The sequence below is a fragment of the Dama dama genome, chromosome 13 (genome assembly GCF_033118175.1).
Source record: "Dama dama isolate Ldn47 chromosome 13, ASM3311817v1, whole genome shotgun sequence".
Taxonomy (NCBI): Eukaryota; Metazoa; Chordata; class Mammalia; order Artiodactyla; family Cervidae; genus Dama; species Dama dama.
Genome location: NC_083693.1, coordinates 73,380,692 through 73,666,086, shown reverse-complemented (window position 1 = coordinate 73,666,086; position 285,395 = coordinate 73,380,692). Strand labels below are relative to the sequence as shown.

Here is a 285,395-nt window from a genome sequence, read left to right as displayed (position 1 = left end):
TCTTCCCAACCTTGGGGTTTCCCAGGTGGCGCTAGCGGTAGAGAACCCGCCTGCCCATGCAGGAGATGCAAGAGACATGGTTCAATCCCTGGGTTGAGAAGATCCCCAAGAGGAGGGCATGGCATCCCACTCCAGTATTCTTGCCTGGAAAATCCCATGGACAGAGGAGCCTGGCTGGCTACAGTCCATGGGGTCATGAAGAGTCAGACACGACTGAAGCATTTGGCATGCAGGGATAGAACCCGAGTCTCCGGCATTGCAGGCAGATTGTTTACCTTCAGAGCCACCAGGGAAGCCCTGTTGCTGACCTACCATCAAATGTTTTCTTTATTATTTCACCTTCTTTCTGCTTTTTTTGTTTTCTGTCTGGGAATGTCCTGATTCTCATAATCTTCCTTGTCTCTACTGCTTTAAGGTTCATTATCTGTTTTTCTCGGCTGTCATAATTCTTCTCTTTATCTTCATGACTTTGACCATAAGTTTTAGTGTTGTGGTAAAATGATACCTCTTAATGTTCCAAACTTTCTGTACCTGAAGAAAGGTATTTCACGTCCTCTAGGTTATCTCCTTACCATATCTGAATTTTGACGTGATCAACAATTCAGAAAGAATCTATAAAATTAATCTGAAATGAAGTCATACAAATGACAACTCAAACGTGTTTCAGCTGCTGTGATGTGTTGCATCCCATTATTATAATCAAATTGTTTGTATACTTCATACATTGGTGTATACTTCCATACTCATTGATGGAAATGTGTGGGAGCCTTATCTCAGGAACACTTGTTTCTGTGGCTATTTTGCTGCCTCAGGGATGGTTTTGCCAACCGGACTTCATCAGGATAAGGTGCATCAGATATGCAAATTTGCATTCCAACAGACTGGGATGTGGGCTTCCCAGGTGGTGCTAGTGGTAAAGAGTCCATCTGCCAATGCAGGAGACATAAGAGATGCAGGTTCGATTCCTGGTTTGGGAAGATCCCCTGGAGAAGGAAATGGCAACCCACTCCAGTATTCTTACCTGGAGAATCCCATGGACAGAGGAGCCTGGCGGGCTACAGTCCCTGGGGTCACAAAGAGTCAGACAGGACAGGAGCAGCTTAGCAGGGCAGGGCACACTGGGATGCAGAGAACACACAGCGTTACCAGTCCACACGGGTGGACTTGGCTATTTGTCATATTGCTGCCGGTACTTGGAGAAGACACAGGAATTCTGATCAAGTCTCTTTCATGTTTTTCTTATCAAAACGGAAAAAAAAAAATGTGTGATGTGTTTGTAATTGTTTTCACTGCATGCCAGAGTGTATACCTACCAGAGGAGACCTCTGCTCTGACCAAGTATTGGTGAGAACTGAATCCTCCTTTGACATGTCACACCTCTGGTAACTGGAAGAATTTTCACCAGCAAACTCCTGGCTTCGTGTATTTCCGACGTTGTTTCTCCCCACGTCACACGCGCTTCCGTTGCCAGGCACCGTAGGACTCATGGGAACTGCTCGTCCTGAACCCTTGACTCACAGGGCGAGCTAGTGACCCCTGACTTCTCAGAGAAGTGACCCAACCGCATCCACACCACCCAGGAACCCAAACCAAGGGTAGCGCTCAGACACGGGGCGGAGGGCGACTGTGGAAATGGAGCAGAAAGGAGTCAGAACCATTTGTGGTGATGTGGTTTAAATGTGCAAAACCTACCAAAATGTGAGCGCATCGCTAGGCCCATCCAAGGGGGGCCCTTGCAAGCGAGGGACCTTCATGGTGGGCCCACCTCTGCTCAACTTCTGCCCCGTGAATGGCAGCTGTTCTTGAAAATGTGCCAGACCCTATCAACTCCCCATCAGGAACCCACTCCCACGTCTAGACCAGGAGATTCCTCTTCCTATAGCCTCCCTTCTCTGCACTCTGCTCCTCCTTCTCTCCCACAGGCGCCGCTTCCCCAGGACGGAGCCTCTGTGTCGCCCTGACTGGGCCTCCCGGATCCGAACCAGCCCTGCAGCAGCGGCAAACGCTCTGAACATTTGCCTCATTAATTCCATTGTTTTGAGTCAAATGTTGCTTCTCTGTAACTTCGACTCATTCGTCCTCCTGGTTCAGATGAGAGCCCTTCAAATAGTTCCCACCTGTCTCATCCCTCAGTCTGGGTTCGTCAGCCGGTGGTTACACAGGTGCTGGTCAAGGTGCCGGTCTACGAGAAGAGTTTGCAAACCATCTTCACTCCTGCACGCTCGGTTGAGTTCAGCTGACTTTCTTTTGTAGCAAGCTCTATCAAGGGGCTTCCCTGGGGGTTCAGACGGTAAAGAATCCGCCTGCACTGCAGGAGACTGGGGTTCAGTCCCTGGATCAGGAAGATCCCCTGGAGAAGGGACAGCTAGCCACTCCAGTATTCTTGCCTGGAGAATCCCATGGACAGAGGAGCCTGGTGGGCTACGGTTCATGGTGTTGAAAAGAGTTGGACATGACTGAGTGACTAGTACTTACCAAGGAAGCAGGGTGTTGAGTCTGTCCTGTGGCAAGCAGTCAGGTAAGAGTGTGTGAACGGGCAGCCGGTCCACAGATCATACTTTGAGCAGCACCATCTTTGAGGGGATGATTTACAGTCTCAGGAGGTTTGGAAATAACCTCTTGCTTCCCTGCCTGAGTTCAGAATTACTTGAGAGACACAGGACTTGGATGGGTGGAGATTAAGCTGTTAGCTTTATTACTGAAAAGCTGATTAGAAAGATGGGTTATACATCTGTGGCCCAAGGCACTTCACTGTAAGTTCAAATTCCCTTTGAACTCATTTCACCCACCATGTCCCAGTCTGGTGGGACCACAACTGACCGCTCCCCAGGGCAGAGAGCCAATCAGGAGGCATGCAGCCTGCAGGTAGGTGATCAGAACAGGACTGGCTCAAAGGTGTTCAGTTCTCCTCCCAAACATCACCCATCATTTCCTCTGAGAGCGGAGGAAAAGGTACAAGGTGGGGTGGGATGAGAGGGCCTAAACCTGCATCCATGGCTTCTGAGTGTCTGTGAAGTCCCTGAAATTGAGCTGTCTGTGTGATATTTTTCCAGATAGTCTATAGTTGGTATTGTGGGCACCTTGACCAGATCCCTTTAGCCCCAGGGCTGTGATGAGTGTCGTCTGTTAATCACAGCTGCCCCCTTCTCTGTGATAACAGCCAACGCTCACCGCAGCCCTGGGGCTAAAGGGATCACAGCTGCCCCCCTTCTCTGGGCTTCCCAGGTGGCGCTAGTGGTAAAGAACCCACCTGCCAATGCAGGTAGATGTAAGTAGACACAGGTTCAATCCCTGAGTCAGGAAGATCCCCTGGAGGAGGAAATGGCAACCCACTCCAGTATTCTTGCCTGGAGAATCACATGGACAGAGGAGCCTGGTGGGCTATAGTCCATAGGGTTGCAAAGAGTCAGCCACAGCTGAAGTGACTTAGCAGGCATGCAGGCCCCATTCTCTGGTTAAGTTTCTTTGGCCATAAGGGAGCCCCAAGCCACAGAGGCTATACTTGCCCCCAGGAGGGGAAACAGACTGCATCAAAGGCTGCCCCCTGGCCTCAAGGTGGGAACAACCATGTAGTGCAGCTCCTGACCCAGGGCCTCTCCTGAGGTCAGGCTGAGCTTACCTGCCGCTGAGAACACCATCCAGCTTAGTCCTCCTCCCCGGCCTGTGCCTGCTCCCCTCAGTCTCTTGCTCCTTGGAGCCCTCCCTCCAAAAGTCACTCGTACAAGAACCCCTGTCTCAGGCTCTGCTTCCAAGAGCTTGACCCAATTCAAGGCTCATTTGCTCTCATCAGATTCTGAAAGTGGTTTAAGATCCCGTAGCGGGTTGTTTATGTACGTGCATGCGTGCTAAGTCATTTCAGTCGTGTCCGACTCTTTGCGACCCCATGGACCGTAGCCCGCCAGGCTCCTCTGTCCATGGGATTCTCCGGGCAAGAATACTGGAGTGGGTTGCCATTTCCTCCTCTGGGGGATCTTCCCGACCCAGGGATGGAACACAAGTCTCTTACATCTCCTGCATTGGCAGGCACGTTCTTTACCACTAGTGCCACGTGGGAAGCCCAGTGGGTTGTGCCCCCTAAAGATATATATCCATGCCTGAACCCTGAAACCTATGAATGTCACCTCCTTTGGAAAAAAGGTCTCTAGACAAGTTAAGGATTTTAAGATGAGATCATCCTGGATTATCCTAAATCCAATGATGAGTATCCTTAAAGAGACATACAGAGGAGAAGCCACGTGAAGATGGAGAGACTGGAGCAATGTGGCCTCGGGTCAAGAACACCCGGAGCCATCAGAGGGAGGGCGAGGCAGGCGGAGGGAGTGAGGTCCTGCCCACACCTCGAGGTCAGACTCCTGGCCTCCGGAAACTTCTGATTTATGCCCCCGGTCATGATAATTTGTTACAGCAGCCACACATACCCCCCAAAGGTTAAGAACTGCGTACAGTTATTGAAGCTGAAGTCCTTCCCCATGAAGCTATGAGAGTGCTGTGATCGACCATTCCCCACCAGCAGCGCTGGAGTTTCCAGAGTCCCCATTCCCAGGCTTTTGAGTGTTCTTTGTTCGTTTTGTCTTTCGACTACTGTACAGCATGCAGGATCTTAGTTCTCCAACCAGGGATTGAACCCATGCCCCCTGCATAGGGAGCATGGAGTCTTAACCATTGGACTGCCAGCCGATTTCGTCAGGGGAAATGGCCTATACTTTGACGAAATAACTGCATAGGACAGAAGCTTTTCTGTCCCTGGAGGTCAGCATCTCCGCCTTCTCTCAGCATCACTCCACTTGGAACTGTCCCCTCATCATCCCTCCTTTGTTCTTCTTGCTCTAAGAATAACTTTGACGACCTTTTTGTCTTCCTCAGGGTTTCTGGCAAGCCACAGCACTTCCCGACGGTGTTTTTCAGGGATGGTGTCATTTCCCAGGATCCATCTCTGTATTTCCTTCATCTGTGTTTTGTCCATCTTCTCATATCAGGCAGCTTGGACTGGCAGGCTGATCTCTACTACGGCTTCCCTCTTCTCATCTTCATCATGATTATTCATGATTGCATAATCAGGATGGCTTTTTCAAGAAGCTCCCTACTTGCTATTAGCTGACAGAATTAAAGGTTCTCCATTAAAGGGTGGCTCCTTTATGCTCCCTGAAAGGCAAAAGCTAATGAAATACTTTGGCCAAAATGAAAACAGCAGAAAACGTCCAGGAGCAGTTGAGCGGCTGTTTGGGTGGATGCTTTCAGAGATCAGGAATAATTGATCCGAGGACTGTAATGGAGTGAGTAAGGGGGAAGGCAGACTCGGCTCGCACCTGGGCACATGGATGTGATGTGAACACCTGGCCTGCCAGGCGCCGAGTTCAGGAGACTCTCGCTTCTCTGCCTGGGTCCTGGGAACAGCTTCCTGGTTGTCTCCGGGCATCTAACCAGTGCAGGGATTATGCCCGCCCTTGTGTGTATACAGCTGGGCACCAACATCTGTACCCTCACCTGATTCCAATGAGTAAAGTTCCTTGTTTTCCGTACAGCTTGACCCCTAAGTCACATTAACCACCCCATCCAGTGCTTAAAGAAGAATCAGCACTAGTTCCAGGGTGGAGCAAAACCCATAGCACACGTCTACAAACAGACACCCTCCCCGGGGGGCGTTTCAAGAGGGATTGCCCCCCAGGTCACCAACCGTGTGGCCCAACCAACCTTCAGACGCTCCAGTTCGGCTCACCTGCACCGTCCACAGTGCTGCTCAGGGCCTGGGAAAAGAAGCCCCAGGCTCCAGTTTTCCTTCGGGCCCTCTAGCCCAGCCCACGACCACCAGTCGACAGGCCGCCTTCCTGGCAAATGGGAGTTGGGGATGAGTTGACCATCTTTGAGGTCACCCAGCTCCCTGTCCTCTGACTCTGTCCACCTTTCAGACCCCTACAGTGGCTCTCCAAGCAGGACGAGAACACGCCACGTGTTTTAATCCCTTGGACAGTGGCAGGGCTTCTAAGGAAGCCCAGCATCTCCTACCTGGCAGGTCCAAGTTCATCCTGTGCCCCCCACAGGTCCTGGCAGGTAGCAGGTGCTTGGCACGTGTGTTCGATGTGTTTCTACCTCATTCAGGGGGTTCCCTCCCACGAAGCCTCTCTCACCTGCTGCTTTCTCCCGCCAGCCCATGTCTGGGTGACTTGCCGGCTGCTCCCCTGGTCAGCTTCCAGGTGTTCATGTTGCTGCCGCCGCCGTTGTTTGGGCTCAGACACCTTCCCTCCTGACACCTGGAGAAGCCCTGGCTCCGATCTCCCCTGGGCTCTGCCTTTGCCGAGAGCTGACTGTGCAGGTTTGGCCCGGAAGTCAGGAAGATGGTGTTTGTGTCATCAGCTCGGGTGCTCGGTCATTCGAACCCAGGAAAGGTCCAGGGACTTGCCTGTTGGTCCAGTGGCTAAGACTCCACACTCCCAATGCAAGGGGCCCGGGTTCAACCCCTGGTCGGGGAACTAGATCTCACATGTGGCAACCGAGACGGGTCTAACCAAATATTAAGAAAAAAAAGGCCTGAGTGTCCCCGGGCGTGAGGCATGTATGTCTGGGTCCACCACTCTGTCTGTCTCTGGGAATAGCCCCCTGCCCAGGTCACTGGGCTCCCTCGGGAGAGACCCCCTCGCAATGAGGCGGCCACCACTTGTACTGTACATGGTTAAGGGTGAGGGGACTAAGGTTTACAATTCCTATCCCAAGCATTTCTAGTCAGCTCCCCAGCCCTCCACGCCACACTCCATGAGAGGCGAGTGTCCCAGAATGCAAACCTGTTTTTCCCTGTCTGCCCATTCTTCCTTCACTGCACCAGCATCTCCTTGGGGCCCACTAGGGCCCAAGCAGTGCCCAAGAGGTGCCAGGTGCCTGCCTGAGTGCAACTGGCAATCGATCACAGTACGGGGCTAGAGAAGAGTGCTGGGGGCGAAGGGGAAAGGCATGCGACCCCTGGGCTCTAGGGAAAGCGCAGGGGTGGCTGATGGGGGTGGGAGGGGGGGGGGGGGGTTGGAGTGACCGGATCTTGGGAGGAGAGTGGTGCTGGTAGGAGGTAAGTGGGGGAGGAAGGCAGGGCCTGATAGATGTGCTGAGGAATTTGGACTTGATCCCAAGGTCAACATGAGCCCTGGAGCAGGGATTCAAATCCACGACCAGTAAAGACGTGAAAAGATACGACTACTGGGACTTCCCTGGTGGTCCAGTGGTTAAGACTCCAAGCTTCCAATGCAGGGGGCACAGGTTTGATCCCTGGTTGGGGAACTAAGATCCTACAATGCCATGCGGTGTGGCCAACAAATTAAAAGGATATGGTTACTAAACTAGGAGATGCAAATTAAGATCACAATGAGAAACCACCACACACCCACTAGACTGGAAAAATGTTTTACTATGTCACAGCAAGAGTTACTGACTATTAATACAGAGGAACCGGGACTCTGCTGGGAGTGTCGACTGATAACATCATTGTGAAAACAATCTGGCTGTGTCAGCTAAAACTGAAGAGTTCAGTACCCAATGAAACGTGGAAAAATGATTGGAATACCCACAGCAGGACTGCGGTAGAATATTACACAACTGGAAAAGGGAATAAACTAGTTATTCAAGTCAATGTGAATAAATTTCACCATGTTGAGCAAAAAAAAAAAGAAGTCAGACTACATATGATAACCCTTTATTTACATTCAAACACATCCATCATTTAAGGACACACATACATATACGGTAAAACAGAACACTTCAGCCTGATTGGTGGGGAATTCTCTGGTGGTTCAGTGGTTAGGACTCAGCCAAGGGTGCACGTTCAATCCCCGGTCAGGGAACTAAGATCCCACAAGCTGTGTGGCTCAGCCTAAATAAACAAGTTTATTAATAAGTTAAATTTTATTATAAAATTAATTTATTGATAAGTTAATGGATTTGTTACAAAATTCAATAGTAAATCAATTTGTCATTAACAAATTAATAAATATATTAATACCAAATATATTGACAATAAATAATTAAAGCTTCTTTTTCAAAAGACCATAAATTGATGGTGTTGAATAACATTCAGCAGGGTGGCCCTGCATGACTCTCTTTCTCTGTTGAGAGTCTCACCATCACTCTCTCCAGCTGCTAAGTATACAGGATAGGTCAGCATCCTGAGAGTTCGCTGGGTCTAATGCCCCTCACCACTGCCACCCTCCCTAAAACAGGAAATATGCTCGGAGGCTTGCCAGCCCTTCTGTTTTAAAGGGGAGGGGGAGGTGGGTTTAATAATGATTTCCTTTATAGATTTTTTTTTAAAGAGACAGAGTTAATGACAGGAACACCTAGGCCTCTGAGAACGGGGGCAGGCTACTAATCCGTGGCAGGGTGCTGGGCACAGCGGTGATCGTGACCGCCTGGCCTCCTGGCCCTATGAACAGCTCGGGGTCTCTAGAACAGGTCCTTCTTCACCAGGCCCTTCGTACATTTGTCAGGTTTAATTCCCTAGTTGTTTTATTTTGGATGAGATTGGACACTGACTGAAATGTAGTGCTGGGTAGATTTACTTATCTAGTAGTTTTAAATGAAATGCCAAGTTGTTGGAAGGGCTTCGAATTTACAGGGCAGTGTGTTGTTGGTGTGTTGCTCAGAACACTGCATTGGGAAGTAGCTTAGAAATCAGAAGCTTCTGGGGCTTCCCTGGCGGTCCAGTGTTAGGATGCCTCGTTTCCACTGCGGGGGCCACGGTTCAACCCCTGGTGAGGGAAGTAAGATCCAACATGCTATGTGGCTCGCCCCTCAAAAAAAAGGAAAAAGAAAAGATTCTTATTATACATCCCTTTGAGGCTTTCCTGGTGGCCCAGATGGTAAAGAATCTGCTTGCAATTCAGGAAACCCGGGTTCAATCCTTGGGTTGGGAAGATCCTGTGGAGAAGGGAATGGCTACCCACTCCAGTATTCTTGCCTGGAGAATTCCATGGAATATTCCTGGTAGGCTTTGGTCCATGGGGTCACAAAGAGTCGGACACCACTGAGCAACTAATGCACTTTCATACATCCATTAGCAACTTGAACTGCAAACTCAGTTTTATGATCTGTCACAACATATTCATTGGGACATGACTGTTAATTAACACACTTACATACACTTGTCTACCCTAACTTCGGATAAAGTAGAGGGTGTTTGCAAAGTGCAGAAGTTTCCAGTAGCTCACTCACTCCTTGATTCTGGGCAATAACACACATGTGCCCCAGCTGATCTGTCCTTGAGTGAAAGAATTTAGAACGACATAAAGACAGATCGGGGCGGGGTGGGGGGGGCTTCCCAGGTGGCGCTAGTGGTAAAGATCCCGCCTGTCAATGCAGGAAATGTTAAGAGACTCAGGTTCCATCCCCGGGTCAGGAAGATCCCCTGGAGGAGGACATGGCAACCCACTCCAGTATTCTTGTCTGGAGAATCCCATGGACAGAGGAGCCTGGTGGACAGCTCATAGGGTTGCAAAGAGTTGGACAAGACTGAAGCGACTTAGCACCCACGCACACACGCAGGAAGACAGAAGGAACCTGTTCCAATTGTCCAGTCCCTGCCCCCGTTTTCAGGTAAGGAAACTGAAGCTTCAAGAGATTTGCCCCAAAGTCAGCAGAGGAGGCACAAAAGAGGGACAAAGCAGCAGACATCACCTCTCACTGGGCAGGGAAGGGGTTGATCTGGCTCTTGAAGGAGTGGGCGTTTTCCAGGCAGGATGAGAAGAGAAGGCAGGACAGAGGTGTGAACAGGCAGGAGGCTGGGGTGGGGAGGTGGAGCCCCTTATTGCAGGGTGTTGAGTGGAGTGGGGAGTGGGGGGTGGGGAAGCAACAGGACTGTGGCCTTCCGGAGGGCCTGGTCGGGACCCCTTTATGGGTAGTCAGTGCCAAAAATGATGACCCTATTCACAGCAAGCTGGCCAGACCTAGGTGCCCTCCCCCTGGGCCACCTGGGCAGAGTCCTGACAGCCTGCTGACCCCTGGCTCCGTGAAGATGCAAAGGAACTGTCACCTCCCAGGCCCGCCAGGAACATCACACCTGCTTGTCCCCCTCCCGGTTTCAGCTTCTGACCCACTTCACCTCACCTCGGGGCGTCTGAAGATCAACAGCAGCTGGCCTGTTCTTCCACTGGCTGAACACGAGGCTGCCCTTGGGTGAGTCCCAGCCTAAAGGCCTCTGCCCTCGTGTTGGCCCAGACAGAGAATCGAGCAGGGAGGGCAGAGCTGCCCCCACCCCGCCCCCACCCCCCCAGCTTTAGGGCCACGACCCTGGGATTCCAGGAGGTGCCAGGGAGGCCGAGCGGCCCGGGGAGGGCTGGACGCACAGCTGACTCCATCCTAAGGCTCAGATGGTTTGAGGTTGGCATCTTTTAACCCTTCGGTCTGTCTTTATGCATATGGGGTTTTAATGGAGAAATACAGACACACACACACACACACACACACACACGCTGTTGTTGTTTAGTCTCCAAGTCGTGCCCGAATCTTTGCAACCCCACGGACTGCAACATACCAGGCCTCCCGGTCCCTCACCATCTCCCAGAGTGTGCCCAAGTTCATGGCCATTAAATCGGTGATGCCATCCCACACACATATATACAAATTACATATAATTTAACACATATGTATATATATAATTTTCTTAATTTATAAAAGTTGCCTCCAGTTCTCTCACAGTTTCATTCCAACTCAGTGAGAGGTTGACAGCTTTGTCACCAGCTCTGAAGAGTGAGACCTTTATGGTAGTGATCGAGGGATTTCCCTGGTCGTCCAGTGGTTAGGACTCTGAGCTTTCACTGCTAGGGCCCAGGTTCAATTCCTAGTCTGGGAAGAATCTGCAATCCCATTTTTTTGGCTGTGCAAAAAATAAAAAGTGCGTCTCACATAATTCTCTTTTATCTTTCCTAACTCTCCAGTTGGTGAGAATAAAGAAAAATCAAATTCCTAAACTTCAAGGCCACTTCCAGTTGGAGGCCCCAACCACAACCAATCACCTATCTGGCCCTTAGATGGAGCCAAAGGTTCATCTGCCTTCGACGGGGAGGGGTCCTACCGGCCCCTTCCAACACTCAGTTACTCTCTGTGTGTGGAGATGTAGACAGCCACCTGCCCAGGCCTGCTCTTGAGCTGGGTTTGAGGGATAAAGAGACAAGAAAGACGAAACCTAGTTTCAATTCCTCCCTGTGGATTTAGAGCGTGGAGGAGGCACCCAGAGAACACTGGCAGGAGGAGGTGATTTCTGAGCTGAGCTGAACTCCACACAAGTGTCACCTGGAGAAGAGGGTGTCCAGGAGGATGAGCTGACCCGAGTTTCCATTGGGATCCCCTGCCCTGGGGTCACTCCTGCTGTATCTTCCCCCTCAACCCCCAGGGGTGGCTCTGGGAGGGGCTGGAGAATGGAGGTGTGAGGCTGGAACAAAACCAGAAACCACCACCACACTTTCCGTCTGTCCTTCCTCCCTCTGGACCTGTTTCTCTTGCCATTTTCTTCTTACAGATCACCTGGTGAGGGTTGGTGTGGTAGTGCCCCAGCCTCCGACAATCAGCAGGCCTGTGGGCTGTGCAGGTGGGTCTGCAGCCAGCCTGCTGGGTCTGAGAGCATCAAGGTCAGGGGTGGGGACGGGGGAGGGGGTGGGCTGAGGTCAGAGCGAGTGGTCTAAGAGGAGTGAAGGGCCAGCGGCATGAGCAGCGCCTGGAGTGTGAACACCTAGACAGGGCTGCTGGCTCGGGGTCCTGCGAGCCCCGGGACTTTTCTGCACGGGGAGGTGGGCAGGTGAAGACAGGAATGCAGAGCAGATGAATCCAGGGAGAGCCAGGTGACCATGGCGTAGAGCCTGAGGGCCGGATCCAAGTGGGACTCTGAGCTTGGAGAGTGAGGATGTCCTAGAGCTACGCTTCTGCGGACTTAGCAGCTTCAGAACGTGGGGCCTGAAGGGTGAGTCAAAGGTGACTTGGAAGGCCTGAAGGTGAGTTCAAGGGAAGATGGCAGAGCTTCCAGAAGATGTCTGCATTCCTGTCCAGGACCGCCGATTCCTATAGGAGTCAAGAATGGGCCTGAACTCGCACCGTTCCTCCCCCACGAAAGTTCTGAAGGTCAGGCCTGGGAGTGCCCCGGGCACAGCGCACACTTGTCGTCTGCCTGACTTGGGTGCAGCACAGACACCAGGGAGGGCTGGGTGGGGGACAAGGAATCTTCCAGGAGGGTGTGCCTCCCGGCCACATCCCACACTGGGCCCGCCTCCCCCAGCAGCTGACCCCAGGCCCTCTGCCTCCCGGCCCCAAAGCTGCACCAAGGCTGCGGTCCTGCTGCCCCGGGGTGACGGCAGCACCCCCCACACACACACACACAGGACCCTTTACGTCACCCGACTGTCACTCTCTCCGGGTCTTGCCCTCGCCTGCCCCTTCTCCACCCACCAGCTCTGCAGGTGAAGCCCTCCTCGGTCTCACTGGTCCCCACTTTCATCCACCCTGGCCACAGTCGACGTGGGTCTGAGTGGGCCCCCGGGATGGCCCCCAATACCTCCCATGGTCCTTGGGCCACATTTCGGGTCAGCTGGCCCAGCGCACTCACCCCTGCCTCACGCTGCTGTCCCCCAAACCCCATGACTCTGAAGGCTCTTCCTGCCTCCACTTCCTTTCCCGCCCTGCCCTCCCCTTCTTCCCCACTGACTCCTTTTAGATTTCGCTTTGGCTAACCCTGTTTCTTCTCCTTCTCCTGGGTGCCTCTCCTCCCAGCCCAGCAGCTAACACCCCCACCCCCCCAACTCTCAGAGCAGCCTCCAGCGTGCCCACACCCTGCCATCTTAGGAATCCACGGGTCGGCCTGGCACTGGCTCCAGACCTGCCCGCACCGTGAGGGCAGTGACCCAATCTCCCGCCCAGCGCGTCCCAGGCCTGCACACGGGCTCAGTAAACGGGCTTTACGTGAACGATGCTCCTTAAACAAGACACCCTTTCGTCTAGCAAGACGGTGCTCACAGCAGGAATACAGCGGGGGGAGAGAGCGCATCACGAGCTGATGAGGAAGTGGCCAACCCCTCCCAGACCCCCAGGAGTGGCTGCCCGACGTGAGCCTCGAAGGGTGAGTTAAGATTTGCCAGAAGAACAAATGTGGTACCGAAGTATCCCCAATCTTGCAGTCAAATGGAAAACTGGTTTGCTCTGTGGAAATGTACCATACAGCAGACTCACCCACCCACACGGCCAGAAACAGAGGGCGGCCCCGTTCCCTGGCCCGCAGCCTTCGGCCCCACCTCAGGGGTTTGATTGTCTCGACTCAGAGCTCAAACCGTGCAGGACAGATTCCTGCTGTGCTGTGAATGCCAGCGAGGCCACCCTGTCCCCCTGCTCGTCAAGGAACAACAGGGCGCCATCCACGGCGCACCCACTGCGGGCCAGGGGCTAAGGCTTCCCGGGGGTCAGCTCAGCGGATCCTTCCATGTCCTTGCTGTAGGTGAGACAAGAACGAAGCAGAGAGAGGTTGTGTAGTCTGCTCAGAGTCAACACAGTCAACAATAGACTGTGGCACAACAGACAACCGGCTCCACGTCAACCGTACCAATCTCCAAAGCGTGGATTTTCCAACGTAGTTATAACCTGAATGTGAACGTTTCTCCAAGGTCATCGCTACACATCAGTTTTTTAAAAAAGCTTTATGGTGTAAATCTATGGCTGATTCATATCAATGTATGACAAAACCCACTGAAATGTTGTGAAGTAATTAGCCTCCAACTAATAAAAAAAATAAAATAAAATAAAAATTCTGAGAAAAAAAATAAATAAAAAAGCTTTATGAGATACACCTGATATGGAATAAAATGCGTGTGTCAGGTACAATTTGATACCTTTCGACATTGGCATGCACCTGTGAAATCACTCCTACCACGGAGATGAGACAGTGAACAGACTCATCACCTTAAGTTTCCTCCTTCCTACTCCTGTCGGCCCCACCCCCAGGCCACCACAAATCCTGAGGAGTTCCAGCTCGCATTTCCTAAAATTTTATATAAATGACTGGCATATAAAAAAAAAATGACTGGCATAATTATTTTACATATAAACCATTTACCAAGATAGGCCACAACCTGGGCCGTAAAACAATAAATCTGAAAGAATTCAAATCATGCCACGTACCTTCTGTGACCATCGTGGGATGAAATATTAGATGTCAATAATAAATATATGGAAAACCTCCAAACATTTAGAAACTAACACATTTATAAATCACCCATGGGTCAAAGAAGAAATCAAAAGGGGAATTAGAAAGTTACCGATTTACATGAATAAACATGGGTACTGCAGTTACTGTGTGCCAAGCGCTGCCTTGGGCCATTTCCCAAAACAAGGAGCTAATGTCATGCCTTACAAGAGCTCTGTGAGGAAGACACATACCCATTCTGCAGACACTGAACCCTGAGGCCCAGAGGGAGTAACGAGTTGCCCCAGTGCCCAGGGAGGCAGTGGCAGAGCTGGGATTTGAATCCAGGACACCTGCCCCCAGGGTCCTGGCCTGGTGTCTCAGCTTACTAATGGAGGGACACGGAAAGGTTTCAAATGGGGGAGAAAAATGGTCAGACTGCTCTGACAGCCAAGATCACTTTGGGATGAGTTCAACAAATACTCAGCAGCTAAGTCTGCAGGACTCGAAGATATATTACACATAGCATGGTGGATGAGGCGGGAGAAAGCTGGGAGTTAAAGGAAGAAGTGAGTGGAGACCACGGGGGTAGGGCTCCGTGGGGCTCAGGCCAGGAGGGAAGGTGCCCACACGCTGAGAACCCATCTCTATCAGGGGACAGGCTGGGCCTGGCAGGAACGCACGGGCAGGAAGGGTCCCCTAAGGAAATGCCTGTGCTGAAGTTCCCCTAGAACACTGATTAGGAAAGACACCGGTGTTTCAAGTGGAGGGGAGACTGTGTTCCAGCCCCGCGCGGGCGGGCAACTCGCGGAACGAGGGAGGGTTAGAGAAGAACGTGGCAGGGTGCGCAGTGGGAACCGAGGACCGGGCGGGTCAGCGGCAGCGGCGCCCTGTAGGCCTGGTCTGTCTCCCAGGAGGGATGGGGTGTCCCACAGGGTCTGGGGCGTGTTTGCGGGAGCGGGTGAGGGGGCCAGATCTGGTTCTCACAGCTCGCCCCAGCTACGGGGTGGAGGACACACACCGGACACGCCCGAGCAGAAAGAGGCGCGAGGCAGCCACGCGGCTCTGGAGGTCTCACGGGTGAGCGGCGGCCGGCTGGGGACGGGGACGCAGGGACGTGGACGGACTCGAGGTGCCCGAGGGGGAGCAGGCGGGGGGCGTGAGCGCGATACCCAGGCCTGGAGGCTGGAAGGATCCTGGTGCCCGAGAGGGGACGGGGCAGGAGCGGCAGGGGAGAGGGGACCACGGCCGGCCCGGGCCGTCGGTTTGGAGCCGGCGCCAGGAGCCGGGAGGGACGGGCCCGAACCGTCCTGTCCTCGGCGACCGCGGCCGGCAGGCGGGCGGCAGGAGTTTGGAAGAAGGGGGTTAAGGCTGGAGCTTGCGGGGAACGCCGGGTCCACAAGTGACCGCTGGAGGAGAGGAGACGAGGGCCCGGACACCGGGGATCTCACCGCCGGGGCTCTGAACGGCTCGTCTACGCCAACTCTTAAACTTCCCGGGCCACGGCAGAAACCGGGCAGAAAGAAGGAAGTGGGCCGGGCCGCCGGAGGGGCGCCCGCCGACGGTGGCGACCGGGAAACTTCGGCGCCACCGCCCCGGCCGCTCCGCTTGTCCTCCCCCTCCTCCCCGCCCCGCCCCCAGCCCAGGCCGCCGGGAAAACCCGGGCCGCCTGCCGGGAGCTGCCACCCCTTCTGGGTTCAGAAACACGTTTTACTCTCTCCCTCTGCGGACGCTAACCACCCCCACTCACCCTCACCACGTGGCTGGTGGTTTCCGGCCTGTTCTCCCCGTTTTAAGGGGGCTCAGGACGCCCCGCGGCTGATGTCACAGCCTCCCAAAGTGGGGCTCAAGCCCCAGTGTGAGAACCCTGTTCCTGGAAGAGCTGGGTTTCTCTGGAGACTAGGAAGTGGAGGGAGTCGTCAGTCAAGTTTGTTTACATCGTAAGCAGCTTCCAGATTGTTCCCAAGAGCGGGGGTGGGGGGGTGGGGGGTGCAGTGGTACGAGGCAATGGAGACAAAGGAGACCAGAGGAAGGGGATGGCGAACCCGGAGAGGCCTGGGAGGGGCAGGGGTGCATTGCCCTGGAAGCCTCGCTTCCTGAACCGCGAACGCCCCCCACCCCACCCCACCCCCGTCATTGACCAGGCTGAAGACCCAAGATCCTACCCCACCCCCGGCCCCCCACCCCCCGCAACCGCCAAGATTCCTACAATGGTGATCTGACACTATTCTAAACACTTTTGGAATTCCCATTTAGAAATTCTCTTTTAAAGCAAGTTAATTACCCATACCATGAATTATATACTTTATGTGTGCCAGATATGTACGCAGTCGCTCAGTCGTGTTCGACTCTGCAACCTCTTGGGCTGTGTAGCCCGCCAGGTTCCTCTGTCCGTGGGATTCTCCAGGCAAGAACACTGGAGTGGGTTGCCATGCCCTCCTCCAGGGGATCGTCCCGACACAGGGATGGAACCCAGGTCTCCTGCACTGCAGGCAGATTCTTTACCGCAGAGCTGTCCATCATACGGATATCTCAAATTACATGGAAGAATAAGAGATGGGCCTTTTAACAAAATCATGATGCGTGCGTGGGCTGGGTCAGCATGCATGGTCACCAAGTCACAGAATTCCAGACTAGGGCCTGCAGTGCATTGAAAGATGCGGTTTTAAAACAAACCCAAAGTAGGTAACAGGGAAGCCACCGGCTCAGACACGGTAAAGAATCCTCTTGCAATGCAGGAGGCCTGGGTTCTATTCCTGGGGTCAGGAAGACGCCCTGGAGGAGGGCATGGCAACCTACTCCAGTATTCTTCCCCGGAGAATCCCCATGGACAGAGGAGCCTGGCCGGCTACAGTCACAGAGCCGGGCACGACTGAGCGACTAAGCACAGCACAAAGTAGGTACAAATGCCCAAAGAACTAAACAAATGCTGGGAGAATTCGGGACTGTGTCCCTTTCAACTCTTCCCCCCACCTCGGGCACAATCGAGCCTAAGGACAGGACGAGTCCCCATGTTGGAGTAGCGGCCTGCATTGGGGCGGGGGAATGGCGCTTTGTTCCAGGGCCCACCTCTGGCTCAGAACCAGCCAAACGGACCCACGAGGCTCTGGAGCTCCCCTCTGCTCCCCCTGCACATACGCTGGTCACCCCTCGCTCATAGACCGCTGCACCCCACAGTCAGGCTGGGGCTCCGAGCCTCCGACAGGCACTTGTTGCCCGAATTCCTTGTTCCCTGAACCCGTGACCGCTGCCCCTGGCAAAGACATGCGCCCTGGACCCCATAATCACCGCCGGGACCCCCAAACCCCTAACCATAGACCTGAGCCTGCGATCAGTGTCCCGAGCATATACATGGGACACGGAACCGGGCCCCTCACCCAGGCTCTGATCCCCTAAACGCGGCCTCAAGGCTCAAAACCTGGCCCCAGGCCCGCAGTCGGGGGGGGGGGGGGTCCTGATGCTTGGGGGATCTGGAGCGCACACTATCTGGGGACACGCGTTAACCACCGAGAGTTTACTTTTCTGGACTTCCCAGAGCCGCAGGCATGGGCGATCAGCCCCCGGGGCCTTGACAGAGGTTGGGGTGGGGGGAGCGTTAGGCCAACGCGCGCCGAGCGAGGGTGGCGGGCCCAGGGCGGGAGGCCGGCGGGGCGCAGAACGCCGCGCGCGCGGGCACGTAGCGCCGGGAACAGTAGCCCCGGAAGACGCCAGGCCCGCCCGAAAGCTCCGGGCCGCGCAGGCGCACTGCGGCGGGCGTGGGCGCGCTTGGCACGCAGGCGCCGTGAGGGGTAGGAGCGCGCGGCGCGGCCCCGAGGAGGGGGCGTGCGGCCTCCAGTGCGCAGGCGCAGGCGCGCGGCCGCGCCGGCGGTTGGGGAGGGTTCTTCCGGAAGGTTCGGGAGGCTTCTGGAAAAGGCGCCGCGCGCTGGGCGGGCCCGCCTCTATATAAGGGCGGCGCGGGGGCGGCGCGCCAGTTGCCTCTGCGTCCCTGTGCTGCGTCGTTGCGGAGCCCGTGCTAGTCCTTCAGCCAAGGTGAGGGGAAGCGCTTGTTGGGGGGACGCGGGGGTCCGGGGACGGGTGGGCGGCGGCGAGGGCAGCCCCACTGGCCCCTGAGGTCGGCAGGCCCGGGGCGGCCGTGGTTAACCCGGCAGGCCTTGGGCCTGCGGCGGCCTCCTGTCCCCTCCCCCCGCCCTTGCCATCGGGAGCCAGTAGGCCCGGGGGCTGCGGGGGTCGTGCTGGACGGCGAGGGCCGGGGTCTGCGGCCCGGGAGGCGGGTACCCGGGTCTCGGGCGGGGGCGCCCGGGCGGAGCGGCGGCCTTGCGGCCGGCGTGGGCTGCGGCGGCGCCCGGCCCCCGGAATGAGGTCATCCTTTGTCAGCCGGCGCCTCCCGCGCGCCCCGGGCTCGGGAGCGGGAGCGAGACGCGGCGGGGAGGGGGTCCGGCCGGCGGCCTCACGGGCTCCGCGTTCCCCCGCAGATGCCCGAGGAGACCCAGGCTCAGGATCAGCCGATGGAGGAGGAGGAAGTGGAGACATTCGCCTTCCAGGCGGAAATTGCCCAGTTGATGTCACTGATCATCAACACTTTTTACTCGAATAAGGAGATTTTCCTGAGGGAGCTGATTTCAAACTCGTCCGACGTAAGTCTCAGTGCGGAGTGGGGTGTTTGTGTCAAAGGGCACGGTTTTACGGGGAATGTTGTGCGTCATCACGTGTCTTTTTCAAAATAGGCTCTGGACAAGATCAGGTATGAGAGTTTGACCGATCCCAGTAAGTTAGATTCTGGGAAAGAGCTGCACATTAATCTCATACCGAACAAGCAAGATCGAACCCTCACCATCGTGGACACCGGCATTGGGATGACCAAGGCCGATTTGATTAATAACCTGGGCACCATCGCCAAGTCCGGGACCAAAGCGTTCATGGAGGCTTTGCAGGCTGGCGCTGATATCTCCATGATAGGCCAGTTTGGTGTCGGGTTTTATTCAGCCTATTTGGTGGCTGAGAAAGTGACCGTTATCACCAAACATAACGATGACGAGCAGTACGCTTGGGAGTCTTCTGCAGGAGGATCCTTCACAGTGAGGACTGATACAGGTAGGCACCTGAGAATAGTCTGGGTACTGTAGGCACTGGAACCCCAAAGAGGCTGTGAAGTTTGTATTTTTTTTTTTAAAACCTGTTTCACTGGAGGGTGATAGTATGCACTTGGTGGTGGTTTATCTTGGGCAAGGCCGTTAACTGCCCTTGTGCTCTTACCAGTTGTAGTAACCGTTGCAAGTTTCTGCTTCGTAGACTTTTCAAATAACTGCCCGGAGAGCGACATATAGTATTCTTCTTGACTTGATCACGCCATTGAGATTGAAATTGGTCTCAATCTCTGGACTTTTTTCAGGAGAACCTATGGGGCGTGGAACAAAGGTTATTCTGCATCTGAAAGAAGACCAGACTGAGTACCTGGAGGAACGGAGAATAAAGGAGATTGTGAAGAAGCATTCTCAGTTCATTGGCTATCCCATCACTCTTTTTGTGAGTTTCCATATATCTTAACGTATACAGGTTACTAAAGTGACTGAACTGAAATCCTGTTAGTCCTTAGAGCTTTTCAAAAGAGATCCAAACTTGAACTAGTTTCCTGGGCTGGTAGGTAGAGCTCTGTCGACTCTTGCCAAGGTTCCCAGGGCTGTTCAGATCCTTCAGAAATGGAGTAGTTTCCTGGCTACTACGGTTTCTCAGGTGGCGTTGGTGTAAGTGCTGCAATCTCCTTTAGCTTTTTTTTTTTAAGTTTTGTGATGGAGAGGTGACATGATTTGTTCTCCAAAGGTGGAGAAGGAACGTGATAAAGAAGTTAGTGATGATGAGGCAGAAGAGAAGGAAGACAAAGAGGAAGAGAAGGAGAAAGAAGAAAAGGAGTCTGATGACAAGCCTGAGATAGAAGACGTTGGCTCAGATGAGGAGGAGGAAGAGAAGAAGGACGGGGACAAGAAGAAGAAGAAGAAGATCAAGGAGAAGTACATCGATCAAGAAGAGCTGAACAAGACAAAGCCTATCTGGACCAGAAACCCTGATGACATCACTAACGAGGAGTACGGAGAGTTCTACAAGAGCCTGACCAACGATTGGGAGGATCACTTGGCGGTCAAGGTGAGTGACTGCTAAGTGCTTCAAAACTAGTATCCTTGTAGATGTTTGGGGCAGCATTCTGTTCCCTGATGCCCCATGCTTTGTCCAGAGTCATTGTTCGGTAACCCTAAGTGTTACATGTGGTGTTTTTTGTTGGTGCAAGTTGTTCTTGTGTTAATCTTTATTGTTTTATTGTAGCATTTTTCAGTTGAAGGACAGTTGGAATTCAGAGCCCTTCTTTTTGTCCCAAGACGAGCTCCTTTTGATCTGTTTGAAAACAGAAAGAAGAAGAACAACATTAAGTTGTATGTTCGCAGAGTTTTCATCATGGATAACTGTGAGGAGCTAATCCCTGAATACCTGAGTAAGTATGGTCGGATATGAAGAACATCACTCTTACTGGTCAGATTCATCCTGTCAGCTCCTGGTTTTTAAACTAAACATTGGGGGAAATTGGTTTTTTGGCTTCACAAATTTGTCAGTTTTTGTCTTCAGAGTGACTGCATTTGGTCTGTTTTTCAGATTTCATTAGAGGTGTGGTGGACTCTGAGGATCTTCCTCTGAACATTTCCCGTGAGATGTTGCAACAAAGCAAAATTTTGAAAGTTATCAGGAAGAACTTGGTCAAAAAGTGCTTGGAACTCTTCACTGAACTGGCAGAAGATAAAGAGAACTACAAGAAGTTTTATGAGCAGTTCTCTAAAAATATTAAGGTTGGTTAGAAACACATTTGACCATTAGTATTAATCAGACGTTTTTCATTTGAAATAGTTGAACACAAAGTCTGCTAAAGCTAACAATGTCTTTCAGCTTGGAATACATGAAGATTCTCAAAATCGGAAGAAGCTTTCAGAGCTGTTGAGATACTATACTTCTGCTTCTGGTGATGAGATGGTTTCTCTCAAGGACTATTGCACAAGAATGAAGGAAAACCAGAAACACATCTATTACATCACAGGTAATTTAAAGGCAATAAATGTGATAGTTGATTCTTGTTTTTGTGATCCCCTAGGAACAGTTGCATGTGTTTTCTACCCACATGGTGTTACACATAAAACTTTTCGTTCCTTAGGTGAGACAAAGGACCAGGTAGCCAACTCGGCCTTTGTGGAGCGTCTCCGGAAGCACGGCTTGGAAGTGATCTACATGATCGAGCCTATTGATGAGTACTGTGTGCAGCAGCTGAAGGAGTTTGAGGGGAAGACCTTAGTGTCAGTCACCAAAGAGGGCCTGGAACTTCCAGAAGATGAGGAAGAGAAAAAGAAACAAGAAGAGAAAAAGACAAAATTTGAAAACCTTTGCAAAATAATGAAGGACATTTTGGAGAAGAAGGTTGAAAAGGTGTGTGAATATAGTCTTTATTTTCTGGTTACTGACCCTTCTTAGGGGTGTTAGGTGTCTTTTTGACCAAGTCACGTATACACAGTCCTTAAGATCTTGAAAGACACGAGAATGTAAAGGAGCTTTTAAAGCTTCGGATATCTAAATTTGCAAGTAGTAGTTGATTAATACTCAAGTTGTTTATTCAAATAAACTTGGTAACAAGTACTGAGAATGGAAACTATGCCCAGTTATCACTAATTTTTTTTTCTTTATGAAAGGTGGTTGTGTCTAACCGGTTGGTGACATCCCCATGCTGCATTGTGACAAGTACATACGGCTGGACAGCAAACATGGAACGGATCATGAAGGCTCAAGCCCTGAGAGACAACTCAACGATGGGTTACATGGCAGCCAAGAAGCACCTGGAGATCAACCCTGACCATTCCATTATCGAGACCTTGAGGCAAAAGGCAGAGGCTGACAAGAATGACAAGTCTGTGAAGGATCTGGTCATCCTGCTCTACGAAACCGCTCTCCTGTCTTCCGGCTTCAGTCTGGAGGACCCCCAGACGCACGCCAACAGGATCTACAGGATGATCAAACTCGGTCTCGGTAAGCCTTGTGCAAGTACTGTGAGTACCGAGTACCTTTGGAGAGAAAACCCTAAACGCATGGCTGTTGGAAAGGGTGAACTTTGAGCAATTTTAACAAGTTGGGCGCGCTGTTTCCATTTGGGTAACACTTAAGTCACATGAGTTACAGGAGAGTAAATAAGCCTTCTGGTTGTAAGGGATGAAAAATGAAACAGCTTCATGTACCGTGTAATTCACTCAGCCCTGCCAGTGGGTATGAACCTGCAGTGTTGGACCAATTACGTGGCTTTAAGAAACCTAATTGATGTTTTCTATTTCTTTAAAGGTATTGATGAGGATGATCCCACTGCTGACGACAGCAGTGCTGCGGTCACTGAGGAAATGCCTCCCCTGGAAGGAGACGACGACACGTCCCGCATGGAAGAAGTAGACTAAGCGCTGCCTGGGGATCGCTTGGCTGTGTGTTCAGCACTGTCTCCATTCTCTCTAATATGTTTTCAAGTATTTCTTTATTTTTGTTAACGTTTAAAAATCGTATGGCATGGTAACTATGTAAGGGGAGGATAAGATTTCTTTATACTAAGTGTGATACTGTGATACTTTTAGCACTAAAGCAGAGCTAGTTTTTTCCTAGTTTCATGTTGGCTTATTTTAACAGATGGAAGTAGTTAACGTTTGTTGTAAGGTGTGTATGTAACCTGTGTTAACTTTGTGGTCTGAAGTGTTTAGCTATCAAGCGGATTCTTTAGTAGACCAAAATTTTCTGTCACTGACGTGTTCTGAAGTATATACCGTGATGTTTAAAAGAAACACTTGTTAAAGCAAGTTTTCATTTTCTGGGATATACTTTTTAAAACTTCCATCCCCTGTAGTTATGACTGCATGTGCCAGGCCTCTAGAAGTTAGTGTGTTAAGCTGAACCAACTTGATTGGATTCGCAGTCCATACATAGGGCTTGTTTTCCAAAGAAAAATATTGTTTAGAGTAGCAAACTTATAAGCCTGCTCAGGCATGTTGTAAAGCCGCTGGAAAAGTAACTTGGAGCAAGTTTTGTGAATGGAAATGTAGTGCTCAAGTCACATTCTGCTTTAAAAAGTTGTAACAAATACAGATGAATTAAAAAAATTGTGTGTAATGTCTTACTTGTGGGGGTGGTCCCAGAATGTAAAACGTCACCTCTTGCCTAGGAGAGTCAAGGAATCGGGTGGCTGGGGTGGAATCCCTAGAGCCTTACTGCTGTGACCTTAGGGTGCTCAGGCCACATGTGTGCGGTGAGCCTCTATCCTTGAAAGACAGGAGAATAGTCTCCCCTTTGATGGTATTGGTGAAACGGGATGTGCAATATAAATATAGCCCTTTTTACTGCCTTGCCCTTATGAACCACACCTGTTGAACACCTTCCCACATGAAACCACCTCTGCTGCTTGTTCTCTGGTTCTTTATTGAGCCTCAGTGTGTCTGGGAGGCTACTGAAAGCCATAAGCACACAGCAGTTGGAGCGGGCAGGCGTGAGCATTGGAGTAGTTGGTGGGAGGTGTACCCAGGATTTGGACCTAAAGCATGACAGGCGCCTGGAGATTCCATAGACTGTGGAAGATCTGTCATGAATAGTAAGCACTGCTGGGTAGTAAGTGCCTGGTAAGCAATAATCTTAAACTCCTGTTAGTCTAAGGAGGACTTCCCTGATATTAGAGCATCTGCTTGCAATGCAGGAGACCCTGGTTCGATTCCTGGGTTGGGAAGATCTGGAGAAGAAATGGGCTACCCACTTGCATTCTTGGGCTTCCCTTGTGGCTCAGCTGGTCTGGTGCCAGTGGCCCTGCTGTTGAGGAATTAGTAATTGAAGGGCAAAAAGGTTTTTCTTATTCCCCCCCTCTAGTAAGGAGACTAAGAATTCCATTCAAATTAAAAGTATTAGATCCTCTATAGATGGTCTCCAGTGGGGGGGGAAAAAATGCCCACAGAGCATTTCCCCCGTGAGTTATGGAACGTGTTTATGGCAGGTGTGTAATTTGAACTGCCCCCTAGCAAGCCTTGTGCCAGAGATAGACCACAGAGACCACAGGTGCCCACCCCTGGGGGTGAGAAGATGAGGTAAGGACACCAGGCTGGGGGTGACCTCCAATTGTCAGAGGGTCCCCAGCCTACTACTGCCAAATCCAGTTCTTCACACTTCGCAACTAGTCCCACCCTGATGAGTGTAGAGAGTGCTGGAAAGCAGAGATTGATTGGTATGTGCTCAGACGCTAACTCGTGACCCAACTGCCACCCCCAGTGGACTGTAGCCCTCCAGGCTCCTCTGTCCATGGGCAAGAGGACTGGAGCAGGGTGCTATTTCCTTCTCCAGGGGATCTTTTCTAAGCAGGCGTTGAACCTGCTTCTCCTGCACTGACAGGCAGATAGTTTACCACTAAGGCACCAGAGTGTAAAAGACTTCTCTTACTCAGGGATTATGTGGTGGTGAGAAATCTACAAAACCGGCACAAGGATTCATCAACAGAACAAAGTCCCAAGATGGGAGATCAATATATGAAATACAATTTAAATTTTGTTAGCAGGAAAAAAAGTCGTCAGTGTTATAAAATGTCTACCAGCATTTTAAAATCAGGAATAGAAAACAAAAACAACAAATTGTAATAGCATACTAAATAGGAATAAATTTTACAAGAAGTTATGCAAGACCCTGCATCTGAGAGCTGGAAAGCAGAAATTAGAGACCAAGGTAAACAGAAAAGTGAAAGAAGCCAGACAGAAAAAACCCTACCTCCTGTGTGATATTTCATAGAATTTTAGAAAAGGTACAACTATGCTGATGGAAAGCAGGAGCCCTGGTGGGGACTTGACTGCAGGGGGTCCAGGAGGGAACTTGTGCCCCAAAACTCGGGACAGCTGCACAGCTGTGTGTGTTCATTAAAATTCCAGCTTAAAATACACAAAATGGGTGACTTTTAACCGTGTTTTGTACATAAACAGCAAATGAAAAAAAAGCAAAGCTATAGAAAGCAGTCTGTAGGGATTCAGAAGTGAGTTTGAGCAAGTCCTGCACCTCATTTCTTCACTTGTAAATCAGCTAATATAAATACTCAGGAGCCTGTTCTGGTGTTTTCCAGGGAGCAGGTGCCTCTAACTGGGGCTCACTACTCAGGCGGTCACCTTGCTCAGGCTCAGGTTCCCCCCATACTTTCTGCAGTGTAACCTGCTGCAAGCCCCAACCCAGGCCTCGCCCTTCTAGAATTTTCCCTAGACTGCCGTGGCCTTGGTGTCTTTCAGTCCTCTGAACTCACTAGTTGCTATCAGGCATAGATTCCTCATGGTTTCATTGAACACCAGCGAAGGACCAGCCCAACACACAGATGAAAGATGCATCACCAGGGGGTTTCCCTGGTGATCCAGTAGTAAAGAATCCCCCTGCCAGTGCAGGGGACACGGGTTCGAACCCTGATCTGGGAAGATGCCTCGAAGCAGCTAAGCCCGTGTGCCATGACTATTGAAGAGCCTGTGCCCTAGAGGCCCTGCTCTGCAACAAGAGACGCCACTGCAATGAGAAGGCCCACGCACTGCAATGAAGAGTAGCCCCAGGTCACTGCAACTAGAGAGAAGCCTGCACAGCAGTGAAGACCCAGCACAGCCAAAAATAAGTAATTTTAAAGAATAAGAACTATAAAGAAACATGCATCATTGGGGAAGGCAGCCATGGCAAAGGCCATGGAGCCCCAATTGTGGTTGGAAGCACAGAGCGAGGAGGGGCTCAGCTGGCGGGGCAGGGTGGGCAGGGGCGTGGGACGGCTCCAAGGGAGTGCTGTGTGCGGGAAGGGTGCTCCAGGAAGAGGGTGACTGCTGATACAAAGAAGTGGGGGGCGCTTTCCAGTGTAACCAAGTCTTGAGAGCCTGAATGTGTTAGGTCTTGAGAAGAGACCCCTGAGCGTCTGAGTGATGAGAGAAAGCTAGAAGGTGAGACCTACTGAGTGCACCTTGAACAATCAGCCTTGGGCCTGGATTGGAGACTGTCCAGCCACTTGGGTGATGGGAAGAGGGTCGATGTGGTCTGCCATGGGGCTGCTTTTTCAGAATAGGGAAACGTCCTCAATACCAGGAATACGAGTGGATTTGGCGTGATGAGTCAGCACCACCATCTCCGTGAAGTTGTCTCACCTTCGTGCCAGGTGCACCCTCGTTTCAGCTTACCCTACACGTGGGAAAAACAGTCCTGAGAAACCCAGGGCCTGGCCACTGGCCATCCCACACTTCGGTCTGACGATCCTATCTTCAGTGATGGGGCTTAGGAAAAGCCAATAGGACCAGTCCTGACTCCCAAACATAGACGTGTTTGTTTGGTTAAGTATCTGTATCCAAAATACTTCATGTTTGCCACATGGTAGGCACTCAGATATCTGTTTACAAATGAGTCTCAGACTTTCACAGTTTACAAACACTTTAACTTATAGTTTCTAGTTTCTTTGTCAACTTTTCTTTTGTAGATTTTTTTTTTTTACCACTAAAAAAATTTTATTGGGGTATAGTTGATTTACAATGTTAGTTTCAGATATACAGTAAACTGAATCAGTTATACATACAAACACATTGGAATCCTCTTCTCTTATAGGCTATTACAGAGGACTGAATTTCCTGTGCTATACAGGTCTTTATTAGTTATCTTTTTTTTTTTTTTTTTTTCAGTTCTACCAGTTTACTGCTACCGACCCATCTCACACATGCTCAGTCATGTAACCCCATGGACTGCAGCCCGCCAGGCTCCTCTGTCCATGGACTTTTCCAGGCAAGAACACTGGAGTGAGTTGCCATTTCCTTCTCCAACTTTTGTAGATTTCTAAAGTGCATGCAGAAGTGGAGAGAGACAGTAAGTATTGACAAGGACACACAGTGTCCCTCACACACTGATGATGGGAATGTAAAGTCGTGCCATTTTGGAAAACAGTCTGGTAGTTTCTGGAAAAGTTAAACATAGAATTACCATGTGATCCAGCAATTCCACTCCTAGGTATGTACCTAGGAGAAATGAAAACATATGTCCACAAAAACACATACAGTCCTCCCAGGCTGTCTGTCCCTCAGCGGCTTTGTTCCAGAACCCCCGAGGACACCAAAATCTGAGGATGCTCAAGTCTCTTGTATGAAAAGAAGGGTGAAGTCAGCCCTCTGTGTCCTCAGGATATGTGTGCACACATTTTCGTAGCAGTATTATAGATCCTAAAGGAAATCAACCATGAATATTCATTGGAAGGACTGCTGCTGAAGCTGAAGCTCCAGTACTTTGGCCACTTGATGCAAAGAGTGGACTCATGGGAAAAGGCCTTGATGCTAGGAAAGACTGAAGGCAAAAGGAGAAGGGGGCAGCAGAGGATGAGATGGTTAGACAGCATCACCAACTCAATGGACATGAATCTGGGCAAACTGCAGGAGATAGTGAAAGACAGGATAGCCTGCAGTCTACAGAGTCACAAAGAGTCGGACACAACTTAGAGACTGAACAACAATTATTCATAAAAGCCAAAGGGTGGAGACAAACCAAATGTCCATCAACTGATGAATGGAAAATAAATATTCCATTGCAATGGAATATTATTGCCATAGAAAGGAATGAAGTACTGATTCACACTATAATATGAATGTACCTTGAAAACTATGCCAAGTGAAGAAATCAGTCACAAAGGGCCACATTATTCCATGATCTCACTCATAGGAAATGTCCAGAATAGGCAAATCCACAGAGACAGAACGTAGCTGCATGGTTGGCCAGCGACCTTGGGGAAGAGACATGGAGAGTGAAAATACTAAAAGTCAGTGAACTAAAATAAATAAATAAATAAAAGTCAGTGAACTGTACACGTTCGAAAATTTTTGGCTGTGCAGGCTTTTCGTTGTATGATTCCATTTATTTGTTAAAATTAAAAAAAAAAATTTTTTTTTGCCTGTGTTGCACAGTTTGCAGATCTTAGTTTCCCAACCAGGAATTGAACCCCAGGCCACAACAGCAAAAGAGCTGAGCCGTAATCACTGGACTAGCAGGGAATTGCCATGTATGATTCCACTTGATATGAGGTATCAAGAGGAGTCAAATTCATAGACACACAGTACAAGGGTGATTGCCAGGGGCTGGGGGAGGGGGAGTTGGTATTTAATGTGGACAGAGTTTCAGCTGGGGATGATAAAAAAGTTCTAGAGATGGATGGTAGTGCTTGGGGGCACAATGATGTAATTGTACTTGATTCCATGACCTGTACACTTAAAATTTTTATTGTTCAGTTGCTGAGTCATGTTCGACTCTTTGTGACCCCATGGACTGCAGCACACCAGGCCTCTTTGTCCTTCACCATCTCTTGGAGCTTGCTCAAACTCATGTCTATTGAGTCAGTGATACCCTCCAACCATCTCATCCTCTGTCGTCCCCTTCCCCTCCCGCCTTCAATCTTTCCCAGCATCAGGGTCTTTTCTAATGAGTCAGCTCTTTGCATCAAAGTACTGGACTTTCAGCTTCAGCATCAGTCCTTCCAATGAATATTTAGGACTGATCTTCATTAGGATGGACTGGTTGGATTTCCTTGCAGCCCAAGGGACTCTCAAGAGTCTTCTGCAACACCACAGTTCAAAAGCCTCAATTCTTCAGCACTCAACCTTCTTCATGGTCCAACTCTCACGTCCATTTAAAAATGGTTAAAATGGTGACGTTTATGTCACATCTATTTTCACACACGAAGCGGAGGGAACTTTTGTGAGCCGCTACATTCCCGTCAGCCAGTGTCAACAATTATCGTTACGGATCTCACTTGAGTTTGGAATCTTCTTTTTTATCTATAATTTTATTTACTTGTGACTGCTCTGGGCCTTCATTAGGCTTTTCTCTAGTTGTGGTGAGCCGGGGCTCCTGTTCAGTTGCGTGGCATTGGCTCCTCAGTGCAGTGGCTTCTTGTTTCAGAACACGGCTCTAGGGCACACGGGCTTCAGTAATTGTGGTGCATGGGTTTCGTTGCTCCTCAGCACGTGGGATCCTCCCATATCAGGGATCAGACCCGTGCCTCCTGCACTGGCAGGCAGATTCTTTACCACTGAACCACCAGGGAAGCCCTGTAATCTTCTAAGGATCATTATTCATCCCTTTGACAGATGAGGCCACTGCAGCTCCGAGTGGTCCTGGGTAAGAGGGGGGCGCCGTGAATGGACCGTGTCTGCCACTACTCACTGCTTAGTGGGTTGTCCACAGACCCATGATTTTTTTCCCACACCAGCTTTCCATTCAATGATCCCATTCAAAGTGTGTGATTGATGGCACCTGATCCTCTCCCCGTCTGGCCTCAGTTTACCCTGCACCCTCCCCCTTTCTTTGACGCATTTCTCACCACTGTCCTCCAATGACTAGTCTGCAGTCCATCTTCCTGCCTCTCCAGTGCCTGTTGGCCGTGAAGGTTAAGTGTGTATCCAGTTTGTCCACTGTCAGCCCAGTGCCCCTGATACATATTTGTGGACTGAATAATTGGTGCACGCAACTGGTACTTCCCCCTTTCCAGTGGGGATGGCAAATTGTTTAAACAATTGTATAATTTGGGAAGATGTTCATCCCTTTTCTAAGCCTTCAAGATCTTCTCGAACCTTTGAAAGTGTGATAGCAGATTACTTTTCTATAGGAAGGAACATTCCAGGAAGCAGGGCTCTTTGTGAGTCATGGTGTATTAATAGCACCATCAAAGTCTGAACAAAGATCCTGTGACGCTGTTTCGGCTCCAAGGAGCTGAGCATATTTTCTGCCAAGTGTATATGTCTGCTTAGAACATAATCACCTCCTTATGAAAGTACTTTAAAGCCTCGACACTTGATCAGTGAAAGTTCTAGAACTTTAAACATGGCCCAAAATGCACTGTTTTTTTTTAATTCCAAGGTAAAAAATAAAAAGAACAAATCAGAGTGAAAAAATTGATGTCAGCTCTCCACCTTTTAAAAAGTTGAATGGATAGGGAATTCCCTGGCCGTCCAGTGGTTAGGACGCTGTTCTCACACAGCTGAGGGCTCGGGTTCAATCCCTGTTTGGAGAGCTAAAAGATCCCACATCCCACAAGCAGCGAGGTGCAGCCAAAAAAAGGCTGGATGGATGAAGCCAATCAAACACTTCACATCTGAACTCCATTCACTGTGCATGGAACCCCATGCACCCATCATTGTTCCCATCAGCCAAGTGGTCGATGCCAGTCCTGCCCACACTCCGTACAACCCGCTTCTGTCCCCCACCCAGGCTTTCTGAAGCAGTTTCTGAATTTCATTGAATCATTTCATCTGTAAGTATTTCATCTTTTCCTTAACATTTCTTTGTAATTCAAACAGACTCAAGGTGCTTGGCATTACAATTTAAAATGCAAAATTAAAAACTAGACAGGATGGGACGTCCCTGGTGTTGCAGTGGGTAAGAATCCACCTGCTAATGCGGGGGGGTATGGGTTTGATCCCTGGTCGGGGGAGACTCCACATGCCATGGAGCAACTAAGCGCCGTGTGCCGTAACTACTGAGCCTGGGCCCCAGAGCCCGGGCCCGCGGAAGACACCACGCAGGGAGAGCCGGCGCCCACCGCCGCTAGAAAAAAGCCTGCGCCGCAAGGAGGACCCAGCGCAGCCAGAAATGAAATAAATAATAAACACAGATTCAAAATATAGGGCAGGATGTTCATTTTTACCACCTGAATCTAACACCATCCTGGAGGTTTCAGCTAGGAAAGGTAGTCAAGATAAAAAGCACCCTGACTGGACAGAGAGTAAAAGTGATCTCTGTTGATGACATGATCGTCTACATGGAAACCTGTAAGGAACACACACACACACTCACACTCACTCATACACACACTCACACTCACACACACAGAGTGGACTATTACTCGGCCATAAAGAAAGAGTGAAATACTGCCATTTGTGGTAATGTGGAATATTGTGCTTAATGAAATAGGTCAGAAAAACAGAGACAAATATCATGTGTATGTGAAATCTAAAAAAATACTACTAATGAATGTATATACAAAACAGAAACAGATTCACAGGCATAGAAACCAAATTAGTAGTTACCAAAGGGCAGAGGGAAGGGGGAAGGATGAATTAGCAGTATGGGATTAACAAACTACTATGTATAAAATAGATAAGCAAGAAGGATTTACTGTATAGCATGGGTAACTAAACCCATTTTCTTGTAAATAACCTACAATGGAATATAATCTGTAAAAATACTGAATCACTGTCACTGGAAATTAAATACAACATTGTAAATCAACTATATTTCAATTAAAAAAATTAGTGACTGTGCAGCTAATATTTATGGCATATTAATTTGGTAATTCCTTTCGTCATTCACTGAAGAAAAAAACACTTTTGAGCAGTTGCTGTGCTGTGCATATAACCACTATCCCCAATAAAAAGAAATTCAAGAAGGCAAAGTGGTCGTCTGAGGAGGCTTTACACATAGCTGAGGAAAGAAGAGAAGTGAAAGGCAAGTGAGAAATTAAAAGTAAACCCAACTGAATGCAGAGTTCCAGAGAATAGCAAGTAGAGATGAGAAAGCTTTCTTAAATGAACAATGCAAAGAAATAGAGGAAAACAAAAGAATGGAGAAGACCAGAGATCTCTTCAAGAAAATTAGAGATTTCAAGGGAACATTTCATGCAAGGATGGACACTATAAAGGACAGAAATGGTAAGAACTTAACAGAAGCAGAAGAGATTAAGAGGTGGCAATTATACACAGAATTATACTAAAAAGAAAATTAAAATCTTAATGATTCAGATAACCATGATGATGTAGTCACTCACCTAGAGCTAGACATCCTGGAGTGTGAAGTCAAGTGGGCCTAAGAAGCATCTCTATGAACAAAGCTAGGGGAGGTGATGGAATTCCAGCTGAGCTATTTCAACTCCTAAAAGATGATGCTGTTAAAGTGCTGCACTCAATATGTCAGTAACTCAGCAGTGGCCACAGGACTGGAAAAGGTCAGTTTTCACTTCAATCCCAAAGAAGGGCAATCCCAAAGAATGTTCAGACTACCGCACAGTTGCACTCATTTCACACGCTAGCAAGATAATGCTCAAAATCCTTCAAGTCAGGTTTCAGCAGTACATGAACTGAGAACTTCCAGATGTACAACGTGGATTTAGAAAAGGCAGAGGAACCAGAGATCAAACTGCCAACATCTGTTGGATCATCGAAAAAGCAAAGGAATTCTAGAGAAAATCTGGAACACCAGACAACCTTACCGGTCTCCTGAGAAACCTGTATGTTGCTCAAAAAGCAATAGTTAGAACCGGACATGGAACAACGGACTGGTTCCAAACTGGGAAAGGAGTACGTCAAGGCTGTATATTGTTACCCTGCTTACTTAACTTATATGCAGAGTACATCATGTGAAATGCCAGGCTGGATGAATCACAAGCTGGAATCAAAATTTCCAGGAGAAATATCAGCAACTTCAGATGTGCAGATGATACCACTTAATGGCAGATAGTGAAGAACAGGGAAACCTGGCATGTGCTGCACTCCAAGTGGTCTGAAGAGGATGGGACTTAGCGACTGAACAGCGAGTACATGGCGGAGCTTAGGACTGAAAGTTCCTTGGCTCACAGGGTGACAGACAGTCTAGCGAACCAGGTAGAAATCAATAGGCAGCTTGATTATACCATACAGGCTGGTCTGGCCCGCTGTGGGTGGGAGTGCAGAGAAATGGCTCCTACCCAAGACTTTCAGGTCAAGGAAGGCTTCCTGGAGGAGGTGCCAAACTAAGAGGAAGAGGATAAAAAGTCAGGGGTGGGGGCAAGGAGATGGAAGCCTTTCCAGCGGAAGTCGGAGCCCGGGGTGGTTGGGAGGGAGGGGTCTCGGTAACCTCCGGCATCTGGAAGGAGAGGTGGGGGCAGGCGCGGTCTTAAGGTCTGGATGCCGCCGGCAGGGAACGTGGGGTTACGGTTTGAGGGTCTTCCCCGGGCACGGGGGAGTCACTCAAGGTTTTGCGGCAAAATTGTGTCCGCGAGTGGAGCCGGGACGGGGGCGCCTAGTGCAGCGGGGTCACAGGAGCTTCGCGAAGGGGCCGCGGGGTCGAACCGCCGGAGCGCGGGGGCCGCGGGCGGGTGGCGAGCCGCGGGATGCGTTGTCATGGAGATGCCTGTGACGTCACACCGGTGGGGCCGCGAGACCCTCCTTCTCGACCCAGTGGATGGTCACACTGGGAACGAAATGGACTTGCCATTCAGAAGGTAGGCCCGCAGTGACAGGCCTGCGCCCTGCGACCCCAGCTGCTCTGAATAAACAGCACCCCGGTGCCCACCTCGCCTGAGCGACCTCACCCCAGCCCTCACTTGAGTAAACAGTCCGCCCCCTCGGAGTCACCCTCGGGGGCCAGGTCCTCGCTGCGCCTGGAGCCGCACGGGGCGCTGCGGGTCTCGGGCAGGTGGGCCCAGGCGTGCAGCCACGGGCGCCGCCAGGTGCTCCCGCCCCGCACCGGGCGCCTTTCCCGCGCGCAGGGGGGCCATTAAAGCCGCGCGGGCCGCCTTAGGTCGCGGGGGGCCTCAAGAGGCCCCAGCGGCCAGGAGGGGCCCGAAGCGGCAGAGCCCGGACCCTGCGTGGGCTCCCTGCCCCGTGGGGGGAGGACCGCCAGCCCCAGGGAGGGGGTGGGCCCTGCCGTGTGGGAGTGAAGAGAGCCTTCCCCCGTGGTGGGGCCCCTGACTCATGACTGAAGAAGCCCGGCCAGCACTCTGGGGCATCTCTGGTATGAGGAGGTGAGGATGGTTCCTCCTCCCTGGGACCGGGGTCCCTGCCTCAGAGAGAGCCCCCTTTCTTTCACCCTTAAGGAGAAATATCTGTTGAAGCTAAGCGAAGTGAAAGTCACTCAGTGTCCCACTCTGCGACCCCACGGACTATACCATCCACGGAATTCTCCAGGCCAGGATACTGGAGTGGGTGGCCTTTCCCCTCTCCAGGGAATCTTCCCAACCCAGGGATAGAACCCAGGTCTCCTGCATTGCGGGTGGATTCTTTACCAGCTGAGCCACAAGGGAAGCCCAAGAATACTGGAGTGGGTAGCCTATCCATCCCTTCTCTAGGGGATCTTCCCGACCCAGGAATCGAACCACGGTCTCCTGCCTTGCAGGCGAATCCTTTTCCAACTGAGCTATGCTGTCCTCCCCCTACTCCCCTGCCTGGGCCGGTGAGGGCTGAGGTACGGCCATCCTCAGGCGTGGAGTGAGGGCTTGAGAAGGGGTGCAGCTCCCCGCCAAGGTGGGGTGGCCTGACCAGGTGAGAGTGGGAGTCCTGACCAGGTGAGAGTGGGAGGGTGACCCTGCTACCTCCTGGGACCTCTAGCAGCCTGGCAATTCCCCTGCCCCAAACCCCCAGGAGAATTCTGAGACACCTAGGAATTTACTTGAAGCAGGAGACCTGGGTTCCATCCCGGGGTTGGGAAGGTCTGATGGAGGAGGCAATGGCAACCCACTCCAGTCTTCTTGCCTGGGAAGTCCCATGAATAGAGGAGCCTGGCGGGCTACAATCCATGGGGTCGTAAAGACTGACTATACAACAACATGACTTAGTGACTGAACAACAATAAAATTAATGTCTGTGTGGCAAGTTGCCCAGTATTTTTTCAAAATAAAATATTATTCTAACCTGTAGTTCCCCCTACACAAACCAATTTAAAATAAGAAAACCTCAGATGGTCTCTGGCTTTTATGTGGGTTCTTTCAGCCTGAACGGGATTTCTTCTGTTTTGGGTGCAGAACTGGGTGACCTTGATGGATCCTGAGAGGAGCCTGGGAGCTCTGGAGAGGCCGACCTACACACACAAGGTACCATGAGATGTGGCTGCCTCTGAAACTGCCTCTCCCTTTAAAGCTTGGTCAGCACTGTCTTGAAGTGGAGTTGTAAGTTTTGATCTGTTGTTCAGACAGGAGATTGCAAAATGAAAAAAAGAAAAAATCCACTGTCATTTTAAAAAACTTTATCTCAGAATAATGGTACCCAAAAGTATCTGATCAAAATAATACCAAGTATGGTATGAAGGGGTTCATCTGAAAAGTTAATGCTGGAGGGCTTCCCTGGTGGCCCAGTGGTGAAGAACCCACCTGTCAATGCAGGAGACACAGGTTCAGTCCCTGCTCTGGGAAGATTCCACGTGCTGCTCAACAGCCGAGCCCCTGAGCCACAATTCCTGAGCCTTTGCTCTAGGGTCCGGAAGCTGCGACTACCGAAGCCCGAATACCCTAGAACCTGCACTTCACAAGAGAAGCCAGCTCAATGAGAAGCCCGTGTACTGCAGCTAGAGAGTAGCCTATGCTCTGCTCGCTGCAACTAGAGAAAAGCCTGAGTAGCAAAGAAGACCCAGCACACCCATAAATAAATAAATAAATAAAAACAGTTAACACTAGAGAAAAAAAACAGAAGAAACTTTCCCTGTAGTTTGTGCATGAAAATACAGATTTTATTGTCCCCTGCCTCTCCCAAGAACCTGACCGAATATACTAGGCAGAACGTAATTCTTTGGGGTGTGCATTCTTCCTTTCTTTATTTTAAGCCAGGGATCAAACCCAGGCCTCCTGTAGTGGAAGCAAGGAGTCTTAACCACTGGACTGCCAGGGAAGTTCCGGAGGGTTCCAGGAGGTGCAGCGGGTAATGTTCAGCCTTCTGGCCTCCCGTTAGCTTATTACACTTGAACAGTATTTCCTGAGCACCTGCTGTGGTGCAGGGGGTGGAAGTTGAGCTTGTGAAGGTGTCCTTGGAAGATGTACACACCCAGGATTGTTTCTGGTCAGAGTGTGTGTGTGTGTGTGCAGGAGTTTATCTTTAGAAATTTGACCTTCAAAGACTTCTTGCTCTCTCGGGTTCCCAGTCCAGGAAAGGTGCTCAGATATTCGAAACTTGACCCAGATCTTGGTTTCACGTGGGCAGAGACATAAAGACCCAGCATACTGTGAAACGACAGACCATTTCCATGCTGCCTTAGAAACCACTTTTGGGGGAAGAGGAGCTTGGGAAATCTTTCAGGGCAAATTTTATTGCAAGGAAAAGACGCCTGTTGTGAACTGCTGGTTAGTTTTTGAATATTGTTAAGGGAGAGCTTTTTGAGTGTGTTTTTCTTTTAAAGCGGAAATGCAAAAGTGAGTAAAGCACGGAGGCCAACTTAGAGATGCCCCGTTCTGCACCCCAGACCGCTTGGTCCCCAGCGTGCCTCGTCCGTGGGGCCCTGTGGAGGCTGGGGGCGATGCGGTTCACGATGTTTTCTCTCCTTCTTGGCGGATTTTGAGAGCAGACTGGCTGAGCCCCTCGTTGGCCAAAGACCGCTTTGCCTCTCTGTTCTCTTCTTCAGACCAGCGTTGCTTCCTCCCAACTCTGCTCGCAGAAGCCAGCCGTCTGGACTTCGCCTCCACCTTCTGTCTGCAGCCTCTGCTCCCGGACTCCTGTCTGCAGGCTGCTCCCGGACTCCAGGTAGGAACCTTCACAGGGGGCTCCAGTTCGGAGGCTGGCCTGTTCCTCTGGGCGCTCCTAAGAGTAGGGGCCGGGGTGGGTCCAGGAAGGGAGGAGGAGGGAGCCGACTAACCTGGGCTGCAGAGAGAAGGCCACCCCAGGCTCTGGGGCTTTGGACTGTTTGGGGAAGGCCCCTATCTTTTCCCTCTTTCTGCCTAGTGAACAGGCGTTTAAAAAATCATGTCTGTGCTGGGGCTTCGTTGCTGCGCATGGGTTTTCTCTTGTTTCGATGAGCAGGGGCTACTCTTGAGCCGTGGCTCGTGGGCACTCACTGCAGTGGGTGTCTCACTGTGGAGCACCAGCCCTGGCGCATGGGCTGTAGTCGTTACGGCATGATTACTTAGTTGTTCCGAGGCATGTGGGATCTTATGTCCTACGTGTGCCCCGCATTGGCATTCAGATTCTTAACCACTGGACCACAAGGGACACATCAGCAGGCATTTTCTTTCTTTTTTTTTTTTTTTCATTTATTTTTATTAGTTGGAGGCTAATTACAATATTGTAGTGGGTTTTGTCATACATTGACATGAATCAGCCATGGATTTACATGTATTCCCCATCCCGATCCCCCCTCCCACCTCCCTCTCTACCCGATTCCTCTGGGTCTTCCCAGTGCACCAGGCCTGAGCACTTGTCTCATGAATCCAACCTGGGCTGGTGATCTGTTTCACCATAGATAATATACATGTTTCGATGCTGTTCTCTCGAAACATCTCACCCTCGCCTTCTCCCACAGAGTCCAAAAGTCTGTTCTGTACATCTGTGTCTCTTTTTCTGTTTTGCATACAGGGTTATCATTACACATCTTTCTAAATTCCATATATATGCGTTAGCATACTGTATTGGTGTTTTTCTTTCTGGCTTACTTCACTCTGTATAATGGGCTCCAGTTTCATCCATCTCATTAGAACTGATTCAAATGAATACTTTTTAATGGCTGAGTAATATTCCATGGTGTATATGTACCACAGCTTCCTTATCCATTCGTCTGCTGATGGGCATCTAGGTTGCTTCCATGTCCTGGCATTTTCTTTAAAACCCAAGTATAGTTGATTTATGGGCTTCGCAGGTGGTGCTATGTGGTAAAGAACCCCCCTGCCAATGCAGGAGACATAAGAAACCTGGGTTCGATCCCTGGGTTGGGAAGAGCCCCTGGAGGAGGGCATGGCAACCCATGTATTCTTGCCTGGAGTATCCCCATGGACAGAGGAGTCTGGCGGGCTACAGTCCCTGAGGTCGCAAAGAGTCAGACACGACTGAAGTGACTTAGCATGCATGCATATCTTATATTTCTTGGGGGTTCTCAGTCCCTTTGCTGGATCTCCAGGTTGGGAAACCTGTTGTCGGCCCTAGAACTTTTGCAAAAGTGCGAGAACTTCTTTGCTATAATTATGCTCCAGTTTGTGGGTCGTCTGCTCGGCGGCTCTACAGCGGGGCTAATGGCAACCTCCTTCCAAGAGGACTCATGCCACAAGCCATGCGTTCCAGGGCTGCCGCAGCCAGAGCCCCTGTCCCTGCCGCAGGCCACTGCCGACCTGTGCCTCCACAGGAGACCCCCAGACACTCAAAGGCAGGTCTGCCTCAGTCTCTTGTAGGGGTCACTGCTCCTTTCTCTGGGTCCTGGTGCACACAAGGGTTTTGCTTACGGCCTCTAAGCATCTCTGGTGGGTATGAAGTTTGATTCTAAACACGATTTTGCCCTTCCTACCATCTTGAAAAACATCTATTTCTGCTTCATTGACTATGTCAAAACCTTTGACTGTGTGGATCACAGCAGACTGGAAAATTCTTCAAGAGATGGGAATACCAGACTGCCTTACCTGCCTCCTGAGAAATCTGTATGCAGGTCAAGAAGCAACAGTTAGAACTAGACATGGACCGACAGACTGGTTCCAAATTGGGAAAGGAGTACGTCAAGGCTGTATGTTGTCACACTGCTCATTTAACTTATATGCAGAGTACATCATGAGAAACGCTGGGCTGGAAGAAGCACAAGCTGGAATCAAGATTGCTGGGAGAAGTATCAGTAACCTCAGATATGGAGATGACACCACCCTTATGGCAGAAAGAGAAGAGGAACTAAAGAGCCTCTTGATGAAGATGAGAGGAGAGTGAAAAAGCTGGCTTAAAACTCAACATTGAAAAAATGAAGATCATGGCATCCAGTCCCATCACTTCATGGCAAATAGATGGGGACACAATGGAAACAGTGAGAGACTATTTTGGGGGGCTCTAAAATCACTGCAGATGGGGATTGCAGCCATGAAATTAAAAGATGCTCCTTGGAAGAAAAGCTATGACCAACATAGACAGCATATTAAGAAGCAGAGAGTTGTTATTTTGCCAACAAAGGTCCGTCTAGTCAAAGCTGTGGTTTTTCCAGCAGTCATGTATAGATGTGAGAATTGGACCATAAAGCTGAGTGCCAAAGAATTGATGCTTTCAAACTGTGGTGCTGGAAAAAACTCTTGAGAGACTCTTGGACTGCAAGGAGATCAAACCAGTCAATCCTAAAGGAAATCAGTTGTGAATATTCATTGGAAGAACTGATGCTGAAGCTGAAGCTCCAATACTTTGGCCACCTGATGTGAAGAACTGACTCATTGGAAAAGACCCTGATACTGGGAAAGATTGAGGGCAGGAGGAGAAGGGGACAACAGAGGATGAGATGGTTGGGTGGCATCACTGACTCAATGAACATGAGTTTGAGCAAGCTCTGGGAGATGGTGAAGGACAGGGAAGGCCTGGCGTGCTGCAGTCTATGGGGTCGCAAAGAGTTGGACTTGACTGAGTGACAGAACAACATCTGTTACATTCAAAGCTCCTCATTTATCCCTCCCTCTTCCCCTTTGGTAACCGTAGGGGTTACCTGTTTTCTGGGTCTTCTGAGTCTGTGGGTCTGTTTCCGTTTTGTATATGAGTCGGGAGAAGCCACATTATTTTTTTATCGGCCTGCTGCGTGGCCTGTGCGATCTTGGTTCCCCAACCAAGGATCGAACCTGGAACCCAGCAGTGCTGGTGCCCAGTCCTAACCACTGGACTGCCAGGGATTCCAAGGAGCAGCTCCTTTAGACGTCTGAAGTCCTGCAGCCAGGTTGGTAGCAGACTGGGTTTTGGGCCCAGGAAGCATGGTCCCAGGCCCAGCAGCTCTTCAGCTTCCAGGAGAATCTTTTTGGTTTCTTGCTTAGGGGTCCGGGAGGATGGTGGAGCCCCTTTAGGTTCAGTGGAGTGATGTGTGTGGTTTACCCCGGGAACACTCACAGAGCACTGGCCATTGCTCTGCTCCGGGCCAGACCTGGGGGACACAGCTGTGGACATAGCAGTGAAAAGCCCAGGCGAGCGTGAGTTGGTTGAAGGGACAGACAAGGAGGATACAGAGAATGTTAGAGATGAGGACCAGGGAGACAAGTGTAGCCTGCGTGTGAGCGAGAGGATTGGCAGTGAAGGTGGGGAAGATGAACTTGCAGGAGATAAGGCGTCTCTATCAAGAACTGGTGCCTTCGAACTGTGGTGCTGGAGAAGACTCTCGAGAGTCCTTTGGAAGCAAGGAGATCCAACCAGTCCATCAACTCTAACTATTCACTAGAAGGACTGATGTTGAAGCTGACGCTCCAGTACTTTGGCCACCTGATGAGAAGAGCTGACTCACCAGAAAAAAACCTTGATGCTGGGAAAGATTGAGGGCAGAAAGAGAAGGGGGCCACCAGATAAGATGGTTAGATAGCATCACCAACTCAATGGACATGAGTTTGAGCAAAGTCTGGGGAATGGTGGAAGACAGAGGAGCCTGGTGTGCTGCCATCCAATGGGTCGGACAGGACTTAGCGCCTGAATAACACGGGGGATGGTGAAGGACAGGGAAGCCTGGTGGACTGCAGTCTTTGGGGTTGCAGAGTCCGACGTGACTGAGTGACTGAACTACAAAAGACAGGATGGAAGGGAGGGGCCGGTCAGATGCAGGTCGAGGGGGGCTGAGCCCTGGGGGTGGGAGGGCGCTGCAGGAGGGCTGGGTACAGGGGCAGGACTTGGGCTTTCTCTGTAGCAGGGCATCGCTCTGGGCTGAGGACGGGGCAGGGCTAGGCGAGTGTGGGGGTGCGGATGGTGGTGAGGGGGTTGGAGGGGCTTGGGGGTGGGTAGGCCAGTAAGGAGACACAGAGAGTGGCTGGGTCAGGGGAGTGGGGGCAGTGGCCGAATTCTGGGCTCACGGGAAGCACATTCCGTGTGGTTGCTCACTGAATGTGGGGCTTGGGAGAAAGGAGTCGTCATATGATGGGAAGGTTGTTGTAGCTTCCCCAAGCTGGGAGGACCCCAGTGGGGCCATTCTGGGGAAAGATCAGCCATTTGATCTTGGCCGAGTCAATTTGGAAGAACCTATTAGAGACCCTAGAGCAGGCTGGGCGTTAGGGCCCGGAGGAGTGTTGCTGGCGATGGACGTTGCGGGGAGTGGCCTGTGGGTGCGGTCTGTGTGTGTGGGCACAGGTGTGTGTGCATATATGCGTGTGCAGACGCAGGTGTGTGCAGCGGGCAGATGCCGGGTGGGCAGGGACACTCAGGGTGAGAGCTTCCTGGACAGGACTTGCAGGTGGTGATTGTGTGGCTGGCGCTCAGACAGAAGGTCACTTCTAACTCTTCCTCAGGAAGTGTCTGGAGAGAAAGCCCGCGAACATCTCCCGGAGGGGGGCCCCCCTGAGTTGTCAGCTGGGTTAGGTTGTAGTCTCTCAGCAGAGGCGGGAAGAGGGAGGGTGGCTGCAGAGAGGCCCCAGGAGCGGAGGTGCTGCTCGGCGGCTGCGATGGGTCTGGGATCCTGGGGCAGAACCCCCTCCCGGATGGAGCGGGGAGGGCGAGAGGGGATTGGGGCTGGGGCCTGCCCAAGGCCCACTTTGACCTTGACTCGGAAGAAGGGTCCAGGAGTGGCCAGGAAGGACTGCAGTGTGTATGTAACCGGGTGGCTTCAATAATAATAGGTTTGGTTTCAAAGAATTCTCCAGTAGATCTGCATGATAAGGGCTTTTTAATGTAACCTGTGAGGGCGTACGGGGAGGGGGAGGGTGGAAGGGAGAGTCCTGGGGTGTTAGGAATTTCTGTCTTTGCTCTGCTGGAGAAGCTGCTGGGCCAGGGAGTAGGGGGCCGGCCCTGAGACCTTTGGGGCCCAGGACATCCCCCTGGTGACATATAGTGTGTGTGTCTGTGTGTGTGTGTGTGTGTGTGTGTGTGTGTGTAGGGAAAGAGCCCAGCCACTAGGACCGGCTGCTATCCAAGGCTAATGAGTGGGAAGATTATTTCAACCATTCTGGGGAAGGGGCAGAGATTTCCAGGAACTGGGCCACCACCCACTTTTTGGTCTTTGACGGTTGGAACGGTCCTGGCATCTCTGGGTGTGTCATCTAGCTTGAGCACGCACAGAGGATCAAGGTCTAGTGGAAGTTGAATTGATTCTATTTGATTCTAATCAGTTTCTGTTATACCCTCAGGCAATGTCATTCTTTCAAAGGTTGTGTTCTGCCCCCTCCCTCCTGTTTCACCTTGGCCTAGAGAGGGTGTCCGACTCTTTCTGACCCCATGGACTGTAGTCCGCCAGGCTCCTCTGTCCATGAGACTCTCCAGACAAGAATACTGGAATGGGTTACCATGTCCTCCTCCAGGGGATGTTCCCGACCCGGGGATCAAACTCACATCTCTTATGTCTCCTTCATTGGCAGGTGGGTTCTTTACCCCTAGTGCCACCTGGGAAGCCCATAGAGAGTCCTAAGTAACTCACAGGGTGTATTCTTTTGGAAATCAAAATTAATTTGGGTTGGTCCTATTAGAGGAGCCAGCTGAAGTTCCAGCCAAAGTCAAAACAAAATAAATGATGTAGTCTTTATTACAACCCAAGTATAGATGCTGGGAAGGATTGAAGGCGGGAGGAGAAGGGGATAACAGAGGATGAGATGGTTGAATGGCATCACTGACTCGATGGACATGAGTTTGAGCAAATTCCGGGCATTGGTGATGGACAGGGAAGCCTGGCATGCTGCAGTCCATGGGGCCACAAAGAGTCGGACACGACTGAACTGACTGAAGTACAGAAGAGTCTCAATACTCTTGAGAGTTCCTGGGAAGCTTGGAGGTGAAACCACTTAATCCTGAAGGAAATCAACCCTGAATATTCACTGGAAGGACTGATGCTGAAGCTGAGGCTCCAATACTTTGGCCACCTGATGCAAATAGCTGACTGATTGAAAAAGACCCTGATGCTGGGAAAGATTGAAGGCAGGTGGAGAAGGAGGCAACAGGTGAGCTGGTTGGATGGCATCACCGACTTAACGGACATGAGCTTGAGCAAACTCTGGGAGACGGTGAAGGATGGAGAAGCTGGGCCTGATGCAGTCCATGGGGTCTCAAAGAGCTGGATGCAGCTGAACGACAACAAATGTAGAATGAAATGAGTCCGTGCTGATATGAATCAATGATTGAACAAATCAATCGTTGTTCAATTGCTCAAGTTGTGTCCGCCTCTTTGCGACCACATGGACGGCAGCACGCAGAACTTCCCTGTCCTTCACCATCTCCTGCAGTTGGTTCAGACTCCTGTCCATTGAGTGGGTGATGCCAAACAATGAACAAATCAACAGGTGGGAGAGAAACCACCCCAGCCAAGAAATTTAGGCAGCTGCTTCCCTCGAAGGGTGCTGGCCTAACCCTCCGCAAGTGAGTGGGTGCTGCATAGAGGGATGTCTTTCCAAAGAGGGCAGGATGGAGGGGGAGGTGAGACCAGGTCCCTGTCCGGTAGGGAAGCCTGCGGGGCATGGCCTCAGCAGGATGGGACACGCCAGGGTGACGGCTGCTCCCGTGACGCCCTCGACAGGAGAAGGTGCCTCACTTCCGGTGGTCCTGTTGCAGGAAGGGGGACCCCTTCCAGGGCCCGAAACTGGGCTCTTGTCTAACACTCAAATATGAATTGTCCGAGGAGACACGTGCTGACCAAGCAAGAGATTTTATTGGGAAAGGGCACCCGGGCAGAGAGCAGGAGGGTAAGGGAACCCAGGAGAACTGCTCTGCCGCGTGGCTCGAAGTCTTGAGTTTTATGGTGATGGGATTGGTTTCCGGGTGGTCTTTGGCCAATCATTCTAATTCAGAGTCTTTCCTGGTGGCACACGCATCGCTCAGCCAAGATGGATGCTAGCGAGAGGGATTCTGGGAAGTGGACGGACAGGCAGTGTCTCCTCTCGACCTTTCCCGAACTCTTCCGGCTGGTGGTGGCTTATTAGTTCCGTATTCCTTATCAGGACCTCCTGTCATAAAACAACTCATGCAAATGGTTACTATGGTGCCTGGCCAGGGTGGGCGGTTTCAATCAGTGTGCTTCCCCTAACAGTCCTCCACTCCCGGGGCCCCGCGTGTGCACGGGAGAGCAGGGGCAGATCCCCCTGAGGGACAGCCCACCAGGACGGTCAGGGTCATCAACGGCAGGGGCGTCCGAGACACTCACGGCCAAGGGGAGCCTCGGGAGACATGAACTAAATGTGATAGGGTCTTTGACGGTGGGTCAAAGGATCCCTGGGTGGGATCCTGGGACAGAAAAACGACTTTGGGGGAAATTAATGATATCCGAATTTATGGACTTAATACAAAAAAGAAAAAAAAGATTTTTGGATCTTACCAGGAGCTTTTCTAGCCTTTAAAATGCGAATAGAGGGACTTCTCTGGTAGCGTAGCACAGAGGTTAGGAATCTGCCCGCCAGGGCAGGGGACACAGGTTCCATCCCTGGTCTGGGAGGATTCCATGTGCCAAGGGGCAGCTGAGCCCATGTGTTGCAACCACTGGAGTCTGTGCGCCCTAGAGCCCGAGCTCCCCGAGAAGCCACCGCAATGAGAAGCCGGGGCGTGACAAGAAGGAGTAGCCCCTGCTTGTCGCAACTAGAGAAAACCCTCGTGTAGCAACGAAGAAGACCAAGCACAGCCTTTTTAAAAAGAAAGAAAGTAATTTAAAAATAAAAAGAATGAGGGGGCTTCCCTGTCTGTACTTCTGTTGCAGGGGGGTCCAGTTTGATCCCTGGTTGGGGAACCAAGATCCCGCAAGCCATGTGGCATGGGCAAAAAATAAACCAATAAAAATAAGTAAGCATCTTTAAAAAAATAAAACGCTAACGCGTATGGTGCTTTAGGGTCTGATTTGTAGCTTTTGCTGTTTCTGCCTCAGAACTGGTGTTCCAGGGAGTCCAGTGTGGGGGACCCCTGAGTGGGCCACGCGTGGCGCCCTGGGTGGTGGGGCGCCCTGGGTGGTGGGTGGTGTGTGTCTGTAACGGACGTGTTTCCTGCAGGGTCTAGGGCGCTGGCCCCCGGGATTCTGGAGGGAAGCGAGTGACATGAAACAGCACGGAGGTGTGTGGTCTCTCCTCTCAGTAAGTCGCGCTGTGATCTGTCTTTTGTTTTCAGTGGACGTTTTCTCTGCTCTTCTTGGGCTGCATGGTTTTTAAAAAAATTGTCAAATGCTTTTGACGACCTAGTGCCTCTTGGGGAGGGGGCGGAGGGAGTGCTCTCTGGGCTTGTCACCTTGGGCGAGTCTGTCCACAGTATCTGGGCTTATTTTTCTCATCTGTTAAACCAAAGCGGGGAGGACACGGGAGCTGGATGCGTGAGCCCCGTCCCTGCTCCAGCCTAGAACTTTCAGTGTCAAGGACGTGTGACTTCACCCGTGACTTCTACACGACCGGGTGTCCGGGTGCGAAGGGGCTTTCCCCGAACCAAGGCGCTGCTTGTGCGCGGCCCTCCCAGGCCACCAGCTGCCTGTGGCTTTCCTTTTAGTTAAAAAACTTTTTGAAAACTCCCTAGGTTTGTTTTGCTGAGCTATCACTCACAGTCACAGTCACCCCTTTGGGCACAGAGTCCTGACTTGTGACAACTGCATTAGCCCAGTGGAGACCAACAGCTCCGGGGCTCCAGAAAGTTCCCTACACTCCACGCCCCTGTGGTCAGCCCGCCCCCACCCCTCCAACCACTGACCTGTGCCTTGTCCCCGATGCTCTGCAGTTAAGTGAAAGGTCCACCCCCCGGCCCCCGAGCCATGGCTGGCCTGCGGAACGGCCATCGCAGCTGCATCCGGGCTGCGTTCACAGCCAGCACCAGGGCCGGCTTCCAGAAGAGGCAGAGAAACAGGCTCCATCGCCTCAAGGTACCCCTCCCCTCTTGGTGGGGCAGGGACACGTGGTGGGGAGGGTGGAGGGGGCTGGAGGCCAGGGCAGACCCGGATCCCCAGAGAGAGCAGGAGCCCTTGCCAGGACCCCACCCCCTTCTCGGAATTAGTCTTCTGCGCGGTTCCTGGTGTCAGCTTCTCAGGTCTTCTCTCTCTCCCCCACAACTAGCGATGTTCAAATTCCTGTCCTTTGAGAGTCTGTCTTTTGATGAAGAACAAGAGTTGCTTTTACCGGTAGCCTGGTGTTAGAGGGGAAGGTTCTGGAATATGGGATACCAGCCTTGGGTTCTTCCCAGGGATCCTGAACAAGGCCTGGCCCCTGTGTGGGCCTCGGCTTCTGTGTCTACAAAGGGAGGGTTTGGGGTGGATGACCTAGAACCTTCTACCGTCTTCTGGCTTTGGGTCCAGCACACGTGCCGGGTGCTCTGTAGACTCGGGGGTCCTTCCCGGTGTGATGGTGGGCGATTGAACCTGGCTGTCTCCCGGTCGCATTCCTGGTTCTGCTTTTCCCTCTTGAGCGGCCCAGGTTTGCATCTTAAGTCCTACAAACACACTCTTGAAGGGGTCCCTGCCTGTGCTCAGCTTCCTGGGAGTGGGCTCTCCTCGTCAGCACCCACCGTGGGCCACCGTCCACGAGTGTGGGCAGGGCAGGACCGCTGGCTGGGGCAGTGAGCCCCTGGATCCTTGCCCCTGAACTTGAATCTGCTGTCTGCCCTCCTTCATAGAGAGGATGACCCAAACCCTTTGCTTTTCCAGGCCAGTCACAGGAAGAATCATCTGGACTTTGTTGAAGGCATCTGGAGAGAGGTACGTCCCCGAACAAGGCAGCCAGCAGCCGCTCCCATCTCTGGGGATGGTTGGGGGCCCCCTCAAGTCCAAGTTCCCAGAGGCCAGGCCGAGGGCAGCCTTGCAGGCAGACCTTCCTCAAGAGGGCAGTCGCAGGCCTGCTCCGAGAACTCTGCCCAGCCCAGTGGTGTGGCTACATTTTAGAAAAAGCTTCACTGTGACATTTACATTGGTTGTTCATTCCTTTTCCCAATTTTTTAAAGAACAAAAGGCTTCAGGTAGTTTACCTGGAAGATAGATTGACGAGACCATGGGTTTGCAATTAGTCAATCTCAAAATGAATCTCAGTCAAATTAAATTCACTCTCACGGATCACACAGGTGTAGTAGGTAACCGTGGCCTCCTGGTGGTTTAAGACGCCAGGTGCCCCTGGAGAACAGGGCAGGCGTGCTGCTAAGTCCTTCTACCCCGAACCAGTGACTGGAGGGCCTGGCCGGGCGTTTCTTGGTTTGCCAGGAAAGATTCTGTGGGCTTATGAGGCCCACATGAGGCCCTCATCAGCACCCCCGACCCCACACCCAGGGGGGCTCTGGGCTGGGGCCTCTCGGGGACACTCACTGCTCTGCTGGGGGTGGGGTCACAAGAGCGAGTGTCTGCTTTGTGAATTCCAGCAATTCTGGCCAGTTTCTGGATCTGCAATGGTTACGGCTGCTGGTAGATTACGGTATTTACGTTCATTTTCTCCTTCTGGAATAAATGAACGTCAGCTGTCCAAAGAGCAAGTGAGCTTTCTCGGGAGTTGTCACCACCCAAGGGAAAGGGCCCCAGGGGGGTCCCCTGCTGAGTCGGGCCTGGGGTCCCTCTGTGCGTGTGACCGAGGCCGCGGGTCAGCGGGGAGGAGGTGCTCACAGGGCGAGTCGTGCGGATCAGCCTGCTGGTTTGTGGGTGGAGCCCGTCTGGAAAGGTCTCCGTGCAGCAGGGGGTGGTCCCTGGTCGTGGGCACCTGGGCTTTCCGTAGAGACCGTTCCAGCCAGAGCCCCGGGGCAGGAGTGAACGAGTAAGGAACAGGACCTTTCGGTCCCAGGTGGTGTGAGGAGGGCCCAGAAAGCTCTGCAGCCCCCGTTGGCAGCGGTAGAGGTGGGGGTGGGGCGTTTGGCTGCCCTGGGGTGTCGCCTGCCCCTGAGGGGCCCATGGCCGGCCTTCGAGAACCACCCCAGGCACCTTGGAAACAGTGAATGTTTTAGAGACTCATTTCCACTTCCTCCGGCGCCTTGGGTGGCCCCGTGTGTCGGGGGTGGGCGCTGAGGCTCCACAGCCTGCCCAGGTCAGGGGCCCGGGGCGGCCCGAGCGAGGCCCTCACCGGGGTCAGAGCAGGAAAATGAGCTCAGACTGAGGTGGTGGACAGGGGCTGCCAGAGCTGGAAGGAAGGCTTTAAACGATGGGGCTCAGGCTGGGACACCCCCACAGTGGGGCACCCTCGGGCTTTTAGGAGGCTTATTTATCAAATGTGTTAACAAGTATTTATTTATGTGGCTGCCCTGGGTCTTAGTTGCGGCATGCGGGATCTTTCGTGGTAACATGTGAACGCTTATGTGGCTCACGGGATCTAGTTTCCCAACCAGGGATTGAACCTGAGCCCCCTGCATTGGGAGCATGGAGTCTTGGCTACTGGACCACCTGGGAAGTCCTTATCAAACGCATTTAAAAAATAATTTAAAACATGTTTTTGCCTGTGCTGGGTCTTCATTGCCGCACGCATGCTCTCTCCGGGTGTGGGGAGCAGGGGCGACTCTGGTTGCGGTTCGTGGGCGTCTCACTGCAGTAGTTTCTCCTCTTGTGGAGCCTGGGCCTCAGGGCCCAGGGTCTTCTGCCCTAGTTTTGCTGCTGCTCGACATGTGAATCTTCCCGGACCAGGGATCAAACCCACGTCTCTTGCCTTGGCAATTGGCTTCTTGACCAACTGAGCCCCCAGGGAAGCCCTTATCAAAGGCATTTTTGAAGATTTATTTGCAGGGCAGATTGTGCAAACTTTGCCAAGGTCCATGACGGAAGAAACTGTTTGTGTGTGTAAGGCGTGTATTCTCCGTGATTCACCCGCTCGCCGGCTCAGAAACCCTTTTGTCGTCAGCTTTTAGATCCTTATGACGCTGACTGGGAAGAGGCCCGTGGTCACGCCTCCTGTCATTTCAACGGCTGCTCCCTGGGTGCCGTGAACTGTGACGGGCCTCTGCACACGCTCAAGTCCAGGGGTCCAGGGGACGTGAGCTTAGAAGACCCCCTCTCGGCGAACCTTCCACTCCTGGTCCTGACGGCCACCGGCTGGGCCCCAGCAGCCCCGGAGGGCAGCGATGTGGACATGCAACCCGCGGAGGCCGGTGGCCTGGAGGCGCGGGGGCAGATGGCCCGGCTGCCTGGACCCCCGGAGGACACGGGGATGATGGAGGAGGACCGGGGGTCCCCTGAGGCTGGCAGACCCCAGGGCAGGGCCAGAGGGTCACGGCCGCCCCCCAGACTCGGGACTGAGAGGGACAGGGGGCCCAAGCTCATCCTCTCCAAGAGGAAACTGGAACTTTTACTCGCAGAGCCGGAGAAGAGTAAGCGAAAGAAGCAGTATGTGGCCTAGATCAGGTGAGCGGGGTGATCGGTGACAATGGGCCAGGGCCTCGGAGGTGAGGACGACGTTGATGAGCATAAAAAAAGAGCTTCCATGAAACACGTGGCTCCTTTTGTGTCTTCTTGTAAGGTTCGAACAACAGAAATGTATCATCGAGTTTCGGGGAACTGATGGTCTGCGATGATGCGGGTGTGTTAGTCATTTATGTTATAAATATGCAGGTGTTAGTCATTTATGTTGTAAATAACGCCTCTGGGCCCCTCCACTGAGAGGGTTTCCAGCTCAGGAAAAGGGCCCACCTGTCTGTCAGAGAATTCCCTTACTTTTAGCAAATACGCCTGTATTTTTAAACCTTGACTCGGAGGCTGGGGCCTGTGGTCCTCTAGCCCACCTCCGTCCGTCCTGGCTGTGACTGTTTACCCCAGAGCTCCTCACGCGCGGCTGCCTCCGCAGGGCTCGGCTCCTGGGGTCGCTGAGAACAGCTGCAACACGGGGTGGGGCGTTCAGTGGGGGTGGAGGCAAGGCCGCAGGAGGGATTCTCCCAGCAGCCCCAGGGTCGTCCCATCCGCTTCTCCGGTTGTGTCTCCCCTGGGGACGGGGTCCTCTGAGCGTGGGGTCCTGCGATTGTGGCCCCAGTGGGGTGATACCTGGGTGTGGAGGTGCTTTTTCTCATGCAGCCTTTTAGGACCTTCCTGGCAGGGAGGATTGGCACCCCCCTTGCTGTGTTCGCTGCCCAGGAGCACACGGTTCCCATAAAGGGGTGTCCACTGAGGTGAGGCGTGTGGTCTTGTCCCTCCTGGCCCGCTCCAAAGGCAGGTGAGGAGTGATCTAAATGGGGTCCAAGGGGGACTGAGCTCACGTCAGGGTGAGGCTGGGAGGCAGCAAATAGAGGCCCCAGGCACTCCTGGTGGGGTCCACGTGGACCCCCGACGGGGAGCTCGGTCCTGGGCCTGCAGTGCCCTAAACCCACCCCCAGGACACTTGGGCACCAGGGTCTGGCGGCTGCAGCGGCTTCTCCTGCCCCTGGCAGCTGCCCCTCCTCCCCAGCCAGGCCTTCGGGCCATCGAGGACGGTGGTCCTCCTGCACCTGGAATCCCTGCCTGGCACCAGCGGGCCCGTGTCGGGACCTGCACCGTATACGGGGTGGGCATGGGAGCATCAGGTGGAGCCCGGCACCCGCAGCGGGCTTTCCAGGGGCTCTCCTCGGTGGTACCAGCTTCTGGGTGAGAGACTGGGGCGCTGCTCAACACTCTGGGTGATGGAAGAGAAGCTAAAAATTAAAAAAGCCCTATTTGTTGGCTCAGAGGAAAGCATTCAAAATGGGCCCCCACTTTCAGTCGAACACAGCTCTGGATGGCGCTCGGCCCCCCGAGGGACCCCAGAGCACGCGTCGTGGAGCCAGGTGGGCGGCTCTGGCTCTGCAGCCCCAGGACGTCTGGGGTGGGGGCCGGGCTAGAAAGGCAATGCCGTGGGGCCTCAGGCTGTTCCTCAAGAGCCCAGCTTGTTTCCTGCCGGCAGGACGAGCAGGTCTTTATCGCAGGGCTGGTGCCAGCACCCGGCCGGTCACCCAGCCAGCCGGGAGCTCCTGGGGCTCCGAACGCGCTGGGAACCCCTTCCACAGGAGGCTGCACCCGGCACCCCAGGACCGTGGGGACAGAGGCCCCGGAGGCCGCAGGCTCCCAGCTGTCCCCAGGAGCCAGAGACGAGACGAGAGGCCGGAGCCGCGTCATGCTTAGTGTTTTATTTCATAAAACAAGCCCTGCCTCGGCCCTCAGAACCGTGGCCCTGTGTCCCTCCCAACCGTCCGGCTTCTTTCCGCTTCCTGCAGCTTCCAGCCTCGCACCGACGTTCCCTTGACAAGTCCGTATGCTTTTAACAATGAACCTTCAGTACGTTTTAATAATGAATAAACATTAAATATTAATTTTACTGCTACACAAAGGGGACTAGAAAAGGCAGTCTCACTCGGTGCAGAGGACGGCCACGCCGCGCTCGTAGAAGCTGCGTGGGTCCTCCTTGGTGGCAATTTCGAAGTCGACCGTGAAGATGAGGTCGGCGCGGGTGAAGTTCAGGTAGACGGGCAGGGTCACCTGCGAGGAAGGCGGGGGTGCTGGGTGTGCGAGGGGAGGGGCTCCACCCGAGAAGGAAGTGATGCTGAGTCCCCCTGGGGAGGGGGGGGCACGGCGGGGACACAGCCCTAGGGCACAGTGGGCATGCCCAGAGGAGGGAAGAGGGCACTCACCACGTTAGCCTTCTTCTCTGCGTTTGTCTGCTTGACCCAGCGCAGCTGCGTCAGGGGCAGGACGGTGGAGATGGCGTTGGAGAGCGACAGCTTGTTGTTGCCGCACGTGGCCCCTTGGAGCTTCAGGCCTATGGGGGTGGGGAGGGGCGGTCAGGACCCCGGGGGCCCCCGCTGTGCGGGCACGGCCTGGGGGCATCTCTAGCAGGCAGCCCGTGAGGGGCGGTGGCTGAGCCGCAGGTTGGGGACAGGGCGCCCCCGCTCACCGGTGACCCCGAAGCTGCAGGCGTCCAGCGTGGCGCTCTGGGAGGTGGTGACGTTCACCTCCAGGCAGAGCTCCTCCAGGGACCAGCTGTTGGCCTGGGCCACGTACTGCCGGGTGGCGGTGATGTAGGCCTCGGGCACGAACAGGCCACCCAGGCACACGTGGATGTTCTGTGGGGAGAGCGGGGTGTGAAGGCCAACCCCCCACCCGAGGGCCCCCGCCCAGGCCCGCCTCGGCCTTGGGGAGCCGCCCTCACCTTCAGCTCCTTGGCGCCCCCAGAGGCGGCCGCCTGTGAGATGTTCTGCAGCTGCTTGACCCGCTCGCTGAAGTCGGAGACCCACTGGATGACGGTCATGCCGGCGGGCACCGTGTAGTGCGACCAGCTCCGAGGCAGGATCCCTGCAGGGAGGGCCCGGCCGGCATCAGCGCCCACAGTCCCCCCCGCCGAGCGCGGCGGGGGGGGGGGGGGCCCCGGTGCATGTGACCCCCGAGGGAGTGAGTGTGGGAGCACGACCGCCCCGAGGAACCGCAGCTGCAGACACCCCCTCACCGGCGGTGCGGCCAGGCCAGGCTCCCGAGCCGATAGAGATGCCTGAGGTCCTGCCCGGCCCGCCCTCGCTCCTAGAACTCGGGACTGCGAGGCGAGGCCTTGGCAGAGACTCAGTGAGGCAGCAGGGCCAGGTCCTCGAGTGTGGGCCCGGGGGAGGGGAGGTCTGGGGCGAGCTCCCGGGCGCCCCCCGCGGCCCACCTTTCACCAGCTCGTTGATGAGTGTGCGGAGGTAGTTGGTCTGCTTCTTCCTGCCTTCGCACACCTGCACGACGTCGGCAAGGTCCTGGCGCACGTCCTGCAGCAACTTGGCGCCCATCTTCACTTCTCTCTCAAAGAATCGGAACAGAGGATCCTATGGTCGTTGGAAGAGAACAGAAGGCTGGAGTTGAGCGGGGAGGGGGGTCAGGGAAGAGGAAGAAAACCGGAAGTAACTCGGCCTTGGGGAGCCCAGGTTCACAGCATCGCCGGAACTTGACCTTGAACCAGACCTGGCGTGAAGCTGTGGGCACCTGACCACAGCAGCTCCAGACCACCCCGTGAAGAGGGGGAAGCACCCCTGCGTCCCGGAGGGTCACTGACCACCTCCACTCTCGGGCGTTCCAAGCCGAGCCCTCCAGCCAGGCCCAGGCGCATAGCCGCCCCGAGACAGCGCTGACCTCAACCGGCCCGGCCCCCCGCGAGGACTGCCCCGAGCCCCGACACGAGGCGGGGCGCGGCACCTTGATGTTCTCCACGGTGCGCTTCAGGTGGCTGAGCGTCTGCGGGATGAGCTGCAGCCAGTTGGAGGCGGTGGTGTGCAGCGTCCGCATCCAGGCGGGGCGCCCGTCGGACGAGGAGTCGGGCCGCGCCTTCTTCTCTGTCTCCGCGTAGGCCAGGTCGTCCTCGTCCTCCAGCATCTGCATCTTCAGCATCTTGCTGATCATGTCCACACCTGGGCAGGGGCGGGGGCACAGAGGACAGGCTGAGCCCGGAGGCCTCCCTGCGTCTACGGGGGGACACTGCGCCTGTGAGGTGTCCCGCGGGCCCCTGTTCCTACGGCACCAAGGATGGGCGGGTGGGGAGAAGGCCCAGCACCACAGGTGGGGTCACGACTGCCAGGGCCGCAGCGGAGGCTGCGCGCAGACACCAGAGGCGGCTCCAAGACCCAGGTGTCCACTGTCATCGGGGAGCAGGCAGCCTCCTGAGCGCCCCGGGCTCGGCCGGCGCCCAGGGTCCCGGCCCCAGAGAGCGCGCCCTCTGAGCCCAGCGCTGAGCTGTCCCCTGGGGCTCAAACCTCACGGCCTCCAGGTGGGACACACGACCTTGGGCACTGTTAGCCCGGGGCCTCCTGCACAGGCCTGGGGGTGAGCGTCTCTGCAGACCCCCGGCTTGCCTGGGCTCAGACACCCTCACTGTGGTGCCGAGGGGACCCCGCGGCTGCTCCCGGCAGGCAGCGCTGCAGTCAGCACCCTGCGTGCTCTCAGCACACACTTCCGTACTGAGGGCGCCCACCCAGCCCCCGTCTCAGAGCCTCCCCTGCGTCCCGACTAAACCACGACTCAACTGCAGACAACCCCACCTCCCTCGTGGTCACCGTGGGGCCCACCACCTCGACCCCACAGCGAGAGGCTCGCGTCAAGGTGGTCTTCAGGCCGGAGGTGGGCCCCACAGTGATGGGTCCTCGTTACAGAGCTGAATCGAGCTGCTACCCAGCTGCGTGGCTTTGGGCATGTCGGTCTTCGCCCACAAAGAGAAGCCTGGGTCAGAGCGGTTCTCACACCCGAGTGTCCCAGCACCCACAGTTCTGATGCCGGGGTGGGGGGCCCGAGGACCTGCGTCTCTAAAGCTGCAGTCAGTCTGAGGCTGTTGGTCCAGGGACCACACTTATAAGAACCACTGCGTTAGATGATCTCTTGACTAGTCTTGAAGTTCTAATAAAAGTACATTCCAGAAACAGACTAATAGTTCTAAGATGTCACTTAATGCTAAGAACTTAAAAAAAAAAAAAATTTGAACAGGAGGAAAGATGACATCACTTCTGAGGCCAAGACAGAAACCTAAATACAATCTCCAGACCCTACATACTCGCTACCGAGCCTGTGTCCCAGAACGGAGGCTGCAGAACAGGCATGGCCTGGGCCGAGGGTTTCCCTGCCTCCCCGGGGGTGGTTGGAGGAGGAGTGCCCGGCCGGCCAGCGGGCCGGGGTACCCACCCTGTGTGGTGAGGAGAACCTTCTCGGCGTTGTTGGGCAGGCCCAGCCAGGAGGGCGTCTGCGTGTCAGGGAGCAGCTCCACCCACTGCACGAACTCCTCTCGCCTAGAAGAGCAGCACGTCGGCTAACACGTTCCTGTGGGGGAAGTGCCTGGTGTCCCGGCCCCCGCCCCGTGTGGTGGGGCGGATGCGCACCTGATGCCGTCCGGCATCTGGATGTCTTTGTGCCCGTCCACCTTGCAGGCCAGCTTGAACTCGCTGTCGAAACTCCGGGTGGTGAATAGGCGCTCCAGGAAGGTGTTGAGCAGACGCTGGTCGAACTCATTGTCCACCCGGCCGCCATAGATGGACTGGGCCATCAGGGTCTTGAGCGCGGACCAGGGAATCTTGTCTGGCGAGATGTTCTGTCTCCCCTGCAGGAGGAGAGGCAGGTCACGGCTGGGGTGGAGGCTCCCTCCTCACGGGTCCCCCTCCCACGGCACGGCTGGCGCTTGCCTTGGCTGTGTCGTCCAGCCACGTGTCCACTGTGTCGCAGGCCGACCGCAGGTCAGACTCCCCAAACTCGTACTTCTTCGACCAGCCCAGGGGCGCGTATCGCAAGCGCTCCTGGATGATGGCGTGGAACCAGGCCAGCAGGAAGTACAGCCGGGCGCGCTCGTTGGGAGACTAGGCGGGAAGTTAGCAAGCACAGGGTCACTGGGACGCAGGCCTGCTCTAACTAAGACGACAGTCCAGGGCTTGCTACAATCAAGGTCTCAAAAAGCGCTCTGCACGTACTCGTGCTGGGACCACTCTGACCTCAGTCATTAATGCGAATGGTGTTGCTAAGAGAACACCCCTCAGTTTTCTATTAATAAAGACGTGCTCCTGATTACACTGCTAAAACTAAGTTATACAGCCAACAGAGTACATAGAAGACAAGTTTCTAAAAATGGCAGAAAGGGTGGATTATGGCCCAAAATAGCACTTAAGAAACAGAATTGATATAAACTTGTTTTTAAGGCCACGTTGTGCGGCATGTGGGATTTTAGCTCTCTGACCAGGGACTAGGCCCAGGTCCCCTGCAGAAGAAGTGCAGACTCTTGGCCACTGGGCCTCCAGGGAAGTCCTGTGATGCAAAATTCCTGCCACGACCCCCTCCTCCCACCCACAAGCCCTGGCCTCTGCTTGGCGCCCAGACATCCGTGCAGCCCTGCACCCCAGCCCGACAGCAGGCTCCGCAGCGCTCACCTTGCATATCCGAGACACGGGGATGCTGCTGAAGGTCCTCAGCATGTTGGCCTTGACGCCCGGGGGCGGCTCGAACACGAAGATGCGGCCCGCTCGGAGCAGGTTCACGGGCACCTGCGGAGGACACGGGGCCCGCCCACCGTGAGTGCTCGGCTCTGCCGCGCCCCGCTCACCCCCTGGGGCCAGGCCGGCGCCCTCGAACCCCGCACCTTGGGGTTGATCTCCATGGTGAGGAAGAGCCGGAAGCAGGCGTGCGGCTGCAGCGAGTGCAGCTTCTTCTCCAGCTGCATCAGCCAGCCCGGGGCCAGGTGGACGTTCTTCAGCATCACCCACCTGCGGGCAGGGAGAAGGCCGCGGCCTCACCTCACATCTCCGGCCGGAATCCTCAGGGACTCGGGTCTCAAAGCAAAACCAAACCAGCCTACCTGCCCGACTTCACAGCTGTGTTTATCGCCTTGTCCGCCTGGTTAAACCCTTCTGCGGAGCCTGGGAACAAACAGCTGAAGGGTCAGCGGGCGGACTTGGACTCTAGGGCCCCCCACCGTGAAGTCCTGGGGAGGGAGGGGGGAGAGGGGAGGGGACGGACCGACCGCCCTTACCGATGGCGATGGACGTGATCTGCGTGTTCTGCTCGGCGGCAAGATCCTCCACGTGCCCGCTGGCGTCATACCCGGGCACAGAACACATGAGGACGGGCGTGTTCGGCTTGACCTGCAGGCCGGGAAGTTGGGCTTCAGTGAGGGGGAGGCCCACCAACAGCGCACCTGTGGGGGCTTCTGCAGATGGGCAGCTCAGAGCCCACGGGGCCGGCGCACACCTCCGTGTCCACGATGTGGGTCAGGTCGAGCGGCTGCTCCATGATAGACATGAAGGACTCCCCGAGGTTGGTGGACACGAACATGTGTGCCATGGCCAGCAGGCGGTCGGGGCGGAAGGCCTGGATCAGGAGCAGGCGGTGGATGGCCTGCCCGATGGGAGCTGGAACGGGGCCAGGAGGAGGGTTGGCGACAGCACAGGCCTGAGATGCCCCCTGGCTGTCCCCGCCACGGGCCCCTGCCCCACAGACACCACCCCAGAGATCAGGACGCCCCCCTCGTCCTCTCTGCCTGAGAATCGCCAGCACCCACCTCACCACGGCACCCTCTGGGCACAGCTGTGACAAGACCTCCGCCCAGGGCCTTCCATGGGTAACGGGCGGCTACTGACTCTGAATGACCACACAGTGCCCGTTCGGGAAGGACCCTGAAGAGCCCCAGAGACCTGGCAGCCACCGGCAACCTGTATCCAGGCGGCCCCTGCTACCCCCTCCTGGGGCCCGGCCAGCCCGGAGCCGCACACTCAGAAACAGCCCCCCTCTCCTAACGCCTAAGCCCGGGCAGAGACCTTCCGGCTAGTCCTCTCTTGGTCTTTCAGCAGGAGCTGCAATAGGAACAGGGAATTTTTTGCTTTCCCATGTCCACGCTGCCCCTGCAGGTTTTAGCACTGAGATGCGAATCTCAGGCATCAGTGACTTTCTGTCCCTGCGTTCAGCCAGCAAAGCGCATTCCACGCCCAGGTTCAGAGCAGCCACAACGGGGCAGGCCCCGAGGGCTTACTTGCGGGGTTCTCCTCACTCCAGAGGTACGGCACGGTCTGCTCGGGGGAACTGCTGTCCAGCCAGATGCCAAATTGCTGTGGGGACAACAGAGGACGCGTTGCCATGGGCTCTGCCCACCTCTGGGCAAAACGGTTAGACTGACGGGTCAGACGTCTGACGGGAGAGAATGCAATGCAACGTCCCGGGCTTTACAGGGCAGGCGACTCCCTGGTGGAGGCCGGCTCCCCGCCGGGCACGCTCACAAGATCCTCACCTCGTCTGCCTGGACCTTGGCGATCAGATCCTTGAAGGCGGGCAGGCAGCTCAGCCTCACCACGGCCTCGGCCTGCTCCCCGGTCAGGCCCTGGATCTTGGGTGTCGAGCCTGCGCTCAGCACGATCTCCTTCCCCCTCAGGAAGTGCTGGAATTCGGCGTCGTAGGTGGGCTCCCTGGAGGGGGGGCAGCCGTCAGTCGGGGCCTCTCGGCGGGAGTCCCGTCTGCTGTCACTGAGACAACAGCGTCCTCTGGGGGGACGCGCTGGGGCGGCCAACTCACCCGACGGTGCCCTTGAGCTTGATCCTGGCCAGCAGCATGGCAAAGGTGATGTGGTCCTGGTGCAGCATGCCTCGGGCCACGCGGTTGAACGCCACCTGGAGACAAGGCGCGTAGCGTGCCATTAGAACGCTGCTGTCCCTGGAGAGCGCACCCCCGCCCCCCATCCCAGGCGCACCCCCACGCCGGGGCAGCCGGCCCGTGCTGTACCTGGAAGAGGTCCTTGGTGATGATGGACAGGCGCTGCGTGTGGTCGGTGACGCCCTTCAGGTTGGGGTTCTCGTACAGGACGTTGTGGTAGATGTCCAGGAAGAACTGCAGCGAGTACTGGTACAGGAAGTGGATCTGCAGGGGGCGGAGGGGGGCTGTGAGGGGCCGTGAGCGCCTGAGCGCGGGGGGGCGGGGAGCCCCCGGCCCGGCGCGGCCCGCCCACCTGCTTGAGGGACTCCATGGTGAAGTAGATGCTGCTACAGGCAGTGGACAGCGGCAGGTACTGCTGGGACACGGTCTCCACCTCCTGCATCACGATGTCCGTCTCCTCCACCTTCCTTGTCACTTCAGCGGCCTCCCTCTTAAGGTTCTCCAGCGTCGTGATGATCGTGTCGTCATCCAGGATGCGCCCCTTGACCTCGTTCAGAGCTTGCAGCAGAGACTTCTCCAGCTGACGCAGGCGCAGCTGAAACTCCCCTTAAAGGACCAGAAGGCGCAGAGTTCACCCTGGTGCCGCCGTGATGCTGTGACGCAGGCCCGGGGCACCTCGTCCTCGGGAAGCTCAGCCCCGACCCGCACGGAGAGCCAGGGACCCGGAACCATACCTTGGAGTTTCAGAAGGTCGGACCGTTTCTCATCTACATCGGGTCTTTCTGCTTTGAGGACTTCGTTGAGACACTGGCTCTGCAGACTGCTACGGGTGACGGTGAAGTTGACGAAGGTCACCCGGGAGCAGAGATCAGGGGGGAACTCGACCTGCCAAGAGGGGCGACAGGCCGGTCAGCGTCGTCACATCCCCGGCCCTACCCATCACTGCCCCGTCTCCGTGGAGGTGGGCCCTGGGCCTTACGGTGGGGTCGCGAGTGGACAGGAAGATCACAAAGGACGGTGACAAGTCTATGTCCTGGTCGCCGAGGGTGATCAGCACTCTGCCGCCTGTTCGCCGGACTTCGCGGTTCAGAACTGGGTTTAGAACTGGGTCGTAGCTCTCCACGTCCTACGTGTGTATACGCGAGGTGTCGTCAACAGTGAGTTTTACAGAGTGTGTTACCACCCACGTTTACCTGACTTCCTACTCCAGATAAATACATCTCTCCAGCAGCCACCCAGCCGTTCAGACCCGCACTGCCTGACACGTGGCCACTAGGCGCCCACGGCCACTTCAGCAGATGAAGGGCTCTGCGCCTTGCTCTCAGCACAGGTTTCAGAGCCCCAGGGGATGGGGCCGTCCGGACTAAGTGGAGTTAGAGAGCAAACACTGCTTCTGCTGCGTTTTTATAGAGCTGTCTTACAGCTTTATCGCTGCTTTTTCTTTTCTTTTTGGGCTGTGCTGCGCGGCCTGTGGGATCTTAGGTCCTCGACCAGGGACTGAACCCACCAGCCCAGCAGTGAAAGCGCCGAGTCCTGAGCACTGGACTGCCAGGGAACTCCTTTCTCACAAAGTTCAGAAGGTAGCACTGTACCTCACGGCTCACATCAACTGCGTTTGCAGATAACTAACACAGCCCGAAGGCCTTCCCTCTGGCGGCGGAGAGGCACACACACCTGGACCAGGAGGGGGTTGCCGAACCTCAGCGCACTCTCCAGGTTCTTCCTGAAGGCATCGTCCAGGAAGCTGGTCCGCGTGATCTTCCGGTCCTTGTACTCGTTCATGATGAACTCCGTGGCCTGCCCCGAGGGGTCGATGATCAGCGGGTACCTGAGGATGGACAGAGGACGGGTCAGATGCCAGGGGAGCTCGAGGGCGTGACGGGCAGAGCCCGGCAGGGCAGTGGGGAGGTGTCCCGGGCTCAGATGCGGGCTCTAGGTTTACGGGTGAGAGCACGTGACTGAAGGCTTGGTGCTAAAATCCTCCTTCTGAGGACCTCCTGTGGGGGGCAGTGACTCAAGCAGACTGCTCAGAACGGCTACCACCAAAGCGCTGTCTCTCTGCGGCAAGGACGCTGCTCTGTGAAGGCCAAGCATAGGCGCTTGGCTGGCTGGAAGGATTCGCTGGCCCGCAGGGCAGACTCCTGAGAGCAGGAACTGGCACCCCGACCCTCAGGCCCACGAGCTGCAGAAGTGCAGGCCCTCCCACTCACTGCTCACGGGGACCCTGTAGACAGGTGTGATCGCCACACCCGTCTTACTTATGGAGGAGACGAGCCACAGAGGGGCGAATGTCCTCTGTCCAGGGTCACACAGCCAGTTCGGGTGTTTTAAAATACTGTAACACGTGTGTGCGATTGCCCAGAACTCAGAGGCTAGCACAGGGCGCGTGGTGAGAACCCGCCGCCTCCGGCTTCTGCTGTATGTGCACCCAGCCGGCCCTGCCATCCGCTGCAGCCACCCTCGTGTGGGGCTCTGGATGAAGGGCTCCCAGCTTCCTGCCAGGGCCGGGGGGAGACACACAGTGACCTGGTCACTGGCCTGAATGAGGGGTGTCTGAGGCATTTCCGGGCCTTTGCTAAGACACACTCTGTCCTCATGAACACTCACGCGTGCAGGCTTTGTGGGACGGGCACTGAAGTCTGCACTCTCGCGCAGGTGACCCACCAGGACACACACCGTGGACATGCCCGCCAGCGCCCCCAGCGAGACCCTCTGAGACCTGAGGGTTGGTTCCTCTGGACCCCGGGGCAGCGGCACACAGCAAGAGGTACAGATAATGTGAGACAGGAAGCTGGGGCTTAGTTTTGAAAACAGAAAGAAACCCCAGGGTGCCTGGGATTGGGAGCTGCCACAGAGGAGGGTCAGCTAGGGGATCTCTGTGTAGGCTCGGTCCTGGGGGCGCCTGTGGATGGCACCGTTAGCCCCCTCCACGGCAGGCCTGTTCCTCCTCTGACTCCAGCCTCCTTAAGCCAAAACCAGGTAGCAGTTTCCCTTAACTCCGGCTAGACGTTTTCAGCTCTTACAATATTTTAAGAGAGGGTCTGTTTTAATGTTCGCCCATCACAGAGCCACGCCCATCAACTTCACAAGGTTACGGGGGCCCCTCGGGCAGGGTCAGTGAGGATAGTCGCAACACAGGAACGAACGGAGCCGTGCACAGTCCGCCGTCAGAGGTAAGCGTGCTGGCCCACTGCCGACCTTCTGTTCACCTCTTCCCAAGGACGTGGGAGCCCAGCCCACAGACCTCTCCCCGTCCCCCGCCGCACACGCGCACGTTACCTGTTGAACCTCTTCAGCATGATGGCGTTTTCCGTGCACAGGTCGTCTGCGGGGAGGGAGCTGGCCTGCCAGCGGAGACGCTCGTCGGCGTTGGAGAGGTACTCGGTCCTCGCGATGTCTGTGCGGAACTGAGTGGGGAGTGGATGGCGTGGCTTCCAGTGAGGCCGCGGAGAGCCCACCAACCCTCACGCCGGCCCCGCCTTTCTGAGCATCTCTACAGACAGTTACCTGGATGTTGGCTTGCTGGAGGTGGTGGGACCAGGTGGTAAACAAGTTCTGGCGCATCTGCTGGTCGAAGTAACCTGCGTAAGCGATAAAGGCGGCTGACAGGAGACAGTCCCCGGCGATGGTGGACATCTGGTTCTTGAAAGTTTCACTTGTCTTCTCCCACCGTTCCCGTTCAGCAGACAAGCTCTTCAGAAGAGCTGTGCTCCGGTTCACCTAAAAGGAAAATCAAACAGGCTAGTTAGTTAGTGGAGTGAAAGTTGCTCAGTCGTGTCTGACTGTTTGCGACCCCATAAACTATAGGGTCCATGAAATCCTCCAGGCCAGAAAACTGGAGTGGGTAGCCTTTCCCTTCTCCAGGGGATCTTCCCAACCCAGGGATCGAACCCAGGTCTCCTGCACTGCAGGCGGGCTCTTTACCAGCTGAGCCACAGGGGAAGCCCAAATCAAACAGGACTTGTGCTGAAAAGTGCAAATTGGTTCCTGTCCCCTGCAGACAGGGTTCAGGCGGGCTGCAGAGAGAAGCAAGCTCAGTGTTCAGACCCCAAGGGGGTGGGACCCAGATCACATGCGACTGGGGAGGAACACAGTCCTAGAGTCTGAGGGCCTAAGATGAATGGAGAGAAGGAAGGGCCAGCCCTGGGATGTGTGTGTGAGCAGACGTGAGGGCAGGAGCCTCTGGGGGAGGGCTGAGCTGGAGGGGCGAGATGCCCATGGCAGACCGAGGAGCCGATTCTGGGGACCTGGGGGGAGTGTGGGTGTGAGTGATGGGGGCTGCAGAGGAGGGGACAAGGGGAGGGACGGAGGCCCTGACAGGGAGGCCTTGGTGACACGGTGGACAGAGCCCGAGGCGTGAGGACAGGGAGGCCTCGGTGACACGGCGGACAGAGCCCGAGGCGTGAGGACAGGGAGGCCTTGGTGACACGGTGGACAGAGCCCGAGGCGTGAGAACAAAAGGGTCTGGAGCTGGCCATGGTGGGGGGGTGGGGGAGTTCCCCGGCTTTAGACGGCTGGCAGCTATCTACCTAACACCAGTCAGTCAATGCGCAGGAAGGTGTCCCCAGGGCCCTACAGGACGTTAAAGAGCTCGCCCTTGAGAAGACCACGGCACGGGCAGCACTCAAGGACGCATCCCTTTCCTGCCAGGCGAGCCCCGCGCACAGCAACGCTTCGGGGGCGGCGGGAAGCCGCGCTCCTGAGCACAACCCGACCTTGGCTTCCACGGCCGCCAGGTCCGCCTTGATGGCCTGGGCCTCGGAGATGAGCACGGCGTACTCCTCCTTGTAGCGGGCGATGCTGGCCTCCAGGTCGCGGATCATCTGCTCCACCTCGTTGGCCTTCTGCTGGTTGTCCTTGGCGTCATCCTCCAGCTTCTGCAGCTCGTTGCGCAGCGGCTCCACGCGCTTCAACATGTCGGCGTAGTTAAGCTGCCCAGGCGGACGGGTGGTTTTTAGACGTGACCGGGTGAGGGGGCCCGCCCCTGGGGGCTCCTGGCCGGGCTGCTCACCTGGGCGATGGCCCACTTCACCATAGGCCCGCAGGCCAGGGAGGCCCGGTTGACGATTTCGTAGTTGTAGCTGGGGTTGGACATGTAGTTCTTTTTCATCTTCTCCCTTATGGCGTCACTGCAAAAGAGGCGCTGTTTCTAAGCACGTGGAGGGCAAAAGTGAAGGGGAGCTTTTCAGAAATCAACAGCCAGTTCCCCTCTGCCACCTGGCTGACCACGGAGGACACTCCAGGCCACGGCGCTCACCTCCCACCCCTTCCCTGGTTCCTGGGGCCAGTTCTGCACCCCCAGCCACTTGTGGGGATCGCAGGGGTCAAGGGATCAGAGAGCTGCCGTCAGGAGCGGGGAGAGGGAATCTGGCTGTCTGGGGTGGAAATGGCCTGGAGAGGCGTCTGTGTGATCTGTGAGCCGACACTGCCTTCTGCAGAGGCCGCGTCCGAGAAGCCCAGGCCCCCGCCCGCCCGCCCGCCCGCCCACCTGCCCGCCCACCTGATCTCCTCGGCGGAGAAGTTGACGATGGTGGGGATGAAGTTCTCCCTCATGATGATGGAGCGGATCTGCTTCCAGTCCGTGGTGCTCTCGCCCAGCAGCAGGCAGATGGACTCGAGCGCCAGCTTCACGGCGGCCGGCGGGTTGGCCATGGACCGCACCTCCACCAGATGCTGCTTCTTGATGGACTTCACGGCTGGAGCACAGGGAGGGGCCACGGTGAGGGGCCAGACCGCGCGGCGCCCGACTCCCACCAGGAGGGGGCGCCTGTGCGGGAGACCTGCGCCAACGTGGGGGTCCTGTCTAAAAACCCCCTGGAATAGCTGCAGCGGCCAAAACAGCTACCAAGACCTTATGGTACTGAGCCCAGATCGCAACATTCTGGAAAACGGACAGTTATCTGTAAAAATGTCTCAAAAATCCTGACTCCTTTACCTCTATAAAGATGTAAATACTTTTTTAAAGAATGAAATTGCTCATTTATGTTATACCCATTAAACGAAGACATTTTCAGTCCATACTTCAGAAGTTGTCTTTACTGGCTGGCTGAAGATGTGGAATTAACAGCTCAAAAAAAAATGGCCAACACATTCTACAAGCAGAAATATGCATTTTTTTCCAGCTTGAACTTTCATGAAAACACTTCTAAAAGTAATCATCTGGCAGGTGAGACCTAAATTAAATTCTAATTCAAATCCAACTCTGAATGAAAAGCCATGGTTTGGAAGGTCACTTCCACTCCTCTGTGGTGTAATATGACGACTACAACCGTCAGGTGACCTGAAACAAGTCTGAGGCTAGTGGGCGGGAGGGCAAGGGTGGAGGCCGCTCCCGGTGCGGGGCAGACGAGGCCAGGGGCCCGGGTCGTGATCTCCTCCTGAGCATGTCTCAGCACATGGGGTGCAAGAGGGAGGTGGGGGAGGCTGCCAGTAATTAGACTCATCACTGCCGGCCACGACCAGGACACTAACAGTTACGGCAAAACTGCACACTTCATGACACTCCTAGACGAAATTCAAGCCAAGGATTTGTAAACAGTGTACTTAGGAAATCATTACCAGGTTAAGAAAATGTATTGATGAAAAACTTATCTTGTTAACTTTGTCTCATAAAAAAGACCCAGGTGGTGCTAGTGGTAAAGAATCCACCTGCTGCAATGCAGGAGATGTAAGAGATGTGGGTTCGATCCCTGGGTCAGGAAGATCCCCTGGAGGAGGGCACGGCAACCCACCCCAGTGTTCTTGCCTGGAGAATCCCATGGACAGAGGAGCCTGGCAGGCTACAGTTCACGGGATCGCAAAGAGTCGGACACAACTGAAGCACCTGGGCATGCAGGCACGGGGAAAGTGGACTAGCTCCACGGGGACTTCGCTGTCGAGATGAGGACAGTCTGAAGTAGCTGGAGGAGGTTTCTGAGACCTCTCCCTGACGCTCTCGCCCCGCGGCGGCACGCACCGTTCTGGGCCTCGATGACGGCCGGCTCCACCTTGTCCAGGTCCTCCTTCACGCTCATCTGCTTGTCCGCGATGACCTCCTGCTGCTTGTGCAGCTGCTCCTGGATGTCCTGGCTCATGACCTAGAGACAGAGGACGGCTCAGCCCTGGGGTGCGCGCTGCTCACTGGCTGAAACCCAGCCAGCACTGCTCACGCCGCCTGCTCACGCCGCCTGCGCACCCACACCACACACACACGTGCATGCACACACGCACACACAAACCCACGAGACGGAGGCGTGCGGCCCACACAGGCCACAGTTCCCGGGACAAGAAACAGCACCTTTTTCTTCTCGGCCTCCTGCTGGTCCTTCACCATCTTCTTCAGCTTGTCGTTGGCCGCTGCGTTCTTCACCTCCAGCTCCTGGCTCTTTATCCTGAGGTCCCGACGCAGCTCTTCCACCTGAGGAGCAAAAGCCATGTCAGGGCAACAGAAACATGCAGGGCCTGCCTACACACGCGGCCGCCCCTCCCAGCGAGGGCCGCGCTGCTGCACCTGGTCAACCGTCTCCTTGATCTTCCTGAGCCCCACGTTCAGGTGCATCTGCTGCTCCTCCAGCTCACTGCGCTTCTCGTGGAACAGGTTGGCGTAGTGGTTGATGAAGTCCAGGTAGTGGCGGGGCGTGATAGCCATGGTGCGGCCACCTCGCTTGGCGAGCCGGGCGTTGGCCTTTTGGAAAATGAAGACCCTGTTATTTCTGCGTGGTTTAGCCTCAACACACTGTGACCGAACCTCAGAACCTGACTCTTTTGCTGGTGTGACGTGGTGGCATGGCCCCAGACCTCAGCAGTCCCAGCACTCAAGACCGGCTCCAGCTGCCTCCCGTGAGACGCCGAGAAGCCCTCCCACCTCTGAGCTTTCTCCTCCTGCTTCTCTGAGAGGAGGAGGGTGCTGCTGGCGGCCGCAGGGGTGCACTTCCCAGGAAAAGACCACCCCCGACGCTGGTCGTCTCTCCGTGGGTGTCAGCATACCTCCTCTACCTTCTGCTGATTTTCAGCAGAACCAAAATAAGAAACGGCATCGAGAGGGGTGAGGCAGATCAGCTGCCCCGGTCCCCGCCGGCGGAGGGAGGCGTGGAGAGGGCAGGGGGCAGTGGTGGTGGCCTGCGGGAGCGGGAGCGGGAGCGGGAGGGCAGGGCCCACAGGACGCCCGCAGGTCAGAGTGCTCTTCACAGAGCCCTCCAATGGGGGCAGGCTGGACTCCTTGATACAGAGTGCCCACTGAGGGACAGCTGGCCGCGGACAAGAGGTCACGCCCCGTGGGGCGGCCTCCGCACGTGGGGCTCCCGCTCGCTCACAGCCACGAGGCTCTCGCGCCACAGCCGCAGAGCAGGGGGGACGAGCAGGGACCCCGAGGGAACCACCACCCAGCTGGCCCTTCACAGAGAGAGCATGGCCCCTGCCCCAGGGGAGGACATGGGCCTGGAGAGAGGGGCAGCAAGACAGGGCAGATGGAGTCAACGTGGGGAGGGGACCAGACAGCCCCGAACGTGCATCTGGGCCCCGAGCAGGTGGGACGTTGCTGACAGAGGGAGGAAACAGGCGAGAACGAGGCTCGTCTTTCCTGGGTGACGGTAGTGTCAAACCCAGAGTGCCTCGGGGGCTGCTTCCACATCAGCTCAGTGCCACGTCAGCACGGTGGTCAGTTTCGCGTCTCCCGTGACCTCAAGACAGAACCCACCTGGTGCAGAGTTTGATGAACAAACACACAGCTGTTCACAATGGCCTCACGGTGCGAGGGCGGCTGTGGCAGCTTGTCGTAGACGACCGGCATGTAATCGGGCACGACGTAGTTGGGCTTCTCCAGGTCCATCTTACTTGTGAACTCTTTGCCAACCTGGTAGAGAGCTTCTGTGGACCAGTCCCCAAACCAGTTCAGCACACACCTGCAAAGACGCCCAGGTCTCGGAGCAGCTCCCGAGGGGGGCCTGCCCCTGGAAAGGAGCCGGGCGTGGGGGCGTACCTGTTGAAAAGCGCGGGGGAGGTGGCCGCGCGGTCCTTGAGGCCCTCGGAGGACGGGTTCATGGTGAAGACGACGTGCAGGTTGCGGATGACCTGGCTGGTGAACCACTTGTAGAGCTCCTCGTGCGAGTCCAGCATCAGGCCCTCCTTCTGGGCCCCCTCCTTGCACTGGGTCATCAGGGTCGCGTACTCGTCCCCCTCGAAGAGGCCGGGCACCTGGGAAACACAGTGGTACCACGGCGGGCGGGGCCTCGGAGCCCAGCACCACGAAACGTGACCCGCCGCGGCGCGTCAGGGAGTGATTACCTCGCCGTTGGCCAGCAGGGTGTTCATCCGCTCCAGGAACCCGGAGTCCAGCACGTTGGACTCGTCCATGATGAACGCGATCTTCTCGTTTTTACAGCCGGAACGCCGCAGCACCGTGCGGAGGTCTTCGTCGAAGTCCTCACCCGTGTACTTCCTGTGGACCTGCGGGAGCGGGGCAGGTCAGCTCCGTTCTCACTCAAGGAGCTGTGGGCATGGGCAGGGAGCCACCGTAGGGATCAAGGGGCTCCGGCCAGACCCACCTTAATCTGGTACACGCTCAGCCCGTTCATCCAGGCCACGAAGCGCGACAGGGTGGTTTTGCCTGCTCCACTGACACCAATCAGAAGCAAGTGGCCCTGAGGCTGACGGAATATTCTGGAACATCATCAGAAGGGATGCAGGTTGAGGCTTTTATGCTCCACTCCCCCTTGGACACTCAAATGCTAACCTTTTTCAGGATCCAGTCTACAATATCTGGAATGCATTTCAACTTGTATTTGTACATTAAACATCTGTGGAGCAACTGTTATTTGCCAGTGAGGCAGCAAAGGTCAAAAAAGACATGGCCCTGTCCCCAGACACTCTGGTAACTCGAGCAGGAGGGTGAGCGGCCGTAACCAAGGCAGGCAGGAGGCTCCTGGAGAGGCAGAATGAGGCTCTGCTTAGTGGGGATGTTGGGGACAGTAGAGCTGGACTCAGAGGAGAAGTAGGAATCATTGGCGGAGGCGCGGGGGCCTGTCAGAAAGCCAGCATGAGGCCTGGCATGAGCCCTCCCCCCACCATTAAGAGCAGCGTGGGTGAGTAGTGAGGCTGCAAAAATCAAAAGCCCACCGGTCAATCCTGAGCACGTGGTCCAAGACCTCGTTGAACAGGACCAGAGGCACGTCTAGCTCTTCCTCGTAGAAGACTTTCAGCCGGGCTTTGACATAATCTCTTAACTCCTCTTGGTCTACTGGGATGTAGTCCTGTAGCAAGGAAGGGAAGATTCACTTAACTAGGAAGAAATCACCTTAGTTCTTACAGCAAAGTGGATCACACCTCTATATACTGAGAAACTGTCATAAGGAGACAAAAGCAGGTATTTACAACACGGCAACAAAAATGGAAGTAAACTGGGATGAGATCTAAAGATTACATGGAAAATCTTTGTAGAGAAAATGGAACTTCACTGAAAGACATCACAGAACGTGTCAGTAAATGAAGAGACACACCACGGTCACGGAGAGAGAAACACAGGACTGCAACCATGCCAGTCCCCCAAGCGGCATGCGGATTCAGTGTGATCCCCGTCAGACTCGGTGGTGGAAGTCGCACTGGCGCGGCCTGACAAGCCAGCTCCAGATTTCATTTGGAAAAGGAAAGGCGCAGAATGGAAGGACCCCCGCCAAGAGAAGAACCATGTGTGAGACACTGTGATCCTAGCAGGCAGACTCACAGCCATGATCACGACCATGTGGCTTTAGCCCAGACAGCAACGAACGAACCAGCCAACAGGACAGAGCTCTGTAAAAGGCCCCTGCAAAAACCCAAGTGACAGAGCAATCCTGCAGAGCCCCAGCGCCAGGCCCTGGACACGCACTCGGGGAACCCCATATGCTAACTCAATTCAGATTGACTGAGGATTTAAATGACAGTGCGTTAAGAATGTGCATTCTTCCAACGACTCTACAAACAAAGTGAAAAGACAAGCCACTGGTAGAAGCTGTTGCCTGTCAGTGAAACAGGATTAGTATCTAGAGCCTAGGAACAAATAGGAAATTCCAGCAACACTGCACAAACCTCCCCTGTTCTTCCTGCTTCTGTGCCCCTGCTTCCTGCAGCCCCTCGGTCTGCCACGCCCTTCCCGACACCCAGATGAAGGCCTGTGAACACTCACCTGAGCCCCCACGCCGGGGTCAGACCTCCCAAGATGGAGCTGCTTTCACCCTGTGAGTCTGAGCTCCTAAAGGAAGACTGTTCTCAGGCCCAAGTCAGCACTGCCCACTGAAGAAATGCATGCCAAGGCTACAACCTTCTGAGACACCCTGCTCCCTGAGAAAAGGACAACCCCCGGCTATTCTCAACACGTCAACTCTGCCTCGGATATCAGTACACGGAACACTTTCACACAATTTACCCACAATGCCTTGTTTTTGCTGTCAGGAAAGTAAAAGCAGGTGAGGCAAAGACTCCCTTCAATGCAAACACGCTGAACCACACCTTCTGGTGGTCAGCATCTGCTGCTCTCAGAGCAGCCTGCTCCTGGGATTGTCTGCCCTAAATTATCCACTGCTATAATTCTGCAGCCCATCACACCTCCGTCATGTGAGAGTTGGACCATAAAAAAGGTTGAGCACCAAAGAATTTATGCTTTTGAACTGGGGTGTTGGAGGAGACTCTTAAGAATCCCTTGGACTGCAAGGAGAGCAAACCAGTCATTTATAAGGGAAATCAACCCTGAATATTAATTGGAAGAACTGATGCTGAAGCTCCAATACTTTGGCCACCTGATGCAAAGACCTGACTCATTGGAAAAGACCCTGATGCTGGGGAAGATTGAGGGCAGAAGGGGTTGACAGAGGACGAGATGCTTGGATGGCATCACCAACTCAATGGACATGAGTTTGAGCAAGCTCCGGGAGATGGTGCAGGACAGGGAAGCCTGGTGTGCTATAGTCCACGGGGTCGCAAAGAGTCAGACACAACTGACCAACTAAACATCGCACCTGTAACCATACCTTCCTTTAAGGTAAGTGCACGTCAAAGATGCTTCTGATAGGATGACGATCCTAACTAAAAGGGCAGGGGAAAAGGAGGCCTGCAGATGCGTCACCTTGGACAGCCAGTTGCTGTATAGGATGGGCCGGCTCATGGCCTTCTCCTTGTCGATGTTGGGAAAGTGCTTCAGAGCAACCATGTCAATGTTCTCATCGGTCCAGCGCCTCTCCTCGTCCTCCACGAGTCTGCAGAGGAAAAGACAGGCCGTGGTGAGAAAACACCAGGTTTTGAGGGTGCTGTGGGCTACCCTAAGGCCTGGTCTTAAGTCTTCTACTAGAAGCCTTCACTTTCTGCAAACGGAAGAACCAAAGAATCTGAACTCAAGAGGGCTTAAGTGATCCAGAATGTAGATATTACTGTGCAGTGCTCAAACACATGAAATTAAAAATAAAAGAAAAATAAAGGAAAACTAAGAATCTGTCATAAAACAAAGGTTGTACAGAGCTATAAACAAAGAGTGTAAGAAAAAAGTTCTTGATATAAGTGGTTAACAGGTAAAAGAGAAAAACCAAAGCCCCAGAGACACATCTGCAAATCCTCTTTTGAGAGTAAAGACTAAGAACGAGGGAGGGCTCATGGCTACAGGACGGCACCCCAGGCCGTAGTGAGAAGGCGCTGAAATCACCTGTGACCTCTGCACTCTGACCTTGCATGGGGCCCACCCAACAGGGAAAGAGGTGAATTAAAACGCCTTGCCCAAGGTCCAGAGGTAACCAGCAGGGCAGTCACAGTGCCAACATCCCAGACAGGGAGTGGCCGTGATCGATTCCCAGACGCGAGGCTCCCCTCCACCACGGGGGCAGGCCAGCCTCGTGTGGACCCTAGCTCGGGCGGTCAACATAGCGGAGCATGGAGCTACCCAGACCCTCGGCTTCACCTGTCCTGGAAGAGCCGGAGCGCCTCATGTGCCCAGATGCGGATGAGGCCTTCCACAGGCAGCGTCTCCAGGGGCCGCAGGGCCTCGAAGATCCCACGCACCCAGCGGGTCATCTCCCGGGGTGAGTAGATGTAGTGCGGCTGTGTGTCCTGCGTGAACCGCTCCTGCAGGGAGACCAAGCCCCGCGTCAAGGCCCAGTGAGAAAAGCGGCAACGGCAAACGCTGCGCAACACGCTTACTTTAAACTGAAGAATCCAGACCCCATGATATTTAAGAAGAAAATGACAAATAACACTGGGGCTATGATTTAGTACAGTTAGATCCAAGGTGCTCACTTTATGTTGAAATTAATTATGTCTTAAAACTCACATTAAGAAAGCTAAAAGTAAATAAAACTACAGAAAAATTCTTATAGAAATGCTTTAAAAAATGGACTTCCTAAGCTGAAGGAAAGCTTTTCTAAGCATTAACTCAAAAAGAGAAACAAAGAAAAAAGTTTATGCTTCATGACATTTAAAACACGTAGTTTTACCTACAATCATACAAAGTCATACAAAGGCTACAATCATACAAAGTCTAAAGCATTTGCAATAACATGACAAGGGAGTCCTCACACAGGACTCCAAGCTAAACCATGTCTCAGTGCAATATCGGCAGCTCTCCTGCAGGAGCCCTTGTTAGAAACTAACAGAGGAATGCCAATCAAAACCATGAGAATGGAGAAGGAAATTGCAACCCACTCCAGTATTCTTGCCTGGAGAATCCCATGGACAGAGGAGCCTGGCAGGCTACAGTCCATGGGGTCGCAAGAGTCAGACATGACTTAGCGACTAAACCACCGGAGGAAGACTACCCTCAATTTGGCAACAAGTGATAACTGTCCTTAAGATTTTTTTGTTTTTCCCCTGATAGAAAAAGAAAACACTAGGAAAATGAAAATGATAAATTTTCTATTCAAATGTAAACAAACAAACAAAACCACGAGAAGCACCTCTGCTCATCCAATGAGCAAAGACGGTTTGCATCAGCCTTTTTCCAAGGCTGACTGGACGAGGCACCATGCTGGGAGTGTAACTGGTCCAGCCTGAGTGTGGTGGCCACACCTGGTCACCACAAACACCACGGAAGAGAGTGCAGACCCACGTGCCCGGGCTGGGTCTGCTGAGACAGAAGTGTGCACAATTGCTTAGAAAGCGCACCGTCCAGTCTCAGCTTCACCAGGGAATGAAGACGCGCATACAGGCCAGACCAGGACAGCATAACAAAGGAGAAGAAGCGCCTGGTTGCGGTACCGGCTGAAGGAGTGACCTGATGAGGGCTCCACAGGAAGCCTCCAAGCTGAGTAGGCGCGCCAGACGGAGCTCAGACTCGAACAGAGCCCTCGGCCCCGGGAGGGGGCAGAGAGGCCGCGCACCTGGGACATGGTGTAGAACTCCACCATCGCCGCGGTGAGCGGCTCCGCGTATGTGCGCAGCGATGGGATGAGCCGCAGCATGGCCCGGTTGAAGGTGCCGTAGATCTGCGTCAGCGAGGCGGGGCCCGGGTAATCCACGTAGACCACGGGCACGTGGCGCAGGAACCTGCGGGAAGAACCCGGCTCAGCGCGGGAGCAGCTTGCCCGCGCCGGAGGTCTGCCTCCCTGCCCGGCCCCGTCCCGTCCCGTCGGGGGCTCCCTGCCCCGCCCCCACGCTCCACGTCCCAGCTCAGCGCGGAAGCAGCTTGCCCGCGCCGGAGATCCGCCTCCCTGCCCCGCCCCGGCCCGTCCCGTCCCGTCCCGTCCCGTCCCGTCGGGGGGCTCCCCGCCCCGCCCCCTGGGCGGTCTCACACCGCCAGCAGCTGCAGAAACCCGAGTATGAAGCCAGCGTAGGTGGGAAAACGACTCGGGCTTATTTCAACCTCACCCGGGCCCTGCAGGCAGGTCTAGGCAGCTCTCTACTGCTTTCATCCTGAGTGTGTTTCCGAGGTTTCCAGCACAATGGAGGGAAACCCAGAGGAACCCCACTGACGTGCAGTATTCTGTTACCTTTTTTAATCATCAAAACCGTGTTTCTGTTATGCTATGTTTAAAGCAATCCTGGAATTGGAGTGTGTGAACCCAGGGAAGTCTACCAGCGGTGTTACCTGTGAGAGAGGGGCTTTCTCCCAGGGTCGGTGGGCGGGTTACAAGCCCCCACAAACTGGATCCTCTCCAGCTTCACCCAGGTTTGATCGGAGGTTCGGTAAAAGCCTCCGTGCTCCACCATCTGAGGAAAAGGGGGTGACGCGTCAGGAGCAGAGGTGAGCAGCGGCGTGGGTGGGGAGTCGGGGCCTCACGGACGGGAGCAGACCTGTCTGATGAAGGATATGACCCTCTGCGTCCCGTATTTATCCATGTCTGGCAGGTTGATCTCGTCACAGAACAGCACCAGCCACTTCCCGAGCTGCACGGGGGCCAGGACGACCCCGTTCGGGGTGCGTCTGTACTCGCAGTAGTGGTCGAAGGTCTTCAGCAGGAGCTCCGGGGTGGTCGCGCTCGAGAAGTTAAGACCCACGACCTGCAGGAGGACAGAGGCCAGGGGAGCGGTGGAAGGCCGATCCCGTCCCTGCCCCCGAGGTCGGCCGCCCGTCCCTGCCCCTTTACCTCCATGTCGGGCAGGGCCCGCAGGGCGCTGAAGAGCGTCATGGTCTTGCCGGACCCGGGGGGCCCGCACAGGACCAGCGGCTTGTGCTCAGCCAGCCAGGTGTAGAGGAGGGCCTCGTGGCGGACGGTGTCCAGAGTGGGCACCACCACGTCCGGGGCGGCCACCTTGTGCGTCTCCACTTCAATCTGCGGCACCTTGGCCTGCCACGGCGACCACTCCCCACTGATGGACACCTGCACACGGGCGGGCGAGGGTCAGCCGGGGTCCCTGAGCCTGCCCGCCTGCAGGACCCGCTCCCTTTCACCCAAGTCAGGACCTCCAAGTTAACCCGCCTTCCCTGTACCACGGAAGACTAAAGGGACAAGATCACTCTATGACAGGAAAGGCTGATAAGGGCAGGCAAGACTGCTGCGGGGTGAGAACCGGGGAGGACGCCGCCCTTCGGCACGTGCCTCATAGTCGATGATGGGGATGTTGGGCGCGGTGGGCAGCGGCACCGTGGTGATCCTCCTGATATACTCGCCCAGCTCTGCCCTCATCTTCAGCCTGCTGTCTCCAGACAAGGACCAGAGGATGGCGTAGACCAGGTACCGCTGCGGGGGGAGGAGGCAGATCCCGATTTGAGTGGAGTTTCAACATTCAAGGAGAGACAGGTACAGCGACGTCAGCCCTGAAGCCGCGGTGCCCGGAGCACCCCCCACCGCCCCAGACCTGGATGTAGCGCTCCAGCTGCTCGATCTGCATGGGGAAGTCGGGGTGGTTGGCGTTGTACTGCGCCACGTTGCGGCAGGCCTGGTGCAGCATGGAGAAGAGGGCGCCCAGGCAGCGCAGGCGCGTCAGGTCCATGATGTGCTCCAGCTTGAAGGCGTGCTCCAGCGCCTTGGTCACCAGCCCGTTGGACGTGAAGTACGGCTGCATGATCGTCGCCGCGTCCCTCTGGATCTGCGAGGGCGGGTCAACGGTGCTTAGCAGCCAGCTAGCAAGGCTGGGGACTTTCACCTGCTCTAACCCCGGCCCAGGAGAGGGCCCTGTCATGATGAAAACAGTTTTATGGGTTGAATAATGAGGAGTCGAGGCTTCAGTGACCAATCCCACTCCTTCATCCTGGCAGTTCTCAAAAATCACGTTTCCTGGGAACACTGGTTTTTACCATTGAAACTGAAAATAGGCCATTTTTCATTTGCAGAAAAATCTGAAAGAACTCTTTAAATTTACCATGCTCGTCTATGCTTTTGCAACTGTGACCACTGGCTTCCTCAGAAGCCGGTGTGAGACAACGCTGATTATGCTACCCTCCCATGAGTGCCAGGCTGCAGCGGGGGCAGCGCTGCTGTGGTGTGCCCGGATTCGTGAGGGTGGGGGACCCCTTGGGCGCGCACTCCCAGCCCCGCCCGCACCTGCAGCATTGGGGAGGCGGCCTCCTCGCCCTCGTCTTCCTTGCCCTTGCGCCGGCGCTGGGCCTCGTCCTCCCCCTCGTCCAGCGGGATGCTGCGTAGCCTGGCCAGGAAGTTGTTGAAGATCATGTCCGTGCTCAGCACGTCCTCGCTGAACCAGACCATGCCGCAGCGCGACACGGTGGCCAGCGTGGCGTACTTCAAGTCCTGCACCTCAAACATGATCCGCACCTGGAGGGAGATCGGTAAGCAGATTTTTTTAGGTAGAGATCAGGAAGTTAAAGTTGGTTTACCTACCTACCTACTGAAAAAGCAATTTAACTCTAATCTCTCCACACTCCATTCAGAAGTAAAAATATCTTAGTCTGCATCATTGCAACACCCACCAACCTCTCTCCCTAAGAACCTGGGCAGGAAAAAAAACCTGCGTGGCTGGGAGAACTGGGAGCTCCAATGGGACAGAACCATCGCTCCCTGGACAGCGGGGCCCACAGTGAGGGGCTGTGGCCAGGCCCTTGCACTTGACCCTGCCAGGCCGGCCAGCAGGGCTTCCATTTGCACAGAGGGTTGGCAGCCTCGCCGGGTCCACTGCTAGTAGCCAGTGGGGCTGAGAGGCAAAACCAGAGAGTCTGATTCCTGAGCCCTCACCTCAGGGCTACCATGCCTCACCAGGAGCACCCCTCCCCAAAACAGTCAGAGTCTACCGGGTGACGCGCTGAGGACAGAACCCAACAGATTACATCAAGACACTCGTCTGCTGAGCGCGTATTCCTAGACCTGCATCTTAGTTTCTCAAGTAACATAACCGCTAATGGTGACCCTCTGTCGTGACAAGAGTGCCCACTCGCCCACTCAGAGGCCCTGCTGGAGCCTCCGTTCCCTCAACCCACCAGCAGATCCCATCAGCACATGCTTTAACTCACACCCACAACTCGGTCACTTCTCAGTATCCCCACGGCCTCCCAGCTTACCCTGGCAGGCAAGCTCCAGTCCTTGGTGACCCCAGGCCTGTTTCCCCTCGGGTCCTGGCCCTACGTCCCTCTGTGCTAGCCAACCGCCCCCTCCTCCCGGCATGTGTGGGCACGCCCAGGGGCTCCTCCCCCCACCAGGCCTCCATCCGAATGCCCGCGAGCCCCATGAGCCGCTCCCTCTGAATGCTGAAGCCGCCAGTGTCCCCATGAAGCCCTGATGGAGCGACCTCCTGCCTCAGCCACACTACTCCAGCCTGCTCTCGCTGCGGCCCCGTGCCCACTGCTCCCGTCTGTCTGTGGCCACCTCTGTGAGCCCCGGCAGAGCAGGGGTTCTGTCTGTGCTGGTTACGGCTGTGTTTGCAGGATGTAGAAGGGGCCCAGCGCACAGTGGCACTCCATAAACATGGGGCCAAAGCACGAACACACGTCCACGTCAGGCCTGCGCACGGCTCCCCACCTATCAGGTGTTGTAATCAGAAGGACCCGTACCAGACGCTCATTTCAGAGGGACGACTGTGAGGTCCACGTCTAAATCCCTCACTGCGCCACTTCCCAGAAATCCCCACAACCCTACCCACCAGGGCTGCAGGAAAGGCTGACTGACGATTACAGAGCGTGCCTAACAATCAGTGAGCAGCAGCAGGTTACGAATGAACCCTCTGGAACATCTCTCACTGGCCCTGTGAATGGAAGAGCCCTAGCCTAGCAGAGAGGCGCCAACTGTGAAGCTACTGACACCCGGGCCACCCCAGGGCAGTGGGAGCCGCCCTCCCGGCAGAGCACGCTGGGCGCGGAGCGCACGCAGGCCGTACGTTGGGCGGGAGGCTGAGGCGCTCCCCGTTGGGCAGCGTCAGCAGCTTGTTGTCGTCCAGCACTGAGTTCAAGTTCTCCACCCACTCGGGGTCCACGTCGCCGTCAAAGACGATCCACTGGCGCTTCTGCAGCTCACCTCTCACGTTGTCTATGATCCTGGAGTGGAAGGGGTTAGGAGAGCGGTGACTCAGACTAAGACGCTCAGCTTGCACCCGTTTCTGAAGCGTTCCCAGGCTGTGTGAGAACAACGCACTGTTCCGCAGGGACAGGGCGCCAGGCCCTGGTTCTCTGGAGGCCCCGACCCAGCCCACATGCACTCACTTTCTCAGAACATGTGTGAAGAGCCCGTCTGTCCACTCCCGGGTGTTGGGGTCCAGGGTTCCGTACAGGTGGTCTTTGCTGATGGCTTTGGGGTCGATGATGTGGGCCACGCCCTCCACACCCTCGAGCCTCTCCAGAGCCTTCAGAAGGACGCGCCAGGCCATGCTCTTCCCACTGCCCGAGGGCCCGACCATCATCAGGCCGTGGTTGATCTGGGTGATCTGATAAAGCTGGAGAACCTGGGGGCAAACCCAGCGGCGCCGTCAGCACTCGAGAGAAGGCACGCAAAGGCTCCTCCCTGCTTCTCACTGCGCCCATCAAGAGACACGTGCTGGGAGCCCTCCAGGAAATGCCTGCGATTTCTAACCCGAGCCCTCCAGCCGGCCACAACCACAGCGGGTAGAGAAGGGTTTAACTGCACTGAGGAGCTGTCTGAGGAGTCAGGGAGGCCGCAGCCAGTGGAACGGGAGCTGCTCAGCAAGCTGCCTCAGGAGAGACCCCTGCCAGTAAGGAGAGCAGCTGGAGGAGCCCCCCGTCTAACCCAGAAGCGAGGCTCAGGCTCACAGGCACAGCCTGTGCACACGACACTCTTCTTCCTGAGTGACTCACAGCGGAGACGGAGGGAAGGAGCCAGTGCAGAAGAGAGTGTGAACTCTGTATCGAGGGGCACGTTGACGTTGTTAATTGTGATGCTGGACAGACCTACTATCACAGACGCTTTTTTCCAGTGTCTGTCATTCCCCTTTAGCCAGCAAACTATAGCACGTAAGTGAACATTTCAGGTAGTTTTACTATCACTGCAGTTAAGAAAAAATCCTATGGGGGACTTGGAGACAAACGTTCACAAACCAGATGACACACCTGGGGGACAGAGCCCCATCAGACGTAGCTCCTCCTGGGTGGGCAGGGCCGTCGGACGGCTCTTGGCCCCTGGGGGGCTCTGTGAGGCTCCAGCCCCACCGCCCCCAGGGGTCTGTGAGGCTCCAGCCCCGCCACCCCTGGGGGGCCCTATGAGGCTCCAGCCCCACCGCCCCGGAGGTCTGTGAGGCTCCAGCCCTACTACCCCTGCGGGGGTCTGTGAGGCTCCAGCTCTGCCGCCCCTGGGGGTCTGTGAGGCTCCAGCCACAAGGCCCCACTCACCTTCTCCACCCACATCCCGCCGACCTCCTCTCCGTCCCCGTAAGTCAGGTACATCTCCTGACACACTTTCTTGAGCTCCTCCCGCAGCGCTGTCATTTCGCCTCGGTGGTACTGGACGCCGGGGAACACGTCCGACAGGAGGCTGAAGAGCAGCGGGATATCTTCGGCCACCAGCTTCGGCACCATCGTCTCACAGACGCTCTGGATCAGGATCTGTGGGGGAGACGGGCTGAGCTCCAGGGGCGGCGGCTCCGCGTTCCTGGCTCTGTCCCCGCAGCGACCCAGGGCCGCGGGCCCTGAGAACAAGCTCGGAGACCCAGCACCCTGCCCCACCCACCCCTGCCCGTTTGGCACGCATCTCCTCTGTCCGTCCTGGGACATGGGAGCCACGACTCGGGTGTGGGGGAGGCGAGCCGGCCCGGCTGAGCAGGAAGACGCCCGCTCACCTCCTGCTCAGGCAGGTTTTCCGCGATCTCTCCTTCATCAACTGCCTCCCCGCGCTCTTCCTTCTCCCTCTTGATCTTCTGGATCCGCTCCCGTTTCACGTTCCCTGCGCTCACCAGCACACTCTTCAAGGCTCGCAGACCAAAGTCGTAGTGGCTTTGGGAAGAGAGCTGCTCGTCACACAGTCTGAAAGAGAAAGAGTTTCCTTAAGAACAGTATCCGCTGAGCACCAAGCAGCGTCAAACGTCAAGAAATGAGAGCGGACGTGTGGAAGGAAATGTAATTACACAGGCCAAGTTTAAATGGTGCAGTTAACACGTGCCAGAAGCACGATTAGGAATGATGCGAAGCGACTCACTTGAAAAAAGGGACGATCTTGTTGGCGAGGACCTCGGCGGTGCGGAAGCCCTGAGAGTACAGCATGACCTGGGCGATGAGCTGACGGTCGGGCTTGGTCATGGCCAAGCTCCGGAACAGCTTCTTCAAGTTGTCTGGGAGGTTCGACCGGCCCGCGTAGCCGGGGTTCATGGTGATGAAGATGGCCATGTCTGGGCTCACCTTCACTTGTTTGTTCAGCAGCTCACAGGTAATGGGGGCAGAGGCTGAAATTCAGGTGATGGCATTAAGGCTTGCGATGGTCAAAAAACCACCATAAAACCTGAAACCTCAAACCCAGCGCCCTGCTGGCCCGGGACTCCATGGGAGCCGCGGCCTGGCCTTTCTGCGGGCTCTCAGCAGCACGACACCCTCTGCCCGGGGAGACCCGTTTCCAGCCTCCCCGCCCACGCAAGAGCCACCCAGATGTGGCGTGGATCAAGTCACCGGAGCGGGAAGCCCACTACCCTATCTGCACATCATCGCTGGGTGTCACACGTCAGTGAAGAACAGAAACACAGCCTGACAGTAGCTATAGCAACAAAAATGGGTCCAGCTGTGATAAAGCCGACTGGCTTAGACCATGGGCATGGCCCTCGCCTAGAGCCATTAAAAACAACCCACACACAAACCAAACCCCCACAGCTCTGCACCCTCAGGGGCCAGGCTTCCTCCATAAGTGAGCACGCAGCTCAGAGGCACTCATTTCTCTGACACTTGTTTTATTCGGGTCTGGTAAGACGAGATACTATTTCTAGGGAATAAAAGGGAAAATAACGGGTAAACTACCCATCATGGATGTATTTAACTCCTCCAGCTCATGCGCCTAGGCTCTGTGTGGAACTAGCTCCCAGGGACCCCCAAACACATGACCAGGGTCTGGTCCCAACACTCTGGCCAGGAGGCCTGGCTCTGCGGGGACACGGGGGGAGCCTGGGGCCTCTGTCTGCAGAGGAAGGACCAGCCACCCGCTAGCTGCCATGGGGCGAGGGGGGCAGTGCCATCCTGGGCCCCGCCCACATCTTCCATCAGGTCGCACCGCCCCGCCTGCAACCGTGGGTCTGGGAGCTACACTAAAGCCTCACTCATCTCTAACCCACAGCAGCGTAACTGGAGCAAGAAGACGGGCCTCACTCTTATCCAAGTTGGGGTTGGAGTGCTCGCGCAGCGCCTCCTGGATGCACTGCACCTGCTGCGACACGGCCGACAGCATCCGCTCCTCCAGGCGGTTGAACTCGTCAAAGCAGCCCCAGGCCCCCACCTGGCAGAGCCCCACAAAGATGCGCCCCATCGCCTGAAACGAGAAGAAGAAAGGAGCTAAGAGACGGCCTCGGTGCTGGCCATGTGGGGCTCCGATCCTGGCTTGGGTGATGGGTCTGACCCCGGGCAAATCACATCCTGAAACCTGCCTGCTTCTCTTTGAAACGGGAATAATACCACCTTCCTCCCGGAGGAGTGCAGGGGGGTGGGACAGACTGTGAAGGTGGAACCAGCTTCACCGGTGAGGCAAGGAGCCCAGCCCTAAATGTAGCAAGTACTCCATACACAGCTGTACAGATATAATGTATTATTTTCCCTCGTCTCCCAAAAAAATTCCAGTGACAAAGCTGACACTTTTCGTTGTTTAAAACAACCTTCCCTATTTGTTTTTCCTAAACACAGACACCAGAAAAATACATTACACCAAAGAGTTAACCTGGCGACGTGAAGCTCAAGTCGGTGTCATGCACCAGCTGGCCCCTCAAACAGCTCCAGTCACCCTATTCCCAAAGGAGAGTGCTGTGTGCACGGCTCACGGCCCCCAGAGGCGCAGGCCTGCGTCCCCACCCGGCCCTCAGCTCTAGGCAGTTCCCTCGGAGCTTCTCACCTGGAAATCAAAGGTCTCGTCACAGTTGAAAACTAAAACAAAGCGCCCCAGCTGATGGCCGAGAGCTTTGACAGACTCGGTCTTCCCGGTCCCCGCAGGCCCTGTCATGTGAAGAAAGGGAATTGAGAATGCAAGTGAGAACACGTCTTTAGCTTTAAGAACTGCAAAAAGCAATTCTTTTCCAAAAAATCAAAGTACAGTTCGCCCTCTGTCTCTACGCAAATCCCACTGGGTCCCACTGTTGGCCCTCCATATCCACAGGTTCCACATCCACGGATTCAACCAACCTCAGAAGGAAGCTGCAATTCACGGCTGGTTCAGTCTGAGGGTGTGAATCCTGTGAACACGGAAGGCTGACTGCACATCTATTAAAAAATCTGCGTCCAAGTGGACCCTCACAGTTCAAACCAGTGCTGTTCAAAGGTCAACTACAAATGTAGTAACTGATGTAAAGATTTAAAGTTTAAGAATGTACCAGCCACGTAGTTAAGAAATACATTTAGATTATTTGCTTCATCTCTGAAAAGTAGGTTTACCGTTTGACTTCACCTGACCAGGTGCGTGGAGGGACTCACCGAACGGGGACCCCCCGAGCCTGGCCTCCAAGGCCTGCGTCATCGTCAAATAGCAGCGGTCGGTGAGGGGGGTCTGGACCAGCTTGTCCTGAACACCCAGGTACTCGAAGCCATAGTTAAACTTGGCATTTGCCATCTGAATCGACAGCTGCTGCAACACGTCGGTCTGCTTCGGGTCAAAGTAGAACCGCATCTGGCTGAGCCACTCGAAAGACTTGGCGTTGTCGACCTTGCTCTTGATCAGGGACCTGGTGACATCTCTCTGGTGAACCAGCTCTGTGATCTGAAGAGAGACTCACTTTAGGAGTTTATTGTAACGGACACTCCTTGCAGTACAGAAGTGCCTCCTCTGGGACTGCGCATTACTGAGGAGACTTTGAAATTGAGGTCCTAGGTCCAGTTACGATGTAAATAAATATTCCGAAACATAAATTTACTTTTAAAAACAACAGAACTGGTGTTCACACGATGAAATTACATAGAATAAAGAACTACAACAAAAACAAAGAAACAACAGAAACACCTTATTCTAAGTAAAAACTCTGCAACTCGCATAAAACGTGATGGGAGAAGAGCTGTCTCTGACCTAACTGTCTGTCTGCTGCACAGGATGGTGCCAGCCCAGTGGTAAAGTGACGAGGCTCACAGGCACGCCTCCCGAGGGCGCTCTGGGAAGGCAGGCGTGAGAGCGTGAAAACCCCGAGGGCGGAGCGTCCCTCTGTGTACCGGGGGTCACCTCTGTACCAGGAAGTCGTGCATTTGGCTCCTGTTCCCCAAGCTTGCCTTTCAATAGGAAGAGAGCGCCAAGGACCACCCAGCACTTGTCAACAGGCCATCGACTTGCTTTTCTCCCAGATGCCAATGAGGATATTTCTCGGGCTTGAGTTCTTTTAGCAGCTTGAGGGGAGGGCAGGGGAGCCTGGTCGGGAGGAGGAGGACTCACCAAGTGCTCCAGCTTGCGCCTGCGGAGTGGGGGCTGCTCCATGAGGACCGAGTCGGCCAGCACGTTGAGGGTGACCTCCACGTTGCTCAGCACGGAGTGCAGGGGGGCCGCGTCGCCGCTCCCGCCCATGCTGCTCAGCGCCGTCTCCACGTTCTCAGACCAGGCAATCTGGGCTGACAGGACCACCAGCTGGGCCTGGGAGACGTGGCACACAGGAGACCCAAAAGAGTGGTTTTAAAGATCAGCCGGTGTCCTGACCTCCAGACCATCCCCCTTCTGCTGGACAGTACCTGGTATTTGTCAATCCAGGTGATGTAGGTATTTGGGTCAATTGATGTTGCTTTACCAAAGATCTCGACTTCAGTAACGGACTCAGCAAGGAGTTTGGCTAGCGTGACCCGCATCTCCTTCTCCACCAGTGTGAGCCACTCGTTGATTTTGGGATGTTCGGTGATTGACACGGGGGTTTTAAACATAACCTGAAATAAAGAAAACCTAAGAATTAAGGTGTGCGAAGACAGGAGCGAGGTTTTCTGAGTTACGATCATAAACGTTAACTACCTCCTCTCCTTCACGGGACGAGATGCCCAGGACAACAGAGTTGTCTTCATTGAGGATGATGCTCGAAACGCCAGCAAACATTTTCTTGAAGTGTTTCTGTAACTTAGCTACATTCTTACTGTTTCCAATGATTTCAAGCAAATCTTCATCACCCACAAAATAGAATCTAAAATCGAAACAGCATAAGTTGCTAAAACATGACACGTACAGAAGTAAGGTGAATCAAATAGTAAGAAAGGAAAGTGGACATGAATGGTGTGGACCATCTCCAGCCTGAATGCAGATCACATCCAGGTTTTCTCTAGCCCTCAGTAAAAGAGACACACTCACCTAACAAGACGCTGAAAAGAAATACTGCATTTCATATAATTCACTTCACGTCACCAATTTTTAAAAAACCTGCTCTATTTATAGTAAGTAAACTATTCAGAGGGCTTCCCTGGGCTCAGACCATGAAGAATCTGCCTGCAGTGCAGGAGACCTGGGTTCGATCCCTGGGTTGGGAAGATCCCCTGGAGGAGAGCATTGGCAACCCACTCCAGTATTCTTGCCTGGAAAATCCCTGTGGACAGAGGAGCCTGGCAGGCTACAGTCCATGGGGTTGCAAAGAGTTGGACACAACTAAGTGACTTTCACTCACTCAAACTATTCAGAAAGGAAAAAAAAAAAGCCACTTAGAAAATAAAATCATCAGAGTGAGTTTTTTAAGAGAGGCAAGCTGCCTGGGAGAGGGAATAATAGTTTAAATGGAACTTAGTATAAAAACCCACGGTAGAAAATAAAGAGGACTCACTCGATGAAAGGGAAACAGTATTCATTAAATGGGTTACTGGTAAGAAAACTCTTGATGTCAGAGTTAGCAACACATAGGCCAGGAGGGAGGAAACTGCAGAGCTGGACTTCCCTTCAGTCCACACCGGAGACTCCCCCTCACCTGGGGAAAGACGAGCGCTCTCTTTCCAGGTACTCTCCCAGGGCTTTCTGGATCTTTCCCAGCAGGTCTGCCAATCTCTCCAGAGACCTCTGCACCCCCTGGATGTTCAGAACATCCATCACCAGGGGAGACTTGGATACTTTCTTCATCAGAGCCAAGAACTCCGTGCTGATGCTACAGGTCAATTAGAAGCGAGGTTACTGTCAGCCTTCACGCAGAGTGTCCCCAGCCAAGCCCACCCTTCTGCCCCCACCCCAGGAGGCCGAACCTCTGGAACCGCTGGGTCTCCACCGGCAGCAGGTGCTTGATGTCTGCACTGCCCGTGAAGATGCCCTCCAGGTAGACCCAGCGCCTCTGCACGTCGATCCACACGTCGAACAGGGCCATGATGCGGTTCAGTTTGTCTTCCCAGCTCAGGGCATCCTCCTCAAACACCTACCAGGCAAAAGAAGGCAGAGGTCAACTGCTACCCCTCTCCCCTCTCAGATACGCCAGAACTTACCCCAAGATGCAGACAAACATCCAATCAAGTTATGTGACTCACTTTTTCTAAAAACAGGTCCCTGGTAACTGAGCCTGACCATTTTTATTTTTAAAATATATATTATTTAGGCCGTGTAGCACTTGGGGTCTTAGTTCCCTGACCAAGGATCGAACCTGTGCTCCCTGCAGTGGAAGCCTGGAGTCTTAACTGCTGGACTGCCTGGGGCGTCCCCATGAGGCTGCGGGCATTACGGCAGATGTGCGGGAGGGAAGCCACCATAGTAGTACCTTGTAATACGGAGAAAGTTTCATGGCGGACACGCTGTTGATGTGCTCTTTGACCTTGTTGAAGAGGTCGTCCCAGCCGCGGATCAGGCGACACTTGTTCTGATAGTTAACCAAGTCCAATTCGTACGTGTTCCACACTTCACGTATCTGAATTAAAACCCAAAGAGGTAGGTCATCAATGTATGGGCATTGGCCAGCCACATAAGTGGCCAGGTGAGTCAACAATATGAGGACAGGAGGGACCGCAGGCGAGATTCCGTCTCATAGCCCAGGTGGCGTCACAGCCCGACCCGCACCTGCTTCAGGAACTCCTCCAGAGCCATCTCCCCCTGGGCCACGAGCAGCACGTCCTTGACCACAGCTTCATTTTTCTGCAGGTCCACGTCCCAGATTTGGCCGAGGGTCAGCTCAGAAACAACCCAGTTCACGTGAAGCCGCTTCATCAGCTGTTTCCAGTGGCGGTCCTTAAGCGCTTCGGACTTGAGCTCGATCACCAGCATGTTTATCTGTGGGGAGAGGGAGCCGAGTCACCCGCGCGGCGTGTTTCCGGCTGACCTCCCGGCCCGCAGCTCTGGGTCACCCACCTTCAGGTAACCTTTCAGAAGCCTCTGCACAAACTCGTAGGACGCGTACTGCCGCAATCGGGCGGGGAAGTTTTTCAGCTGGTTCAGGAGGCCGTCTAAATTCTGTCGAAGCTGTCAAGAGAAACCCAAAGTGGTATTCAGTTTGCCGACGTTCCTTTAAAGGGTGAAACATTTAAAAACAAGCCTTAAAAGAAATTTCAGACAAACGACTGGAAGGGACTTCTTGTGAGCTCGCGGTACAACTCCCTGCTTGCCAAGTTCCTATGTAAAGTCTCCAACTTCCACCATGTGAAGGGCAGCTCGGTATCTGTGTTACTGACACGTACCTTTCGAGGCTGCACTGAAACCCACGGCTGCTCCTTCATCTGGTCAATCTGCTCCCAGACCTTAGAGAGCTCTGACCAAACGCCTTTGAGGTCCTGTAACTCTTCTAAGGCCACCTGCGATCAAGGACAGCAGAGCAGTTACACTTCGGGGAGGAGCCACCTCCGACTCTGCCAGGGCCTGTGCAGCCGGGCTGGGGGCGAGGTCAGCAGGAGGTGCCCGCGCCCACAGGCCCGCGGGAGCGGCCCGCACCTGGACGCGCTCCTCGCTGCCGCTGAGAAGCCCCGTGTCGGTCAGCTCCAGGGCCTCCTTGGCCTTCGCACACTTCTCGCGGTCGTCCTTCAGTCTGCCGAACTTCCCTTCGTAGATGGTGAGCGCCTGCAGCGCCTCCTCTGGACGCAGGTTGCCCTGAAGCGGTCAAGACCAGCGAGTCAGAGCCAGGCTTCAGAGAGAGGGCCTGGCTCCAAGGCGCTGGAGGGGTCGCTGCGCTTCCTTGAGTGTGTCTGCATGTAAACGTTCAGAAGTGCGTGCTGGCGATGCGTGCCCGTTACTTCCAGGTCTGACCCGGGCAAGGGGAGCACCCGTCAACTCAGGCGTCCCCTTGCGGAGTGCCGGGGAGACACTGACCTGGGTCCGGAGTGGGCCACCCCCGCCAGGCACGCCCTCCCCGGGGGCACAGCCCTGGCATCAGGGACGAGGGAAGGAGGAGAGCAGCGTTCTCACCAGAGGCTCGGCTTCTGCACTAACACGATTCACAGATCTCTTTCCACTTTAATAACCTTTGAGAATGACTATATCAAGTATCAATTCAGGTTCTTTATCTCTTTTTTGCCACACTGTGTGACTTGTGGGACCTCAGCTCCCTGATCGGGGGTGAAGCCAGGCCCTCAGGAGTGAGAGCGCTGAGTCCTAACCACTGGACCCCCAGGGCACTCCCTCAGTGAGAGTTCTAACTGACACATCGCCAGTGGGGTGAGGCACCGACGTCCACGCTGAGGTGCTGCATTCTTGCCTGCTGATCAGCCCTCACTCCCCCGCACGACCGGGCAGTCCCGGCGTCAGCGAAGCACAGCCTGCTTCACCCCGGGGCCCCTCGGACCAACCAGACACCAAGTGGGAGTTCAGGCCAGCAGCACAGATGGGCTGAGGGCAGGACAGAGGCCGACCCAGCAGATGTGCGTGTGTGCTGGGGGTGGCGGGGAGCCCGATCGGTCCCCAGGCCTCATGTGGAGAATCACAGCCCTGACCACAAAACCCGACCAGCACCTAGGACGTATTCACATCCTTTTCCTGCAGTGTTTACACGTGTGCCTCCATGTGAATTCCACCCAGCGAACCAGGCAGGCTGTTTCCTCCCCGCCTGCACCCCATCCCGGCTGTCTGCACGCCCCTCTACTATCTAGGATGCATGCACATCCTTCTCCTGCGGTGTTTACACATGTGCGCCTGTGAATTCCACCCAGTGGAATAAAGCGGGCCGTGACCTCCAAGCCTGCGCCCTGTCTGCCTGTTTGCATGCCCCTCGGCCGTTGGCACACCTGCCTGCCCCCACTGGTCCCCACACGCCAGACTCCCCGCCGAGCAGTGAGGCACCAACACAATGCCCCCAGGACGCATCTCCGTCTGACTTAAAATGCGTGTCCTTCCTGTTCCCTTCTCCCCCTCCGGCTCCTGCGGGAGCGTGTCCCCCTGGGGCCAGGCTCTTCTCTGGTCACGGCTGTGTTCCTGCTCCCCAGAACACAGTTGGTGCTCAATACAAACTTGAACGAATGTGGAGGCCTGGCTGCGGCAGTGTCTGGGCACAGAGAGGCTTAACCTCTGCGACGACAGCGGCACAGCCCAGGACGGCCCCAGAGCACAGGCCAAGCAGTGGCGCCGGGGGACGCCTGGCCTGAGTCCACAAGAGGGACAAGTCCAACTTCTGAGTACAACTAAGAGGGTAACTTATGAGTAGAGAAATGTTAGGCTTTAGAAGCATTCCCTGACTTAAATGACTGTCGTGAGGAGTCTGGGTAAAAAGAGGCCTATCTAAGCTGGTTTTCAGTTTCACATCCACTCTCTGCAAGGACAGCTCCCTTAATTGCAGGAAGGAAGCGCCCTCACCCTCGAGAGCTCAGCGGCGGAGGCGCCTCGGTCTGCCGGCAGGGACGGCCGGCGCTGCGGGCCGGGGCGCGGGCCGCGCGGGGCTCACCGTGACGGGCTTGGTTTTCTCCCAGTCGGTCAGCAGGTCGGTGGTGCGGCTCTCCACGGCCCGGTCCTCCTGCACGATCTTCATCTGCAGGTTGGCCACCTGCTGCTGGATGGCGGAGTCCTTCCGCCTCATGATGTCGTTGAAGGCCCCCCACTCCCCCTCGATGTTGTCGATGTAGAGCCAGGACGGCGGGAACTGGAACCTCTGCTTCTCCAGCAGCCGCTGGCCATTGCGGTAGAGCTGGAGAGGGAACAAACGCACGGGGCTTTTTCCTCTAGAAGGGCAACAGGAACTACGGTCAGACTGCACCAAGAAGACACCCGTGGGTACAGAACACGCCTGCTTTCCGCCGGGAACCTCCCCGGCTGGCTGGGCCAGCGCCGGGACTGCCCCGGCTGCACCGAGGCAGCCCCGAGCAGGGCCTGAGCGCCCCGGAACTGGGCTTCACACCCTAGGTCCAAACTATGAGAAGGAAATTGAAGTTTGAGGACTTGAAGATCAACAACTAAAATAAAAAGATTTCAAAAGACAAGAACCTGTGGTTCTCAAAGCCCGAAGTACCTGAGGATCACCTGCAAAGCTTTGTAAAATGCTGCCGCCTAGGACGCCGGCGTCCACCTTTACAGGATGGCAGGGGGTACGACAGAGACGCCCTGGGGACCCCCAAGGCACAGCGAAGGACAGAGCTCACCTCGACTTGCTTCTCAAACTGCTTGATCTTCCGTTTCAGAGACTGCACGTAGGTGATGAAGGTCACCGCGTCGGAGGTGCTGGCCGTGTCCACGGAGTGCTGCTCCAGCTCCTGGCGGGACTGTGGGGGGACAGCATGGTGTCGGTCGGGGCACCCAGGGGCCGGCGGGCGGGCCGGCGGGCCTGCCGCCCCGCGGGCTCCCGTCTCCTCACCTTGGAGATCTGCGAGTGGAACTCGGTCATGTTGGAGCCGAGCATCTGCCCAAACTTGCTGAGCACCTCCTTGTGCCACGAGTCGTACTTCAGGTTCACCTTTGACTGGACCTGCGGGGGAAGCAGTGTTCACACCGCAGCTTCCCTGCGGTCACACGCTGCGTCACGGCCACCGTGCAGGAAGCCGGTGGGGCTCACCTTGCCGTAATCTATCACCACCGGTCCAAACTCTTTCTTGGTCTCTGCATTGTCGAAGGTTCCTCGGGCCTTCCTTATCTGGACCAAGAGAGCTTGCCACTTGTTGAGATCTTCCCCGAGCCGGTTATAGATGTTCTCGGCTTGCATGTCCCACAAGCACTGATACTGAAGCCAGACCTGCAAATGAAGAATGCAGTTTCGCACTACAGCTTGACTTCTCATTTTATGAAACATTAATACATATGGTCGTAATCTGTTAAAAAGGTTTGTGTTCTTTCATCACTGTTAGGAATAAACTCTCATTTCAAATGCTCAGTTTCCCAACCAAAAGAGAATAAAGTTTTCTGCTTTCCAAAATGATTAATACCCCAAAAGGTTCATTCTATTGTTCACTCCTTGCTTGAAAGTAGCAAACATTACCTCATAAATCACATTACGTTTAGTCAAGACTTCTTAGCTGCACATTCATTCAGGCTCACACTGCGTCTAAGATGGATCACGCGCACCGGAGGGAGAGGAGCGCCTCACCTTGACGTACTGCTCGACTTCGGTGACGATGCCCATGACTGCAGAGTAGGACTCCTCCAGGGCCACGGGGCCATCTGGCATCCGCGTCAGCGCGTTCCGGTAGAACTTCTCTTCTTCCGTCAGTTCGTAGTGGACGCCCACCTAATGGAACAAAGCCGGAAATGAACACAGGGAGTGCATACAGAAATGTGAACCTCAGCTACCTTTCACTGAAGTCAACTGAAAGAAATGCTATTTAAGGGATAACGTTCATTCATCCCAGTCACAAGTGACCCAAGTATATTTAACTCATCAAACCAAGAAAAGGAACATCAACCACAAGCTGGAAGGTGTGGCATCCCTGTTTGAGCAGGCGTGCCTCAGGAGCAGGGAGCAGGGTGTCCAGAGTGGGCCCCACGAGACCTGAGCCTCTCATCCCAGAGGGCAGGACCGAGGGTGTCGCCTCGGGGAGCGAGGGACCACCACCGAGTGTGAACACCAGTGTGCACACAGTCACTCGTCAGCGTCAACAACCTGCGGGCCAGTCACAGGCCAGGCACTGCTGCAGGCGTTATGAACAGACAAAGACATCTGCTGGCACAGACTTAGGTTCTGCGGGAGAGGAGAGACAACCAAGGGAAAAGCAAAATACACAGGATGTCAGATGGCGAGCAGGGCTGGGGAGAAACGGGGGTGGGAAGGAATGCAGGGCGGGGAGGATGTATTTCACATGGTGGGGGCACGGGAGGCCTCACTGAGGAGGTGACCCTGGGCAGAGACTGGGTGAGGAGGGGCACCGTGGGGACAGGGGATGAGCAAGGGCAGAGGCCTGGGGCCAGCGTCTGCCTGGCCTGTGTGAGGACGAGCGGGCCCCGCGCGCTGCAGCAGACCTGGGGGCGGAGAGGCAGGAGGCAGAGTGCCACGTGTCGGGGGCCCGCAGGCCCCCATGGTGGACGAGACGGGAAGCTGTTACCAGCCTCCCAAAACAGCAGCGTCGGGGTCCACACACACCTAAGAGGTACTCTGGGCTGCTGTGCTGACCGCAGCTTTTAGAGGGACGAGAGCAGAGACCAGTGAGGAGGGGGCTTAACTAGGCCTGCGGGTGAGATGCACCCTGCACGTCTGCAGCACTGGACGCCACAAGAAACAGACCAGAGTAAGTCCTGAAGAGGGAGACGGTGGGCGTCCAGGGTGACGTCAAGATCTGCGGCCTGAGCAGGTTAGAGGGCGGGGAAGAGAAGACTGGGGGAGACGCAGGTCTGAGGGAGGGGACTGAGAGACGACACGTCTGCAGGTGGCCACGTGGAGCCGCGAGGAGGCAGCAGGACCGGCCCGTGGAGTTAGGGTAAGGACCAGAGGAGACAGGAGCACGCAGGGCCAGCGCACGGCTGGTATTCATGACCAGCAGTCCGGATGGGATGTGGATGGCGAGGTGGGGCGGGCATGGAACATACAGGAACCAGTGACGTGGACGTGCCGGCAAGGTGCAGGGAGAGCTGGGGGAGCCGGGAGTGAAGACCGGGCCCCAGAGGAGGGAGGAGAGAACGGAGCCACACGCACAGCTAAGAAAGGAGATACACTTGGGACTGTGTGGGGCAGTAGCCACGGGGAAAGTGTCAGATCACACTGCGCCTTGTCCAGCTTTCCGCCAGAGCGCTGAGCTGACAGAGCGCTGAGCTGAGGTCCGGGGCTTCCTCACGAGAGCAAGGGGGCTCACCTGGTACCTCTGGCTCTGGATCCGGGGAAGAGACAGCACCACCATCTTCCAGGCGAACATCTCCTGGTACAACTTGTACCTGCACTCCTCGATGGGCGGGTTCAAATAGATGACCTGGTTGGTGATCCTCAGCTCGTGAACGACGTTCTGGAAAAGCAGAGGTGTCGTTTTGACTCAGCAGTCTATTTCAGTACAAGGGCTTTGATATATACCATTTTCTCTCTCTGAATCCTTACACTAGTTTCGTGTGAACCACAAACTCTGTTAAGTTACTAATAGATCCGGCCTTCTGTGAGTTCATGTTTGGCCTGCAGCCCTCCCCGAGAGCCTGGAGGAGGTCAGAGGGCAGCTCTGCGTGGGCTCCTCCCGGGCACCCAGCACCTGGGTGTCGGACACACAATAGGCGCTCAGTGAAGCGCCTGATCCGATGTGTGTGACAATGTCTGGACGTGGAGGACCTTGCAACCTGAGAAAGCAGTGACCCAAGGCCGGCTTCACTGATGGGTTTACAGGCTGGGATCAGTCTGTGCCACCCACCAGTGCTTTGAGGCAATTTAAGAATTCCAGCTCAGTCTCCGCTACATATCCGATCAACTCAGACACCCTCATTTGCTTTTCTGCACCTCAGTAATTTTTTTAAAAAAGTATGCCCTGGGGATGAATATCTGTAATATTCAAAAGTGAAAACATTTTAGGTATTAAAAGAAAACATGAAGTCTGGGTAGAAAAAAAAAAAAGGCAATTGTTTCTCTCAGATCAAAGTTTCTATTTGCCCAGTTCTATCAGGCTTCCGATTTGGAGACTTTCACTGGTAAATAGAACACAAATATTGAAAACTACACAGAACTAATGTATGGCTTAATGGATCAGTGTAAGGTGGACACGTTTATAACCACCACCTGTGTTACATGCAGAGTTTAAACAGAACTTTCTGGGAAGCTTGCAGGCCCCAGTAGGCCCCCCCTCCACACAATGGGAAACAGCTGCGTGGAGACAAGGGCTGCTGTCCAGCGTGCTGATGCATCCCTCCATGAGAATTCTACTCAGATTTTCATTAAAACTGACACTTTAGGGTCACTGTCTGAACTTCTGCTTGCAGCAGACGATTGTATTCAGTTCTTCAAATTGCTTCCTATGTACATCCTAGGAGAAGAGAAATTTTCCCCCAGTGTAGGTTCTAAGTTTTATTCTCCATTGAGGAAAATAACCTGGGACTTCGCTGGTGGTCCAGGGGTTAGGAATCTACCTTCTAAGGCAGGGGACGTGGGTTCGCGCCCTGGTGGGGGAACTAAGGCCCCATGTTAATAATGAAGCCGTGAGCACAGCTACCGAGCCCGCACTGGTAGGGAGACCCCCGCACCGTGGCTAAGACGCGACACAGCCATCAGACAAAACGAGTAAAGCCCATTTATTCCTGAAAGCTGAGGCAGAGCAGAGCTCTAACGCAGGCGTGAAGAGGACAGGTATACGCCCTCTCCAGCCTCCTCTCAAGTGGTGTGATCACCAAGGCAAAGACACGAGCACCAGTCCGTCGTCCAGTTGCTCAGTCGCGGGGGCTCTGTGACCCCGGGGATGGCGGCCTCGACAGACTCAGCTTAAGGACGGGCTCCAGTCAGACTCGCCGGGTCTCCCGGGACACTTCCGCTGGCGGTCACTGCTCCTCAGCCCCTTCCGTGACACTCTCCACTTTTCCTGCCTCTCACGCCCTGGCACTTGGGGCGCCCTCTGTAGAGCAGCCCTCCTGCTGGGTCTCCGCTGTCCTCACGGACGGTGGGGGGAGAGCCCTTCTCCTCACCTCACGTCACCCCGGGACGCTGACCAGGCTCAGGTCTGCCCACTGCAGTGGCCTTTTCACTGGCGCTTCCACTGGTGCTTTACCTCCTATGGGACCGGCTGCCCTGGGAGATACTCACCTTGATCTTTGGCTCTCCTCCAGGCTTGTGACTAACTTGAGGGGCATCTGTATCCATGTCAACCTCTGCTTTATCCTCCGCTTGTCCAAGGAGCACCTGGGTCCAAGCTCTCAGGCCAGCTTGCAGTCGGACGCCCAGTATCCTTTCAATCTACAGAGAAAACATGTCTAAGAACAGTGTTTCTCTCAAAGTTAGCTCGCAGAGCGTACTGACAGAAAACTGACGGTCCAGGTCCAGGACAGATTGTTCCCGACCACAAGCCTTCACCCCCAGTTCCTCAACCTCGTCTTCACCCTCCAGCCTCGGGTCACTGACCACCAGGCTGACTGTGCTCTCCACCTGCGGACTCCTGCTGACAAGTGACAAGACCAACACAAACGCGCAGGTGTGGCGAAGGTCTTGATACATGTTCAACATGACAGAAAACCAGCCTCACATATAAAACTAGAGAATATAATTTGGAGATGAAACCATTTTCTTTTTTAAATCGAGGCACAACTGATTTCGTTATTGTTGCTGCTCAGTTGCTAAGTCACGTCTGACTCTCTGCGACCCACGGACTGCAGCACACCAGGCTTCCGTCCTTCACCATCTCCTGGAGTTTCTCAAACTCATGTCCACTGAGTCAGTGATGCTACCTAACCATCTCATCCTCTGCCGCCCCTTCTCCTGCCTTCAGTAACTGACTGTAACATTAGTTTTGGATGTACAGCATAAAGATTCAATATGTATATCTATTTGTAAAATGATAACCACAGTAAATCTAGTCAACATCAGTCACCAAACAGTGACCATTTTCTTTCAACAAGTGAAGAAGGAAGTCGGAGATCTCTGATCTGTGAGGAGATTTCCAAGGACTAGGGCATCCGCACAGCTTGCTTAGAGCTCCCTCATTGTGAGCCACTCAACCATCCTGGGAACGCTGCGGGGGCGGCCTGAGAAAACCTGGGACTCGCACTCGATTCAGAAGACTGGGGCTTCTGAAAGCTCACTCTGTTCAGGGCCCACTGGAGGAATCGCTGCATTTTACTAATCCACTTTAGAGGAGAAAACCTGTGACCCACACACAACTTCAGAACTGACCAGCGACCACCTGTCCACTGAGTGATCTCTGCCACAAAACACCCTCCCTCCCTCCAGAGACTTCACAGACGCTCTGACATCCGCTGATGAGAAAGCCACACGGGGTGCTAAGTATGCTTCCAACACCCACCCCACAAGAGTGAGCCAAGATCCTCTAAACCAGGAACAAAAGGTACGTGGCTGCTGGCGGGCTGGTGGAGAAAGACAGGGTGGCCAGAGAAGGCGGCCCAGAGAGGAGGGCCAGGGAGAACCACCTCAGTCATCAGCAGAGCTGACGTAGGAGGCTGTCAAACACCCAGAAGACGAGAGCACTCCTCTCCTCCCCCGGAGCGCCCTGCTTCCGGTGCAGGAGGAGGGTGACTGCAGCCAGCACCGCAGTTCAGCTCTACTGTCAGCTACAGGGGATTTCTGGAAAGAACCGGATGGTCACGGTCACTGATAACTTCCACAGAAAGAGCTTTCCAGTGATGAACCGACAGACTTGTGGACCGGGGCCACCCCCATGCAGACGGCAGACGGTGCGACGTGTGGCCGGCGCCACCCACCTCCATGTCCAGCTTGTTGACCCAGATGGGCAGGTTGGAGTAGGAGTGCAGGTTTAGGTCGTCCACGGCCTTCTGCACTCTGTTCAGGATCTCGGAGAAAGTCTTATGATCGTACATGCATGTCTCCAGGGAGCGGACTTCCAGGTCTATCTTCTCCTCGATGATCAGTAGGTCGTCCACCTAAAGGAAGGTACAAAGGAGCCAACCCTACGTGCTGGCCTGACACCACACCCCCGTCTCCGAGGAGGGAAGGGAAAGGTATGGACATCGGCAGCCTCTCCCCTTCCCACTCCCGCTTCCGGGAAGGCGTCCTCCGACTGCCCCTGCGGGAGCAGGACATCAATGCATGCTGCTCAGCACCTTCCCTCCCTGGGAGCCAGCTGCTCACCAGACCAGTGGACTCTGTCCTGCCTGCAGAGGCAGGAGCAGGGCCAGGAGGTGAGTGCAGCACAGCCGGGCGGGGATCTGGGGAGGAGGGCCAGGTCTGGGGCGGGCCGCGAGCCGCCAACCCGCGGTCCACACAGCTTTATCAGTAACGGAGCTCTCGGGCCCTTCACCTCTGCCCTGGCCCCCTACCTGAACGGGGACTGTCACTGAACGGCCTCCCTAAAGAACCCAAACCATCCAACAGCCTGGTGAGGGGAGAGCCTCCTTCCCCTGCTTGGCGGACGTGGCCCTGAGCTGTCGGGACCGTGGGCGACCTCTGTGGAGAGCTAAGTGCTAACCGACTGGCCCCCTCCGCGACGGGGAGGCCGGAAGCGGCACGCACCTTCTCCTGGAAGCTGAAGACCGTCTCCGCCAAGCGCTGCACGTACGGGTCGAGCTTGTAGGACTCCCACACCAGGGCGATGCCCTCGGCGATCAGCGCCTGCACCTCCTTCTTCAGGCCCGCCACCAGCAGGGAGATGGTGTTCCGCTCCTCCACCTTCTCGCACGTGCGCTCGTAGGTCCGCACGCTCTCGATCAGCGAGATGGCAAACGGGTAGAGCTGGTTCGCTTGGTGAGCCTTGTTCACGATCGCCAGCGGGACGCGGAAGCCCAGCCACTTGAGGTTTCGCACTTCTTTGGAGAGGGTGATGATCTCGGGGAGGAAGTTGACCTTCAGCTTGAGGACGTTGCCGGCGCGGCCCCGGACCCGCGTGCTCTCGATGGTGAAGATGCGGCCCGACACGCCCAGGTTGCGCTGCTGCACCTTGCGGGCCCAGTCGTCGAAGATCTCCTGCGTATTGAGCTTCATGCGGAAGCTGTCCCCGTCCTGCTTCAGCTTCTGGCCCTCCACGTGGTTCTCCCAGCCCTTGCCCAGCACGTCCTCCACGCGCTTCATGTAGGCCGTCAGTTGCCGGTCGATCTGCTTGGCCCAGATGATGGATCCGGACACGGGTGGCAGGTCGCGCACGTGGCTCATCTTACACGCCTGGCTCTGCGGGTACTGGACCTTGAACTTGTCGTGAAGAGACTCGATGTCGTCCTTCACACGCTGGATCAGCTGCGTCTGGTACTCGCGGATGGCCCCGCGAATGTGAGGCCGGACGAACAGCGCGTTGAACCTGGAGAAGATCCGGAACATCTCGTTGGCGTTCTTGGCCGTGCCGAGCTGGTCTCGCAGGCGGGCGGTGATCCGGGTCTCCACCCTGTCGATCCTCTCGTCGTATCTCTTCATCGCGGCCTCCCAGGCCTCCGTGCCCTCCTTGGAGACGTCCAGCCCGTCCACTTCCTTGACGTTCTCGTAAGCCAGGTTGACCTCCTCTATGGCATTCGCGTCGGCAGCGTCGAAGAGCACCTCGGCCACTTTCATGTCCTGGGGTTCAGGCACCTCCCCTTGGTTTTGCTGCGCAACTGCTGTGACCTGCAAGGACAGGGTTTGGAAGAAAACAGGTCTGCCAAAGGAAGACTTTTACCTCGTTGAGTAGCACACACCACACAAGGTGACCAGTCCGCCACTTAAGCCTAACGTTTACTCAGACTTTTTACAGCCACAACTCAAGGCCGTGTAAGACACCATACTGAACGTTTTAACTCTGCTGTAAAGACCTTCAGACAACGTAGTTTTGTGGCCAAAGCTAAAAAAAAAAACGTGTTGAGATCTGGGTTTCGGGTTCTTCCCTCAAACTGCACTGGGAAGCTCAGCACTTCACAGGAGTGCTACATACAAAGTTGGTATCCAATATACTTCTCATTTTTATTTCTATAACTTCAGATTACAGCCCAGGGTCCACACTGCAGCAGACGGACAGGTCGAGCATGACAGTAAGTGAGAGGGTCCTGCTCAGCCCCCCACGCGCTCCTGGACAGATGGCAGAGCACACAGGCCCCGCGCCTCGGGACGCGGCGGACCGCCAGGCACAGCTCACGCCACTTGCGCGGAATTCCACCGCGGGGCGGGGGCTTGATCTGGGGTCCACAGACGCCGCACATGAAGCTCAGACAGTCTGTGTATTTGGGGAAAATCACTTTCAGTAAGCCTAATTAAATCTAGCATTTTCTTCAATCATGAATGTAGGCAACCGTTATAGCTGTCCCCAGTGTCCTTCTACATCACACGGCAGCGGCTGTAATCCTGACAGCTCGTTTATGCTCACTACTTCAAACTCAGGCTCTCAGGCCTGGCACTAGGTCTTGCTCTTTTACATGTTCATGGAGAAGCACACAGATTACTGTCCACAGATCACAACTTCAAAACTGTGGACAACTGTTTCTTTGTAAACCTGTGCATTTTATTTTATATATTTAAAAACATTCTGAGAACTCCTGGCAATGACACTAGAGGAGCAAAAACTGCATAAAATGATTAAACAGCCATTTCAGGACAACGGACAACCGCCAGAGACAGCCAACACCTTGAGGTGTGCTGACAGCAGGTGAGAGCAGTCAGCCGACGGCCGTCCGCCTGGAGGCGCGCCCGCCCTGGCTCAGGCAGGAAGACTCGCAGCTTTGCAGGTGGGCGCAGAAGAGCAGCTTACAGCAGGGGGTTCTGGGGACGTCCCTGGCGCCTGAGGGGATTAGAATCTGCCTGCACTGGTCCAGGAAGATCCCCCATGCTGTGGAGCCACTACGCCCGTGCACCACAACTATAGAGCCAGCGCTCTAGATCCCGGGAGCGGCTACTGCTGAAGCCCAGGCACCCCAGAACCTGTGCTCCCCAACAAGGGGAGCCACCGCGACGAGAAGACCATACGTGGCAACAGAGAGTCGCCCCCACTCGCCGCAACTAGACAAAAGCCCATGCAGCAAGCAAGACCAAGCACATAAAATTTAGAAAACAAATAAAGGGGGGATTCTGGAAAAGACAGTCAGACAAGGGCCAGTGGAGTAAATTACATATACACACAGGAGACCCTGGGGAGCCCTGCAAGAATGAAAAGTCTGGACAGATTTACAACTTGCTGGCAACCAGAAGTTCTATAACCAGTGAAACGATCCTTCAAATGTGAGAGTGTTGCCAGCAAACCTATGGGACAAGAAATGGCAAAGCATTTCTTCAGGCTACAGAGAGAAGACGGCAGAGGTAACTTAGGTCGCAGAAAGAAATGAAGAGAACTGGAAAACATAAATTGGGGACAAATGTAGAAGGTGATGTCATTATTTTTCTTTTCACCTGCTGATTTTTTCTAAGATATATGTGACTGCTTAACTTGTAACACTGTAGTGCTGGGTTTATAACATATGTAATAGTAATACCACATAATATACATGATATATATGCATTGTAAGAAAAGCATTATTTCTCTTGTAAACATGACAAGCAGGAGGAAAGAGATCTATATTGATTACGAGGTTCAGTCAGTATTGAGTATATCACGATAAATTAGAGACCGATAGAAATCCCTAGAGGAAATACTAAAAAAGAAAATTCAAAGAAATATAGCTGTTAAGTCTCTAGCAAACAGCAGCTCTGAATCCAAACTTATCAATGACTACGTTAAACGTGAACAGGCTAGTCCTCCAATAAGACCATCCTGAGAATGCACGCCTGCACACGAGTTTATTACACACTTTACAAACAAAAAGGCAGTAATACACGTGGTTTACAAACGGAAAGTAGACAGTGATGTTTTAAAACAGGGCTATCTGAGAAGGACATGGCACGAAGGGCTGAGACACCCTAAGCTAGGACAAATCAGTCCCCGTCTCAAGTCTCTCACAGACACGGTAAAGGGTTAACACATAAAACCAACCCACGCACACGTGCAGACATGGATCAGGACTGCACTAGGTCAGGAGACACCGAGCACTATTACCAACCTGCTCCACCCTGGGTGGCCAGCACTCCTCATTGGAGAATGAACCCAAATGGCAGGGTTTCTAGACCGGATTGCCCACCCCAACTAACACTACAGAATTCTCAGACTACAGGAAGGCTGAAAGAATCCTGAACACACACACAAAAGACCCCACCGAGAGCCTATGATTAACACCAACCAATTAACATTGGCTATACATTGGCTTTATCACACATCTATCTGTTTACCCATTTGTCTACCTATACATGTATCAATCCACCTGCTCTTTCTGGACTGGATTGTTTAAAGGGAGAAAAGCAGTGCTCAAGAAAAGTGGTGAATTGAGAAGAGAAAAAAAAAAAGCATGAAGAAAGAAAAGGAGTCATTTAATTGTTTCAATAAACCTAAGCCAAACGCAATTATTATCCACATTTTACAGATAAGGTAGTCTGAGGAAAAGAGGAAAACAATGGGCCCAGTCACATGGCTAGGTCAACAGCTGAATTAGGATGTAAACCCATGAGGTTTGGCCGTAGGGTCCATGCAGTTTGGGGATGGGAATGAATGGATGGAGAATGTTAAAGCTTGGAACGCAAACGCTATGATTCAGAACCAGTAGATCTTTAAGCTGACTGACAGATGAAAATGGAGCTAGAGAAGTACTTCAGTGTAAAAGAGAAACAAGTAGGTGACTGTAAAAAAAAAAAAAAAAAAAAAGAGAGAGTGAGTTCACTCAAGCAATGCAGGCATTAAGTTTTAGACCGTGAGCCACACCTGCGGCCGCAGGACCCTGACGATGACGGCTCTCAGCTGCTCGTGCTGACGCCTGAACTTCCGCATCTGGTCCAGGCGGGCCTGCAGCTTCCTGTGAGCGGGGTTGATGCGCCACACCATCTTCAGGTTTTCTTCCCTCTTCCTTTTGACAATGTCTCTCAGTAACACCTGGAGCTTCTCGTATTCATCATCCCAAGTCTGAAAAACTTCAAAGCACGCGACCATAACCTGGGATATGATTTAAGAGGGGAAGCTTATTATTAAAGCACACTTTCATCGAAATGCCCTAAAGTTGGCTTCCTGATACATTACAACTTACTTTTTCAAATTCTTCGTAGGCAACATGCATCAGTTTCCTAGTGCCTAACACTTTGAGTAACTGAGAACTCAAGTCTCTCGAAATTGCCTCCACCAAGCGCAGCGCCCTCTGAATGGGATATTTCGTGTTTCGGATCTTTCTCAAATGGGTGAAAATCGCAACAAGTGCCTGCCTTATTTTGTCCAGTTCAGTGGCAGACAGCAAGTCATTCAGAGGAAAATCTTTCATCAGAGGATTGTAGTCGTTCACAGTTTCCAAAGCCTGTTTCAGACCTAGATTAATAGAGACACAGTTACACAGTTTTCACATGAAGTTTCAGCAGTTTCATAGCTTTCACATGAAGCCAGACAACTACAGGATACAATGTTATGTGTCAGTTACACCTCAGTTTTTTTTTAAAAAAGTAAAAGAGTATTCCTTCTAGGTTTTTGGGTTGGCCAAAAAGCTTGTTCCGTAACATCTTACGGAAAAACCCAAATGAACTTTTTGGTGAACCCAATACGAGTTAGGTAAACTAGAATACATCCTCACAATGGAACATTTTGATGCTGCAAAATATTTAGTAAACACAGAAACTGTGCTGTTTGAAAAAACAATGCTATTAACAGGTGATCCCAGTGTGGTCTCAATTTTGCTTTTAAAGCATGTCAGTTCATGCATACTCAAAGGCTGTGAGTGGTAGTCCCAGAGATGTCATCTTTGTTTGCTGTCTACACTATCTAAGCAGTCTAGTAATACCACATTGGTTTTGTAAAGCTTGAATTTTATCAGCATTAAGAACACTGAAATTTAAATTTTATACACATGGCTCAAGTTAGGGGGAGTGTATTGTAGACATGGATCACAGGAAAACCTGGGTCCTGGTCTTTTTTTTTTTTAAACTTCCTTTGGCATAAGATTTTTAAAAAAGAAATATATTAGGAAAGATATAAAGGTTTTAGAGGCATTAAAAAAAATTCAAAGTATACATTTCAGTACTAGTGAATGTCCATATCTTAATGAGCATATATGAAATGTGGTCAAAGGAACTGAAAAGGTTTCCTCTAACATTTAAAATGTGGGCACCACAACCTTTTCGGAGGGGAAGGAAAAGAACATGACGACTGCTGTCCCGATGACTGGTTCTAACGTGTCTCTGGTGAAGAGCGAGGTCTGGCCACGTCCGGCACTTCACATCTGAGCGCCCGGTACACGCTCATTCAACGCCACCCTCCCTGCTGCCCATTCAGAAACTACCTTTATCCTGACAACTGTTCGGAACAGGGAAGAGGGCAGAGAATGGGAGGAGGGGCAGGTGAAGAGCAGAAGAGAAAGTACTGACCAGCTCTCCTTCCCTTTTGCAGCCCTGTGGGCAAAGAACTTCTGCTTAACGTAAACCCTGTTCCTGCCTGGACTGTCAAAAGCATGCGTAACTTTACACTGAAAGAAGTGCAGCCTGTTCAGGGCACCAAGTAACTGGGACACCGAGGGGAGCCCCCGGGGCTGCCTACACTCCAGCCTAGACTGGCTCACCTTCTCAAAAGCCCTAAAGGGAAAGGGAGGTAGGTGGGAAGATCATTTCCATCGCCTAGAGCTGGGGAAAGATGAGATAAGATGCAAAGGAGTAAGCAGTCAGGAGAGACAGTGCATCTGTTACTTTTCACCACAAAACCCGGGTTGAGAGCTCACTGCATCAGCCTCTTAGCGCCAAGCTCGAGTCTTTACCTGTGTCAGTGTCAAAGCTGACGGTGGCATGGAATCTCTTGCCGTGTTTCAAGATGTCCAGAGTCAGGAGAACTTCCGGGCTCTCTCGTTTCTCCTGGATGCGGTATAGCGCACGTTCCAAGTTCAGCCAAAAACTGATCTCCTGTAAGGCAGTTCCTGAGGCTGGATCTCGATCAAGTTTGGTCACCTTAAATACAAAATAACATTCAAGAGTACTCAGCATTTAAACAAAGGTAGAAAAAGGGTCATTGATTAAATATGTGCATTAAAATGTAGGGTCAATACTTCAAGTAGATTTCCGTCCTTGTATAATAGGTGGTTTAATTTGGAATCAAAGGACTGAGACCGCTGAGATTAAGGCTGTCTCAGGGATGGTATTTAACCATGTCACATGGTACCCCGACCGCTCCATGCGGTCGACATTAGTCCTCCACCAAGCACTCCCAGGACCAATGGGAGGGAGAACCAACAGGATCACAGAATTCACCTCCTTGACAAGAATGCGTACCGGTTTTCTCACAGATATTAAAGAGGAAAGCATTTTACATGACACATCCAATACGGTGCACTTACCTTTTGGATTTCTCGGATCCAGCGGTTAACTCCAGACTGTAACTGATTGAGGAAGGTCGGGTCTTCAACCTTATCTCCAAAGTCTGTAACTTTCGGCTTCTCTCCACGCTCGTAACACTGCTTGGCAACGTTTGTGATGATCGGGTGAATGGGCAGGCTGATCTCTGGAATTTCAATGTTCTGCTGCAGGTGCAGGAGCCCCATCTCAAGCTCTGCAATCTTCTTCTCCACTGAAGGAGCCATTTTATCACCGTCCCTGAAAAGACAGAAAACATCTCACATTTTGGTGCGCTAAAGAGATTCTATTATTTCAGGTCTGTCAAATATCAATGCCGCACATTAATGCAACCGATTCATATCCTCTGAGTTTACTAGCTTTATCCTCCCAATTTCTGAATACTGCATCATTCTCTTCATGGTGTGTTATAAACATTAAGTAAAATACGACATTCAAACTAACGAAGGAAAACTGGTTTTTACCTGTCTGCCTTGCCAGACTCTCTGATATAGGACTTGAAAAAAGGAGCCACTGCATTGCTGATGAAAGAGTGCAAGGTTTCATATGGCGAGTCTTCACTGAGCGTGAGGACTCGGAGCTGGGAAGACACTGGCTTGTCTGCATCAATCACTGGAGTTCGTTTAATGAACGCCAAGCTGAAAGAAAGGAAAAGAAAACATTAGAACAAATAGTCTCATTCCTCATCAGTCTCAATGACTACAGACTTCTTTGTGGTGCACGCAAATTAAAAATTCATTTGAATGTTTTAATTTCAAAATCATATTAAGAATAAATTGTTGCTTTTCTAATAGTGAAATACACTGCTTCTCTTTCTTTATTCACTTATGTGAGAACTATGGAATCAAGGTTAAGGTTATAACACGTGATCATGAAACCAGGCCAAGTTAATTTGTCTTATATGGAGGTTGAATTCATAATCTTGCCCTCATGAAAACAAACCTCCCTAACAACTGCAAGTTACAAGCTCTGAAGAACTTAAATCTGATCTCATTATAATCTGTCCCACTCATTTATGACATTAAATCACATGTCAGCTTGACCACAACAAAAGTCACCTGCAGGTTAAAGTGATGAGGGAACATTCCAGGCCCTTACACCTGGCCTAAACCAACTCTTCTAGTTTCATCTCCTGCTAGGCACCCCGTACCCAACTTGAGCATCCTTTAAACTACATGACCCATTCTCTACACAGCATGTGTTTTCCTGTAGTTGCTTAAGAAGCCTATATTCAACTGCTGAAATTCCAAGTTAACCTTCAAAACCCAACTCCAGAATCACTTCTTCTGTGGGACCCTCCCTAAACAGAAGCGGTCTCCTTGGTCTTCTGGTTCCACGGTATTCTGCACCTCTAAGATTCTGCCAAGTCATACAGCTAGTGGTCTATCTGCCACTCTTCCTCCCCAAAGACTGTGACCTTCTGGGGAACAGGAGTTAGGTTTTACTCCTTTGCACACCCACTGCTGTTACCTTGCACATAACACAGGTGCTCAAAGGTGGCTGAACCAACAGCTTCAAGGGAAGCAATATCTGAATTTTCCAGTTCTCATATTATGTATATGGACTCTAGACACAATGCTTCCTGTTATTCTAAAAAGTCCATGAAGCTCCTGCTGCGACACGCTGAGAAGGAACACAGTCACAACAGTATTCCTGCCGGAAATGTACAACTTGAATGTGAGCATGGAGAAGCAACAGACAGATCCAGGGCAAGGGCGCTCCATCAAACTACTGTCTGCGCTCAGCAAAGACACCAGTGTCATCAAAGACACGGAACTGGATTCTGGATCATGGGAGAAATACTGCAAGGGGAAGTACTGAGAAAATGTGAATATGCACTGTATCTAGAGTAAACTGTTCTAAAATTTCGGCAATTTGAAAATTGTACTGAGGCAGTGGGCAATGATGTGGCTGTTCTTAGGAAGCGGCTGCAGAATGTTTAGGGACAGAGGGGCAGCCTGTGGATAACTCACTCAGGTGGCTCAGGGGAAGAATGATAATGCAGGCGTGGGAAAGGTTAACTGATGTCTGGGAGGTGCCATACGCTGTCCAGGCAACTCTGGTAAGCTTGAAATTATTCAAACTAAAAAGTTTTAAAAAGCCAGTGCGAAATAAACATTTATGTATTTGAATTTCAGTAAGTCTACTAGCATAAAAATTGGCACAATCTTTTTAAAGTGGGAAATCGGGCAAAGTGTGTTAAAGACTCTAATGCTGTATCTGAACCAGCAGTGCTGTCTTCAGGGATTTATCCCAACAAGAATCAGACCTGTATCTATGAATGTGTGCTACTTACTTATAATAATGAAAACTCAGATATAATCTCAGAGCATTATTAAACATGTTAAGTATTAATACACTGTGGCTCAAGGGCTAATGCCCTGACATGGCAATTAAAATACTTTAACTTTATACTGACTTGGAAATCCTCTTAATTTGAGTAGATAAAATCAAAGACAAGAAACTGAATTAAAGAGTAGAAATCTTGAGAGTGTTTTCTTGGTAACTCTGACTTGATTAGGATTTACATTTAATTCTCACAAGTTTTATAGTCCAAAATAATGGTATATTCATACTACTCACCTATTGGACTTAACTCCGTAGTGAATGTCTATGTTGATGTTATAGGAAATAAATTCTTTTTCTTCTTCTCCTTCATCACCGACATCCTCTGCAAATCATCAAAGACATTATATCAAATTCAAGTCAATATTTCAATTTTTAATTGAATTTATAAACTCCTCAGAGCCTGATGAGCCTCACCCCATCCCCAACCTGGCACTTACACCCCGTGTGACGTGGCTTGACCTAATTTTCCCTTCCACCCGTTTTTTTCTGACTGCCGACAGATCCAGGCGCTTATTTGCTGTGTGATCCCAGGCAAGGTTCTTAACTTCCCGGCCTCTCTGCTTCCCTGTTGTAAATAGGGGCTCGCTGGCATGCCTGGGCAGTTGAAGGACTGCCTGCGCGGATGCCGGGAGCGGGCCTGGCCTCAGGCGGTGCCGGCCGTGTCCATGCACCAAGGCCAGGTTCCCCCCACCCCATCCCAGCGGTCCCATCCCGGTGCTCCTGACATGCAGGCCACCCCCGACCCCTACCCCATCCCAGTGGTCCCATCCCAGTGCTTCTGACATGCAGACCACCCCCCACCCCGGGTATTCTGCTCAGCTCTCTACTCAGCACCCTCTATGTGACAGGCATTACGTCAACTGTATCATACATTTAACCCTCACAACCTTGCGGGGGTGGCATGACTACTGTTATCCTTATTTTCCAAGCAAAGTATGTAAGTAAACTGCCTACAGACACGTGACTAGAAAGGGACAAAGGGACAATGCAGAAGTCTGATTCCAAGCCTGGGGTCCTCACGGGTCGACAGCTTGCCCTCCCCTCTCCGTCAAGAAAACTGCTACCAAGAAACGCCCCCAGGGCCACAAGGGGGCGTTCACCTGGCCTTCCCCTCTGCTCTTAGAGCACTTTCAGAGCCTGCTCTGCGGTCAACCTATGAATGCAGCAGGAATTTTAAAAAGCTTACTGGAATGTAAAACTATGACAACTCAAGATCAATGCGAATAAAATTTCTGGAGAGTTAAAACTCAAAGTTGAAAAAAAATATAAAAAATTATAAAAAGGGGAAGTAATCCAAACCTCTAGACGTAGCACTAATCAACCAGATGCATACACCCGCTAGTTGAATTATCTCTGCAACAACATACTACATGCAATAACTACATTAGGAAAAATAAATACGGAAGAATTAATCTAACTTGGTACATGTGATCTGCCTTTACTTCTAAGTCATGGTGTGATAGCAAAGGCAGCAGACTTAACTAAATGATCTCGGGAAAGCCATTTTTCTTCCCCTCAGCTTCAAATCTGTAAAATGTAAAAGCAGCATCAGAAAGGGGCTGGGTACTAAACTAGGTGATCTGTAAGGTTTCTATAAATGCTAAAAACTATGAGCAAAAGCAGCTTGCTTCTTTAGCTTTAAGATGACACAAATACAAAACTCACACTGAAAGCACAGAAAATATTGGTATATTAATCAAGAAGACAATACTCTTCCAAAAGGTTGTTTTTGGTATATCTCCAGGAAGGAGAAGTGAGCGGCAGAACACTCTAGTGTGCCAGGGACTTCCTAGCTGTTTTTTAAACATTACCAACTACCTCAAAAAAAAAAAAAAACCCCAAACCAACCGAGTTTTCTAACTACTGAAATGTGGACATACCAACAGATAAGATAAATCATACTGCCTGAAACCAACCAAATATGTGACTTCAGTCTGTAAAACACGAGCACAAAGAATATAAGGAAACACTCCCAAACTAAAGCAGCTGTCAGGGTGGTGGGATTATGAAATAATTTTTCCCTCAATTTTTGGAACTTTCAGTAATGTTCTTCTATGGGTTACATAAAATACATATTAAAATAACACTCCAACAATAAACAGAAAATAATTACCAAAGGAAATTACTGACATAATTAGAAAATACAGTAATAACTTTGAATAATTTCTTCCTCCCGGACAAAGCATCATCCTCTATATAAATGAAATCAAACATGCCGACTGGGAACAGCATCTAACCACGCTGCCTGCACGTCCTAATGCAAACGGGGTTAAAGGAGGCGGGCAGGAGGCCAGGCGATGAGTCACGGCCGGCTCCGACTCTGTCTCCTTCTCAGGACGGCTGTGCAGGGCCCGCCCAGCCCACCCTGGACTCACACTGCATTGCAGCAGGAGGCACGCCCCATGACATCACCCTCAGACAAGGGTGTGCAAGTAGGTGCCCTCCACGGCTCCGTAAAACTGCTTCTGATGACAGTGACTGCTGGAAGTCGTCATTAATCAGCTGAAGACCACATTTTGAATTAGGCTTTTTAATCCTGTTCCCCATAAACACAAGGACCACACAAAGCCTGAGTGGGTCTGAGTCCCATTACGGAGAACTCAGGACCTTGTTTTGTAAATGGCCAAACAATTTAAACTTTCCTGCCTCTTCATAAATTATTACATATTCCAAAGAACAGTAATTTTACTTCTGCAGAAACATTAAAAAAAAAATTGTTTGGAGGAGAGAAAGACACTTATTAGTTGATTCCTAACAGAGACTATCAATCCTGCAGTATTAAAGACATACACAAACACAGTCTGCATGTTTTATCAGGTAATATACCACTTTCCATGAAGTCTGAACCAGTTTCCTAATGCTGCTACAGTTCCTGGTGAATACACAACAGACTGATACTGTGCTGCCTGTTAATACACGCACGGAACCAAAGTCCCAGCCCAGTGCTGTGGCCGCCTCTCGGATTCCTCTGCGGCCAACCACCCTGATACACATTACAGCGGCCTGTGGACATCTCTCTGGTTAACTTCTGAGAGTCTATCGGAACTTCTAGAGATGTTCGAAATGTCTTTAAGCACTACTCTGCGCATACTTCTATTGAAAGATGACTGTATCTCAAACCGCAAATGATTTATATCATTACACTGTGAATTAGGTGAGCAATAGCCTCGCTGAATGAAATACAAACAGATACACGTTCACTTCCTCTAGGACTCATACCACCTCTCCCAGGTGGAGCGGGTGCGTGTCTGCAGTCTGGCGAAGAGGCCAGGCGAGGCTGGCCAGCCTGTGGTCACTCCCGCGTCCACCGTCCCCTCCCAACTTTCTCCAGCCACAGGGCGAGCCTCTTCGCAACCAAGCAAACGAGGCCACTCATTTTCTTTGGCCAAATTACTTGTTACGTGTGTCTGGTTCTCTTTACTTTTCCTCTTCTTTTCCTTTTAAAATCCCAACATACTGCTAATAGCACATTATTTTGGTCAATGGCGACCACACACACCCTCCAATTTTTCTCCAGTGGTCACTCCAGCTCTTCTCTTTCACGTCCCTGGGACTTTCTCCAGTCATCCCCACGTCCATCCTCTGCCCTCCTTCACAGGCTGTGACACTCTCGGGGAGAGTCCTGAGCCTCTTCACTCATAACACCACTAGGAATATGAAAGAAGGGTTAAACTCCATGTTCCCCTTGTACATTAGCTAAGTCTGGGGCTCATTTTGACACTTCCAGAAAAACGAATAAGTCAGTGATGCCTAAGGGACTGAATGCTTTTGAAGGCTCATACTAAGTCAAAAGAACCGCTATGAAGTAAATAAAGATGAACAGCCCTTTTTAACGGATACCAAGGAACTGAACAGATAAATTAGTTTTTAGGTTTCAGAACCCTCCTTAAAAGCATCCTTTTCCTAACTGGGTCCTAAAAGCCTGCGGTTTCGGTTTCCTCACTCATGATGGAGTGGGCTGGGCTACCTCTCTCCCGCTGCTTCCAGCCAGATACTTTGCAATGCCAAGCGACGAAATTTCCACTTGTTTTTAGCTCTCAAAAAGTAGTGACGACTGTTTTTCCTTTCCTGTCCACGAATTCCACTCGCTATGAAGCACTGCACGTCTAAACTCACCCGCTGCAGACCACTGTGACCTCCTGAGGGTGGGGGGCCGCCTACAGCACAGGACAGTAAGGTCCAGGTTGAGGGACTCCCGGCCAGCATGCCAAGACAGTGCGGAGTCACAGGAAACGGTTCCTGTTAATTTCTTAATCATCTTATTAACCATTCTAGGGTCTAAGCAAAGGCCAGAAAGGAATACATTTTACTCATCAATCTATTTCTTCATCTTTTAGGGAAATTAAGTCTTCAGAAAAATAATGTTTCAAACTCCACAAAAATATTCCCCATACATCTTTCTACACCACTACATCTCTAGGAGGGCTAGTCCTGTAAAAACCACGAGCTTTCTTTCATACTCCGGTTGCTGGCCAGCTCTGCACTAGCGAAGTGGAGGTAAAACCCCCTCAACCACGTCTGTCAGAAAAAACTAAAATTCCAAGTTTAGGCTGAGTATGGACTAAAGGCAGCCACTATTTTCAGTCTCATCCAAGGATAAGACACCTGAGTGGAACACAATAAAACTAGAACCCCACAGCACCTGCACCCCAGATCCTCCTCACCTTCCCCCCGCTTCACCACCCAACCTCTCCTGGGGATGAACTCAAACAAAAATGCACGTCAGGTAAAAAACGCTACGGAAATGTCACTGCCATCGTAAAATGCCCATCACGTAATGGTCACCTACCTGGTCATACTTTCAAAAGTACACTATGAGGAAAACACTTTTCTACAGGCCAGGAATTACAGGAGGGAGATTTCTCTTTTTACATCAAGGAGCCACAATTTAACCTTCCCTTGCCTACCAACTCTCCGCTATCAAAATAAAATTGTTAGGAACTTCCCTGGTGGTCCAGTGGTTAGGACTCAGCGCCCCAACTGCAGGGGGCATGGGCTCAATCCTGATTGGGGAACTAAGATCCTGCAAGCTGCACAGGGCAGCCCCCCAAATAAACTGCTAAATTCACAACCTTTATTCTACACTGCAAGGAGTGCTGTACTTTACCAAAAAAGTTTAAAGCTAGAGGCAGCAGTTAAAAAAAAAAAAGAAAAACAGAAATACGCCGATTTTCAATATAAAAAATGCTTCCATATTCAATTATGTGTTTGGAAAATTCTTTCCACAAAAAAAGGGAGGTAAGTGAGGGGAAGATAAAGTAGAAGTAAATAAATTCATTGAATAAATGATATGACTTCATTGTTGGTGGTGGTCTTTATTTGGTTTAAACCACTCAGATTTGTTCTCAATATTATAATGGAAGCCTACTTTTTCACTGTAAATAACTACTGGATGTTCATATTTGTTTAAAGGAGCAAACGGCGACACTAACTCAAAAAAACCACCTGGAAGACAGATAGTTCTCGTACTAAGTGACCTGGGCCTACGCTTGTGTCTAAATTATGCTAGCGCAGCCAGGGTGCTAATTAGACTTATGGGACCACATAAGTTTTCCTCAGATTTATATAAGTGAAAAATAAGTTACAGATCAATTGAATTACTAGAGATACTTATGGGACTTTTATAAATACATGAATGAGGTAGGATTTCAATTTTAGACAGTCTCATTCCTTAGTCAATGTTCAAAAGTGCAAGTCATTATGGAGCCAAGATTCGAATGCCTGGATCCTGAAAGCAGAAAATGGACCACCAAGAAAACAGAAGCGATTTGTACCAGAAAGCATTCAACAGAAATAGGGTTACCCTCCAATAATTTTAGCAAAAGTTCGATCCTAAGATGTTGAGTCAAATGAACCACTAAAGAGAACCCTAGAAGCAAAGAACAAAACTTACAGTTTATTGTCCGTAAAAAGAAAGTGAGACCTAACGTAGAAATCACTGATTTCAAAACACACACAGTGCAATGAAAATATGATCAAGAATTAGCCAAAAAAAAAAAAAAAAGAATTAGCCAAGGTCAAGCCACTCAAAATACAGTAACAATGCAGATTAAAATGTATTTTAATAAAACAATGTATGTTCACTGAAAAACCACCACAAAGACAGACACCAAAAGGCTGACTGTGGTCATAGAGAGGTCGAAGGATTCCAGGTGATTTTAATTATCTGTTTACTTTAATTTTCTACTGTGACCATATACTTTAAAGAAAAAAAAAAGGAAATGAGTTCAAAAAAAGTTTTTCAAACACTGGTGGTTTCCAAGTGGGAAGACAATCCCAAACATAAAAGAAAAACCTAAACAACATTAATATTCATATAACATAAAATATGCCTGGATGGTTTACTAGCTTTGAACATTCTCTGTGGATCTAAGAAAAATTCTCCTTCCCCCTGGCTGACCCTCCTGCAGAGACCGACCAATGCTACAATGAAGCATCTACTGAGTAAGAAAAGTCTTTGAAAGAAACAAATTATCTGAAACAAATATAAGTCTGGGGGGAGGGGGCAGGGAACAGGACCAGGAAGCAGACAGCACAGCTTTTTGAGATTACAAGAAGCTTGCCCCCCAGCACTTACAGACAATGCCCCATCCTCGGTCCTAAGCTAGAATTTACCTGGTCCTCATCCTCTTGGTTCCTGGATGCACCCGGCCACACCCATACTGAACTGTCAAGACACTCGGGCCACTGGCTACAAATGGTGTCAAAGCATCCAGGGGAAATCCTAGTCGAAGGCTAGCTCCCCTCTCAAGAGGAGTCCAGCCCTGCTTTAGGGAGGTCACTACTGGAGGAGACCGCTGGAATATGCAAACCTTTGGCCCCCTCCCTCCACTGGGTGCCTAACCTGTTTCAGTATACCTGCTGCCAAAGCAAGCACGGTGCCTAACCCGAATCCCTCTGCTTTGAAGATGGTAAAACGTGCCCAACATCCATAAGATGTTAGGGGGAAAACCCGAAGGAACTTTCTGACCAACCCAATAGATTCAAAGACCGCTGGGTCACCGTTAGGATCATCTTAAAACAAAGTGAAGTCGCTCAGTCGTATCCGACTCTTTGTGACCCTATGGGCTGTAACCTGCCAGATTCCTCTGTCCATGGGTTTTCCCAGGCAAGAATACTGGAATGGGTTGCCATTCCCTTCTCCAGGGGATCGTCCCCACCCAGGGATCGAACCCAGGTCTCCCGCATTGCGGGCAGACGCTTTACCATCTGAGCCACCAGGGAGTATTCCATAAATACAAGGTATGTCTGAATGAAAACAAGCAGACTGGAAACTGAGATGCTGGGTCCAGTCTCGGGAGGATTAGCTGGTGTGACCTTGGACCAGTCGTTTCAGCTGGGCCTCAAGTTTCTCGAGTATGAAGCGGGGGTGGGGAGGGGTGGGGTGGGGTGATGTACCCCGCCTCGGCAGGGGACAGCGTGAGGTCCAAAAGGCCGAGCTGCGTGCGCTGTCCAACCCAGCACAGGGGAAGCCCCGCGGGGCAGAGCTGCCGTGGTCCCTGCCCTGGCCTCGGTACGGGGCGGGAGGTGGGCCGCCGGGCCCTCCCCCTACATCCGGGCGACCGAAGCGGCCACAATCCAGGCCGTCCGTCCGGGATCCCTCCCGAGGCCGGCGCGGCCTGGACACAAACCGAAACCGAAGAGCTCATGTGACAGCGGAGGCCGGGATGCAGCCTCCGCCCGCGCTCAGCCCGGGAGACGCCGGTCTCCACCCAACTCGGCCATCTTGAGAGGCCGAGCAGACAAAGCGAGCCCATTGTCCCCGCGGGTCTCCGTCCCCGGGGGGGCGCCCCCGGCGGCTGCGGGCTTGGCGGGGCGCCCCCTCCGCAGCCCCGGGCCCCGCACCTTTGAGCGTGGAGCGCTCCACCAGGACCGTGTGCACCTGCGGGTCCGAGAGGAACTTGCGCATCTGCTCCAGGGCGCTCTTCTCCTCCAGCGCCGCCTCGAGCGCGGCCGGGGCCTCGCCGCCGTCCTCCAGCAGCAGCGGCACCAGCTTGCGCAGGTGCTTCTGCAGCACCGACACGTCGGCCACGTTCTGCACCGCCGACACCTCCAGGCCGGCCGAGCCGTCCTCGCCGCCGCCCCCGGACTCCGACATGGCGCCGCGCTCGGGACCCGCGCGCAGCGCTGAGGAGGCGGCCGCGACTCGGCGAGAGAGCAAGCGAGCGAGCCGGCGCGCGAGAGAAACGGGCGACGCGGGCCGATCGTCCGCTACCCGCGGCCGACTGAGGGAGAGCGGGAGCCGGCTCCGCCCTAAAGGCCGCCGCCCGCCGTCCCCGCCCCGCCCGCCGCGGCCACGCCTCACGCACCGCCTACGTCACGACGTCGCGCGCCCTCCCGGCGCGGCCACTGGCGCCTCGCGCGGAGCCTACGTCATGGCGTCGCGCATGCGCACAGGCGACCCCGGAAGCCCCCCCCCCACCGCGACGCCTTCTGGGACTCGTAGTTCCAGCGCTGGGCGGAGCCCCCGCCGTTCCGTCACCTCGAGCCGTGAAGGTGGGAACTTGGCTGGGCGCCGGGCAGGGTGGTCAGGGACTCCGTTCTGTCCTGTTCACTGCTGCGGCCTCAGGGAGCAGCACAGAGCCTGAGACACTACAACAATGTTGAATGGATGAATGAATGAGTGCATAAATGAATGGTGTTAACCAGTTAACGCGTTTAGAGCGCTTATCTCTTGCTTGATGTTGTTCTAAGCCCTTAACCTGTGCTCTTTCTTTGAACGAATGAATGACTACGATGTATCGAGCTAAAACATAGCTCTCTGTGTTTTAGAACACATAGGGAGAGTGGGGATCTTTTTCAGAGGGGGAGGAGAAGAGGGGAATGTCACATTGCTAGCCCGGAAGGAGGGAGAGTGGGAGGGGACATTCCCAGCTCAGGTACCAGCTTCTGCAAAGACAGAGGCCTGACTGCAGGAGAGATCTACGGGAAAGCCACAGGAGGTGACACTTGAACCGTGGGGTGAAGCCAAGCTGTTGTGGGTCCCGGTTGTTAATGGCGAAATGATTACCCCCAGGAGGCCCCGAGGACCAAGAGAGAGACCTATATGAGAGCATCCGCATAGAACGGTGATGCTCCCCTAGCATCCCAAGCTGGCACTGTTTCCGAGGGTCTCAGCCTTGGGGGCCACACAAAGTCGGGGCTGCGGTGCCTGCTCAGTAGGTCTGCCCCCGGCTCCCGTCTACCTGGACCTCCTCTGGTACCCCGAGATGACTTAAGGGCCAGAATCCATGCTGCTCAGTTTTTGGTTTAGAAGTGACAGTTATTATAAAGAGTGATAATTGGCTTTTGAAAGTTCAAACTCATAACTCTACTTTTTAAGTTGGGTGGAGGAAGGGAAGTCAAAGGCCCTATTTTTGTATCAAAATGCACAGTCAGAGAGCTAAGTCCTGATTGGTGGAATGACGATGGGCTGATTCGATTTCCCCAAATCATCTCTGGAAAACTGCAAAACATACAGTATGCCTATTCTTGCTCAATGACCGGGTGCCAAGTCCCAGGAGCTGCTGGAACGTGAAGACTAATCAGACGAGTCTTTAAGCAGCTCATGGAAGAGGGGACAGGTTAAGACATCCTCTTCCTGACCTCCATCAGTCCATTCTTTTGTGTGTGTGGAATTTTTTTAATTGAAGTATAGTTGATTTACAATGTTGGGTTATTAATAGCTTCATGTGTATAGCAAAGTATATATACACACATATGTATGTGTGTGTGTGTATATATATATATATGTATGTATACGTATATATTTTTTGTTTCTGATTCTTCTCCATTATAGGTTATTACAAGATATTGAGTGTAGTTCCTTGTGCTATACAATAGGTCCTTGTTGTTTGCCTGATTTATACATAGTAATGTGTATATGTCAGTTCCAAACTCCTAATTTGTCTCCCCTAGCCCACCCCACTGGGGCTTCCCTGGTGGCTCAGATGGTAGAGGTAGGAGACCCGGGTTCAGTCCCTGGATTGGAAGATGCCCTGGGGAAGGGGATGGCTACCCACTGCAGTATTCTTGCCTGGAAAATTCCATGGACTGAGGAGTCTGGTGGGCTACAGTCCATGGGGTCACAAAAAGTCAGACATAACTGAATGACTTAACATTTTCACCCCACCCTGCTATTCCCTTTGGTAACCGTAAGTTTGTTTTCTATGTCTGTGAGTCTATTTCCGCTTTGTAAATAAGTTCATTTGTATAATTTGTTTTAGATTCCACAGAAGTACTATCATATGATATTGGTCCTCTGTCTGTCTTATTTCATACCAGTCCGCTCTTGTATCATATGCCTGAACAGACCTCACTAATGTTCCTGGGAAAAGACAAAGCACCTTTAGTGAGTTTGTGCTGTGATCATAATGGTAACGAAAAACAGTAATGCCACCAACAACCAGCTCTGATGGTGCGTCATTACCAGGCACTCTGCCGGGCGTTGCTCCCTGCCTCGTGTCCTTTGGGGTAGGGGTGGGATGGAAAAAGATCTATTAGGTGCAGGTTAGTGACCCCTGAACTGACTACACACCGTCTGAGCCCCAGAAACCCAGCAGTGACCTGGCAGATGGAGAGAGGCTGCTTGCAGCCTGCACGGTGACTCAGCACCACCCAGGAGACACACTTGGGCCTCCATGGGACTCAGATGTCTGCAGCCTGGCTCCGAGCCAGGGCAACAGAGTATCAGGCTCCAGAGGTGCAGCCCTATATGTCTGATGGCTTCAAAATTAAGTGTTATTTCTAAAAGGATGGAAATCAGAGGAACCTGAGTAATCAGGATCCGAACACTGATCAAATGTGCTTGCATTTCTGTTTTCCAAGGATGTTTTCCTGATAGCTCAGTTGGTAAAGAATCCGCCTGCAATGCGGGAGACTTGGGTTCAATCTGGGTTGGGAAGATCCCCTGGAGAAGGGGAAGGCTACTCACTCCAGTATTCTGGCCTGGAGAAGTCCATGGACTGACTGTATAGTCCACGGGGTCGCAAAGAGTCGGACGCGACTTCCACTTTTTTTGCTGTTTAGTAAATACATAGTAAGAAGAATTGTCAGCGTTGATTGAGTGCCAGGCATTGTAAATTCCTTGTTCTGCGGGCTAGCTAGACTGCCCCAGGCTGACAGGGGAGGGGGTGTTTTTGTGAGATGCCGCCTTGGCCTCCTGGGGCAGGACTTCCTGGGAAGCTGACTCTTCGTGGAGGTGCAGGCCATCCATCCAGAAGTGGCCTCTCCCCTTCTCCCCTGCATACTTGGTTTGCCATCTCCACTTTCCCTTGTCCATAGTAGAATCTGCTTTCTGTTGGCAGTGGGCAGTGCGTGCTGGCGAGAGAATCCTTTCTAAGGTGATGGGGGATGGGAGTGGCTGCTGGGCCACTTGTATTTTATCTGAAATTGGTGATGAACCATTCCAGTGTCCATTCCCTGCCTTCTTGTACTGCCCCGGATGGCTCTTCAGATCTAAGTAGGGGACTCGCTCTTAGCCCCACCCTCCTTTCCCCTTCTCCCGACCCTGGACCACACTGAGCTCTCAGCCCAAGCCCCGCTGGCCCAGCACTTTCAGGTTCTGCGCCTGGGGTCCCTCTCTACCCCGGGGAAATTCCACACTGGGCTCGCCCGTTCATTCATTTCATGGGCCGGTTCCCAGCACCAGCAGGGCCTGGACCCACATGGGCGCGTGGTTGGTTGATGGCTGTGAAACGAAGGCCTCACGCCCGGGGAACGGGGCCGGGTGGCAGCGGCGGCTGGTCCACAGGGCGCACGTTAGGTGTGGAACCTCCCCAGCTGCTTGAGACCGGGCGGCGGCATCCCGGCGCCGGCGCGGGACTCCACCAACCGATCAGCTCCCCCGGGCTGCAGGACACTCTCTGATGACGCTCGTCCCAGCCTCCACCCCCTTTCCTGTCTCGGTGCCTGGTCTATCTCGCGAGCCTCGGGGCGAGGCTGGAAGCGCCCCGGGCTCCTGGCGAGGTTGGGGCGCCGAGGGGGAGTGCCCCAAAGGAGCAGGGCGGTGTCGTGGCGCCCTTTAGTGGTGCCGCGGAGGACCCGCACTCCGGGGCCGTCTCCCGCCCGAGACCTCCTCCCAGCCTGCTGGCCGGGTCCATCCCAGGGATGGATGCCTCCAGGCTCACCTTCCCAAGGTCACCCGGGTGACCGATCCAGAGGCGCCAAGCGAGCAAGGGCACTGACGGTGAGGGTGGGGGGGATGCCCGCCCGTGGTCCCGCCTGCATCCCGCCACCCATTGGTAAAGTTGGGGAAATTTGCCTCTAAAGGAGGCACTTCAGTCTCTCTCCTGAGCCCCAGGCCCTTTGAGACACCTCCCGCTACCCTGACCACTCCTCTCTGGAGGGACCCAGCCCCTTCTCTTACCTGAGAAGGGTCAGTGTTCCCAGCCAAGGCCACTGCTCCCTGGGGGCGCTGGAGCCCACCCCCTCTCAGGGACATCGCCTCTGAAATTCTCCCCGCCCTCTCAAACATTCCCTCTCTCCCTCCTGGACTCTCATCAGCCGTGTCCAGCCTTCCCCAACACACCCTTTCTTTGAAAAGAAAGAAGAGAAACCCCTGCCACACCTCCTGCCAGCACGGCTTATGCTTTTCAGCAAAACTCCTTGAAAATGAGTGTAGCTGGGGGCTGCCTCTCAGCCGCCCCCCGCCCCCACCTGCAAGTGCTGTGGTGAAGGTCACCAGATGGCCTCCACGTGGGCAAATCCACTGACCCCTTCTGGGTCCTCCTCTTTCTTGATCCTTGGGTGCTGTGGACACAGCGGGTCTTGTGTGTCCTGCCAACACCCTTGAGCCCTGTCAGTACAAATGTGCACGGTGACCCCCAACCTTGGGAGGTACTGTGACACTCAGAACAAATGTGCACAGTGACTCCCCACACCTTAGGAGTCACATCCGCTGTCGTCACATGGAGTGTTCCAGAAGATGCCTATTCAGCCAGCTTGGCTGAAGTGTCAAGACTTTATACCTGTGCTGCTCGTTCTATTGAGAGATATATTGAACTTTCGGCGTGTAACTGTGCAATTGTGTCTTTCCACACAGCTCAATCTGTTTTTGATTCCTGTATGTTGCAGCTCTGTTATTAGACACATAAACATTTCACGTGGTTGTGACCTTTTCATCAATTGATTCCTTGAACATTATGAAATGCCTCTCCTAGTCCTAGTGGCATTATTTGCTCTGAAATGTACTTTATCTGATGTCAGCACATTCTCTCGTCTTTCTCTGGATCAGTGTTAGTCTGATGTCTTTTCCATCCTTTCAGTTCGGTTCAGTTCAGTCGCTCAGTTGTGTCCGACTCTTTGCGACCCCATGAACCGCAGCACGCCAGGCTTCCCTGTCCATCACCAACTCCCAGAGTCCACCCAAATCCATGTCCATTGAGTCGGTGATGCCATCCAACCATCTCATCCTCTGTTGTCCCCTTCTCCTCCTGCCTTCAATCTTTCCCAGCATCAGAGTCTTTTCCAATGAATGAGTTCTTCCCATCAGGTGGCCAAAATTTTGGAGTTTTAGGTTCAGCATCAGTCCTTCCAGTGAATATTCAGGACTGATTTCCTTTGTTTTTCCATTCTTTACTTTTACCCTGCCTGCACCCTTACACACACGCACACACACACACACACACACTCTTAAAATATTTATCTGGTTGTGTTGGGTTGTAGTCATGGCTCGTGGGATCTTCCATGTATCAGGTGGGATCTTGCTCACATACTCAGTAGTTGCAGCATATGGGCTTAGCTGTCCTGTGGCACTTGGGATTTAGTTCCCCTACCAGGGACTGAGCCTGCGTCCCCTGCATTGCAAGGCAGATTCTTAACCACTGGTCCATGGGGAAGTCCCTGCGCCTTTATATTTAAAGTGGGTTTCTTATTGGCTAATAGTCAGCTCTTGCTTTTTAAAAATCTGACAATCTGTACCCTTTATTTGGAGGGGGGCAGTTAGAGACATGGGGCTCCCAGGTGGTGCTTGTGGTAAAGAACTCGCCTGCCAGTGCAGGAGATGTAAGAGATTCGGGTTCAATTCCTGGGTCGGGAAGATCCCCTGGAGGAGTGCATGGCACCCCACTCCAGTATTCTTGCCTGGAGAATCCCATGGACAGAGGAGGCTGGTGGGTTACAGTCCATGGGGACACAAAAAGTCAGACACGACTGAAGTGACGAAGCATGAATGCATGCGTGATTGGAGATGTGGCTGGGTGAAGTCACCATCTTGATATTGGTTTTGTGTCTGTCCCACCTGATCTTTGTCCAGAATTGAGCTCCCGATTCCCCTCAATACCCCCTCCCAGAACTCCCCATCTCAGAGAATACTGCCTCCCCACCCCACCCCCACCCATGCTGGGGGGGGGTCCCTCGGTGCCTCTCAAACAACTCCAGGCCCCTCCCACCTCCATCTGGTCCAGCAGCAAATCCTGCCCCTCTCCCCAGATGGCTCCCAAATCCAACCCTTTTCTCCAGCTCTGCTGCCCTGGCTCAAACCCTCGGGCCCTCACCCAGGCATCTCCAGGCACAAGAGAAACCATCTTTGTAAACACAGACCGGAACGGTCAGCTTACCGCCTTGCGCACCTGTGGCTTGTCCATTTAGGCCCTTGGCTCTGTGCCCACACTCACTTCCCATCTCGGCCTGCCTCAGCCCTGCTGAGCTCCTGTTGTCCTCAAGGCCAGCAGGCTGGCCCCAGCTTGAGAGTCTTCTCCTCTTTCTAAAATGCTCATCCTAACAGAAAGACTCAGACACAGAAAACAAACTTATAGTGACCAAATGGGAGGGGTGGGAGAGGAGTACACTAGGAGCTGGGATTAACAGACTCATGCTACTATAAATAAGATAGACAACAGAGATTCTCTTCATTGGGGTTGAGACCCGGGCACCTCCAAGATGCCGGTTTACCACTCTTCCCTCATGGACCCTGACACCAAACTCATTGGAAACATGGCACTATTGCCTATCAGAAGTCAGTTCAAAGGACCTGCCCCTAGAGAGACAAAAGATACAGATATAGTGGATGAAGCTATCTCTTACTTTAAGGCCAATGTCTTCTTCAAAAACTATGAAATTAAGAATGAAGCTGATAGGACCTTGATATATATAACTCATTTCTGAGTGTCTAAAGAAACTCCAAAAGTGCAATTCTAAAAGCCAAGGTGAGAAAGAAATGTACACACTGGGAATCACTGATTTTCCCATTCCTGGAGAGCCTGGTTTTCCACTCAATGCCATTTACGCCAAACCTGCAAACAGGAAGATGAAGTGATGAGGGCCTACTTACAACAGTTGAGGCAAGAGACTGGACTGAGACTTTGTGAGAAAGTTTTTGACCCTCAAAATGATAAACCCAGCAAGTGGTGGGCTTGCTTTGTGAAGAGACAGTTCATGAACAAGAGTCTTTCAGGGCCTGGACAATAAAGCCAGCCTCGGGCGGACCCCGGCTCCACAGCCGTGGGCAGCATTCACGGCAAGATGTACACAGTTCTTTGCCTTTATTTCATAAGGTTTTATACAGAGGAGAGAAGAGCGTGTGTCTTTACTTGAAGAGCTCTTTATCAAGAATTTAGGGTGGGATGGGTGGGGAAGAATGAATTGTTGCCTGGTGATTTGAAATGTCTGCAGTATTAAGCTGGTGCTTAATAAATAATAATAAAGAAATTTCTAACATTTCAAAAAAAAAGATAAGATAACCAACAAGGACCTCCTGTATAACACAGGGAACTATATTTAATATCTTGTAATAATCAATAATGGAAGAGAATCTGAAAAAGAATATACATATATATATGATGTTGCTGTTCAGTCGCTAAGTCATGTCCCACTCTTTGCGACCCCATGGACTGCAGCACGCCAGGCTTCCCTGTCCATCACCATCTCCCGGAGTTTGCTCAAACTCATGTCCATTGAGTCAGTGGTGTTATCCAACCATCTCATCCTCTGTTGTCCCCTACTCCTCCTACCCTCAATCTTTCCCAGCATCAGTCTTTTCCAATGAGTCAGTCCTTCACATCAGGTGGCCAAATTATTGAAGCTTCAGCTTCAGCATCAGCCCTTCCCATGGATATTCAGGATTGATTTCCTGTAGGGTTGACTGCTTTGATCCCCTTATAACTGAATCACTTTGCTGTATACCTGAAACGACAGCAGTGTAAATCAACTACATTTCAATTAAACTTTTTAAAAAAATAAAAACATATTCCTTCAGAATCCTAAAGGGTTCGCTCCTTCTCTTCACCAGACCTCCACTAAAGCAGGACCCTTTAGAGGAGCCTTCAAAATAACTGCTTGCCCCTGCTCCCCACTGCTCCCCACTGCTTGCCCCTTTATTAATTGCTCCATTAGGAGCATGTTTCTCTGTATGAGATATACTTGAGATTCTTGCTCAGGGTCTGTGCCCCTAGCTAGAATGTGATTCCACGCAGTGCAGGGGTTGCTCTGGTTAACGCTGAAACGCAGGGCAGGCCAGCGCCTGGAACTGCATTTTGCTCACCGTGAGTGAGGAGGGAGCCTCTGAGGCCTGAGGAAATAGAGTAGTTCTGTTCCTTCCCAGTGAATTACAAGGTGATTCTGAAAAACAGAAGATTTTTAAGGTATGACTCAGCAGCTGTTACTGAGAGGGTAACAGGCAGGAAGCCCAGGGATCTCTAGAGGAAATAGGCTGCCGCTGTCTCTTAAAATTCTGTGTTGCTGTGACGACACCTGGTTCCACCTGAACTTAACTTTTCTCAAACCTTGAGCTGAGAAAAACCAATGTGTTTTTCTTATGGAAATGTTTTTCTTAAGCTATGTTAATGAAACTATGTATTTGCTTTGGAATTTGCCTTTCTTCAAAATGCTTCCACCTAAGACTAACTTTTTTCTTTTCTCAAACCATGGGCTAATAATAGCTCCACAAACCAGTATTCACATCAATTGTTTAATGGCTGGGGGATGACACACCTCATGCCATCCTATCTCAAAAATGCATTTTTTGGAGAGGCGCCTGGTGAAACTCCTTCAGCCTTGAGGTGTCTCTCTTATCTGAGTAATAGCTTTCTAGCAGACATACAACAGCTAAAACTAGCAAGAGGGGGCACTCCCCGTCCCCCTTCTGATGTCTGTGTCATAAGCTTTCTCTGTCTGTTTTTCACTTTAATAAAACTCTGCTACACAAAAGCTCTTGAGTGATCAAGCCTGGTCCCTGGTCCCAAAGCTAAATCTTCTTCTTCGGAGATCACAAATCCCACACCGTTCACTGTAAGCTATCATCACCTGCAGATACATCGAAGCCGACTTGTAAAGAAATGGTCAAGACATTTCCACGATGCTACGCACTAAGCACCCCTCCTGTCACACACACACTGTGATCTTCACTCTATGTCATTCCAGGCCTTTGGAGCTTAGCTCCATCCATGGTTGAAATGGTACCCATGATGCATTTCTTAAAAAAAAAAATTTTTTTTTTTTTTTAATTTATTTGGCTGTGCTGGGTCTTAGTTGCAGCATGTGGGATCTAGTTCCCTGACCAAGGCTCAAACCTGGGCCGCCTGCATTGGAAGTGTGGAGTCTTAACCACTGGACTGCCAGGGAAGTCCCCCACAACACATTCCTTCATTTCCTCAAGACTTTGGGAAGGGGCAACACAAATACAAATTTCTAGATGTATCTTTATCAAGAGTCACTTGGTGGGCCATCTGGGGATTTGAGAGGCCACGTGTTGTGGGCTGAACTATGTCCCCCGAAAGATATGTTGACGTTCTGACCCCTGGAACCTCATGTGACCATATTTGGATATAGGGTCTTTGCAGATGTGATCAAGTTGAGATGAGGTCATGCTGAATTAGCGTGGGCCCTAAATCCAGTGCCTGGTGTTCTTATGAGAAGAGGGAAATTTGGACCCAGACATATAGACACAGGATGAATGCCATGTGACCGTGGAGGCAGAGACTGGGACGATGTGTCCATAAGCCAAGGATTGCCGGCCACCACCAGGAGCCAGGAGGAGCCTGGAGCAGATGCTCCTGAGTCTCCCGAGGGAACCAACCTGCCCACACCTGGATTTTGGATGCCCAGGCTTCAGAACTGGGTAAGAGCACATTTCTCTTGTTGTAACCACCCAGTGTGTGGTGATTTGCTACAGCAGTCCTAGGGAAAAGAGTGCACCGCTATTCCAGAGACAGCTTCTTCATCTGACCAGAACACTGAATCCTGCATTGTGGAAGCTTTGAGACTGTGGGGTGGAAGGAAGCTAGGCATCCATCTGCAGAAAATGAAGCTGTCTGAGACCTCCTGTGGCCGTGGGATAGATCACCCCACTGCAAGTCTGTCACCGTGTCCTCTGCAAAGTAGAATGAGCCAAAGACCTGTGTGTCTAATGTGTCACCGACCTGCCTGCCTGCCTGCTCAGTCGTGTCCGACTCTTTGTGACCCCATGGACTGTAGCCCACCATGTTCCTCTGTCCATGGGGTTCTCCAGAATACTGGAGTGGGTAGCCATTTCCTTCTCCAGGGGATCTTCCTGACCCAGGGACTGAACCCCTATCTCCTGCATCGCAGGCGGATTCTTTACCGCGGAGTCACCTGGGAAGCCCAGTGTGGCAGAGACGTGATCTTTTGGCAGCTCCCTTAGGAGCGTCGTTGCAACACGCTGCTGTCAGCATCTTTGTGCTGCAGTAGGTGATTCACTTGGATCCTGACACAGAGACAGTCTTGTCACTAAGTGGGAGGGACCTGCAGAGGGAGCTTGGTCTTCCGGGCCTCTGATGCCTGCAGCAGACATTGCAGGTGCAGATGTTGTGAGTCCACGTTCCGACCCTCGTGAAGAGTTTACTGGACCATGAGGTGAGGGATGCCCGGCAGCAGGCTAGGTCTCTTGTCGGTTTCCTGGGATTTCCTTCCTGAAAGGTGATTCATGCTTCCTCAGACAAGCTCCTGCTCCAGGCCCTCTTTCTGTTCTATCCGTTTGTGTCAGCCATAAATACTAGGACCAGGTAGCAATTTGGGGGGTTTGGTTTTTTTTTAATTTTTCATTTTATGTTGGAGTTAGCTGATTTATAGTGTTGTGGTAGTTTCAGGTGTATGGCAAAAGGATTCAGTTATATCTATTCTTACTCAGATTTTTCCCCATGTAGTCACTACAGAGGATTGCGTGGCGCTCCTGTGCTAGACAGTAAGTTTTTTTTTAATTAAACTTTTTATTTTGTATTGGAGTATAGCCTGTTAACGAGTAGATCCTTGCTGATTATTTTATATCTAGTACCGTGTGTATGTTAATCCCCAATTCCTAATTTATCCCTCCCCACTCCTTTCCACTTTGGTAACCACCCTAAGTTTGTTTTCTATGCTTGTGAACCTGTGTCTATCTTGTAAATAAGTTCATTTGTACAAATGTTTAAAAATAATTTTATTTATTTATTTTTGAATTTCCCTGCTGCACACAGGCTTTCTCTAGCTGTGGCTGGGCGGGTTGGGGCGGGGGGGCTACTCTCTCGTTCTGGTGCCCAGGCTTCACGTTGTGATGGCTTCTCTTTTTGCAGAGCATGGGTTCTAGGACTCCCGCGCTTCAGTAGGTGTGGTTCCTGGGCTCTAGGGCACAGGCTCAGTAGTTATGGCACATGGGCTTAGTTGTTCCGAGGCATGTAGGATCTTCCAGGATCAGGGATCGAACCCAGATCTCCTGCATTGACAGGCAGATTTTTTACCACTGAGCCACCAGGGGAGTTCCTACCAATTTTTAAATTCTGCACATAAGTGATATCATTTGATATTTGTCTTTCTCTGTCTGACTTACTTCACTTCGTATAATCATTTATATGTCCACCCATACTGCCAATGGCATTATTTCATTCTCTCTCTTTTTTTAATGCCTGAGTGCTATTCCATTGTATATGTGTGCACATCCTCTCTATTTCTCTGTCATGGACATTGAGGTTGGTTCCATGTCTGGACTGTTGTAAGTAGACCTGCAGTGAACACTGGGGCATGTGTGTCTTTTTGAAGTATTGTTTTCTCCAGATACAAGCCCAGGAGTGGGATTGCTGGATCATTTGGTAGCTGTATTTTTAGTTTTTTATTGAACCCAGGGGGAGGCTTTTGAAATGATCTCCACACCATAGTCACAGAATGCAGTGGAGCAGACTGCACCGCCCAAGCCCGGGGAGAGGATGGGTCCCCGTTCCGATCACAGGAGGCTGGGCTGGGATGCAGTGACAGAGGACACACACATCTCAGCGGCTCGAACAGTAGAGGCTCATTTCCTGCCCCAGATACGTGTCCACTGGGGGTTGGCTGTAACCTTGCCCCGTGTGATCTTCTGAGATCCAGGCTGAAGGAACAGCGTCTATCTGGAGCACTGTCTGTGGTGTGGCCAGTTCTGGCCGCTGTAACAGAATACATCGACTGGGGGCTTAACCAACAAATGTTTATTGTTCACAGTTCTGGAGGCTGGGAGCCTGGGTTCGGGGGTGCAGCATGCTTGGGTTCTGGCAAGGGCTGTCTTCCTGGTTTACGGATGGCTGCCTTCTTGCTGGGTCCTTACATAGCAAAGAGAGAAATCATCTCTGTAGTGTTTCTTTTTTTTTGGCCACATGGCTTATGGGGTCTTAGTTCCCCAACCAGGGACGGAACCTGGGTCACGGCAGTGAAAGCACTGAGCCCTAACCACTAGATCACCAAGGAGTTCACTCTAGTGTGTTTTCTTTCTTTCTTTCTTTTTAATAAGGGCACTAATTTCATTCATGAGGAATTCACTCTCATGAACTAATTCCCTCCCAAAGGCCTCATCTCCAAATATCATCAGCTTGGGGGCTGGGGCTTCAGCATGTCCCCTGGGGCAGGGGCACAAACAATCAGGATAGGGGATACAAACAGTCAGACCAGAGCACCTGTTTTATGGCAGAAGGAATGAACTATGGAGAGAACCACATGCTGGCTCTTAGGTTTCTGCTCAAAAAAACGACACGGGTCACTTCCTCTCATATTTCATTGGTCGAAGCAAGTCACATGGCCAAGTGTGACATCACCGGACACGGATATGTAAACTCACAGAGAAGGGAAATGAAATGCTGCAGTAAGCAGTGAGATGTGAAGGCAAAAGGAGTTCTGTTTCTAAGAAAATGAAGTTGAATTTTTTGGGAAGACCAGATAAAGGCAAGTCCCTAAAAATACTGTTGAATTACATTCAAGTCAGATAAGTGAAGACACTGGGGAAATCATAAACATCTAGGATTCTGTGTATCAGCTGCTAACACAGTGCCTTTCAGCTCTCACACTGAAGAAACCAAGAAATTATACACAGTCTATCATAGGTGTGGACTGTGCATGGAAGATGAGGAGGCATTTGAATGGGCATCTTCCTCAAACTAAAGGCTCCACAAACTTAAAAGCCACTGTGAACTCGTTTAGTGTTCAAGCCAGGAAACAACTCACTCCAGGTATTTTAAGTAGAAAGGGATTTCATAGAGGGAGTTGAGTGCTTACAAAAAGGCACAGACATCAGGGGCTGATCCAGACCTGTGCTTTATGGCCCTGCCACGACAGCTGTCACCCAGAAGTCAGAGCTTGTTCCTGCCTGATCACCCACACCATGAAGCAGGTGACCAGGCAGTGGGGCTTAGGTCCAGCTACTGCCAATGTACATGCCTGCCAGAGTCTGCTTGACCCCCATTGCCCTAATCTCCTTGGAAAGATTATACCCAAGGCTTGCATGGATATGTTCAGTTGGTAAAACCTTATGTCCAACAGAATCCTAGCTGCAAGAGAGTCTGGGAAATGTAGGGTCTTTATTTTAGTGTTCCTACCTCAGCAAATAGATAGAGAGTTAAATGAGGGTTGAAAGAAACTATGTATCCAGTAAAATTGGCAAATACATGAATATACTTTTATATGTAAATGTATTTTTCTTTTATAGAGTTTAAAATAAGTTGTTAAGGGTGCAGACACTCCAATGATAAAATGTTATGATTCCTGGCTTTCACCAGTTTCTTCTTCTTGAAGAACAAGACCCCAGTGCATCAGGTAATGAGGCATTAACATAATTCAAAATATACAAAAAGCTTGCTGGGTAATGGGGTGCCCTCAGGAGGAGTGCTGGGAAGGGAGAGCTGGTTGACTATAGAGAGAGTGGATTTGACTCGGGGAACTATGGTGATAGTCAGAAACCTTGAACTACTACTTAATGATAAAGATAATCAAAGCAGGTAGCTATATATCTCTTCCTAATTGTAAAGGAGCTTTTCTCTTTCTTTTTTTTTTTTTAAAGGGCAGATGCCAACAACTCTCTTCCAGAGGCAGTGCTGTCTCATCAGTTTGGAGAGACAAAGAAAGTGTCCCCTGGGCACACCTTGCTCAGAGTAGGTGCCCCACCACGTGCCCTGGAAGCCCAAGGTTTTGTATCTCCAGCTCCTGGAACAAAGTTCAGCACAGAGCTGGGACTCTTTGAATATTTACTGAGTGAACAAACGCGCGATTATCCCTAATTGATAGCTGAGGAAACCAAGTCTCGGAGAGATTGCATACCTCACTGAAAATGACAAGGCTGGATGGTCATGCAGGCAGGCTACAGGAATGACATACTGGGCTGATTTCTCCGTGAGAGGGTAATATTTTGAAGTACAAGGAGTCTGATTTGCAAAGTAGCGTGGGACTCTAAAAATGACTGCCCCAAGTTGAAAACATGCAAAACCACCTTAGTCAGTGCGTGGGGGAGGTTTGCAGGATATCATTAACATACTAAAAGCCACTGAAGTGTACACTTTAAAAATGGTTAAGGTGGTGAATTGTATGTTATGTGAACTTTGTCCCAATAGAAATTGTTTAATGAACAAGTGATAGAAAAAAAAAAAATCAGTGGGGAAAGTGTGATTGTTCTATGACCTTCAAAACATTAACAATTTTCTTCTTGGTTATAATTACATAGGGAAATAAAAAATAGTACAACTAACATTTATCTAGTACATTCTAACTTAAAACACTAGAAGCACTGAGAATTAAAGTGCTCTGTTTCTTTGTACAAAGGTCACACAGATGCTAAAACTGGAAAGATCCAGAGAAGGCGAGCACAGTTTTGCCCAAGGGTGACACAAATTCACGAAGTGGTCTGACTTTTTACAACAGTGTGAGTGGACTTAATGCCACGAACTGTATACTTGGAGGTGGATTTTATAGTATGTGTGTTTAACCACAATTTTAAGAAAAAGTTATCAGGAGTAGTTTGAACAGTGCTTGCCCCCTTCTGACTGTATAACTGACGATAGGGAACAAACCTCTTTTCTCTGCCACGGTGAACTGTTAATGTCCTTTCTAGATCTGGACCAGCCTCTGACGTGGCCTTTGCACATTCAATGATTTGAAACATCTCTGAGTTCCTTTACCATGAAGGTTTTTATTGGCATCACTTCCTCAGAGTCTTCCTCCTTCTCATCACTCACCAGGTTCCTCAGCCGCACACTTCTGGCCCTGGAGCAGCAGTGGAATCCACACCTCCCACCAGTTCTTCCTTCTAGAATTGTCACATGCATACTAAGTCACTTCCTCCTCGACCCAGGGATTGAACCCACATCTCTTATGTCTCCTGCATTGGCAGGCAGGTTCCTTACCACTAGCGCCACCTGGGAAGCCCGGTTCCCTCCAATTTCACTTTCAGCATTATTAGCAGCTTTGGTACCTGTCCTGCACTTCCACCTTTTGGCAAACTCCCTGTGTCAGTGATACATTTTAAAAAATTTATTTATTTTAATTTATATATTTTTAGGTCAGGTCTTAGTTGCTGCACGGGGGATCTCTGATCTTCACTGCAGCATGTGAGGCCTTTAGGGCAGGTGGCGCTTAGTTGTGAGATCTAGCTCCCCACCCAGGGATTAAATCCAGGCCCCTTTGCATTGCGGAGCACAGTCTTAGCCACTGAACCACCGGGGAGGTTCCTCAATTGATAGATTTCTGTAACATGTTAAGTGGGTTTGTCACAGAAGCCAACACAGCTACGCAGTTGCGGGCGGTGGGAACCGAGGGGCAGGTGCGCCGTGGGCGAGACTGTGAAAGCAGCACCGTGATGGGTTGGTGCAGGCTGAATAGCCCGAAGCGCAGTTTGCGCTTGAGGCAGTTACTCACGGTCACACACTGATATCCGAGCCACCCTGGGGGCTGCTGTTATTTAACTGGCCCACAGGAACTAAGATCTGTGCCTGTCGGAGCTGTGTAAGCAGGGGCCGCCTACCTTGTCACTTTCCTTCCCTCTTCCTGCTCCTTCGTCCCTTGCAAGCAGGAGCCAGCCTGGGCCCCTTGCCCCAGGACTGAAAGCGGAAGGTGCCTGTGGGTATTTCAGACTTTGGTTTTTCCCCTAAGTCCCAGACAACAAGGATGTAAGGAAGAGGAAGGAAGAACTGGCGTCTCCCTTGTGGGCAAAGTGTCCTGGAGAAGTGGTGGGTGATGAGGTATCCTGGGCTGCGGGGAGAGGTAGGTGAGGGGGTCCCAGGCCTGCTGCCCACGGGCCCCCAGAGAGCAATGGAAGGGGTGCGCTCAGGTGCAGGACCCCCGACAGGCTCACCAAAGCAGCCCTCGAGGCTGGGAGCAGCACTGTGGCATCGGATCCAGGGGCTGCAGTGACTGGTGTGGATGGGTGAGGAGTGGCCAGCAGATCCCATCACCCCCAGCCCAGACCCTGTTCCTGCGGGAGTCCTGACTCAGGAGCACGCAGAACTCTGGAACAGACCCCGTGGAATCGTGGGATGGGAACTGGGGTCAGAAATTAGGCTGTTACAGAAAATGGAGCCAGTGGAATGGCCCGCACACATGTTTGTGGCTGGACAGTCATGCCTGTGACAGGCACGGCTGTGCATCATCATGAGCTAGCCTGATCTGATGGCTTTATCTGACGTCCACAACGTTGGTGAGAGAGATTATTATCACCACAGTTTGAACACAGGGTGATACAGTCGAAGGCAGAAGTAACCTGCTTAAGATCTCATAGGTAGCAAGACCATACGAAGAGATCAAACTCAGGTGATACTGCGCATGCCTAGAGCCCTTTAACCATCAAGACAGCGTGGGCTATCTCTCCCCCCTACACCGTCTCTAATGTAGCACCAAGCACAGAGGGGCTGCCATTGCTCCCTCTCTTGCCCAAACATCCCCCAGCAGCCGCTCTCTGAGCCTCCACTTTCCATCTGTAAAATGGATCACTGGCCTAGGGTGGCAGCGTGGTCATCCAAATATCTGCTTGGAGGGTTAAGCATCCAATTGTTCACTTTGACAAAAACAGTTTCCTCCTTTACTTCAAGGGATGGACACATTTTACAGCCTTCCCCCGCCCCCGACCCAAATCCCCAGTGGGACTCCCTATCCGGTGAGGTGCAGAGCACAGGGCATGGTGTCCTGCTAGCTGGGACTTTGTCGAACCTCAGTGCAACGGTCCCTTTTCAGCATGAAGGCGGAGTGGACATGTCCACAATTTTATTGACAAGATAAAACCCCAATTTGGCCCTGAAAGTGACAGGACGTAGTGTTTCATCAGCAAACACATACTATTTCCTTGACCCCAATAGATGCTGGAATCCCCTGTTCACTGCTAGTCGGCCTTCTTTAAGTCTGACAATTGCTGTTTCTCTATCCTAAGCAATTTTGTATTTATTTTCTAAATTGAGCAAGAAGGGGCCGTGGTTAAGCCACTTAAGCTCTATGTCTGTTCCTTGCCCGTGAAGAAATGAGATGCTGTGTTTAGAAGCACATTGCCCAGTATTGCCTGGAGAAACTGTGCCCTGTAACCTGGAGGGTGGGGGCTGGTTGTACGTTGAAAATGGGCCTCTGGGATCAAGTGAGGTTGGGAATCCCTATGCTAAACAAAGCTTAAGGACAGGACTTTTCCGCGGCATGTGAAATCTATGCGAAAGCCACGTGATTCTCTAGGGGGCAGGGAGGTGCAGTGTTCCCCAAATTACTTGGCTACGGAATGTTTTGGTGGAACTTGAAATCAAGCCAGTGTGGGGCTAGAGACCTCCAGGTGATGCATGGAGCACCCCGGCCCAGAGCAGACCCAGGTGCTCAGTAAACCAGGGCGGCGTTTGACACAGCAGGCGACCAGCGGCTCCCGCTGACAGTTCCACCGGATGAAGGGCTCCGCAGACACCCACCAGCCTCGCTCGCAGGCTTGTTGAAGGATACCTTTCTTCCGCTACCAAGCTGCCTTTGGAGGGGTTTGGAATGTGAGGCTGGCATGGCAGGGGGTGGTGAGGAAGTTTTGGTTCTGCTGGGATCCTGGTGCTGCCACTACCAGCGGCGTGACCTTGGGTGAGTCCCCTAACTTCTCTGTGCCATCTTCCTCGTCTTTAAATGAAGCTAATGAACGTAACTGCTCCTGCAGCTCTGTGAGGAACCCGTGAGATAAGGCGGTAGAGCTGCCAGAACAGTGAGAGATCACTCACAGCAGCTCTTGTTAATGCTGTTACTAGTATTAGTGATGGCAGTGCTGGAGCCCGGTCTGCACTGAGCCCTGATCCCAGGTCTGGGAGGAATGTAGGGCCTTCTGGGCACAGTTCTGTTTAGTTCTGTTTAGCATATACATACAGGTTTCCTTTATTGAAAAGCTAAGACCAGATATCTTTTTTAAATTGCACATTTATTTCTTCAGCTTGAAAAAAAAAGTGTGGTAAAATATACACAAAACTGGGGCTTCCCAGGTGGCGCTAGTGGTAAGGAATCCACCTGCCCATGCAGGTAGACATAAGAGACAGAAGTTTGATCCCTGGGTTGGGAGGATTCCCCTGAAGGAGGGCATAGCAACCCACTCCAGTATTCTCCCCTGGAGGATCACATGGTCAGAGGAGCCTGGCCGGCTGCAGTTGACAGGGTCGCACAGAGTTGGACACGACTGAAGTGACTTAGCATGCACGCACTCATACATAAAACGGAAGCATTCTAAGTGTACAATCGGTGGCAGCCATCACCACTGTCCGTGTCCAAACAGAAAATTTCTACTCTAAACAGAAACTCCCCAGCCGGATGCGCTGCTCTGGAAGGAACTCCTCCTCGGAGCCTGCCTTTCCCCGCAACCCAGGGCCCCCTCGGCTGCCACTTGTCACACACAACACAGAACGCAGCCCCCAGAGCAGCTTCCGCCCCAGCATCCACTCAGACTTGAAGCCAAGGAGAAAGGAGTTCAGCAAGTCTGTGCTTCTTTAACCTCATCTCTCAATACTGCACCTTCACAATAAAAAAATGAGGCGGACAATCACACGTGATGCAGTATTCTGGACGGGATCCTGACACAGCAGAAACATACTGGGGAAAAAACCAAGAAACTCTGAACAAGCTGTGGACTCCAGTTAACAATTACGTGTCTATACCGTTTAATCAACTGTAGCAAACGCACCACCCATGTAAGATGTCAATAACAAAGGAAATACCAATGTAAGATGTCAATAACAAAGGAAATTATGCTGTGTGTGGTGGTGGCATGGGGTGTAACACAGGTACCCCTTTACTCATTGCAGCAAACCGAACACTTTTTAAGCCTCTTAACAAAGAAAGTGAGAAGCAGGGGCTGTTGTGATGACAGCATGGGTCACAGAGCCCCTCCTCTTGAGGGGGATCAGACCTCCTAAAGAGGCAGTGGGTGGCTCTGGTTCTCTGGGGAAAGGGTCCCGGGGTGGCCATGCCGCGTCGGCTCAGGGCCCGCTCCTCCCTTTACGGTGAAACTCGCAGCTCCCGCCCGCCCTTCCAGCATCCTGAGTATGCTCCCAGAAGACCAGGGGCCTGGTCTTCCAGACACCAGGGCCGACGATGGAGATCAAAGGGGCACGACGGCCAGGCGGTTCTCACCGACGAGAGCCGAGTCCCTTCTGGAGGAGCTGCATGGGTTCCTCCGGGTGCAGGAGCCACCTAGTGGAAGGCCTGCGGGCTGAGCAGGCGGACACCTGGGTCCAACCCTGGCTCCTTCGCGTCCAGGCTGTGTAGCCTCAGCACTGACCCCCTCTACGACGCCGACCCCCACACCGCTGCTGTTAAGACCTAGTAAGACAACACAGGGCGAGCAAGCGGTTCGCACCGCCACACACCCACTCTGGACGGCTGGCCCCGGAAGTCAGACAAGGACAGCGGGCTCTGCTCAGCGCGTAAACCGCGGTCAGCTTCCCGGGCTGGTGGAACCGGGCACCCGCTTCCCGGGGCTGCCGAGTCCCGCCTGGCCTTCGCGCCGCTTCCTAGCCGGCGGCGCGTTCCACGCACCCCGCCTCCCCTGGCCTGGGGGCAGCCCTGGGCCCGTCTCACAGGTGAGGGCACTGAAGGCCGGACCAAGTTTCCGGCGGGCTCCTTATTCAGTCAGGGTTGAGACTTGCCCACGGCGGCGGCGTGCGGACGCCGGAACCCGCCGGCAGCCCGCGAGCTTCGCCGGCCGAAAGCTCGTCTTGATTCCACATCTCTCTAAGCCCTTTACCCCGGGCGCGGCCGCTGAGGTCACGTGCCCCGGCGTCGGCGCGGTCACGTGCCCCGCGGCCCTGTGGACCGGACGCCCTGGGATTGGCCCATCCCTGCCAGGGGGCGGGAATCTCTCTCCGAGATCTCCGTCCTCTGCGTGAATCTCGCTCGCTCGCGAGACTGCTGTCTGATTGGTGACTTTAAGCCCCAGAATGCATCGGGAGGGGAGGACGTGCGTCTTCGCGCGCAGCTCGCGTCATCTTTCCGAGCCCGCCTGCAGTTTGCAGTCTTTCTCACCCGAAACCTATACTCGGCTCCCTTGTTTCTGGCGAATGGGACGAGTTTCTCAAAATGGGCCTAAGGGCCTCCCGTGGCCGTCCCTGCCCTGGCCCTAAAGGCCTGGTTCACGCGACCTCCTCCGAAGCCTTGGGTTCCGCCCCCGGTTTTGTCTTGACTTGGCTCGCGCTCCAAGCCCTGATTTGAGATTCCTCGTTCCATCTAGACTAGGGATACTTAAGCCGGATACTTTGACTGGACTTTCTGGGATCCCCTTCAGATTATACTTAGGATAGGCCGTGTGGGAAATGGCAGTCCACTCCAGTATTCCTGCCTGGAGAATCTCATGGACAGAGGAGGCTGGTGGGCTACAGTCCATGGGGTCACCAAGAGTCGGACACGACTGAGCGACTAACACACAGGCCGTGTAGGAGCCCCTGTGGGTTGGTGGTGGTCGGGCCTTAATCAGGTTTATATGCTAAGAACTCTGGCAGGACTAAGGGGGCCCCACTTAGTCCATCCTTTGGCTTTTTTTTTCCTCAGCATAGAATCTGTCACAGATGTTCAGAGGTGCTTATTAGAGGGAAGAGACTATCCTAACGTTATTTCTCCAAGTTACCCCGTGCACACGCCTCAGTCTGCTCCAAAGGAACACTTCTACACACTTGGTATTACCTGTAGACAACTTTTGATTGCACAACTGCCTGGTGGAGTCAGCCTCTTCTTTCCGGCGAATGGTTCAACCATTCATTCTTTCATCCGGCTTTGACTGAGCTTAACCAGCCAGTGGAGGGTGAAGCACAGCGCCAGACCCTGGAGGCACAGTGATGAACAAGACGGGCGCAGGCTCTGTACCCATTGAGCTCACGGTCTACGGGAGATACAGTGAGGTTAGAGCTGAGGGACAGGTCGTGAGTGCCTCTGGATGGGTCACCAGGGATGTCTAAGACTGAAGGATAAATAGCTAATAGCCGAGTCAGGGTGGAGGGGGTAGCAGCATGGCTAAGATGCCAGCTATCACAGGAGGAGAGGAGAGAAGGTGGCAGGGCCAGCGTTTTGACCCTTGGAGGGTTGCTGGGAGCGTGCGGACCGATGAGAGGAAGGTGAACTAGGGGTGCTCTGGCAGGAAGAGCTGGCTGGCTGTTTATGTGAGCAGTTCAAGGGCAGGAGGCAGTTGGGCAGACTGAGGTGGTAAAGGGAACAGCTGAACAAAGGCTGGTTGTGGAAATCTGAACATTTGCAGGAGCCTCTCTGGGCCTCAGTTTGCCCATCTGTAAAGTGTGGGGGCTGGACCCATCATTAAGGTCCTCCTACCTGTGATTCAAATTGAGCAACACTTGAGTTAGGTGAGGATTTAGAAGTGATTACAGCGTGGAAGGAGAAGGAAGGCAGGAGAGAGTGACAGACACAAAGGGGACACTGGGCAGAGCGGGACTCAGGGCCCTGCCCGGTCAGAGAGCCGGCCCTAGGGTCAGACCCTCGGTCATCCAGCTGGGGGACCTTGGGCAGTTCACTGCAAATCCCAAGGGCTCGAGTTTTGTCTTTATAATTTGGGAATAGTAGTAATAAAAATTCTGGGTGACACTGCTTTTGGGTTTTGGGGGAGACCATAGCCATAGCCGTAGGCAACTCTGAATAAAACAGCATTGATTGTATTACAAACATTAAAGATAATCTCTGGAAAAACAAGCAAGTTTGCCTCTGGGGAGTGGAACTGGGTGAGTGGATAGTTTCAGGCAGGGAGGGCGCAGAGGGTTGGAAGGAGAGGGTTTTTTGCCCTTTTTTTTTTTTTTTTTTACTGCTTTTCATTTTGAATTTTGAACAACATGGCAAGTCAGAAAGTGATGCCAGGCCTTGGTATTTCTGCACTGGTCCCAGCTGGGCACACACCAGACTTGAAGGCAGAGGGAGCATTAGCAAGAACACATTCTGGATACCTGGACACCTGAGTTCTGATTGCGGGTCTCCCACCAATATACCTTGGATTTATTTTCTTAAGCCTGGCGTGCTGCAGTCCCTGGGGTCTCAGAGTCGGACACGACTGAGCAATTGAACAACAACAAATTCATAAATTTGGAGACAAGTGAGGGCTTTATAGAGGGTAAACAAAATCTTAGGACCCTGCAGGCCTGCGTTTGGATTCACAGTCTATTAGTGACTAGCTGGTGTGCTTGGGTCAATCAATCCCTCGGAATCTCAGTGTTCCCATCTGAAAAGTGGGGATTAAGAACACTAACCTAATTGTTGTGAAAATTCGATAAGATGCTGTGTGCAGAGGGAAAGTCCAGCATGTTGTAGGTGCTCAGTAAGAATTACTTCTGGGTGGGGGAGGGACGGACTGGGAGCTTGGGGTTAGCGGATGCAAACTGTTACATATAGAATAAATGAACAACAGAGTCCCACTGTATAGCACAGGGAATTATACCCAACATCCTGTGATAAACCATAGTGGAAGAGAATATAAAAAAGAATATATATGTATAACAATCACAGTATAGCAGAAATTAACACAAGATTGTAAATCAGCTTTACTTCAATTAAAAAAAAAATTCCGTTCTCCCCTTCCAGCTTAGAAGAGCCCACCATGATTTGGACTAGGCTGGAGAAACATAACCGAGTTAATGTTTTTTTCATCTCACAAGAGCTTAATTTCACTTAAAGGGTATGATGCTGGGAGAATGCATCAAGAAGCACTGCGTGTTCAGTTTACAGCACAATCTGACCAGCAATTATGTAGAAACAGTTAAACATGAGGAGGCTCAGGCATCCCATATGCCAGAGGGTGGGGAAATCTCTGTGGGTGCTTCTGGCGCTCTCTGGTGGTGAAGAGGGAGACTGCAGATCAGCGTAATGGCCTGAGAGGCAGCGGTCCGGCTGACTCCAAATGTTGCATTGATAGGTGATGCACGATTTTTAAAAAACCAGGAACGTACATGTGTAAGATCAGTGCACATATTCCAGAAATACATAAGCTCTTGGAATATTTATTTTTTGCAATACTGACATTATATATAGCGTATGGTATAATACATATTGCTGAGTTGTGTCCTATTCTTTGGGACTCCATGGACTGCAGCACAGCAGGCTTCCCTGTCTTTCACTATCTCTAGGAGCTTGCTCAAACTCATGTCCATTGAGTCGGTGATGTTATCTAACCATCTCATCCCCCTTCTCCTCTTGCCCTCAATCTTTCCCAGTATCGGGGTCTTTTCCAATGAGTTTGCATCAGGTTTCCAAAGACATATATGTATATCTTTATTATATATAACATATATTCATAATACATATGAATTTGAGCAAACTCTGGGAGACAGTGGAGGACACAGGAGCCTGGCTTGCTGCAGTCCATGAAGTCGCAAAGAATCAGATACGATTTAGTGACTGGACAACAGTAATATATGTATATATATGTTATATTTTGGGATGCTATATATGTGTATGCATATAATGTCATTCTATTATGCAAACTGTTTTGGACCTTGCTTGTTTCATCTAAACATATGTTTTGAATAACTTTCCATGTGAGAACATACAGTTTTAACACGTTGTCCATTTTTAAAAACTGTCATGGAACTGTTGAAAACATAAAATATGTTCACCTTAGGCCTGCGGCTCGATATATCTTTCTGTGTGCACACTCCTAATGCATTCCTTTTTCCAACAGATGAAAAATGATAATAATCATAATAATCCCCTGAATGTGTTCCAGGCACTACTGTAAGTGCTTGGAGAACTTTCATTAAACTTTACACACTGTTCCATGCTACGGGTGGTCAAGGGTAAACACAGCTGACATCGGCTAAAACGGTGAAAACAGGTATCATTCAGTCACTACAGACTGCAGGGGGAAAGCTGAGTTCTGCTCTGACTTATGCAGAGGTTACAGGTGTTTTAAAGAGAGGATGAGTGAGTCAGAAGGGGCGTGTGGAGGGTGGGGGTTCAAGTGCAAAATCACCAAGGGTGGGTGAGTGCAGATCAGACTGGGCGGCTGGGTCAAACTTCTACCTCCATGGGAGCTGTATCCTTCCTTCTGAGTCCATTTCAAGGGAATGACTTTCAGGTCCTTGAGAAAGACACTCCTGGGCTGTGGGAGGTACCTGTTCGCCTCAAAGGGGCAGAGGAAGGTTCACAACTGCAAGCCCTTCTTAGTAAACACTCTAGAAGGGAAGTCAGGGCCTGTGGTCAGGGGTCGGCTGGAACAAATGGAAAATTCTCCTGGGGCTGTCTGCTGGCTTTCTCAGGCAGGTGTTTTAATGGGGAGGGGGGTCCTGGGGTCCTCCTAGGGACATTGCCTCATGCCACAGGACCCGTGCTGGAGTTTCGTCATCTCTTCGTGCTGGGGTTTGGATGGGGCTGTTGTGTGCCAGGAGCTCTAAGTTCTCAGGATGCACCTTTATTTATGAATAAATTCTCTGTGGCTTCCACCACTTTTCACTGTAGAGAACAAGGCTCCTGTGACCATCTCAGGCTGACAGCCATCATTCTCTTCTGTGAGTGTTACTGGTGGCTAAGTGCCCGGAAGCCGACTTGCAGTGTGAAAGGCATGACATTTAGAAGATTTTTTTACAGATTTTTTGGGGATGTGAATCGCTTTTAAAGTCTTTCTTGCATTTGTTACAATATTGCTTCTGTTTTATGTTTTTTTTTTTTTTTTTGCTAGGAGACATGTGAGCTCTTACCTGTCCTGACCAGGTGAAGGGACCCCCTGCATTGGAAGGTAAAGTCATTTTTTAAAAATTTACTTATTTAGTTAGTTGGCTGCGCTGGGTCTTCGTTGCTGCATGAAGGCTTTCTCTAGTTGCAGCGAGTGGGGGCTGCTCTCTAGTTGTGATGCTCGGGCTTCTCCGTGTGGTAACTTCTCTTGTTTGCGGAGCACGGGCTCTAGGGACTGTGGGCTTCAGTCGCTGTGGCGCTTGGGTTTCATTGTCCCATTGCTTGTGGGATCTTCTCGGACCAGGGATCAAACCCACCTCTCCTGCATTGGAAGGTGGATTCTAAACCACTGGGCCACGAGGGAAGTTCTCAAAATATTTTTAATATTTAATATTTTAAACATTACCCAACTGCCCTTCTAAAGAGTTATGCAGGTTGCATATCCATCAACAATAAACGAAAATGCTCTTTCCCCCTGCCCGCCCCCCCCCCCCACTGCAATGTGAATTTCTTTCTCAGCTCCGTGGTGACAAGCGTATCCCACCAGGGTGGCTGACTTTCCATGGATGAGCCCCCTTCCCTCTCAGAGCCCTTGTTTTCTCGCTGTGAAACGGGGTGAGGATACATCACAATTACAGCAGGTGCCATCTGCTGGGCTTCCTCTGCCTGCTTTAAATGATCATCTCTTGAATCCTCCCAAACACCTCCAAGGACTGAACCATTATCTTCGTTTCACAGATGGGAGCCTGGAGGGCGAGGGAACTGGAATTGCAGCCCAAGCTACAGGCTGCAGGACACTTTCTTCCCTAGAGCCCAGCCTCGGAGGGCCAGCTGGAAAGTGGCCATGAGTGGATGGGTCCTCTGGCATCATCGGGACTGGGGAGCATTACGGTAATCGCCTGCTTGACGTCTCCTCAGAGCTTAGAGGGACGCACCCCAGGGTGGACCCATCAGAGGAAACTGATTCTTTTTCTTCCTTTATAGTGAGAGAAGGGCCAGCTTCCTCTTGTGAATTCTGGGTCATCACCTGTAGTGCCCTTGAAAGAGTAGGTTTCATGGAGAATTAATTCTATTGTTGTTGTTCAGTCACTTAGTCATGTCCGACTCTTTGCAACCTCATGGACTGCAGTACACCAGACTTCCCTGTCCTTCACTGTCTCCCGTAGTTTGCTCAAACTCATGTCCATTGAGTTGGTGATGCCATCCAACCATCTCGTCCTTTGTCGTCCCCTTCTCCTGCCTTCAGTCTTTCCCAGCATCAGGTCCAACTCGCACATCCGTTCACGATTACTGGAAAAACTGTAGCTTTGACTATATGGACCTTTGTTGGCAAAGTGATGTCTCTGCTTTTTAGTACACTGTCTAGGTTTGTCATAGCTTTTTTCCCAAGGAGAAAGGGTCTTTTAATTTCATGGTTGCAGTCCCCACCCGCAGTGATTTGAAGCCCAAGAAACTAAATCACAAAACCTCACTCCTGGAGGAGGGGGCAAGCAGGTGGTGGGAGGTGGGGCCTCCCCCCCCCACCTCGCCCCGTGCGGCCAGAAAGAATCACAGCACTGGCCTCACTTTCAGTATAGCCTCATTGCACACTCAGGATTCACAGAAAATCCAGGGGATCAGAGAGCTCCTCCTTCCTCTACTTGCCCCAAACCTGTGCCTCTACGTGGATTCCTCCTCCCTTCCTTCTCTTAGCGCTGCATCTCCTCGCGAGCATGCATATGTGCTCAGTCACTCCAGTCGTGTTCCCATGGACTGTAGCCCACAGGCTCCCCTGTCCATGGGATGCTCCAGGCAAGAACACTGGAGTGGGTTTCCATGCCCTCCTCCAGGGGATCTTGGTGACCCTGGGCTTGAACCCGTGTCTCTTACGTCTCCCACATTGGTAGGTGGGTTCTCTACCACCAGCGACACCTGGAAGCCCCCTGATCCCCTTGCTGCCCCTCTTTCTGGCAGGCCTGCCAGGTCTGGTCAAGGGCCTGGGTGGGCAGGGGCGGGTGACAGATGAGAGTAGTGTTTGGATTCCCGTCGCCTGGATGAGGTACCAGCTCTGCTCTGCTCAGGACGGGGCAGGCCACGTGCCCTCCGAGTCTCTGTCCCCGGGCTGCCTCCTGGGTCCACGCACAGCCCGAGAGAGACCAAGTGGACATTCCCCGTGGGTGGCAAGCCAGCCATTCTCTGTGCAACGGGGTCCTGCAAGCCTTCTCCGGGCACCACCCTTCCTCCCTCTGCCATCCAGCCTGACTCGCTGGCATGGCAGGGTCTCCTCCGCCGGGTACCCCGAGTCCCAGCAGCAGCAGAGACTTGGCACCCTCAGGCGGCTCCAGCTCCTCCCAGCCGGTCCTCACTCTTTTGCGCAGGAGCCCCCGCTGGCCTTAGCTCTCGTCAACTTGCAGGGTTTACATGTCACCTGCCTGTTCTAATCTTGTCACCCACTGTGGGTAGAATCCTTTTCGGTTGCCCACCGCCCATGGGCTCAAGTCCGCATTCCGCTGGCCCTTGCACACATCTACAGCCTCATTTCATGACCACTGTCCCTGGGCCGTCTGGTGACAGCGTAGCCCCAGCAGAACTTCAGGCCTCTCCCACCTCTGGGTCTTTGAGCGCATCCCTTTGCCTGAAATATTCTCCGCCCTCAGTGGGCGCAGCCCAGTGGGGTGCCCCTGCAGCACCCCACCCTCTCCCTGCCCGGGTGCTGAGGTCTGTGCTGCTCATCCCCACCATCGCTGCCTGGCGCATCCCATAAACACCGATGGGATGAGGGCCAAAGGGTCCTCTTCCCCACGGCCGCCTCCTCCGGGAGCACAGCCCCTCTCGGGCGGGCGTCCAGCCCTTTGTACCTTCATTCGCTTAACCGAGTGAGCAGAGTATCCCAGGGACAGAGCTGGGCGCAGGTGACATACAATGAAAAACAGGTGAGGTCCCTGTCTGGGGGTGGGGGCTCTTAACTGAGAAACAAAATTGCAAATTGTATCAGGGCTCTGAAGGAAAGGGGGTGGACTGAGAGTAAGGGGGATATCCAATTCGATAGGGTGGTCAGAGAAGGCGTCTTTGAGGAAAAGACATGGCCATTTAGACCTGGGGGATAAAAAGAAGTCAGCCAGGCCACTTTGGGGATGGCATGGGCACGACAGCCTGTGCAAAGGCCCTGAGGCAGGGAAGAGGTAAGACTCAGACCAGTGATGGAACAGGTTGGCAGGAGTCAGATCAGGGGCTCTTGTTTCCATAGCAAGGAGTTCAGGCTTTAAATGTCTGGTGAAGCCGCTCAAGGGTTTTAAGCAAGAGGGTGAGGTGATCACCGTTTAAGATGCTCTGGAGAGAAGGCTGTCACACTGTCCAGGGGACGATGGAAGCCGGGGATGGAGGCCCAAGAGCGAAGTTTGGGTAAGGCAGGTGGACAGGTGCACCTGGGAGGTGTGGCCTCCAGGATTTAAGACTCCAAGTGCAGGGAGAATGCAGGCTGGCTTCCAGATTTGACCAGCGGTGGTGGCGGCGCCGGTCCCTGGGATGAGGGTAGCAGGGTCGCGGCTGGGAGGCGGCAGGCAGGTGTGGCCCGTCCTGCAGCGCCGGCCCCTGTGTGTGGGGTCGAGACTGTCCCAGGCACCCTGAGGCCCCAGCACCCACACATGCACAGACATCTGTTGTTCAGAATTCTTTCCACTATCTTCACTCAGGTCACATCTTCACTCTTAGCAGCCTGGGTTTGATTTTTTTTTTTTTTATACTCAAATTTTGCAAGGTCAACAAGTGAAAAATATGGTACTTTTTTAAAAATAGAAAATGTGTGGTTATAAATGACTGAGCACTTCTGGTACATCCTGGATAATGGGCTGAAGATAATTCAAAATGCTTTTCCCAAATGTTCTGAGAAACTTGGATTTTAATATTTTGGGCTTCTCTGTGGCTCAGCTGGCAAAGAATCCGCCTGCAATGCGGGAGACCTGGGTTTGATCCCTGGGTTGGGAAGGTCCCTGGGAGAAGGGGACAGCTACCCACTCCAGTGTTCTGGCCTGGAGAATTCCATGGACTGTATAGTCCGTGGGGTCGCAAAGAGTCGGACACGACTGAGCAACTTTCACTTTAATGTGGGCCTTATTTATTTATACGTGCTGTGCGGCTTGGGGGATCTTAGTTCCCCCACCAGGGATGGAACCTGGGCCCTGGCAGGGAAAGCCCAATGCTAACCACTGGGCCACCAGGGAATTCCATGAGGATTTTTTTTTTCACTCTGAAAATATTTAAATTTTCACTTGTTAAAAAACATTTCTATATGAAGCTCATTGCCTATCCTAAGTATTTCATTTTCCTAGAGAGATATTTAAAAAATTCACAACCTAGAAAGAATACAAGTGGCAGGCAACATAGAGGATGACCCACAAACACACAACTCTGAGGCGTCATTAGACGCGTGCGACGGGCTGGGTACCAGCATCCTCTAGTTTCATCCGGGCTTTCCCGTCTCTGGGTCTGCTTCATTCTCTGTAAAACAAGGGTTTTGAACTAGACCAGGGTTCCTAGAATTCCAGATTCCGCAGGTCTGGAGGCAGATCGACATTGCTGCCGTATGACTAGTTTTTCCAGGGGGTGAGGGTCGCACACAGTAGTGCCAATTGTTGTCAAGTGGGGAATTACTAGGCAACTACTATTAATGTTCGTGCTTCATGAAGGCTTAAGTGTGGAGGAGAAGCCACAGTGTGGAGGAGAAGCATGTCGGGTGAAGGACAGCTTCCTGACCCAGGTGGCACAGTGGTAAAGAGCCTGCCTGTTGATGCAGGAGATGAAAGAGATGGGGTCTGATGCCTGGGTTGGAAGATCCCCTGGAGGAGGAAATGGCAACCCACTCCGGTATTCTTGCCTGGAGAATCCCATGGACAGAGGAGTCTGGAGGGCTACAGTCCTTGGGGTCACAGAGAGTCAGACACGACTGAGTGGGCATAAAGGGAGGCTCAGTGCCCTGGAGGACAGAGGAGCCCTCCGTCATGCCCAGCACTGTGTGAGCAGACAGGTGCAGACAGGCGGTGGGGAGCCGGGCATGGCCATCAGGGATCCGACACGGTTCCTGTGTCACCGTAGATGGGGTAGATTTGGGGTCTCAGATCATGTCGACAAGAGCAAGGGGCTGGGAATTGGGAGATGTGGCTTTTCTGCTCACCGGGCATCTGTGGCCCTGGGTCTCCTCACCCATGAAGCACCTTTGCTTTGAGAGGAAGTCATGCCCGTCTCCGGGCTGGAGAAGAAAGATCTCGAGGGAGCGATCTTAGAGTTACTGGACTTCGTCTTGGTTTGGGCAGTGGTAACTTAGAGTTACTGGACTGCGTCTTGGTTTGGGTAGTGGGCCTGCGGTGTTCATCGTGTTATGAATGAATGAGTGAAGTCAGGAAGCCTCTTTTGCCAGAGATCCCCACCCTGGAGACTCCTGGGCCCCTGCCTGGCTGGGCGGGTAACCAAGACGACTGGTTACCTAGACACCTCCCCTCCCCCCACTCCTTCGTTACCAGGATGCCCTCGCCTACCAGCCTATTCTAGAAGCCCAGGGAGCAGGGAACACGTTTCCCCCACGTTCAGACTCTGAGTTGAAGGGGAAAATGTAAAGCGAGGCGTGTTTTCAGGTTTATTTGATGTTATTGAATACCAGTCGCCTCTGGGCCACTCCCGGGTGTGGAGCTGCGTCCTCCCGGGGCGATGGAGCCTCCTCTTCCATCTCTGTCCCTCTGCCGGGCAGCTCATGAGTCTCCTCTCTGGAAGCTTCCACTTCCTCAAGCGGCTCCGTCGGAAAGCAGGTCTCACAGTTCAGCCGGCAGCCCCTCCTCTTCCTGTCTCCACGTGCCTGTGTGGTGGAAGCAGTCAAAGGCCCCGCACACAGGTGCCACCGGGCCGCCTGCTCTGCCCCGTGCTGGCCGTGGCCGGGACGGTTAACCAACCTCTCTGTGCCTCCCGCTCATCTGTGAGGCGGCTGGGTCCCCAAGGGCTCCCCTTGCCCCGACACAGGTCTGCCCTTTGCTCCCGGCAGGTCACCTCTCAGCCCTGGGAACGTCCTGCCTGATAGGCGTGTCGGTGTTCTGTCTGGGGGCCTTGGGCCTCCCTGGAGAGTCTGTGCTAACGGTGGGATTAGGGTGGGGGCCGCACAGAATCAGCTCCATCTTTGGGGGGACTGGACGACCCTTGTCAGTTATGTCAGTGTGACTGACCCCCCGATGAAACCGGACACCAAGGCTGGGACCACGATGGCCAGGAGGAGCCGGGGGGGCGGGTGGGGGGGGGTGGGGAGGAGCTGGGTGGTGGAGCGGGGTGGGGAGCTCCCAGCCGGTCCCAGACCACTCCACTGGCTCACGAATCACTCCCTGCGCTGACTTCATCTGGATCCATCTGGATCCTTCTGCCCATGAACCGTGAGGACAGCAGCTCCGCTCACTTCCGCGTGCCCTTCCGGGGAGTCGGGGAGCCTGAGGTGCTGATGTTGGGATGCTGAAACTGGCAACAGCCCCCCCCACCCAGGGCCACTGAGTGTCAGGCTGCCCTTGGGCTCCAGGAGGCCTGTTTTCTCCTCTGCCCGTCATACGAGAGGCCCCCACCTGCCCTGGGGTTGGGTTTGGCTCAGTTTACCCTCCACAGCAGGCTCTTTACTCCAGTCTTTTTGAAACTCACAGAGAAACAATCCTGGAAGAAGCAACCTCTAGGTTTCCTAGCGGAAGCGTTTACCACGGAATCATCTGGACTCTGACCAAAAGAGAGGAAGCTTTAAGTCAATCCGCTCGACAGTGACACTTCCTGTGGACACGACCTGCTGTGCGCTCACCTGGGGAAGTTCTGAGGCGCCTGCCTTCAGCGAGGTCCGAACACCCTGTGTCCCCTGGGGCTCTCTCCCCTGCTTGGCCGGAGTGGAAGCTTCCACTCACAGCCCTCCCTCGTGGGCCCTGGGGCTGCAGGAGGCCGTCACAGTTGCCCTTAAATTGACCGGGAATTTGAGAGATTTCTAGCAAGTGCACTCGGAGAGGGCAGTGAAGACTCGCACAGGGCTCCTGCCCGGGAGAGTGCAGCCTCAGGCCGACTCCTCCAGGCTACCTTTGGTGCCGGGCGCCCTGTCCTGCCCCTTGATCAGTGCCAACCCCCTGGCGCATATTCTGACTCTGCGTGTGCTGCTGGTGTGAGCACGTCGGGGGGTGTGTGTGTGGGGTGGGGAGAGGGGGTCGGGCACGGGACGGCCCCGTCTGAGGACAGCCGCTCCAGCAGCTGCACCAGCGCTGAAGGGCCGTCACACGTCACACCGGTACCCTCCGCGGTGGGGCGCGGCCTGGGTGCGTCTCCAGAACGCCCGTCACCAGACAGGCGGGGACGTCCCCAGGGTGGTCGCCGAGCCCCCGCTCCAGGAGCGACTCCGGCACTGTTGTCGGTGGGGGTGGGGTGGGGTGGAGAGGAGTCACAGGGACGTTTGACTGACAAGGAAACAGAGGGGCCTGGGTCACAGCTCACCCGCGAGGGGCCTGAGGAGGGCGAAGCTGTCCCCATGACTCCAGGCAGCGGCTGATCCTGGGCGACTTTTCTGTAACTGCACCTGTGAGGACAGGGAGCCCCCCGGGAAGATGAGGGGGGATCAGCTGGGACCCCAACTCCTCCTCAGCCATCCTCCTCTGCACTCAAGGCTTTAACGGCCCTTCAAGAATCTTTTTAAACGTCATGGTTAGGGCTCAGATAATTCCATTCCATTTCTATACACTGTTCTGACTCACATTTGGCTACTCGCTAAACGAGTGGTGGTCATTAAAAAAGTCATCTCTACTTTTTTTCCATTAGAGAAGCAAAAAAAAAAAAAAAAGAGCTTATGGAAGGCTCGGGGAAGACAGGGCTGTGGTGGACGGCAGGGCGGCCACCCAACCTGTGTTGAGCGAGGGCCTTCCAGCCCGCCCCTCATCGTCACCCGACAGCAATCGGCACCGGCTTGCCCAACACCATGGCTGAATTTAGCGTCATGATGAGCAGTAAAAGTCACAGGTTCTTTATTTAGTCCATATAATACACCATTTTTTAGAGTTTTTCTTCTTTGAAAATTAGATAAAAGAGCATATTAAATGGCAAGTGTATGAAGTTTCTCCTCATAAACAATGTCAAAACGAAAAGTTCTGAATTACAAAATGTTAAAAAATATGTAGGTACTTAACATTTCACTAAAGCATAAAGTTACAGATATTCTCTAAAGAAAAATAATTGTGCCACTTACCTATTTTTGCTGTTTCTATGAACTTTTTTTTATTCTGTACATAGGACATTTTGTACAAAATATGAAGTCTACATTTTTATTACTCATTACCGTAAAACAAAGATACAATGTATGTACAATATTAAAAGGAAGCCATACTAAAGCCGCACTAAAAAGACACTCGGAATAGTGACATTTCTGATGTACAGATACGTTTTGGAAAGAGTGAAGATGCCAAACGCAGTACTTTATGAAGAAAAACAGTCACCAGTTTATTTTCAATGCAGTACTTTTGAAATCAATTTGGTACAGAATAAACAGTGTATCTATGTAATAATATGTAAGCTGAACAATTACACAGGGAATCCGAGTTCTAACTAGGAAAACTTTAAGAGGCCAAAATATTAAATAATACTCTCATCAAAGAAAATCATTTTCTCTCAAAACCTTTTTTTTTTTTCTTTCCCTTTTTGGTGAATGTTTGTCTTCAATAAAGAGCAGAAGGAAAACCTAGACAAAAAGATGTTCCTAAATGCTGAGCTTTCCACGTCACCCAGACACCGAGGTTTTGGTTTTTTCCCTCGGGCAAGAGAGGCTTCCCAGAGACCTCTCCGGGACACGCCGAGAACATCCGAGTTGTGGGCATCTGAGCTCCGTCAGCTGAAGACGGAAGTTCAAACAATGGTTTATCGAGATACACAAGACGCTGCTTTATACAGTGAAAAGCACCCTTTTTCCCTCAAAAGGAGAAGGCATCTGAACTTTTTTTAAAATGATAAATTTCATAATGGCAAAGTGGAGGCAAAGTGTCAAGTTTCTCAGGAAGGTTTCTCCTCCCGCTTTCAGCTGGGGTGGCCTCCCAATTGACTACCTGCTCCGAACACAGGGGTCCGCTCCCTCCAAGTGACAGGACCCAGGGAGATACACGCCGTCGGGGGTGGGGGGCGGGCGGTTTAAGTGAGACCCACGGGCAGGAGGCTCTGAGCTGCACAGGGAACCATGTCTGCTCCGCTCCTCACAGGGTCTGAGTGGGTCCCCCCAGACCTTGAGAGAGAGAGAGATCCTGACGGAAGCCTTTGAAGCATCAAGACATTTAACATCAAGTTATAGCATCTTACGCCAGAGACACAGGAAACTAGAATCACTGGTTGAGGGCAGCGGTATGCATCTCAAATAGCTTTCGAGCAGGATAAGTCAGTCAAAATACTGGCCACCAGGAGAGACATCAAGAACAGAGCCTTAAGTGTAAAGATTTTTCTCCGCGTGCTGTTCCATTGAAAACAAAGAGCTTAATACATGCAAGGAAGTCTGAAATATTTAGCAGCATTGAAGACCACTGAAGACTCAGACGCTGTATTTTCCTTATGAGGCATCGACTAAGGTGTCCTCTTTGCAACAGAGACTCCTTGGAGGCCGTCGCTGCTCTGCCGCTGCTGCCTCCGTGAAGCCCTGGGGACTGCACCATGGGAAGCAGGCAGGGGGTGCTTGCCCACGGTGCTGATTCTGTGACTTCTGCCCAAAGACGGCTGTGGCCTGCCTCAGGCCGAGAGCTGGCCTCACTCAAGATGATTCCCTTCTGACTTTCTACAAAGTGTGGAATTCTCAGAGAATTTTATCAATTGAAGAGCCTCATTCAAGGGTAACAAACGTGTTAAGTAGAGAAAAATCATCTGCAAAGTAAGACATTGAACGCACCACTTTAAAGTTCCAATTCCAGGCAAGAAAAAGCTATTTTTTTTTTAAAACAAATTTCTCCTATGAGCTCACTCCCGGGACCCTGGTGCTGGACCACAGACCTGGAAATATGGCTTTTGTGACACGCAGAAGCAGCAGGGCGTGGTGCGCACGGCACTGGTCAGAGTAAAGTGATACCTCGGGAAGACACAGCGGCGAGGATGGTCACGTCATTTTCCCAGCGAGCTGTGTTAAGATCAACAGCATAGAACCACCTCGAGGGGATTAAAAACAAAAACAGACCAAAAAAAAAAAAAAAACAAAAATCCACCCAGAAAGAAAAGAAACTGCTGGCATAACAATCTGAAGGGCTGTACAGTCTTAAAAAATAGGTGAAGCTCTTTTACAGTGTTCCTTTGATTTGAAAACCATTGGTATTCTCATAGGACCCACCTATCCTAAATGATCGCAAATCCCATTTGGGGAGAACGTGAAGGTGACGACTGGGGTGCTTTCCTTAGCTCTGATTTTGGGGAACTGTCTTACATGGGACCGTGCGGGGACCCCGGGGGTGGGGGAGTGGTGCGCACGGCCCTGGGCGGCCACCATTGTTTGAACTCCTAGTCTCGAGCGGAGGCAGAAGGACGTGATTGCCTACAGACGGGGTTGGAGAAAGCTTGGATTGAGTGTGACTGACTGGTATGGCACACGGAGTGTGTCTTCGCTCCGGGCGGGCGCGGGGGCTAGCGCCCGTCCTGGGGCGCCGGCTCCTCGGTGCGGCCGTGGGCCTCCAGGGCGCTCTTGGCGTGCAGGTCCTGGGGAAGCTCGGACTTGCGGCGCGCCAGGGGCCGCTCCTTCTTCGGGTCCTTCTGTGCCTGCAATGGAAACGCACGGCGTTGGCGACAGACCGGGCGACCCGGAGGTGAGCTCGCTCTTCTCTGAGCTGGTGCAGCCCACGCTCCGGGGCCCCCCTGAGGACTCCGGACGCCCAGAGGGCGGGGTGGCCCTCACCCCTGCAGTGACCGAGGGGGGACGCCTCGTCCATTAAGAGATAACCCAGGGACCGAGTGCGCGGTGTTGGCATCGCGGTCTTCTAAAAGGTGCAGTTTTGCCCAGGGTATTGGATACCTCTGTTTTGCAAATTCATCAGCTTTAGTACATCTCAAAAATGGCAAAATCTTCCTAGTTCATAAAATGTCACCAAAACCATTTTATGGTTGTGTCCCTTACAGAGGCATTTCAGGAAGTCGAAATTTCCCTTGGAGGTAGATAAAAAGAAAGAATGAACAACACATTTAAACTGGACTCAAAGCCAGCAACAGGTCTAAAACTTCTATTAAATTTGAAAAAAGATACTTAAAATGAGAGGTATTAAGTAGGTCATGTAGGGGGAAAACCTTCTAGAACTTAGAAAAACTATACATTAATTATCTACATAAAATTTCCTAACATTAAGGGTACGATATAAGACTCCCCTCTCCATTCCATTTTTTCCCTAAACTTAGGACATTTTGGTCTTACTAGGGGAAAAAAAAGAAGGAAAAAAATTAAATGAGCCCCTGTTTGCATGGGGATTTAGAGAATTGTGTCTGCTGAGAAAGGGTGGTCTGAAATACGGGGAGTTTAGATACCAATAGCATCCATTTCCATGAATAATAGTTAAATTATTCAATTTTGAAGTAGGGCCATTGCATCAATACCAGTATATCTGAAACAAAACAAGAAGCCATCAAAGTCACCTAAACACACCGTATGTACCAAGAGGCAGCCGGTTTGTGAGGAACTTTGACAAGAACCACAACTTCCTTTTTAAGTGTCTCCAGCAAAAGGGAGATGGTACTTAAATAGAAGTACTCGGGTGGTGCTGAGCGAACAGCTACCAGAAAACACTTGTACTAAGTCAACCACTTGATAGCAAAAAGCACACATCTCTAACACTCCCCAGTGGCCAGCTTGCCAGCACTGCTGGTATGATATGCAAAGGATGCTTCTCTGTGCTTTAAAAAAAATATTCAGGGGCTTGCAGAAACCATATATGAAAACTGCAGTTTTGCAGAGCTACTATTTCTTAACGGTTCTTTGCAAATTTATCTATGAAAACCATAGCAATGTCAAGGTTTGGAAAGAATTTTGTGTCACATCATTTTAGGATTGTTTCTAGAAATGTTATTTGGTTATTAAGGTTCATTTATGGCTAAAGGCAGGAATTCTGATTTTCTCTCCCGGAAACTGGTGTAAAATGGCTTCAGGACCGCCAGCACGTCGGGAGACTGGAGGCCCCAGTCCCCGAGGGGCTGCCCGTCATGGTCACGCCCCTTGTAAAAGTGCTCGCATCGGTGGAACCTGTTTGCCTTCGACCCAGGAGAACCTCAGAGGGAAATTCCACCCTGAATTTTATGTCCGTCCCATGTTGAGTTGTAAATCAAGGCAAAGTGAAGCAAAACAAAAGCATTTCAGATACTTGAAATATTTAATAACTGCCGCCGACATGCATTCCAAAGAGAAGAAATATTTCATAGAAAAAGGCGATAGTAAAAACCTGGGAGCTGCAAACCAACAAATGCAAATTGAGAAGGCAAATGTGACCAGGGAAACTTCTGGAAGGAGAGAGAGAGTGTGAGGGACCTGCTGAGTCTTCCTATGTAACCATTTAAAACCAGGGTGTAAAGCAGAGAGCAGTTACACAAGCTACAAAGGTTAAAAAAAAAAAAAATCAGAAACATGGGCGGCAGGAGAGAGACGTCATGCAGACGGTCACCCTGGACGAGTGACCCTGGTGGAGGGGTGTGCTGGTGAGCATGCTGTTGATGGTGGGGTGGACAAGACAGACGGAAATGCTGCCCTGGACACCTCCGCGGAGATGGGAGCCGGAAAGATCCGGTCTCTGTCCGCAGCGGGACAGCAGCTCTGAAAGGCCCAATCTATTCAGGAAGTGGGGAGGCAACATCAGGGTGGGCGCACGGTAAGAGTGCACGCTTTCACTACTTAATTTAGGACAGAACTCATCAAAGTCTCCTGAGGGACCAGATTCCTTTGTCTTCACCATCACAAGCTGGAATGACAGGGGGAAAAAAGGGAAAATACTTCATGTACACAGCATTGTCAGTTCTTTTCCTAAATATAGAAAAAGCCTTATAAATACACTTCTACGTACTGAGTGAGGAATACCTTCACTTCCCACCTTCCGTCTTTCTACACCTTCCTTAACTGCATGCTCGACACTGCTTTCCTCCCGACCGACTGTTAAAAATGAGAATTGCACAACATTTTAAATGTCTCTGATATATGAACGTCATTCACACGAACTTTACTAGCTCTCTTTGGAGGTTCTACATAAGGTTACACAGTTTTCTCAGAAGAAATACAAACCACAGTTCTGACAGGTAAATACGTAATTGAATTTCTCCACAGAATCCCAACCCAGTACACTGCACGACCAGTAGGGTTCCCTCCGCTGCAGAAGATGCTCCTGCATTGCTGCCGTTTACCTCACGTGAGCTGTGAGCCCACATTCAAATTACTTTGAAGAAGTGTGGAGTTATTTTGGAAAAATAAACCCAGCTGAAAATAAACTGAAGGGGGCATCGAGAATGTTCAAATGACTAAATATAAAAACTGAAAAGCCTAGTTTTCGGCATAACCTCTTAAGTCTGTTTGGTCTCCAAATGATGAATATAGATTTCCCCTGCATCTCAGTATCTTCTCTTTGCTTTAACGACAGTGTTTTTGAGGATTTCAGGAATATGACTCCAAATACTTTCAAACTGACAAGAGCCTGTCATATCAAATATTATAGCTAAGAGACTGCACTATAAATTTCTTCATCTAGGTAGGTTGCTATTTGTGGTGGGGGGGGAGTTCAACTGATCCATAGAAATCCATAATAAGTCTTGAAATTGGGTGGTGTTAGTCTTCCAACTTTATTCTTTATTCAGAGTTATCTTAGCTATTCTAGGTTCTTTGCATTTCTGTATCAGTTTTAGAATTAGCTGGTCAATGTCTTTAAAAAGAGAAGGGGGACTGTTGGGATTCTTGACTGGGTTGCATTAATTTGGGAGAGAACTGACACCTTAATAGCACAGTCTTCCAACCCAGGAATAAGATCCATAGACATTTAAAGGTAACCTGGGGCGGCGGGGAGAGTTTTGTAGCAATGTCAGTTACACAGAAAGCTCCGTCATATCATCTAATTTCAAGAGTTTCATGAAAATAAACTGGCAAACGAAGAGCTCTCCGAGAGACGCCCTGTCTACACCCGGTGACTCAGGACTAGGGAGTGGATGAGCAGAGAGGCTGCTTCCTTGCCCACCGTGCAGGGAGGCGGAGGAGACACGCCCCCCACACGCCCTCCAGGGGCCGCCGGAAGATCAGCCAGCTGGGAAGGAGCAGCCACTGCGGAAATACTGACAGTCTTTCTCAAGGCAAGAATGCTGTTTTGTGCTCTAAATCCCCTACAGAGTGGGCCCTGAGTCAGAAATATACCCAAAGGTTGCACGGTTATGTAATATGTTCATTACACTTTGGGAGTAGTCTATCCTCTCCTGGGTTTAATTATCAAGTCAAATGACATCCCCCAAAGAAAACCCCTCCAGCCCTAAAATACTTAGCGTATCAGGACTGGCTTGTAAGCTGCCGGTTTCCCTTCCTGTGTTGTCGGGCCTGGGTGACCTAAAGACCACCGTGCGGTCAGACTGAAGACCACCCGCGGGCAGGCTTGGCGGCAGGAGGGACGCTGACATTCACGTCCTCTGGCTGCCTGCAGTAATGATGCCACAGCTCATATTTCTAGCCCACCCGAGGCTGTAAAATCCAAACGGCGATCAAAGAAATGACTTCAAATTCCAAGTTAAAAAGAAAAATCAAAACTTAGTAGGAAAATTAACACCCCCATAAGACTGAGAAAAAAGATAAAGGTTTTCGTTTTTTTTCATTCAGGCTATTCATTGCTAAGAATATTGTGAGGAAATGATGGAATCCAAACTGGATTAAGTAAAAAATGCATCACTGATGTTTTTCCACTGTAGTTTCAGTGTTTGCATCCACCTGCCTTTATCTTAACCTGAGGTCAAGAGCTAGCCGGGCAGGAGGGGGCATGGGTGGGTCCGGCAGCCCCGTGAAAAGGGGGTCTGGGCCCCTGCTGCCCGGTTGGAAGACAGTGCCGGCCACACAGGTAATTGCAGACTGTCTAGCAGCCACGCTGAAAAGGTGAAATGCAACAAATGAAAATTATTTGCATCACATTTATTATTTAAGCCAGTATGTCCAAAACAGTAGCATTTCAACACCTTGTCAGTAACAGAGAGCTATGTATGAGGGCTTCCTAGGTTCTCTTCTGTGTACTATGCCTGGGAGTCCCCTGGGTGTGTTGTTGGCCACAGACGGCCACGGGTCACGCGGGCCTCTTGGTTGCTGTGTGGGGCCGTGCGGTCTGGATGGCCCTGAGTGTGTGCCCGTAGTGACGTCCGATCCTGTCTAGTCAGGAGGGGGACACAATTTACTTGAATGAAAAACAAGAGTTTAAAAGAAAAAAAAAAAGAACCCTGAGCTCAGGCTGACCATCTCATCTCAAAACCATTTGCATTCAGAGTACGGCTTAATTTTAGCCTAACTTGTTTTTACATTTCAGGATTGTAGCGCTGGGATTCTTTAGGAATTCTTACGCAGCTCAAAGGGGATTCCAGTTTCAGAGTCAGAAAGGGCCATGTCCCCAGATTTGGGGAGCACTTAGCAGCTGCCTGGGCTGAGAACAGGAGGCACCGTCAGAGACGGTGCTCCTCGCAGGCAGGGGCTCCACCTGCTACCCTCTGCAAAGCCTAAATCGTGTCTGCTCCCGATTCAGCGACAGGAGCCTTTCTATGGACCAGAGGTGATCTGAATACGCATCTCTGTGAAGTGGAAAGAAGACCACCTGAGTGTGAGTACTGCCTGAGGGACCCAAGAGAGCTCGGCGTGAGCAGGACCCTGCTGTTGACAGGATGAGAGCTCTGCCCGGCGTCCTGGGGCCCCGGGGGGCTGGCAGGAACTCTGCGGAGAAGTTAAAGGGGCCGGCCCTGGGCCAGAGCAGGAGCCAGAGGTGGGCAGAGGGCGCACACGGGGCAGACATGACTGCACACTTTTTGAGCTCTTGCTCTAGCTATGAGCTGACTTGCAGTTAAGAGCTGGGATCATTACTCTTAAGAGTAAACGTAGAAAATACATTTCAGGCACGTATTAACCCTTAAAAACTGTTTCTACTAACTTGACCTAAGATGGACGGATGGGACGTTTCCCGTAAGATGACCACCGTGTGAGTTTCCACGCTATCTTACACGGGAGGCGCTGTGGTCCGCCACGTGGCTAAAATCGCACACACGTCTTATGAGCAAGTCTCTAAGGGGCGCGGCCAGCTGAGCTCTGCGCGCTTTTACCTGGCGAGCCTCTTCGTTCACTGTCTTTCTCAGCATCTGCACATCTTCAAATAAAGGCCCATCTGTCTCCATTGCCACCGGGACGCTGATGGTGCTCGCTTGACTATACACTGCATACTGCAATGCAAAGCGCGGAGTCACTCTCGGCCAGCGCTCAGGGGGGCGGCTCCAGGGCTCCGCCGCCCTCCCCGGGGCCCCTCCTGAAGGAAGCCTCTGTGCGGGATGAGCCTGAGCCTGGCCTACACCTGCCCGCCTGCGGGCGGGGACAGCAGCGCAGCCGCCTTGGTTCCAGACTCTCCCAGCCCTGGGCCACAGGACACCCGCCCTGAAGCCTTGGCCTTGATGCCCTGGGCCTGCTCACGGGGACCGCTTCCCATGGAAACCTGCACCTCCAGCCCCCCACCTCTGCACCCGGCCTGCGGGCCTCATCATGCCTTCCCCACGTCCACGTCACCCTCACTCAGGTCCCCGTTTGCTCCACATTCTCCAGACTCGCCCCAACCCCAGCACAGATCACACCTGCCCTTTGACACACACTCTCTGTTCTCCTCCTGGAGGACGCAGTCTCAAGCGGTTCCGCAGCTCACACCTCACCCTGCCGGCCTGGGCGGCCCTGCGGGGGTCCCAGTGCACCCACAAGCCAGTGGGGTCCCGTCGGGGCACCCGGGGATGCTGCTCTCCCCGGGCTCCAGGCCAAGTCAGGCTCTGGTGTGAAGTGAAGTCCGCTCAGTCGTGTCCGACTCTTTGCGACCCCGTGGACTGCAGCCTGCTAGGCTCCTCCGTCCATGAGATTCTCCAGGCAAGAGTACTAGAGTGGGTTGCCATTTCCTTCTCCAGAGGATCTTCCTGAACCAGGGATCGAACCCGGATCTCCCACACTGCGGGCAGACGCTTTAACCTCTGAGCCACCAGGGAAGCTCTGGTGTGAGCAGGATGGTTTCTGACTTTGCTTCTGAGAGTGTGACTGGTGGGGTGGTGGTGGTGAGCGTGCTTCAGAGGTGGCGGAAAGGCCTGACTGTCCTTAGCATTCAGCGTCCACTCGTGTGTCTGCTGCAAGCTGGGTGCTACTCCGAGTACAAGCTATAATGTGAGTGCTAGAAGCCTCTCGACTGAAGGATTGCCGAGGTCCTTAGGCTAACCCACCGAGGCTCCGGGCCGGTGGGGGGGGTGGTTGATTCACACTCCCCGCCCCGCATCGTGCCCTCCTATCTGGGTGGAAGGCTCTCCAGCCCACAACAAGCCCCTCCACCTGGGCTGGGGGCCTGGACCCCTGGCCCACCTGCCTCCCTCCCACCGGGCAAGCACCCAAGAGAACTGCTTAGCTCTCGGGGGGCCCTTCTCCTCCGGACCCCTCAGGCCTGGACCTTGCCTCTCTGACAGGACAGTGGGCACCAGGCTGTGGGTGACCTTGTGCTCATGTGCTGACCACCATCGGCCCGGAAGCCGCCCACCCCCTCCCGGGCCTGGGGCGCCGGCCAGCCCGGCTCCTCTCTCCTCCGCCGTGGCTTGGATGACAGAACTGTCCCTCCTCATGCCCCCCGAGGGTCTCACAGACTCCCGCCCTCAGCCTCCTTGCTGTCCTGGGAAAACAGGCTGCCCCCTCGAGGAAGCCACCTCCTCGGGTCCGATTCTCCCACTGTGACAGGCGCCCAGGCCCCTCAGCGCCCCCACCTGCCCTGGCCAGCAGCGACACCTCCACATGTGTCCACAGGCGCCCCGGAGCACCCCAACGAGCTTTCTGAACACCGGAGGGGATCAAACCCACGGACCCTGCTGCCTCTCCAGCTTCGGCCCTGACTCAGACCATGCCCAGCCCCTCCCTGACGACGACACCCATCCACGAGCAGCTCGGCCTCCCAAGCGGTCCCATCCTGTCCTGACCCCCGGCTGCCGAAGCACCCCCGGCTTAGCTGAGAAGCGTTGGCCCCACCTGCAGGCGGCCCAGCGCTCCTGGGGGGCTGAAGTCCTGGTGGTGTGGGGACACCCGGCTGTGGCCACCCTATCCCCAGCCTTCCTCTACGTGTCCCTCTAAAGGCGCGACCAGACCCTCCCCAGCATCACCCCGTGTGTGTGTCACCTGACTGTCTGGGTCCTCTCTGCTCCCACCTGGCTCCCCTCCTTGACACCGGGCCCCGTCTCAGGCCCATCTGTGTATCCTGGGACACGCAGTTGGCACCATCGGCTGAGCGAGGAGGGGGCCTCATGCGACTTGTCCTGCAGGACTCAGGCTGGGCGGGGCAGATAGGGAGGTGGTGCGTGGGGTTCAAAGCAGTATTTCAGCTTTCGGCCACGCCAGGAGAAAATCAGTGCTCCATGCAGAACCCACCGACGAGCAGCTGTGTGAAGGCAGTGCAGGGCTCAGGGCAAAGAGAAGTTCGCACAAGGATGCTAGGCAATGTCTGCAGGAAGTCGGGGTCACTAGCAGGCTCGGGGTGGCGAGGGGGGTGGGCACAGGGGTCTCACCAGGAATAAAAACCTTTCCCTGCCCGCCGAGGCTGACGCTCTCAACAGGTGGGAGAGGGAACGCACATCCCCAGAGAGGCTCGTCTCCCACAGGAGAGGCAGGCAGCCAGGTTCTGTGCCCCGGGCCTGCCACGCATCGTCCTCTCGCTGCTGACGGACAGAACACGGAGCCACGGCCGCGTCTGAAAATCACAGAGGTGCGCCTGGTCTGCATGTCACGTGCTACCCGCAGAAGGGAGGCGAGCGTTAAACCGATGTATGGCTTCTTTTGGTGGATTAGGAAAAACACCGTCACGTTAGAAACCTTCCATATTTCACAACTTTACAAAACTGAATTATGTCTGATGTTAAAAACACCCTAATGCAAGCTGCCACAACTGCTAAGACAAACAACCCGAATCCCGAAGGACCACAGCTTTCCGAATCCAGCGGCCTACACGGGGACCTGCTGTCACATCTCAGGGCGGATGGGGCCTGGCTCCGGCAAACCCCAGGCTCAGCACCAGGCAGACTGCTAGAGTCCCCCCCGCAAACAGGGGGCGGGCTGGGGACCACCTTAAATGAGGAAGTTGCTGAACCACTTCTCAGACGGCAGGTTCCAGCTGGAGCGTGAGCCTGCAACCACCCAACTACCTACTTTCGTTACAGAAATAGAAAGCAAACTGTATTATCCACAAAATTATTTACTGTTTTTGGTTGTTATAAATGGCAAGCAGTGATTCAGTTCAGTTCAGTCGCTCAGTCGTGTCCGACTCTTTGTGACCCCATGAACCGCAGCACGCCAGGCCTCCCTGTCCGTCACCAACTCCCAGAGTTTACCCAAACTCATGTCCATGGAGTCGGTGATGCCATCCAACCATCTCATCCTCTTTCGTCCCCTTCTCCTCCTGCCCTCAATCTTTCCCAGCATCTGCTTAGAATTTAGAAAACATTTTCTCTCTCTTGAGAATGAATAGTGAGCACCAAGGCCCTGATTTCCAGCCCTGAGATCCTAGCCCATGAAGTATTTTCCGTTTCAGACAGTGAGTGGTGGACTGCAGTGTGCGGATGGGCCGGGCCGGGGTGGAGGGTCTCATGCACAGATGAGGAACGGGGTGGTGCTTGGCCCCAGGCTCCGCAGCACAAACGAGGCGCACCCGGGCAGAGCCCACCCCACGGACGCTGCTAACAGAGACGCCGTGACACAGAGCGGCCAGAGGAGGGAAAATGCGATGGATGATCATTCAGGAAAGGTTCAGAGACAGGAGAATGAGGACGATATATATATATGTTAGCAGGATCTCCCATGGGGTTTATTCCTATTTTCCAGGTAAAACAAATAAAATCAGACCCTCTAATCTGTACACATTTCACGTGTTTTTCAAGGGTGTGTGTGACGGGGGCCCTGACGACCTTGACTGGTCCCAAGGCCCCATCTGACCTCGGCACGGGTCCGTCAGAACAGAGCAAGGCAGCTGGGTGCCCCGTCAGGCCTGGCCCGTCCACCCACACACCCCAGACGCATGGCTTTACAACAAACGTCAGCCAGTATTTTAACCTGATGTTCAGCATAGATTCTGTTCTTAAAAGTATACACCCATAGCCATCTGCCTCAACCAACTACTGCACAGTTTCACAGCAATCTTAAAACAGCACTTCTGCATAAGCGCGTGGAATACAGACAGCTAGGGAATACAAATCAGCATGTTGATACGAAGGTGAAGGACATACTTTCAACTTCGATTGATGTGTCACTTTTTATTAAAACGCCACGGAGATCGAGAACTCACAGAACACCTGAGGTCACGATGACTTGTGCACGCTTCTCACCAAAGGCAATGAACAGGCTGCGTGTCATCTGCTTCACCTTATAGAACCTTTCAGGACTTTACGGGGTAGCTGGAGCAGTTATCCTCAGAAAACAAACATCTTTTCTTTTCTGGGGAGCTGGGCACAGCCCTGAGAATTCTCATGGCGGCAGAGACTCAACAGAAAGGCTCTTCAGGGATGGTCAGATGGACACTCAGCACCAGGAAGAACGCCTGCCGGGACCGTGCTCCAGTCCCCTGACCAGAGGACATGACCCCAGCTCCGGCCCCCAACCCTGGCCGTCTGCGGGGTGGTGTCAGCTGGCTCACCTCCATGGCGACACTACTTCAGAGCCGGCGGCCCCAGAAGACACGCCCGCCAGGCCCGCCGGCCAGGGTGCGCCGGGACGGGAGAAAAGGATTAGTTGCTAAGATGACAGAAGTCAGTCAACTGTTAACGAGAAAGGCTCAAGCCTGTAGAAACCTCATTTTCAGAAACAGGTCACCGACTTCATACTTCACCTATTTCAAATCCTGTTTTTATTTTTTTTTCCCTGTAGAATTAATTTGATGTTAAAAAGAAACTGTTTCAACTACAGCATCTATGATATTTGAGACAGAAAAGCATACTGTAATCTGGGCCCAGAACAGAGGTTGTATCCTGGCTTTCTTTTTACCACAGTATATTCGAAAGGTTTGTATCTTATTTAAAAAACATAATAATAATAATAGTAATAGTAATAATAATAATAAAAATGCCAATCCTGTGGTAAAAACTTTCCGGGACAAAATAAGTACTTATACGAAACTTGGAAAGTATTTTTATTGCGGACAGTTTCATACACAATGTTAGTGAAGTGGGTCTGTCTCCCCTCCCACGGTGAAGCCACACTCCTGTCTCACAAAAACATTCAAGTCACACCCTAGACGTTTTCATGTCACTCTCTTTTTTAGTACCTGGGGGTTTGCTTTGGCTAGGTTTTCTATTTTAACCCACGCTTCTTCTCGTTCTTTCATTTTTAGCTTCTCTCTGAAAAATAGTAAAATGTTGTTGGCGTTAGAGAAACGAATCAAATTCAAGAAAGCATTAAGTTGGGGGGGGCGCGGGGCGGGGCACGGCTGGAACACGACACCTCATTTCCCCTTTGTCCCTGTCTGGTCTTATTTCACGTAGGTCACAGCGGTGACCATGAGGTACGCAATGGGGAAAAACAAAAACCAAAACAAAACCTGGGCTTAGAGGAAAAAGAGCTAAAATTACAAACACACCAAAATGTAACACGTCTAAGGATCTCGGCTCTTAGGAAGGTCTGCACCAGCACCTCCACGCCTCCTTCCTTCCCTGGCTTTGGTGCATTGTCACAGGATGCTCACGGCTTCGATGAGAGGCTTACACGCCTGTGAAGAGTGAGACCGCACCCCAGCATGGAGGAGCCAGGTGAGGACGTCCTTACAGGGACACAGCACGCAGGTCCGCACCCACGAGGCGCAGGACCTTCAGGAAATTGCTCATCACAGGACCGACTCTTTTTTTCTTAAAAATCTAGAAAACGTGTAGCCTGATGGGTCAGGTCCCTTTCAGGGATGCGATGTCCCATGAACGAGGATGTGCCATCAGACAAGCCCCGGAGGTCATGCACTTCAGCCCTGGACACTACGTCCACCTGAGGCAGGAGGGGGGCCAGGCAGCCTGCAGATGTGAGGCCGGCTCCCTGCACCCTCCTCCTGCTGTTCCCGTCTCAGAGTCACCGTCTCAGACTCATTTATGTTCTGCTGTCTTTCTCTGTCCTCACGGCCCAGAGCAGAAACTCCGTAAGGGCAAGGGGTTTTGTTTATTTACAGCAGGGCCTGGCACACAGGTAAACACATGCTGAGGGATGCACACGGCACTTGTGATTCTGATACCGGAGGGAGCACGCTGTCGCCAGCACAGCCCAGGGAGGGAGTCACTGAGTGTGTCCCTGGACAGGTGTGGGCTGACATCCTCACGGCACGGGACCAGGGCCCTGGTCTTGTGAGGGACTCAGGCACCAGACTCTAGAGAGAATGCTCGAACTTACGGAGATCAACAATCAGAACAATGAAGTTACGCTGGGTGAAGGTCTGGCTCTCTTACACAAAACTTACAGGACAGAGTCTAAATTCCCGCCTGATGACCATGAAAAAATACTACACATTCCTGTCTTTAAGTGTCCCCTGAGAAATACAAAGTTGACTGAACTGGTAGAATAAGGGAGAGAATAGCTAAGGTCTCTTTTTTGGGGGTGGGGGTGGGCTGTGAGGCTTTTGGGATCTTACTTTCCCAACCAGGGACTGAACCTGGGCTCTCGGGAATGAAAGCGTTGAGTCCTAACCACCAGGAAGGTGCCAGAGGACAGCTAGCTTAGAAAATACGTTTTTATCACAAAGATTTAATTTGCTTTCCAATACAAAAGCGCAGATTTTGCTTTGAAGTGAAGAATAACTTTTTAGGACAAACTAACGGGAGAGGTTTATTCAGGATTAAGGGGAAAAAAAATCCTTGAAAGAACAACTTTTGAAAAGAGCGACTCACTTCAGTTTCTCTGCCTTAAACTGCTGGGTGCAGTCATCAAACAGCTTTTGGTTCATCTCCATGAAGAGTTTCAGCGCGTTGTATATCAAGCCGTGTATTGTCCTGTAACGAAAGCTTCGTGGTGAAACTCAGGATGCTTCATCTTTTTAGATCCCTCTCCCTGCCCTCCCCCACCACAGACTGCTTCCTCTCCTAGCCTGTCAGCGTATTTCAACTGTCCCACAAGTCTCCTAAGCTCTAGAGTTAAAAGCCTGTGACGTTTTGACTCCTTGCTGGTTTTCTCAGAGGCAGCCCTGCTCCACACGCCTCTCATTGCAGCACCTGGGCCTTTCGGCTCACCGCCCTGGCTAACGGCAGCCCAAAGCCGCCTTACTGGGAAGCCGAATAAAAAAATGCTGAACCTTGAACAGGTGCAGTTAAGGCAAGCTTAATCATACAGAGAATAATGGAAACGTTTTACTTCCTGTAGATGTCGGCTTCCTTTCATTCTTACTGAGGACAAAAAACTAATGCTGACACTGCCAAAGCACAGCTTAGGAGAGTGTTAAATGAAACTACGACCGGTCAGCTTAATCTCGCTCAGCTCTCAGACGCTGACACCCACGAGAGGGAGGGCCCTGCTGTCCCCCTCCCGGCAGGGCCTCGGGAGGACTCTGGTCTCACCTGTCATCAGCTGCAGCCGCGTGAGGGACCCCCCCAGTGATTCGGGCAGAGGACTGCCCCTTGGAGCCTGGTCAACCCACAGAATTGGGAGCAACAACCAAAAACTCGACTCTCAAATCTTAACTAGTATTTAATTCACTATAATAAAACCAGATCCTGTTTAAATGAAAGTGAAGTCACTCAGTCGTGTCTGACTCTTTGCGACCCCATAGACTGTAGCCCGCCAGACTCCTCTGTCCATGGGACTTTCCTGGCAAGAATACTGGAGTGGGGTGCTATGTCCTTCTCCAGGGGATCTTCCCAACCCAGGGAGCGAACCCAGGTCTCCCGCACTGTAGGCAGATGCTTTACCGTCTGAGCTTCTAGGGAAGCCCTAGATCCTGTTTAGAAAACATCTAACAGGATGTGTCATTCTTTGCAGGGGGCAGGGACCTAAGCCACCACTGCCGGCCTTCACAGCGCTCTGAACCACACCCAGGAGCTGGGGCTCAGCTCGAGGGCTTGGTTAGCACCCGCTGAGCTCAACAGAAGATGAACGTCACGCAGGAGAGATTGTTGAAAGCGACATGTGAACACTGACCGCTAGGCTGCTATTTCCACCGTCACGGCTGCTGTCTGTCCTACCCTGGCCATCGGTACCACTGCCAGACCTGCAGCTGAGGGGCTGCTGCAAAAGTGTACTGCGTGCAGAGAGGCGCCCGGAGCCTTACACTGACGCACACGCTCTCCACCCTGACCAACCCCCGCAGCACGGCGACGCGCTTCACGTGGACTGACATTATCCTGATCGATCGGTCACCACAAAACAGTGGGTGCCAACATTTTCTCTCTCTCTCTTTTTGGTTGAGCCAAGTGGCTTGTGGGACTTATAATTCCTGGACTCGGGATCAAACCCGGGCCCTTGGCAGTGAAAGTGAGGCGTCCTAATCGCTGGATGCCAGGGAAGTCCCAGTGCCAACATCTTCTCTACTTTTCAGGTGAGGACGGTGTGGCTGAGAGAGACCCGGTGGGCAGCAGAGCAAGTCTGTGAGCCCGGACAGCAGGAGGGGTGAGGGCAGAGCCCGCAGACAGAGCGGCCCACCAGCTCCCAGCTGCAGGCTGGGCTGCGTCCCACCCCGCTGTCCCCCCACAAACAAGAGGGCAGGACTGGGTATCAGAGCTCTGTCCCTCCTGCTTTAAACTTTGGTTCACTGATTGTAACAGAGAAAGGGCAGAAGATGGAGAAAGCGGAACCCTGACTCCTTGTTTACAAGAACAACGAGGGTGCCAGGGCAGCTCAGAGGACAGCGGGGCTTGAGGTCTCAGCAGACGACCGCTGAGCGGGTCTGTCTGCTCACCCGTGTGAAGTGGGAGGGTGGAGCAGGGCAGGGGCAGCCAGGTGCCGGAGACTCCGAGGTGGCGTGTGGGCTACGCGCCCCCTTCTCTCTGGCTGCTTGGGCAGTGGGCACAGGGGGGCTCACTAGGGTGAGTGTCAGCAGGGCTCCGGGGGCCCCCACGGGAGGGGTGGCCTCTGTGCTCCAACGGGGACTGAGCCCCGAGGCTGTGACAACCTTTAACTCCTCTGGAGGGAACCTAAGAGGAGGCCTGGAAGATGCACCTCCTGGCCCTGCCCGGGGACAAGATACGGGTGGGGAGAGGCACTGCGCCCTCTGGCGTGGGCCCGACTGGGGCACAGGAGGCCAACGGAAGGGCGAGATACAGCCCACACTTCTGCTGGGTCACAGCCCACGGAGAAATCGGCATCTGATTTTTTTAACTGATACTGAGACTTGGATTCAATAGTAATTGGCTTCAAGTATCAGGAAAATACTGTATGCAAAATTTAAAAATGGCCAGCGTAGGACTTCCTTGGTGGTCCTGTGGTTAAGAATCCGCCGGCCGATGTAGGCAGGCGGGGCACGTGCGATCCCTGGTCTGGGAAGACCCGACACGCGCTGGAGCAACCACGCCTGTGCGTCACGACTCCTGAGCCCGCGCGCCTAGAGCCCCTGCTCCACAACAGGGGAAGCCACTGCAGGGAGGAGCCGGCGCACCGCACCTGGAGAGGAGCCCCTGCTCGCCCCAACTAGAGAAGAACCTGCACGTAGCAACAAAGACCCAGTGCGGTCAAAAAAAAAAGCTACTTGAATTAAACATACAAACAAACAAACAGACAGGTTAATTAGAAAGGGGTAAAAGAAAGGCGGGCGGCGGGCGCTCACTTGTTCCAGTGGGTCTTGGAGTTGCGGTATAAGGATGGGAACATGATGGGTAGGATCTTGGCCGCGTTGTCGCTGATCAGGCTCATGATGTACTCGTTGTTCCAGTAGTACAGCGCCCGCTCCGCCACCTGCAAGGCAGAAGGGCGCGGCGCTCATCGCGGTCAGCACGCAGGTGGCAGAACGAACTCTACTGGACGGGAAGGGCAGGGCGGGATTGCTTCTGCAAACCAGAGTGCTCTAGACTGGAACCCTGAGGCGCCTTCAACAAAGAGGCGGATGATTCCACGTCCCTCAAGATCGCCGTTACTTATTTTTCCATGAGTTCGACCAACACTTCTGCTAGACACAGGCCAGATGCTGAGGCCATAAGTCACATGAGCTCGCCCTCCTTAACCATCAGCTGCTCAGCACCCTCTACGGGCGTCCCCACCCGGGGAGGGCGTCTCCACCTGGGGAGGGCGTCTCCACTCGGGGAGGCACCGTCTGGCCCTGAGGATCCCACGGGGAGGCCTGCAGGCAGAAGCCCTTGCCAGCAGGGAGCTTGCGCTCTGTGGGGTGAACGCATGACGGCGAGTGGTCTGACATGTTAGTGCTACATCACGTGGTGAACGGCAGCAGGGGAGGCAGGGAGAGCCGGTGTGTGTGTAGAAATGTGGCTTCCGCTCAAAGCCGGTGGTGGCGGGCCCGTCCCTGCCGAGGGCCAGCGGGAGGGGGTAAGACGGCCGCGGGGTGGCCGGCTGAGGACAGCAGGGCGGGGGACGCGGGCGGAGCAGAGGCCACCGTGGGGCCAGCTCTGAACCCGCCGGCAGGACTGAGCCGCCACCTCACCCTCTCTGGCCGGATCGCGATTCCCTGGAGACCGTGAGGTTCTGCTCCTTTGGTGCCTACATTTCTACCTTGTTAACAAAGACTTCACCGTAAATACTGTCTCGATACAAAACGATGAGGTGGCCAGTGTGTTAAAAGGAGGCAGACAGGCTGGAAGAGCCACCGGGATGACCTCTGACAGGGGCTGGGAGGGTGTGAGGGCGAATTGGGAAAGGCATGGTGTGGCTGTGGCCCCCATGCAGGGACGTGGAAGGGATGGAAATCAGAACCACGACTGTTTTCTAAAACTCAAGTGTCAGAAATGGAGCGCTTATGAAGGGAGGGAGTGGAAGCCCAACAGTTGCACGTCCTCTGTAAATACTGAGCACTTAGCTGTGGACAGTAAGCTTGTGTGTGTCTGGGCGCCTGGGGAACACAGAGACGGAGGCGGCTTATAGAGAAGCTACCCTTAATCACTCTTACTGAGAAGCGTGTCTTTAGTGGCAGGGCGGGGATGAGGCACTGGAGGCTTATTTTATAGAGCTGAAGCCTCAACGTGTTTCAGCGGAAGCGAAAGCCTGATTGTCACCTTCAGATTACCTGAAGGTCAAAAACATGACCAGTGACGCCCTGCGACCCACTGGCTCCTGAGGGGACGGACTCGAGGCCGCTCTCTGAGGCGCCCTACCTGGAAGTGGGGGCTGGAGACGCACTTGGCCAGCTGCCGGAAAAGAGGCTCCATGATCTTCACGAACTCTGACGGCTCTATGACGTCCAGAATCTCTTCCAATTCGTTCAGGAACATGACTTCTTTTGGACTGTGGGTCTTTGGCCAGTACTTGAGAAGTGCCATTACCACCTGCAGAAGAGACAACATACAGGGGTCATGGGGTCACGGCCTGCTCTCCTGTTCAGGGGTCACGGCCTGCTCCCCTGTTCAGGAGGCCCCTCTGAGCAGCCACAGATGAGGTGGTGCTTTCTTCCCTATAAGAAGGAACAGTGATTCAGCGGTTGAGAACGTGGGCTTTTATAGTTAGGGTTCAAAGTGTTAGTGGCTCAGCTGTATCTGACTCTTTGCAACCCCGTGGACTGGTGCCCGCCGGGCTCCTCTGTCCTTGGGATTCTCCAGGCAAGAACACTGGAGTGGGTGGTTGCCGTGCCCTTCTCCAGGGGTCTTCCTGACCCAGGGATTGAACCCGGGTCTCCTGCATGGCAGGTAGATTCTTTACAATCTGAGCCATGAGCTAGATCTAATCTTACACACTTTAGAACCACAGTTTTAATTTACATGACCCACTCTGTTTAATCACCATCTTAGTAAGAGTCAGATCTTTAAAAAAAAAAAAAAAGACAAAAAGACAGGCAGGCAGGTGAGTTTAGAGAAAATGAGACCAGTGGAGAAACGCAGAGTGTGTGAATTCGTGTAAGTGTCTTCAGGTAGAGACACACGTACATAGGCACAATCCATTTCTCTCTCAAATTGACTGTTCATATATATTTACAGATATACATACATGGGGCTTCCCAGGTGGCTTAAGTGGTAAATAATCCACCTGCAATGCAGGAGATGTGGATCTGATCCCTGGGTCGAGAATATCTGTTGACGGAGGAAATGGCAACCCACTCCAGTATTCTTGCCTGAAAAATCCCATGGACAGAGGAGCCTGGCGGGCTACAGTCCATGGGGACGCAGAGAGTCAGACACAACTTAGCGACCGCACACACATACACATACATAGCTGTGTACACACTGTTTTCAATGGTGTTAAAACACATCCAAAAGAGAGACGTGAAGTACTGTGAGGTACTGATGCTGCTGGCAAGCTCTCTGTGTGGCCACGGGCTGGTGCCAGCCCCTCGGTGCCCCGGAGCCCTCCTTAAACACCAGGGGGAACAACAATCCTCGCCTTGGGGCCGCTGAGAGGACTTTGTTACTAAGCCCACACAGGCGCCGGTGGTGCACTGGCCGCAGCGAGGGGCTGAGCCTGGCCCGGGCCAGGACCCCAGTGCAGGTCTGTGCGGCCGTTCCCTGGGAGGCACGCCCAGTGGGGTGGCAGCGGCCTGGCTGGGGAGTGTTGGCCGCTAGGTTCCTTGCCCATGACACAGGCAAAGTTCCTGCCGGCAGCCTATCTTTATCGTGTTCCTGCATTTTCCAAACTTCCTACCAATAGAGGCCGTTCACCCAAAATATCTGATTTGTGATGCAGACTAGTAGTATGCCTAAGAGTTGAGCTACCTTGATGATCCAAAACGTTATGCACGTGTCTGTAACGCGCAGATACCTACTTGCACGTGTAACTGAACGACTGCGACCTGTCACCTAATGCAGCCATCTACCCTCGTCACGGCCGTTTCTGGCTGCCAGCGCCAGGACTGCGGTGACAATCACCGCTCGCGGCCTGGCTTCCGTTCACTGCTCATCCTTGGCTCCGCACATCACGCCAGCTCTGCTCCCGGCCTGGGTGCCATCACCGCAGGTAGAACAAGGGGCTTCGGAACAACATCCGCTGAGGGCAACTCTGCCTTGATGGTTCTGACCTTCAGGCCCCTGGATAATCTTCTTTGTTCTTACACTTTACAAAACTCCAAATTTACTCAAAAGGTGCCCCCAGTTTTGAAGTCTGGTATAAAAATTTATGACACAACTGTCTTTAAGAGGGATCATTTTAAAAAATGCATCATTTGATGATTTTCCCACTTTTTTGCTCAAAATCATGTTATAGGAGACATTTGACCCCCACTCTACTCTGTGTATTGGAATCATTTTTTAAATTCAACAGGTACCAATCACTTCACAAACCCATCACTCCTTGTCATTTGACAAAATAGAATTTTACTAGGAGAAATATGCTGATCTGTGAATTACAGAACACAACTGATTTATCTGCCCGATGTCTCTGGGAAAGGTCTTATTTCTGGAGTCAGCATTGTACACTGGGCTTACTTTCCACACTGTTTGGAACGACTTCTGACCACTACCCAGCAGATTCAGCTCCTTCCAAGGGTGAGGGCGTTCTGTAGGAGCGGGAGTCTGCTCAGGGAATGCTAATCTGAGCCAACAATGGCTCTCGCTGTCAGGCGCACTTCAAGACTGAGCTCTCCTGGGGAAGCCAACAGGCGGCCCGCTCCCGGGAGAAGGCTGGGGGTGGCGGTGGCTGGCGAGCCTGGCACCCTGGGAGCCCCTCTCCTGTCCTGGAACACCAGGGGGAACGGCCACGGGGCAGAACTCGATCAGCCTCAAGGGACAGGCGGGTGGAAGAGGAGCGTGATTCTACTTCCACCCACTAGCGAATGAGCCTCTAACTCTAATAACAACAGTGCACGTGTTCAACATGCCCAGAAAGCTTTTGGGTACTCTACACAATTTACAAACAACAACAACAACAAAATAGTTACAGATCACAAAGGGGTGCATCACGGGTGCAGGACTGTGAGACGCAGGCTGAGTGCCCATCCCAACACCTTCACAAGGGTTACACCTTCATCAAGTTGTCTACATGCTTTTGATGCTGAAGTCAGACAAAATGGGCTTTCGATTTTTGTAACATGTGAATTCTAAAGGAAGGAAATTACTGAGGCAAGGGTCTGAACATTTGTAAACATTTTCTTTTTTTACATTAACATCTTTAATAGCACTCTGTAATCAAGGGTGCTGTTACATTACCTGTGCTATAGGAAATCAAGAAATGAAGTGGTTCTGGGTGGAAATATTGGGGACTGGGTGTGGGGGACCTGAAGTAGCTTTGGGTGTGTGCTGAGTCAGAGTTTTCTATCTACTATCCAAGACAGAAGGACCCCACTGAAGCCAGGACACTGTCTGTCTCCTGCCTTTTCTCACACAACTACAATTAAAAGCTCTCACTGCTGCAAAGCTGTACTAGCTTTGTTAGTGGGAATTTATATGGCAGTTCAGCTGTTAAAGAATCCTCCTGCAATGCAGGAAACCCTGGTTTGACTTCCTGAGTCGAGAAGATCCTCTGGAAAAGGGACAGGCTACCCACTCCAGTATTCTTGGGCTTCCCTGGTGGCTTAGACGGTAAAGAATCTGCCCTCAATGCAGGAGATGAGACCTGGGTTCGATCCCTGTGTCAAAGGAGGGCATGGCAACCCACTCCAGTATTCTTGCCTGGAGAATCCCCATGGACAGAGGAGCCTGGCGGGCTGCAGTCCCTGGGGTTGCAAAGAGCTGGACACGACTGGGCGACTAGGCACAGACGCATAAGCTTTATCAGCGTCCGTGTGACTTCCAGGTGAGACAGAGACAGAGACAGAGACAGAGGCAGAGACAGAGGCGGGGGTGGGGGCACTCACTGCGTCTTGCTGGAGCAAGATTAGCACCAGGTTCTGACAGATGGTGGGGGGCGGGCAGGGCGGGGGGTGTGCAGGTGGACGGAACCTGCAGGGGGCGGCTTGGTGAGAAAACCTTGTTCCGTGATAAATGGAGGGCAATAAGATCCAGTGAATTCTTCAGCCATTAGACAGTATGAGAAATATGCACAAAGAAGTATCATAGAAGAAAACTGCACACTTTGTTTCTTATTTTTGAAGTAGGAATAGTAGGAAAAGAACAGGGTTCGTGTTAAGATTTCTTCATGTAACAGTTTGGAGAAGAACTTCACATACAGACAGGAATTAGGATGTGTCACTAGAAAGACGTTAAAAACTGCTTTTTTTTTTTTATTATTAGTGCCATCTCATTTTTCTTTCCCTATCTAAACATGTCATCACTTTAGAAGAAGGATAAAATAACACATCCTCGACCTAAATTGCAGTAAATACTTTTTGCGTTTGGTTCAGAAGTCTGGTAAGATTTGGGACATCTCCTGGGTTGGGGGGGCGTCCAGAATGCTGGACAGAGCTGAGGCAGAGATGCAAGGAACCCCAGGGAGGGGCTGCAGAGCAGGGGGGCTCCCACTCCCCCCGCAGGCAGCAGCTGAGCAGTATGACCAGGGGCTTTCCCTGAATTTTAGGGTGAAGGGGGGTGGGCACATGTTAAATTTAAAAGCTTAAAAAGAAAGGAGAGATCAGAAAGAGTTTAACTCAGGATACAGTACTAAGAATTTTCTATTTTTTTTCCACTATAAAAATTACAATTTCAACGAGGAAACTGTGGAAGACCACTAAAGGGACAAGAAAGATTCAGGAATTACAAGAGTCACCTTTTTCAGTCCAGTAGTGATTTTTAAAAGTGTTCAAACATTTAAACTGGCAGCTGACACTTGCTTTGTTACTCAACAGTAAAACAACCCAATTAAAAATGGGCAATGAATTTAAAGGTATTTCTCCAAAGAAACACAAATGGCTAATACACATGTGTAAAGATGCTCAACATCGTTAGTCATTGGGGAAATGCAAATCAAAAACCACGAGATACTCCTTCACACTCACTAGAATGGTTACAGTAAAAAGAATGGAAAAACAGCAAGTGTCGGCGAGGGTGTGGGTCAGTTGGAATCCTTGTGGCTGTTGATGGGAATGCAGAAGGGTGCAGCTGCTGTGGAGAGCGGAATGGCATTTCCAGAGAATTACCATGTGATTCAGCACGTCCACCTCCAGGTTTACACACAAGAGAACGGAAAACAGGACACGAAGAAATGTTCGCACACAGATGTTCTCAGCTGTGTTGTTCACAAAAGCTGAAATGTGGAAACAGCTCAGGTTTCCACGGACAGGTGAACACGCTAACCAAATGCGGTCTAGCCACACAATGGGACACGATTCAATCCCAAGAAGGAATGAGTTCCTGGCACACGTGACCGCACAGATGACCCCTGGGCACAGGACACTGGGAGAAATAAGCCAAAGGACAGATCCTGGATGAGTCCACTAACACAGGGAACCTAGAGCAGTCAAGTGCAGACAGAAAGCAGATCTGAGGTCATCACGGGGGGAATGGAGGCTAACTGGGGCAACGGTGTTTAACAAAGACAGAGTTTCTGTCTGGGGCGATGACAACGTTTTAGAAACAGTGATGACAGGTGTGCAACATCGTGAATGCAATCAGCGCCGTTATCGGCTCAAAGGACACGAATCTGAGCAAACTCCAGGAGACAGTGGACAGGGAAGCCTGGTGTGCCGCAGTCCATGGGATCACAGTCAGACACGACTATTGCAACTGGACAACAACAAAACTGTAAACTTTAAATAACATGTTTTGTTATATAGTGTATTTTACCACAATTGAAACTAATAATCTAGTGTATAAAAAAAACACTGAATCACACACGTGAAGTGGGTGAGCTGTATGGCATAGAATTACATCTCAATAAAGCTGGTTAAAAAAGCGTATGCAAACGCTTCAACGGCCGCCTGACACACCCGACTTTGTGAAAGCTAGGTTACAGCGGCCTTTGTATTTTTAATAAAGGTAAAATGCCAGGAAACTTGGAAATCTAAACACCGACGGTGGCAATCTAACCTTCATTTATGACATAATGATCATAAAATAGTTACACTCTAACTTGCGGAGAATTTTCAAAACAGTAAAACGTCTTTAGTACAGGCATTCTGAATCCTTACTACACTTCCTCTGACTGAAGTCAGTAGACTGTGCTGTTAAACCAAGCGACGTGGAAGAATTAAACCGCATGCGATTCAGCAGCCATGCTGTTCATTCAGAGTAAAAGGCAACTCTGGATAAGGTGGCCACCTTATCACATAAAAGAATCACTCTGACAAGCGGACTTGCAATTAAAATTGCTACAGTTTGAAAACTCACAGCACACGAATGGGACCAGTTTGCGTTTGTCAGTGCTGTAACTTAGGAGCGAGAGGCTGTCTCGGGGAAGGAGCCAGACTCAGTGCTGACAACTGAGACGCGTGCACATCGCGGGGCCCCGAGCAGAGCGGCTGTACTTACCGGCTCCGTGAGCGTGCTGTCCTTCTCTAAAAACTGCACCACACAGTAGGCCAGCTACGGTGAGAGAGACAGAGGGTTAACACGGCACGTTACCATGGAAACGCTGCCCCTGGGGAGACAGGCCTGGACGTGACCCATGCCCCCCACCCTGGGAGGGACCCCAGGACTGATGTGCAACACAGGTCAACTGTAGAAGGAACATCAGGAAGCTGAAAAAAAAAAAAAAAAAAACCCAGGAGATGGTCTTTTAGACCAATACCACCAAGTCAGCCCAGCACTGGTGAGGACTTTCCTTGTGGCCTTTCAGAGACTGTAATGGACAAGTAATCTAACTGCTGGGAGAAAAAAATAAAATAAAGTCTGTTTCCATCTTAAATCACTAAACTATTAATTTCTAATACAGAACAACTAATGTGATAACAAACTGGTTGGCTGTAAAGATGTTGCCAGTTAATAGGAAGCAGAGAAAAAACTCTAATTAAAGATTTCCCATGAAGCCAGTGTTCCTAGAACAGCTGGTTTCCCTGGTGGCTCAGTTGGTAAAAAATCCACCTGTGATGCAGGAGACCAGGGTTCGATCCCTGGGTCGGGAAGATCTTCTGGGGAAGGAAATGGCAACCCACTCCAGTATTCTTACCTGGAGAATCCCATGGACAGAGGAGCCTGGCGGGCTACCGTCCGTGGGGTCACAAAGAGTTGGAAACTAAACTAACCAACTGCCACCAAAGAATACACTTTGTGACGCCGTGAGGCACACTCCTCCAGGGAGGCCCCACAGAATGCGGAGGGGTGTTTCCTGGTTCTTGGACCTACCCAAGACTTCCCGAGCTGCAGTCAGTGTGGCTTATTTCTGTCTACATGGTACTTAGAATAAGTGAAGGAAATAGGGTGAAGGAAAATCCAAATTTCCTGGGGGAAACGCAGCCAGACAACCCGTTAGAAACCATTTATGGATTAGTTTTTCAGTGTCATCGTAAACAGAGTTTTACAAAGTTGTCTTCCTCCAAGAGGTCTTCCTTGACCCCTTCATCCTGTGAAATGCTCCCTTTTTGATGCTGACAACCAATTTTGAAATTCTCCATTCTTGAGAATTTTCCGATATTCTTAAAAAGCAGTCTCCTTTTACTCCCTTATCTTTTCACTCATCATCAGAACGCTGATACCCAAGTCCATATGTGATGTAACAGAGAAAACACTCCCTGCTGGAGGCTGTGGTTCAACATCCCAAGTTCACTGAGGTCCAAGCAGAGACGGCCACGCTCCCTCCCGAGGCCCCAGTGACCGTGGAGGGAGGAGCCCTCACCTGAGGATGGTAGACGCTCAGAGACTTCACTTTGTGCAAAGGTAATAACACCTTCAATAAGAAAATCTTGTGCTCTTCTTTTAGTGGTAAGGCAAATCCATTAATTATACTGCGAAAACAGAATTTATTCAAAGTTTGAATATTTACAAATTCCAGATTAAAAAACATATCTCACTGTTTTTCTTTTAGTTTTTGTGTTCAGCATGAAAACCAGCAAGCAAATTATGAGTGTCAGAGAAAAGAAGGGTGGCTAGTAGCAGAAATTAAAAAACCATTAGGTCCCTTTCAGGAAGCACAGCCATTTCTATCTTTGGAACTCAGAATTTAAGAATTCTGAGCTCACAGGTAGCTACCCGGAGCAGCGGGAGCCTCTGGGGGCAAAAGCTCCTCTGCCAGGCGGTGCTCTGAGACGGGCAGCTCGGGTGGGCACCAGCACCTTCCCTCAGCCTCCACCATCTTTTGGAATTCTCACTCACTTCCCCAGAGAAATCCTGCCTCTTTACTCTAGTGCTGGCAGAACAGAGTCTGCGTGTGCAAAGTGGGTGCCATTTAGAAAGCAACAAGAAAGTTGTTCCCTTCTGCAGGGAAGGGGGTCCCCTGCTCTTAACCTACAAGCTGAAGCTTTCATCTGCAACGTCGAGGACTTACGTAAGTTGCTGAGAGCTGCAGAAGCGGTTACAGCAGTTTCTCAACTGGCGCTGTGTTCATGAGCCTGGTGCACTGGGGCACTCAGGCGGGTGAGTATGAAGCGACCACTGGGGATGATTTGCTCACTGAAATGAGGGGACAGGAGAGGATCTCGTGTGTGGTGTGGGGGCTGTCTGGACGCGTCACTCGACTCCCCTCAGCCTCGCAACAGCCTCAGACGTGAATACGATTACCTTCCCACTTTACAGGGAAGGAAGCAGGGGCCGCGAGCGTTAAGTAAGGCCAGACAACAAGGGTGCCCACCCCCACGCTCGCTACACTCCGCTGCGAGAGAGAACCCGGGAGTGTGTCAGAGAGGAGTTCGCCACGAGGGCTGCTGTTTGTTTTACATTTTATCTGAAGCTCGAGGAAAGTTGTTTTCAGAATGACTGGACCTCAGTTCGCCAGATAACACTGTTGCGGTGTTCCAACAGCCTTGGGAGTTACTAGATTGAACAGGAGGACGGTTTCCTCCCTGCAGGACTCCTCAGAACCTTTAGCTTCTAACGTGGACTGAATCCCCAAGTGAGGTATTGGGGAAAAAGCACTTTTGGGCTTATTCAGCCGTGGAACCCTGAGGAACGCTGTTTGAGAATCAGTGAGTTAGGAGGCCTGAGAGAAAACCTATTGGTCATCGGTTAAAAAAAAATGATAGGAAGCAAGAACTCTAGTTGGATTAAGACGATGACATTTTGGAAATGTTAGTTTATAAGAATACACATGAAAAAAAAAAAAAAAAGAATACACATGAAAAATTTATAAAATCAAAGCAATTTGAAATACTTGCATTTAGTCAATACTCCAAATATATAATAAACGACCTATTCTTTTAAGTGTCAGATGTAAACCTTCTTAATGTGGCTATTTTTAGCACTGCTCTTGAGGAAACAATTGAGACTGGGTTCCCATAGTAATGCTACCGAGGTACAGACATGGAACAGTCTACATATGGAACCATACGAATGGGAGAGGCCTGTCATCCAGTCCTGATCTAGGGGCTCACGGGCCCTTGCCATTAAGTAAGGCTGATTTAAGTTCCTCTAGAGGACGGCCTTGGAGAAGGCAGTGGTGACCCATGCCAGTACTCTTGCCTCGAAATCCCAGGGACGGAGGAGCCTGGTGGGCTGCAGTCCGTGGGGTCGCTAAGAGTCGGACACGACTGAGCGACTTCACTTTCACTTTTCACTTTCACGCGTTGGAGAAGGAAATGGCAACCCACTCCAGTGTTCCTGCCTGGAGAGTCCCAGGGACGGGGGAGCCTGGTGGGCTGCCGTCTGTGGGGTCGCGCAGAGTCGGACACGCCTGTAGTGCCTCAGCGGCGGCAGCAGCAGCAGCAGGGGCCGGCCAGCCCTGCCCTGGGGGGGCCGGTGAACGCAGTGACCGGATCGTTCTGGTGTGAATCCCACCTAAGGCTGTTCACTGCCAATAACAGAGACAACTCACCTTCCCAATATTTCCAGTAATTCTGCTATGCCATTGTGATGCTCTGTTTCATAAATAAATCTGGAAAGAGCAAGATGTCATTTAGAATTAGAACCCTGAAATCACGGCTGGAAAAGACAAAAATGCTCTGAAGAAGAAAACAACGCTTTTAGGAAGAAAACCACGTAGCCAGGCAACAAGAAGCACCGCTATTTGTGAAAACCGCTCTGGGGGCAGCGCTAATTGTTACCAGAGACTCCTCAAGGCCTGGATGTGCAATACTTAAGAGGGCAGGGAGCGGGGGCTCGCTCCCGTTTCTCCCGAATGTTTTATTTTGAAAGTTTCAAACCTACATCGGGAAGGATGTTTACAGTGAGTGCTGCATCTCAACCACCCAGATTTGACAACAAATAGCTTGTTGTTTGCTTTTATTTTTTTGCCACATCTCAAGCTAAGTTGACACCTGACTCAATTGTAAAGCCTCCGATATTTAGCATGGTCTCTGCAAAGGGTACAAGTTACTTCCTTATCACTGGGGCTATCTCCCCTACTTCCTCCCTGACACCCCACACTTTTCCTACGTTGCTTCAAGTGCCACCTTCCGAAACCCCTGTCTGAGCAGCCGCTCCCGTGGGCCCCGTGCACGGTCCCCGGGGCTCCCAGCGCCTGTGTCAGCCTGAGGCAGCAAACTAGGACTCACTGTAACCACGTCCCTGCTGCTAGGGCTGAGCCTGGCATCTGAGACACGACTGCTGAGTCTCCTGGGGCCAGGGAGAGGGGCCAGGGACGGGAAACAGGACACCGTTTTCTCTCTCCAAGGGTCCCCCAGAAACAACCCGCTGCTGCCCCACAACCAGGCTCACCAGGAGTCAGCCTAACCCAGAACACGCAGCGAATTCTGCCTGAAGCCAGAAGGGTCTGGTGTTTGAAAAACGTTCCTGCCTAGCAGATAAAAACTACCAGTTTAGAGCCAGCTCTGGGATAAAAATAAGCTCATGATGATTAAAAATTTTCACTGTCCTTGTTTGAAACAAATGGAATAGTGACCTTGAGGGAAAGAGCAGGTGGGACACGAAGTGTGACACGCTCCCGAGGAGCGGGTCTAACGTCTCTAGATTTTGGAACCAATCTTTTAAAAATGCGGGCGTGGGGTGGGGAGGGAACCTCTTTGGCTAGAACAGAGGTGGGTGATGGGCAGGCGAGGCAGTCCGTGGAGGCCTGGACACCAGCTTGGACAGGTCGGAGCGGAGCCCACAGGGACCCGGGTGAGGACTGCTGAGCCGCAGGGCACAGTGGCGGGGCCGCAGCGCGGAGCCGAGGCAGGGGTGTGCCCGTGAGGGATCGCGGCGGCCGGGCTGGTGAGAACAAGTCTGCATGGCGCACGGGGCCGTGACAACCTCAGACACGAAGGCCCTGCCCTGAGCCGGAAAGCCGGCCCCGAGGGAGCCCCAGCCTCCTCGGACGTCTGCACCAGGAGGCGCTTCAGCTCATGGAACTCAAGGCTCCCTTTGCTTCACCTGTTTTACCTTAAATACTTAAAAACGGCTCAGATGTACGAAGTTACATTTTTGTCCATCACGACCGGCCCACTTCCATTCCTATTCCTCTGTGTCCTCCGGGCTGGCTGGGCAGGCAGCAGCGGGGGCCCGGGGTCCTGAAGCCTGAGAGCTCAGCTCTGGCTCCTGACGCTTGGAGGTGGCCAGGCCCCTGGGCGCCACCTGTGACCCAGCTCCACCAGCGCTGACATTTAAACAAGGGTGGCCTGGAGCCAGAAGCCATTTTGTTTTCCCAGATCAACTTTACTATAGTCTCATCGATAAACTCTTAATTCAGACTACTTCATAGATTTGGAGCAGGTACAGGAAAGAGAAGGTTTCCCTGGTGGCTCAGACGGTAAAAAGTCTGCCTGCAGTGCGGGAGACCCGGGTTTGATCCCTGGGTCGGGAAGATCCTCTGGAGGAGGAAGTGGCAACCCACTCGAATATTCTTGCCTGGAGACTCCCATGGACAGAGGAGCCTGGTGGGCTACAGTCGATGGGGTCGCAAAGAGTCAGACACGACTAAGTGACTTCACTTCATTTCACAGGAAAGAGAAAGCAAATACAGCCCCCTGCCTTCTTTTCCAGAGGAGAGGAAGAAAGCGGGTGCAAAACGGGAGGCAGCCCTAAGGGTCCACGCAGAGCAGAGCCGCGGAGTTCCTTCCTCCTTCCGCACAAAGGAGCCAGGGCTCTCCCCAGGCTGGGCTGAAACCTGCCCATCAAGGACAGGGCCCCCCACAAACGGACCCCCTCTCGTGAGGGGGGTGAGGCGCTCCGCACCGCACACGGAGGCGGAAGTTGCTCCCCCTTGAAGCTGGGCTATGTTCACCTCCCCGAGTCGCTCTGACCCGTACAAAGGGAAGAGGCCAGCCTGCCCCGGGCCCAGGCCAGGCCCCGCGGGGCACCGGCAGCCACGGCGGCCTCTGTCCCGCGTTCCCGGGCCTGGGCGGGTCACGGGACGCGGGGGCCAGCAGACGGCGGATCGAAGCCCCAGCTGCGGGGCCGCGTCGGCAGCCAGAGGCTGAGGCCCGGCTCTACCTGCCCCCTGACCTTTGGGCTCCACCGTGAACAAGTCGGGCACGAGCTCCCTCCCGGAGCCGTCAGCCCTCAGCTGGGCGTGTCCGACTCCGCACCAACGGTCTCTGGGAGGCGACCGAACATGTCTCCGAGACCGTCTTAAAAGCTGCGGCCGCAGCATGTGGGACGCGGCGGGCGGAGGGCAGCGCCCGGGCGTCCTCTCCACCTTTCTGACATGAAGTGAGGAGCGGGCGGCGCTGGGGGTGGGGACCGGGCTGGTCACGGGCCCACAGAACCGGCTCCCGTCTTAACCGCACCCAGCAGGGGCGGCTCTTACAGACGGGATCACTGAAGCCTAGAGGAGCAGGCCACACGCCTGGCGCCGAGCGGGCGGGGAGAGCCGGTGAGAATCGCCTGGACCACAGCCTGGTCCAGTTCGCGGTCACGGCTCCCCAGGCACGAGGCGGCCTCTCCTCCAGGCACGCAGCACCAACCGCTGGTTCTGCACAGAACAGAACCCGGCTGCCCAGGGGAGAATCCTTCGGGCAGAGCCTCCTCCGCTTTAGTCTGAAAGACGGGAACCGAAATCCTACCTGCTTGCTGGTGATTAAACAGGGGACGCTACCTTTTGATACAGAAGTACATCCGCCAAGAAAAGATCTTGTTAAAAAGGAAACACGACACCAACAAAGACAAAACAGGAACACGGCATTTAGGAAACACGACATCACCCCCTAAGTCACAGGTCCAGCCTGGGCTCCGCCATATAAACGGGCCGTGTGGAGCTTGGAGGGAGTCTGCAGGGAAGCCATTTGTGAGTTGGACAGCTCTGATGCCAAAATGCATGTCGAGTGTGCAGGTAAGGGAGGGGGGCGGTGCCAGACCCTGCTGACCGCAGGCGGGCGGGCGGGGAGAGGGACAGCGGGTGCAGGCCGACCCCGGCTATGGGACCCTGTGTCCCACCACCGTCTCAGCCCCTCTGCTTTCCCTGCTCGGTCACGGCCAGTAAAAAGGCCCTGGCCAGGCCGACTGGGGTGCTCTGCGCTGGTCACCCCCTCCCACAGAATCCGCTGGCCTTCCGACCTCACGGCAGACGCCCATCTGCACTGGGATTCATCACTACCTGAGGCATCCTGGAGCCGGGGACTTGGGGCTAGGCCGTCCCTTACTGCTCCCAGCAGCAGAGAAGGAACTATGCTAAGGGTTTCGTCCACTGACATTTATCGGGCACCCCCAGGAGCCGTGCGGGAAGCTGGAGCTGGGGCTGAGACCGGCGGCTGGCCTGATACCTGCCCTCCCAGGAGACCAGACCACCCGCCACGCCGGGGCCTTCCTGGTGCGGGCATGTTTCCAGAGCCCGGGAGGGTGAGGAGAAGGGCTGGTGGAAAACGGGAGGACGTGCGGGGCACCCGGGGCTCGCCCAGGACCCACACTCGCTCATCCGAGGAGTGTGCTGGCGTGGGAGTCGGCGGGTCTGGGGGCGTTAGGCACCCTCAGGTTCACAGAGGTGGTGGTGGGCGGGTGTGTGAGGGGAGAAGGGGTCAAGTTGAACACTTGGGGGACACTCCTCTCTGAGCCCTGGGGTGGGGCCCTCTTCCACCAAACCCGGGCAGAGCCGGCCCCTGTGGACCTGCAGGCCTGGGGAGGCCCTGTTCGCTGCACTGCCTCACACTGCTTCCAGCAGGGATGCCTCCAAAGAGCCCCCGCTTCAGCCCCCACCCTCCTCCTCCCACCAAGATCCACGGGGAAGCGTGAGCTGGTGCAGCTCTGGGTGGGTCCAGAGGGAACCAGGCTTGGGGTGGCCAGCCTGCTGACGAGAGCTGGACCACAGGCTGGGGTGCGAGCTGTGGGGTGGGGGGGTGGGGGGTAGGGGAGCAGGCAGAGAGCGAAGGGGCCCTGCCCAGTGCCGAGACAAGAGGTGTAGACGGGCCCCCGGCTGCTCACGAACAGTCACTCCTGCTCTTCAGCCTCTGAAGGAAACGGCGAGGTTAAGTGTGACGGGACCAGCGGCATGCAAGAGGGAAAGGCCGCCGTGCACGGACTTACCTATAAAATATATTATTTATCTGTTTTCTGATGTAAGCTCTTAAGCCTAAGAATTTTCCATAGATTCTGTGAAGGGTAGTTTTGAGAAAATCTCTCTCGCGAGGATCTTCACTGTCAAAGAGCTCTAAAAGCTTCAAGGAGAAAAAGACACTCAGTGACACGGTAATTCTCTCTGGGTAGATTACGCAATTTGTAGCTTCAGCTAATCTGGGCCTTACCTGCAATACAAACTTCTGATCAATATATTTCTTCGCTATATTAGGTTGGAAATCTGCAGACTCTAAAAATCTTAAGAAAAACTCATAAACAAGCTAGGAGGAAAAAAAAACACAGTGAGTCAAATAACATGGTATTGCATTAAACGGAGATTTCAAAATATACCATGAGTTGAACCTCTGTCTCCAAATACTAACCTTAAAAAAAACCCACAGGCACGTATCTAAAGAATCCATATCAAAGCACATGGCTTAATTATACTAAGGATGGTAATTGCTTTACTTACAAGAACCACGGACTATACCCTTCCGCGGCATCTACACAGTGACTCCCATGCCTGCTGTTGCCCCCGCCTGGAGCCCACAGAAGCCAGAAGCCGGGCTGGGACCAGCCTCCAGGTGGGATTTGCAGGTCCTGTCGCCCCAGGGTCCTGGCGGAAGGCCGGGTGCGCAGGGAGTGGGACCGCTGGCTGAACGGGCCGCCAGCCGTCACGGCCACACGGCACTGAGGCGGGGGCTCTGTCTGCCTCTGGCCCTTCCTGTCGGCTCCCCACCGAGCTGCTTCCCAGGGTGTCCAGCTCCCCGACTGCCCTCCTTCAGCCGACCCACACCTCCCGATCTAGCTCGTGGGGCAGGCGCCCTGCCCAATCCACACCTCCTTCTTCACAAATGTGTCAGAAAAAAAAGCATCCGTCAAGCAGGTGGGCCCCAGGACGCACCGCAGGCCAACAGTAAGTCTGAGGACCAAGCCTGAGACATGTCTGCCTAAGACCCGCGACCTCAGCTCAACGGTCACTTCCACTGAGAATATACGGACAGTCCTGTAGCTTTGTCGTTTGTGTAACGTGCCCAGACAAACAAAACCTGTTCCTGCTCTCTCTTCTGCCACAACACTTCCTCAGGTGTGCAGGTCTGCAGGGCCATGACCCTGAAACTCGGAGGCTCCCCCACCCCGGGACCAGCCGGGCGCGGGCTCTGGTCCTGGAGGAAACGCCGCGCCCGCCCCTCGGCTTGAGGCGCCCGCGACCCAGTACCTGCAGGTGAGGCCAGGCCGCTTCTAACGTTGGCTCGTCTTCCTCTGGGTCAAATTCTGCTCCCGTGGGGTTGGAGGAAGGTGGTAACGTTCGAAACATGTTAACTGCAAACTAAAATCCACATATTTTATAATTACAACCAGGATAGTAAAACGATGTCCAGAGAATGTCTACAACAATCTTAAGACATTCTAATGGCAGCTGCCTCCCGTGGTGATCTGGCTCGTCTTAGCGTCAATGTGCAGAAGCGGCGTGGGTCTCCAGAGCCTGGGTCAACGCCGCAGCCAGACCCGAGGCCGAGACAGCCTGACACCGAGGTGCCTCCCTGACTTCTGGACAACCAGCACTGGTAGACGTCGCCCGGCAGGGACGACACCTCTTTTGGAACACGGAGAGCGTTCCGAGCGCTAGTGAGGAAAGCTGAGATCACAAAGCTAACCGTGGAGATCAAAGAGCTACAAACGGGGAGGACGCGGCAGAGGCCGTGTTGCCCTGGACACGGTGTGCACCTTCTGGAGCCCTCCGCAGGGACGTCCAGGGACAAGAGAGGCCACAGCGCGACACGGTGGTCTCCGCGTGGGCGGCCAGAGGAGCCTTTCCAGAGAAAGGGCTGCAGTGTTGGCAAGCAGAGGAGGCGTCACATTGTAGGACAGCCCGGCCCGCGTGTCCAGGGCTGGGCCAGGCCGGGCCGGGCCGCACAGACGCAAGAGTCTTCTGGGGTCTGGGCGATCCCCCCGTGTGACTCTCTGCCCTCTGCCCTGCTCCCCACCTGAACTGTCCATCACCACGCTCCCCCAGTCCAGGCTCTGATTAACCTCAACTTCATAAACACCAGTGGGCTTTACAACAGATGTTTTCTATACAAAATCTAGACTTCTTGGGCACATAGGGGCCCTCATGGTTAATAAGGATAAGGCACAACATATACTGACAGATTCCTGACATAAATAAAAGTTTAGTTTTTCTCTATCACCAATTCATAACCTATTTTTCTTTTATAGTCAGTTTATTTCTAGAAAATTTCTGTTTTGTTTGGCTGCGTTGGGTCTTGGTGGTGGCGCTCAGGATCTTCTCTTGGGGTGCACGGACTCTCTAGTTGCGGGGCACAGGCTCAGCAGTTGCGGTACTTGCCCTTCAGGTGCTCCAGGGCACGTGGGACCACAGTTCCCCAACCAGGGACTGAACTCACGTGCCTGGCATTGCAAGGCTTATTCCTAACCACTGGCCCACAAGGGACGTCCCCTCGTAGTTATCTGTTTAAATGTGACCTCACCAAATCTTTGAGCCAACCCACGCCAGTTAACAGAGCTCGACTCTAGGGATCAAAAGAAGCCCTCTGTCCCTGCAGCCCAGATACACAGAATCAAAACCCCCCCAACCTACAAGGCAGAACCCCACTCCACAACAACAGTGAGGGTCTCTGCAGAGAGCTCAGAGCAAACCTGGCTCTTCAGAGAACAGCCTTGCAGGGACCAGGCGAAAACTCTGAGAACAGCCTTGCAGGGACCAGGCGAAAACTCCGAGAACAGCCTTGCAGGGACCAGGCGAAAACTCCGAGAACAGCCTTGCAGGGACCAGGCGAAAACTTCGTGGCGCCTGTTTTGGTTCGTCCTGTCTTTCTGTATCAGTGTTTTCCATGAAGAGACACACTCACTCCCCACATCACGGGCTCCAGAAGCCCCAGCACCAAAAGTCTGCTCTCCAAGTCGTGTGAGAGGAGCTCACACAGGTGGTCCAGGATCAGGAGGAACAAAGAATGGCTGGAACAAGGAACCAAAAGCCAGAAACAACTAAAAAAATTTACTAAAAATATGAGCAATGCTCTTCTTGTGGCTCAGCTGCTAAAGAATCTGCCTGCAGGGATTTCTCTGGTGGTCCAGTGGCTAAGTCTCTGTGCTCCCAATGCAGGGGGCCCCGGTTTGATCCCTGGCCAGGGAACTAGATCCCACATACTGCAACTAAGACCCAGCTCAGCCAAATAAAAATAATTATAAAAAAAAAAAAAAAAAGAATCTGCCTGCAATGTGGGGGACCTGGGTTTGATCTCTGGGCTGGGAAGATCTCCTGGAGAAGGGAAAGGCAACCCACCCCAGTATCGTGGCCTGGAGAATTCCAAGAATCGCAAAGACACGCCTGTGTAGTGCCCGGGGTCATGAAGGGTCGGACCTGACTGAGCGACTTTCACTCTCACTTTCCTAAGATAAAAGTAAAAAGGGGCGGTGCTCCGGAGCCTGTGGATGGGCTGTGCGCACAGGACCCAGCAGAGGCCTCCCAAACAACAGGTGACCGCAGAGCAGACGCTGGGACAGGCGTGGCCAGGTCGAAGGGGCAAGTCTTCCTCCGCTGGCCCCCAGGTCCCCGGGATAGAGCGAGGGGACGCAAGGCGCCCGCCCACTGAGAGGCGCAGCCCGGCCCCTCTGGGCCTGCGGGGTGGGGCGGGGGCAGCAGAACCAGCCCGGTCGCCACCGCCTGCCGCCCCTCCTCCCGGGCTTCTGGGTGCGAGAGGACAGGGTCAGAGCGGAGCTGGGGGCTGTCGTGGGGTGTGGCATTCCCGGGCCGGGCTTCCCAATCCTCTCCCTGAAAGTCACTGGCTGGGGGGGCTCCCAGAGATTGGGGCTGGGAGCCCTGGATCTGGCGGGGAGGTGTCTGTGAACACACTCCGCCCTCCTCTCTGGGAGACTTGCTGGTGGGCCTGTGATGTTGGGGTGCAGGGCACCTAGAGGGGAGCGCACGGGCCACAGAGGTCAAAGGGGAGAGAGGAGTGGTCAGCTCGCCTGGATAGGGGCTGGAGGCTGGGACACACGGGCAGATAGCCGCCCCTGAGAGGGGGTCTCCGGGGAAGCCCAAACACTCCCCAGAGCACAGACGCCCCCGGGATGGGTGGTGACCTGGGCAGGGGCCAGGCCGCAGGACGGCAGGCTCAGGCCCCGCTCAGGGGATAGGCGGGGATGGTGAGGTTCTGAGCCGGGGGTTGAGTGTTAAACTAGGTGCGATAGCCGTAACCAGAGGAGCAGGAAAGGGAGATAATGACAGATTGTGGTTAAGGCAATGGCTGAAAAAAATAAAGCATACCTGGGTGACAGCTTAGAGTACCCATTATTCAATCAAACAGTGATCTGACTGTCACTGTGACGGCATTTAGTCCCTGTGGTCACACCTAGATCAGCTGACTTCAAGGAAAGATTACCCTTGAGAATGTGGGTGGGCCTCATCCAAGCAGTTGAGAAGTCTTCTAAGAGCAAAACCAGCTTCCCCGAGGAAGAAGCAAGTCCACTGTGCAGAGCGGCGGCAGTGCCCACCCCACGGGGTTCAGATCTGCCCCGTCTGACTCCACGTGTCCTAAGACAGAGCCTCAGAAATCCACCCACCCATCCATGCACCCATCCGCTCCTCTCTGTCTTTCTCTGCTCTATCTTATTGGTTCTGCTTCTCTGGAAGGACTCTGACTGATCCATCCTGGGGGCCTGCAAGGGGCCACAGACCAAGTTGCTTTGAACACAAAGTCTCCTTTTCAGTGTCCTGTGAGACTGACCATCTTTGGTCCAGGAAGTTTTATCACTGGCCAGCTTCAATGGATAGAAAATTACTTGTTTCATGCCACAACAACAAAACCCTCACACTCATTTCTACCCTCCTTTCCTACCACATTTCATTGAGCTAATTTAATGCTCTAGAAAAAGCTAAAGACATTAAAAACTAAAACACAGATAAAAGAGAAGAAAGCAAAAAAAAAAAAAACAGGCCACCTCGAGCTATCCTCGGGTTTCCAACCCACCAACATTTCTTAGCCCAACAGCTTCAGGGGTCAAATGAGTTGAGCGCCATGGTCTGTCATCCAGGTGCTGTCTAGAGGCGTGGAGTTTAGCCTCAGCACTACAGAAGGCGATCATTGCCACCATCACACCATGGAGATCAGCGGGAACCCGTTTCTTCCGTAGGTCTAGAAGCCTTCGTGCGGACCACGCAGACCTCCCCACAGCCTCTCCGCGTGCACTGCGATCTGGGCACACACAGCTGGAATCGGGTCTTGGACAGAAAGGGGCAGCGTGGCCTCAGGGGGCGGCCTCGCTGGGCCATCTTCTCACTCAAGAGCAGGGCCTGAGACTCAACAGCCTACTCAAGCCTTGGTTTTCTTGCCTGCGGAAAGACAGTAAACCCCTGCTTTGCACGGGCCATGTGACAACAGATGTCATGACGCGCGCAGGCGTGCACAGCCCCCGCACACGGCATGCACTGACCGTGCAGTAGGAAGCACCTTCTTTGACAGCTCTCCCGACACTTCTACTTTCAGTATTTAAAGGACCCTGAAGGTGCTCTTCTCCCAGTTGCTAAATTTACTGAGTAAACACAAACCAAAATGGCTCAAGAAGCAAGTTTATGGAAAAGTCTCACCATTTAGCAGTAACATGCAGGCTTTCTGTACCTGTCAGATTCACCGTCAGTGGGTGAAGTAATAAAATATTCATGCTGTGAGCCACCTGCGGTACAGTAGACAATATAAAGGTTTAAGATAGGAAGGGATACACTCCAAAAAGGAACGCTGATAATCTAATTTCAGAGACAAGGAAAGAGAGGTTGCTTATTCAGTTCTCTGTTTAAAACCACAAGGGTTCTCTATCGCTACTGATTCTGTTTTATTCATGTCAGTAGGATTTATAAAGGTGAGTCCACCAGAGGCCAAATTACAGCCCTTCCTCCTGTAATAGGAAGGTCAGGCTCTGAGGGTCATGTTGCGAAGAGATACATTTTGGGGGTAGGGAGGAATGAAGGCCTTCCACGTTATATTTTAAACAGAGAGCTGTTATTTGACTGTAAATTATATAACTGGGAAAACCAACAGAGGCAATAGCCAGACCCTCACAGTTGGACCACCCATATGAAAACCAAAAATACACACCTCACAGCAACAGCCTCTTCACCACCAACAGGTAATGAGGAAACATGATTAACAGGTGGACCCCAGGGTATGTGGCCACAAAAATGACCAAGGGCCTGGGAACTCACAAGCCAGTTACAAGGCCTCAGAGCATGAAAACCCTAGGAAAGGCACTGAAGAATACCCGAATGAACAAGGGCCCTTCCCTTCTCCAGTGTGAGATGACATCGTATCACAAAGATGTAACTTTTCCACAAAGCAACTCATACTTTGAAAGCAATCTTAGTAACTCGAATTGACTTCTTAGGTGGATAATAAAAATCCTAGTAGCAATCTTAAAGAGAAAAACCGTCCCCTGCCTCACTTGTAAAATGAGATCAGTCTGGTTTCACAGCAGAATTCAGCAGTCATCCTGGGGAACGTCTGCTTGACTTTGACCCTCCAGCGCCTGCCGCAGCGCCTGGCACCTGGTGGGGCCTCAAAAACCTGCTGAGAGCAAGTGGGTCCTTTGGGAAAAGCACCGACCAGTCACCTTACTAACTGCAACACCAAGTAATTACTGGAAACTAAACCTTAGCTCTCCACTGCAGTGGCATTTCATCAGGGGAGCCTCTCCTGACCCCAGGCCCAAATCGGGCCCCTGAGTTCAAGCTCTTCCATCATCCTTCCCCTCTCTTCACAGTCTGTGTCTCAAATATAACTGCATGGTCGGGTAATTCCTGATCTAATGTCTTTCCTCCGGTGCTGTTTTCCAGGGCCCATTGCTTCACGTTGCACAGAATGAGCACTCTATTAACATGGGAGGGGAGGGAAGTGAAGTTGGGTCCCCTCCTCCAGGAATCGACATCACCACTTTCTCTAAGTGAGAGCTGCTTTCAAAGGATGCAGCTTTACCTCTGAATAGACACCCGAGTGAAGGAACCACAAGCTGAGCTCTTACTGTGAACAGCCGGCTATTCTTACGATCAAATATGTTCCTAATCAAAGTTAAAGCTATGGAAATAAATACGTACAAATCTTTGTAGAATACTTAAAGGAAATTTACTCTCACGTTTTCAAACAACATACATTTTAATTTTATGACTATTTCACTATTAAGGGTATAATAGCATCTTCTTCAAATGAAAATATGTCATTTATAGTTATGCATATGAATTTATTCTTTGGTTTTTATTTTTTGAATTTCAGAACAGAACATTTACTTATAAAAGATACCCACTAATCTGCAATACTTATAGTTCAGTTGGTGCTATTTAAAGATAACACTGCAATTGGAAGCTTCTCCTAAGCTGTTTACTCTGTACCTAGGTGACTTTTACATGGCTTCTGAACGATGTATTCCCCAATATCTTGCTATGAAAAGCCTCAACGATAAACAGCTAAATTTCATAGTGAAGAACCATATAGCTACCAAATAAATTTTACCATTAACATCCTTATACTTTACATATACTGATCTTTTTTTGCAATAAATTGTGAGGAGGTTTAGGAATGCTTTGGAATGGCAAAACTATGTATTCTGCATTCAACATGAGAGAAATGAACGGAAAAGGGAAGCTTTAGAGCTAAAGTACTTATCTCCTGGTCATGTATGCATAACCAACCATCTTCTTGCTACGTGCCATCTCCACTGACTAGATGTACACAGTTACACAATTATAAATTATGCACATAACCTTTAATTAGTTCATTTTTTAGAATCATTGCTGGACCACCTGTGTGGATGGAGTTACATACTGACTGAGTATCTATTATAAATGAAGCAGAGACTTACACTTCCTGACAAGACTGAGTAACAGAAATGGGATTTGCTATACTTCCTGAAACAACCAAAAAAACTAAGCTAAAACATATGGAATAACGGTTTGCAAGGCATGGATTTCAGGCAGTGAAAGATAGAGATTCCTGAGAGATGGGAAACAAACGCCCAGCTTTCTCCTTCAACAGAATCCCCAGGGTGCAGCATGGGCAGAAAGAACCCAGGTGATGCTCAGCAGACACAGGTGTTAGAATCTGCAGGGCACCAGAGTCCCAGAGAGGACAGAGTTGCACAGAGACAACTCCAGAGACTGCAGAGGTCTCCTTAAACTATTCAGCAGAGGACTGACCAGCACATCTGTGTCAGAACTATTGGAGCCTGCAAAAAGAACACCTGAAAAGACCAGGGACCCAGTACTCACCCAGGGCCAACAGCAGTGCCTGTTCCCACCAACCAGACTGGAAGAATTCATTAACTCATAGAGTACTGGGCTCATAACCAGAGGGGCCTTATCTCAGCAGAGGGGATAATCAGCCACAGAGTGACTATGACCACAGTCCTTCTTTGTTGTTGTTCAGTCGCTCAGCCGTGTCCGACTCTTTGCGACCCCGTGGACTGCAGCACTCCAGGCTGCCCTGTCCTTCACCATCTCTCAGAGTTTGCTCAAATTCCTGCCCACTGAGTTGGTGATGCCATCCAACCATCTCATCCTCTGGTGCCCCCTTCTCCTTTTGCCTTTAGTCTTTCCCAGCATCAGGGTCTTTTCCAGTGAGTCAGCTCATTAGTCCTTCCTAACACCTCTTAAAGGCAAGAATCAAAAGGATCAAACTGTTTGCAAGTAACTTAACTGCAGCCAAAGCAAAGCTCCAGAACATTAGGAGAAATAAGTAAGTATGTGATATTCATCAAGACAAAATCCACATGGTCAGGCATCCAATAAAAAATTAATTACCAGACACATAAAGCAGCATGAAAAATATAATCTATAACAAGAAGGAAAACCAATCAATTGAACTGACCTGGGACTGATGCAATGGTAGAATCAACAGGTAAGGCTAAAACAACATTCTATGTTTATAAAGTTAGGTGAAGACATGAAGATATAGAAAAGACATAAACTATATGAAATGAAGATGACAATGTGAGATGAAAAATTTACTGGATGGGAATTAACAAAAAATCTGAGACACTGCAGAAAATTACTGAACTTGAAGACAACAAAGGGAATCACCAAATGAAACACATGGAAAAAAATACATTTTCTCTAAAGAGAAAAAGAGCACCTGTGAGCTGCGGGACAACCCTTAGAGGCCTAACATACACGTTTATTGGAGTCTCTAAAGGATTATGGTGCAGGGGCACAGAAAAAAATGTTTGCAGAGACAAGGGCCGAATACTTTCCCAAATTTGATAAAAATTATAAATGAACTCCAAAAACAAGAAAAAGATGAAAACTACACCAAGGCACATTGTAATCAAGGTGCCTGATTAAAAAGAATAAAAGAAAAAGATCCTAAAAGGCAGCCAGAGGATAAAAAGACACACGAGGTTCAAAGGAACAGAGACAGGAAAGGCAGCAGACTTCTCATGACAAACAATGCAAGCAAGAAGACAGTGGGGCAAAACTTAAAAAGGCTTAAACTCTGACCTGCGGCTCTACACCCACCAGAGGTATTGTGGGTTCAGCTCCAGAGCACTGCAATAAAGTCAATGTCAAAATAAAGCTAGTCACACCAAGTTGTTGGTTTCCCAGCGCCTATAAAAGTTATATTGAAACTGTATTTTAGTATATTAAGTGTACAATAGCCTTATGTCTAAAAATGCTAACCATTATCTGAGCCTTCAGAGAGTCATAATCGTTTTGCTGTTGGAGGGTTTGAAGTATTTTGAGAATTACCAAAATGTGACACAGAGACACAGTGAGCAAAATGGTTGGAGAAACGGTGCCAACAGAATTGCCTGTCATGGGACTGCCGCAAACCTCAATTTGTCAAGACACAGTACATACAAACTGTAATAAAATGAAGCACAATAAAATGAGGTATGCCTGCATATCCTTCAAAATCAAAGGCAAGAGAATGACTTTTTCAGGCAAATAAACGCTAGAAGAATTGATCACTGGTAGACCTCAGTGGTGGGCTTTCCTGATGGCTCAGCTGGTAAAGAATCCACCTGCAAAGCAGAGGGCTGCAGTTCGATTCCTGGGTTGGAAAGATCCCCTGGAGGAGGGCATGGCAACCCACTCCAGTACTCTTGTCTGGAGAATCCTGATGAACAGAGGATCCTGGCGGGCTACCGTCCGTGGAGTCACAAAGAATCAGACACAACTGAATGACTACCCATAACACAGCACAGATTTCAGAGGTAAAGAATCCACCTGCTAAGCAGGAGACGAGGGTTCGATCCCTGGGTCGGGAAGATCCCCTGGAGAAGGAAAAGGCAACCGACTCCAGTATTCTTGCCTGGGAAATCCCATGGACAGAGGAGCCTGGTGGGCTATAGTCCCTATGGGGTTGCAAAGAGTCAGATACAACTTAGCGACTAAACAACAACAACAGACGTCTACTACAGGAGAAATTTAAGAAAGTCCTTCAAGCGGAAGAAAACTGGTATCAGATGGATATCGGAATGATGAATACTGAAAATGGTAACTATCTGGGTAAGTATAAGAGGGTTTAACAATTATTTAAATCTCTTTAAAAATAGAACTGTTTCCTAAAAATAATATACTGTGGGGTTTATAACATACGGAGAAGATGTATGGCAACAAGAGCAGAAAGACGGGAGAAGAAACGGAAGGCTGCTGCTGTAAACACATAGTCACTTAAAGACTAACTGTGACAAGTTAAAGATGCATTCTAGAAAAGCTAAATACATGAGGTCAAACAATAGTCATAGTTTGGGACTTCCCTGGTGGTGCAGTGGATAAGAATCTGCCTGCCAATGCAGAGGACATGGGTTTGGCCCCTGGTCCAGAAAGATTCCATGTGCTGTGGAGCAACTAAGTGCATGAACCACAATTACTCGTCCATGCTCTAGAGCCCATGAGCCGCAACTACCACATCCTGAATGTTGGGGCCTGAATATTGCAACTGTTGAAGCCCATGCCTAGAGCATGACCTCCATAAGAGAAGCCCCCACAACGAGAAGCCCGTGCAAGTAGCCCCTACTTGTTGCAGATAGAGAAAGCTCTCACAAAGCAATGAAGACCCAGCACAGCCAAAAATAAATTGCAAAAAAAATTTTTTTTACAAAAACAGTCATAGTCTAAAAGTCAACAAAAGAGATAGAGTGTAATCACAAAAAATATTCAATTGGTCAAAAAGAAAGCAGAAAAAGAGGAAAAGGGAACAAAACCCAGATAGAATAAATAGGGAAAAAATATAGCAAAATGGTAGATTTAAACCCAACAATATCAATACTCGCAATGAAAGTTAATGGTCTGACTACCCCAATCAAAAGGCAGAGATTGCTTGACTGAATAAAAGTATAAGACTCAACCATATACTGTCTAGGATAAGTCCACTTTAAATATAAAGATACAAATTGGTCAAAAGTAAAAGGAAAGAAAAAGATTTACCATGGTAAACCTAGTCAAGAGAGAGTTGGAGGGGATATACTAACATACAAAGTAGGTTTTGGAGAAAATAATATTACTAGTGATAAAAGAATCATTTTACAGTTATAAAGGACAATTTAATTAACAAATAATACTAATACTTATGCACTGAATAACATGAAGCACTTGATGCAACTGCAAGAAAGAGAAATAGAAAATAAAAAACTCCAATTACAATAGCACCAAAAAATGAAATACTTATATTTATGAGTTTAAAAAAATACAGGGGAATCTACATGCTTAAAATTACAAAGATGACCAAAATGGGGAGATAGTCTGTGTTCATGGACTGAAAGGTTCAATATTGTTAAGATATAAATTCTCTCTAAATGTACATATTCAATACAACTCTAATTAAAACCCTTGAAAGATATTTTGTAAATAAAGACAAGTTGATTCTAAAATTGATTTGGAGAGATAAAATAACTAGAAAAGCCAAACAATTTGAAAAAGAATAAAAAGGTTGGAGCATTCACGTGACCTGATCTCAACATTTAATACAAAGTTAATGGACTTCCCTGGTGGCTCAGATGGTAAAGAATCTGCAATGCAGGAGATCTGGGTTTAATCCCTGGGTCGGGAAGATCCCCTGGAGAAGGGAGTGGCTACCCACTCCAGTGTTCTTGCCTGGAGCATTCCATGGACAGAGGAGTCTGGCAGGTTATAATCCATGGGGACACAAAGATTTGGACACAACTGAAGGACTAACACTATCACTTTTCACAATCATGAAGATAGTATGGTATAGGTGAGCAGATCCCTAGATCAGTGGATGAGAACACAGGGTCCAGAAACAGACTCACAAATACAGCCAATTTTTGAATGACCATATCAAAAAGGAGGAAAGGAATTCAATGGAGAATGGTCATTCTCTTCAACAAACACTTGGACATACATAGGCCAAAAAATGAACCTCAGAGAAAATGGATCATAGATTTAAATGTGAAAGTAGGAATGAATGTTTAGGAGAAAATTTTTTGAGTTTGGGTGGGGCAAAGACTTCTTATACATGACACCAAAAGCACTATCTGTAAAAGAGACAAATCATAAATTAGACTTCATCTAAAATGAAAAACTCTGAAAAAGACGCTGTTAACATAAAAAGACAAGCTGCAAACTGAAAGAAAGGATTTACAAATCACGTATCTGGCAAAGCATTTGTATCCAGAATATGTAAAGAAGTCTCAAACTCAATAATAAGAAAACAACCCAATGAAAAAAATGGGCCAATGATACGAACACACACTTTCCTAAGGAAGATATGCAAACAAACAGGAAAAAATGCTCAGCACCAGGGAATTGCAGCTTAAAGTCAAAATAAGATAAAAGGACTGGAGATCCCATATGCTGACGAGGAGGTGGAGCAACTGGAACTACTACATGTGACTGGTGGGAGCACAAAAAATGGCACATTTACCTTGGAAAACAGCTTGGCAGTTTCTTAGAGAGTTAAACAAATACTTAACAATATGACCCAGCAATTCCATGCCCATGTGCTCAAACATAACATCAAATGAGTTATGCTAAGTTAAAGGAGCAAGACTCAAAAGGCAACACACTGTCCAAGTCCATTTATATGACATTCTGGAAGAGGCCAATCGACAGAGCTGGGGGATAGATTAGTGGCCGCCAGAGGCAACGGATAAGGGGAAGGTCTGATTTCAAAGGAGTAGCGCACAGTGCTTTTTTGGAGGGCAATAAAACTGTTCTCTATCCTGAGTGGTTACACGACTATACATATTTGTCAGATCTCAGAGAACTCTTCACTAAAAAGTTAATTTTGCCATATGGAAATTTAAAATTAATTTTAAAACGTTACAGAAAGATACTGACTAGGTTCTACGTTCTCAAACCTTCTTGGTTCACAATGCCCTTAGTGTCTTCATAACTTCTTCACTGTGCTCCTAGATCAAAAGAAATAGCTATCAATTTAGGAGCTTAAAAAACTCCTGCTTTTGTGAGGTACAACCGACACGTGTAACTGTACATAACTGTACAATTTGATACATTTAACATTTGCATATACCCATGAAATGATCATGCAAGATGATAAACGTATCCATCATCTCCCAAAATTTCTTAGCAGTCTTTTGGGAAAAAAAGGTACATATAAGTTGGTTGGCTGGAGGTAGGGGTGGGTTTAGGTAGAACTGGGAAAGGGTGGAGTAAAGACAAAGATTAACTTTTTTTTTTCTTTTTGTATTTATTTCACTTATTTAAAATAAGCACACATTTAAAAATAATTTTAAAACATCCAACCAAACAAAGGGTAATTCTCTCAAAATAAGAACCAATCTCCAAGAAACAGCTCACTGATATTTAAGGTAGAACAGGCATTCTCTGGGTTTCAATAAGCACTTGTTGCTTTCATCTCCCCTTGGCTCATCTCTGACGAAAGCGCTTCTTCACCCCCATGTTACCATGACTCTGGTAAAACAAAAGCAACTAAGCAAAAAGGGGGATGCATTGTTCACTGGAAGGACTGATGCTGAAGCTGAAACTCCAGTACTTTGGCCACCTGATGCAAAGAGCTGACTCATCTGAAAGACCCTGATGCTGGGAAAGATTGAGGGTAGGAGGGGAAGGGGACGACAGAGGATGAGATGGTTGGGTGGCATCACCGACTCAATGGACATGAGTTTGGGTAGGCTCCGGGAGTTGGTGATGGACAGGGAGGCCTGGTGTGCTGCACTTCATGGGGTCACAAAGAATTGGACATGACTGAGCGACTGAACTGAACTGGTGGTTTAAATCACCACTTTAAAGAAATCTGCAGACTACTGAAGCTTCATTTTTAACATACCACCTCCTTTCATTCAAAACACCCTTTCTCCTCTCATTTGCAAACTATCTTTACCCTTACAACACATAAAACTTTCCAGAACACACTGTAAACATCAGATATAAAAACGGAAGGAGAGTATCCAACATCAATCCTTAATTGGAGCACAAGACAATCACCAAGGGGATCTAGGCATGAAAGCTCCCGTAAGGACCAGAGAGAAACCCTCTGCTCTTACTAGAAAATGCTGACTTGAACCCCGAGCATAAAAGAAAACTTGCAAGGCACCATCTTGTCACTGACAAGCAGTACAGATTAAAATATGGTGATGAACTCATTTCCCCTGGAAACTCAACATGGATCCCATAAAGACACCACACATCAGGAGGGTTTTTTTTTTTTTTTTTTAAAGAAAAACATATTTACTGATTTTTGATGATGGCAAATGAGATACATGATCATATGAAATTTTTTAAAATTACAAAAATACAGTAAAAGGGGAAAATCCACATAAACACACCATGTAGAGGCAGCTACTATTAACAGTTAGCTTTACACTCCTCTAGAACACAGTCCGTCTCTGAGACAGTCAGGGCGGACCGCAGAAGGGCACCCCTGCATCTGATTCACTGACTTCTATGGAGTAATCCAGCCCCACAGAGGTGAGTGATTCCAGAGAGGTCTACCTTGATGTGAAGCACTTCTGAGCCAGCCACTCCACTCAACCGGTGACCAAAACAATTCCTTTTCCGACCTGCAGGCTACATTCATCTGTGACTAAGACTAGCCTCAGTGCCCTTGCCTTGGCAGGAAACTGTCGAGTGAGGGTTACTGAGCTCTGACCAGGACTTGCAAGGAATTTTAGAAGGCTTGCCGGGGCACTGCAAGCCGTTTTCTCCAGAGCTGACAGCCCCGGGGGAGGTCGAGTTGTCACAGGCAGCACAGGAAGGCTTAATCTCGGGGCGGCGCAGGCAGACCCGGGTGACCCGGAGACGCTGGCAAACAGCGCGGTGACCCAGGAAACGTTTCTGAGCCGCTCCCAGGCCGCGCTGGCAGAACTTGAGAGGAGTGGTTCTCACAGCTTTTGGTCTCAGAACCCCTTTAAACTCCTGAAAGTTATTGAGGATCCAAAGAACTTTCGTTTATGAGAGTTCTGTCTATGGACATTGACTGTATTAGAAATTAAAGTAGAGAAATTAAAAAAAAAACTTGCTCATTAAAAAATAATAAACTCATTATGCCAATATAAATACATTTATAAAAATAAGTACTTTTTTTCAAAACAACTAATTATTTCAGAAAACAACTCATATTAAATAAAAATATTTCCTAAAACAAATTCAGTGAGAGAAGAGGGCACTGGAGGGTCCTGAGAGGTCAGACTGCTCTCAGACATGGCCCATGGACTTGGACATGAACACGGTCCTAGTAAAATGGAACTTCCAGATTATAAATGGTGGAAGACAGAAGGGACACCATTAAACACTGTCCAGGAGAAACTGGCTGAACAAGGACTAAGGGATGCATGGGGCCGCAATGAAGCTTGGAGATACATGGGTGGCTTCGCAAACAACGTTTCCTCTGTTGGAGCATTGTTAAAAGGGCTCAGCGGGGATTTGCCGCGTCTGTGGTAGCTGTAGGGGCTGAGTATCACCTGGAGACCCAGAAAAAAGGTAAGAAACATCACTGAAGATAATACCTGGAAATATCTTTTAATGTCTTAAGTGGCACTGTTTCACATTTTTGCAAACCTCTTTATGTTTGGTTTAATTAAAAAAAAAAACATAAAAAACACAAAGAGCTGAATTCTTATATCTGCTATGCTCAGAATGTTCATTTGGTTGAAATACAGGAAGAAAAACCTGTCTCCAGCATTTGGTAGTTGGAAAAGTGAGGGGTGATCAATAGCTCTTCTAGATAATTGTAGACTTCTTTGATAGTTTACCAAAACTTGACAAGTGGTAGTGCACTAAAGGTTACCTATTCTGTGGAATCCTAAATCTTGCCAATGAGGGGTCTCTAATTCCTGAAAACCCTCTGATGTGTCTTGCACTTTGAATAGCTCTCCGGCCAATGAATGATTTTATAACATCATCTGTTCGTCATTTGGAAAATACTGGTCTCACTGAATTATGTGTATTAATGTATTGTAAACAAATTGCCTATTAGACTAAACTGCCATGCTTTTTAAAAACAGATTTATTGAGATATTCACATATCATACAATCCACCCCTTTAAAATGTACAATTTGATTGTTTTCCATATGTTCACAGGACTGTGGAGGCACCACAATGTCTAGTTCCTTTCACTGTGTATATTAAGAATCCCACTCATTGGTATTGACACCAGTCTCAGCAGGACGGCTTGCAGCACTGGGAAGCTGAAGTCTGCATTGGCAGACACAAATCTTCCAAAATTCAAAATTTCTCCTGAGAGCTTGAATTTTCTTTTTGAATGCTCAAATTTTAATCATTGACAATAAACATCATCAGTTATCTTATCTTCCTTAAAGTGACATTTTCATTTTACTTTGTGAGAAAATGCTCCCTGAAAACCCAAGTCTGAATAACCTTTTTGTTAGTCGTTCAAGTATAAATGGTATTCTGTGAAAGAACATGCTATGCTATTAACTTGGTTTTGCTTGAGAAAAATGCCAACGCCTGAAAAACAGATTCATTAGATAACTTAATTAAACACCAGATGGCTGACTATATTTTAAAAATGGCTTAAATATTGAGATAATGGAATTTTTGTGATTTAACCCAAGAATCTAGACTCCAGGAACTTCCCCCTGGGTATTGCTCCCTTTTCATCCTCCTCTGCCTGAACCTAAGCTATTTTAATCTGGAAAATAAAGGTTGAGCTTGATGATCTATAAGGTTCTGTTAATTTCTTGATGATCTATAAGGTTCACTTAATTTCTGTTAAATGACGCATAAAAAGACACAGCACACAAGAAAAGTGCTAAACGTCATTAGCCAAGAGGAAAGCACAAACAAGAACGACCATGAGATCCTAGCTCACACCTACCAGGACGGCCACCATCAAACAGACGGACCGTAACAAGTATGGGAGGCGTGGGGAAACCGAAGCGCTCACGCCCTGCTGCTGGGAACGTGAGACAGGGCTGCCGCCTTGGAAAGCGGTCTGGCAGCTCTCCAAACTGCTAAACACAGTGTTAGCATGGGCCTAGCAGTTCCTCTCCTGGGTAAACACACAAGAGAAATGAAAACACGTATGTACACAAAAGACTGCACGTGAGTGCTCACAGGGGCATTATTCACAACTGCCAAGTAGCAGAAATGACACAGATGTCCATCAATGGATAAACAGATAAGTAAGATGTGGGGTATATATTCTTGTGGAATATTATTATTATGGAATATTATTCAGCAATAAAAAGAAGTTCTGATACATGCTACAACATGGATGAAATGTGAAAACATTACGCAAAGTAAAAGAAGGTTGCGTACTGTATAATTCTATTTCTAAGAAATGTCCAGGTTAGACGAATCTACAGAGGCGGAAAATAGCGAAGCAGTTACCAGGGGCAGGGGGGGAGTTAGGAAGACTGGCAGTAACTGTTCATGGGTATGGGATGTTTTTTAGGGGGATGAAAATATTATAAAATTACACGTGCTGATGCCTGCACAATCCTGTGAACAGACTAAACTGAATTGTACATCTTAAAGGGGTGGACTGTACTTATGAATTACCTGTCAATAAATGTTAAAAAATACAGCAGCCCAGTGTAACAGGCAATGTATTTAAAAGAAGTAAGCATAAAGAGTGCAACATCTCTAGAGCTGTGGATTCTTCAAAGTCAGTGGGAATAAATGTCTGCAAAAATACTATGACAGTATTCATAAATACAAATGACTCCCTTTGGGTTTGATCCCTGGTTAGGGGACTAAGATCCCATGGGCCATGTGGTGTGGCCAAAAAAAAACCAAAACAAAATACACACCGGGCAACCCTTCAAGCAAGGCGGCTGAGTGTCACTTCAGCGGTCAGCACACCAGGAGCGTGGGCTGGAACCAGGAAGGGGCCCACCGCTCCACCTGCCCCGCCGGGTCCAGGCACTGCGCGGTGGAGGCCTTCCGTCGGCTCTTGGATCCTGCACCCAGACGGTCAGAAATGCTGCGGGGACCGTCCCCACACACTCTTGCACTGTATCTTTCCCCGTGCCCTCTGTCTACGAAGCACAAACCCCGCCTGCTCCTCCCCTCACGCTCCTCGAGGGAAGGGGGCGGCTGCGCTCTCCTGCCCTCGCCGCAGCAGAGAGGACAGACTGACCGTCCCTGTTCTCAGGGACACGGAAAAGCGCCTCCTTGCGCGCACCTTCGGGGGACCGCCTAACTCCCCTCCGAGCAGGTTCCTCTCCGCGCCTTCTTCCCACCACGTGGGCGGTCCTGCAGCTCTCCCCTCTCCCCGCTTCCTCACCTTAACCAAAAACGACATGTGACCGATCCCGGCTCTGGGAGGGCGCACGTCTTGCTCACCACTCTTACTTCCTCATCTAAAAACGTGCTCAGGGGATGCTCAGCAAGTGTCTGCTATGTGCACCAGAGGCAAGATGCCCAGGACTCTGGAGATGGCCTGCACTGCTGGGTGGGGAACAAAGCTAAGACGGCGGGAGAGGCTGGTTATTAGGACACGGTTTTAAGAGGGAGGCAGGAAGCAACGATCGTTTCATCTGAAACAAGTCTCAAGAGCTTGAGGCATGCTAAGTGGTTCTGGTAACACGCCACCTCGGTGAAAGACCCAGGAGAGACGGGGGCCGGTGGGCAGTGCAGACATCCAGTCCACACCCGACCAGCCTGGGCCTCGATGCCCTTTGCGGACCCTTCCCTCCTGGGGAGAGAGCGGAACTCAGGGGCTGCCGGCAGCCCAGGCCCCGTCCAAACAGAAGAAGCTTCCACATGGGTCACTTAAAACAGAATAAATTGAGTGTTTTTAAATATAGTAGATGACATATGTATACACTTAATTCAAAAATAGAATACACTTAATATACAGTAAAGCAGCATTTAAAGTCAATGGAGAAAGGGGGATATTCATCACATGATGAAGGGACTAATGATTTTTCAATCATTTTAGAAGACACAGTTATATCCTTACCCTGAGACATTAAAAAAAAAAAAAAGTTCCAGGAGGACTGCAAAGCATCTTGTAAACAAGAGAATTATCAAAGTGTTAGAAAACATTAGAGATTTCTCTTTGTGATTCTGGGGTTTGGGAGGCCCTTCCATAGTAACTGAGAGTGGAAATTAAGGACAGAAAAAGACATTCCCTGATTTTCCTTAGTCTGAATGAGAGAGGCTGTGAAGGATTTACTGATCAGTATACGGCTGCCGGGAGATAGTGAAGGACAGGGAGGCCTGGTGTGCTGCAGTCCACGGGGTTGCCAAGAGTTGGACACGACTTAGTGACTGAATAGCAATAGGCCTGTGATGGCTCTTCAGGCAGGCGTCTGGGGCGGAACCTGAACGGACCTCACAGTCCTAGGCGGACAACAGGCTGGTAAAGTCTGACCTTTAAGAGTTAACCGTGATAAAGAAAGCAAGTTGATCTCAGCTTCAGACACAACAGCCTGTGAACTACACAAAGAACATGACTTGCATTTCTTCTTTCCCAAAGCACACATACTAATGTAAGGAGAAACATATTTTAGGTCGATGAGCCTAGTCGATTTTGAAATATATAGCTTTGGGGGAAAAGAACCAGAAACTTACAGAGTTCAATGGAAATCAGGATTTAAAATTTTATATTAAGCCACAAGGATTCCTTAGTTACCAAGGAGTAATATGTCAAAGACAGATAAAATAACAACGATTCAAAAAAACTCAATAGGAAACTGGAGTTCGGCACCAAACACTAGAGTTTTAAAAATGGTATCACATGAAGTGTTTCTAGATGGTACTGACTGAGGTCACAGCGGGACCTGCAGAGGACCTAGAAATGGGTTGGACAGTCTGAGACTGAAGACAGGGATTTGCGGGTCAAATGAAACCAACGGTGAACCAGCCAACCAGGGTGGACTGTCCTGACTCCAGCTTGGCCCCACCACTATTTTACCTCCTCCCAACCATCAGCATTTTCCTGCCCATGTGTGGACCACACGCTTACTTCTGAATTGTGCATAGACACTGTTAAAGGGGGTAAGACAGTTAAGAAAAAAATGAAAGATCTGACATTTCTACCCCACGTGGTGGCCGTGAGGATCAGGTGAAGTTAACACACGCAGGGCACAGCGGTCCTTCGAGTTCCCTCACTGCAGTCTAGGGCATGGCACAGAGATGTTCATTCTCCCAGGTGCCAGGACACATTTTTGAACAGGAGGATTTTTTTGGGGTAGCAAATGTCATGTTAGGCTTAAATGTCTTAGCATATTCTAAGTAAGTCAGAGTTCAGTCTGTCACCGAGGGTTGGGCACGCTGGTTAGACGGCAATTACTTACCATATGGACTACTTCTGGGTAAAGAGGCTCTGTGATCACATTCCGATTATGGGTGATATATTCTACCATTTCACTTAAAGCAGCTCGTTTTACTTCCTTCCACTTTAGGTCACTGAGCGGATCGGAAACAAAGTCAAAGAGGACACAACATTGACGTAACTTCTGGATAAAAAGCTTCTCTTGATCAGCAGGAGGAACATCTGAAAAAGGAGAGAGCAAAGTATTATCGATCGCAACAACGCTTAACCCAGAATTACTGTGGCGTGCTTTTAAGTTTCCTACAACTTTTCAATTAATAGAGATTCGAGAAACAAGAGATGGGGTGGGAGTGAATAGAGGTTATACATTCCTTAAAGACAAGGGAAGGAAAAAATCAGCTCGTCGCTGCTCAGATCATATGCTTCCCATGACAAAGTTTCCGTGTTTCTTAACTCTCTGAAGCCATGTCCAGAGTACTGTTCAAAATAAAATTCTTTCTCATGAAGTGCTTTCATTCAACAAACGTGACACTGCCGCCGTATCACATGCCGGCAGCGTAACAGGAGGCAAAGCCCAGCTCCAGGGTGGGGAGAGGGGCGCCGCGGGACAGCTGCACACGGCAGGTCAGCGGTCACAGGGCGGGTGGGTGCCCCCTCGGGCCCGCCGTTGCTATAGATTTACGGTGGAGGGCGTGGCTGCTGTCCCTCGGCCAGCCGGCCAGCAGCAAGAGGCATCGCTGTGGAGCTGCCCAAACGAGCTGCTCCAGGCACACACTGGGGGTCTCCACCCACCCGGGGGCCCCGTATCCTCTGTCAGTGTGGGCGACGGCCAACACGCGTCACACACGACGACAGCAACGCAGAGACAGCACAAACAGTAACGGTATTGCAGAGGGAGTGCTCACCGGGGCCAGGGGTCACACTGAATGCTTTATACACATCACACAGTTTTCTCATGCAATCTTTACAATGATACAACAGAAACGAGACGCAGGCACGGAGGGTCAGTGTAGGACTGGGAAGTGATGGAGCTCCATGTGATGTTCTGGGAGGTATTGGAAAGCCCCGATCTGCCCGTCTGAGTGTGACAGCTTTCTGGGGTGAAGAGGAGATCGGCGGGGATATTAACAAACAAGATCTATTGACACATTGACTGAAATGTGTCCAAGATCTGCCTGACGCAGTGAACCAAGATTTTCCACAAGATCACACTGGTGTTACACTGTTGGTCAAGGGCAAAATAGCCATTCAGAGGGCGAAACAGCCCACTGGGTCTTAATTTGATAAGGTGTATAGGAGCCTATTACTGTGGTTTCAGATTCCATGCTGCAGATTCCTTCAAGAAACCTCTCACTGGTTACTTTTTGCTGTGGTATCAAAGAAGATGTCCATAACGATCTGAAAAGTTCCTCCCTTCCCAATCTCGTGTCTTCCTGCATTGTTTCAACCAAAACATATGGCAACAGGCTGAATGCAGAGGCAGGCCGGAGAATCCGGCTCTCTCCTAGTAAGTCAGACATTAAAAGGACTTACAAAAGTAGAAAATGATACCACCCTCTCTGGTTTAATTTTTAATGTGGTCAATATCAGTAGTTAAGCCCGCATAAACAGAAGCTCTCTGGGTCCTACATAGTTCTGAGGGGTGTCAAAGGGTCCTGAGACCAAAGCTGCTGAGACCCCCGCCCCACAGGAGCCGGCACCTCAAGTGGGTCCCCAGGTGGCCCGGGCTTCCCTGCTTCCACCCGCTTCTCTCCGCGTCAGCTCCCCCAACCCACCTCACCTCCCTTTCCTCCACCAGCTGCCCCTCCTGTTTGGGGTTCTCGCTTGGGCCTCCTCACCTCCTGGTCAGACAGGACGCACTCCAGGGTCATCATTTAGCTCCCCCTGCCTTGAATGGTCAGCTCTCTAGGTGGGCATTTCCTCCCTCCCTGGGCTGCTTTCTGAGAGCAGGTGCCAGGCGACTGCCCCCTGGTTCTCTGTACCCCCCAGTGCCTGGTGTGGAACCCTGCAACCAGCAGGCACTCAGCACGGCCCCCCACTTCCCGGGAAGCTCCCCGAGTCCCCAGACTGCACAGCCGGTCCAGGAGGTGAGGGGGTGCTGCCTGAAGGGTACTCAGGACCGAGGGACAGAACTATGACCACAGACATTCTGAGTTGCGGTGGCCGAATCACTGAAATAGCTAATAGTCACCACAATGTCTAAGGTCCCTTTACAATCAAATATCCAGCTCTTTTCAACGAAAAGCTTCATTTTCTGAATGACCTCCAAGCTTAATTTCAGTCCTCACTCAATTCCACACCTGTACTCACCCTCCACTTTGCCAGAAACACCTTGAGTGAGCGCATTTCATAGTTACAGCTCATGTACGTGGAACCTTCTGGCTTTCTCCCACTGTAGAGCACCGAGAAGCCCGTATTTACCCCAGAAACTACCTGATGACGACTCAGCTGTCGCCAGAACACTGGAACAAACCTACTGCAGTAAGAAGGAGGAGCAGAGTAAAATCTTTTTTCTTCATAAAATTTCTACCTATAAAAATCCTTCTTAAAAAAACAAGAAAATCTCAACTTGCTGAAATTCTCAATTCTTTCAGGGTTCCAGATAGCTAAGGTGTTCAGTTCAGTTCAGTCGCTCAGTCGTGTCTGACTCTTTGCAGCCCCACGGACTGCAGCACGCCAGGCCTCCCTGTCCATCACCAACTCCCGAAGTTTACTCAAACTCATGTCCATTGACTTGGTGATGCCATCCAACCATCTCATCCTCTGTTGTCCCCTTCACCTCCTGCCTTCAATCTTTTTTTTTTTTTTCCTGCCTTCAATCTTTACTGTATTAAATATTTTTGTTTATAGTTTATTTAAAGTTTGTGAGCATAATCTCATGAACTCGTGTTTTAAAACCTCATTTGGCTAAAATTTACAACTTTATTGTTTTTTTAAAAAAACTATATTAGACCAATCAAAATAAGTAAAAAAATATTGCACCCACAGCCCCATCAGCTATTTCCTCATGTTCACTGATTTATTTGGCTGCGCTGGGTCTTGGCGTGGCATGCGGGCTCTCCAGCTGTGGTGTCTGGGCTCAGCGGCTCCGTGGCATACGGGATCTTAGCTCCCTGACCCCTGACCAGGGGTTGAACTCGTGCCCTTTGCATTGCAAGGTGGACTCTTAGCCACTGGACCACCAGCTAAGCCCCTCCTGTGTTTTCTGAATGCAGGTTAATTTAGGTTCTTGTTGGTCAGCATATTTTAAAAATCTTCAGTACTTGCTGCTGGGTTAATAGTACTGTACCACTGGGGGATAAAAATGAGTGGAGGTGGTGGGAGAATATGCTTTTTACCCTTGTGTATGCTGGGTCTCTACAGAATGAGTTATTTTGTAATTGAAAAATAAGCTCTTTAAAAACTATTATGTTAGCATTGCTGATCTTTTTTATTTATTTATTTTCCGTTTATTTTTATTAGTTGGAGGCTAATTACTTTACAATATTGTAGTGGTTTTTGTCATACATTGACATGAATCAGCCATGGATTTACATGTATTCCCCATCCCGATCCCTCTGGGTCTTCCCAGTGCACCAGGCCGGAGCACTTGTCTCATGCATCCAACCTGGGCTGGTGATCTGTTTCACCCTAGATAAAAAAATCTATTTATTTTTTAATTGAAGGATAATTGCTTTACAGAATTTTGTTGTTTTCTGTCAAACATCAACATGAATCAGCCATAGAGCATGAACCTTGAAAGAAGAAAAAAGGTATGACAATACAACCCGTACTTGACCTGACTGTTCTGATTACCATGTAATGTGAATCAAATGGTAAAAACTAACCGGACTGACGCTTTCGGTATATTACACTTCAGCGTTTGGTACTCAAGACTGGTACTGACTCTTGAAGTAATAAACCACGACCCCAGATTTGACCCAATCTTTACAATTACTTCTATGAAGCACAATAAAAAAAGAATGGATTTTGAATTCTGCCCATGAGTGACAGTGGTTTACTTTAAACTGTCTACAGATGAGTAACATTGACATTCTTGTTTTAGGACACACTAGAGAGCGACCTTAAGCCCCAAAGAGAGCATCAACTAAAAAGCACAATATGAGACAAATTGTTGTAGCCCCCGTGACAGCGGTCTGGACGAGCCCCAGGATCCCACCCGGAAGCTAGACAGTGCGCTGAGTGAGACCTCTGATCTAAGAGAAAGAGGACACGAAAGGGGCAATGACAAGGTTGGCTGGGACATTTTTAATGTTGATTAACATTTCCTTTCATTATTATTGTTTTAAGCTATGAGCGATAACATTTCTCTCTACAAATAACATCACAGGTACCTTACGTTTACATACATTTCTTCACTCCCTCCCTCAGTTGCTTTCACTGATTTGCTAATGTGAACGTGGGACACTTCCTGATTACTTCAAGGTAAATCCTTGATGATACCAGGAGCAAACCCGACGATACCCACGCAAAACCTGCAGGAGGCAAGGAGCGGAGAACAGACACTAACCCACAGCATCTGAAGAACGCATTACTCTTCTAAAAACATATTTACTAAAGGGAAGCCTGTAATTAATAACTGACGCATAGGGATGCTTCATGAGGGTCACTGTCAGACTGGGGTGGCTTCGTGAGTGCCGCTGGCCCTAGGGTGAGGGAGGGCAGCGCTCTCACCAGCGGCCCCAGGGCAAGCTAGTAAGGAGTGGACACCTTCCACTGACCGCTGACCCCCAAGATGCAGGTGAGCCCCAGGGCCTATCCAGTGTGATGACTGAACATCTACTTGTGTTTTCTTTTACAAAGAATAGAAAAGTAAGAGGTACTAATATTTGACATAGGAGCCGACACACACTGGAGGTGTGTGCTTAAGACTGCTCTGCTTCCAGGCAGCAGTGATGGAGAGCCTGAGGACCACTGGGCACGCAGTGAGGAGCTTCTCCAGGCCTTCCCAGGTGAATCCAACACAACCCAGCAGTTCACAGCTGGCTCCACAGGTATTTACAGCGTCTGTGCATCGCAATTAGCACAGGGACGGATGGACATGACAACACGTTTTAACTGCCAAATTGTAGGACGGGACACAAAAAAGTTACATCACTGAACTGTCACTGTACTGGAAGGGGAGGCACATGAACTCTGTCTCTGGGTAGAAATATTATCAAAGGAAAAACAAAACAGGGACGCCCACTTCCGTATGACTCATCCTGGTGGTGAAGAGAAACATTCCAAGATACCAAAAGGACCAGCTTTTGGCAGGACAGTCAGAGAGAGGCAGGCCTTTCTAGCACGGAGATGATGGCTTTTCCCAAATAAACACAACCCCGATGAGAACCAAAGCCAGAGCTGCACGAACCACAGCCCGGAGAACGTCACTTTGAGAAGATGCTGCTGGAGGCACGCCCGTGAGGGTGGGAACCACTTTGCAGTCACTCATGTACTCCATGCCAAGCAGATGCGGCGGGCTGGCTTTCAGAGACCCCCGTGCATCCCTCCTGTCCCCCAGCACCCGCCTTCCTGACAGCACAGGGACGAGAGTCTATGAGCACCTGCCCATTCTAAGCCTGCAGACAAGAGGCAGTCCACACAAAACGGAAACACATACAGACTCTCCAGGAGGAGAGAGCCAGTCCTTCAGCCATGGCATCCTGTCTTTCCAATACACTTATTCTGAGTACAAAGTGAGTGGGAATACAGCTGAATCCAATTACTACCAACTTGGAGTAAATCTGGGATTCGTCATTAATAGGCATTAAATTCCACTTACTCTTGGCAAGTCTCCCCCACCAAGAAGAGTTCAGCAACACTGCTTTGATTTTGAAAGAGAGAATTCACGCACCAGGTTTTGAAGCGACTGTTTTCCCCACTGCCTCCTGTGTCTCCTGTCCTGAACCAAGTGTCTGCAGACAGGAGAGCCCTTCTGTCGCACCGTCACCTGCCCCATGGCCAACACCACGGAGCCTCCCAACGGACCTTATTACCTGTCAGACGATGCTCCTTCACCTTGCCCAGCTTCACGTCTTGACCATGCATGGCCCTTCAAATTCCCCAGATCATTTCGGCGAGAACAGAAGTCTTTGCAGTACTGACTCTTTCAATCCACAAACATGAAATACTTCTCCAATTACTCTTTTTCTTAAATGTCTTTCAATAAAATTTTATACTCTTCTCCTAAAAATATGTTACACATCACTTTTCAAGATTGATTCTTAGGTGTCTGTTACGTGCTGATGCTACTGTAAACTGTATCTTTAAAAAGACTCAAGAGTTTTCTAACTGCTGCTGTGGTTTAGGGGAAAAAAAAAAAAGATCTGGAGTATGACTTTTGTAACCAGCTACCCTTTTGTGTGTATGAAAACAAATTTCCTGTATTTTTTAATTAATTAATTTTTAAGTGGAGGATAATTGGTTTATAATATTGTGCTGGCTTCTGCCACACATCAGCATCAGTCAGCCACAGGTATACACGTGTCCGCTCCCTCTGGAGCCTCCCACCCCACCCCACCCCTCGAGATCATCACAGCTCCTACTAATTCTAATGACGTCTCTGTGAGTCCTGCTGGTTTTCTGCCTGTGCCACCTTTCATCTGCCAGTACCAACGCTCTTCTCTTTCTTGCCTGAGCAACGCTGCAAGGCAGCGGTGAGGCGTCACCTTGGTCTCTCCACTGTCTCCGAGGGAAGCTCTCCCTAGCTACCCAACCAGAGAGATACTGGCCACAGGACTCTACAGATAACATTTAGCAGATGAAGGAATTGATCTATAGGTTTATGCGTGCATGCTTAGTCCTGTCCAACTCTTTGCGATCCCACCTGCCAGGCTCCTCTGTCCATAGAATTTTCCAGGCAAGAATACTGGAGTAGGTTGCCATTTCCTCCTCTAGGGCATCTGCTCAACCCAGGGGTCAAATCCATCTCTCCTGTGTCTCCTGCATTGGCAGGCAGATTCTTTACCACTGAGCCGCCTGGGAAGCCCCACCGAGAGGTCAGGGCCATCTCGATCCAATCCAGCAGTGACTTCTGTGAACTGATAAGTGACTCTAAAAGCCATGTGGTAAAGCAAAGGGTCGACACTAACCAAGACCCTCAGAGAAGAACAACAGGGTGGGCGGGGGGACTTGCTGTCCCAGAAATCTAGACTCACAGGCAAGTTTCATGAATGAAAACGGCCACCAAGAACAGGGCCTAGAACAGGCCTGTAGAGACGTGGATACTTGATTTACGGCAGGACTGGATCACAGAATGGTGAAGAAAGATCAGTCTTTTAAGAATACAGCTCTGGGACAGGAAGGAAGGAAGGAGAGAGAAAGAAGAAATCAGATCATATTCTATGCAAAAATAAAAAATAAGCTCCTGGAGGGCTAGGACTTCAGTCTGAAAGATAAAGCTCTAATGCTTTTAGAAAAAAATACAAAAGAATATCCTATGTAGAGAAAGACTTCTTAAGACCTAAGGACTGTAATCATTAAAAGACTGATGTAATGAACTATATAAAATCAAACATTGTTCTTCATCAAGACACCACAAAGAATGAAAAGTCATGCCACAGAGTAAGATAACTACTTGAATACATATAGCCAATGAATTAATGTCTGGAATATGTAAGCATTTCCAATAGATCAGTAAGAAATATGCAGAGAACCAATAGAAAAGGAGGCAAAAGTCTTAAGCAGGCACTTCATGAATATGCCCCAAAGGCTAACCACTCGTGAAAGGATCACCACTCACTAATGGCTAGAGGAATGCAAATGAAAAGCATAAGCAAATAGTCTGAGGACACTCAGTGCTGGGGGCAGCTGTGTTGGGCTGGGCAGGGCTGCTGGGCAGGGCTGCAGGGTCTGGCGTCACCAAGGACAGAGGGGACAAATGTGCTTGCTGGGAATTATATACATTTTAAATACGTGTGTGTGAGCGTGCATGTGTGTGCGTGTGTATATACACACACACACACACATGTATGTTTATACAAACCTAATGGAATTCAGACACACGTGTACCACAACATGTGTCAGAGAATGCCCACAGCGGCACTAACAGCTTGAACCAGGAACAATCCAGCGCCCGCCAGCAGTGGGCATTACGTAATACCCTGAAGCTGTGGCGAGGAACGAAATACAGCTACACACAGCACGGACGTACCCTACGAAATCAGGCAAGGTGAAAAGGACTTCCCAGTGTGATTCCGTTCATACGGAGGCTTTAGAAACAGGCGCCCCTGAGACCTGTACGTGACCTCCGGGGAGCTGTCGGGGTGACTGGTGGATGTGCTGGTTACAGGAAGACTGGCTTTGCAATGATCTTTCACTCTTTGCATCTGTTGTGCACGAGTCTGTGAGTTACATTACAAACGGAAAAGGTTACCGAATACATGCACGTGGCAAAAAAACGCCCCCAAGAACACTCCGGGGCACACAGCGAGCCGTGAGCCTCCTTCCTCCACACCTGCCTGCTGCCTCCGACCCTCCTCCCAGACCCAAGTGCCTGGAGCCCCCGAGCCGCCCGGCACATGCTCCACACACAGGTACACACGGGCGTCTCCCACACAACAGCTTCAGAGGAAGAAACACTGACGACCTCCAAACTAACCTTGATGGACACACAGACGATCCCAGCATGTTTCTAAGGTCCCTCCGTGCATTTCCCTTGAAGAATTTAAGCTCTGGATATGTTTCCTTTTAAAAATAAATTCTGAAAAAAATTCCCAATCAAGATGAAATCTTAGTGACCTCTAATTTTTTCTAACTAACTAAAGTGTCTCCCTCTTTCTCTCAAAGAAAAGATCAGCAATCATGACTTCAGATGCATAATGTAAAAACGGCGCTACGACTTGTTCATCAGATCTAACGCGTCTGGTATAAAGCAGAGCAGAGCAGGCCCCGGCCTTGAACATGTGGAGCCTGTATCACAAGGAACTGATTTAAGAATGTATCCAGCATACACACGCCAGGCACGGTACCAGGCATGGCAGCCCAGGCATGTCATTAAAGCATGACACTTGATCTAAAAGAAAAGAACAACTAAAATGTGTGAGAACTGCAATGACGCGTGAGGCAGGACGGGGTCTGGGGGTGGGGAGTGTGGTGCAGGGAAGGGTTTCTGGGGATGCACTTGAGCTTGGCCTTGGAGGGAGGTCGTCGGTTCAAGGAGGCGAAGGTTTGCTGTTGGGGGGCTGGGGCCCGCTCGACGGGGAAGACGATGCATGGCTGCTGTGCTGTGCAAGTCGTCCTGGTCACGTCTGACTCTGCGACCCCACGGACTGTAGCCCACCAGGCTCCTCTGTCCATGGGATTCTCCAGGCAAGAGTACTGGAGTGTGCTGCCGTGCCCTCCTCCAGGGGATCTTCCCCACCCAGGGATCGAACCTGAGTCTCTTACATCTCCTGCCTTGGCAGGCGGGTTCTTTGCCTCTAGCACCACCTGCCCACCTCTCAAATCTGAGCTCCAAAAGACAGAACCTTACCTGAAGGCAACAGATTACATTTTATAAACCTAAATTAATCACAGTGGATCTTTAGCCATACATTTTTATAGAGGAGAAACTCTGTCTTGTTCACCACTTAATCCTTGGTATCTAGAACTGGCCAAGCCCACAGCAGGCCCTCAAATAATCTGTTGAATTTGAAAAAGTTGATCTGAAGGAAACAAATACGGGTAATTTAACTGAGCAGCATCATAATTTAAGTCATATTTATATTAAAATAATGACACAGGTATCAGAGCAGAATGCAAAGCCCATATAAAACTTATGACAAGTTCTTCAAAGAAGCTGCTCGTGTGAGGCATTTCAGCACTCTGAACTCTTAGAGGTTTGCATTTTGATAGAAAAATCTGAGAAGTACTGCGAGTAGATAGATTTGAATCAGAGAGGGTATTTAAGCAGATGATTGACACAAACGTGACCTGGAAGTAAGATCTCTTCAGAAGTGATACGGGGGGACCGAAATGAAGATGACAGAAGCAGAGGGATCTACTTCGAGGGAGAAAGTAACAATCTATGAACCAACTTCTCAGTCTTCTCACGAGGCAACCATGACTCCAAGCATGGTTCCTCAGGGCGCTGGCCTGGCAGGGGTCATTTTTGGTAATAATTATCTCTTGCTCCACAGATCCAAACTTCTGCAACTTGAGAGCCTGATAAATACACTAAATGAAACTCTCACTTCTCTGTAGACGATGCGATGAGACCGATTCTACCTGGATCCGTGGTGCCTACATAATTTTAAAATTGAGTGAACCCTCCCTCTCCAGTGGTTCCTCACTTGGCTGATGAAGTTAAAAACCATTATCAACCCTGTAAGTCTTTCTCAGTGTCACAGCGCAAGGGTCACAGTTCATCTATTCTAATGTTTACACGTTCCATGTTAACACCATATAGACCAAGCTTCTCTTTCCCTTTCTATTTTCTTTCTTTCTTAGGTGGTCCTTAAAACAAGGCTGGCCTTACAATCAACAGCGTCTTAGATCTGATGGGACTTCACTACACACCCTGAGCCGCTGGGTCAGATATTTCATGCAAATACAGCCCACAGGCTCCCTGCTTCATGCTCTGTCTGTACTGCCCACACAAGGAGCTAGTAACCTGCTGCTGATGTGAAGGGGCCAGAGAGCCGGGTGCTGTCTACCTTCTGCTCGGAGAGAACCAGCCGCGGATGGCCAGCCCTGCACCCTGCCTCGCTGTGCAGAGCCGCCCTTCTCCGGTTCTTCCGGGTGGCGTTCCGGGCGCCGCAAAGTGGAAGCACTGCCTGCTCTAGTAATCTGGATTTAAATCTGGTGATGCAAGTATGCCAGCAGCTTCTACACTGCCACTTTCACTTTAAACATGTTTCGCTGGTGATAACTACATCTCAAAATCCATTATGAACACTCCCTTTGCAAACCCCAATTCTGTAGTTTATCAGCTGAGCCATACACGTTCGTGAAGCTTACCTCCTCCCTCCCACAGGAAAAGACCTGTTCCCCGGGGCCGAGTCCAGGCTGGAAGTTGGCTCAGGACAAGCGCACCCCGAGTAAATCCTGCGTCTGACTGGTTTCCTTGCCAACCTGGGCGCGCCTCCTTCCAGCCTTGGGGACCCTTCCTCCCCTCTGGTTTTCCTGCAATTCTTCAGTCTTGTCTGTATTTACTCACAAAGCAGGTAACATTCACCTTCCTCACTGACCTTCCACCAGTGACCCGCCAGCCCACTGTCCCTTTCTTGTGAGGCTACCGTGTAAGCTTATAAGGCAGTTATTCTCATTTCGGGAAGCATCATCTGAAGCCAAGGTCTAGTTCATCTCCGTGCTCTGTACCCTGGAACTGGCAGCTCTGCCAGGGAGGCGGGCGGGGCGGGCAGAGGCTGAAGCAGAAGAGGGTCAGACTGAGGTGAGACAACGACCAGCAGAGATTGGTGTCCTTGGAAAAGCTCTTCATCAAGGCAAGAGAACTCAGGGGGGGATGTCACGTGGAGAAACAGACTGATTTCCAGCCTAGACCCTGCGTAAAGAACACGGCGAAGTCACGACAGGATTCTAGGCCTGGAAATCCTTGAGTGGACACACAGGGACGTTTAGGAATGTGTCTGCACCTCCCAATACAGGTGATGCATAAGAGGCACTCAACCAATGTCCGCTGAATTAGAGGCTCCGCTCTTTTGACAGTGAAAGATTAAGTCTAACTCCCAGGAATAAAGAGATTCAGCCCCAAATTTGTTGACCAAGGCTTTCTTTCCCGCTTAAGGACTTAGTTCTAGAACACCTCGTCGGGGAACGAATAAGACACTCACCCTGAGTACAAATTAGTAAACGCCCAACGTCTCTGGTCACGTTGCTTCCTCCCTCACTGAGGCTGGCATTTCTGATGAAATATTACACAATACCACTGCACCTGGCGACCAACAGTACCAGCAACACAGCCGCTCTTATCTGAGGCACAAGAGCAGGTTATCACTTCAGGAAAAGTAACTGCTTTTTATTACACTGACAAATGAAAGACGGCCAAAGGAAGGCCACAGAACTTCTCATGTGCTTACCAGCGGACAGAACCGTGTGGAGTTGTGAGAAGGATATACCGAAAAAACAATAGAGGTTTTTCAGTTTTTATTCACGTTCTCTACTCCCCTTCTCTGTGTCTCAGATAGACGAGTGATTCTTTCTGGACACGAGCTCTCTTAGGACGGGCTGGGGGCTCTTCACGCATGCCTGGCCCAAGGCTGCGGCACGAAGGACCAGTGAAGGACACGGTCCGGTAAACCCTGAGGGGCTGTGTGCCCCAGGAGTCGGGAACCGGAAGTAGTGCAGGCGCCAGGACACCGGGGACCAGGACATCAGGGGCCACATGCACACCGCGGGTCACCCTCCCCCGGTGGGGGGAAGCTGATGCAGATGGTGCTGGACCCCCCTGAGCCCTCACGGGAGCGGCCAGCCTCCTCATCTCACGTGCCCACCGCCCCATCCTCGCGGTCTAGTATTAACTAATCAGTGCTAATATTTACCTATGCTGGCTTCCGGTCTTCAGCTCACAGCCTGTCAATTACTCCCTGCCCAGAGGCCGGTCCTGGTAAGGACGCCAGCAGTAAAGACAGAGGACAGCCCCCCCACACTCCGCCTCCAAGGCTCAGCACACCCACTCTGAAGGTGGGGGGTGCCCACGCCCCACCAGGGCCAGAGAGTTGAAGCCTTCCCCAGGGGCTTCCCGACATCCCACACTGAACTTGGCCTCAACTGGGGAGGACCATGGAGGTAAAGAGGAGGCACAGGTGCTGTGCCCTCAGCAAGTAACAGGCATTTGACCAGTGTGCCACAAAACCAGCGACGGGACAAGGACGAAACCAAGGATGCTTGCGGGCAGTGATCCGATAGCCCTGCGCAAGGTGGTCATCTCAGACTAAACCCTAATACTCAAGGTGCATCATCCAAGGGGCTGGTCGAAAGGTTCATCTGCCCTTGGAGAAAGACAGGCCACCTCAGTCGCCGGTGTTTTTATTATTAGTTGAAACAGGAAACGCTCTGTGTTCTGGTGTGTGCTGAAAGACACTCAGCTGCTCCTTTACTACCGAGCTGACCCCAGCCTACAGGGCAAACCGAGGTGATGCTTCTACTTGGTCCCTGCTTTCCTGACGTGCAGGGTCTGATGACAGGGAGAGCCTGTTGGTCTGATGCGGGTTCCGCCTGGCTCCCACACCAGCTGCTCCGGGACGGGGAAGAGGAGCCCGCCCCGCCCGGGGGCATGGCGAGGGGCAGAGCTGCAGGCCATGCCAAGGGCCACGGGCGGAGCCCGAATCGAGCAGGCGGCTGCGATCTCTGCGTCTGGGGACAGGACGGGCACAGCTTCACGGGGAGGACGAGGCGCGCTGAGAACCAGGGTGGAAAGGGAGAACACGTGGGGAGGAACTTCAGCACCGCCTGTTACTAACTTAGTGACCTTGGGCAGAAGGCCGGATCCCTGTGGGCCTTGGTTTCCTCAACTGGGAAATGGGGGGGTAGCTAAGCAGTGGGGAGTGGGGGGCTGTGAACAGATGCGACGTGCTGCAGTGATGTCTGGAACAGACCATGCCCTCAATACGGGGTGCTTGTTTCTGTCTCCCGTTAATCAGATGCAGTGGCTTGTTAGCGTCTATTATTCCATCCTGTTTATGCGCCTATCCTCAGAAAATGTCTGCTACGGAAGCAACGTTTTTCATCCTCTCCAGGCGTTTCCGAGCAGGCCGCCAATGCCCTGCACTCAGCAGCAAGCCCGGCAGCTAACAAAGGCCGGCTCTCAGCTGTCGGCGTCTGGCTGCGCATAACACAATTACGTGGGTGCTCTGGCGAGCAGGGCACCGCGGCCGCGCGCGGCTGCCCCGGTCCCCGGAACGGCGCGGCGCGAGGGCAGCCACGTAACTGCTGTCCGAGAGGGGCTGGATGGACCCCAAATCCAATTACGACCCGTGTGCCCGCTGGATCTCGGAGGAGCCCATCTCTCTGATGAGTTAGCGGATGTTTTGGACTATCAATTTGTGGTGTAACTGGATTTGGATGGAAGAGACCCTTGAAACTTGAAGGGTTTATAAGGAATGATGGTGGGGCTGGGTTTTCTGGGTGTGAGCCTGCTGCCTGAAGCTTACCCGGGTGAGGAGACAAGATGAACTGGAAGGCAGAGGTAGGCCAGGTCGGCAGGAGACTCCGCCGTGCCCTGCGGTGGTTAGCCGCTCGACGTCTCTGGGCCGCGGTTTCTGCATCTAAAATCTAAGGTTCTTTCTGGCTCGATGAGACTGTGCAAGACCGCTGCTCTCAGAGACTGGGGTGCTGGCAGCAGTTTCCAGAGCGGGGAGATGAAACTACAACAGGTCTCTAGAAACAATAACTCATCTGTGGGCACCATAGGGAGGAATACATATGAAACCAAGGGCTTGAACCTAGACGTGAAACCTTTCTGCACGCAGCCGACCACCAGTCGACATGTGTTAACCCCAGCCAGACATTTAACATTGAAATAGTATATTTAAACCAATTTACTCAGTTTAAATAGCATTTTGAAAAAGAACTATCTTTAAATCCTTGGGATAAAATCCTTGAAATACAACTTTCTGAAATAACAGAACAACTTGCTTACAGCAATGATAAAACTGGCTGTAAATGGGTGTGTGATCCAAGAAGCAGCGATTCTGGTCTCAAGCTGGCAGGTCAGGAGCCCAGAAGGGAAGCCCTGTCCTGTGGCTGTGGTCAGGTCCAGCGGCCACTCTCTCTGCCGGCGGGTCTGAGGACTTCCAGCCCCAGCTCTCTGCCTGCAGCTCTGCTGAAACCCCATCTAGCTTCCTCACCTCAACTGCGTAGAGCATTTCAGATTTTATTCTATTTTTTTTGCTGGAGGTCTAATCTTATTTATTTTTGCTTGGGGACTGAAGAATTTCCTTAAATAATTTTGAAAATTTAGTTTCCTATTGTATTTTATTTTGCTAATTTTCCAAACTGTCTTCACTTCACATCCTGGAGTGTGAAGTCAAGTGGTCCTTAGGGAAGCATCACTACAAACAAAGCTAGTGGAGATGACGGAATTCCAGCTGAGCTTTTTCAAATCGTAAGAGATGATGCTGTTAAAGTGTTGCTTTCAGTATGCCAGCAAATTTGGAAAACTCAGCAGTGGCCACAGGACTGGAAAAGGTCAGTTTTCATTCTAGTCCCAAAGAAGGGTAATGTCAAAGAATGTTCAAACTACCACACAAATGCACTCATTTCACATGCTAGCAAAGTAATGCGCAAAATTCTTCAAGCTAGACCTCAACAGTACAACTTCCAGATGTATAAGCTGGGTTTAGAAAAGGCAGAGGAACCAGAGACCGAGCTGCCAACGTTTGCTGGCTCACAGAGAAAGCAAGAGAATTACAGAAAAACATGCACTTCTGCTTCACTGACTATGCTAAAGCCTTGGACTGTGTGGATCACAACAAACTGTGGAAAATTCTTAAAGAGACAGGAATAAGAGAACATCTTACCTGTCTCCTGAGAAACCTGTATGCAGCTCAAGAAGCAACTGAACAAGACAAGGAACAATGAACTGGTTCAAAGTTGGGAAAGGAGTGTGACAAGGCTTGTTTATTTAACTTGTTTATTTAACTTCTATGCAGAATACACCATATGAAACGCCAGGCTGAATAAATCATAAGCTGGAATCTAGACTGCCAGGAGACATATCAACAACCTCAGGTATGCACATGACACCACCCTAATGGCAGAAAGCAAAGAGGAACTAAAGAGCTTCTTGATAAGGGTGAAAGAAGTGAGTGAAAAGGCTGGCTTAAAACTCAGCATTGAAAAAACTAATATCATGGCATACAGTTCCATGACTTAATGGCAAATGGAAGGGGAAAAAGTGGAAGCAGTGAGTGACAGATTTTCTTTTCTTGGGCTTTAAAATCACTGTGAAGAGTGACTGCAGCCATGAAATTAACAGATGTTTGCTCCCTGGAAGGAAAACTTGTAGTAGTTGTTGTTCAGTCACCCAGTTTTTTCTGACTGTTTGCGACTCAAAGAACGGCGGCATGCTAGGCCTCCCTGTCCCTCACCATCTCCCGAAGTTTGTCTAAGTTCACGTCCATTGCATCAGTGATGCCATCCAGCCATCTACCTCATCTTCTGATGCCCTCTTCTCCTTCTGCCCTCAAACTTTCCCAGCATCAGGGACGTTTCCAATGAGTCAGCTGTTTGCATTAGATGACCAAAATACTGGAGCTTCAGCTTCAGCATCAGTCCTTTCAACGCGTATTCAGGGTTGAACTCCCTTAGGATTGACTGGTTTGATCTCCATGCTGCCCAAGGGACTCAGGAGTCTCCTCCAGCACCACAGTTTGAAGGCATCAATTCTTTGGTGTTCTGCCTTCTTTACAGTCCAGTGTTCACAACCGCACGTGATCACCGGGAAGACCACAGCCTTGACTGTACAGACCTTTGTCGGCAGAGTGACGCCTCTGCTTTTCAACACACTGTCTAAGTTTGTCACAGGTTTCCTGCCAAGAAGCCATCGTCTTCTCGTTTCACGGCTGCAGAGTTAAAGAGCTGGCTTAAAACTAAATATTAAGAAAACTAAGATCATGGCATCCAGCCCCATTACTTCATGGCAAACAGAAGGGGAAAAGGTGAAAGCAGTGACAGATTTCCTCTTCCTGGGCTCCAAAATCACTGCAGATGGTGACTGCAGCCATGAAATCAGATGACAAAACTAGACAGCATATTAAAAAGCAGAGAAATCACTTTGCTGACAAAAGTGCATATAGTCAAAGCTATGGTTTTCCCAGTAATCATGTACGGATGTGAGAGTTGGACCATAAGGAAGGCTGAGTGCCAAAGAATTGATGCTTTTGAACTGTGGTGTTGGAGAAGACTCTTCAGAGTCCTTTGGACAGCAAGGAGATCAAACCAGTCCCTCCTAAAGGAAATCAACCCTGAATATTCATTGCAAGGACTGCTGCTGAAGTTGAAGCTCCAATACTTTGGCCATCTGAGGCAAAGAGCTGACTCATTGGAAAAGACTCTAATTCTGGGAAAGATTGAAGGCAGGAGGAGAAGGGGGCGGCAGAGGATGAGATGGTTAGTTAGCATCATCGACTCAACAGACATGAATTTGAGCGAACTCTGGGAGATATTGAAGGAGAGAAGAGCCTGGCGTCCTGCAGTCCACGGGGTCACAAAGTTGCTATTCCACTGAGCGACTGAATAGCAAGGACATCTTCACTTTTATCTCTTTTAAAGACTTCTAATAGCTCACCATCCCTGAGTACTTACTATGTGCTAGGCATTATTTTAACTCTTCTAAGCCCAGGAATCGAGTTACACAAAGAAAAGGATCCACACAGCAGTTAACGTGACAAATCTCAGAAGTGACAGGGCTGGCGTCTGAGTCTAGGTAGTGCGGCTTCAGAGCCTCTGCAGGGGACAGTTCCGGCCACACTGGTACCATCCACTGGCCAGGAGCCCTTTCAAACCTCCCAGGCTGGTCTCCACGTACCCGCTTCTTACAGGAAGAAGTGTGGCCTTGCTGCTCCTGGTCAAGATAAAGACTGTGACTGTCCCCCAGTCTCTGTAAACCTTAACAAAACGTCAACAAAAACATTATTTCTAGGATCTTCAAAATGCCTCAAAAAAATCTGTGAATTAAAATCAGCAGTGCTTAATATAAGTAACTCTGACATGGGCCAAGTTCCCCGTTAGCTCGTATTCTAGATGAGAGGGTGGCTCGGACAAAGGAACCCTTTCAACAGATCGTCAGATGTCTGGGATTTTGCCTGAAGTCCCGGGTCTCATCTAATAACACTACCGGCCAACTAAAGATCCAAACCGTCCGCTTTCCCTTCTACTGATTCTCTTGGATGCTCAGCGAACTGTGAGACGTGCCCCACGCTGGCAGCCACGGAGGGGACACAGCGCCTCAGCTCCGAGGTGGGATCTCACCCACCAGCTCTCCGCCCAGGCCAGCCTCTCAGGCACCCCAACCCCACAACCCTCTTCTCCCCACAGAACACTGCTGTTCCGGCGTCCGCCAGACAGGCTGCCTCAGACGGCCACGGCCTCGACTGAACAGGTCCAGGCCGTTGTCAGAGACTAGAGACAGAGACGCCTCCGCTCCTCGCTCTGAGTGTGCTGTGAACGGACCCCTAAAGGAAAAGGCTTCTCCAGGAAACTGGGAAGAAAGGGAAGCAGAATAGAAGGCCCTGCTAGACCTTCTAACCTTCCTCTGAGGCTTTTTTTTTTTTTATCATCACAGGCTCACTAGTGAGCTGAATTTAAGAAAGTGATTTTCCAAAATTCGAGGACTTTTTCTTGTAGGTTTTTGGAAGAGTCCTCTTGGGAGAGGAGAGGGTAGTCATAGTCAATTAGAGGGTCGATTTCTGATTCCTCCCAGGTTATAATCAAGAGTCACTGCTCTAGTCTCCAATCAGATTCCCGATAAGACCAAATTGGTATCTTACCACATAAACCCTTTCTACAAATGTCCCCAAGCAACTTGACAGCCCGTGGACATTAAGCAAGCATCATATGACCTCGTGGTTTAAGAGATTTGGATGTCAGGACTGGCAACGATGCTGAGGTTTTACCTACAAGACACTGGGTGTGGGAAGAGAATTTCCCCTGGAATCACCCCCTGACCTTAAGAGGGAAATGCTTTCTCAGGTCAATTTCTGGTGGCCCGTGGGACGTCAACAGCCACACTCAGATGCTAATCAAGGCATCACTTCATGTCACACTTTTTCTTCCTCTCCTTTTTCTGAGAAGACTATTTTTGGCCCAGATTGAAAAGACCACTTCCTCCTGAAACTGGCCTCGGTCTTGCTGTCCCCGCCTCTAACCTCACACCCAGCCTCCAGGGCCTCAGCACAGAGGACAGGCCGGTCGGATGGAGACAGGGCTCTCCCGTTCTGTCCCGGAGACAGGCTTCGAGAGGCACCTCAGCCACTGCGCTCCGGCCAGACTCACAAGGTGACCCTTGGTCTGTGGCAGAACTGCCAGGACCGCTCCAGAAATGGTCGGTCGGAGGAACAGACCACTTTGGATTCAGTGAAGATGGGAAGCCCAAACCAAAGCACTCTGAGGCACGACAGAGAGAAAACGTAAAACATATTTACAGTGCTCTGATGTTTCTGGCAGTCTACTGATAACGTCGTGCCGCCTGATCCCAGGACAAGTTGACGAGAAATCTGTCTCGGCACAGTCAGTTGCCCTGATGGTTGGCCGGGAGAGACAGAACTCAAACCCAGGACCTCTTATTCTACCATACGGTGTCCTCTCAAAAGAAACCAAATGAACAAAAGCGGGGGAAGAGACTCTTGGGCGAGACAATCAGGGCCAGAAGTGAACCCACGGCGGTAGTGTCTAAAGAACTATCACACCACACAATTAGTCGTCATAGGCAACTTTCCGATCTTGTGACAATTTGTGCCCAACTCTGAGAGTCGAGGGATCTCCCCGCTGACCCCAAGCAATGCCGTCTTAAAACACCTGCTCTGGTCATGACAGGCTGGCCAGGACTCCCAGGCATCAGCGGGGCTGAGCGCCTCTCAGGCCAGTGAGGACCCCAGAGCAGTCCCAGGGCCGGCCTGAGGGGCAGACCCGGGCGGCGGGTTTCTCTTGCACCCTGTCCCCCGCTCCCCCGCAGCCTGGGCCAAGAGCAGATGACGTGAGCCCAGCGCGAGGTTCTGGCCAAGCCAAAGCTTCTCTCCTGAAAGCTGAAGTACTACAACTCCGCTTTCACTAGCTGGGGGTCTGAATTTGGAAACGAGGGAAGAACTGGGCAGATCTGATCGCAGTGGCTGCTAACATGCCTGGTTTCAGCACGTCCCACACTCCGTGCTGGGGCTCACACTCTCGTCTCACTGAGAGTAGAACCCACAACGACTCCTTGAGAGACGGGGTTATCATTCCCAGCGTACAGAGGAGCACACAGTTCCTCAGCGGTGAAGTGACTCGCTCGAGCTACACCACCAAGCACAGAGGGACGCAGAGAAGTCACCCAGTGAATGAGGACGCGAAGGGGCGCTGAGGGGTAGGTGAGGAGGGGGAGGAAGACAACATGGAAGGCCGGCGTGTGGCCGCAAGAGGCCGGACGGCTGTGAGCCCGGCCCTCCCCTGAGGGCTCCTGGGACCCAGACCCCCAGTCTCCAAGCCCAGCACCAGCGGGGCTCCTGTGCTTGGAAGCAGACAGGAGGCTGGGGGGCTCTCTGGAACAGTCTGCTTGGGATGAACTCCGCGGGCCTATCCCAGGGTTTCTGTGCTTCAGTTCGGTTCAGTCGCTCAGTCGTGTCCGACTCTTTGCGACCCCATGGACTGCAGCACATCAGGCCTCCCTGTCCTTCACTGTCTCCTGGAGCTTGCTCAAACTCATGTCCATTGAGTCAGTGATGCCATCCAGCCATCTCATCCTCTGTCGTCCCCTTCTCCTCCCGCCTTCCGTGCTTCAGGCATCCCCACATCTGTGCACAGTCGTGCTACTGTTTACTTGGTGTTTTTATTTAAGTGGACACACTTTTTACTAGGCCTTGTCCTAAGCAACAATAATCTAAGAAACTGTGGACTTGACACACTAATTACATACTTTTATATTCATCAATATACAATGTTTAAAGTGAAAGTCGCTCAGTCGTGTCCGACTCTTTGCGACCCTGTGGACTAAACAGTCCATGGAATTCTCCAGGCCAGAACACTGGAGTGGGTAGCCTTTCCCTTCTCCAGGGGATCTTCCCTACTTAGGGATCGAACCCAGGTCTCCCGCATTGCAGGCGGATTCTTTACCAGCTGAGCCCCAAGGGAAACCCAGATAATGCTTAAAATACTGTTCAATTCTGAACCACTTAAAAAGCATCTCTTGTGCTACCAGCAGCCTGAGCCGACCATTTCTGGAAGCACCTTGGGTTACCCCAGCGCGGAAAGAACAAAACAAAACTCTTCTTTGACCAAGTTCATGCCTCTCTTTGTTGACTCTTACTACCCAGCAAGGGCATACTGAATGAGAGGCAAGATCACCCAACCCCTCTTGTACATTCTGTTTCTCTCACTGAGGGAACAATTGCTCTCAGCCTCTGCTGACCCTCTGCCAGTCTCTGGGTCTATAAATATGAGACTATTTAGGAATCCCATGTCAGAATCTTTCCATCAATCCCAGGCAATCAATTAGTTCTTTTAGGTTTTGCCTTCAAGTCTACATCATAGTATTGCTGCCAAAATAAGAATGTCTTCAGACAAATTAAATTCAGCTTTAACCAGTGTAAATAACAGATGAATTCTTCTACTTATTTAAGGAATAAACTACAATAAGGTGGGCATGTCCCACCTCACAAATCAAACAGGAAGGTAAGCACCTTCTTTTGTGTGTTTTGCAACTGTTTTAGCATTATAGACTAGAAGCCAGCTTAAGAAGATACTACGCCCATTAGACCATTAGTAGCATGAATTTTTTTTTTCTGAAATTGTGCTAAACAGCTCGATTCAAAGGTTGAACTGACCCTCCAAACTGGTTTCTAATACAATTTTTTTCTTTAATATACTGTTGTATATATTTTAATACTTTAGGCCTCACTGAATTCTTTTTTGGAAGTAGCTAAAACAATAAAATGTCCTAGGTAAGTATGCAAGCACGTCTTATACATTAAGCTATCATAAACACCAACAAGAAGGCTCATATTTCATTTGTTGTAAAACAAGACAAATCACCAAAGCTGAACAAGGCTTTGGTGCTTAAAACCGTCTCTTGTGCCACCAGCGGTGTGTGCCAACCACATCTGGAAGCACCTTGGGCTACCCCAGTGTGTAAAAACCAAACCAAACCCCTTTCCTGCGGGCTGCTCGCCCCCTGCACGGCCGCCTCTCCTGCCCACCAGAGCTTTCAGGTGCGGCACCTAGATTGTTTACATTCTTCACCTGGTGTGACAGGCATGACACAAGAGTGCTCGGAAACGTGTGCTGGACAAACACATTTACGAGAATGTGCCAACAGGGCGCGGGCCCGGCCCCTACCCTCTCACTGGCACCCCGGCGTGTCTTCGCCTTCCTGCAGTTCCCTCTGCCAGCTACCCCACGCCCTCATCCCATCCTGACCGCTGCAAGTCCAGCCGGCGGGCAGACGCCCCCTTGGTACCTCACTGAGCATCCCTTCATCCTCTCCCCCTGCAGCCCCACGGCCGCTTTCCTCTGACCTTCTCCACAGATATGTGGTTCTCTTCTAGTCATACCGTCTACGGGCTCCCTGAGGGCGGGCCCTCTTGCTTATCTTTGTCTTCCCTGCTTTCTGAACTTGAACTACCCAGTCATACCTTTCAACCCAAGGACCTGTCACAGGAGCTATAATTTGACCCAACTTGATAGAAATCATGTGTCTCTTTGAATCCCGTAACAGAGTTATACTAAACTTTACCTAAATACCATTGCTAGAGGAGACCCACTGCACAAACGCCTAGCACAACATAGAGCCTGCGCTGCGTTCCTTTCCGGGTCCAGGAGCCCCGGAAAGCTCTGGTGAATTTTTGGCTGCTCTGATTCACGCGGGTCTGGGCGAACCCTCAGCGGTCGTCAGCCTGAAAGCAGGGCTGAATCGGGACAGACCCTCCAAAGCCACAACTGAGAATCTGTTTACAGTTTCGAGGTGGATCAACCTTACGGGCGATACGCTGGTCTCGGGATCCAAGGGAGCAGCGTGTAGCTCATAAATCCTCTGCGATTCCACTTGGGAGAACGGCAGATTTCACTGATGTGATATGTTAGAGGGGCTACAAATGTGAACTGGCGATAGGAACCCGAATTAACGGATGAAGACATTGCCTCCCTCCTGTGGACAACAGCCAGTTGAGCCTTGGAGGACAAGCGGGAGAGGAGAGGCGCTGTGAAGGCTCACACTGCAGATTTCCACCAGGTCAGGACACGGAGGCTGCCTGCCTCGACGGCAGGCCTGAACGAAGCAGGTGTTTTCTTCACAAAAGTGGAACTCTTTCTCACGAAATGATACAGAATCTGAGGTTCAGGTGACACCCTGCGTGCCCTCATTTTGGTTCTGGCTCTTAACAGACAAGAACGCTGAGCAATCAGCTGTGGCAGCTGAGGACAAAACAGAGATGACTTCAGAAAGTTCTCTTTTTTTTCTGTCACTATGGACGCTAAACCAGTGTTCAGGTCCCAGTACAATTTCGACGCCGCAAAGCAGAAAACGATACCGACAAGAACCACGAAACAACAAGGAGGGGCCGAGTTGCCAGCAGCCTGTGAGGAAACACGGCTGGGAGGCACGGTCTGAGGGCCGCGGGGGAGCGGACTGCTGTGGAGCCATGTCTGACTCCCTCCCGCCAAGACCCGCGTGCTCGGGACTGCCCCGCTATGAGCAGGCTCGAGGCACGGAAACCATTTAAACACTGCCAAAACTCGACACATTTACAAACATAAAGTCAAAGTTAAGAGGAAAAATCACCTTCCTAAAAAAAAACAACAACAACAACAAAAAAATCCACCTTTATGGATGGATTCTAAGAGATCCTGAAGCTCTGTTACTTCAGGAAACTAAGGAGCCTGAACAGTGGTGAGTATTCCTGTCCCCCCAGAACCCCAAGTCCAGTGTGGCCCCAACCCAGCGCCTCTGTGGGCTCTCCGTGGGTTTCCTTCTGGAAGCAGCAAGGAAAGAAAGTCTAAACACAACAATACTGTGCTCGGAGTTTGTAACAAGGGTTCTTCACTTAAAAATAATGTAGGACCTTTTCTCTCCATTCTTTTTTGGGGGCAGGGGAGGACAAATTTCACGTTCCCCTTTCAAGGGTAACAGGACAGGACGTCACGGACAGTCTCCAGCCTGGTGGCTGGCGTCCCAGTAAACGACAGGACAGAGCCACCGACAGAGCAGCAGGAGAAACTTTATTCCGATTTCTCCTGATGGCGAGTCCGAAACTTCAACTTCCCAGGGTGAAAGGTTGTAAAAAGCTGGTGGATGTGTGTTGTGAGGTGAGACTAAAGAATATCTTTGAGTTTCAGTCTTAAAACCAACTTTTTTGCTGTCCCAAAGCAGAAAGTCTGTTGATCTGGTTAGCTTCTAATGATAATGCTTAGAGACACAAATTAATAATATATACCGGCGTGTGTAAGCACATATCCCGTGCTCACCTGGATTCATATAACCCCGACACACCCCCTCTCCCACCTTCCGGCTCATGTATAATTACAACATTGAATAAAACGACTTTAAAAAAAACTGAGGAGAAATTCACATAACCTACAATTAACAATTTTAAAGTACATAGTTCAGTGGCATTTAGTGCATTCACAGCGTTGTGCAATCACCCCTCTCTGGTTTCAAGACTTCATCACCCTAGAAGAACTCCCTCCCCCAGCCCCTGGCCACCACTAACCTGCTTTCTGTCTCCCTGGATTTGCCTCTTCTGGAAATATAAAGGAAATAAAAAATGGGCTTTTAAGTTACATAAACTGTCTGAAATATTATGTGGTAATTCCGAATGTAAACAAGGCATAAATTGGAGATTTGTGGCTTAAAGCGATGTTCTGAAGTTTGATTTCGCAGATCAATAAAATTTCACAAGGAATCTTAAAGACTGACATTGGCTTCCTGCCCTAACTGACAAATAGGAACATTCTTAGAAAAATCATTAAAGACGTTTTAATACCAAAAAGGACAATCTTAGACTAAAGGAGAGGCCTGTAAATTGAATTAGTTTAGCTGTGTGAAAACTCCACACTACATCACCTTTACCTCTGCCTGGACAGGAAGAAGCCTTGTCACAGAGCCGCACAGGCATCTGGAAATGACTACTCCTGGGCCGTCACCGTCAATACACCTGAATCTACATAAACGAAGGAGGGTGCTCCTGGCTGAGCACTTGACCTTCCAAGAAAGGATAACTTAGGGAATGGAATGGATTGCACCCTGCGGGAATCTGTTTGATGGCCAAGACCGACAAGGTCTAAACCTGCCTCAAGACTCAAGAGAAACGGGCGGCAGCCTTGAGGAGACACCAACACGCTGACAATCAGGTAGCTCCACCTCAGACAGGTGGACGGACGCCAGCCTGGGGTCTTCAGAGGCGACTGAGAAGCAGACGGTCAAGGAAACAACCTTTACAAACACAAAAGCTCTACTGGGCAGGCTTCCTGCAACTCGGCCTTTTAAACTGGGGCATGTGATCTGAGCAGGGGGGCAGGGATGTGTGAACAAGACCACAGGATAAACACGACACACTTCCTGGAATATCCACCTTAAAAAGCAGTTAAAATCATGTCAAACATCTTTATATTAAACTATGATAATTATAAACAGAATACAAAACTGAAATAGCTTTCTGTGACAAGACCCAAGACTTCAGAGACAAACATTCTTGGGGCTCTTACTAGACCAGAGCTGACTCACTGGAAAAGCCCCTGATGCCGGGAAAGACTGAAGGCAGGAGGAGAAGGGGACGACAGAGGATGAGATGGCTGGATGGCATCCCCGACTCAACGGACATGAGTTTGAGTCAACTCCGGGAGTTGGTGGTGGACAGGGAGGCCTGGCATGCTGCGGTCCATGGGGTCGCAAAGAGTTGGACACGACTGAGCGACTGAACTGAACTAGACCAGAACAGGACATGGCCCCAGACTCCCAACAAGAGCAGGTTTCTCCCCCAGTCAGAGAAGCTTCCAGGCAGAGTGTGGAGTGCACTGTCCTGACCTAACCAAGGCTCGCCCAGACAAGACTACTGAGAGAGGCCAGGAGAGCTGACAAACTGGCCCTAAGAACTACGTGGAAATGCAAGGAACCCAGAATACAAAACAGTTTGGAAAAAGAAGAACAAAGCTGGAGGACTCCCATTTCCTGATTTTAAAACTTCCAACAGAGCTACAGGAATCAAGATTCTGGTACAGACATATAGAGCAATGGAACAGAATAGAGTCCAGAAATAAATCCTCACATTTACGGTCCACTGATTTTCCACAAGCGTGCCAAGTCCATTCAGTGGGGAAAGAACAGCCCTTTCAATAAATGGTGCTGGGAAAACTGGATAGCCACATGCAAGAGAACAAAGGTGGACCCTTACCTAACACCACGCACAAAAATTAACTCAAAGTGGATCAAAGACCAAGTGAAAGAACTAAGGTGCTACAACTTTTTGAGGAAAACACAGGAGCAAATCTCTCGATTAGGCAATGATTTCTTTAAAATGGTACCAAAAATCAAAAGCAACAAGAGACACATTAGATAGACTGAATTGCATCCATATTAAAAACTCTTCTGCTGCAAACAATAGCATCAAGAAAGTGAAAAGAGAACCCAGAAACTGGGGAAGAGTGTTTGCAAAGCATGTCTATACTAAGGGATTGTGATCACAGTCACCACCAGGGTCTGCTCCCTGGAGGCTGCCCACACTTCACCCACCCCGTCAACTCCCCCTCGGCCTCGACCCTTTCCTCCCTCTGCCAGGTCACCACACTCCCCTCAGTTTTCTGCAGAGGGCTCCCCTCTTGTGCCATCAGAAAGCCCAAAGCCATTCGGCCTCATCTTCTCCAACCTCCTTCTTAAATTTCCCCTCCTGCCCTGGAAATTTCTGCAAACCCTCTCTGCTGAAGATGATGCTGCAATTTGGGTTTCCAGCAGATCTGGCTTTGACAGCCTTACCACTCGCATGCAAGAAAGGGAGAGGGCTGACCGCACCGTGACGACACCTGAAATACAGCAAAACTGGTTCACGTGACAAAGTGAAACGCAACGGGGAAAGGTAAGTTCAACCAGAATTGGACAGTGTGAGTGAGGCCCTGGTTAGGAAGTGGAGGTGACTGAGAGCCTTCCTGCATCCTGGGCTCTGCACTGAGGTCATGGATGTCAATGGGCTGGGCCAGAGCCGGCCAAGTGAACCTCTGGTCACGTCTCAAATCCAAGTCCATGACGGTGGCCTTTCCACATTGTGTTCCAGCTAGTCAGCTAGGAGCACAGCACAGGAACATGGAAAGATGAGTAGCCACACATGGCCTCCACTTTAATGCTTTGTCTCCCTTTTCCTTTTTTGAATAGGAATATGTTTACAGCGTACACACAAGCGCGCGTGCACACACACACGCACACTGACAACCCGGGCATTTCCCACCAGAGGTAGCTTCTCGCCTGTCTTTGAGGTTCACTGTGTTAAGTAACCGGGGCCCTCCCTTCCTGCGTGACAACCATGGCCTGCAGCTCAGCCTTCTCACTCCCAGCTCCCTAATGGTTTCCGCTTCTGGTCCACAAAGAGATGCTGCTTACTTGACAAAAACCCTTTTCTGGTGTTTCTCTCACCACACCCATCACAACACATTCCCTGATGTGCTGAACGAGTCACCCCTGGTCCCTGCCAGCGCCAGGGGACCACCAGGGAGCTTATCCCGGACGACATCGGTGAGGCCTCCCCACCCCCGCCCCACCCGGCCAGACCACTCTCTCCTCCCTGGTGCCAGCCTGAAGGCGCCCAGCAGTGCCGACCACCAGGGTGGTGATTTATAAATATTTGTTTGGGAAAGGGAACAAAGCTTTAGTGGGCCAGAAGGTAGAAGGTCACAACTAAATTTTGTTCTCTGTATTCCATCAAGTTTTCCTGCCCATCAGAACAAACCTGGTGGACTAAAAATTTGGGGGTCTTAATTTTAACCTTATCTGGCACAATGAAAGCCGCAGGGCTGCTATACTACCAAGGTTGAATTCAACAAGAGCACGTGCACAGAGTTCTCAGAGCAAAGAATGAGGAAGGAAACATCTCAGAGCTTTATGAAGATCAGGAAAATGAGTTGACTGGCTTTTAAAGAACTATTTTTAAAATGCAAACATCCTCTCAATTGTATACATCATCCAAAAGCAGCTGTCTTTTCTCCTGTTTCCCCTTGGACAGATGCTTATTCTACCACAGCCAGTTTTCAGAGAAAGAATGTCTCTCCTCCCTACCGCCCAAAAGCTCCAAATTCTATTACAACAGAACAATATATCTTACTTTGTTCTAAATTCTAAGATCACTCAAGAGGAATCTTTAGCAGTAGTAAGTTTATGTTCAGCATTGAAATACTCTTGTTAGCTATGGTGAAAACACAGCTTTGACATATATCTCTTGCGATGTGCAAGGTCCTTGGACCAAGTGGAAAGCAGTCCCGGAGACTGTGTTTCTTCAACAGGTGCTTCCAGGTTATGCTAAGGGCAAGTGGATGCACTTTAAGGCTCCACTCAGTTAATTTCATCCATACCCACAAACCCCCAAGGCACGGCCCTTACCTTCAAGACCCAGAATCTGCATCTCTTGCTTTTCTAGATGACACCATAAGATCAACTAACCTGCTTCCAGCTGCACGGCACTCGACACCCCTGTGAGCAACTGAGGGCAGAAGGCACCGCGCTGCCAGATCTCTGTGACAAAGGGGCTGAGAGGGCAGCCGTGCGCACATCAGAGGGGTGTGGGCCCGGAGTCGTGACTCAGAGAACCCAGGAGCTCGTCCTTCTGACCTCGGGCAAGTCCGGGACCTCTCTGCTCTGGCTTCCACAACTGTAAAAGTGGGACTAATAAAACCTGTTTGCTGCCTCGTAGGAGAGAGAGGATGGTTAATGAACACCTGCAAGGTGCTCTGAAGATGAAAAAGGTTCCTGGGCGCTAATGACAAATGACCACAGCCTCCACCGGCCCCTGGGCATCACACAGGAGGATGAACAGCCCTGAGTAAGCTGGCCTTCCTAAACAATCTCTCTCTAGGCCATACAATTTCAAAAAGCCCTGCCAGAAACGGATGATGGCAGTGCTTGGTGTACCAGACAGGATGCAGGGCCATGCACTGGGATGGCCAACACCCGAGCTGCATCAGCCCTGGCACTGCCCTGCCTCAGTTCTGCAGACTCCTAACCCGTCTAAATATTTATCTGGGTGGCGTGTCTGAGTTACTATGGATGTCACAGTCAAGACGAGTAACTGCCTGAAAAGTCCCTGTTTCCTGGCAAAGAACACATTACTGAATATGCTTCTTAAATGTCCCTTTGTATTTTTTTTTAACATTGATGTAGTGTTAAAATTATAATCCTGGTTTAGCTTACATTTCACTTAAGGGCTCTCCTCCTTTTTTAAAACAGAAGAAAGGCTCAAATAAGCAGGTGATTAAGCCAATATACTAAACAACAAGACTAGAGACTGAACTAAGTTGGTATTTGGCTTTAAAGACACATGTGAGCACATACATGTGCGTACACTCCCAAAAGGTGTTTTCCCAATCCAGGTAGACGGGACAATCATGTTATTTAATTGGGTACTGACAGTTGCAACGCATATCAAATTAAATGCCAAAATTCAAGATCAATATTTGAAAATTTATATTTAAGTGGTGCACAAAACTTAAAAGTGAAATATCCAGAATTCACATCCACTGACACTGTATTATTTGAATAAGAAAAGTCAACCCAAGGAAAGTTACACGCCTTAGAAAAGGTCAGTTTCAAGATCTGACTGCCTCATCTGAAGAATAAATGAGACAAAATAAGAAAGGAGTGCTTAAGGGGAAGAAGCAGGCAGAGAGGAAGAAGATAAGCAAAAAGACTTCAGGACTTGCAAGTTTAACTTTGGCTTAAAGTGTAAACTTAAGTTAACCTTTGTTTAAGGTGAATAATGCTTCTTCAATAAAATGTCATTTGTGACTTTATTGCAAAGAGATAATGTTTTAAAATTTATTAAAGTCATAAAAAAAGAAAAAACCAAAAAACCAGTCACTCAAGTTTTCTACCAGCATAGCATTTCTCTTAAGGATAAAAGGAGCAATCTGCTTATTCTCATCACGTGCTCTGTCCTCAGGGACAGGAGGCTAGAATTTGAATCTCAGCTCTTTTCTTTCAATTCCCTTGAAAAACAAGTAATTTAATCAAACACATTTAAAAATATAGCACATTCACAGACTCAGGAAGGTCTGGAGACAAGTCAGGGACCCCAGTCACCCCGTAAGACACACGGTTAGGCCTTAGCCTTGAATTCGATAGCTCGACTGCGGCATGACTGGGTCTAATTTAGGAAGGGGGTCCACTAAACTGACAAGACCCCAGTGTTTTCAACATCTAGGAAAATATTCTAAAAAGCAGGCAAAGGAGGGTCAATGGTGTTCTCTCAGGTAAGATGACTCCTGGGGACCAGGCCTCAAGCAGAGAGAAGGGGCCACATTTCCAGCAGGGAGGTGTGGGAGAGGCAGCCCAGCTCCAGCCAGACGGGCCTCGTCACTCACCGCCTGGCCAGGCCTGCTCTCGGACACTCCCTCGGGACCTCTGCGCGACGAGCACGGGGCCTCTGTGCCGCCTGGCTGCGTGCTGCAAGCGCCCGGGATCGCCCCTGGGACGGCCCGGGCACCGGGCAGACGCTCCACTCGCTGCAGCCTCCTGCCAGACGCCCACCTTGTCCCAGGGTTTAAACCGAATCCGCAGAGGAGTGCGGGACCGCACTTTAAGAGTTTATGTGGTGTATGTATACACAGCGCAATTCAGGATACTATAACGTTACATTTAGCTAAGAGCATCAGGAATTAGTTCACAAAGCTATCAACATGTTAAAACCTTGTATAAGTTTAGTTTTCCAAAACTACTATCATGCTAGCTTTTTTGTCTTAAGAAAAAAAAAAAAACCCAGGGAATTCCCTGGTGGTCCAGCGGTCAGGACTGGGCACTTTCACTGCTGAGGGCCTGGGTTCAATCCCTGGTCGGAGAATCCACAAGCTTCGAGGCGCCGGGAAAAAAAAAATCCACAAAAAAACAGAAAACAAAAAAATACTATATACTTCCAGTCAGTAGATAAATCCACATTTACATTACTTAGTGTGAATACAGACACGCACACACACCTGTAAAATGATATACAGCAAACTCCAAACAATTTGCTCTGAGATGCCAGGGAAGGTAGGAGACTCATTTTGGGGATAAGGTGAGGGATAATTTTAGTTTTATTTCCAATTCAAAAAAAATTTCAAAGTGGCTGTATTCACATATGGATTTTTAAAAAGATCAGAAGAAGATAAAAGGGAGCCAATTAATGCCAAAAGAGAGGGCCCAGTCCTGGGGTGACTCCACTACCCACAAGCTGGGCAGTTACTGGCTCCCACTGTGGCCTGGGAGACCTATATACATGATTAGCTAACTAGTTAATCTGGAAATTTTTTTGTGTTGAGAGAGGAGGAGAGAAAAATACAGAGGCTTGGTAAAAACAGGGTCCAGCAAGTCCAGCTCATGCTACAGAGCTTTCCTGGGCCGAGGGTTTTCAATTGTTTTTGGTGTCAGAATCAGGTCCTCTAAAAACAGTCTGGAGGACCCTGAAGAGTATGGATCACATGGATTCTGCTTACTGATACCAGATTAGAGAGGGTTTAAAACATGTACTGACTGATTCACTTAAGGTAACAGGCTCATTTCATGTTAGCTGAAATATTATCATGACAATAACTATATTAAAAAATAGCAAGAAAAGTGACACTGATTTATATTTTTGCTTATCTCTTTATAAAGTCTGACTTAATAGAAGACAGGTAGACCTGCATTTCTGCTTCTATACTGTTGTCTGATATGCTATTTTGGTTGAAGTATACAAAGAAGAAGCCCAGCCTTCAACCACATGTTTAGCTGGGAAAGGGAGGTATTTCAATGACTTTTAAAAAAACTGTGGTTATTCTTCTTTGAGTCTATGCTAATGTTCAACAAGCGGTCATTTCTGAAAGCTTAGCTGCAACGTGGAATCTGAAACCATACTGATGATGCTTCAGTGACATCAAGCTCCGTGGTGTGTCCTGCACTTTGAATGTCTCTCCTGCCCACGCATGTTTGCAGCATCTCTGAATGTGTTGGTGTGCAGTCATGCAGCTCTTCCATCATTCAGATCAAGAAGCCCCGTTTGTTGGTATCATCAGAAGTCGTCAGCACTGGGAGCTGTCAAGCTCACGCTGGCAGTTTCCCAAAATTCAAACTCTTGCTTACAAGTTTGGATTTTATCATGGGCAACTAATAGTGTCACTGTCGTTCCCTGAACTGACAGAATTCCTTCATTCCTTTTCGAGAATGGGCTTCTCTGGTGGTTCAGCTAGTAAAGAACCTGCCTGCAATGCGGGAGACCTGTGTTTGATCCCTGGGTAGGGAAGATCCCCTGGAGGAGGGAAAGGCTACCCACTCCAGTATTCTGACCTGGAGAATTCCATGGACTGTATAGTAAATGGGGTTGCAAAGAGTCCAACGCGACTTTCACTTTCACTTCACTTTCGAGAAAGCATGTGTCAAATATTCAGGTTTTACTAACCCAATGTGTCTGTCTCTTCTTCTTTCAAGTAAAAATAATGTTCCTGAAAAAAGTGGCCAGTTCAGCTTGCAACTCACACAACTGTGCAGTGTCCCTGGAGACCATCTCAGCACCGCAGCGTGCCACAGAATGTTATTAACCCACAGAATGTTATGAAAAGGTGTGTGAGCAAAGGCTGAGAGCTAGTAAAACTAACCACTTCATGCTTCATCAAGGATAGTCCTGGGTCAGACTCGTGTGACTTGGTGGGCTGCGTGGTGGTCTCCAGCTGGACACCACGGCCTGCTCCGCGAAAGGAGCTATTTTACCCACCACTGCCTTTGCACCATCAGGGCAAATGGCCACACAGTGAAAGAGGCAAAAAAAAAAAAAAAAGGCTGTCATATTCTTGAGAAAGGGCTTCCCTGGTGGCTCAGACAGTAAAAGAATCTGCCTGTAATACTGAAGACCACTGTGACCTTGCAGCTCCCTTGGAAGTATCTCAGGGACTCCAGGGGCCCACTGGCCACTGCGTTATGCAGACACTGAGGACACCTTCAGAGCTGTGAATACAACGTTATCATACGCCACCCCTGGAGAAGCTTTGCCTGCTACCAGAAGGAGAGAAGAACAACTTCTGGTTGTATATATGCCAAAATGGTCTACAAACATACCCAGCGCCTCCCCCGGTCCCCACCTCTTCCTCCTCCTTGAAGTTACCAAGCATAAAGGACCAGCAATTTGGGAAAACTGGGCTTGTTCCTTAGGAAACATAACTATTCTCATAACTTTATAAGGTGAACTACCGTAATAGAACACATTGCTAGTGAATAACACAAGCAGACAAAAATTCAAATGAAGTTCACATGCATGAATGACAAAGCGGACACTGAAAAGGTTGATCAAACAGGTGTAACAACTCAAGTTCTATTAGAAATACTGCAATATTAAAACTTGAAACAGTAAGGTATAAGGTTATAGTTTGGATCTCAGCTGGTTCAAATACTATCTTTTTTTGGGGGGGGGGGGGCGGGGGGCGGTGCATGGCATGTGGATTGGCCAAAAATTTCTTTGTTTTTTTTTCCATAAGATGCTTCTTGTAGCACTTAGTTGTCTTTTACTTCATTTGAAACAATTTCATTTAATTGTATTGTGACAGGTGTCATATCAGCATGAGTTAAAAAAAAACTGAACATCAAAACTGGTGGACTGTGTAGCCATTTGTAGTAGCCATTGAAGATGGAAGAAAAAAAAGCAACATTTTCAGCATATTATGCTTTATTATTTCAAGAAAGGTAAAAAGGCAACTGAAATGCAAAAAAAAAGATTTGTGCAGTGTATGGAGAAGGTGCTGTGACTGGTGGAATATGTCAAAAGCGGTTTGTGAAGTTTCGTGTTGGAGGTTTCTCGCTGGACAATGCTCCTCGGTCAGGTAGACCAGTTGAAGTTGATAGTGATCAAAGTGAGAAATTAATTGAGAACAATCAACGTTATACGCCACAGGAGATAGCCGACATACTCAAAATATCCAAATCAAGCATTGAAAATCATTTGCACCAGCTTGGTTATGTTAAACGCTTTGATGTTTGGGTTCCATGTAAGTAAAGCGGGGTGGGTGGGTGGGGGGGGACCTTGACCATATTTCCTTATGTGACTCTGCTTAAACATCACAAAAAATGTTCTGTTTTTAAAACAAATTGTGACAGGTGATGAAACGTGGATGCTGTATAATAATGTGGAGTGGAAGAGATCGCAGGGCAAGTGAAATGAGCCGCCATGAACCACCCCAAAGGCACCGGTCTTCATTCAAAGAAAGTGATATTGTGTACATGGTGGAATTGGAAGGGAGTCCTCTAGTATGAGCTCCTTCTGGAAAACCAAATGATGGATTCCAACAGGTATTGCTCCCCGTGAGACTAACTGAACGCAGCACTTGACACGAAAAGTGTCTGGAATTAGTCAACAGAAAATGCATCTTCGTCTTCCATGAGGATAACGCAACAAGACTACACGTTGCTGTGACGATCAGGCAAACACTGTTACAGCTTGGCTGGAGTTCCGATTCACTGGCCGTGTCAACAAGACACTGCACCCTTGGATGTTCTGTTTATTTCAACCTTTACAAAATTCTCTTAATGGGAAAAATTTCAATTCCCTGAAAGACTGTAAAAGGCACCTGGAACAGTTCTCTGCTCAAAAAGATAAAAAGTTGTGGGAAGATGGAACTATGAAGTTGCCTGAAAAATGGCAGAAGGCAGTGGAACAAAATGGGTTGTTCAATAAAGTTTTTGGTAAAAATGACAGGTTTATTTTTAACCTGAAAATTGAAGGAACTTTCTAGCCAACCCAACAGTTCCTAGGGACTGAATTTGCGTCCCGTGCATTGGAAGCTCGGAGCCTTAACCACGGGACCACTTAGGGAGGTCCCATTAAATACTATCCTAATTTAAAAATCCCAACACAAAAAAGGAATTCAGGAATTCTAACATAATGGGATTTGACCATATGACAGTAAACTTTTGGAAGTCAAATTACTAAAGCATCAGAAAGCAACATCTGCTTTTAAAAAACGAACGGGAAATGACAAGCGAAGTCATCCTATTTGAGACTAACCACAGAAAAAAATCTCTAACTTCTTAAAGGAGAATTCTTTATAAATCTTATGCTAAGCTGGCTTTCTTCAAAAGAGTTAAAATTGGGGTGAGGAGAGGACTGTAATAAATGCTGATTTCTTGTTACAGGCCGGACCCCTGAGAGCGAGAAGTCTGAATGGGGGTCATCAGTACATGCTGAACAGAGTGGCTGATGATGATCCGAGGGTCGCCTGATGAAGCATTTCTGTACACGATCTACAAGCAGAACACGGCGCATACTCCAGGATCATCAGTGATACGGACTTCCTCCAGGTGGTGAAACGACAAGCAAATTGCAGGAAGAGAGGCTTGGTAAACGGGGGAGGGAGAGAGCAGATAGAGACAGAGGAAGAGATACAGGCAACACGGTGGCAGAAAAATAAAACACGCTGTGGTTAAGGCGCTGGGCTCTAAATTACCACCATGACCTAGAAAAGAGATGATAACCGCGGCAACCACGAACACGGCCCATGGTCTCACAGTACTCCAGGCACTATGCTAACTGTTTCATATATATTCACTCATTTAACTAACCCTCATAAAATCCAGAGAGGTAGATCCTTTGACACCTACCCCCCATTTCTTTCCCATTTCTGGCAGGGAAGTGAGTGAGCTTGCCTGAGATGGCTCAGCTAACCCGCGGTGGGGCGGGGACCTGGGCCCTGTGACTTCTGAACCCCTGCCTTTAACCACTGAGCACCCCGCCTGTCAAGTTCAGAGGGAACTTTGCTTTTACCTGAGAGTGTGCTTTATACTGTTACATTTTGAAAGACCAATAAAAATGCCAATAAACATTAAAAAAAAAAAAGAAAGGTGTACACTCAGCAAAACACTGTTCGGTAAGATGGTGCGGCTGTCTCTGCAGCCTCCACGAGTCAGAAACCAGGGGACCCACCCATGAGGCACAGGGCTGCAGGGTCTCAACCCCACCCCACCCGAGATGGCCAAGCCCCTGCCTCCCATTTCACCACCGGCCACTCATTTGTTAGCAAGGGAGTAAAACGAAAAACAGAAGAAAGGCTGAAACTTGAATAGGAAAGACCATTGCTCACTACTTAGGAAACAATTTCTAAGTAATTACATGTCCTTTGCACATTTTTTTCTAAAGCGGAACATTTTAAAGACATTTCAAACATTATGAAGAAGTTTAAACCTACATGGAAGGCGAATACTTGTATTCACCTTGTATACCTATATACCCACTTCCCTAGATTCAACAACCAGGGATATGAGCATATTTGCTTTGCAGTTACTTTTCTCTTTGTTGTTGGAAGTAAGGTGCAGAGATCATGATACTTCACCCGTATTTAAATACTTCCATCTGCAATTCCTAAGGATGAGGAAAGTTCCTACAAATCAGAATCCCTTTAAAACTAACAGTAATTCCATAGAAAATTCCACATCGCCCTACTCAACTTTCCCCAACAGCCACATGGATGTCTTCTGCAGGTTTGATTTTGTTTTATCTTTAGAACAAAGATCTGATAGAGTCATTCACTATGTTCGACTGTTACATCTCTTGTGTTTTTCTTTTCAACTAGAAGGGTTTTTGATTTATGAATAATTCAAGGGCCTAAAACAAAACCAGATTTTTCTGGCTGTTGCAGTTTGTCCTTGCACACGTGAGCCAATGTCTCTCCAAGATGAATAAGCAAGACTTTTCCTTAAGTACATTAGTGAGAGAAACTAGCCCAGTCTTGGCAGTTCTCCGCATCCTTGACGGTCCTTTTCCATCTGACAGAGAAGAGGAGGTGAGGTGGGCCTTGTCTGGAAGCAGACGGGGGAAGATGAGGCAGGGTTCTGCGTGCCGCTGCCTGCACTGGCCTGCGCCCCAGACTCTGGTCTGGGATGTTTCTGCATGGCCAGGACCCAAGCTGATGGAAGGGTGCCTTGCCCCCCCAAAGATTGCTCTAGCTGGGTCTCCAAAAAAGGCCAAAAGGAAATGCCACATGATACACGTGGCTGTGTTTCCTCTGGGAGAGCCACCAGCAGTGGTCTGGGGACGTGGAGCCGGTGGAGGGGCAGGACACCGGACTTGGGATGTACAGGCTGGTGACCTTGGGGAAGAGTGTCAAGGACGTCGCAGCCACCTCCCAGGCAGCAGTGCTGGAAGGAACAAGTCAGTGTTCACAAGAGCTCGTCACATCTGGCAGGTCACTACTGGCCTGGGGGAGAACCACCCTGTGGGGCTACCTGACGTATGGAAATGGAGTGAGGTGCACCCCAAACGCTGTGCCTGGGAGGACTCGGACCGTTCCTAGATGCAAAACACCCTTTTCCTGGCTACTGACCATACCTCCTTATTCTTCTACATAATTAGCATCTTTTAATGAAAAAAATATGATCAGTTCAGAGAAGACTAATTAACAAAAGGTGTGCGGGCTTTACATAAACACACACCGCCCCTCAGAGAGCTCTTTGTTACTCTGGTTACGTTCCTCGATGGCAGGAATTACAGAGAGAGAAACAACTTCACGGAGAGGCTCACTCCAGCTAGCTTTCAAGGTGTCCTTCTAAAAAGTTGCTTCACAGAGAGGGACAGCTGCGCAGTAAACACCGTGGGTCTGGTTCTCTCTCTCTGGAGAGAGAGTGGCTGGCGTGGTCTTTTGAGGGGGGCTTTCATTTTCGGTGAAGAAAATGGCAACCCACTCCAGTACCCTTGCCTGGAAAATCCCATGGACTGAGGAGCCTGGTAGGCTACAGTCCATGGAGTCGCAAAGAGTCGGACATGACTGAGCGACTTTACTTACTTACTTGCTTCATTTTCGGTAGTCAGTGACCCGATTTCCTTCCTAATCCTGGGGGATGAGGACAGTGCGGGGCAGCCGCCCTCACGACGTTGCCAGACTTCAGTCACGAAGGAGCAGCCCACGCCTGCGAGCCCGTGCACAGAGCAGGGCTCGGCGGCACGGGCTAAGTCATCAGGTGGGCTGAGGCAGAAAGGAAGCCCTGGGCCTTGACCTCCACACTGCCCCGGATCATTCTTCTCCAAGTTTCTATCGGAAAGGTAAACACCTTTCCTTGAATTGGTGACTCAGGAATACTTGTGAGAAGACAAACTCTTCCGACAATCAGACTTCCGTTCCCCAAGAAAAAGGGGTCTACACAAAAAGAACAATTCGCTCCCCAGCCCTCCACCAGGCCTCGGCGACCCATCAATCTTTCAGAGACTGGACTCGCTGACCAACCCCCAGATCAGAGCACGCAATGGCTTTCCTGAGGCCAGAATAAAAGCCAGCTGGACCCAGATGGAGAGCAGGTCTTCCTCTCTGACCATCAGCAGCTTTCCTGGCACGGCTATTCTTGCCTTAAACCTGGCTCTGGAAGTGACAGACACCTTACTGTGCTTAACCGGCAATTAAAATTCAAGGAATAGTCTTGACTGGTGGCGGGGTTGGGGGCTGGGGGAGGCAAACTATGTCCCAAGGGCCAAATCTGGCCAGCCCCCTGTTTTTGTAAATAAAGCTTTATTGGAACATGGTCATTCCTATCTGTGGCTGCTTTCACGGCCAAAAACATTGACTCTCCAGCTTTTCCTGAAAGAGTCTGTCGATCGCAGTCTAGAACTGTGCTGTCCAATACAATAGCCACTAGACATGTGTCTGTTTAAATGTCAAATAGCCAAAACAAAATAAAATTAACCACTCCGCTTCTCAGTTGTACTAGCCACATTCTGAGGGCTCAGCAGTCACCTGTGACGGAGGGCCGCTGCAGTGGACAGCACAGAGGACATTCCCGCCACCACAGACAGTTCTCCTGGTCGGCCCTGGGAGGACAGGATTTAAGTCATCAAGCTAAATTTACAGCCACCAAGTTCCAGGTGACACCTCTACTTCTCCAGACAGAAAAGTTTAGGCTAAGTTTCAACAACACGTTCCTGTCACACTTCTTAGGACATGCTAATTCACTATATTAACCACAAACTCTAGGCTACGTAATAGGAGATGAGTGTCAAGCCAACTGGGGTTACTAACCAATCCAGGAACTGCATTGTTTATGGACCGTAAGCTCTGAACACTGGGCCATGGCGCTTGCTTCATACTCCGAATTAGGAACCTGCTTGGCACAAGGTGATAGGGACTCAAGTATTTGCAAAATGAATGAAGAAATGAATCCTAGGCCCTAAAACTGTCATCCATCAGAGGCCAGTGAAACAGATGGATATTGATAAGATGCTGGGGGAAAAAACTGCTATTTCTACAATCCTGTGGCAAAAGGTTCTACAAACAGCTAAACTTTCTATTTTAAAATGAATTAAAGAAAAATTCCATACAAAACAACTGCCTCGGTTGGGATTCTGGCCCTATCACTTACAGGCTGTGTGTCACGGGCTGTTCTTTTCCCTCTGTGGGGACGACCCCTCTTCTCTAAATGCATGGGGGAGTGGAGTCGGAGGCGAGCCCCAGGGCTGCCGGGCCCCCTCCCGGCCCCAGGAGGCATCAGGCCCCCTGCTCCCTCGCTTTCACATCTGCCCAGACTCAGCTCCTGTGCGCCTCCTGCCCCGGGGCCCCTGTGTGGGTCCCTCCACTAAACCATTGAGGCCTCTGGGGAAGGACCCTCAGCAGTGGACACGCAGAGGAGATGCTAAGTGGAGGTGAAATTGATTAAGACTCTAAAAGCCAATAAAGTAAAAATAAATTTTGCTAAACCACTCATGAATATGCTTGCTCTCAAAAGTCCTTATGAGTAAATCAAGCGTTTTTCAAGTTTTAACTAGTTCACTGTTTGAACCAGAAGTTAAGTTTTACTACCGGTTATTCCTTGTTAAAAACTCAAGTCTCTTGTAGGTTAGTACACTTCACTACTTTTCCCCTCACAATTAGAGAACAACCAGCAATTCAGCCAACAGCAAAAAAAAAAAAAAAAAACCAAAAAACCCAGATTGGTCAGAGTAAAGTCTTAAAATTAAAAAAAAAACAAAAACAATGTGGTATAAGATATAAAATCAAATATTCCAGTTTGTAATAAATTCATAGCTCAAAAAAAAAGATGTACATTAAACTCAAACTAAAAAAAAAAATCTGTTATTTATTAGAAGATACCTTAGAAGTTTAAAAATAAACATTTCATGTGCAATAAAATTTTCCTATTGCTAACTCAATCAGTCCCTGTTTAAGAACTTAAATGGAAACACAATCATTTTGTTTCAGCCCGTTTGGCTCCTGCAGCTAAAACACTTGAGTGCTGTGGTCAACATTTGCTCTTTCCTGGTTGCACTGCAGAACAAAGTGACCTACAGGTTGGTCACTGTGGACGTTAATTGCCACCAGCTTCATCACAGAGGGTTTGGAGAGAAAAGGCAACCCCTATCTTAATCCAACAGACTGGGCATTCATGTAGTTTTATCTTTCTTCCCTGGGTACACCCTAGGATCTGAAAAATCTTGCCTGGCATTTTAGTCATACAGACTATTAGTCACCTGGAGATCTTGCCCCCACCCTTCCTTAGCACGGGTCCTGACAGTTAAAATTGTTCTGTTAGGACAGAGCTGTGATATTTATATACATTTTAAAGTGATTTGATGAAGCTTGTTTAACTATCATTTTCTATTTCACCCAATTAAGAACAAAAAATTTGTATAAGACACATTTTTAAATGTTTTAAGAAAAAGTATATGATTATCCTGATACCCATGTTTTAATATAACTATTAATTATCGTGGTAATTGTGTGTTTAAGCTAAATTCTGTATAAATTTTAAGCTAGATTCTGAATTCAAATTTTGTATAAATTACGACTGGCAAACTGTAATTATTTAAAGTGATCTATACACACATTGAAAACTTGCCGCCACTTAAAATTTTAAGGCAAATGTCAATATAGAGCCTAATTAAGTGCAAAGTGTCTCCTACTATCCCACAAAAAGGCTAACAGCTCAGAAATTATAACCCACAATGGATTTAAGTATTTCAAAGCACAAGTGTATTTCTCTTTTAGGCTCCACGGCAAGAACGAAAACGATCCTTTTAAAAAAGGAAGTTCTTTTCTGGTCATTCCTGCATATTTTCTGACTGCAATTCATCTTTAATTCAGGGATGTGTCCCCAGTGAAACCTTTGGGGTGTTAATTAAGCAACACATTTGTAACAGAAACTCTGCGCACGGACAACTTGGCCAGGCGTGCCGCCCGCCTCTCCTTCCTACCCCCACCCAATGCCTTCCCCGGGCAGTGACTTCACATCCTTTGACATCAGCACGGCTCTGAAAGGGGGATGGGAGAACGAGCAGAAAGCAGAAAAACCAGCTTTGAACTATGCATGCAAGGCCTCTCTCAAGACTCAAATTCTGTAAGTAGTTCGTAAAATGCCAAACTGCAGTGACACACCCAGCCTCCTCCGGTTAGGTCTGCCGCGAAACGGGGTGAATTCTGCTAGAAAGGACTTCCTGCTTTTCTTATCTGAAGCACAATGGCCATTTATTAACTAACCACAGAAGGTTCCGTTTCAGTGAAACACACAATAACTTACCTCGAATATGGAGAAGGGCCACGGGCTGGAAAGGCCCATTGGAGTTGGCCGCATCCACCACCATCCTGCTGCCCGCTTTATTACATGTCAACATCTAGACTTCAGCGGGAAAGGCAATGTACTCCTTAAGGCAAGAAACCAGCCTCCATTTTAGTTTAAAAAAAAAAGACAAACTGAAGCTCTCTGCAGCTGGAGGGAACTGGCTGCTTCGTGATGTCAGCAGGCACGGGGCTTGCTGATTGGCCAGAAGCTGCAACTTAAAATGACACTAAAAAAGCTGCAAATGGAAAGAGCGTTCTGTTTGGCTGTCAGTGTGTGTGAAAAGCCTGGACATTTTTTGGCTTTCTCAGTCTTCATTTCTCAATAACTTTTAGGCAAAGATCCCATCTCTCAAGGGGCAGGACTGAGGCCACAAGTCCAGCCAGACTATAAACAAATGATTCGGAGAGAGCCACCAAAAAAAAAAAGTATGCATGTATGTCTACGTGAACTTTAAATTTTCGCATTTCTCTGTCTGGTACCCCAAATTCACTGGTACCTTACACCCACCTGGCCACCTCCTGTTTTCTAATTACTTTAATATCTGTATCATATTTAGCATTTGGGCAACCTATTTTTTTTTAATGCAAATGGCTATTTAAATATTACACAATCCCAATTCATTAGTTTGGACTCTTGTTTTATCAACCTTTCCTAGTACCGAGTTACGAACTAATATCCTCAAACAGTGTATTTTTTCCCTCAGGGTCTAATTTTTTTTATTGGAAAAATTCAGTTAAAAAATTACATGGAAAGTGAAAGTTTTAAATGCAATAGCTAGAAAGTGCTATAAATTAAAGGTATTTATACCACCTGGCTGTGAAAATTAAAGTCATAAAATAAAATGCAAGTGTTTATACCTTAAAAGGGTCAACATACCGCTTTATTTCTCAAATTTTGTTTAAATTAAAGTTTTTTAATTAAAAAAGATATTGCCCTTATTTTTATGGGGCTAGTATTAAAAGCTGTTATTCAGATCTTAGTCTCCTATCTTCAAAAAAGGTTAATGTAAAAAGCTGCACCAAGAAAAGACATCACTTCTGAATCAGAGTATCCTAGGGAGGGGTGTATGTGTGTGTTGGCGAGATGATTCCCTACAATAAGAAGGTTATCACTAGCTCCAAATGAAAGTGAATATGCTATGAGAAAAGTCTCTGTGCCAGGCAGAACTGAGAAAAATTCCTCACTCCACACACACACACACACAAAACTAAGTCTGTCCAAAAAAATTCCTCACTCCACACACACACACAACTAAGTCTGTCCAAACCACATCTTCTTGCTTTATAAGTTCTCACACAACTCCCGCCATCCCCACTTTTCCCAGTTTGTGAACAAGAACCAGAAAGCTCTTTGGGTTTCTAAACATGAGTCACAACAGTGAGAAATGGGCTAGGGTCTGCAGCTATACCTGCGGGCTGGCATGCACCCCATTTCAACCAGCAAATGAACTACGATCATTCAGGGGTGCTTATTAGCTGCCCCCACACTAAGAAAGAAGGTAGTTTTTTACTGTGCGGATCAATCAGTTCAGTTCAGTTCCGTCGCTCAGTCATGTCCGACTCTTTGCGACCCCATGAACCGCAGCACGCCAGGCCTCCCTGTCCATCACCGACTCCCGGAGTCCACCCAAACCCATGTCCATTGAGTCGGTGATGCCATCCAACCATCTCATCCTCTATCATCCCCTTCTCCTCCTGCTCCCAATCCCTCCCAGCATCAGGGTCTTTTCCAATGAGTCAGTTCTTCGCATCAGGTGGCCAAAATATTGGAGTTTCAGCTTTCAACATCAGTCCTTCCAATGAACTGTGTGGATCAATAGCCGTTAAAAAATACTCAAATAAAAGCACACCAAATCCTACCCTGGCCCCTCGTCCAAAGAGCTGAAAGACGCTGCTGGATCCCAAAGCTGGGCCGTGAATTCACTTACAACAAGCAATGGGGAGTGGGTGTCATGTGAGAGGGCTCTCCCCACCTGAGCCCACCTGCTGCCCACCTGCTGGCTCCTCTGCTCTCTGAACAGCCAGTGCCCCGAGGCACGTACTATGAATTTAGATCCTGGCTGCTGACCCTCTCAGTCCATCAGATGCCGCGAGGATGGCTCTCTGAGGACTCACTATCACCTCGCACTCAGATGAACTCAGACTCAAGTGCAGCCAGGATCGAGGCTTGCAGGGGGCTTCCCGAGGGGTCTGAAAGCAGATGCTTAATGCAGATCTGTACCCTAAAGAGATAGAGAGTTATTTGTTCTCAAACAGTTTAATATTTCATATGAGAAGAGAGGGGGAAATGTGCCTAAGACCGTGCTGATGAGTGGAACTGCAGAAGTAACAGGGAAAGACTCCTAGAATCTTTATATAAAATATACAGATTAAAGTCAAAGTAAAAGGGAAGACACTTCTTGATGTATTTTTCCTAATGATCTTGGATCAAAAGATCTCAACTTTATTAGTGATTTCCCCCCATGCTCTTTTGAAGCCTTATGCATACATATCAAGTAGCACTTTAAAGAACTTGAAGTCTGTGATCTGAAAATCACTGATGAAATAAGAGTCTAAAATATAAATAAGCAAACAAACAAATAATATGGAGAAAGACAAAAAAAGAACATACCTTAAAGATAAGGTATATTTCTGGACTGGAAGCACACATATGATAAATAAGCTGATGTTAGCATTTCCCAAAATTGACTTATAGTTTTAAAGCAATTCCATTCAAAATTCAGAGGAGGCTTGTTATTTTTCTGGGTAATTCTAAAGTTCACTTGGAAAAATAAAAAGCAAGAAGAATGAGAATACCACTTATGAGAAAAGCAGGTCCTGCCAACTATAAAGTTTATGAACTTAGGACAGTGTGATGTGGACGGAAGAGACAGGTCTTGGGACAGAAAGCAACAGCCCCCGACACAGTGAGTGTAGTTATTTATATGAGTGCATCATCTGCATAAAGAAGGAAGCTCAGACCCATGGAAAGGTGACGACTACCCAGATAACTAACGGTTACATGTGGGCAAAAATCTAAGTCTTCACCTCACACCAAGATAAAATAGATGGGTCAAATTTAAAAAAATAAACGCAGTTAAATTAAAAAAAAATCAAATCAGCCCCGCCCTCAAATCCCCACAGCGTTGAGAAGAAAAGGGAAGTGACTATCAATTCTCAAGCTAGAAAAGGATAATTAAAAAACAGTGGACAATGCTTAGGGGATATTCCTCACATTAAAATATTTACAAAATTTCTACATGTTCCCTCCAAAAGGAAATATAAATGCTATAATTACAATAAGTTAATAATATACTGTAATTTACTCGAAAAAATTGGGCAAACTCCAGGAGACAGTGAGGGACAGAGAGGCCTGCGGCACTGCACTCCACGGGGTCCCAAAGAGTCGGACATGGCTCAGCGACTGAACGACAACAATAATCAGAAAAAAACTAAGACCTCAGCGTTCAAACGATTCAGTTTGCAAAAGAACTATAACTGTTATCAACTGTTGCCGTTCAGTTGCTCAGTTGTGTCCAACTCCTGGGGAGCCCATGGACTGCAGCACGCCCGGCTTCCCTGTCCTTCACCATCTCCCAGAGCTTGCTCAGACTCATGTCCACTGAATTGGTGATGCCATCTAACCATCTCGTCTTTGTATGAAAAAAAGTATTCATCTGTCAAATCAGCCATAATTTAAAAAATTATAATTAATACTGGTAAAGGCAAGTTGTAACCTTGACAACAAATCTATAAATTGTTCTGATCCTTTTGGAAAATAAGGATTGGCAATAAAATTTGGCAATATGTAAAGATTCTTTAAGTAATTTAACTTCTGGGAGTCTATTCCAGAAATGTAGTAGCCATGAATGAGCATCACGTTTTAAATAAATAGTTCTTTAAAAATTTGTGCTAAAGTACATCTCAGGTGGTGCGAGTGGTAAAGAACATACCTGCAATACAAGAGATGTAATGAGACACGGGTTTGATCTTGGGCTGGGACGATCCCCTGGAGGAGGGCACAGCAACCCACCCCAGTACTCTCCTCCGGAGAATCCCATGGACAGAGAAGCCTGGCTGGCTAGAGAAGCCTGGCTGGCTACAGTCCTTAGGGTCGCAAAGACTGGGACCCGACTGAAGCAGCAGCATGCACACACACATAACATGAAATTTACTGTCTTTACCATTTCAAAGAGTAACACTCTACGTGGCATAAGTACATTCCTAGCCTTCTGCGACCATCACCACCATCCACCCCCAGAACTCCGTTCATCTTGCAGGACAGGCGCTCTGTCCCTATTGAACAAATCCAACCCCAGCCCCCTCCCCTCGGCCCCTGCACGTTCGGTCCCTGTGACTATGACGACTCTGGCTACCTGATATTTAATCTAAGTGGGATCATGCAGCTTTTGTCCTTTGGTGACTGGATTATTTCACTCAGTGTATGTAAGGTTCTGCTGTGTTGCATCATGTGCCAGAATTTCTCCACTTTTTAAGAATGGATAATACTCTATTGCAGGGATATACCACATTTTGTTCTATTGATCCCTTGATAGGCACAGGCTACGTCTGCATTTTGGCTGTTGTGAATAACGCTGCTATAATATGGATATACAAATATCTAAGTCTCTGCTTTCAACTCTTTTGGGTATATTCCCCAAAGCGAAAAATACGGTAATTCTGTTTTTCGTTTTTTGAGGAACTGCCATGCTGGTCTTCCACACTGCTGTTGTTGCTCAGTCATGCCCGACTCTTTGCGACCCCATGGACCGCAGCACGCCAGGTTCCCTGTCCTTCACCATCTCCTGGAGCTTGCTCAAACTCATGTCTGTTGAGTCGGTGACGCCGTCCAACCATCTCATCTTCTGTCGCCCCCTTCTCTTCCTGCCCTCAATCTTTGCCAGCATCAGGGTCTTTTCCAGTGAGTCAGCTCTGCTGACATCAGGGGGCCAAAGTGGCAGGGTCATTTTACATTCCCACCAGCAGTGCACAAGGGTTCCAGTTTCTCCACATCCCTACCAACACTGGCTATTCTCTGGTTTTCTGACAGCAGCCATCCTAGTGGGTGTTAAGTGGTATCTCACTGGTTTCGATGTGTGTTTTCCTAATGATGAGAGATATTAATCACGTTTTCATGTGCTTATTGGCTATTTCTGTATCTCCTCTGGAGAAATGTCTACTCAAGTTCTTTGCGCATTTTTACATTGGGTTGTTTTCTCATTGTTGAGTTGCAGGAGTTCTTTATAAGTATTGGATTTTTTTTTTCATTTATTTTTATTAGTTGGAGGCTAATTACTTTACAATATTGTAGTGGGTTTTGTCATACATTGACATGAATCAGCCATGGATTTACATGTATTCCCCATCCCGATCCCCCCTCCCACCTCCCTCAAGTATTGGATGTTAATCCCTTATCATATAGATGATTTTCAAATACTTCTTCCCATTTCATGGGTTGCCTTTTCATTTTGCTGATTGTGTCTTTTGCTGCACAGTTTTAAATTCTGATGCAGTCCAATTTATCTACTTTTGCTTTCCTTGCCTGTGCTTTTGTGTTATATCTGAGAGATCATTGGTAAGTCTAATGTCATGAAACTTTTCCTCTATGTTTTCCTCTAAGGCAATATTAGGTCTCTGATCCACTCTGTTTTATTTTTACACTTGGTATAAAATAAGGGTCCAGTTTCATTCTTTTGCATGTGGATATCCATTTTTTTCCAGCACCACTGTTGAAAAGACTGTCCTTTTCCCAGAGTGGTGGGAGCCTAGAAAACCAGGTGACCATACCTGTGACAGTTTATTTCTTGATCTCTTATACTCTGGGTGTATATGTCTTATTTTTTTTTTTAATATTTGTTTATTTGGTTGTGCCGGGTCTTAACTGCAGCACGTGACCTCTTAGTTGTGGAATGTGGGATCTAGATCCCTGGCCAGGGATTGAACCTGGACCCCCTGCACTGGGAACACAGAGCACTAACCACTGGACCACCAAGGCGGTCAGCACCACACTGGTTTGCCCTAAGCTTTGAAATCAGGAAATGTAAGACCTCTAATTTTGTTCTTCTTTTTCAACATTGCTGTGGTTATCCAGGGTCCCTGGAGATTCCATGTGAATTTTAGAATGGATTTTTTTCTATGTCTGGGAGAAAACATTGTTACGATTTTGATCGAGACTGCAATGGATCTGTGGATCTTTTGGGCAGTACTGAGGTTTTAACAATACTCAATCTTCCAATCCACGAACACACATCTTTTCCATTTACTGGGGTCTTCTTTAATGGCTTTCAGCATACAAGTCTTTCACCTCCTATGTTAATTCAAAGTATTTTATTCATTTTGAGAGCATCACATTTTTTATTTATGATTCTAAAATACCAGAAACTACCTTAACATCAAAGGGATTATCCCACACAGTGAAATTTTTTTACACATTTACCAAAAATACTTATGAATTTGTAAAGTAAAAATAAGTGAGCAAAGCACTATATAATTTTTCAGAAATAGTATGAACATAAAAAGAAACATTTTCAAAATATCAACGGTAATCACCGTGGAGTGTTATGGCTATGTGTAGTTCTTCTTTCTGAAATGTCTCTACATTGTTCAGTATTGCTAAAATAAGCACACAATATTTTCATTAAAACTAACAACTAAAAAGAAAGACATATAGAGGTTTTTTTTAAGCTTTTTTAAAAATTAGCTGATTACTCTCATTGTCATCTTATTTATGTTTTGGCTGCGCCACATGCCATGTGGAATCGTAGTTCCCTAACCAGGAATCGAACCTGCACCCCCCGCGCTGGACGCACAGAGCCGTAACCACTGGGCCTCCAGGGAAGTCCCAGGACACACAGATGAACCGAGAGCAGGAGGACTCCCTTAGTGAGCGCTGGCCCTCAGGCACAGGCTAGAACAGAGAAGGGCCGTGGTGGGAACCTCGGAAATACGACGCAGATTTACTGCGCTGCATAAACGAGATCAAGTATGTAAAACACACACAAACGAAGAGTGGCCTAAAGCAGGCAGGACAAACTGAACCACAAGCACGAGGATGCTGACTGCTCGTCTCAGGGAACCCGTCACAGGCTACTTAAATTCTGACTGCACTCTGCACCGAACCCACAGGCTCACCTAGGCTTCCGAGTCCAGGCAGCCTCCAGCGCCCTCTCCTCTCGATGAAACAGGGACTCAGCCAGCGCCTATGCCTGGGGAGAGGCCGCCCTCACCCTCCATAACCCCAGGCTGGTCCTTCTTGCCTCACCTGGCGGGGAGGGGCGTCTGTGATCCCCCCACCTCCTCGGCTGTGTGGAGGCGCCGATGCCACCGATGGGGGGCGGGTCGCTGAGGAGGATGAAGCCGCCCCCGAGGCAGGATCCGCCACACGTACTCAGCCATCCCAGGGAAGGGGCAGCAGGCACCGAAGCGCTTGAAGAAGCAGGGTCTCGGCCCTGGGGCTCAGTGTGAGGGCAGAGGCGCCGACGGGATCCCTATCTGGACTAGCCCCCTCCGGGAAGCCTTCCTCTCCCCATCCTGGGCCGCTGGCTGTCTTCTGGCAGCGCCAGGACCGCCCCGAGCACACAGCAAGCACCCCATCACACTCACTGCCCGAAGGCCCAAGTCAAGCTGTGCCGCCCCATTCTGATCCTGCCAAACTCCCGCACCAGTCTTCCCAGCTCGTCCCTGGAGTGCAGAGCTAAGGGGGCATGCCCCTGACCACCTGGAGAGGGGCAGGTTCCCCCACTGAGTGCAGAGCCCTTGCCCAGCCCCAGCGCCCCCCACGGTGCCCTCCAGCCTGGCTTCTGGACGCTCCCATGACAACTTTCCCTGCCCTGTGGAGGGCTTGAGCTGACTTTGAAGAAAGGCACCTTTCTGAGCTCCGTGCAGAGCTCCTTGCAGAACTGCCAAGTGGGCGGACAGACTATAGCTCTCAGCGCATCTGTCCCGCACGGAGGCAAATGCGGGCATCTGTACTGCACAGAGACGGGAGGTCTGAATAGGAGTTCCTCTTCATTCTCGGTTTCCTCCATCACTTTACGTGGGTCTTAATTTACAAAAGAACTGTCTGTAATTACATCCCATTTGGGGGTAGCATTCCTGACTAAAATGTTCATGCTTTCATTTCTAAATTCAGCCAAAGGTTTTAATTTTCATCTCCCCAGGCAAATTTTATAGGCAAATTAAGTACGCTCATATTTTAGCGAAGAAGCTTTACAGTTTCTTTTATTAAAGGAGGGCTGTCCTCTGAGCCGACGCTTAACTGGAAACGACATGGGCACGGGTGATGTATGTTTTGTTGGGTAGGAAATCTAACCCAAAAAAATTTGGCTTCGCTTACAGTTTAAAATAGCCTTTTTCCTTAGGCAGATCAAAGATACCTAGCATTCAGCTGTGTTCAAAGGTTGCCAGGGCACTTCTGCTTGCCAACAGCAAGGTCAAAGGGACGCTTGCTAGCTGCCCTGTTGATCTGAGCGAGTCCTGCGAGTGGTTTAAAGGGTGGACAAGCTTATCTCAGGAAAGGCCAGCAGGGGTGTGTGGGGCGGAAGAAGCAAAGAATCTGCCCGGAGGGCGCGGCTGGAGACCTCTGCTTCTTTGTGCTGTCCCCGCAGCGGGGCTGGAAAACCTTTAAAGCCAAAGAAGTCGTCACACCCCTTCCGTGTTCTGAGAAGATAGGAAACCCACGTGGTACTCAGAGCCGAGGTGACAAGCCAAGCGCGTTCAGGTCAACTGTTAGCAGGAAACTGTATTTCACGAGGAATAGTCCGAGGTGCGGGGAGCGCTGAGCCCCGGAGGGGGTCCAGCCCCACAACGGTTCCCAGAAGACTGGAGGATGCGGGGAGGCCCCCGGGCCCAGGGTGCTTTTCACTCCTTCAGAAACCTGTGTCTCAGGGATCCATGGCAGATACTAGACTGGGCACAGAACAGACACGCAAACTGCCCCTGCCTTCAACTGACATGTCAGACAGGGCAGCGTGTGGCATGTTCTGCAACCCAAGTGTCCATCGTGATGAACAGATAAACGGTGCTCCATCCACAAAATGGACATCCCCAACTCAATGGACACGAGTCTCAGCAAGCTCCAGGAGATGGTGGACAGGGGCACCTGGCATGCTGCATTCCAGGGGTTGCAAAGAGTCAGACACGACTTAGTGACTGAACAACAACAATCCACACAATGGAATGTTATTCAGCCTTGAAATTCAGCAATAAAATTCTGTATGATTCCACTCATTTGAGGTCCCTAGAAGAGTCAAAATCACAGAGACAGAAAGGAGAATGGTGGGTACCAGTGCCAGAGGCTTCCCAGGCGGCGCTAGTGGTAAAGAACCTGCCTGCCAATGCAGGAGTTATGAGAGATGTGAGTTCGATCCTGGGGTCGGGAAGATCCCCTGGAGGAGAGCACGGCAACCCACTCCAGTATTCTGGCCTGGAGAATCCCGTGGACAGAGGACCATGGAGGGCTGCAGTCCATGGGGTCACAAAGAGTCGGATACGACTGAGCAACTTAGCCTGCAGGCAGGGGCTGGGGGAGGGGAAAGTGAAGTTGTTCAGTCATGTCCGACTCTTTGTCACACCATGGAACATACAGTCCATGGAATTCTCCAGGATGGAACACTGGAGTGGGTAGGGGGAGGCAGTAACAGGCCCAGAGTCGCTGGAGGAGGAAGAGACGGTGGTGATGGGCACACTGCATGGATGCCACTGAACTGGACACTTATGGATGGTTAAATGATAAATGTCATGCTGTGTATGTTTCACCACAATTTAAAAGATAAGGCAACATGGGGGAGACAGGAATCATGGGGGGAGACAGAGCCAGTAGGGGGTAAGAACATGCACAGAACGTGTGTGTGTGTGTGTGTGTGTGTGTGTGAAAGATGCTGCGAGAAATCCAGGTGAGGCCCGGGCAGGGGGTAAGAACACGCACAGAACGTGTGTGTGTGTGTGTGTGTGTGTGTGTGTGTGAAAGATGCTGCAAGAAATCCAGGTGAGGTTTGCAGAAGGCCAGCGTAAACACTAAATGCGGGATTACCGCAGCCAGTTGCTACCAGTCCCCTGAGTTCTGCTGAGAAGGGGCTCACCGAGGATGACGGACAGAGCCTGAGAGCGACCCTGGGGTAAGAGCCACACCTGTGGCCAGAGGAGAGCGGGCAGGAGGGTGCCCCGGGGGCCAGGCCGCGCTCAGGGCTAGGCTCAGGCTGACGGGAGACGGGCCCGGGGCACCTCTGCGACAGACGGGTGCGGGCCGGAGCGGGAGGGGGCAGCAGACGCCGCGTCTGGGTCTGTGGCCTCCCTGAGAGCCGGGGCCACCTCTGCTCATCATCACTGTCCTGACTGCCTCCCCACGCTCCGACAGCCCAGGTGGTCAGCAAACATTTGCTGTGAACTGGCGCCTGGCTCGCCGAGCTGTTTCCTCCCCTTACTGGGGGCATCGGGAGAAGACACAGCACCAAACACGTAGCAGAAACAAGACAGATGAAAGCTGAGTGTCTGAACCCAGGAGAATTCAGAGACTACAAGAGAAAGGACTCTGGTAGCTTCTTACTCCATTTTTATTCTTCAACTAATGAGCAAGGAGGGTATGTGTTCTTAGTCGTGTCCGACTCTTTGTGACCCCAAGAACTGCAGCCCACCAGGGTCCTCTGACCAAGGCAATTTCCAGGCAAGAATACTGGAGTGGGCTGCCATTTCCTACACCAGGGGGTCTTCCTGACCCAGGGATCGAACTCGCATCTTACATCTCCTACAATGGCAGGTGGATTCTTTACCAACGGTGCCACCTGGGAAGCACGAAAGCACCTCTAAATAGATGCTAATTCATTGTTAGGCAGTAAAAATGACCACTTGTGCGGCCACCAAGATGCTCAACTGTATGGAAAATACACCGCTTTGAATTCAGGCTTCAGCACTGCATTTTCACAAAACGCGGGCAAGACTCATTTGTAACTGCTATTCCAAAGTCAATTTCTAAAAACTTAGATAAGTTCTCCCAACAATCTGACAACTTCTTCCCCAAAAGGCCTAACACTTAGCGGTTCTAAATTTCTGTCCCATGGTCTCCGATGAACCGTTATTAAGCCCTAGTTGTTTCGTTCAGTCATGTCCAACTCTTTGCGACCCCATGGACTGTAGCCTACGAGGCTCCTCCATCCATGGAATTTTCCAGGCAAGAGTACTGGAGTTTCGTTACATCGTTGATTTCTCCAGAGGTCTGTCTTTTCTAAAGCAAGGAGAATGGCCCCAGGAAACAAAGTCCATGATTTATTAGTCATGTAAAAAATTCGGTCTCTTCATTTAACACTTCTACCTTCCAGACCAAAAACATTTAAAAAAAAGGACTAATTCAGAGAAGTCTTTGAATGAACAAGACCTGAAGGCTATATTCAGCCTCACTGTTAAAAAAAACAAAGATAGGAAATACTATTTTCCACTTAACAAATGACTTCAGCATATAAATGGCCGGGGTATTAGAAAGGTGCAGTGGGACGCTCCCTACACTCTGGAGGACGAGTTCGTGGGACCGCCTCTTGGAAATATCTGTACAGGGTTCCTGAAAACGAGTGGCCTTTGATCAGTACTTCCGCTCCTTGATTCCAGCTCAAGAAGAGGTTCAAAGGTGTGAACGACAAAAGATTTACATTAAAGCACGGTTTACAACAGCTGAAAATCAGGGGAATATAAACAGTATAATTAATAAATGCTTCTATTTCCATTAAAGTCAGGAACAAGACAAATATGCTTGCTCACACCACCAACACATTAACATCTTACTGGACTTTTCGGTCAACTCAGGAGAAAGACACTAGCAGTATAAGAACTGGAAACATAGAGGTGAGATTACTTTTACATGCAGCTCTAATGAACAGCTGGGACATCAAAAAGAATCAGCTGAAAAACTACTGCAAACAATAAGACAATTCAGTAAGGAAGCAGGATGTGAAAGCAAGGTACAGAGGTCACCAACCTCCACATAAACAATTAACAGCTATTTAGGAGACATCGGAAAAGGAGACCCCATTTACAATAGCAACAACAATGGAATATCTGGGCACACACTAAGAAATGTGCAAAACCCTACAGGAGGGAAACTTAAAAACACCTCTCAAGGGGATGAAAATGGCCTTAAACAAACAGAAAGACACTACACTCTTAGATGAGGGGATTCAAACATCCTCAAGATGCCAATCCTCTCTAGACATTTTTAAAATTCAACAGAATCACAACAAATACATCAGGAGCTTTTTTTTTTTGGCAATGAAATGAACCAATTCAAAGTTCCTATTGTTTGCAATAACATCATTACTGTTGTGAGTAATTTTAGTATGATACAGCAATAGAATGATATTAGAAATCAAGATTTTCAATGTAAGGTAGAGATACAACTATGAAAATTCAAGAAATATGTGAAAACACCGTAATGTTATAAAAGCACAGCTAAAATATACATATATATATTCTAGAATATATGTCCATATTCTAGCTCCCTCCATCGAAAGTGCCTAAAAGCAACAGCAGGCCAGTAGCAATGAATACTCCCTAGTGCCCTAATTTTGGTCTCTAATATTATTCCCCACTGAAAGGAATCATGGCTCTTTGAAAAATGGTTAATTCCAAGTCTGGGGGGACGGGGGACACCTTACTGTGCCAGAAACCAGGAGACAAAAAGGACACCATGCCAAAAAATACACAGCAGCTCTCCCAAATATCAGACAATGGTTAAGACTATGCACCTGCACGTAAGAAGGGATATGGTTTTAGTAGATTAAAACACACTGACATCAAGGAAACACATAATGGTATTCACAAAAGAAAAAGCAAAAAGACCTTTCGTTTTCACCATTTGAGGGAAAACTGGTAACTCAAAGGCAAAGATTTAAGCTTCTCCTCACTTTCCAGTAGGAGCTACATGTCAGGATAACCAAATAGGCCCCTTTGGTAAGAAATGGCTCTGCTTTTAGAAGGATGCCAGACTAAACGCTGAAATCTCCAGTGCAACTGTTGACTCAGACAGGATTATCGAGTGGTGTTTAAGGCACTGGCATGTGGTTGATGGGGAAGAGGCACTGCAGGGTGCCAAAATACACCTTGCAGATGATCACGAGCACTTCTGAACTGCAGGGGAAACGCCGGGGACTGGAGAGATGGGGCGTGTCACCACCTCCTACGGCACAGGGGCAAAATGTGGCCTCCCATCTTCTCGGCACACACAGCACACTTCTCGCCCAACAGGGAAGCTGTCTCCGGAGTCACACAGCATCACTTCTGATACAGTCTGTCCCAAAAAAGGTTTCCGCTTTCAGGAACGACTGGGAATCAGGGGGATATTTCACAAGGCAATCTCCTTGGCTAATGCAGCAAGTCATACAATTTGTCGTGGTTTGTAGCACTCCCAGACTAGTAGTGACCCCAGGTGTCGTGCAGAAGCAAAAATATATCCCTGCTGAAGAAGATACCTTCATCCTAGGTTTTAGTTTATTTCAAATGTTTGAGTACAATGACCAGCACACACCAAAGAACAATTAGGGACATAAGGAAGGAAGACAGCATGAGCAGCATGTGACAAGGACTTCAGAGGCCGGTATTATCTGACACAGCCTACAAAGCAGCTGTGCTGACTAAATGACGTGACGTCTGCAAGAAAATAGGAAAATATTTAAAAAATCACACAGGAGATTAGAAATAGAACTTCCATAAATGAAAAAAGTATACCTGAGATCCAAAAATTTGTGACTGTATTTTATGTTTCATTCATTTTCACTATATTTTATGAAAGTATTATGTGGGTTAAAAACTAAAAAGAAAACTGGTCCTTCACCATGGGTGACACGAAACTCTAATCAAGAACACAGCACCGTTTCACAAAAAGGCTGAAAAATACAGATGAGGAGCAAAGAAAGAGAGTAAATGAAAGATTCCAATATCTGTTTCATTAGAGCCGAAGTTGGACAGGGAGAGAAACAATATAGAGATAACAACTGAAGAAACAGTGGTATATTTCCTCAGTTGTGCGGGAACTTTCCACACAACTGAGGAAATATAACAATCCAAGATTCAAAGTGAACTGCAAAAAAAGACCGATAAAAAAGAAGTCCATACTTGGACACCTGGTAGTGCAATCACTGAAAAAAAAAAAAATCAATTAAAAAAAAATTTTGTACCACCAACCGACTTCGTTGGTGGTACAGTGGGTAAGAAGCCGACTGCCAGCCAGAGGACACAGGTTCGATCCCTGGTCCGGGTAGCATCTATGCCACGGGCAGCTGAAGCCTGTGCATCACAACTCCTGCGCCCGTGCCTTAGAGCCAGTGCTCCGCAACAAGAGAGGCCACCACAACGAGAAACCCCCACACGGCAACTGGAGGAAAGCCCACGGAGCAAGGAAGACCCAGCAGAGTCAAAAATAAACAAACAGTGGTAATAAAAAAACCCAACCATGTCTTGGTCAAAAATCAGAAAAGTGGCCAGAAATCACAAACAACGCTTTCCAAAAGAATGAATTTGGCTTCTCAATGCTAATGGGAGTCAAAAGGCAATGAAATACTTGCCTTCAATGTACTGAAGGAGCATAACAGTCCACAATTAGATACTCAGTGATAAACAAAGTGTTTGCTGCCAGCAGATCCTCACTAAAGAAAATTCTAAATGATGCATTCAAACAAGAATTTGACCTCACATGGAAAGTCTGAGATGCTAAAATGAATGAAGACTAAAAAGATGAAGTAGACAGATCTAAGTGGTTATCAACAGAACAAAACAGTAATGATGTTGTGGAGGACTTAAAATGGTTGGAATTCAGATATCCCAATAATGGATAAGTCCAAAGAGATGGCAGTAGCAGCCTAACTCTTCTGAGGCATAACTGACATGTTATATTAGTTTTAGGTATACAAGAAGTTGTTCAGTTGCAAAGTCATGTCCAACTTTTTGCAACCCCAAGGACTGCAGCATGCCAGGCTGCCCTGTCCTTCACTATCTCCTGGAGTTTGCTCAAATTCACATCTACTGAGTCGGTGATGCCATCCAGCCATCTCATCCTCTGCCACCCCCTTCTCCTCCTGCCCTCAATCTTTCCCAGCATCAGGGTCTTTTCCAATGAGTTGGCTCTTTGCATTAGTATCTACTGCAAAATGATTACCACAATGAGTCTAGTTAACAGTTAACATCCCTCACCAGACATAGCTACAGAACATTTTACTTCTTGTGATGGGAACTTTGAAGATGTCATCTCTTAGCAACTTTCAAATAGTCACCACAGTATTATTAACTATAGTCACTGTGCTGTATGTGACATCCCCACGGCTTCTTTATTTTAACTGGAAGTTTGTACCATTTGAGTTCCTTCACCCATTTCACCTACGGCTCCACACCCCACCTCTGGCAACCATTTTTAAAATTAAACTTTAAGGATTAGGTTTATAGAAAAACTGAATGTACAGAGTTCCCATAGCTCTCCCCATCCTCCCCTAGTTTCTTCTATTACTAACACCTTGCAGTAATGTGATAAATTTCTTACAACTGAAGAGCCAACACTCATAGATTACTACTAACGAAAGACCACAGTAAGGATTCACCTTGTGTTGTACATTCTATGGGTTTTGACAGATATAAAAAGCCATGTATTCACCACATACAGAGTAGTTCACTGCCCTAAAAATCTCCTGTGCTCTGTCTATTCATCCCCCTGTTCTCCCAACCACTGATCTTTTCACTGTCTCCCTCGTTTTGCCTTATCCAGAATGTCATATAGTAAGAATCGTATGGGATGCAGCCTTTTCAGACTGGCTCTTTTCACTTAGCGCTCTGCACTGAAGCTTCCTCCCTGACTTTTCATGGCCTGGCAGCTCATTCCTTTGTACTGCTGAGTAACATGCATCATCTGGATGGACCACAGTTCATTTATCCATTCACCTACTGAAGGGTATCTTGGTTGCTTCCAAGTTTTGGATATTATGAAAAAAGGCTGGCACAGCTTTTTTAAGCACCCCAAATTCTTGCATAAAATTATACATTGCAACTAAGATGGCAAAACAAATGCCCATGGCCAACATCAACAACAAAATTAGGTGAAAATGTGTCCCCCAAAGACACGTGAGCACATGGGTTAGACCACCAGCAGCCACAGGCGGGTGTGCTCTTGGTGTCTGGGGGAAGACGTCAGACGGACGCACAGCTGAGAGCTCGGAAACAACCAAAGAGCCGGGTGCACCCCTTGAGAACAGTGGCTGAAGGCAGGAGGGGTCTGTACACCCCACAACGGGGGAGGGCAAGGAGTCCACAGCTGGGACTGGAGGGGGCCCTGGGAGCCCTCGACATTCAGCAGCAGCAGCTTCCTCCCAGAACTAGGTCACACTCGGGACAGACTGCTGGGGACAGGATCCAGAGTGGACAGCAGAGAGGGAGGAGAGGAGCTGGGGAAAGCGGGTCCGGTATCCGCAGAAGAGACCAAATTGGGGCGCTCAGGAGGTAAGGCACCACAGTTTTGAAAATTCCATAAAAAAATAACTGGATCTAGAGCTCCAGAGCCCCAGCTTCGCTTTATCTTCACACGTGCTCAAGCACCAGGTGGGATCAAAGTCAAGTCCCACATGGAGTTCTTATAAGGAAAAAGTGAAAGGGGACTGAGCGACACCTACGCAGCAGTAAAAGCGTGACGGGGAGACATCCCACGGAGACGCGAAGAACTGCAGCCTAGCATTTCAAGACGAGACAAAAGACACTACAGGAATCACATGATGTGTCAAAGGACTGCATGAATATTAATAGGAAAGCTCAGAGGTGGGTAATAACTCTGCAAAGAACCAAAAGAAAAAAATCATTTCAGAAATGAAGATTCACTGAAGAGAATATGAGAGCAAATAAACACAACATAAAATGCCTCGCAGGTAATAGCACATAAGAAAGAGGGAAAAAAAATTAAAAAAGAAATGATAAAAACCCAGAGGGAGACAACAAATAGAAAAAACAGGCAAAGAAGATTCGGTGTTTGTACAACAGGAGTCTCCAGAGGAGTAAATGAAAGCAAGGGACGAAAACAGATCCTCAAAATAATAATAATCCAAGAAAAAGAGACTTGGTGATAACTCTGTGAAAGAATGTGGCACGTATGTGGGAAAGTCAACCCAGAATGATATATTCTGAAATCACTGGACTTTAAAGAAAAGGAAAAGAAAAAACCTGTTTAGGCATCAAAGCAAACAGACCAAATAACCTGTAAGAGAAAGAAAATTAAACTGACATCAGAGTCGGACAGCGGTGCTTTATTGCAGAAGGAAATGGAGAACACCCTTAACATACACATGAAGAGAAAACGTGAACCGGGGATGTTCTACCCAGACCCTCTCTGAAGTCTGAGCCAGAGGCTCCTAGAGAGGACGCTGCACAGCCAAGGACCGAGAAGCAGCACAGAGACGGCCGTGACCTCAGCCGTGCGAGAGGGGGAGGGAGGCAGTGAAAAGATGCAAAAATTTTAACCTTTCAGTCATCGTACTGGTCACAACGCTGGTATTATCTGTCTGAAAATACACTCTGTATAATGTGGGATAAAAAGAAAGTTGCTCAGTTGTGTCCGACCTTAGGACCCCATGGACTATGCAGTCCATGGAATTCTCCAGGCCAGAATACTGGAGTGGGTAGCCCTTCGCTTCTCCAGGGGTTGAACCCAGATCTTCCGCATTGCAGGTGGATTCTTTACCAGCTGAGCCCAGGGAAGCCCAGGAGCACTGGAGTGGGTAGCCTATCTTTTCTCCAGCGGATCTTTCTGACCCAGAAATTGAACCAGGGTCTCCTGCATTACAGGCGGATTCTTCACCAGCTGAGCTATCAGGGAAGCCCAATGTATAAATAAATAAATAAAGTGAATAATTATCTGACAATTAAGTTCTATTTATTATCTCTGATGTCCCTGAGAACCAGAAATCTCCATGTGACTAAAAGGAGGTGTAAGACAGAAGTTAAGTAAATGCAACCCACTCTAGTATTCTTGCCTGGAGAATCCCATGGACAGAGGAGCCTGGCGGGCTACGGTCCATGGGCTCACGAAGAGTCGGACATGACTGAGTGACAGCATGCATGCACGCACCTTAGCCTGTCGCCCTAATGGCAGAGAGCAAAGAGGAAGTAAAGGGCCTCCTGATGAGGGGAAGAGAAGAGAGTCGGAAAGCTGGCTTAAAACTCAACGTTCAAAAAACGAAGATCATGGCATCTGGTCCCATCACTTCATGGCAAATAGACTGGGAAAAAGTGGAAACAGTGGCATATTTTATTTTCTTGGGTTCCCAAATCACTGCGGACAGTGACTGCAGCCATGAAATTAAAAGATGCTTGCTTTCTTCTTGGGAGAAAAGCTATCACAAACCTAGACAGTGTATTAAAAAACAGTCATCACTTTCCTGACTAAGGTCCATTTAGTCAAAGTTATGGTTTTTCCAGTAGTCATGTAGGGATGTGAGAGCTGGACCATAAAGAAAGTTGAGTGCTGAAGAATTGATGCTTTTGAACTGTGGTGCTACAGAAGACTCTTAAGGGTCCCTTGGACTGCAAGGAGATCAAACCAGTCAATCCTAAAGGAAATCAACCCTGAATATTCATTGGAAGGACTGATGCCAAAGCTCTAATACTTTGGCCACCTGATGCGAAGAGCTGACTCATTGGAAAAGACCCTGATGCTGGGGAAGGCTGAGGGCAGGAGGAGAAGGGGATGACAGAGGATGAGATGGTTGGATGGCATCACCGACTCATTGGACGTAAGTTTGAGCAAATTCCGGGACATAGTGAAGGACAGGGAAGCCTGGTGTGCGTCCACGGGGTCACAAAGAGTCAGACATGACTTAGCGACTGAACAACAAAGAGGCAGAAAGCAATTCAGAGGTTGCCTGGAGCTGGGGACAGGAGTGGGCGCTGATGGCAAATGAGCACAAGGGAATTTTTTTGAGGGGTGATGGAAATATTCTGAAACTATGACTACATTGTGGCAATGGCTGCACAACTCGACATGTTAATTAATATAATACACATTTCCAATTATAATTAGTGAATTCTATAGTATGTAAGTTATGCCTCAATAAAACTTTTAAAAAGGCTATGATTTTAGAAAAAAGAGAGAAAAATCTATGGGCAGAGCTAAAATTATATTCAGAGGAACACATGGCTGTAAGTTAAGTGAACTCTGTATATAATAACTGAGGAAAAAGAAATAAAACGAAAACGGGATAATTAAAAGTGGGAATGAAGTATATTGAAAAGGAAATAATCAGAAGAATAAATGAACTCATAAGGAGACAGCACCAGCACAGAGGTAGAAGAAATTAAAAGATTCACTAAAGAACACAATGTGTGAGTTAACACATGACCTGGCCTAACCTGACCTCACAAGGGAGGAATCTGCAGATTTGTCCCTGAGCAAAGCACTAGGCCCAGCTGATTTCTACTGCAACCTTTCACCCTATGCCATGGGCTGTAAGATGCATCTGTTATTCCATGTTTAATCTCTGCTAAAATCGGGTGGCATCTTACAATCTCTGAGAGAGATGGCGTGAGAGAGCAGTATACAGTTCTCTAGACTGTATTCAGGACAGAGCACGAAGGGCCAGGACTGACACTTTGGATCTGATACGACACAGCGGTACAGAAAGGGGAGAAAAGCTAGCTCACCTTCATGCAGTCAACGCGGAAGCAGAGAGTAACGAAAACTAAACTGAACGCGGCGCGCAGAAAAGTTACACTGCGACCATACTGAGGTTTATCTCAGTAACGCAAGGACAGTTCAAGACCGGAAAATTTATCAACACAGCAGTTACTAAATTAACATCTTAAGGAGAAAAACCATATGGCATCTGATAAAGTTCAGCGGCGGTGCTAGAACGTGACCCGCCAGCCACGGCGATACCGAAACAGCGATGCTAAATGGGGACCGGCGAGCGGCAACACGCTGGGTCAGCGTGCTTTACCAGAAACCAAGGGCTGTTTTCACAGGAAACGAGGAAATGCTGGTGCCGCTCACCCAAGTGGGAGACAACAGGGAGGCATGCTCTCACCTCTAGCATCTGTGTCACTGGTCCCGGCTGAAGGCTTCGTAACACTAAAGTCACCAGTATTTGTTACAAATACGGGAAGAGAAAAATACCTAATTACAAATGACAGGACTATATGTACGGATGCTAACAAAAATATTACTAAGGCTAATAAGAAAATTTGGTGACAGAATAAGAAAACATTAAAAAACCAACAGCTTCTCACTAGATTAATAAGAACGAATTAGAAGCATAAATGGAAAAAATACAACACAAGAGTGACAAAACCTAGAAGGCACTTAGGAGGAAATTTAACGCAAGGGTAAAGGATCCCAAGAAAAATCATAAAACCTTATAAAAAGTCAGAAAACAAGAGCTGAAAAAGGGAGGCAGCGTACCACTGTCCTAGATGGGGAGAGTATCATAAAAATAGAATTCCCCCAGTAATTATATCTTTAAATCTTTAATGTAATTCCAGTCAATTCCTATTTTTTCTGAACCAGACAAAAGTTGCTCTGACATGCTTACAGAGGCACTCATGTTTTAGGACAGCCAGGAAAGATGCACCAAACGAGACCAGTGAGGGGCCCGAATTGGCCAGGGTGAGATTTGGGCTACGTGGGTGTATCTTTCCTTCCGGGCACGGGAAAGGAAGGGGTCCACCTGGCAGGGCACAGCCTCATGGGCAAGGGCCAACCTCCAGCCGGGACAGGCCCTAGGGATGGTACCCGCGCCTGGAGGCTCAGCCACAGCGGTGGGAAGCCTGTCCACCCCCCACAGCTGCAGACTCTGGCAGGGCCTCTGCAGGGCCTGGGAGCAGGGACAGTCGGCGGCCCTTCACTCACTCACAGGGGGTCCCCCCTGGTGGGGGAGGCGCTGGCCCCAGCACAGCAGGCCCTGGGGTTTTGCTGGATGGGGCACCCCCAGAACCCAAAGCAGGGCTGGTGTGGGGGTGTTCCACACGGTATCTGGTGAGTGACTGAACAGCACCAGAAAGGCATGGACTATTGGGGAGGGAAGACTCCTCCAAAAGGACCTGCTAGGCACGTTATCTACTACACAGCTAAACCAAATACAAGCCTGCTACAAGCTCTGCAAAAGACAGTGAGAGGGGGGCCTGGACCCCTAGCAAGTGAGGGGTCAGGAGTGCGTCCGTGAGTCCCTGAGTCCCTCCCTCCAGCCGCTCTCCCACCCCGCTCCCCCCTCCCCCTCCCCCACACACTCCTCTCTCTCTCCATCACCCTCTCTCCCTCCCCTGACCCTCCCTCCCGGCCCACCCACCCCCTCCATCCACCCCCCTCTCTCTATCCACCCCTCCTTTCCTCCATCCATTCCTCCTCATCCACCCTCCATCCACCCCCTCTCTCTATCCACCCCTCCTTTCCTCCATCCATTCCTCCTCATCCACCCCCCTTCTCTCTATCCACCCCTCCTTTCCTCCATCCATTCTTCCTCATCCACCCTCTCTCCATCCACCCTCTCTCCCTCAAACATCTATACTGAGCTCTGGCTCTCTGCCCTGCAATGTGGAAGGCACGGGAATACACCTGTAAAGATGACAAGCTTCCTGCTCCAAGTTCATACACAATGAAAATTAACCACAGAAGACCCACTGTTAGGAATTTAAGGTATGAAAAATGTTTGATACTTTATTACACTAGTCTTATATGTTAGCAAACATAAAGCTTTTCTGAGGTTCATATTTGACTTTGGGGTCTTACCTTGCTTCCCCAATAAGATTTTATGTACTTCGACCTCAAAATCTCCTAGAGAAGCACTTTTAGGGACTGAATACCGCCCAGAAGGAAAGCGGTGGCTGGGCTGGGCTTGGGGAGAAACTTGAAGCAAAGAGCACTGTTCCCTGACTAACCTCAAGCAGGAAACCCTGGATAGAGGTAATCCCCAAGTGACCCATAAGGAGAAAGTCCATAAAAGACTATTATAGTCCTCGCTTCTCCAGCACCAGAACAACTAAGAGGTTCTACTATAGTTTTTAACAATTACTCTACTTGCAAAAACTCCTTTTGGATTTCCAGAGTTCTAAGACAAACGAAAGAGGAGAATTACTTAAAAGAAAACTGGCTAGCTTAATTACAATTAACATGAAAAGATTTAAGTCTTTTCTCTGTGTGTGTTAAGTATTTTACACCTGTAATGTACTCACGATTACATTTTCATCGTAAATAGCTCTGGAATTTGAACTATTAGTTGGTTAAGTTAGTGGCATTCAACCTGAAAAAACTCAATAAAGAAGAAAAAACAACCCTACAGAATTTAAACACAGCAAAAGTGTAAGAAGCTAGCAAACCATCAAAACGTTGCTCCTTACCCCAAGTGGGCAAACTTTAACTTTCAAAAGATGAATAAAAATTACCTTTTAAAGACGGTAGTTTTTGAAGTTCTCTATTATTGCTGGCGCTAAACCTGGAAGAATTTTGCCGTTTGTCTTTCTTCACTATGGGCTGAGGGGCTGGCACTTTTATTTTAGTAGATACTGCAGACGGGGCAGCAATAAGGCTGTTTTTCCTGCTGGGAATCTGTTTCCAAAATGAAGACAAAAACAAATAAGTATGTCACACAGTTGTAGTTTATAGCACAATTAGAAAGGGAAAAATACACACAAAAAAGGCAAGTTTTGCTCTGGGATAGTCTCTTTCACGCTACTAGAAAACAACTCAATCACTTACAAGCCGCTGGAGTCTGTGGTTACATCCCAACCCAGCGAGGCTCTATTTCCAGAGATTTCACAGATACACCTAATTCCCTGCATCTTTTTTCAAACTTCTGACTATAGGGCTGAGGTATACATAGGTTGATGACAGTGACCCTCGATAAATGCTCATATCCTACTTTTTGGGACCTATGAAAATGTTTCCTCACTTGGCAAAAGGAACTTTTGCCCACTCTTAGGTATATAGCCAAATGAACTGAAAAAGTGGTGCTGGAACAAAACCTTGTACACCAGTATTCACAGAAGCACTATTCACAACAACCAAAGACAGGGAAACACACGTGTCCATCACATGATAACACACAACATGGTATATCCACACAATGGAGTACTACTCAGTCATGAAAAGGACTGATGTACAGAGACAAGCTGCAAAATAGATGGACCTTGAAAACACCACGCACAATGAAAGAAGCCAGTCACAAAAGGCCATATATTGTGTGAACCCATTTGTATGAAGCAACCAGAATAGGAAAATCCACGGAGAGACGGCAGGGGAGTGGTTGTCAGGGCCTAGCAGTGGGGGAAGTGAAAAGAGAAGGCTCGATGCTTAGAGGGCTTCCTTCTTGGGGTGAGGACAGTGTCTGGAGCTAGACAGTGGTGACAGTTGCACAACATGGTGAATGTAGTAAATGTCACTCAGGGTGCATTTCGTGCTGTGTATCTTTTACCACGTACGAAAAAGGGTGTCATCTGCTCCTTTTCAGCTTGGTTATGGGACCGCCTGCCCCACAGTCGCCCCACTGTCCCAGGCAGAACCAGGAGCTTCCTCGTCCTGTGACCCCCGCCCCCCGCCACTGACCTCTAAACGGGGCCTGGCACTGGGACGGGGGTCTCCCCTCCGAAAGAAGACTGGCGGCTCTCGGGCTTTTGAACCATGAACGCCAGCTTGTGTCAAGGGCAGTGCCAGCCACGCTCAAGGGAGGAGCCGGAGTGGAACAGAGCGAGGCACAGCACAGCCGCTAACCCAGCGCTCCCAGAGAGCCTTCGTCCTTCCAGACGGATGCTCACAGCAGCCCCGGAGTCACCGGCGTGCACTTCCAAGGCTGCTCTGGGCGCTCCTGTCAGCTCAACAGCCAGTGAAGGACAACGGGGTGCTTCCCCGGTCTAGATGTTTACACGCAAAACGAAAACTCAATCGTCCATCTTGCAATTACAGGAAATTCTTCTAAAGAAGAATGATACCGTTTAAGCTACTTGACTTGGGTAAGATCTAAGCAGACTAACTTCTTCCTTTCTTTGTCACTCTGGGAAAGGAGGTAATGGGTAGTTTTATGTATTCACCCAGTGAGGTGAGAGGTACTCCAAGATTGACTTCAGCCTCGTTTATTTTTGGATCAGTGGTGGAAAATGATCATTATTATTAATATTTGGAGACGCTGCGTGGCCTGCAGGATCTTAGTTCCTACACTAGGGATGGAACCTGCGCCTCCTGCCATGGTAGCAAGGAGTTCTAACCACTGGGCTGCCAGGGAAGTCCTGATGGGAAATTTATCAAACTCAGAATTATTTATCAAAAGAGCTGCCCTTTTCCTTCCACTGGACGTTGCTGCAAGTCAGCAGGCTCCGGAGGTTCCGAAGCGAGAGTGCAGACCCCCACCCCACGTCAGAAGCAGGTGCATTTCTAGGTGGGACGTGGGGGCCTCGGGATGACCTGAGCCTCAAAGTGAAACCCCGTCAGTGAAGTGGGTGCCGGGCCCACTCTTCTCAGCTCAGGGCCTCTTTACAGGAGGTCTCCGTGGACTCTGGAGGGGTGGGCATCTATCATTGCTGGGTGTCGGGACCCCCGAGGCCTTGGCAGTGGGGTCTTGGAGGGCTGGGAGGGGTAGTCTGTGGGGCACCTCTTGCCCAGCCCCTGCACCCCCAGGAAGGGCACAGCAAGAGGCGTGTCTGCGGGGGCACGAGACCACACTTCCCAGGTCTTGCAAGCAGCCCAGGCTGCACCTCGGAAGCTGGAGGGGCTTCCTCACCCTCAGGAAAAGTGGTCCCCAGCAGTTTCTAACGTGGCGTGCACCAAGCCCGAAGGTCTCTGGACCCAGCAGTACGCCCAAACCCCCAACTTCCTGTGCAGCCAGGCAACTGCACCCCCATAAAATCAGAGTGGAAAAAAATGCAGACAGCAGATATATGGGTATTTGTCAGCTTCTCAGTATTCTGTGCTATTTCATTCAAACAGCAAAACAGACAACTGGATTTGTGATAAAGCTTCATTCCTAGATGTTTTCCCATATAGGGGATCACTACTAAACAAGCACCTCTTTCCTGCCATTTAAACACTGCAATTTGAAAAATTCACAATTAGCTGAAAGACATTTATTGCTCATTTGAACAGGGCCAAATCACTGGCCTCTCAACGGCTTCTAGGTGGGGAGTGGGGTCAAAAACAAAGGCATATCTCTTTCACAGAGCACAATCACCGCAGGTTTCAGAGCAGAGCCCAGAAACTCACAAGGCAGCATCAGTGCCCAGCCTCTCACCAAAGGGTTTCTCTTAAGTACTGGATCTGGAGTCCACTAAGCCAGGGGTCAGTGAGTTATGGCCCATGGGCCAAATCTGCCCCCCTACCTGTCTTTGCAAATAAAGTTTTATTGGAACACAAACGCACCCATTTATTCACCTACTGTCCATGGCTGCTCACTTGCTACATACAACGGCAGAAATGAGTAGCTGCCAACAACCCATGGCTGAGGGTGAGAAAAAAGGAAGAACAGAAGAGCGTTTCCTGATCGAGGTCAGGCCTGCACTCACACTTAACGGTGTAAGTCTTAAACAAGTGATGATGAAGGCAAGGAAAGTTACAACCTCCAATCACAAGATCTGCAGGAGGAGTCGCTGAAGCGTCTGAGGACAAGACAGTGCTCCCCAGATGTCTCGAGAGTAGAAAGCAGACGGAGGGGTGGGGCCAACGAAGCAAGACCTGGGCAACCTCGCTCCGGAAGCCACCCAGCGGGTGAGGCTGGCGGGAGAAGGCAGGTGACCTGCTTCCACAGAGTCCCCAGACTCAGAAGTCCTGGGCACAGCGCGCGCAGGAGTTAAGTTTGGGGCTGAAGGGGCTTCCCTGGAGGTCCAGTGGTTAACTGCGCGTCCAATGCAGGGAGCACAGGCTCGATCCCCGGCCGGGGGTGACTAAGATCCCACATGCCGCGCAGGTCAGAACTGGTTGGTGCCCCTTAGGTGGTGCTAGTGGTAAAAGAGCCCTCCTGCCAATGTGGGAGGTGTAATAGATATGGGTTCGATCCCTGGGCTGGGAAGATGCCCTGGAGAAGGAAATGGCAACACACTCCAGTATTTTCTTGCCTGCAGAATCTCATGGACAGAGGAGCCTTGGTGGGCTACAGTCCATGGGGTCGCAAAAGAGTCGGACACAACTGAAGAGACTTAGCATGCACACACAATGCCCCTTTAGAGCCTTGCTCAAGCTTATCTTTAAAAAGCACATATAGGCTTCCCTGGTGGTCCAGTGGCTAAAACTCTGCACTCCCAGCGCAGGGGGGCATGGGTCTGGTCCCTGATCAGGGACCTAGATCCCACATGACGCAGGGAAGCTCTCACACGTGGCAACTAAAGCTGCTGGAATCAAATAAACAAATATTAAAAAAAAAAAACAAAAACCAAACCACTTATGATAAACTCTTCTCAGACGGTAAAGAATCTGCCTGCAATGCAGGAAATCTGAGTTCGATCCCTGGGTTGGGAAGACCCTCCCCCCAGAGAAGGAAATGGCAACCCACTCCAGTATTCTTGCCTGGAGAATCCCAAGGATGGAGAAGCTTGGCAGGCTACAGTCCAAGGGGTTGCAAAGAGTCAGACATGATTGAGTGACCAACACTTCCATCATGACAGAGAAAAACGTGAAGTCCTCCAACTGAGAGCTTTTCTTCCTCCCCTCTTAGAGCATTTACTTCTAGGCCGGCTCTCTCCCGCCCCCAGGTGGAGAAAACGAAGATGACGCCGTGCCCCGGGTTTGGGAAGCAGCACATCTCAGCAGCGGCTGTTCTGGAAGCTGACCTACAAGCAGGGCCTGGGGAGACTTGGCTCAATACCACCGGCTGACAGGAAGACGCCAGGCTGTTACCAGAACGCTGGGCCAAGCCAGACATCATCGTGTCCCGACCTGGGCAGGTGCCCAGGACTTAAGGAAACACCGGAGACGTTTTGAGAGTGGCCATCTTTCAGAGGAATGTTCCCCGTGACTTAGGAAAAGAGCCCCGTGATTCACGCTGCTGCAGACTGATTCACCCGGCGCCCCACGTAGGGGGGTGACCTCGCCACCACCGCGGGCAGGGATCCAGGCCCTCGCTGGGAAACGGCAGACCCAGGGGCTCCCACCAACGGGGATGCTTCACGTTATCTCATACAAATCACTTCAAGGACTCTTTCAGGCTTACTTGTCAGGCAGTGGGGCTTTTACTGAAGAGGAGAGGGGTGCTCACTGACCTCTGCTGGCTTTACCTGCGAGGCACTCCCCACGTCCACCGCCGCACCCCACATCCCACGTGTGCTCGGGGGCTCCTGGGCCTGCTTTAAACCCACTGCTTTCCTCACCCATGGCTGCAGGGAGCTCTTTACAAGAACATGCCCCACCTCGACCCATCCGTTCAGCAGCTGCTATGTGCGAATGATGGGGGCCACGTTACCCCCGAGTCTACTCAATGTCCGAGAGCAACAGGTGTGACCCTTCACGAATAACAGGAAACACACTTCACTGGTGAGGACGAGGTCCTCCTTCTTGTCTTCCCCAGTGGCTGCACAGGACAAGACACACTCAGAGTTTTGTCTCTTTTTCTGTACATGTACACACACAACTTATACAATATGTATGTTCTACTGAGAAATATTCCCAAAATAAATTTAAAATAAGACAATAAAGCACCCAAGATTTGTGGATACGAAGGGCCAACTCTAAGTTACGCTGGGATTTCTGACTGTGCAAAACGGCTGACACCGCAATCCCCATGTTATCCAAGGGCCAACCAAAACTTTTACAAAAATCTTTAGAAACATCAGAAAAAAGACCTAAGACGATAATCTTCAGATTTGTGTGTGTATGTGCTGAGGTGCTTCCGTCGTGTCCGACTCTTTGCAACCCCATGGACTGTAGCATGACAGCTTATCTGTCCATGGAATTCTCCAGGCAAGAAAACCGGGGTGGGCTGCCCTGCCCTCCTCCAGGGGATCTTCCCCACCCAGGGTTTGAAGTCGCAGCTCCTGTGTTGCAGGAGGATTCTTCACTGTTGAGCCACTGGGAAGGCCCAATCTTCTGCTCTAGTATAACGCTATTTATTTGAAACAAATTACACTGAATGAAAATTCTGCATTAAAATTCCCTTAGAGGATCAAGGAGGCGATACATAAATAAACCTCTTAACAAGAGAGATTTTTTCCTTTCAAATTTACAGAATCAGAAAGAAAATAGCCAGCTGATTGATGGGAAGCTCTCCTTCCTTCCTGGACACTGTCAAAATCTACCAACAAGTACTTTAACTCCAGGTCCTAACACATCTGGCAAGTGTAAAGAAGAATCCAGTTAAAGCACTGTCCTTACGGTCTCAGTCTAGTTGGGGAGGTAAATCTCAGGTAAATTAAAGTTGCCCAAGGCACTATACGTGGTAAATAATCGGCAGAGCAAATAACTGCTATGCAAATTGAAAAGATCGGGAAAAAACATGTTCCAGGATGGTGAGAAAAAGTTCCCTCTAAATTTCAGAACAAATGAACCTGAGTTGGAGACACAAAGATGAAAGCAGGAAAGGGGTGAGCGCAGTAGTCTAAACAACGGGTCTCCGAGTGGGCTCCCCGAGGCCCCTGGGGGGGTCTCCTCTTTTCATGGTAACATTGAGACATGCTGTGCCTTTATAACCATCACTTTGCTGATTTCTCACAGGCTACCAGACACGTGATATCAAAACAGACAGGATGCAGGCGCAGACTCAGGAGACCAGCTATCTTCAGTTAAGCCAGATATTACAGGGATTTGCAGAAACACAGAACAATGCCATTTTTCCTACTGAACTCTTGTAAATAGACATTCCTCATGAAAAATATGCTATTTATGTCAACACATCACAGGTGAGGTATAGGTATTAAATAAATTAATGCGTAACAAAAAATTTTCTCTTTTAGTTTCTGATATGAAATGTGTAGCTCTAGCCCACCTCAGTCAAAGCTCTCTGGGACCCCCACAAATTCTGAAGGGTGTGAAGGGGTGTGGGTGCCTCTGTGTCTGAGCACAGCTCTTCCCATGAATGTGCCAAGCATTACTCACAAGCAGGCGTGCGTGATTTGTGCAGAGAGCCTCCTAGAGCAGTGGCTGCGACACAGGGCCATTGTGCCCTCCAGGAGACACTGGGCCACGTCGAGAGGCATTTTCGGTCGTCACTGCTGGAGATGGGGAGCTGCCGGTGCCTAGTGGGGCTGCCCAAGGATCCCGGGGGGGCTCCTGAGCGCACAGCACCACAGGGGTGCACCTGGCCCCCCATGGCTGCGGTGCTGAGGGTGGGCTGCCCTCTCAGGAGCAGTGGGTCTCCGGTGGGAGGCACTCCGGGTCCGCCAAGTGTCCAGCTTGTAGCACAGGACAGGAGCGGGCGCTAGAGAGGGGACAGCTCAGGGAGTCTTACTCCCTGAGGACAGTGAGCTCCTGGCAGCTCCAGACCCCACGTCCTTTTGATCCGACCGTCCTCTCTGCAGAGCCGCCATCCTCTTGGACACCTGGGCCCTAAGCAATGATGATGCGGAATTCCCATTCCCAACAAAATAACTTGTAGAGAGTCTCTTGGACAGCAAGGAGATCAAACCAGTCAATCCTAAAGGAAATCAACCCTGAATATTCATTGGAAGGACTGATGCTAAAGCTGAAGTTTCAATACTCGGCCACATGATGCCAAGACCCCACTCACTGGAAAAGACCCTGATGCTTGAAAGAACTGAAGGCAAAAGGAGACGGGGACAACAGAGGATGAGATGGTTGGATGGCATCACCGACTCAACAGACAAGAGTTTGAGCAAACTTCAGGGCATAGTGAAAGACAGGGAAACCTGGCATGCTACAGTCCATGGAGTCACAAAGAACTGGACATGACTTAGCAACTGAACAACTAACAACAAAATAATTAAATAAGAATTTTTAAAAAGTTGTTTTTTTCTCATGCCACCCAGTGGCATGAGAGATCTTAGTTCCTTGACCAGGGACTCCCCTGCAGTGTAAGCGCAGAGTCCTAACCACTGGACCGCCAGGGAAGTCCCATCAAAACAGATTTTAAAGTACTCCTCCTTGGAGCCCTCTCCGAGTGTTCCTGGAGGCCAGTTTGGGGTGGTATTGGAAAAAACCGGGAAGATGATGACGGGAGAAGGGGCACGGGAGGCCCCCGGTGAGCCCGAGTCCAGAATTCAGCCTCCACGCAGAGGCTTTGGTGTTCTGGGGATGGGAGTTGGGGACTCTCCTCTTGGGATGGGAGGACTACGGCTGTCCCCCCGAAAACACGCTCAGCAGCAAAACTTCCCCATCCTTTTTGAGCACTTTCAGGAGCACTTCCCCGTCCTCCTCCAACCTTATGCAGCTCAGAAAGCCCGCTACAGACTCACGCGACTGGAGAGTCAAAAAACTTTTCATGGACAGGCATCTTTCACAAAAACATTATTCCTGTTAACATGTAACAGGCATTATTGTCACTATTAGGTGAATTAATAAGCATCTCTAAAATTTCAGTTTACATTTCTAAAACAGGACTCTGTCACCAATGCCGACGGGACCCCAGCAAGTTTGGCTCCCTGTCTCGGGAACCTTGGTGGGAGGGGGTGGGGAACATAAAGGGACCAAGGGACAGGTCTGGAAGGGGCCAGAATAAGCTCCCAGGTGGGGAGAGAGGGTTGTTCAGCTTTCCTTTCAGCAACAGATATTATGTAAGAGTTGCTGTAGAGACTTTCAAACAAAACTGAGCTGAAACAGGATAAGGAAGACACAGGACTGGAGAACAACACTCGAATGACCTTTAATGTGCTTACAACCAATCACTTTACAAAAAGCATCGACGCTTTTTAAAACGTAACTTTGGACACAGTACACAAACTGAAATAATGATAGCAAAACACACAGTCGCGTGGTCTGATCCTCTGCAATGCACTCTGGGAATCTCCAAGCGGTTTACCAGGATTCTAAATGCTCAGCCAATGAGCCCAGCTGTGTGTCTACAGACTTGATGCTGCGCTGAGGACAGCTACTCAAAGATGAGTTCGCTCTGTCCGTCGCCTCAGGTGTACAAGGTCAAGGTCCCCGTGAACTCATCTGTGTCCTCACTCCTTAAAAGCGTGCTTGAAAGAAACCAGCAGGAAGTAACAGGCGGAAACTGATTCCCAGGACACTTATGGAAAAGCAAGTCAAACATTAACCATTCTGTTTGAAAGGGGAAAAAAAAATCTACTTGGAAAAAAAAAAATCAAAGATGTACCGAATATATGTTGGTCAAGGAGTAGAAATTTCTACTAAAAGACAGAAGTTGAACAGCAGCAGTTACGACTTTTAATGCTATTTTGCTGCCCTGAGAGATATATCCTGGCCATATATCTTGCGGGGAAAACTTTCAAGAGGGGTCATGCCTGATCTATCCCATGCAGTTAGAAATGGCCAAATGCGAAACTCAGCAAGACATTTTAGAGATGAGGAGACAGGGCCAGGGAAGTCAGGTGCTGCTGCGGACGGCACCCAGGAGTCAGCATTCGTGCTCACGAGCCCCCGGCTGAGGCACTGCTCCCAGCCATGCTTGTGCTGCCTGCAGGACTTCATCTTCTTGCTAAAGACTCATGCCTTTAAATGGCCCCCATTCTAACCACAAAGTGGTCTGCGTCCTCTATTTTCCTCGAGGCCAGATTGTCACCAGCCAGGACTTTGTATAAAGACCTTCCCCCACACTTGAAGTGGCTGGTATGCTGAGTCAGCCGCAGGCCAAGCTCTTTCACGAGTTCTTGGTTGGGATGACTTGTCTGCCCTAGACGAGCACCCGCTCTGTACCCCTCGGGTTGTGAGGTCCAGGATGTGCTAACTGTCCTAACGGAGGTGTGTCTGCAGGGTAACCTGAGCCAATGCCGACCGTGAAGGTGACGTGACACCTGAAAGGTTCGAAAAGCAGCGTGGGAAACTGTAAGTAAGTAAGTGTTAGTCATGCCTGACTCTTTTCGACCCCATGGACTGCAGCCCACCAGGCTTCTCTGTCCATGAGATTTTCCAGGCAAGGATACTGGAGTGGGTAGCCATTTCCTTCTCCAGGGGATCTACCCAACCCAGGGATCGAACCCAGGTCTCCTGCACTGCAGGCAGATTCTTTACCAACTGAGCTACAAGGGAAGCCTGTGGGAAACTATAAACCCATGTGAATCGTTCACGTTTAAACATTCCAGCTCAAAGCAACATCGGCAGACAGGAGAGGAAGAGAGTGTGCGATGGTTTCATTCACCCATGTGAGTCAATCGCACTGGCTAAGGGGGCGGGACTAGAAGTGAAGGATGGACAGGAAGACACAGGGGAGAGAGACAACAGCGGGAAAGCAACGGCCAACTCAGAGCCCAGAGGAGCGGAAGAGTCTTGGCTTGTGCTCCTGCAACATATACAGTGACCTGCCAAGTGTCAGGCTTAATATGCCATGCTGCCTCTGGGATCCTGAGGAGGAAGCAGTGAAGGGCCCAATATTTCAGTACTTTTCAGTGGTAATTTCAAGCTCTGTAGCTCCAGCTCTCAGACAGTAGCGCTACAAAAAATACAAAAAGATAAGTTGGGCATCACACTCAAGACACTGCAGGCCACACCTCAAGACTCTTAAGCCACTGACAGTCTAAGAACTCAATCCACCTTAAACAGGCACTTGACTTAGGAGTGGTTTTGGGATTGCTGAGTTTCTGAGAAGTTGTATTTTTTTTTTCCCCCAGATTCAGACTTAACATCTTCCGTCCTTACAGTCAGGTTCCTTTCATTCAAACAGGAATAAATGAACCATACTCACTGATCTGTGTGTGTGTGCAACATAACAGAGACAGGTATGTGAGCAAGAAAGGTTTGGGGCAGCACTAGGAAGACTAAGCAGTTTTCATGAAAGATCAACAAGCCCAAAAAGGGAAAAGAAAAGGCATATACCTTCGCACAGCAGCTAAATTTCATTTAAATCAATTTAGTCAAAAGAGTGACATGGAAGTAAGCCAAGTCAAATGCCAGAATGCCACAGTGAAACGCGACTGTCTGCTATAAAGGAAGGACAGGGGAAGACGGGCACAAACATACTGGCATTTAAGGAACCTTTTGGATTTCTGTTTTTTGCTTTGGGGAGGGCCACAGATTTCCCGGAGTAAACCACCTCCTGAAGAGGAGGGGCACTTAGAATGTACCAAATGATAAGGAAAAGATAACCTGGGGCTAAATATATTAAAAAAAAAAAAAAAAAAGGCTAGTGCAGGTAATGGCCTGTTAACTTATTTCCCAGACAGAACGGAACTCTATTCTAATTTGGCTTATAGGAAAGGGTCTGACATTTGTAAATTACTGTGATTGGTGATAAGACCAGGGACCTAAACAGTCCAGCTCTGGAGAACTATGACACCAAATTAAGCAGCTTCTCTGCTACCAAGGATTCAAAACAACCCATTAGCTCTGCCTGGGTCCGTGCAGCTCCCAGACCCTCAGCCCAAGGTACTCTAGCTCAACCATCGCAAGGAAGAAAAGGTGAAGCCAAGCGCTGGCTCTGTAGACGCCCTCAAAGCACACTCCCACTACGTAGACACAGTCCCCACGGAGCACTCTGGCTGCTTTCTCAATAAGCCCAAAGGCAAGAAGCAAAAGAAGTCAGAATTGGCCAATACAAAGAAAAACAATGTGAAAGATGATGGACAATTGCACAAAAACAGCAATACCAGAAAACCCAAACTATACCAACACTGTTAGGGACAGAGGCTAATGGGACAGGACACTTACAGCAAAGTCTGCACCCTGGAAAGCAAGGGTGACGGGAGGAGGGGAGGACGAGCTGCTGAGACAGACCTGCCTGCGAGCATGCTCAGTCGCTTCAGTTGTGGCCGGCTCTTTGCGACCCCATGGACAGTAGCCCACCAGCTCTTCTGGCCATGGGATTTTCCCCACAAGAATACTGGAGTCGGTTGCCATTTCCTCCTCTAGGGGATCCTCCCAGCCCAGGGATCAATCCTGCGTCTCCTGCATTGCAGGCAGATTCTTAACCACTGAGCCACCAGGGAAGCTGAGAAGGACCTGGCCCCTTGCAAAGGAAGAGGGAGGCTGGGAAAACTGAAAGGAACTTGAACCCAGTCTGGAAGAGTCCCTGACGCCAGGCTCCACAGCAGGGCTGCTAGATTTCAGGTGGTGGTGGTGGCAGGGGTGGGGTGGTGAACTTAAATATACCAGCTGCACCAGTACACAACTTGTCTGCAAACATTCTTATTTCCCTAAAGACAAATAATGCAAAGCCAAATAACTAAAATGGAGGGCTATGAGAGACAGGAGAAAAAGATCTCACATAGGGAAACATTTCAGAAGAGCCTAGATTTTCTCACCCTCAGTTTTCCTACCCTAAAAAGGTGTTTATGAAAAAAATGGAAACAATACTTAAGAATAGTTACCTCTGAGTCTATTATGTCTTGTCCTTCTTTTGAACTTTTTCCACTTTTCCCTGGTTTGGGTGATTCCTGAGAAACATCAAGCAGAATCAATTAGGCTTCTCAATTTTTAGACTGCGACACATCAGATAAACCAAAATGCAGTTTCACAAGTATTTAGACAGTTTAACTATGGCTTTTGATAGCTTTCATCAATACCGTCACGACTTACTTCCTTTATATGGTTGAGTTAAGAGACCCAGGATTGTGATGTGACACCCACCGGCCCACCCAAAATTCAGATTCTCCCTGTTTTCTTCGTCTGCATTATCTGGCGCTCAAAACTTGAAGCAGAAACAGGTGAACGCACGTTTGTACCATGCTCTCGGCATCTTGAAAGATGCACATCACAACCCATTTTTCCCCTTCCCACACTCAACTCTGGGAGCGAGGATGTCTGGGGTGATTCTGAAACGCTACAGAGATCCACCTGAAGCAAAATCATACCCTCCCCACCCATATGCAAACGCAGCACAGTCACAGCCGTCTCCGCCGCCGCCACCCAGGATAATAATAGTATTTGAGAGCCCCAGAGCGTCCCTCTGGAGGGTAAACCGTTCTCCCCAAGCATTAAGCCCGGTCCATTCGCTGCCCTCCTCCCCGGCCGGGCGGATCATGCTGAGACGCCTCCACCCCGGCCTCGGAGGCCCCTGTCCAGGAGCCTGCGAGATGGGTCAACCACCTCCGCGGCCCCACCTGCCCTCTCGCGCCCATCGCGCGCGCCGCCCCCCAACCCCGGCCGCGCCCCCCACGCCCCCCGGCCGGTCCCGGCCTGGGCTCCGCGGCCCCGGGTGGACCCGCTGCCCCCCGCCCCCACCTCGCACCCGCGCGATCCCGGAGCCCCGCCGGGCCCCACTCCCGGGCCGTTCCCCGCTGCCCCCCGCGCCCGCCCCGTCCGGCGGCTCCGGGGCCCGACTCACTTTCTCCTTCTTGTTTTTATTCGGCATGGCTGGTGCGGACCGCCGCCGCCTCCCCCGCCGCCTGCCCCCGCCCCGGCCGTCGCGCCTCCCCCTCACGGCCGCCGCCGCCGCCGCCGCCGCCGCCGCCGCCGCCGCCGCCGCCCGGGGACTGAGTCGTTCGCTTGCTCGCGGTTCCCCTTTTCCAGGTTCCCAGAGGCTGCGGCAGCCGCGGCGGCGGCAGCGGCGGCGGCGGCGGCGGCGGAGGCAGCGGCGGCTTCTCTCCGCCCCGCCCCCGCCCCGCCCCCGCCCCGCCCCGCCCCCGCCCCGCCCCCGCCCCGCGTCCCCGCCCCCAGCCGGGGGCCCCGCCCGCCCCGGCCCTGCTCCGGCCCCGCCCCCAGTGCACGGCCCCGCCCCGCCGCCCTCCCGGCAACCCGCCATTGGCCGAAGCGCCTCACGTGCCCTAACGTTCTTGGTTCTCCCCGCTCCTTCGCGCGGCCTCGATCTCCCTCCCCGCGCTCCGGCTCGGGTCCGTCTCACGCAGGGCAGCGGCGGCGGCTGGGGAGGGAGCGTGGGGCTTCGGCTGAGGCGACAGACCGGAGACTGCTGTGGAGGTTCGGGACAGATAGAGCAGGGGGCACATTTGAAACGGATGGCAATAACTTGTGCGGCCAGAGGGACGCGAACGGCGACTTCGGCCCCTGGCCGCCGCGGCGCTGGGTAGCGGCTGAGGCGGCCCGGCAGCCACGCGAGAAGCGGTTTCGCGGGTTCCCGCTAGGCCCCGCCTCCTGGAGGTCGCCCCGCCTCCTGCGTTGGCTCCGCCCCCAGGAGGGTCCGCCCGCCTCCTTCTGTGTTGGCCACGCCCCAAAGGTCCGCCCCGCCTCTGATGGCCCCACCTCTGGTGGCCCCGCCCCGCAGGTCAGGCTCCTGCTTTGCCAACGGGATTTTATTTTATTCTTTAATTTGGCTTGATCGTAAGCCATATGAAGAAACCTCTGCATTATGACCAGGAATCACGTGGTTCATTTTACCTCGCTAATAGCTCTTGGGAGATGAGTTTTCCAAGGAAAGTGGGCTAACTTTTTGATATTCCCGCAGTTTGTGTAGTGCAGAAATACTTTAGGTATTAAGACTCTAGGAGTGAGCGGATTTCACGTGCAGGGACCGTTGGTGTCTCACCTGTGAAGATTAGGAACTGAATCTTATCTGGGCACTTCGAAACCATTGTGTTCTCTTAGGCCTGGGTTTTCACTCTTGAAAGTTGCTAGGCAAAGCACTTTCGGTTATCCTGTGCGGCTCTGCCGTGAGAAACCTAAAAGAAGAAAAAAAAAAACTAATGTGAGGAGTGTCGTGGGAGGTCCTGAAAGTAAGTTCTGCATGCAGGTGTCTGAATGTGTGCCTTTAGACGAATATCCTCAGGTAAATTGCACAGCCCCAAACAGCTATTTGTGCAGAAGAAATGGTTTTTGATTGGTCTTTTAAGTGGGTTAACAGTTTCTCAAAAAAAAAAAAAAAAAGTTTAAAAAAGTGTGGAGAGGGTAGAGCAATGCCTCTGGTTAATAACACTTCATTTTTATAATGACATATATGCTGACATTTAATAAACCCAGTGTAAGTCAATATCAGAAAGGATCATTCTGAAACTGTTAGTTGATGACCACAGAGTTCTAAAGGGGCTCAGGGGCTTCCCTGAGACTTGTCTGTGCCACCAGTATTCTTGTATCATAGCCCTTGATGCAGTATTGCCTGTCATTCATTCATTCAACAAGCATTTTGTTGGATGCCCACTGTGTGCAAAGCACAGTGCAAGGGATACCATGGTGAACAAGGCGTGACCCTTGTCTTGAAGCACACCAGATCCTTGGGGGTGGAAAGAAGAAAGTCAGTAATCACAGGATGTGACATGGTGACACGGCAAGCCTGCACGGTCTGGAGTGAGAATGGCCTGGCTTGTAATCGTGAAAGAACACAGGAGTATTTTTATGGCCAGAGATGAGAGTGAAGGAACAAAGACTTCTAATTAAGACTAGTAGGCTTTGGCAAGGAATTGGACTTCTTTTTGAATGTATAATGGTTCGGGGTCACTAAAGGATACTAAGCTGGGGAGTGACTGGCTCACATTTGCACGTTAGAAGACACTGTGGCAGGAGTGTTGGGGGAGGGGAATAACCAGGCTCTCCTTCTGGTCCAGATGCTGCCTGTGAGGCCTCCTGATGACAAAGACAGGAGGAAGGATCCCAAATACCCTGGAGGCCAACTTGCTGAGGCAGGAGAGCCAGAATCGAAGATGAAAGGCTGGTGCCCCTGTTTGTAGTTTGGGTACCCTCGTGATGAGGAAGGGACATAAGGGGATAGGAGTGGAGAGCAGGCGTTTGAGAAAATGTGATTTCAGTCTTGGGACATGCCAAATTTGAGCTGCAGCTGCAACATGCTAGTAGGGGTGTTGACTGCAAATGGAAATGCAGATCTGACAGAGTGTCAGTGCGTGTTGGGGTAGATGTTTATCAGGTCAGCTTGAGGGAAAATGGGCAAGATATCAGAAATAGTTACCACCCAGTGGCCTTGAAACCATAGTAACTGGAGAAACTGGAGTCAACACTGTAAACCTACCATGTGTGGTCCTCAATGGCCGTTGAGCTGGTTTTCATTTGTCCACGTTAGAGAGGGCCATCTCATAGCCAGTGTTACAGCCCAGGTTAGTTATATAATGTTCCCAGGGGATGCTGGGAACTGTGCCGTGTCCTGGCTACTGTGGCATTTACAGGAACGCTGAAGGTAGAGGTAGATCCTGGTTTCAAAAGAAGGGATTCAAAATAGGCTGTTAAAGCCTTGATGGGAGGAGAGTTTGGGAGAGATTGGATATATGTATATGTAAGGCTGAGTCCTTTTGCTGTTCTCCTGAAACTACCACAACATTGATAATTGGCTATTGTTGTTGTTTGGTTGCTAATTTGTGTCTGACTCTTTGTGACCACGTAGACTGTAACCTGCTTGGCCCCTCTGTCCATGGGGTTTTTCAGGCAAGAATACTAGAGTGGGTTGCCATTTCCTTCACCAGTAAATTGGCTATGCCCAATACAAAATAAAAAGTTTAAAAAAAGCAAACAAAAACCAAACAGGCTGTTGAACTTCCTTGGTGGTCCAGTGGTTGAGAATCCACCTGCCAGAGCAGGAGACACAGGTTCCATTCCTGGTCTGGGAAGATCCCACGTGCCATGTGGCAGCTAAGCCCGTGAGCCACAACTGCTGAGCCTACGTGCTCCAGAGCCGGTGCTCTGCAAGAGAAGCCACTGCAACGAGAAGCCCGTGTACCACAACTGGAGACTGGCCCCTGCTCACCTCAACTAGAGAAAGTTGTACAACAATGCATGTGCAGCAATGCAGACCCAACACAGCCAAAAATAAATAAATGCATTAAAAAAAAAGGCTGTCAAAGGGATATAGAGATAGTGCGTGTGTGTTCATACTCACTCGTGTGTGCATGTGTGTTGTGAGTGCATGTGTATCTGAGATGCTCCGTGTTCATAAAGTCACTGCCCATATTACACAAAACCCCTTTTCTTCAGACCCCCACCCCTCTGGAACACTTTTCCTGAGGATGGTCCCTAGTGACCCAGAAATGCTTTTTCCATGTCTGGCTCATCTGTACAGTGGATTGCTGCATTTGTGGCCCCGAGGTCTCTCAGGGCCACAGAGGTCCCGGAGGACTGGGGTCCTTGGTTGCACGGCAGCCATCAGCCGCAGGACCACAGAGCTCTGCCACTTCACTCAGGGGAAGGGGGTTGGCTGGTGCAGAAAGGCAGGGCAGAGAGAAGATGGTTCCGTCCCACAGTCAGCCGTGGGGCCCTTTTGTGCGCCCACCCTCAGGACTCCTCCCCACTCCCTTACCCTCAAAGACGCCTGTGACGAGCCTGCCCTCCCACGTTCCTCTGAGGCTGGGCCCGCCTCGGTCCCACCTCCTCCTCAGGAGGTCCCAGAGCCTCCTGTCCGGGCTCCAAGGATGTCAGCCTGGGTCTCATCACGTCACTTACTCAGACTTTCAGCTGAGGTTCCTGGGGGAGTGATGACGTCACAGGCGTTCTGGGTTTCCCAGGGCCTGGTGTTGGTTGAAAAGACCGATTTCCCCTGCTTCTGTGGTTTGACCCATCGTCTCAGACTGTTCTGTGACCTCCCCCTGCCTCTTGTCTCCCCATCAGCCTGCGGTGTGCCGACAACCCCCTACTCTGTCCAGTAGGCTCCCCATCCCCACTCCTCCCTGCTCCTGGCCAGGGGCTGCCCACAGCCTGGACAGGGCAGTAACTTCTTCAAGGCCACCCCGGAGCCTTCTCCACTCTAGAAGTTCAACTCATTTACTCCCCCTCTACTGTTTCCTTACTTCATTTGCACAGATTGGTCATTAAACACTCATTTCTTATGGATTTTTGGTCTATTTATTCACAAATTACAAATTTGCAGAGTAGAAGTGGAGGGGTAGGGAATACATTTCGGTCAGATTACACTGAAATGAAATGTCCACACGGAATTTTGACCACAGAGCCCAGCACACAGTCAGTTTAGTTGCCACCGAGTGACAACGATTTGATGTGAGGTGCTCTTCAGTTCTGGGGATCCAAGGAAACACCCCAAAGTCACCAAGCTAAGGCCCAGGGGCACTCAGACCACTCAGTTAGACTAAGGAAAGCCTCTAGCTTGGCCCCTTAAGAGCTGCGATAACTGCCAGCGGTCAGTTGGTGAATCACCATCTGGCAATCAACCACCCAACTCTGCAGGGTGTCCTTGCTATGACAAGCCTAGACAGCGTATTAAAAAGCAAAGACATCACTTTGCAGACAAAGATCTGTATATGGTTTTTCCATAAGTCATGTACGGATGTGAGAGTTGGACCATAAAGAAAGCTGAGTGCCAAAGAATTTTGAACTGTGGTGCTGAAGACTCTTGAGAGTCCCTTGGATTGCAAGAAGATCAAACCTGTCAATCCCAAAGGGAATCAATCCTGAATATTCTTTGGAAGGACTGAAGCTGAAGCTGAAGCTCCAATACTTCGGCCACCTGATGCGAAGAGCTGACTCATTGGAAAAGACCCTGATGCTGAGAAAGACTGAGGGCAGGAGGAGAAGGGGACGACAGAGGGTGAGGTGGTTGGATGGGATTGTTGACTCAATGGACTTGAGTTTGAGCAAACTCTGGGAGATAGTGAAGGATGGAGGCACCTGGAGTGCTGCAGTCCAGGGCATCACAAAGAGTCGGACACCGCTTAGCAACTGAACAACCACAACTGTGTAGGGTGAACCTGGAGGATTTTCCCCATGAAAGCCAAATGGCGACACATTTATGAAGGTTCCAAAACTTAAAGTTTTGTAAACTGCTCTAAAACAATCTATCAAAGTCATAAAAAAAAGTTCCAAAAATGTTAATTTCATGAAGTATAGAAGAAAACTGGGCAACTACACAAAATATAATTTCATTTTCATGGAGATAAAATCCCTTTCTTTTTTTCCTCCCAAATCCCTAAGTCCAGTGGAGGAGATAAGACAGGACAGAAATAACCCAAGGTGGGGAGAGAACACCGTAAGAGCATTAGAGACCTGGGATTAGGAGGTTTCTGAGAGAGGTGGGCAGGAGGCAGGCAGCAGAAAGCTTGCAGGAAGGCCAGGCATTGGGGAATAGCTGCAGCGTGTTAGTGCTGAATTTGAGTTCTTGTCCAGAGTTTGGTGTTAGTGACTTCAACAGGTGGGAAACAGACCAATCAAAAAGGTCTAACTAGGAATAAATGAATGAAAGGTCTATGGATAGAGGCAGGCAGAGGTCAAGTCAATGTTGGAGGAAGGGCACAGCATGGTGGCGAGGGTGATGGGAGCTGTCCATGTCCCCACGCCTACCTGGGCAGAGGCGGGACCATGGTGTTCCCTGAGCCTGGCAGATTCACAGTCAGAGCCCTCTGTGCAGGGAGGGAGGCCAAGGAGGGGGAGTAAATACTCTGACCTCTCTCCTCTCCCCCACCCCCTCACCAGTGCCTACCACTGGTGGCCCAACCACCTGGAGCAGTGGGCCAGAGAACCAGCGATATGGTCCCTGGGATGGAGCAGGGCAGAGAAGGGTGTGTATGTGGTTTGGGGGGGGGGGGCCTCTGGAGGGACCTGAAGTGAGAATAACCCCATGTCATACAGGAATGGGAAATTAGGAATCAAAAGACGCAGGTTTACGTGTCAATTCCCTGTGATCTTGACTCAGATGCTCTGAACCAGTGGTTCTCAAATGGGGGTGATTCTGTGCCCCGGAGGACAGCTGACAATGTCTGTAGACATTTTGGGTTGTCACCACCGGGTGGGGAATGGCTGCTACTGACCTTTAGTCGTTAGAAGCCAGGGATGCTGCTAAACACCCTACAGTGGACAGGGCAGCCCCCACAACAAAGAATCCTTCTGCTCCAAATGTCAACACTACCAAGACAGGAGGTTCGGGGAGTTGATGATGGACAGGGAGGCCTGGCGTGCTGCAGTCCATGGGGTTGCAAAGAGTCGGACACGACTGAGCGACGGAACTGCCTGAACTAGACAGGGAAACCCTGGTCTAACCCCACATATAACAGATATGACACAATCTGCCCGGCTCCCTTTGTGGTTACTGTGAGCACAACAGAATATGATGGGCTGATACTGTGTCTACACACTCCATTTAAGAAGAAATTCTCCATCTGGACAGAACGTTACCGTTTGCTGAATGCACTTACACACAGACACACATGCACACATACACACGTTATTGCCATCTTTCTGCCCTTGATGTGGAGAAAGAGAAAACCTCAACTGTGATTTAAAGACCTGAGAATAAGACCTTGTCTAGTGAGCAAAATTCCTCCCAGACAATGACTCCATGCCGGGAGACTTGAAAAGACTGCCTTTCTGCACGAACCACTGTCCAAGTTTTAACTGAGAGGTAATGAGACTGGGTGTTCATTGGAAGGACTGATGCTGAAGCTGAAACTCCAGTACTTTGGCCACCTCATGCGAAGAGTTGACTCGTTGGAAAAGACCCTGATGCTGGGAGGGATTGGGGGCAGGAGGAAAAGGGGACGACAGAGGATGAGATGGCTGGATGGTGTCTCTGACTCGATGGGCGTGAGTTTGAGTAGAGTCCGGGAGTTGGTGATGGACAGGGAGGCCTGGCATGCTGCGATCCATGGGGTCGCAAAGAGCCGGACATGACTGAGCAACTGAACTGAACTGAAGTGAATAAGACTGGCTTCTGAAAAAATTTTTTTTGGTTGTAAAATACACATAAAATTCATTATGTGAGCCATTTTGAAATCGCAGTTTAGTAAGTATACTCACATATTCACACCCAGATTTTTTTCATCTTGCAAAACAGAAACAACTTCCTGTTTTCTCTCCCCGGACCCCAGTCCCTGGTAAGCACCATTCTACTTTCTGTTTCGATGAAGTGGAATCACACACAGAGTTGACCTTTCATGACTGGCTTGTATTATGCATACTATCCTCAAGGTTCTTCCATGTTGTAGTATGGGCCAGAACTGCCTTCCTTTATAAAGTTGAATAATAGCTCATTGTATGGATATACCACAGTTTTTAAATTTATTTATTCCTTGATGGACACTTGGGTTGCTTTCACCTCTTGGCTATTGTGAAAAAGGCTCTTATGAACATGGGTACGTAAATATTTCTTTGAGATCTTGCTTTCAGTTCTTTTGAATATATACCTGGACATGGACTTGCTGGATCATATGGTACTTGTATTTTTAATTTTTTGAGGAACTGCTATACTTTTTACCATAGAGGCTGTACCATTTTATATTCCCATCAACAGTGCACAAGGGTTCCAATTTTCCCACATCTTTACCAATACTTGTTTTTTTCCTTTTCGTTAGTAGCCAACCTAACTTGTTTGTGTGAGGCGATATCTCATTGTGGTTTGATTTGAATTTTCCTGACAGTGATGTTCAGCATTTTTCCATATGCTTGTCTATTTGTGTATCAACCCTGAATATTCACTGTAATGGCTGATGCTGAAGCTGAAGCTCCAATACTTTGGCCACCTGATGCAAACAGGAAATCTTTGGAAAAAATCCTGATGCTGGGAAAGATTGAAGGTAGGAAGAGAAGGGGGTGACAGAGGATGAGATGGTTGGATAGCATTGCCGACTCAATGGACGTGAATTTGAACAAACTGGGAGACAATGAAGAACAGAGAAGCCTGGTGTGCTGCAGTCTATGGGGTTGCAAAGAGTCAGACACGACTTGACAACTAAACAACAGCAACATAGCCTCTTTGGAAAAATATCTAGTCATGGGCATTTTTCAATCAGGTTGTTTTCTTGTTGCTGAGTTATAGGAATTCCTCATGTATTCTGGATATGAACCCCTTATCAGATGTATGATTTGAAAATATGTGTGAATGATCCTAAAACAAAAAAGAAATATTTTTGTACCTTGTGCAAGATCTTAGCACTCGCAGTGATGGAGCAGCCACATTATCCGGTTTTTAGAGTTTTTCTTCACTCTCAGATTGTGTTGTTGATAGGACTGGATTTGATAATCCTACTCTTTGCCACCTCATGAGCTGTAGCAGAGAAATATCAATATAGAAATATCGATAACCTCAGACATGCAGATGACACCACCTTTATGGCAGAAAGTGAAGAAGAACTAAAGAGCCTCTTGATGAAAGTGAAAGAGAGTGAAAAAGCTGGCTTAAAACTCAACATTCAA

The 285,395-nt window shown here is 50.6% G+C and overlaps 4 protein-coding genes, 1 long non-coding RNA gene and 2 pseudogenes across 16 annotated transcripts; 5 read left to right on the top strand and 2 right to left on the bottom strand.

The window, feature by feature from the left end:
* The first annotated feature begins 18,002 nt into the window (after positions 1-18,002).
* Positions 18,003-23,216, top strand: HSP90AA1 (heat shock protein 90 alpha family class A member 1). The gene is made up of 11 exons (XM_061159441.1): positions 18,003-18,160; positions 18,604-18,765; positions 18,856-19,222; positions 19,521-19,654; positions 19,949-20,269; positions 20,447-20,612; positions 20,771-20,961; positions 21,059-21,206; positions 21,321-21,589; positions 21,850-22,183; positions 22,490-23,216. Exons 2-11 carry the CDS (start codon positions 18,604-18,606, stop codon positions 22,597-22,599), a joined length of 2,202 nt encoding a protein of 733 aa, XP_061015424.1. The 5' UTR covers positions 18,003-18,160; the 3' UTR covers positions 22,600-23,216.
* Positions 23,217-45,700: 22,484 nt separating this feature from the next.
* On the top strand, positions 45,701-49,240 carry LOC133068515 (uncharacterized). Its single transcript, XM_061159728.1, has 3 exons — positions 45,701-45,808; positions 46,586-46,636; positions 48,744-49,240. Exons 1-3 carry the CDS (start codon positions 45,701-45,703, stop codon positions 49,236-49,238), a joined length of 654 nt encoding a protein of 217 aa, XP_061015711.1. The 3' UTR covers positions 49,239-49,240.
* A 1,710-nt stretch (positions 49,241-50,950) lies between these two features.
* DYNC1H1 (dynein cytoplasmic 1 heavy chain 1) lies at positions 50,951-112,571 on the bottom strand. The gene is made up of 78 exons (XM_061159440.1): positions 112,304-112,571; positions 104,693-104,780; positions 102,574-102,747; positions 102,094-102,349; positions 101,521-101,707; positions 99,817-100,088; positions 99,498-99,725; positions 95,273-96,349; positions 94,504-94,683; positions 92,876-93,025; positions 90,963-91,109; positions 89,267-89,407; positions 88,739-88,915; positions 88,541-88,651; positions 88,329-88,448; positions 87,638-87,877; positions 85,699-85,854; positions 85,449-85,562; positions 85,123-85,233; positions 84,835-85,044; positions 84,539-84,685; positions 84,036-84,202; positions 83,768-83,941; positions 82,834-82,999; positions 82,563-82,751; positions 82,273-82,467; positions 81,330-81,612; positions 80,755-80,855; positions 80,022-80,181; positions 78,871-79,114; positions 78,515-78,698; positions 78,069-78,281; positions 76,929-77,167; positions 76,607-76,763; positions 74,827-75,054; positions 74,141-74,371; positions 73,882-74,022; positions 73,429-73,662; positions 73,136-73,342; positions 72,930-73,051; positions 72,223-72,388; positions 70,809-70,972; positions 69,987-70,116; positions 68,006-68,139; positions 67,435-67,549; positions 67,175-67,336; positions 66,870-67,084; positions 66,588-66,792; positions 65,403-65,576; positions 65,190-65,309; positions 64,869-64,989; positions 63,414-63,609; positions 62,925-63,042; positions 62,629-62,844; positions 61,421-61,633; positions 61,193-61,320; positions 59,588-59,741; positions 58,893-59,039; positions 58,648-58,798; positions 58,266-58,519; positions 58,043-58,177; positions 57,836-57,930; positions 57,555-57,729; positions 57,300-57,375; positions 56,522-56,682; positions 56,304-56,415; positions 56,130-56,190; positions 55,914-56,037; positions 55,705-55,818; positions 54,970-55,140; positions 54,670-54,887; positions 54,476-54,579; positions 53,003-53,214; positions 52,482-52,635; positions 51,990-52,132; positions 51,735-51,903; positions 51,472-51,599; positions 50,951-51,319 (listed from the first exon to the last, which is right to left on the bottom strand). Exons 1-78 carry the CDS (start codon positions 112,554-112,556, stop codon positions 51,191-51,193), a joined length of 13,938 nt encoding a protein of 4,645 aa, XP_061015423.1. The 5' UTR covers positions 112,557-112,571; the 3' UTR covers positions 50,951-51,190.
* A 192-nt stretch (positions 112,572-112,763) lies between these two features.
* Positions 112,764-127,296, top strand: LOC133068514 (uncharacterized). Its single transcript, XR_009695519.1, has 3 exons — positions 112,764-112,954; positions 126,315-126,421; positions 126,666-127,296. It is a non-coding gene; the product is annotated as an uncharacterized LOC133068514 (long non-coding RNA).
* On the top strand, positions 119,306-119,845 carry LOC133068513 (actin-related protein 2/3 complex subunit 3-like; annotated as a pseudogene).
* Positions 127,297-145,714: 18,418 nt separating the features above from the next.
* On the bottom strand, positions 145,715-277,361 carry PPP2R5C (protein phosphatase 2 regulatory subunit B'gamma). Of its 12 annotated transcripts, none has more exons than XM_061159431.1 (16): positions 276,694-276,788; positions 275,738-275,803; positions 263,771-263,933; positions 200,106-200,305; positions 180,609-180,719; positions 179,578-179,670; positions 179,360-179,490; positions 174,780-174,839; positions 172,650-172,758; positions 171,347-171,400; positions 165,176-165,346; positions 163,681-163,808; positions 160,817-160,918; positions 159,220-159,292; positions 154,013-154,129; positions 145,715-148,480 (listed from the first exon to the last, which is right to left on the bottom strand). In XM_061159431.1, the coding sequence occupies exons 1-16, from the start codon at positions 276,718-276,720 to the stop codon at positions 148,349-148,351; spliced, it is 1,737 nt and encodes a 578-aa protein (XP_061015414.1). In that variant the 5' UTR covers positions 276,721-276,788; the 3' UTR covers positions 145,715-148,348. The 12 variants fall into 12 exon arrangements, with proteins under 12 accessions (XP_061015414.1, XP_061015419.1, XP_061015420.1 ...); XM_061159435.1 differs by lacking the exons at positions 145,715-148,480; positions 276,694-276,788 and adding exons at positions 148,502-150,657; positions 277,132-277,361; XM_061159427.1 differs by lacking the exon at positions 145,715-148,480 and adding an exon at positions 148,502-150,657.
* On the top strand, positions 195,039-198,418 carry LOC133068245 (NADH dehydrogenase [ubiquinone] 1 beta subcomplex subunit 3-like; annotated as a pseudogene).
* Positions 277,362-285,395: the final 8,034 nt, after the last annotated feature.

What these genes read in the sequence shown, in the direction of transcription:
- HSP90AA1 (XM_061159441.1), top strand. Translation starts at nt 18,604, where the DNA reads ATGCCCGAGGAGACCCAGGCTCAGGATCAGCCGATGGAGGAGGAGGAA. An exon ending in AGGATCACTTGGCGGTCAAG is followed by an intron (nt 20,270 to 20,446) that starts GTGAGTGACTGC and finishes GTTTTATTGTAG; the next exon opens with CATTTTTCAGTTGAAGGACA. An exon ending in GATGATCAAACTCGGTCTCG is followed by an intron (nt 22,184 to 22,489) that starts GTAAGCCTTGTG and finishes ATTTCTTTAAAG; the next exon opens with GTATTGATGAGGATGATCCC.
- LOC133068515 (XM_061159728.1), top strand. Translation starts at nt 45,701, where the DNA reads ATGGCTGGCCTGCGGAACGGCCATCGCAGCTGCATCCGGGCTGCGTTC. An exon ending in ACAGGCTCCATCGCCTCAAG is followed by an intron (nt 45,809 to 46,585) that starts GTACCCCTCCCC and finishes TTGCTTTTCCAG; the next exon opens with GCCAGTCACAGGAAGAATCA. An exon ending in TTGAAGGCATCTGGAGAGAG is followed by an intron (nt 46,637 to 48,743) that starts GTACGTCCCCGA and finishes TTTTGTCGTCAG; the next exon opens with CTTTTAGATCCTTATGACGC.
- DYNC1H1 (XM_061159440.1), bottom strand. Translation starts at nt 112,556, where the DNA reads ATGTCGGAGTCCGGGGGCGGCGGCGAGGACGGCTCGGCCGGCCTGGAG. An exon ending in CAACCCCAACTTGGATAAGA is followed by an intron (nt 79,115 to 80,021) that starts GTGAGGCCCGTC and finishes CCTGAATTTCAG; the next exon opens with CCTCTGCCCCCATTACCTGT. An exon ending in GGTTCTCCTCACCACACAGG is followed by an intron (nt 53,215 to 54,475) that starts GTGGGTACCCCG and finishes GCCCCTGCCCAG; the next exon opens with GTGTGGACATGATCAGCAAG.
- PPP2R5C (XM_061159427.1), bottom strand. Translation starts at nt 276,720, where the DNA reads ATGCCGAATAAAAACAAGAAGGAGAAA. An exon ending in ACCCAGAAGTAGTCCATATG is followed by an intron (nt 180,720 to 200,105) that starts GTAAGTAATTGC and finishes TGTGGATTTTAG; the next exon opens with TTTGCAGTTAACATGTTTCG. An exon ending in CGGCCTGGCCTCACCTGCAG is followed by an intron (nt 179,671 to 180,608) that starts GTACTGGGTCGC and finishes TTTTCCTCCTAG; the next exon opens with CTTGTTTATGAGTTTTTCTT.